At 34.9% G+C, this 288,358-nt stretch overlaps 6 protein-coding genes across 17 annotated transcripts; 2 read left to right on the forward strand and 4 right to left on the reverse strand.

Moving 5' to 3' along the window:
• Positions 1–4,887: 4,887 nt before the first annotated feature.
• On the reverse strand, positions 4,888–19,816 carry LOC128990617 (aquaporin-11-like). The gene is made up of 6 exons (XM_054413088.1): positions 19,612–19,816; positions 15,772–15,966; positions 14,860–15,052; positions 7,618–7,699; positions 6,420–6,558; positions 4,888–5,846 (listed from the first exon to the last, which is right to left on the reverse strand). The coding sequence occupies exons 1-6, from the start codon at positions 19,634–19,636 to the stop codon at positions 5,650–5,652; spliced, it is 831 nt and encodes a 276-aa protein (XP_054269063.1). The 5' UTR covers positions 19,637–19,816; the 3' UTR covers positions 4,888–5,649.
• Positions 19,817–31,490: 11,674 nt separating this feature from the next.
• On the reverse strand, positions 31,491–108,410 carry LOC128988689 (probable ATP-dependent RNA helicase DDX46). Of its 3 annotated transcripts, none has more exons than XM_054410232.1 (20): positions 108,303–108,410; positions 98,898–99,041; positions 98,604–98,781; positions 90,314–90,437; positions 85,609–85,733; positions 84,229–84,408; positions 79,120–79,305; positions 78,602–78,761; positions 67,985–68,101; positions 66,156–66,356; positions 64,309–64,391; positions 63,062–63,181; positions 60,176–60,448; positions 59,163–59,278; positions 35,895–36,045; positions 35,634–35,745; positions 34,819–34,953; positions 33,958–34,127; positions 33,350–33,523; positions 31,491–31,831 (listed from the first exon to the last, which is right to left on the reverse strand). In XM_054410232.1, the coding sequence occupies exons 1-20, from the start codon at positions 108,314–108,316 to the stop codon at positions 31,589–31,591; spliced, it is 3,006 nt and encodes a 1,001-aa protein (XP_054266207.1). In that variant the 5' UTR covers positions 108,317–108,410; the 3' UTR covers positions 31,491–31,588. The 3 variants fall into 3 exon arrangements, with proteins under 3 accessions (XP_054266207.1, XP_054266206.1, XP_054266208.1); XM_054410231.1 differs by having other exon boundaries at positions 98,604–98,796; XM_054410233.1 differs by lacking the exons at positions 98,604–98,781; positions 98,898–99,041; positions 108,303–108,410 and adding an exon at positions 94,228–94,358.
• Positions 108,411–131,431: 23,021 nt separating this feature from the next.
• LOC128988808 (protein scarlet-like) lies at positions 131,432–181,031 on the forward strand. 2 transcript variants are annotated; one of them, XR_008490432.1, is made up of 16 exons: positions 131,432–131,527; positions 144,386–144,589; positions 150,921–150,969; positions 155,567–155,616; positions 155,918–156,051; positions 160,349–160,501; positions 161,445–161,686; positions 164,001–164,226; positions 165,042–165,073; positions 165,690–165,795; positions 166,216–166,440; positions 172,354–172,489; positions 174,811–174,916; positions 176,739–176,839; positions 177,907–179,046; positions 179,958–181,029. XR_008490432.1 is itself a non-coding variant. In XM_054410468.1 (15 exons), the coding sequence occupies exons 2-15, from the start codon at positions 144,406–144,408 to the stop codon at positions 178,086–178,088; spliced, it is 1,926 nt and encodes a 641-aa protein (XP_054266443.1). In that variant the 5' UTR covers positions 131,432–131,527; positions 144,386–144,405; the 3' UTR covers positions 178,089–181,031. The 2 variants fall into 2 exon arrangements, 1 of the variants encoding a protein (XP_054266443.1); XM_054410468.1 differs by having other exon boundaries at positions 177,907–181,031.
• Positions 181,032–191,412: 10,381 nt separating this feature from the next.
• On the reverse strand, positions 191,413–207,886 carry LOC128989821 (putative peptidyl-tRNA hydrolase PTRHD1). 2 transcript variants are annotated; one of them, XM_054411885.1, is made up of 3 exons: positions 207,770–207,886; positions 205,305–205,490; positions 191,413–191,584 (listed from the first exon to the last, which is right to left on the reverse strand). In XM_054411885.1, exons 2-3 carry the CDS (start codon positions 205,488–205,490, stop codon positions 191,414–191,416), a joined length of 357 nt encoding a protein of 118 aa, XP_054267860.1. In that variant the 5' UTR covers positions 207,770–207,886; the 3' UTR covers position 191,413. The 2 variants fall into 2 exon arrangements, with proteins under 2 accessions (XP_054267860.1, XP_054267861.1); XM_054411886.1 differs by lacking the exon at positions 207,770–207,886 and adding an exon at positions 207,701–207,757.
• A 4,352-nt stretch (positions 207,887–212,238) lies between these two features.
• LOC128988780 (uncharacterized) lies at positions 212,239–218,539 on the forward strand. Its single transcript, XM_054410411.1, has 3 exons — positions 212,239–212,354; positions 216,474–216,557; positions 217,654–218,539. Exons 1-3 carry the CDS (start codon positions 212,315–212,317, stop codon positions 217,950–217,952), a joined length of 423 nt encoding a protein of 140 aa, XP_054266386.1. The 5' UTR covers positions 212,239–212,314; the 3' UTR covers positions 217,953–218,539.
• Positions 218,540–219,377: 838 nt separating this feature from the next.
• LOC128988779 (putative thiamine transporter SLC35F3) lies at positions 219,378–286,800 on the reverse strand. Of its 8 annotated transcripts, XM_054410409.1 has the most exons (13): positions 286,600–286,800; positions 282,738–283,373; positions 279,086–279,183; positions 276,872–277,003; positions 276,267–276,432; positions 267,075–267,253; positions 265,598–265,726; positions 264,826–265,015; positions 263,383–263,472; positions 258,345–258,474; positions 257,910–257,939; positions 245,047–245,113; positions 219,378–221,775 (listed from the first exon to the last, which is right to left on the reverse strand). In XM_054410409.1, the coding sequence occupies exons 2-12, from the start codon at positions 282,901–282,903 to the stop codon at positions 245,074–245,076; spliced, it is 1,350 nt and encodes a 449-aa protein (XP_054266384.1). In that variant the 5' UTR covers positions 282,904–283,373; positions 286,600–286,800; the 3' UTR covers positions 219,378–221,775; positions 245,047–245,073. The 8 variants fall into 8 exon arrangements, with proteins under 8 accessions (XP_054266384.1, XP_054266380.1, XP_054266378.1 ...); XM_054410405.1 differs by lacking the exon at positions 245,047–245,113 and having other exon boundaries at positions 282,738–282,932; XM_054410403.1 differs by lacking the exon at positions 245,047–245,113 and having other exon boundaries at positions 282,738–282,970.
• Positions 286,801–288,358: the final 1,558 nt, after the last annotated feature.

A 288,358-nucleotide genomic window follows, 5' to 3' on the forward strand; every position in this document is an offset into this window, starting at 1 on the left:
GGTGGCAGCAAATGTTGCAGATCTACACCCGTTCAAAAGAAAAAGAATGAATGTTGTTGTAAACAGAAAAAGTCTAGTTGTAATAGTGAATATGTGAAACCACTTTGCTGCAAGAGTGCTAAGCCAACTCCCCCACCAGCCGTCAAGCATGCATGTTGCTGCAGGAAAGACAACATTTACAGATGTAAATCAACCCCCAAACCTTGCTGCCTGACTCCAGAATCAGTTTTTGGGTGGCATTTTTATTGTAATTTGGAGAATTGTGGAACTAAACAATCGAGGCACAAATGCCGTTGTTGTTCAACAACCACTACCAACACAAGTGAACAGACGAGCGATGTCCCCGAAACTACTACTGATACTACAACTGATTGCGAGAAAACTACTTACAGTTATAAGTTCAAAAACAGTGACGAGGTTTCAAACAAGTCCCCCATCCCTTCAAGAAGGTCTTCTCCGTTGCCAAAAAATTCTTTTCACTCTTTTAAAAAGACCTCATATGAAGACACCAAAAAAGTTTTTGAAGAAATGCCAAAAAAGAGTTCTGAAATAAAGGAACCAGATAGACCTATTCCCAAACCTGCTCGTAGTAATTACCACATAGGTCTTACTTTCACCAACACAGATACAATGTATTACAAAAGCAATGCCAGATGTCCTCCTAAAGAAGAGGGCTTGAAATACAATGATGATGGTGCAGAAAGTAATGGTAGTTCAGAAAAAATAATCAGATTAGAAATACACCAAAGTGATAGTAATAGAGATAAAGTAAAACATGAAAATCGAGAAGATAATAGAAGCTGGGATGAAGAAGTTTTAAGTACAAATTCATCTAAACGTCGAAAAATATCTACTTCAGAAGAAGGAGAATATTACTCTCAAAGAAAGTCGTCAATTGATTCTAGAAAAAACAAAGAAAATAAATACGTTGATGAATATGATAACGATGGTGTGTTGGTGGCAAACAGAGAACAAAAATTATCATTAAAAAACGTTGAGGGTAATGACCTTGATAAAAGAGTCTTTGAAATAATTACGAGGCTACAAAACATTGAAAAAAATATCAATAGTATTGGTTGTAAAAAGGAGAATGACATGCTGATCCTTAATACTGACAGGAGTAAAAGTGAAATGTCTTTTCAATTCAGAGATGTGAAAAACAATGATAGTTTAGATAGAGATGGCAATTATCATAGAAATAAGCCAAAAACTGTAATAGAAATAAGAAAATGTAGATCCAACTCACATTCTCTGGATGGGAAACAATCCTTAGGTAAAAAGAAATATCACTCGCAGTATTTTGACAGAGAACCAAAAAACCCTAAATTGGTAATCGAACTTCCACCTGGTAATAAAGTTAGTCATGGTTTTATTTCGGTGTCTAGCAACAGAAAGGTCAAGGATTTAGACTTCCACGACTCAGAATGGTTGGAAGTCGCAAACGAGCTTAAATATCAAAAGCATAAAAACTCCCCTTGTTATTGTTACGAATGTGTTTGTAAGCGGGTTAAGTGTCAATAATGTTATTAGGTAAAAAGTATATGGTATTATAAAATAAAATCAGAAACGTTTCAACTATAATATTATATTTAGGCTATATTTTACACTAATTAATATGATTGTACACATAATGTCAGCGACTTGAAAAGTATATTCCACTTGCATTTATATAAGAAAATATGCAAAATTTCCTTTGATTCCTCTACCAATAAATCAATAAATAAATCTTTATCATTTATTTTCCAAATGGATAAATTACGTATTATTTTTGGAAATATGAAAGTGTATTTAAAATATAGTTTAAGCTAGTTACAACAAACCAAAAAGCTGCGACTACACAGGTTTAAAACCTTTTTTGTCAACAATTGATGTTAACAAAAAGGTTTTAGGTTTTGTTTTAAACACAAAACAGGTGATTTAAACAAATATTTCCAACTTCTCGTAAAAAATTAATTGCTGTTCTAAAAACTGGAAAAATGTTGAAAACCTCTGGAGTGGTGTGGTTTTTTGTGTTGGTTTGCCACTAAAATTAAATTATACCAGTACAGTAGAAGTAATGTTGCTTTAAAATATTACGACGTTCCTTAACAGCCTCAGTTTTATTTTGAATATTAAATTTTTCACGGAATTCATTGCTATCTAAGTCAATAATAACAGGCCATTTCAAATGCTGTTACAAATAATTTTTTTTAAACATACTAGCTGGTTAGCTCGTCCTACGTACGGGAATCAAGTAGTAGATAAAAACTGAATATAATTCAGAACTGCTAGTTTACACGCTTAAAGAAAAATTCTGACAGTTTTAATAGGGATCATCACCTTGTAAACTAATACCACATAACCATCTATTGTTTTCATCCGATTACAGGCCTATACGATACCATAGACAAAAAGAATTAAATATAGACCATCAGCTGTGCTGCGGTTACCATAGGTTCTGGCGCACACCGCTGGGAGCGCCATGTAGTTACGGCGTATGTGCAACGTAACTACACTTGAACCTATGGTAACCGCAGCACGGCTGACAGTCTATATATAATTCTTTTTGTCTATGACGCATTTGAAATCCGATAATTTTACAATAAAACTGAAATTGTGTCGATTTGAAAAGCCTTTAAGTTAGATTGGCGGTCGCGGTTGATTCACACACACTGGTTTAAAGTACATCAGCTACATACCACCTTTAATTGCATATTATCACTTCACTAACCGTACCTTATTTTACCTCAGTGCCCACTGAAACCTTAAGAGGATTTTGGCCTCCCATTATCTTCTATCCCTTGCCTCTGCTAATTTTGATCCCAGTCTGGAGAAGTCTTTCATTTCTTGGTCCTGAAAATGGTCGTCTTATTTGTGGTACTCATTGGAATTCATTTTTAAAAGTTAATGTATCTTCTCTCCTCCACACATATCTGGGTGTTTAAATATTCCTCTTAGCTCTCTGTTCTTTTGTATCTCAACCTCCGTTATCATAAATGGTCCGTATATTTTCTCTGCACTCTATTTTTTAAACCCAGCAATAAGGTTTTCGGTTCTTTGGTCAGTGCCCAGGTTTCTGAACCATACACTACTGGGATAATATGGTATGATATGAATCCAGTTTGGTATATACTGACACCCTGCAGCTTATTGGACGGTTTTATAGAGACCTACTACACCGGTTGACATTGACCAACCAAAAATTTGGTATGCCAACATAGTCCTGACATTATTAAATAAATCGTCCATACCTATCCTTTGTATCAATTTTACTGCATTAACTGCTAAATAAATTAGTAAACAAAGAAAAGTAAAAACAATAACAGATAGTTTTTTTTAACAGATTTTTAGATAAACTAACATTCATTTGAAAAAAGAACTTGTCATCTGTGGAAGGAATTTGATAAAGTAAACTCTCTACAGTAGTAAGCTAGTGACATAATTTGTCTATGTTTATCATCCATACCATTATCCGTTCTACTGTGACAATTACCCACTACCATTGAATCTATGTAGCCTACATCCTAATTTCACATATTCATTTATCCAAACTATAAGATCTTTAGTTGAAAAAAGGTGATATTTTGCCTACATCAGCGAACCCAAATGTAACCACACATGAGCACGAGCCAAACGTTTTAGATTTTGACTCTGAATGTTTACAGCTGTTAGTTAAGCAAATGGTTTTATACCAAAAGCTAATCTAGAATGTTTGCGTCGGCTGCTAGACTTTTAAAAAATCAAATCTTAATTTCTAAAAAACTGAAACCCTAATCTAAAATTATGGCTTCGACATTCCCTAGGTTTCAAATTATCTTTCTTTCAACACAAAACCATGAAAATCCGTCAAGTGGTTGATTCAGAATTGTATATTGTTTAAAATTTCTTCCATAAGAATTACTGTTATTACAAATTTAAGAACTGTGGGGTGGATTCCTGGAGGAGTTTTAAGTAGCTGCTCAGTCTTTAGCTCCATGTTCAATCCTCGAAGAGGTGTTTGCTTGCAAACATTTAAGGAGTCCGCTCAATTAAATATTTATAGCAAGTATGTAATAAACCTTTAGAGAATAAAACTTAGGTTTTATTAAGCAAAACTGAATACAAGAATTAAACAGAATAAATAAACAAATCTGACTAAAACATTAAGAATGTCAGCTGACATTTTGTACAGTACTTAAAATATCACCACATTCTTCCGCTCTAGTAAATTTTATACACATCAAATTTCTTAGGTAACACCTTTGGTATGGTTGACCGACGTGGTGACACAAAGGGATGAGGTTGATTGCAAGGAGTGCTGCTGGTTTGATGTTCATCATTTTCAGGAACACCATCTGACGTTGCTGGTGGTAAACATAAATCTGTATAGTTTTGAAGGAGCGGTTGTGACGAAGTAGTGTTCTGTTCCAGAAGGAGCGATTTTGACGAGGTAGTGTTCTGTTCCAACTGTTCATCACCGTCTTCGTTTTCATAAGTAAGATTTGTTGGATTTTGCATTACTTTTTCTCTTGGTGCTAGATATCTTAAGGACACAATTGACTCTCTTCCTTCTTTATTGCGGACTAAAGAATATTTTGGGTTTGTCTCAATTACTTCAACCTCTTCGACCAGTGGGTCAAACTTACTGCCTCTTATGTGCTTCTTCTTAAGAACTTTTCCTGGAATAGTCAGCCAAGTAGGGATAGTTTCTCCTAAGTACTGTACAAAATGTCAGCTGACATTCTTAATGTTTTAGTCAGATTTGTTTATTTATTCTGTTTAATTCTTGTATTCAGTTTTGCTTAATAAAACCTAAGTCTTATTCTCTGAAGGTTTATTACAATTTATTAAGCAAAACTGAATACAAGAATTAAACAGAATAAATAAACAAATCTGACTAAAACATTAAGAATGTCAGCTGACATTTTGTACAGTACTTAGAATATCACCACAAAGTTTTACTTGATGTTTTATTGTCATTTAATTTTTGTATTCAGTGTTTTCTTGTGAGTAGATTCAAGATTGTCTAATAAGGAGGCAAATGTTAACGTTTAAACAACATTAAATTAATCAGTTTTAATCTCACATGTTGAAGAGTAGGAAGGAGGAATATTAGGACAATGTGTACAACACAGTAACCAATCAAAAAAGTTTTATAAAGATTAATTTTGTGAAAACAGTATAAGGTACTTGTAATAACTTGTACTTGTACACCTTAACAGTAAGTAATTTTAACTATGAATATTAATAATTAATACTTACTTAAGAAATGTAAAATATTGTTTACGGAAGGACTAGATGTTTAAGCAGATGGTATTTTTTATCTGACTAAGTTAAAATAATTGAATCATTGTTAAAAGTTTGTAATTTCACTTCTATCTTTGACTCTTATATTTACAAGAATCTTAAATAGCCTACTAAATAAATTATTAAAAGAGCACTCTTATTTCATTTGTGATTGTAGTACTACTGAAGTATGTACAGTATGTATAAAATATAAGTAGGTTAACTCAAATATGTAAAAAGTTAAAATTCTGTAACATAAATTATTCAGTAGCATACAAATGTTAAAACAATCCAACAGATGATTGAGCTTATTGTTTAACAAGTCAAGTAATCACATTAACCTTGGTAGAAAGCATGTTGGGAGAGATAAGAAAATGTAAGTATAAAAAATGGAATTTTTGAGTCTCAGTCGGTTTTAACTTTAAATTTGTTTATAATAGACTGTATCCTAGAGTTGTGGTAGAGGAAGACGGATAAGATTGCTCCAGTGCAAGCTCCAATCCAGTAGACAAACACGTGCTCGGAGTGAGTGTGGCCTTTGCAGCCGAACTTGAGAGCACTCGCCAGCACAGGGTTGAAGTAGCCTCCAGAGTAGTTAAATGCTTCAAAGGAAAAAGCAAATGTTAAAGAGCAGTGGAAATGTATAACCAAAGAATAATTTTAAAAAGTAAAGAGATAAAATGTGGGAATAAAAGTGGTGAAGCTCAGGCCTCCTCCAACATTTCAGAATATTTAATATAAAAGTTATCTTGTCAATAACCAGTTCATGTCATATTCCTTAAAAACTGTAAAGCTTTAAAAACGTTGTCTAGAAAATAAGTAAAACATTTCTTCTTTTGTATCTATGAAGTACAAGAAAAAAAATGTACCTTGTAGAAGGTCCCCTGACCAAAAATGTACCTTGTAGAAGGCCCTCTGACCAAAAATGTACCTTGTGGAAGGCCCTCTGACCAAAAATGAACCTTGTAGAAGGCCCCCTGACCAAAAATGTACCTTGTAGAAGGCCCCCTGACCAAAAATTCCTGTTTTTCTCCTTTAAATTGTATTTTCTCAATGCTACTAGGTGTACAAATATCTGAGGTTGAGAAAAAAGAGAATTAAAAACTAATTGACTTTCAAGCCATGCAATGTTTTAATGTATTCATAAAGTTAATTAACCCTAATTAATGACTTACCAGCAACAACCAACGAGGTTCCTACAAATGAGTCGTAAGCGGCAGCGTACTTTGGCCCCACTTCTCCAATAGCTCTAGAGGCTAGTCTACACAGGCATGTTGCAATACCCTCAATTATTGCGCCTGCTATCGGTGATACCTGAAACATTATTACAATTTATCATTTGCGGTTGCTTATACTGAAGTGGCATAAACAGCTCCTGCAGCTTTTCTGTGTTACTCCCATACTAAGCTAATGAATACAATCAATAACTGCCAACTGGACTACAAATATTCAAACCACCATAACTTTGCACCCAAAGTTGGTAAGATAACGTTAATTAGGTACTTTTGTTGAGTTAAGAACAAGAACTATTTCAATTAGGCCTACAGCATTCCAAACTTGTTTGTTCATTATTCAATTCTACTTTTCAACCAATTGAGCTCGATCTTTTTCAAAGAAACTTGTCATACGAACTATGTGAAGTGCAACAAATGCTAAGATTATCAATTGCATATTAACAAACTGTAATGTCAACTTTATCCTTTCGTGATTATAGAAACCACTTTATTTTAAACCTTACAACTAATTTCTTAAGTTTAAAATTACCATCTTATTATGCTACCACCGTTTCCTGTTGTGGAGTACTTGTTAAGATACAGTAGAGTCCCGCAAACTCGGCGTAATGTGGACTGGAAGGGTGCCGAGTTTGTGAAATGCCGGGTTATCGGGAACTAGAGTTAAAAATAAGAACGATAACATTTTTTAGCTTTTTAACCGCCTTTTTTAATTAGATTTATATTATAAGTCAGTATTAAGTCATAGGATATAGTACAACAAATCCTTAGTACGAGTTACAAATGATCATACTAGAGCTGACTAGTGTCCATGTTTAACTCGGACAAAAAAAAATTACTAATTTTCTGAGCCAGGTGATGGCCCAGTTATCCAGACTGCCGGGTTATCGAGTGCCGAGTTTACGGGACTCTACTGTACTAGTTTTTAAATGTATTCAAATTAAAGCACATTGAAAAGCAATTTGCTATTTCATCTCTCGCTTTAAACATGAATATTGGCTGTGGCACTTCAGTAGGCCCCCATTGATAAAAATCAAGGTGGAAGGAAAAGTGCTAAACTCTTTATGACACTAACATCAGTTGGTATATCTCACTACTTATAAACAAACAAGTTAGTAGTAAACAGACTTAGTAGGTTTACCTGAAGATCAGCTGAACATCTTTCAAAAGCCCTTCCTTTATGTGTTGATGAAACCTCCAACTGCCACAGAAACTGGATATATCTGTAGAAAATTGTTTTGATTACATACAAGTTTTACCTACAATAAAATATCATTAGTGTTAAACACTAGCTCCTTCGTGATGTTCGATGATATAGCTAATATTCTGTTGTATAAGGAATCCAGGAGTAGTAGTTATTATATGGCAAAAGTAGCGTCTTTGACTATTAAAACAACTTCAGTATAAATCCATCACTATTTAGAGTAAAAACCCATACAGTGATTCAGAGCGGAGCGGGCAAAGCAATCCAGAGCAAGCTGTAGCGGCGCGTCTGTGAGCGACTGACGTCGCACACATGCAGCGACTAGCGAGAGCGATACGAACGGGAGCTCGATCATTTCCAAGATATCACATAGTAAGTTCACACGCAATTTGCAGCACAGCTAAAAGCACATGGCTAAAAACATTAATTTTGCGTGCTTCAAACCGATCGGAGTGGTTGCATATATGGAGTGAGTGGAGGAAGGGATGTACATGGTGAATATCACCATTTGTTTCCAGTTCTTAAGAAGCATTAATCACGATTCATGCAATCTACCTTGACCTTTGAATACATTCTTTCAAAAAAAGAAGGTTTGAAGGTTCGAGAAGGTTCCAAAACGCTCTGGGTTCCGGTAGAATGGGCATACAGAGCGGCCTACTGGCGAAAGTGCAACTAAAAATGTCCACAAGATCGTTGCCCGCCCCGCTCCCAAACGCTAGATAAACAAACGAGATTGTTCCAAAGTTAACTGCTCCGCTCCGCTACGATCGCAACAGCGGTTTGTGTGCACGTTACTACTTGATTGTATAGGTTTGATATTGTTACTCTAAATCGCGCCGCTCCGCTCCACTCCCAGTCACTGTATGTGTGTTTCTACCCTTAGAATAATACATCAATTGGCAAGGACATTGCTTTGGTTATATTTTTCACAAGGACTAATGACAAAATGAACATATAAATTGATTATAACAACTATTTAAAGTATGCTAGTGTGCTTGTGTTAGCAAATTTCCCATATAGGAAATAAGCTATTTTAATAACAGAATGCTCTAGTTTAGCTGCATTTCTTTTGGCATCCATTTATTACAACAGTCCTTCAATGTTCAACTATATTATTAAGTACTTGAAGCATTTTACAATATATTGTTTTCCTCGTGGAATTTTACTCGCCTTGAAACTGAAGAAGTCCTTAAGTAATAACATGCAATTAAATTAAATTAAAGTACATTTATCAACTTTAAAACTTTTTGTTTGCTATCCGAGGTTCAGGAACTTATTTTACATTTACTTCTTTATTGCCTTTGCTTTTGGGTTGTAAGTCAGTATATCACCCGCTACCCGCTTGTGTGGAATCTTCAGGAAGGCTTCTTGTGCTACCTTCTTGTTATCATTTACAAAGCTAGCTCAAATACCCCCCTAAACAAAAAGAAGACTATACCAGCTCTACAATTTTCAAATTAATCTACCACATTGAAACTGGCCAAACTAAACGAAACTGGCAACATCTACAGAGATGAAAGCATCCTCCTGACCACAACCCTGGAAAATCTTTACTCTCAGCCATCGCACATTCCAAATTCCATCACCCTTAGTCCAAGAAATGAAATGGAGGAAGAATGAAACTTTGGAAGATCTCCGTGAATGGTTTACAGCTAATGGCCTGGCACTAAACAGTGATAAAACAAATTTCTTATTTTTTAACAAATCGAATATGACAGATATTTCAAAACAAAAATTTCTCGGAGTGATCATTGACCAAAAATTAAATTGGAAGGATCATATTGATTATTTGTTAAAAAAATTAAGATCATTCTTTTTTGCTTTTTCAGTTCTTTCTCAGTGTGCATCAAAAAATGTTACCAGAATAGTTTATTTTTCTTATGTAGAATCCATTTTGAGGTATGGCATTACCTTATGGGGAAATTCAACAAATAGTAAAAAGATATTCTCAATGCAAAAAAGATTCATTAGAAATATGGCAAACGCTAAATTTAGAGCTTCCTGTAAAAAACATTTCAAAAATCAGTCCATATTAACTTTTCCCAGTCTGTTTATTTATGAAAGCCTTAATTATGTCCATGAAAATAAGAAAGATTATGAAAAGTTCTTATTAAAAATTAATACAACACTAGAAACAAGAACCTTTACAGTTACCCAATCCATCGGACAACAAAATTTGAAAAATGTCCTTTTTATACAGGTTTAAAGCTGTACAACCATTTTCCGAATAAATTTAAACAATTGGCAGTAAATGTTTTTAAAGTTAAAATCAAAGAAATTCTACTGGATAAGGTTTATTATTCCATCCCAGAATTTTTAGGAGACACCTCCTTGGGTTAGTCATTGTACATTTTTGTTGTTATTGTAATTTTCTTGTTTTGTATATAAATGTTTTTTTTCACCATTGTATTTGTTAAAAATATTTATGTAATTGACGAGACACCAGTTACTGCTATAAGCACCAAATGTAACGTTAAACAATTTGTGTCAATAAATCGATTTGATTTTTGATTTGATTTGATGACCTCGCCAAAATGACTTGGTTGTGTGTCAAAATTTTCAATTCAAAATTGTTAGAACAATTTAATCTTTTAGATGATAATCAGCATGGATTTCGGGATGGAAGATCAGTTGTTAGTGCTGCTGTATCTTTTATTGAAACTGTAATTGAGTCGGTTGATAAGGGAAAATGTACAACTCGTATTTTTATGGACCTATATATGGCATTTGACAGTGTTAGACATTCTATTCTACTTGAACAACTTCAAAGACTAGGAGTAGCGAAACAATCTCTTAATTTGGTTTACGTCATATCTCACTGAAAGATCTCAATACGTAGAAATCACCCACTTGACAAATTACAATAGAATTATTAAATCATGCTCAACTTATAAGCCAATAGTTTTTGGAGTGCCACAAGGCTCAATATTAGGGCCCCTGATTTTTGTGCTATCTATGTGGAATGAAAGATTCTTTAATATATAATAAAAATTCAATACTATGTCTGTATGCTGATGACTTGAATTTGATCATATCATTCAACTCAATTGAGCAAACAGAAATGTTCGCTTATGAAGAATTGGAAAGTATCGGGAATTATCTTAATAACCACAACTTGATGATGAATTTACAAAAAACTAAATTTATAATTTTTTAGACAAATCAAAATAGACAGGAGCCAATAACAATAAGCTATAACTTACAAAATATTGATGAATAAATTAGTACCGGTACCAATTTTTGGGTTTAACACTAGATCAGCACTTGAATTGGGATAAACATGTCCACAAAATTTTAAATAAAATTAATTTCGGAATTCTTGCTTTATCAAGTAGGTATGTATTTTTACTGTGATTTCAAAACTTAAAAAAGTATATATTTTGCACATGTGCATTCACATATCTCGTTTGGCATAGCACTCTATGGCTAAAAAAAAGTAATCTAGATAGCATTTTAAAGGAGCGAAAAAGAGCAATTAGAATCATGCTTAAGCTACAGCGTGATGAGTCAGCTAAAGAACATTTTAAGGATCTAAAAATCTTTACTGTATAATTTAAGAAATAAGAACGAAAATGTACAACCGCAGAGGACTAAAGTTTTTGAAAAGAAACCATTATATGCAGGTAATAGATTTTTAAAATTTATTCCAAATAATATTAAACAAGAATTATAGATCCAAACAAATTTTAAAAAATATTGAAAGAGTTTTTAATGAATTTGGCAATTTATTCTTTTGAAGATTTTTCTACCTCCCTCAGTTGCTATGATAGTTGAAATTATCATACTAGATTTATAATATATATTGTTTTTATAACCATTCCTCATGTTTTGCTGTTTTTATCCTTTTGAATTATTTTGACACTATTATTTATTGTAATTATTTTGACACTATTTACTGTCCAATGTACATAAAAATGAATAAAGATATTTGAATTGAATTGAATTGAATTAAGGCCATACCCAGAATGCTAACCACATAGTGGGAGGGGTAGGGCCTCAGCGCCATGGAGATACTCGTTAACCAGTCAATTCCCTGCCTTCCTTGTGACTAGTCGGAAAAAGTTTGTATCGTGCAAATTAAATTCATTTCGCGGTGTTGGTCGGACAAATCTTTTATTTTCTTTAAATCGTTTAGCCTATATCCCGAAAGGATATATTTGCAACGCGAGTGGAAATAAAATCAGTTTTTGCAAAACAAGTGTTAAAAGTTTGCTTTACAGACCAGCACGAACCGCCATTGAAAAAATTTCACGTTCGTCATTCAAAATCAAATCGATCGCGTTTTTTCGAAAACCCGCCTAGTTACAGTTCCCTTTCCCCATCCCAGTGTATATGTCTGTGTCTTTGTAGGACGTCCAAAATTTTAAAGTAGTTTATGTTATTTATTGTTAAATATTAGGTTTCAGTGAGTCGCACATGTGTAAAATTTTCTTGTTATAGTTTGTCATTTCCTGTTATATTAGCACATGTTCTCAGGTTCTAGCTTTCATCAGTATTTTTAATATCAATTTCTTATAAATCAATCTGCATTGTTTAGTATACTGTGATTCTCTAATTATGTAGGATTAATGAAATTGTATAGGATTTTGTACTTATATTGAATGTAATTTGTAAATTATTCTAATTACACCAATTCACGACAAAGTCATTGTTCAATGTTGTTGAGATATTAAATTAGAGGTTATTTAAGAGTGCCACAGTCATTACTATATTTGGGGGAAATTAAATAATATCAAAAGTGGGAGCAGGTAGCTGGTTCGACTAGATACGGAGGTGTTAATGGAGGTCGTGAGAGTTTGTGAATAGATGAACCGCCAAAGTACCTTCTTAGCCATAAAATAATAAGCAATATTCTAGTACATACTACTGCGATTAAACAGAACATTGTTTAATCAATTGGACTACGAGACTCGACCTTCGTTTTTTAATTCGTTGGCCAACGAACAGGATTTGCTTGGTACTGGTCATCTCAAATGTTAAAGTAAATATCACACCTCTTTTGACATGTTCGGAATCAGTGTGTACCGCACCATAACTTCCCTTTTGATAAGTCCATTTGTCATCTTTAAAAAGGAAAAAGGTTTTAATTGATTGTTGCACTCTTAAGTCAGAATTCAGTCATCATTTAACCTTGTAAGACAAAAGACAATCACAAAAATATTTGATAAGTAGTTGCCAAAACAAAATTAAAGTGTATAATTTATATAAATACTGTTCAATAAATCAGATTGTTACTCACTTTTTAGTTCTCAATAACCTTGGCAATTCGTTATTAGCAATAATAGTTATTCAATAGAAGTTTGGTATAATTCAGTAAATAACAGGCCACTACAAAAGATTCACATTTTAAGTGCAACACTAAACACTAGTGTGGTAGTGAGCAGATTAAATTCAGTGTAACTTTAAGATTATTTATTAAGCTTCATATTATTTTGGAAGAACTTCAAACAGTATCAGGGACGTCCCATAAGGATCTCTGGGAAGTATTTTTATTTTATAGGGCCCACGAAATATTTTATAACATCAAGTTTCCACTGCCAAAAGCTCTGTCTGATATTATACTTTCCAAGTTCTTCCAACCCAGGGGCAACCAACATTTGTAAAGATTAAATTGTTAGAGAAATATTGAGGTGATAACAAGGGGAGTGAAAAATATATTTAAATATATAAAAATAGAAGAAAAAGGTTCTTTTTTCTTTACAACATATATAAATTAAAAAGTACCCATGAACTTTTGAGAACACTAAAAGTCACACCCCCATAAACCATATACTTAAAATGTTCGTCATGATGAGAAACCTTGCGCAAAACTATCCATTATATCATAAATTGCCCTACCTCAGCTGTACTTATTTGTTTGTTATTCTTTCAATTTATTACCTTATTAAAATCAGGTGTGATTATTTGTTTGTATTACTGTATTCGGTTTTGTTTATTTCAGTTTAACTTATTGAATCAATCGTTTTAGTAATACCAATACTTATGAAGTCAAAAGGGATAAAGCGCGTGAGTAACAGCTAGTTATTACTAAATACATTTTAAGACAGGACATTATACAATATTAGGCTAAAAGAAAAATTACGAAGCACCTGTGCATTTATCTATAAGCTCTGTCGTTAAAAAGTAATAAACATGATTTGATTTGATTTATAATTCGCTCAACCCGACTGGGATACTGGTAAATTGTGTAAATGTTTGTAAATATCCCTTGAAAATGCCACACAATAGGGTGATACAGAAACATCTAGCTCAAAGAGCTAAAGAGCTAGCTCAATCTAGAATAAAGACAACCCAAATATAGGTAATTTAAAATAACTTTAAAACAAAACTATTGTGGAATAGTAAAAACATATTTATGTGGTTAGAATTTTGTAATAACTAAACATTTACTACAATAATTATTTTAATATTTTCAACCACTGTAAATGTATTTAACCAATCTGCCATCAGTCACATTTACTTATTTATGTGTTTATATTAACAGTAACGAGAGGTCGTCCAGTGGTCGAAACTCGACCAAAAATATGTAATGTACTCACTTAACTATTTTCACCCCACACTGTAAATAAAACATGTGATTGGAGTTTCCTCCATTTGTTTTGATTTTCTGTTTATATTTCGTTGTTATTTCGTAACCAGCATAGCAACGCATAAGATCCATGTTATTTTTTTACAACTTTTAAACTTATTTTTTGTGCTTATCTTTGAGCCTATTTAAATTTATAAAGGGATTCTGCACACCTACAGGAAAATAGCTTTCCAACGGTATGCGTAGATTTTCCCTACGATGCACACGAGCTGAGAAAAAAGGTTTTAAAGAAACATGCTTGCCTATTAATATATAGATAGATATTTACCAATTGTTGAGTTTGTTCATATGGATTTTGTATCCCTAATTCAATGCTTTAAAAAAATACCTTGTACAAATAACTTAGTTCTTGGTAAAAATAAAACATATCCTTAACAAAATTGGAAATTGATTTTGTTTTTGAAATATGAGTTAATTTATTATATAGAACAAAAAAACTTGCTTGTTTGAACACATTGATGAAAAGAAAAGTAAAAGTAAAAACAACCTTAGTGTAGAAGGAATGAAAAAAATCTATATGTATTTTAGTGTGAAAAATGTCTAGTGCTTAAAACATAAGTGAGTTGAGAGCATATCCTACAATACGATACTTGAAGATGAGGAGTCCACCGGCCATCTCAGCGAATATCTTTGCTCCTGCAATAAGGACGTTTATGTTGCCTTCCACCACCTCCTCCAGATGGGTATAAGGACAGGCCGTGGCATCTCCCCAGTTCATAGACCACCAGATGGTCAACAGGAACAAGAAGATGGCGTACATTCCGACGCCAAAGTTGTCTGCCACTGAAATTGAACGATGCCGTGTATTAGATCATATAGTTACGATGCGAACATGTCACTGTGCATATTTTAAGGCAATAATGAATGTTAAGGCAACATAAAACAAAAAGGTAATTTATTAAAACTGTTCTTGAAACTGGGTTATGTTACAAGTTAAATAAATTAATGAGATGATAGCTTAGTTACTTTGTTGTCTGCTGTTTCTATCGACAGGACCATTTATAGTCCCAATGTTTAGGAAATGGGTACAGTTTAAAAACTTTTAGACACACTGAAGTAACCAATAGGGACTGGGAATACTTTGATGGTCTTCTACTCTGCCCTCTACTAAAATGAAAACATGATATTTATCCTAATTCAGTGTTGATTGTTTGGTTGGTTAATTGAGATAAACTTTTAGTGGGTTATTTTTCATATCTAATTGTGAAAAAATCTCAATAATATTTGTTAAAACTGTGGGGAAGGGATTGCAGCAGCACGGGCCCTCCAACTGAGATTTACACATTTCACATTACAAGTGGAATAAAAATGTAAACAAATTTGTCACTAGAGTAACTCAGGCCAGCTGTGATACACCAGTTGTCCTGTCTGTCTCTGTTTTACTGTTGCACCTTTTCTTGTTCCAGGGTAACAATACCCTAAACCTTACTGAGGGTGCCTAATTGCTGCAGATCAAATAATGAATAACAATGAACATGTATCCTCAACTTAATGACACCAACCAATGATGAGTTCGTAGCAGCAAGCACATAGTTCTCCGGCAGCTATCAACTCTAGCAGAAGGACTTTAGTGAGAGTTGACTCTGGAAACACTCTGTCCAGGAGTTTACGCAACCAGAACGCGATGAGAGATGTGAGGACGATGAACCCTGTAGAGACAGCCAGGTGGTACGCTCCGGGGCCTTCTCTGCGGCTGGCTACAACACAGGAGCAAATATTTTATATACAAACTTGTTGTTTGTTTGTTATTTCTGTTTTTCACTCTTAGTAACTACTGTATTTCCACAATATATCCGTGGGTTTCGTGTGTTGTCTATGCTAATGTCTGAATCATCCATTCCCTAGGTTATCAGACCTTCCATCCTCTCTGATGACGATCGAGTATCGTGAAATCTCGTTCCATTTCTGACAAATGGTTGTAAGGTTTCAGTATTCAAATGGCTGTTTTCCATTTGTATGACTGTACACCATAGCAGGTTTGTCATCAACTTCTTTTTCCTACAGTCACCCGACAAAGTTGGCTTCCTTGTACTGTTTATAGTACAGAAAGCTGCTAATTGCTGCATATTTATACCTTGTCGTACGGTTTATACTTTGTCGTACGGTTTATACATCAGGATTCCAACGAAACAACACAAAACAGCGTGGTTCTATTATGCACGTAATCCGTGTACGCTTGGAAATAGGTTGGCAACACTTGAAGCAAAAGAGTAACAAAAAGAGTAGCAAAAGACAAAAGAGCAGTATCAAGGTTGGCTGCCTTGATACTATGAGCAGCTGATTGACTATTATAACTACGATTTAACCTGTCATTTTGTGTTTATAGTTGCGGTATTTGATTTCTAAACTTTCTGGACTTTTCTTTTAAACGTTTTTAAAACATTCCTACGATCTTAATAAACAAGAAAATACCTTTAAAGCATTTTTTTAGGCGCGGAAACCACTTCAAATTACAAAAACATACGGAACTATATTCTCAAGTCGCGGAGCACGTTTCTTGCCGAGGAAAAATAGCGGAGTGATACGGACCAGGGACTACTTTCTCTAGGGCACCTTTTTGTGTTGCCAGCTGAACCTAAAAACGTGTTGTATAGTGTTTGAAAGACTAATTATTTATATGCTATGTAGTGGCTGTATGAAAAATATAATGTGTAACACGAGTGCAAAAGGCCTTTGCTGCACTCGAGTTCATTCTGCACAAGTCGCTCTCGTGTGCAGCAAAGTGCCACTTTGCCCACTAGTTTCACAAATAACTATTGTTGACCTTGACTGTTTTCAGAAGATAGCTATGCACTTGATTGTACTTTCCGATTCTTTTAGCACAAAAAATACTTCACAGTTTGTCAATTTCACATTTGCATATGTCCAAAACATGCTACCCTAAAAGCAACCCCTTTTGTGCAACCCCTCTTGTCTTAATTGCTTCATAAATTGAGACCTGTGTCTGAGTATACTTTACAATTTATGCTTACAGTAGTTGTGTTTTACTATTTTGGTGAACCTTTTTTATAGAAAAAGTAGCCACTAGTGGTTTCTAGAGAAGACGAACTAATAGCTTTGAATGTGGGGTTGTACATCAGCTCCTGCAATAGAGTGCAGTTTTACCTTGTAGAAATAAAACACAGATTCAGGAACTCGATTGCCACAGGTAGATCAACTAAAACGGTAACTCAGATAGTATGAATTTTGGATAGTCAGGACTATACTGTAATAAAAATTAAATTTTCTTTAAGAATAATGATGTAATCTTTAAGAAAATATAATAATTTATTTAAGGTATACCAATTAAGTAATACTAATTGAATATTCCCAAAACCTCATGAAATCTACATGCCAGTATTTGTAGCACATTTTATGGATTTCAAACTAATTAAAGGTTATAATGGTAGCAGGGTTTGCTTTGTTTTTTATGTATTTTAACGCCATCGGAACTTAATATCACTTGTTGAAGGAAATGGTCCAAAATCTAAAAAAAAAAATTAAAGTGGATACTCCAATGAGAATTGTGACGGGAAATAACACACAGCATCATTAATATTTCACATCTTTCAATATTTGTCTTAAGAATAGAATATTTTGACATGGAATTTACTGAAAATGAAACTATTTGTTGAAAATTGTCTATACTTTGATCTTTATAATAAAAATGAAATTTAAAAAACACTGTATCAAATTTTTCTCCATGTTCGAATCAATATTATGAATACTTGGGAGTGACAATTTGGTATGATGTTTGCACTCTTCATTTTCACCATCAAACATTTGAAAGTGAACGATTTTAGGTGAATGACCATAAAGTATAGGTTAACATAACCTTTTTTTATTATGAAAGGAGAGGGGGAGTGGAGTACATGACATTAATGCTACAGTATTTAGAATTTTTAAAGTAAAAGAACTCTATGAATAATGCATTGCACGATGTCCAAAATATAATTTTTGAGCTGTTTAACGACGTCCAGTATAAATATTTCTACTTTGGACGTCGTGGGATTGGCCGTCATGAAACAGCCCACTTTACACTTTTAAAAAAGTAGCAGTTGCAACACGTCCAAAGCCTCTGCCAGTTGCACGATGTCCAATAGCTCAGCGCAGTCCCACGACGTTCAGAGCGCCTGCATAGTGCATACTATTAGTAGGTACTGTTTTACTGTCTTTAGTGCATACCCAACCTAACTTAAAATTGATCTAACCTTGCTCCGTATGCAGAAGTTCTGGACGTCGTGCAACAGCACTGAGATATTGGACGTCGTGCAACTGGCAGTGGCTTTGGACGTGGTGCTACTGCTAAGTTTTCAAGATTATAAAGTACGCTGTTGCACGACAACCAATCTCATGACGTCCAGAGCAGTTACTGTACTTTTGGTCGTGGTGCAACAATCTAATATTTTATATTGGACGTCGTGAAAAGGCTAAAAAATTATATTTTGGACGTCACGACACTGACATATTTCATTGGACGTCGTGCAACACTCACTGTATAAATACTTCTTGTTCACTAGGCAAATGGTTTTAAAAGAGGCGTTAAAATACACTAATAGATTTCTTTAGGATTCCCTGCTGACCAATAATGATAATTTAAAGTGTTAAAAATTACTACGTAGCTCAAAATGAACATAATTTATTATACATTATTCGATGTTGTAAAATGTTTTCCTCTCCTAAGTAATCTGTTTAAAACATATATATATAAATCAAAGTCAGGAGAATTGAGTTTATTTTTACCAAATGCTTGTTTGTATAAAGACGGATAAATCAAACTAAGTAGTAAAATTGTTTGCAAACATTTCTTTACAATTCTGCAAGCAGCAAATTGCTTAAAGAAGCATGCTCATATTCAACTCAATCAATAATGTTACTAAAAGACATCAGCTGAGTCTTAAATTGTTTCAACAATGTACAGTCTGAAAAAAAAACTGTTTTAAAAGTTTCAGGTATTCATTCCAACCTTTATATACTTTAAACATATGTTTGAAACTTGTTATGATTATGTAATGAAGGAGTTCTACATTCAACATTCAATTAAAATAAATATTCAAGGATTGAATCACCTACTTTTTTAAATTTTGGATTTTTTACAAATCCACGCTGGCGCTAATGTAAAAAAATTACTGAAAAAAGTACCTACTTGCTTGTCTACAGGAAATAATATTGGGATAATATTTTAAGAAACTATATAAAAACAATATTTTTGAAACTAATTTCAAACATATTTAAACAAAAAATAGGTAAGTAAAATATTTTGTATCACTGCCAGCAGCAGTACTTGAAAATGAAATATGAACAGCATTAAAACGTTTATGATAATCACTCTTAAAATAACTTTAAATCCAACCCACACCTACCTTTCTTAGAATTCAACTGAAACATGCTTAAAAATTTAGAACTCTGGTTCTTAAATAACTATTGAAAACCTAAACACTTGAAATCAAATCACAACACCTATTAGCTCAGTATAACAGCACCAGGAAACAAATCTTGGAACGCTTTAACAGGTTCTCATTTTGTCAAATGAGCAAAGGAAGACCGAGGCACTGCCGCTAAGTTTGTAACTCGTAACTCGCTCAGTAGCAGCAGCAGCTTGGCAGGGGTCCGAGTGCTAATAATAAACTCAGCATGAGACAAGCATTAATCACTTTGGTTCCCTACCTTGTCTGGCTCTCAGTGTTAACAATTACCAGACAGTAGTGATTTCAATTTTAGCGTGTAATAGCTTAAAATATTAAAATAATAAAATCACTCTGCTTTATGGTTTAAGTTTCATTAATGTTATCGGAGACTCTCTGTGTATAAAACAGAAGGTCCATAATAGCTTTTTGCAGTTTTAAAATTACATTTGGTTCAGAAAATTTGATTAAAGATAGTGAGCTTTTTCTATATTAATAAAACTTATGGCTTTAATTAGAGATATTTCCTGTTAGGAATTCCCTTTTCCATGTGGTTTCAGAAGGCTGCCTGTAAATGTATGGATACAAACAAACTTAACAAGCCTTTAAGTTCTATAGCAACGCTGGTGGCGCTGCCTACGGATTGACAGGCAAAGCTCTCTCAAACCGCTTAATGCTTTTTACCATGCGGTTGGCATTCTGGGTTATAGTAGTACGTTTTCTGTGACAGTGCCAAGATGATAATAATAATAAAGTAAAATCAATATAAATTGAAAGTAGTAACAACAAAATAAATAAACTAAGCAATAACAACAGTAAAACAAAAGATATACTTGTACAAGTACAAAACACACATAGTCAATAAAGGAAAAGGACCCAACACTTAGTTTACAATATTTATTACATTCTAATAATACTTTATAGAATAACAATGTGTGACCAGTAAGCCAATCATGAATCTTATTTTGAATGATTTTAAATCCAACAACTTAAATGATTCTGGAATTTTAAAACAAAAATGTATTTTTTGTTAACTTGTTGAGATTTGTGACTCTTTGCATACTTTTCTTTATTTTCTAGTCTTGGGATTGGTAAAACTAAGTTTATGGAATTTCTTGTTTGATAATTAATTATGAATCTTCTTATATACAGTATATTTAATACACAGTTGTAAGTCAGATTTCTCTAAGACTGGGCCGATCTACGAGATTTATGTGTCAAATTAAAGGGGATAATGCGTATATTTGCTAAATTTCCTTAGAGTTTACGTTTTTTCTAAGGGTTACATCCTACAGCCCTTCAAAGGTTGAGTGAACACAATTCTTATTGAAGAATATAAAATTCACTTATAATTATTATAAACTAGCAGAGTACCCGTCCTTCGTACGGGGTTGGCAAATAAGTATAAAATACTTATTGCAGTTATACCCGATCTTTGCGTTTGCGATGTGAGAAAACATGGTTTGAGAAAATTTGTTTCCTCAAATTTACGGTATGCAATAGTATTACACATCTACCATAGCCATAATGTTCTACTACTTCACCTACACAATAGAGAAAGATAGCCTAGATTATTAAAAAATCGCAAAATATCATAAATTATTCATGAAATTAAAACATAAACATAACTGTAAACATCCTACTTTGACAGTTCTCATTGTGTATCACAGTTTTTTGTTGCTGCTTAGTTCAAACTAGTGAACCTGTGCGGCTCAATGCCCCGCAAAATAGCATGTGAATTTAGAAAACAAATTCATCTATTTTGAGGGTCTTACAATGCTGTTTGAAGAATATAATTTTAAAAATAAACACAAAAAAAAACAATATTTTTATCACAAAAGCACTTCCACGAATACTACGATTTTAGTCTTAAAGTTACCTTCAGGAAGATTACCCTGGTCAGAATTTTCGTAATGAATATGCGTATCCTATTAAAAGATGTAGCCTTACTTAAAACAACACACAATATAGTTGCTCATGACTGAAATTGATCTGGGTAAGAACAGTGCTGATCTTTAAATAAAGTGCTTGTGCTGCAAATGCCAAAGATAACATAAATTAGCATCTTTCCATTTTAAAAGGTAACTTAAGTTTGTTTCAGACGGGCACATTTTTATCCTCCAAATCAAAATATGTCCCCACTCACTTGTCCCAGTTAAGACTTTACATTCTATTAAGTTGTTAACCATGCTGATCACATGAAGCCTTGTGCCATTAATGAGGCCCTTTTTGATGTATTAATATTCCACATCAATAAAACCACTGACCCCTTTTATTAGTCTAATCTGTGTCTTGGCAATCCACTGACCTCTATATTTAAAAACTCAGTTGGAGTTTCTAGATGGGTGTCTCCGCCTTTGTCTGTTTTGGAGGACCCACTCTTCTTCCCCTTGGCATACTGACAGTTAATTACCTAACTTGTCAAGTTCATGTACTTTAATACTGTTAGTTTATAAAGAAAATTAGATAAAAGTCACTTGGTTTGGTGCTTTCATAACTGCAAACTCAAAATACGTACCCGGAAGTAAAAAAGACTCAAGTTATTGGTTAAAAAAAACTATGTTTGTGTAACAACATTATTCACATGAAGTAGATGATTATTGTTTGATTTGTCAATCAGCTGTTTTGTTTAAAATGATTTATGTTTGATTTGTCAATCAGCTGTTTTGTTTAAAATGATTTAATAATGTCAAAGATATACGCCTTGGATTTGTGGGTACTTTCCTGTTAAAGGGAACATTCGTTATTATCGATGATTTCTTTTCGATATATCGATATTTTTTTTTTACTTCACGATTGGTATTCCTTCTGTTTTAATATCTGCAAACGCATTTAAATTACAAATTAAGAACTAATCTTGTTTAGGCAAAAAAAAAAATAGCCTATATATTGGATTAGGACATCAAAACTATTCTAAACTAACCTAACATAACTAACCAAACTTGCTGTATAGGCTAAGTTACCGTTTCAAAATTCCATTTGATAACAGAAAAGGCATATGGGGAATAGGCTATCAAACGGAATTTTGAAATGTTACAGCAAGTTTGGTTGGTTAGGTTAGCTTAGAACAGTTTCATTTCAATAAAATAATTTTTTAAATTGTTTGTTGATACTGAACAATATTTATTTAATGTATCCTATATTGCACTTGTCAGATGATATGTTTCAATTTGTTACTATCAATATAACAGATGGAAAACAAAAATATCGATATATCGAAAAGAAATCATCGATAATAATGAATGTTCCCTTTAACAGGAAAGTACCGATTTGTGATTTTAAATACATAAATTATTATAGTAAAGTTTTCTAAATCATGGTAACTTATTCTCAACTAAATTTTACTATTCCCAGCATTAAAATAAAGTAGGGCCTATTAAGATCCATTATGGGTAAACCTTAAGGTACACAATCCTTGATTGAAATGCAGTATACATTAACAGTCATAACACACAGCAATTATTATGTAGTAGACTTTGACTATTTTCAAGTAACAAACTTATGTTTCTGTAAATAAAAATCATCTCCCATGTTATCCTTATGGAGAAATATGAAACTTTAAAAGTATATTTCACTACTAGTCACGAAAGTGATCTATTTCGGGGATCGATAGTGTTTTACATGCGAGTCGAAGACGAGCATGGTAGAAACACTATCGAGCCCCGATAAGGGACTTTGTGAAGAGTATTGAACAATACTTTTTATTACAATGAAAAAAAAAACTACTTCATCAAACTTAAAAAAATGATCTAATATTTCATTTAACAACTGGGAACATCAGTTGTAACTTTGTTGATGTTAGGCATATTTTAAGAGATTTCCACTGGGGGACAGTGGCACCGGACTTACCAGGGGGGGGGGGGTCGGATCGGGGTTGTTCCACCCCCTAGCAAAAAGGGGGGTACAGGGATTCTACCCCGGAAAATGTTTGCATAAATTAAAGTGAAAATCAGACATTTCTACGTATCTTTTCAAGGAATTTTCCGATTATATTTGTTTGTAAATAGTACATATAATCTCACTTAATTACGTATTCTAAAACATTGTAACAGGCCAAGGCGCTCCCTTCACAACCTCTTGGGCCAAAATCAAGCCTGTTAATCACTTGTTTACTTAACAGAAGCTAAGAATACTCTTAAATATTAACACAATGTAATTTTTTCGAAAACTTTTAAAATTCTGATAAAATTTAAATGTGAATCATAAAAAAAATGTGCCGGCACCAACCACACAGCCACCGGGCGACAAAATCTCAGCACTAGGCGACACTTACTTCCGGTGGCGGTTACATGTTATTTTATGCCATGGCAAAGTATTGTTTGTGTAGCAAAAGTAATGTTTATGTCAGGCAAAGTCAGCTGTTCACTACAGTATTTGTTTTTGGTGAATGGAAATGTGCTATTTTCGAATACAGAGTGATGAAAAGTGTATTTTAAACTATTTATAACACAATCTTTTATAACCAAAATGTGTTAGTCTTTTTTTTTAAGGAAAGTGGTAATTAAGTTTAAGTTTGAGTATGTCATTTATTTTCACATAACGTTTACAAAACCAGCAGAGCTGGGAAACAGGTGACATAGTCATAAACAATACACTTGACAACTAAAACTAAATACTATGCTAAGAAATTATTCAAACACATAATTTAACAAATCATTCATACTTTATAATACATTCTATCTATCAATGAGTAATTTTGCAACTTCCTTTTAAACTTTTCAAAACTTTCCATTGATTTGATACTATTAGGTAGTTTGTTATACATCTTTTTCCCAATGTACTGTGGAAGGGTTTCAATTGAGGCAAGTCTATGAATGGGCCAGCTGTAAATCGTTTCGACGTCTTGTTAAATAATTATGACTACAGTTTTCATTCAAATAATATTCCAGATTTTTTTAATTACAAGTAAAGTTTGCAGAATTGATGGGTGTGTTAGTATTTTCAGTTCTTTGAATAATGATTTATACGATTTTTGTGATTGTGAAAATGTCATAATTCTTAGAACCCTTTTATGAATTTTGAATATGGTTTTGGCGTTTGAGCAGCTGTCCCAGAACTCTATTCCGTACAACATGTTTGACACAAAAAAGCATAGAAAACAATCATCTTTGTCTTGAGGTCAGTAACATGCTGCAGGACATACATCTGGAAACAAACTGTATTAAGTGTTTTAGAAAGAATTTATATATATTGGTCCCAAATTAATGTGTTTTGTATCTGAATGCCTAAAAATGTTCTCAACAATGTTTCATTTATAATTTCTCTCTTAAAATTAATATTTATTTCAACATTTTCCCTATCATGGAGTAGTTTTGAACCTAATAATATGAGTCTTAGAACAGTAAACCATTTGTTTAGATCTTCAAAAGTATGGCTTATCAAATTTTGTAAATTGTTAGCAGTGTTTGATTTTAATATTGCTGTTGTGTCATCAGCATAGGGAAAAAGCTTTGATTATAAATTAAAAGGCAGGTTATTTATATAAATTAAAAACAATACAGGCCCCAATATAGAGCCCTGTGGCACACCAGCACACCACAATAGCTCATTTCCAATTTGAAAAATTATAGATATTGTCTTTATAAATAATAGCTCTTTGAAATCGGATTGTGAGATAGGATTTTAACAATTTTAAAGTAGTTGAAGAAAAATTGTAAAATTTGAGCTTTGAATATAAAATGTTATGTACAACACAGTCAAAGGCTTTTGATAGGTCATAGAGCATTCCGGCAACATTTGCAAATATATATTGTTACTTTAAAAAAAGATTATATTTGTTCACTTGTAATTTTAGCGAATTTCCCTATAGGGAAGTAGCTATTACCGTAGGTGGCATGGAAAGACCTAGGCCCGGGACTGATTTACTTTTTCATTTTGATGTCCCCAGAGGCCAAAAACACCTTTCGTTCAAATTTTTATATATGTACAGTATATATATATATATGTGTCCGTGAACACGATAACTTGAGTAATTTTTGTCCGATTTTGATGAAATTCAGTTTAAAGGTGTAAGGCGGGATAAACTTGAATGAGTTCCCGAACCAACATGATCGGACCATGGGAACGGGGTTTTACAGGGGGTTTTATGGGGTAAAAATTGGTTTTTCTAATTTTTGACCCTCAAAACACAACATTTCCCAATTTCTCTCTAGACCTTTTTTAAGAGCATAAAAAACAAATAATTTAGTATACAAAAGTGTTTTTTTACGGTAATTGGTTACGGAGAAAATGTAAAAATTTGTAAATTTAAATTTCCCATGTTATTCTTATGGAGAATATTGTAAAGTGCTGTAGTTTGCTTGTTTAATGCATATATTTTGATTAAACTTGGCAATTTTATTTATTTTATACTAAGCTAATAATATTTTACTAAAAAAACACACTTTATTAGTTTCCTTGTAGCAGCAAACCTGGGTACTCGTTAAACCTAATGTTATTTAAATAGATTTAATAGAATATCACTTCCGACAAATGTAAATTCGCTTTGTCGGCAGGTTTGCCGCGGCGGGGGTATTTTCAAACACTTTGGAAAAAGCTGGTAAAATTGAAATTGGACGGTAGTTGTCAGGGTTTGGTTTACTGCCATTCTTAAAAGTGGTAATTTTTCAGCAAATTTAAGCTAACCTCTGTACGTTTATGTGCTAATAAACATGATTTGATTTGAAGTTAATAAGGCAAAGTTCCACTCCGTAAACATCGGTTTATTTTTTAGGTTAATGGTCCTGCAATAATGTTGGTTTTCCTGATCAGCTTTAGTGGGATTAATCATCTCAACCGGCTGACATTTCATTTTTTAAAGAAAAAATGATTTTGACTCACTTTTTCTTTACTGACAGGCAAGAAATAAAAAACCGGTATGTTATGATTCAGGTTAAAATTCTTCAATAATGTATGAGCAAAAAAGGTTGAAATCAGCTGAATTAGATTTTGCAATGCAGCGAATTTGTCATTGAAATGTTCTGTTATCTCTAGACCATTACTGATCCAATGATTATTATGATCAATATTGCCTATACTATTTTTCTTTTAACCTAATCCGAGCTCTGAATTTACAACAGCCCGACAGGTTTGCTTTTGCCAACAGAAGGCTGAATGAAGTTTAGGGAAACGTTTCTTAGCGACTCTACTCACAGATTTAAATATTTTTTATACCTCTTGCAATACTGAATAAATTGCTGATTATTAGAATGTTTAGCCAACTATTCTCTTTTCCTAACACTAGATATTCTAATTCCTTGAGTAACCCATCTTTTTGCCCTTATACTACTATTACAATTGAGTTTTTACTGGAAAGCACTGTTGGAAACTTGGCATATAACTGTAAAAAAAATTAGCTATCAGTTTCTATAGCTATTTACCTTACAAGTGTAGTAAGAGCGTTTTTACATCACGCAGGTGAATGTTGTGCAACGAGCGGAAGCGAGTTGCATAATTTACCTAAGTGATGTAAACACGCTCTTGCGTAATGTGTAACGTACAAGATTTTACCTGACCCGACAATATACAGGAGGTTACGAACAATATTTTTCATTATCCATTTCACTCATCTTCTAACAGTAACGTTCATTTACAAACAAAAGCTTGGTTAGGAAAATTCTTTAAAACATAACAATAAAATTCAAGCGCACAGCTGATTCCTAGCTTTGAACGTCGTTGGCTCCATAGAGGTATATATTTTAAGTTAAGCACTCAATGTTATTTAAATGGGTTTCATTACCTCACCGAGTGAGTTTTTTTTCAACTTTACATCACTCGAGAAGTAAAGAAGTTGCATACATCAAGTTTGTAGGGAAGTTTAACATGGCGGGTTAGGTAAAACAATTTAAAACAGTTACCTGATCTAAATTTAACCAATGCTCCACTAACATACAATATTTACATTTGTTTCACGTATGATTAAGTTTAGTTAATTTATTTTAGGCACAATTCCACCTTGTACATTAAAATGCATTTATGGCTTTTAATTTTTTTATTTTTTAACTCATCTAGGTCGTTAGGTCAATGGTTTGAGGTTGAGAGTTTAAAGAGGATGTCAGAGAGGGGGTAGTTTCAGGTTGGGCAACATCACTTAGAAACTCATTACTATTTACATCACTACTTTTGTTAGAAGACCTTATCTCAGTAGGGGTTTTTGTCACACCTTCCCTTGTGTTGTTAATTAATTGGAAATATTTTTTTAGAGTGTTAAATCAATTGAAATGAAAATAATTAAGTTGTTTGTTTTACTAGGGTGGTCTGCCGTTACACTTTAGATGCATAAATGAGCGAAGCATTATTTAAAGATTGCCAATGGCTAAAGCAGCTAACAATATGTTCCCTTCCAACAGATTCACCGTTTGTTTGTCCGATATTATTTAAGTTCCAAAGAATGATTAATTTATCTGATAGTTCATTTATTTAGTTAAGGATAAGAATAAGAATTGATAAAAGGTTATTAGACATGTGTATTTGACATTTCGTTTAAACGGTCAAGAGCTTCTTTCTTCTTTGCCCAAGATCCGTGTCTGTTAATTGGCATCAATCGGTCTAGTGAAAATGGTGGGTCTAGAAGCAGGCCTTCAAATAATGGTTATGTAAAAATAGAATGGGTTATTTGCCTTCAGCCAAATAAGTGCTTGCTGCAGTTTTTCACGTCGAACTTTAAAATCGATATGGCCAAAGACGCCTTGACGTTTGGACAATGATGACTTTTAAGTTTTCGGGCAGTGTAGGTAAGACAGAAGCTATTTCATTAATATCTTGCTCAACATTAATGATGTTACCTTTGTAGTGAAACTGGCCATCCTGACCATTTGCTTGTACTTTGTAAATGCGCATAGCGGGATGTACTCGTGCAAACAACATTTGTTCTACAATCGTCAGGTCAGTTAATTCGTTCGGGACACTTGACACATCCATATTATTTAACGCCGTGAATTTAGTTACATTTGAACGACAACGTGAACAAATCGGTGATTGGTTTCAAGCTGTTAGTTGTTGGCGATGACCGTTAGTGCAAGTGTAAAATTTTAGTGCATCTAATTAATGTTGGAATTGATTAGCACGACGCCACTCTCTTACAATATTTGCATTATTGGTGAGACGACCAATATTACGACGTGGCCTTTGATACCTGCTCAAAAGAAATATAGCAAAACTGTTACTTCCATTGATAAACTGTTAGATTCCAACTTTAACCTAGGATGAAAGTAAACATTGAAATGTAAACATAACAGTAACAAACAATTAACATATGTTTATCTTATTTAAATGAAACGAGATAAACCCATATGTAATAACCCCAATATAATTTTTCTTTCAACTTACATTAAAATAACAAGTGAAATTGTGTGACTCGTAAAATAAAATCCAGAAGGAAATTTGCAAATATTTTTTTACCAAAACATTGTGCTCAGTATTCTTTAGATGTTGGCCAAATTTCATATCAATTGGTCAAGCCATTACATTCTGATGCTCTTACAAAGAAGTTGCAAAGTGAGGGAAAGTGAGCTTCGCTTGCTCCACTCGCTTCGCTCAATAATATACATGCTTGTGCAATGTTATTGTCATCTTAAATTGTAAAAATGCATGTACTAAATTAGTACATTATGTAATTATGGCACGATCTCGTAGTCCTGTTACTGACTCAGGCCAACATTTTCCTTGGACAGGACTGTTAATTAATAGCCCATACAGCCAACTGTCAACAGCAACCCTACAGACCTACAGTTTATGGTGGAATCCGAACCACACATTTCCTATGAAATTTAGGAATTGGTCCATATATCAAGGTGGTACTGCGGATAGTCGTAATACTCCAGGGAGTATCGCATCTACAGATTATACCTATAAATATCCACAATTCGTGACCTCCAAGTAGCTAGATAACAGGTGTGTTTGTATACAGGGGTTTTAGCATAGAAAATATTTTGTAAGTAAGTGATTGAGTACAGCCTTTGAGGGAACCATTCTTTAATTTCCCTGCCTTTGAGGGAACCATTCTTTCATTTGCCTAAGTGAGAAAAGAAAAACTTTTATTAGAATGATTGGTCTGCTATGCAGACCTCCAGAATGTGAAGTGGCATCATTATGCTACCTCACTCAGTCAGATCAATGTTAATGTTAATACAAACCAGATATTAAATCTAGATATATGAGATGATCAACAATACAATATTTATAAGATACTAATTTTAGATTCTAGTTTACACAATACAATACTTTATTCTAAAATATCAATCCTTATGTTTTCTTCTTCTTTGTAGCCACACTAAAAAGAAACAGGCCGTAATGCTCATCAAGCATGACGTCACGATAGAAGACGGCAATGACGTAATGTTTGCCATTTGTGATCAGCTGCTTGTTTTAATCTTTCCTTGAAAAATAAATTAACAAATATTTACGTCATTGCCGTCTTCTATCGTGACGTCATGCTTGTCAAGCATTATGGCCTGTTTTTTTAGTGTGGCCTTGTTTGTAGCTGCTGTGCAGATCTTGATGTTCAGGTCACTCTGTTGATAAGTATTTTCTGTTTATGCTTGTCAATGTTCACAATTTCTGTTTTGTGAATCCACTACCTCCTATGCTTCTGTCTCTGGTTTTCTTCTTCTGAACTTTCACATAATATTTGACTATAAATTTGGCTGGTTTGTCTAAGTAATTTCCTTTATAGGTTAGGTTTGAGAAAAAGGGCTTATTGCCTGAGAATAGGGGAGGGAAAGGATAGGATAAGCAGGCTTACCTTAAGAAATGTATATTTTGTGTTTCTTCTGTGTTCTCTAGTGAAGTGTGGGATGTCTACATTTCTTAAGGTAAGCCTGCTTATCCTATCATTTCTCTCCCCTAAATTTCCTTTACAGTAATGGTCTTTCAAGTAATAAAACCTAGGGCCAACAATATCAGTTTTTCTCCATGCATCTATGAACTTTCATGTTTTGTTTTAGGTAATGAAGTCTCCAATGTTGTTGACCTTTGTTAGAGCCCCAAAAAAAGCACGAATGAAGAATCATTATCAGCCAATGTTTTTTCCTATTAAATCATTAGCCAACTGACATTATAGTGGCGATTCTAAAGGGGCTACAGAGGCTCCTCTGGAAAAATAAATTTAAACATATTTTTAGCCAGAGAAAAAAAGTAATGGAGGTTTTTGAACACAGTTCTAGACATTGAACAATGGTTTTAGAAAGTCACTGCACAACTTAAAGGAACCAAGCTTTTTGGAGGTGGACCCTCTACATTTTTTAGGGCGTTACCGATGACTTTAGTTAAGCAAAGTAGACATCCCATCCATATGGGCCAGCTGTCACTAATTGTTTATTAAAAAAGAAAGTTATTGATGAAGCCAGTAACAGGTTGTGCTAGTGTCTAACTTTCCTTTTACTACCTTATATTTATTTGTTGCTGAGATACTTGAAGTGACTTTACGATGCTATAGCTTACATTAGGTTCCTACCAGTTTGACTTGGTTAAAAGTCCGCATATTCAATAGAAATAAGTAATTCACATCAGAGTGGGGCTAATTTCAACTACGTCCAAAACAAGCGACCATTGATGTTTAGTCTAGTTATATCATTAGTCAAAGGCGGTATGAATTCCAGTTCCTGCATACAAATAGCCGGATTGTGTAAATTATGAGTGTAATGAGAATTAAACCAAAAAAATAGATGCAGTGGAAGGACAGATTGCGGAGAGGAGAAAGCAAAAGCAGGAATTACATAATCCTGTTGGTTGTTGTATTGACTCAATATAAAAAAGGCATCAATTTATAAAAATCACAAGATAGACAAAAAATTATAGGTATTACATCAAAGCCTTACTACTTAGCTTTAAGTTACTCAAGGAAACAGAAAACAACAATCTACATCCAAGTAATTTATTGCATCTATTTCCAAGTGATACTAAGAGTGGTAAATAGTCAAAGATGAAAAAATTATAGACAAAATGTGGTAATAAGGAATTATAAGACTTTATATCTAGCTTTGTTGATACTGTGGTGAGCGGAGGTCTGCAGTTTGAGCAACTCCTCCTTGATGAGTCGAGTAATCTCAATCTTAGCCTTGGACACAGCCAGCTCGTTGGTGCTCTCGATGGCCAGGAACAGCTTACGTTCACCCTCAGGAGGTGACTTGCCCTGGGGGTAGTACGTCCCTCGTACTGTGATACCCGCTTCTGAGTACTCGGAGATTTGGGCCAACGCCTCCTGCAATTTAACAGGTTAGGTAAGTACGTGCTACTGCGAGTCATTCAATCCAGCAGTATTTTTAAGTCACACAGATTTTGCTACGCGCAGGAAAGCTTTCTATATGTCTATTTATTATTGTTGGCTGGCTCTGCTTTAAGAGATTTACAAAATTCTTTTGGCTGTTAATTTATCCCACATTGAATTCTATTTCTTAATAAAGAGCATTCCTAACTTGTGTTTTATTTATTAGTCTGATGAGGTAAGTCTTAATTTTAATCTTAGTTATATAACAAACTCTCTTTGTCCTTAGTTATAACGAAATGGATGATGGTTACCAATTTGGAGTCTCTGTCTTCACCTTTGTACCACAAGGAATAAAATAAAATAGGGTTTGGTTTAAATTTGTTACTTTTCTAGGCAATTGTCCACTTTTGGCACTAAGCAATTTAAAACTTAGACCACACTTGGGAATGAATTTAATTTAGGCTTAACAAGAGCTCGCCCCATGGTCGAAAACTCAACCAAAATATGTATTGTGCAAACTTCACTATTTTCACCTACGCTGTAAATAAAACATGTGATTGAATGGAATTTCTTCCATTTGTTTTGATTTTCTGTTTTTATTTTGTTGTTATTTCGTCACCAACATGGCAACCCATTAGGCCCGTGTTAATTTTTGTAAAATTTAAAATTCATTTTTTGTACTTATTTTTTAGCCTATTTTAATTTATAAAGAGATTGTGCACATCTACAGGAAAATATCTTTAATAACTTAGTACCAACCGAATGTAATTCGGTCCATTAGTATAGTCAGACTAGCTGTCATAAGTTTTGCAAAAGTTTTTTAGTAGGCTATATAAGATGTCCTATGCACCACTTTGCTGTGGTGTGTATGGCATTGTTGTTCGGTGATACATGCCATGCTCTTCAGTTATTTTCTTAACTTCACTGTCTATTTGATCTGTTATTGATGTTCCAGGCCAGCTTGAAGGAGGAATTATTTTTTTAATTATTATGTTCTATATTTTATATTATACAATTTAAGTTTAATTTTATATTTACGTCTACTTCTGTTTCATGACAATTTGCTAAATGCAATCTGGCCTATCCTACTATACTTTATTGTACCGAAGGAAATAAATATATTTGATTTGATTTGAGAAATCAGTAATTGCTATAAACAAAAATCAACTCAAAAGTTTAATATGGAAAATGAATGCTTAGTTCTGTTAATAGTCAAATGTGGACTGTATTCAGCAAAGAAAACAAGGTTTAAGCTGGTACAATACAAGAGAGAATGTACTGTTAAAGTTCAGTGGCGGGTACCAAGTTGTAAGCCTTATATTCGTAGTCTGTCGCACAACTGGCTGAGCCACCATTTCTCAGGTGTTTGTTTGGCGTAAAGATAAGTTTTTCAAAAAGTGTTATGTAAACAATAGTACCCTATATTTTAGTGTTTAAAACCAATAGGCTTAATACTACATGCAAATTGAAATTAATTACCCTTTAATTTAAATACACAATTCTTTTTCTTACCTTGGAAGTGACACGCCAGCGGGCTTGCTGTGGAAAGTCATTTATCTCAAGCTCCTCCTCATATTTACGGAATGTCTCGACCTGTTCATCTTCAGACTTATCCTCGTTGTCCTTAGGTTGGTAGTTGAGTCTAGTGTTGAGTTTTGCTGCAAGCTGCTCAGCTACCGTCTTAGCCTACAGAACAAGCAACATAATCAATAATGTAACCTAATGTTGTTTTGGCAGGAGGACTCAAAAACAACAACAAAATAACAATTTCTGAGGTTTAACACAATAAATTACCAACTTATTATTTTTTAGGCATGGATTTCATAATATAATTTCTTTCCTCACAACAAATAGGATTGTGAACAGCTGTTAATATGGAATATAATCATTAAACCATGCAATAGCAGAAGATATTGTAAAATAATATAACAGATGGTGTACTGGCACATGGACAGTGGTTTGGTTGTCAGGATCGTTAAAATGTTAAACACAGCAAACTATTAAGTTATAATTTAGAATAGTACGGTAATTAGTTGCAAAAATCTGTAAAAATGGTAATCATTACAGTGATCGCAAACACAATAAATATCAGCAGACAAGAAAACCCCAATGTAACTCACTGTAATTATGGGCTGGGAACCACCTCCTTTCAGTATGGCCTCTGCAGCCTGTTGTGTAGCTCCCTTGGCCTCTGCCCCGAGGTTCTTGGCCATGTTGATACGGGAGGCTAGCCTCTTGGCCAGCTCCAACTTGTCTGTAGTGACCTGGGCTGGGGAGGTTGTTGTACCTGCTGAAGGTCAATAAAGCAAAAAAACTCAAATCATCTATTTTTAAATTCCAGTTATAACACAAAACATTCATAGGCAACGTTAATTTATGACTAGTTCAATACTATTTAAACCTACACTGTTACACATTTTTAACAAGACGTTCCTATGCCATCAATATTTGCAATACATATTCATCCAGTACATCTGTGTGCAAGTGTATGACTACTCACTAATAGATAACCAGGGGTATTTTAGTAGGAGTATGGAATTCTTCTTTGTAGAAAAATGTCTAAGGTTTCATTGATGCATTTACCAAAAAAATATATGATCGTACACAATAGATTTAAAAAAAAGTATTTGTAAATCGGTGAAATTTTAACTTTTGAATTTACCACTTTGAAGTAGGCATGGGTTAGTTATCAGTTTTGCAATTATTTTACTAAAAACTTAAATTAACAACATAATGAACCAACTTTATGATATAAAACCTTAAAATTCATTTAAGTTTATTTGCTGTCCAAACACACTACAGCATAACTTAACTGTTTGATTAGAAATTTACGAGATGGCAGACAAGCGGTTTGTAATAATGAAATAAAATGACAAGTACCTTTTAGGACACAATATTTGACTGGAATGGATAGAGTATTAAAAATAAAACTGCAGGATTGAATTTAAGATTCAAATCATAAAGACATTCTAAAAGCATACCTTGCGTAGTAGACGTAGGGTTCAAAGAGCCTAGAGGGGCTTTAATCTCCTTAACAATACGTTTTGGAGCTAACATACTCTCAATCTGCTGGTCGATGTCACCTTCCAAGTCTTCATCGTCAGAATCTTGGAGACCTGCAACACAATTAACCATCTCTCTATTATACTGTATCCAAGACAATAGTAATCAAATGTCTACATAAATCAGAATTTCCATTCAAGTCCTGGATATTTTTACTGATTTTCTACGACATAAAACTGCTGATGTGAATTGTGACAACAAACTGGTCTATTCAGGCCAATAATTATTTTTATAATTTTATTCCCCTGCTTCTAGAATAAAAGTAAAAAGAAAATTATTGTCTCCTTCTACAAGTAACAAAATTTGTAGGTTTTTGGCCCAATGTGTTGGTTTGTTACTCTTCTTTGACAAATGAACACTATACACTTTAATTTAAGTTTCATGTCAATGTTATAAAATCTCCTTACCTTAACATCCTTTTATAATTTAGGTAGAGTAGAATAGGTTTAACAGTCAGATAAATTTTACACCAATAATTGTCAATTTAATATTAATTAGTCCTCATTACACAAATTATCACAGAAAAAGTGAACAATTTCTAAATAGTTCTGAGAAACTCAAGCAATTTTAGTAGCATGAACACTCTTGAGATGTGAGTGAAATTCTAAACCCTCTTGAAAATATAGATAACAATCATCATTTTGTTTTTTTACAAACATGTATAGACAGATAAACAGAATAATTTGAAGCTTTGAAAATCACTTTACAGGATTATAAGAACTCTTCCCCTTACCCAAAGCGGCTTTTTGAAACTTCTTCTTTTCATTTACCATCTGGGCTTCTTGTTCATCAAACTTGAAGCCTTTGCCACTAAATCCACCACCACTATGAACTTTTTTCCCTTCCTGAAATAAAAAGGAAATATTGTAAAATGAAGTAATAACCTCACATTAATCAATTATTTGCAGTTGCATCATTGAACAAATATTAATTAAAGATGTGTACTAAATAATTAAATAGGAAACCATACAAAATAGCAGCTATACGGACTCACCGCTAGCTGTTTCGCTTTGTAGCCTTCAAACAAATTGCGTAGTGGGTCTGGGACTGTCACTCCCGCAAGTTCAAAGGCTCGGACAATGTCTCCGGAGTATCGCTCTTGTTCCGGGGTGATGAATGTGAAGGCATAGCCTTTGTTGCCCGCCCTGTAACATCATCCACCCATTACCATCATCATAGCCATAATCTGTTGTCATTATTGCAAGTGACAAAATCGATTCAAATACAAATTTCCAGAGTTGAATCTTTTTGAAAATCCATAGGATTGAATTATTTGAGAGGTGTATTTGATTATGTACAATATTCATTCATTCAATAAAATAAATATTAGCTTCTGACATTTGTTGTTAGAATATAGCTCACTAGCTGAGTGGTTACAGGATTTTACTAACAATTAGAAGTCTGCTAATTCAATCCTGAAAGCCATTCAGTAATCTTTGATCATTTGGGTTTTCATGAATGATTATCAACAGAAACGGTTGATCTAAGTCAGTAACCAAGCTAAACTGATCATATCACTCCATTGTTAATACTTAGCATTCATATTCATCATTTCAAGCAATAGTATCTCGGTATTCTTTTTTTATATGTCCATCTAAAACACTGATAATGTAGTAGAATATTTCAAATTGGGAACAGATGCAAGTAAAGTATAATAATAAAACTATACTTAGCAGCCAAAAATAAATCTTTAAACTATTTCAACTACAAATATTAAGTGAGGCCTGATTTTCAAATAGTAATTTTTGGAATTTCATTAACACATAAGGAGTGTATATTAAAGATTATTGACATGGTTTTCATAGAGTATTTAACATCACAAAGTGCAGATTGTGAACAGCTGTAAGTAAAATGTAATCATCAAACCATGCATTGTAAATAAAAAGCAATACTATAAACTACTAAATGATCAGTATTTTTATAAAGTTATTGGCATGGATTTGATACAGTATTTAACATCACAAAGTTCAGATTGTGGACTATGCCACCCCATAGACATTCATTTGGTCAGTTAGTAATGTATAATTTGTATATCTTCACAAGATCCAAAATCGGAAGATCTTTAAAGTTTATATTGCCAATCGGAATATTAAAAATCTGAAAATCCAATATTTATATAGCCGATTGGATGATCCAAAATCGGAAGGTCCAACGTTTATATTGCAGATCGGAAGATCCAAAAGTACAATTTTACATTGTGAAGTAAACTTATGAAATAGTCTGTACGTTCACTTTGAATCTTGCAATCGTAGTGGGTCGTAAGATCCAAAAAGCAATATGTCAGATCAGAAGATCCAAAAGTATGAACTATTGCGTCGTTCAGATTGAAGGCGTTGAAAGCGTGACACGACGTTATCAGCCGCGTTCCTAGCTACGGTATCGGTTTTCTTAGGTGAATTATTTCTTTAAATTTATCTCTCTGTACTCATACGTACATACATATTAAATATATATTTGTAATTTCTTAATATATATTTGCTCACTGCAAATACCGGGTGTTTCTAAATGAATATCTGGGTTTTAACGCTTTATAACTTTTATACTATTAAACTTACCACCATAAAATACGCATCATACGAAAAAGCAACTCAAAGAGTTTATGCCTTCCAAAGACACATTATTTAACAAAATCGATCCAGCAGAACTGTTGATTTAATTGTACAAAGTTAAAAAGTAATCTCCAACTTTTTTCATCACTAGAAATTCGGAGGTTGCTTGATGTTTTTGCAAATAACTTTGAAATGGTGAGGAAATCGACCAAAGTGGAAGGTAATATTCCGAAAGAGAATAAAATTTCCTACAATCTACTATTATGCATTTCATGAAAATACTCAATAAATGTGGCCTAAATTTGGCTTAAAATAAAAAAAGTGTGAAATTTAATGTTTGCTATGTTTATTGTCTACATTGAAGACGGGGATTTTCAATTTTTTCATTTTTGAGGCAATCTTTGGTACCTTTCTTGAGTATTTTCAAAAAATGCATAATAGTAGATTGTAGGAAATTTTATTCTCTTTCGGAATATTACCTTCCACTTTGGTCGATTTCCTCACCATTTAAAAGTTATTTGCAAAAACATCAAGCAACCTCCGAATTTCTAGTGATGAAAAAAGTTGGAGATTACTTTTTAACTTTGTACAATTAAATCAACAGTTCTGCTGGATCGATTTTGTTAAATAATGTGTCTTTGGAAGGCATAAACTCTTTGAGTTGCTTTTTCGTATGATGCGTATTTTATGGTGGTAAGTTTAATAGTATAAAAGTTATAAAGCGTTAAAACCCAGATATTCATTTAGAAACACCCGGTACCTATTTAAACGCCTTCAATCTGAAAGACGCAATAACCCATCTTTTGGATCTTCCGATCTGACATGCATTTTTAGTCTTCCGATCCAACTACGATCGGAAGATTTAAAGTTAAACGGACAGTCTATTTCATAAGTTTACTTCACAATGTAAAATTGTACTTCTCGTTATGACTGTACTTTTGGATCTTCCGATGGACAATGTTAACTTAAGATCTTCCGATCGGCAATACAAAAAAAAAACACACAAACTTTAAATTATTAAAACTAGTGTACCTGTTGCTCGAATTCGAGCAATTGCGAAGCATTACAGGCGTTTTTAAAAACGAATAACAGTCATAATTTCCGATGACTTTATAAGAGTTGCCTCAAAGATTATGGAAATACTCAAGATGTACACAACAGTTAGATATAATCAAATTTTTTTTGTAAATATCTTATCTTTTTCAAAAGCTGATTTAGTTTTTTAGTGTTTTCTACAAATGTTTCTCATATATAGCCACATTAGATTTTCTATAATAATGATTATAAATGAAAAAAAAACATTATTTATATTTGTTCTCCTTGGTTATGTTTTTTGACTTTCCTATGTTTCCATTGTTTGCAAATCGGCTCTTTCAATGATTGCTCAAGAAATGTAGCACAGTGTTAATTCAGTTTTATTTTTAGTATATCAAATTGTCCAGGATTTCTCGCGTTTTTCCATTGTAATAATTACACCAACCCAAATATCGTCTACAGATGCAATATTTTTTGCATTTATTCCAATTAATAGGATAGCTGTTGTCATAAATGTAAATAAACGGTATCAGCATTCTGACACATACTTTCTCCCATAAGATTGTCAACAACCTTTCTCATGAGTAAGTGGTGAGAGTAAATATACGGAAATGGGATTTGTACAATTTTCTTCAGAATTTAAAGGACTATAACATACTAAATTTTTATCAAAAACGTTCTAGCCAATTTTGGGAAAATCCGATTTTCCGTTTTTTTATGGGGATTTTTATTGGAAAATAACATAATTTACCATAACTTTTGAACCGTAATTTTTACAGAAATGGGATTTGTATCATTTTGTTTAGAGTATAAAGGACTATAACATACTAAATTTGTATCAAAATCGTTCGGGCCATTTTTGAGAAAATCCTATTTTTCCAGTTTTTTATGGGGTTTTATGGGTAAATCCCCATTAAAAATAAAATTATCTAAAAAATGAAAAAAACTATCAAAATTGTAAGGATCATAACATACTCTGTTAAATCAAAACCGGATTTTTGTCTAAAATCCTATTTTTTTTATTTTATGGGGGTTTTATGGGAAAATAACATAATTTACCATAACTTTTGAACCGGAATTTTTTAAGAAATGGGATTTGTACCATTTTGTTCAGAATTTAAAGGGCTACAACATACTAAATTTTTATCAAAATCGTTCGGGCCATTTTTGAGAAAATCCGATTTTTCCGGTTTTTTATGGGTTTTTATGGGAAAATCCCCATTAAAAATCAAAATTTCAAAAAAATGAAAAAAACGCCTGGAGATACCATGGATTAGAACCTACATACCAAATTTCATCGAAATCGGACCACAGGTGTAGTCTCTAGCTCTGTACACATCCAGACACACAGACACACAGACACACACACACACACACACACGCACAGACATCACTTCGAAAACCACTTTTTTGGGTCCAGGGGGACCCAAAACGAATATATCCACTCAAAACTCAAACTCGAAAATTTTGACGAAAACAATACTTTCTCCATATACTATGGTATAGGGGGAGAAAGTAAAAAATAATAGTACTGCACCCTGTTGGTAAACCTTGTAACTTTTTAATGCTATTCAATATCATAGAACCAACTTGTGTAGTTGAAACAGCTGACAAAATTCTTTTATTCCTTTTAAATACGATTACTCATAAGGTTAACATGGGAAACATCAGAGCCACTGGGGCGGAGCCCGAAAGGACTTTTAAGATAAGAATGCGTCTATATGTTAATCGGGAATGTGAGCTATCATCATACCAATAATATCATAAGCCCAATCCGACCGTATTTTTCGCGTTTACTTGTCAAAAACATACATCCATCCATCCATACATCCAAACTTTCTCATTTATAATATTAGTAGGAAGGATTTTTTGTCTCCAACAGTAGAAAATCTCTCTAAAATAAGTGACCTCCGGATAATAGCAAAGTACCTAAATCTAATAAAATTATTTAGCATATATTATATATAGTAAGTCAAAGGATAAAAATCTCAAAAAATTGTTTATTTAGACAAAATAAACTACTGCATTTTCCTTGGAAATTAGGTTGGCAATTTATGCATAATACATAGGCATTACACGGCGACACTCAAAGGGTTAAAAATACCATCAACCATCACTATGATTGGTATTGGTTATTGATATGGTTTTCATACAGTAATTATCATCATCAGAGTTCAGATTGTGAACAGCTGTTAGTAATGTATAATCATCAAACCATGCAAAAGAGCAATCTTTTAAAAATATCATCAACCATCACTATGATTGGTATTGGTTATTGATATGGTTTTCATACAGTAATTATCACCACAGAGTTCAGATTGTGAACAGCTGTTAGTATTGTATAATCATCAAACCATGCAAAAGAGCAATCTTTTAAAAATACCATCAACCATCACTATGATTGGTATTGGTTATTGATATGGTTTTCATACAGTAATTATCATCACAGAGTTCAGATTGTGAACAGCTGTTAGTATTGTATAATCATCAAACCATGCAAAAGAGCAATCTTTTAAAAATATCATCAACCATCACTATGATCGGTATTGGTTATTGATATGGTTTTCATACAGTAATTATCATCATCAGAGTTCAGATTGTGAACAGCTGTTAGTAATGTATAATCATCAAACCATGCAAAAGAGCAATCTTTTAAAAATATCATCAACCATCACTATGATCGGTATTGGTTATTGATATGGTTTTCATACAGTAATTATCATCATCAGAGTTCAGATTGTGAACAGCTGTCAAGCCTGGTTTACACGGGTCGAGTACGGCGGGCGAGTCAGTGTGCGAGTAACTCGCTTGGTGTAGACATGCAGGCGAGTCGAGCAACGGGCGAGTTGATAAAAAGAGGTCAGTTGAGAGCGAGTCGAGTGATTTAGTTGAAAACCGAGTTGCTCGGCCCAGTAGCTACCCCCGCCACCACGATTTGCCCGCAAAAAATCTGTTTACTGCTATCAAGTGAGTCCAGCGACCACAGAATAAAAATATTTTTTTTTATTTTGTGGTCGCTGACAATGAGTCGATTACAACGATCAGTATTTTTGGGGTTAGTTCAGTAGTGTATGCCTAATCACCCTCAATACTCAATGGTTCAGTTGAACAGTTGGCCCTGTGTTGCATTGTCTTGTTGTTCGTAAATCTACTCACTCTTATTAACTCATAACTCATTTATTGAACCAAAATAACAAAAAATACAAAATTTTCATTGGTCATGTCAATTAATAGCGTAGAGCTAAAATTAAAATAAACAATATACAATGGTGCTTCAATAAAACTATACCAATTATACTTCTTTCAACAAAAAACTAACTAACTAAACCCATCAGGGACACAATCTCGAACACTGTAGTAACCCTTGGCCAAGAGTATTTTTTTGATTTGCTTTTTAAAGCTGTTCAAGTCCGACTCCAGCTGAAGGGAGGGAGGGAGGAGATTAAAAAGTTTAATGCCATTGTAATGGCATAAAATATAAAATAAAATATAAAATTCAGTTTTCAAAATTGTTGTACAAGTTAAGATCTACAGTTATACTGGAACGATTAATTAATTAATCAATGGGTTGTTAGAAAGCTCACTCCCTAAAAATGTTTTCTGTCAGAAATACATTGAAAACAGTGTTTTCACATTTTTTATTTATAAGCAACTTTTGGTTGCCTATATATTTTATTTTAAAGAAATGCAGTACCGTTATAGTAATTTGTAACAAATCTTATTCTTTTAGAATATCACCTTCCATTTTGGTCTATCGTATTTGCAAAAAAAAAAAAAAAACTTAAGCAACCCCTGAATTTAATGGGTGATTCAGTTTTAATTCTAATAATCTAATTCAGTGATTTAACTAATTTATAAATTCAGCATTAAACTCTTGAAGTCCCATTTTAAACTCAAACAACATTTAACACGAAAGCTACGGTATACGGAATACCCTACACCACAGAACACAGATAAATTATAAAAATTACTTCTCTGTGCCTACACTGTCGCTGTTCAAAATAGGAATGCGTGTAGACAGTCTAGTCAAGTACCGGGCAAGTTGAACAAATCAACAACTGGGCCCCGGCCTAGTAACTGGGCCGAATAACTCGTCTGACATACTCGACCCGTGTAAACCAGGCTTCAGTATTGTATAATCATCAAACCATGCAAAAGAGCAATCTTTTAAAAATATCATCAACCGTCACTATGATCAGTATTGGTTATTGATATGGTTTTCATACAGTAATTATCATCACAGAGTTCAGATTGTGAACAGCTGTTAGTATTGTATAATCATCAAACCATGCAAAAGAGCAATCTTTTAAAAATACCATCAACCATCACTATGATCGGTATTGGTTATTGATATGGTTTTCATACAGTAATTATCATCACAGAGTTCAGATTGTGAACAGCTGTTAGTATTGTATAATCATCAAACCATGCAAAAGAGCATTCTTTTAAAAATACCATCAACCATCACTATGATCGGTATTGGTTATTGATATGGTTTTCATACAGTCATTATCATCACAGAGTTCAGATTGTGAACAGCTGTTAGTATTGTATAATCATCAAACCATGCAAAAGAGCAATCTTTTAAAAATATCATCAACCATCACTATGATTGGTATTGGTTATTGATATGGTTTTCATACAGTAGTTATCATCACAGAGTTCAGATTGTGAACAGCTTATTAATTTAAAAATTACACGAAAAACAGTAGAACACATCGAAATAGATACCCTTATAGAACTTGCAAATATGAAAAATTAAACTAAGCAATGTAGAAACAAAATAGAACCGTTGATTATTTTGGATTCTGATGAAATCAAACAAGATGAAAAAATAGATTTTTTAGGTTTGAAAATTGATAAACACCTTTCCTGGCAGGACCACGTCGATCATGTTTGCTCAAAGCTAAATTCAGGGATATTTGCATTGAAACAGATGTCTTATCTATGTAATATCATTACTTTGAAAACAATATATCATTTTCTTGTCCATAGCCACATTTCATTCAGTATATCTTTATATGGAGCTACAACAAAGAAAAATCTTACTTAAATCTTAAAATTACAGTAAAGGGCATTAAGAACAACTGTGGAGTAAAAATGATGAACGTGTTAAAATTCGTTTAAAAAATTTCAAAATATTAACTGTCTATGCCCAATACATTTTTGAAACTATCAAAAAATCTAAAAAATCAACAATCATCACTTTGGTCAGTATTGGTTATTAATTTGGTTTTCATACAGTAATAATCATCACAGAGTTCAGATTGTGAACAGCTGTTAGTATTGTATAATCATCAAACCATGCAAAAAAAAAACAATCTATAAAAAATCAACAATCATCACTTTGGTCAGTATTGGTTATTAATTTGGTTTTCATACAGTAATTATCATCACAGAGTTCAGATTGTGAACAGCTGTTAGTATGAAACATGGTGAATTCCCTTGGGGCTCCGCCCCAGTGGCCTTTAAATTCCCATCCCATGTTATTCTTATGGAGGAAAACGGGGTTTTCGTTACAGCTAATTTGAGAGAACGGCTGGGCGTAGAAACTTGGTAGGGGTCTCTAAAGAAAGGTCTTGGTCTGTAGATGAGCCATGAAAAGATAAACGAGGTAAATTTCCTTGGAGCTCTGCCCCAGAGGCCTTTTAAGTTCCCTCAGCAGATTTGTTTACATTACGACCATATGCATAATTTTACACTACTTTTTAATAAAACAGCTGTTAATGTTTAAATTGTGATTTACTGAATTTGTCAAAATGAAGTATTTACAATGGTTTTTTTCAGTTTTTAAAATCGATTTTCTTCTGCATCGTGTCATGTTTTGCAATGTAATGTTCTATTACCAAATCAGTGGAAAATCCTGATATCACAGTAGATTTTAAAATTATTTCTTATGGAGTTAACTTATATCTATTGTATGGGTTGGTTTCTGCCTTTTTACCACTTCTTGAAGATTGTACGTAGGTGATATTCTTTGGTATATTGCATCTGTAGACGAAACTTGGGTTGGTGTAACTATTACAATGGAAAAGAGCGAGAAATCCTGGACAATTTGATATAGGCTAAAAATTAAACTCAATTAACACTGTGCTACATTTCTTGAGCAATCATTGAAATAACCGATTTGTAAACAATGGAAACATAGAAAAAGTCATAGAACACAACCAAGTAGAAGAAATAGAAATAATGTTTTTTCCACACTAAAAAACAAGATCACCTTTTCGAAAAAAGATAAGATATTTACAAAAGATTTAGATTATATCTAACTGTTGTGTAGATCGTGAGTATTTCCATAATCTTTGAGTCGCCTGTAATGCTTCGCAATTGCTCGAATTCGAGCAACAGGTACACTAGTTGGTTATTAATTTGGTTTTCATACAGTAATTATCATCACAGAGTTCAGATTGTGAACAGCTGTTAGTATTGTATAATCATCAAACCATGCAAAAAAAATCTATAAAAAATCAACAATCATCACTATGGTCAGTATTGGTTATTAATTTGGTTTTCATACAGTAATTATCATCACAGAGTTCAGATTGTAAACAGCTGTTAGTATTGTATTATCATCAAACCATGTAAAAAAATCTATAAAAAATCAACAATCATCACTATGGTCAGTATTGGTTATTAATTTGGTTTTCATACAGTAATTATCATCACAGAGTTCAGATTGTGAACAGCTGTTAGTATTGTATAATCATTAAACCATGCAAAAAAAATCTATAAAAAAATCAACAATCATCACTATGGTCAGTATTGGTTATTAATTTGGTTTTCATACAGTAATTATCATCACAGAGTTCAGATTGTGAACAGCTGTTAGTATTGTATAATCATCAAACCATGCAAAAAAAATCTATAAAAAATCAACAATCATCACTATGGTCAGTATTGGTTATTGATTTGTTTTCATACAATAATTATCATCACAGAGTTCAGATTGTGAACAGCTGTTAGTATTGTATAGTCATCTAACCATGCAAGAAAAATAATCTATTAAAAATATCATCAGATCATCACTATGATCGGTATCGGTTATTGATTTGGTTTTCATAATCATCATCACAGAGTTTAGACTGTGAACAGCTGTTAGTAATGTATAATCATCAAACATGCAAAAAGACAATCTTTAAAATATCATCAATAATTACTCTGAACACTATTTCTTTAAAGTTATCGGCATGGATTTCATACAGTAATAAATTTTAGTGATGGGCGGATCCAAGAAAATGTTGGTACCGGATCCGGATCTTGAAAAATTCGGAACTGGATCCAGATACACACTGTCATAAGGGCGGGTAAAAAAAAAAAAAACGTAATTAACAGAATGCCAATTTAAATCATACTGTTTAAAATTAAATTGGTAATGTTTAACGATTAATACATCTTATAATATATAGAGTGATCTCCAGTTGAGCCCATAATTCCTAATTTTTTGGGGACACGAACTTTTCAAAATCTTAAAATGAAACTTTGTCCTAAGTTTGCACGACCACCAAAAGGGTATCTGTGTATATTTTACTATAGTTCGATATTGAGTATGCTATATCGTGGTTTTTGCATGCAGCATCCAATTTATTTATGCCTGAATCACCTCTTGTTAATCTCTTCCTTAAATTCGTTCCAGGTCCACAGTACTGATAGACGGGTATGTGAAGTTCTACAGGTAAAATACCCTGTGTCTGTGTACAAGAAGACTGTACCATGTTCTAACTTACAAAAATATTAGATGGAGGAGTCTTGACTTTTTTATTCACCCTGTATGGACACAGACAATCTTCTTGTACAAGGACACAGGGTATTTTATCTGTAGAGTTTCACATACCCGGCTGTCAGTACTGTGGACCTGGAACGAATAGCAAAGAGATATAAGCAAGGGGTGATCCAGGCATACAAGACCGATGTTTTCCCGATTGTTTTACTAACACAAAGCTGTCTGTATCTATGTACAAGACTGATTAACCGGATAGCACGGTGGTAAAAATTATTACCGGTGGAAGTGCATATGACCGGCTATCATTACGGGAGTGTTGCACGACGTCCAATAATATTTTGCCAGTGCCACGACGTCCAAAACATAATTTTTGAGTTGTTGCACGACGTCCAAGTGCCACGACGTCCAAAAGTACAGTAACTGCCAAAAATATAGTCTTTCTACAAGCTTTGGACGTCGTGGCACTTGGACGTCGTGAAACAGCGCACTATAGAATTGTAAAAAAGTAACATTTGCGGGAGTGTTGCACGACGTCCAAAGTCGCTGCCAGTTGCACGACGTCCAAGTGCCACGACGTCCAATCAATATTGACTGTTGCACGACGTCCAAGTGCCACGACGTCCAAAGTGCCTGCACACTGTGAACACTGTTTGCCGACCTCAGTGCATATAGTTCGCATTGCAATTATTGAAGGCAACTAGTCCTAGTCAACTGTTTGAAAGTTGTCAACCACTTCGTCTTCGATTAATGTTTAAATTATTCAATATTCAATGGTTCTAATTGAACTAATTATTGCATTAGCTTAAATTTTTTATAAGTAAAATAAATACTATGTCACCGTAAAATGTAATGATGCAGTATTTCTGTTGTTATGATTGCATAATTGATTTCTACAAAATAGAGCTATGTCATAAAAACGAAATAAATAAATGACTACACTATTCACTATATTGTATGATTAATACAATAAATTAATCACTAGCCCAAAAGTAAATATGGTTGGTTTAATATGAGTAGTGGTAGAATTCTAAGGCCCCTATTACACGAGGTAGCCTGGCGACGTCGCCAGCGGCAGTAGCTGGCGACGCACTGGCCACCAAACCTATAACCAGTTGAGTAGCCAGAATTTTACCGCCGTGGCGCCGTTGTTGTGAGTGCTTGTCTTGCACTTGTACTTGTTATGAGCGGTGTTTACAGTGAATAATGAGTGATTATAAGTATCTTCTCCTTCTGTTACTTCTGAAGAAAAGGAGGCAAAGGAAGATAAAAATGTACGTTCATCCAATGCTTAGTGCAAGAGAATCAAAAGGGTTATATTACACCCTTTTTGATGAGCTCTGTGCGGACAGTAAAAAATGTTTCAATTATTTTCGTATGTCACAATCCAGTTTCTTCGAGTCATAAAGGATGATATAGACATTTTATCAACTGAAGTGAACAATTCACACACTCACAACACAACAGAACGCAACACAACAGTGTGCAAGTACCCCCGTGATATGAACTAACCGAGTGGTGACGTGATACTGGCGACCTAGTGTAATAAGCTCCATATGCTACAACGCAGCGTCGCCAATATGGGTAGCCAGTGGCTACCACAGTGGCGACGGGGCTCGGTAGCCAGTCGGTCGCCAAAGTGTGGCTGCGTCGCTGGCTACCCTCGTGTAATAACATCCATAAGAATCAATGCCCCATGACAAGCTGAGTAGCCAGTTTGGTCGCTGGCGACGTCGCCAGGCTACCTCGTGTAATAGGGGCCTAAGTACTGCAGTAGAATAGAATCGTCATACTATATCAATTGGTAGCAAATTTACTCGTAAGATAAAATGTATGCACAGTTTTATAACAGCTGTAAGACTTCCCATTTAAGTACCGGTATCATTGAAATTGTATAACTTCCATTGAACAGAAATGAGATAAGTAGATATTGATACACAAATATATGAATTTTCATACACTTATAATTTGACGAATTCAAAAAAGTTTTATCCGTCAAATGTGCTAAACATTATGTAAACTATCAACTTTTTAAGCTATAATGATGTTACTACAATGGTTAAAAATGTTTCCTGTGAAACAATGGGAATAATTCGTTTTAAAAAGAAATCATTCATCATGGATATAGGAAATAATTAAGATTCTATAATCATTGCCCTATCAACCTAGGCCCTTTTCCTGAGTGTTATGAGGTTTATGTTTTGATTTATTTTTGTGTAAACCGTAACATAATCCCCCTGCCACAGCAAATATGTAGACTGAATTTCCATTTGCCTGATTATATAATTTCACTAAAATATATTAGAAAATTACCCTATTTTCCATATTTATTTATATTTTCCTATTTTTCCTATTTGTCGGTTTGGAACTATTGTGATAGCTTTTTGTTTACAGTGCAAACCATGGATGTATGGATGTATGAATGGATGGATGGATGTTTGTGACAAACAAACGCGAAAAATACGAAACCGACAAGGTTGAAATTTAGTATGATGATAGATGACATCCCCGATTAACATATTCTTACCTCAAAAATTCTTTCAGTCTCCACCCCGGTGGCTCTGGCTCTGGACTTTCTCATGTTAACCTTATGAGAATTCATATTTAAAGAAATTAAAGAATTTTGTCAGCCGTTTCAACTGTACAAGTTGGTTCTATGATATTAAACAGCATTAAAAAGTTATAAGGCTTGCCAAACAGGGTGCAGCACTATTATGTTGTTTGTTTGCATTAATGACCACAGCTAATTTGAACCAACTAGCAAAAAAAGTTGTGGTACACAATGAGAACTTTACTTTTTTCCATGGTCTAGGTGCAGTGGTAGAACATCAGGACTATGGTAGATGTGTGCTACACAATAGGATACCGTATAAATTAAAAGACCAGTTTTTTTTTAAATCGTGTCATCTCCCATAACTGCAATAAGCATTTATACTTATATGTCAACCCCGTACGAAGGACGGGTACTCTGCTAGTAACACAATAATACAAATACAGTATACTAATGCAATAATACTGTAGGTTTCCGAAGTCTGTGGCCATAGGTTCGTCTGAACTGTCAATCAATTCTGAGAAATTCACAGATGTAAATTCTTACTGGTAAAGTTCATGTCGCACTCGCAATTAGTTCGCATGTTTTATCTAGGAAAGCAGGTATGCCCTAAGTCATAGCATTTGTAGGTTAAGTATAATAATAACAAACATGCTTATCGTAGGTTTGTAGGCATACTTGTTCAAGAATATGCCGTGGTAGGTTTTGTTTATAAATTTTATGTTTTAATTCTTGTCTAATGACGATATTGATTTGTATTAGAGCGAAAATGTTAATTTATTTGTAAAGGGCATGAGCGGCATGATGCTTAGGATCCCATGAATCCTGTACAAAATTTATAAAATGTTTCATTCAAACTACAAGTTCATACTTTTCCGAGAACCAGCCTTTATCAGGACTTCCGCTCCCACGCTAGTTGGCAACATCAACTGTGCAATATAAAAACAATAAATCTTGAGTAAATATACTGCAATGTTGAGTTTTGAGGTTGTGGTGTTCCTTCGTAAACACATTCAATTAAAATCTAGGAATATGTAAATTTATTGTTATACGTTAACTTTATTGATATTCGATTCGCTACAGTACTATTAAACCTATAACATTTTCAATTCATGTGCGTTGTATTTTAGAGTTGGGGAAACAAAAGAACCCTGTGTACAACTTATTTATATGACACTAGCTGTGTGCCCGTTCTACGCACGGGGATCTTAAAGTAGTCAGTTGAAACTACTAAATGCTGGGTTTTTGGACGTTTGTAATTTTATTTCTTAAGTAGGGAGGCCGTGTATTCTAGGGAAAAGTTCCGGTATCAAGGATTGTCGTCGAAAAGGTTGTTATGAATAATTGGGTAGGCGTAACCCATTATTTTGCTGGCTTTGAAACTTTTGTAAGGAGGCTTTAGGTAAAAACCTTTAGGTATCAAATTATCACGTTTGCATTTCACAAGAAAGGTCAAATCGTTTGTGTGATTAGCCAATTTTAAATGCATTTGTTCCAATTCACTTATTTGATTACTTACTTCGGGTCCGTACCGAGAATCAATTCTTTGTTTGAAAGATTCAATTCTCTAATCAATGAAAGAATTGAACACCACCGTTTAGAAAAAAGATTTCTGAGTGTATTGTTTTTTACATTCGTGATGGAAAATGTCCGCAATAAACCTTTGAACAACATTAACTCACCATCACCAACAATGAACTTCAAACAAAGAATTGATTCTCGGTACGGACCCGGAGTAAGTAATCAAATAAGTGAATTGGAACAAATGCATTTAAAATTGGCTAATCACACAAACCATTTGACCTTTCTTGTGAAATGCAAACGTGATAATTTGATACCTAAAGGTTTTTACCTAAAGCCTCCTTACAAAAGTTTCAAAGCCAGCAAAATAATGTCTTTAGCTTCTAAATCTCTAATCAATGAAAGAATTGAACACCACCGTTTGGAAAAAAGATTTCTGAGTGTATTGTTTTTTACATTCGTGATGGAAAATGTCCGCAATAAACCTTTGAACAACATTAACTCACCATCACCAACAATGAACTTCAAACAAAGAATTGATTCTCGGTACGGACCCGGAGTAAGTAATCAAATAAGTGAATTGGAACAAATGCATTTAAAATTGGCTAATCACACAAACCATTTGACCTTTCTTGTGAAATGCAAACGTGATAATTTGATACCTAAAGGTTTTTACCTAAAGCCTCCTTACAAAAGTTTCAAAGCCAGCAAAATAATGTCTTTAGCTTCTAAATCTCTAATCAATGAAAGAATTGAACACCACCGTTTAGAAAAAAGATTTCTGAGTGTATTGTTTTTTTGGAAAATGTCCGCAATAAACCTTTGAACAACATTAACTCACCATCACCAACAATGAACTTCAAACAAAGAACTGGATGATGTTATTAAATTTTATTTATGGTTACACTATATTATTCCACTTGCGATTAATTAAAGCCGTTATGTAAGACAACGATTTTAATCTCACTTTGATGGGCTTTGCCTTCAAAAAGTGATCGGAAATGGTTGTGGTATTTGTAAACATATCAGTGACAGCGAGAAAAAATAATCTTGATCCGAACAGCTGTTCGTTATTTCATAGATCATTATGTGATAAAAATTGGACGAAAACTTGACAAAAATCGCACAAAACTGCATTTTTTAACGTCCGTAATGTTAGTGAGGTTATATTTTAATGGCTAAAGACACTCTCGCCAATCCAGTGAATACATTAAAATGACTTGGATCTTGATAGGTACTCTCGTTTTTCTGGAGAAGATTGCGTAAAATGCCATCTTGAGTGTTACAGAAAGACAGACAGACAGACAGAAATTTAGATGAGACTTGTTTCGGCTTCTTTAATGTATAAAACGTAAAAATAACCTACAAATGAATGATTCTGAGCAATGTACAGACAAAACTCTAATTTTATTTATATAGATCCTCATTCGTTGCAATTTAATAAGTGGTGTAGCAAAACACAAACACCAAATTTATTGAAATGAAATTAAGTCAATGTTAAGTGAATACTATTAATAAACATATTTGCGACATAAAGACATTTAATTGAAGCCTAAAAAACAGTTTGAAAAAGGCATTCTATTCTTTTTACTAGTAAAAATTAAAATGAGGGTATAAAAAATAGTTTTCAAAGATAATGTTGATCAATGTACATTCATCTAGTCTTGAAGAGATAAGTATTTAAAAGCTTACTCCAAACATAATGAAGTTGATCGGTTGTTAACAAAATGTCATCATTTTTCAAACCATGTGGGCCTAAACCTTATAGTTTTCCAACTGTTGCCTTGTTTATTTTTCCTTTTTATGTTTTTTTTTTAACTTTATGATGTTTCAATTAATGGTTCAAATATTCATAGTATATATATTTCTGAACAAGAACATATAACCATGTATATATAACTAATAAACGTTCCATAAGCATTTTACACGAGAGAACACTATTCGGCAAGTCATCATGAAGGAGCTTGGACGTCGTGCAACAGCGCTGAGCTATATTGGACGTCGTGCAACAGTCAAATATTTATTGGACGTCGTGGCACTTGGACGTCGTGCAACTGGCAGCAACTTTGGACGTCGTGCAACACTCCCGCAAATGTTACTTTTTTACAATTCTATAGTGCGCTGTTTCACGACGTCCAAGTGCCACGACGTCCAAAGCTTGTAGAAAGACTATATTTTTGGCAGTTACTGTACTGTTGGACGTCGTGGCACTTGGACGTCGTGCAACAACTCAAAAATTATGTTTTGGACGTCGTGGCACTGAATAAATATTATTGGACGTCGTGGCACTTGGACGTCGTGCAATGCATCCATCATTACTGTGGACCTGGAACAAAATTGAAAAAAAGGCTATACTGTATACAGTATTGTGTATTTGCTCGACTCTCGATAGTCCGGATTTTTCGTAATCCGGACCGGACGTCCGCCACATTAGTCCGGTTGAACGTACATGGATACAGACAGCTTTATGTTAGTAAAAAAATCGGGAAAAAATCAGTCTTGAACATGGATACAGACAGCTTTATGTTAGTAAAATTCGGGGAAAAATTGGTCTTGTACATGGATACAGACAGCTTTATGTTAGTAAAAAAATTCGGGGGAAAATCGGATCCATCAAAACCGGATCCAGCCCAAGATCCGGAATTTTTTGGATCCGATCGGGTGCCGGTTCCAGCTCTGATCCGGCGGATCTGGTAGTCCAATATCCGGATCTGACCATCACTAATAAATTTATATCACAGAGTTCAGAATGTGAACAGCTGTTAGTTATGTACAAGCATCAAACCAACTAAGAAAGCAATATTTTAAAAGTATCATCAATTAATTGTCATTGCCACTATAATCAGTATTTTTCTAAGGTTGTTATATTGATAATATAAAACATTGATATGGTTTTCATACAGTTATCATCACATAGTTTAGATTGTGATTAAAGATTCAAGATTCTTTATTTTCCAATAATGTACAATAAATAAAAAGTGACATATTTTATAAAAGGAAAAAATATTCCTCACAAGACTACACGTCTGTGTGTGAGGAAGAGTCCATGGCACTCGCTGGTCACTCTTTTCTAGTTAACAATAATATAACTTATTCATTAACATTAAAAATAAAATCAAATATCTTAGTCCTGGCCAACATAGAACCATCAGAATATAAGTTCTAAACACTTGTTAAGTTAAAGCAAATTAAAAATTAAAAATACCCCTCAAAATAAAATAAAATAATTCTTACAATTTAAAAACAAAAATCAATCCGGTCTAAAAATTTTGACATGGCATGGGTTGGCTGATAAGTTGGAGATTTAATAGATTTTTAATTTCTTTTTTTATTCAAACGTATGGTGAGTGAATTAAGCCGTGGGGCCGACGTGTAACAGCCACTCTCCAACTATTCTCCCGAAAACGGCTGCACTACTACTCTCTGCCTGAATGATATTATTTGGAAGATTTCGGTATAATTGATGTGCAATATAAAATGGATTAGAAAGCTCTATTCTGTAACCTAATCTGGGTATTGTGTATCCAAAGTTTAATCGGTTTCTTGTTATATATGTGTGAGTTGGCTGTGTGAAAATTTTGTGTTTGTTGTCTTTAATTAGAACAAAAAAAAAACCAATTTAGTGTGTTATTTTTTTTAGTAGATTAGAAGGGTTTTAATAAATAATTGTCTAATATTGAGTACAGGAAAATCGTGGAAAAGCAGATCAGTAGAATATCTTTGTCCCTTTTTTAGAATGGTTTTTATTATTATTATAGAGCGCTGTGTCACCCCCAGTGGCTCCAGCACGGCGGAGGAGGCACCACCCTACGGCAGAACCCCGTATTGCATTATAGATTGCACATAGGCGAGGTACACACTCCAGCAGTGATCCGGAGTGAGCACATGGCTCAACTGCCTAAAAGCATATATCATTTTTCTTAATTTTTGTTTTAAGTACTGTATGTGTGGTACCCATGATAATTTTTGATCTATGACTACACCTAGATATTTATAAGTTAAAACCTTTTCAATGAATTCACATCCACAGTTAACGGACTCCGGATTGCCACAAGAGTGCATTTTTAGGATCCTCTGTCCTGGACCATAATTATCTCTAAGGATAATTGGCAAACTTTTGGTTTTTTGTACGTTAACAGAAAGTAGATTGTGATCAAACCAGTTTTTTATTTTGATGAGGTCAGAGGATGCCTTATTGTAAACCTCATGCCAGGTGCTTCCGTATGATACCAAAGCCGTGTCGTCAGCAAACAGAAATATGCTTCCATTTATATTTAATTTGGATATGTTGTTAATGTATACCAGAAAAAGCAGTGGTCCAAGTGTACTTCCTTGAACCATGCCATAGTCAACAATCGTTGGGTCACAATTTATTCCCTTAATACAAACATATTGTTTACGATTTTTGAAATAGGAAGAAAACCAATTTAGTGTGTTATTTTTTGCCCCTATTAATTCAAGTTTTTGTTATAATTTGGATCTATTTACAGAATCAAATGCTTTTGCTAAGTCTAGGAAAGTTAAAATGATTTTATTTTTTCCATTGATTTTCTCATTTACTAATTTGGTTAAGTCAAATAAAACATCGGAAGTATTTTTCCCTTTCCTAAATCCATATTGTGATTCAGATAAAATGTTTTTTGTTTCAAGATAATTAGTTAATAGGATCTTTACACATTTTTCTAGTATTTTATCTATGGTGGTTAGTAAAGATATTGGTCTAAAATTACTCATTTCAGCTTTGGCACCAGATTTGTAGATAGGGATGACTTTTGCAATTTTTAATAGGTCAGGAAACTCTCCTGAACGGATACTTAAGTTTATCAGATGTAATAGGGGTTGAACAAGATAATTTGAGAAGGTCTTAACAAGTTTTGCAGGGATGTTATCCCATCCTGGAGCAGAGCATCCTTTTATACTATTAATTATATTTATTAGTTGATCTTGATTGATCGGCTTCAGCTCAAATACAGAATGAAAGGCATGGTGATGATCCTCCACCTCGGGTGGCCCCACTGGATTAGCATCTCCGGCTGCTTCCTCGATTTTATTCTTGTAATAATTGAATTTGGTGCGTTTAATTAGTGAATGCAGCATGTTGCAATATTGGTTATATCTAAGTTTTAATTGCCTGTTGTATGGATTCTTTTTTACTGTATTAAAGAGTATATCCTGTTTCCTTATTGATGTCAGCAATCCTGCCGTAATCCAAGGTTTAAGTTTTCTACTTTTTGCGTTTACCTTGACTTCCTTGGATGCATCATGAATAATAGTTTGGATAGTTAGATTAGAAGTACAAGTATTAATTTCTCTACAATTGGTAATATTCTGCCAATCAGATTCTTTTAGTTTTTCATCAATTTTTATTTTAAATGAATCCTTCGAGATTGGATGTAGTTTACTAGGTTTAGAAATTTCTAGAACAATAGGATAGTGGTCCGTTATATAAGTTTCAATAACCGCTGGATATGCTGAATGAAATGATTTTAATTTCAAAAAGAAGTGGTCAAGACATGCATTACTTTCAGGGCGAGTTACTTTGTCAATGCATTATATTAAATCAAAATCACTAAGGATGTCAACATATTTTTCTTCAGCTGAATTAAGTGATGGGTTTAAAATATTGCAATTTATATCACCAGAGAAAATACGAACATACTCTGGATGGGAAGTGGAATTATAATAGTTATAAACACCATCAAGAAACAATTGAAGGTTAGAATTAGGGCTCCTGTAAACGGCTAGTAATTCACAAGGTTGTCCGTCCCAGTCGAAGGTCAGAGATAAGGCAGTGGCCACACCGCCGATCAACAGCTGATTACAGGTTGCAGATAAAGAGTTATCCAGATATACAACTACACCATCGCTTTGATTAAGATTGTTGCTTGAACTAAAAATATTGTAACCCGGAATACTTTCTAAAAAAGAATCTGTTTTTAACCATGCCTCTGTTAGTACTATGCAATTAAAATGTGTTTTTATTCCTTGGAGAAACGCACAAAATTCGTCAAAATTTGTATTGTAGCTCCTTATATTCTGATGGATTATTCTAAACCTTGACCCGAAATTACTTTGAGATAAATCAAAACAAGAATTAAGAGTACTTATATCGGAGTAAACATTACATTCTTTAATTGGAAATTCGTTATAATCTTCCTCGTTTAACATGTCCATACCCGGTCCCTATAGCGAAACCATCCAGCCTAATTAATTTAACAGATCCAAAGTCGTGTTCCTTTTTGTTTATTACGAACCTAAATATTAATTATTATTCATATAGGAATGTTCTGCTATAAATACACACATATTTAATTAACATAAAGCGAAAGCCTACAATGCCAAGGAGATTGGAAAATCACAAAAATTAATATTTCCGATAATTATAGTTTTACCTTAGTCTTATCTAAAGACACATCCTTACCACATTCCTTTTATCAAGGTAAAATTACTACTAAAAAATTTTTTTTTTACTTTATTTAATTTACAATCTGTTCAAGTTGAACAATAAGCAAATTATATAAATAGTAATACAAAAATAACTTGAAGAACATGAGCTAGTGATTGACCACCTTCAACACTAGCTAACAAAGAGAATTTTGATAACACTTAGCCGAATCTGAATGGTAGGTCCAATATCGTATGTCGCTTCAGTCTGTAAATGGTGTTGCGATTGTCCAATAAATTAAGTGCAAGATGATTTGAATGATTTTCCAATTTTATAATGTATTTTTCACTAGATTTTGTAATTTCTTCTTTTACTGTTCGAATTTGAAGATCATTGTGAAGTGTTCTGTTGGTAACAAACCAAGGAGCGTTGACAATTTTACGTAATAATTTTGATTGGTAACGTTGAATAATTTCAATGTTTGAGGTACTTGCTGATCCCCAAAGCTGAATACCATAAGTCCAAATTGGTTTTAGAACTGTTTTGTACAGTAAAAATTTATTTTGTGTACTGAGTTGTGATTTACATCCAAGAAGCCAATTAAGTTTAGTTGTTTTTAAATTTAGATGTTGTCTTTTAGTCCAGATATGTGCCTTCCAATTAAGCTTTGCATCTAAGTGCATGCCCAAGTATTTTATTTCTGTTACTTGAGGGAGGTGAATATTGTTCATAGATACTGGAGGACATGTAGCCTGATTTAAGGTAAAAGTAATGTGCGCTGATTTATTTTCATTAATTTTGAACCTCCATGTTTTAAACCAATGAGAAATTTCATCTAAGTTTAGCTGTAAATTTGCTGTAGCTTGAGCTGGATTGTCTTGGACAGATAAAATGAAAATATAATTTAACAAGGTGGGCTTTAGTCTCATATTAGGAAGGGTTATTGGCAAAATGTAATTGTTAGATACAAGACCGATGATCAAATCATCCTTAAATGATTTGAGATTCGAGACGTTATTTTTTGAAAGTGCGAAAACAGGTTTTTTTTTTTAAATACTGATATTTTAAAAGTGGATGACAATTTAATAGAATGAAATAAATGAACAAATGAATGGCATTAGATTTGATGAACACATGAAATACTTTGAACCCATTTCTCATATTTATTATATTAGACTAAACTTACACAACTCTTTTGAGCAACTGTTAATACAGATAAATGGCTATTTGGACATTTTATTCGAAAGACGATGGGCAGCTGACACGTCATACCGGTGGAAGTTAATATTGAGGACTTTGGCAATGTCGGCTAGGATCATGAAGACATTTTCACCTTTAAGCATGTGCACTCCTGTGATAACGATATTATCTATACGGGAATATTGCTGCATCTCTTCGATTTCAGTCTGCATATCTAGTATTTTGGTTTGTAGTTCTATATTTTCTTCCTGTAGTTTCTCTACATTTATGTCTTTAGCTGTTATTTTACTCTTCACTTCATCATATTGTAGTTTGACTTCACCGAGGCCCGTTGTTAGGATATTTATATCACATTCGACTTTATCTAATTTATTTTGTGTTTGCTGCCACATTTCAGAACTTTCCTTCCGTAGCCCGATGAAAGATTCATTAGTGTCTTTACGTAGCGCGGCTATCGCATCTAGTATAGTCGCCGTATCGCGATCAAGACCCATCTTGCTGTTCGTCGATGAGTTTTCGGATACACAGCCTTCGCACTTGTATGAATTCCTAGTCAGCCTCTTCGAAGAATCTCCAGACGCGTTCCTGCAGCAGGTAAAATGGAATGGAGAATTACAATCCGTGCATTTAATTAAGTTTTTCTGCTGATCAATCAGTACTTCACATTTACCGCTCTTTTCACTTGTCATGTTCTGAGCCACTTTACTGTATAAGAAACACTTTTCACCAACGCCACTTGGTTATCCCCGATTTCACCAACCACGTAAATAGTTTATTAATTTTAAAAAATCGCAATAACAAGACACACTGACAGGTATGAGCTGGACAGTTTGCAACGAGGAAACTAGCCAGACACGAACAGATAAGGAGGTCCGCTCTCCACGAGCGCCTGATAAGAACTGTCAGTAAATATATATGCGCTTGATATATGTCAGTAAAGAATATTCATCAAAACCATGGTGATGATTGGCTATGATATGTATTTTTTAAGGTTATTAATAAGATTTTCCTTTAATTGATGGTTCAGTTGCTGATTTGTTTTTTTTTTTTTAAATTGGTTGTTTTTTTTTTATTTTTCTTTTAATATTGAGGTATTTTTTAAGGAAATATTTTGAGGAAAATGAAACCGTGTAAATGGAAATTTGCTTAGCCTACAGGTTTGTTGCGGTGGGTGTGTTTATTCTTGTGTGTTAATACCTGACATTTAGTAAATGGTTGTTACTACTAGGCCTCAGTTTACCAAGACAGTTTTGACAAGCCTAATGTATTGTTATCAAACATCATTCATATCATCAAAGACTTACCTGCCAGTACGACCGCAGCGGTGGACATAGTCCTCGTAATGGTTGGGACAGTCGTAGTTGACCACCAATATCAGCTGTTTGACATCCAACCCTCTAGCAGCAACGGATGTGGCAATCTGTAAGGTGGGATATTTCATTATACTAATTAATTAGTGATGGGGGCTCCAACAAAATGTCGGTTTCGAATCCAGATCATGAAATATTCTTATCCGGATACGTATACTGTCATAAGGAGAGGTTAAAAAACCAATTAGATATTTACAGAATCCAATTTAAATCATTCTGTTTTAAACAAAATTGGTAATGGTAAAGAATGCTGTGGTAGGATACAGAATGTTTTCAAATGTAAACATATGTCATGTTATGCATCATTTTAATGCTCTAGACTAGACAAACAATTTAGTGAAAACACAACTCCTTTATATTAATCCATTTCAAAATGGCGGCCGTATGTACGGAAAATATTGATATTTACAGAATACGCAATATCTTGGAAACCACTAAACTTATTTTTGTTCTGTTTGAAAATTCGTAATCCTCGTGAGTTCAGCTTTAATTTTATATGTGACATGTCAACATTTTAAAAACTAAATATTTTTTCAACGATTTTATTTTTTTTAAACGTTGTTACCCTTGCAAATGAAAAATTTGTAATGGCAACATAATGTCAAAAGGCGTATTATATTGAAGGATCTTTTAAAATTGCAAATTGAATCCCGGTCACGGAAACGTCATCGTAGTCGTCCACGATCCACGAATATTTCCTGCGGCCGTGTAAACATCATCGTCGTTTCCCGCAGTCAAGAAAAAGTCATCATATTCTATCGCGCGAACTTCTCAGACACGCTTTATGATTGCAATCTTCTTCTGTGGCTAAAATAAAAATCCCGGATTTGCTCCAAAAATACCAAAAATTTGCTCCAAATATTTCCAGGTCCCTTCAAATTTAAGGTTTTTTCCCGGTTCTCCCGGTTGGTATACACCCTGTACTAACTGTTACCAAAGATACTCACCAACAACTTAACTTTGCCAGCCTTGAAGTCAACAATGGTGCTATCTCTGTCGTACTGATCAATGCCTCCATGTAGAGACATGCAAGGGTAAGATGCCTTCATGAGATCTTTGAGCAGAGCGTCTGCGTTCTCTTGTTTGTCCACAAACACAATGACACTGCCTTGGTCCTGGTACACTCCCAGTAGCTCCAGCAGCTTCAGGAACTTCTGTTCCTCCTCCAACACTACCACATGCTGCTCTACCTCACGACAGACCACGCTGCGCCCACCCACCTGCACCACACATTACAAGAATTACCATCGGACAGCTCGAGCTTAGTCAAATACTCTGGGCCAGGATTTAGATTTGCAGAACAAAGGGATAGCAGCTCAAGTGTGTGCAGATTTCTTTGTAAAGGCTATCTTAATCAAGTCTCTCTGGGAACAAATTATTGTGAATTTCCAACCTGTACTTTTTCTAAGATGTAGTAGCTGATGTCTCTTTATCATACAAATAAAAAATATTCCTCCATCCTCTTAGTCTGCGTGAGGTGTGTATATGTAAATAAAAAGTACAGTAGAGTCCCGCAAACTCGGCGTAATGTGGACTGGAAGGGTGGCGAGTTTGTGAAATGCCGGGTTATCGGGAACTAGAGTTAAATAGAAGGTTAAATGGAAGAACAATACAATTTTTAAGCTTTTTAAACGCCTTTTTTATTTATATGTATATTACAAGTCAGTATTCAATCATCAGATATATTGTAGCCTAACTTACAACAAATACTTGGTATGAGTTGCAAATGATTTGACTTGAGCTGGCTTGAGTCCATGTTTAACTCGGACTCAAAAAATCACTAATTTTCTGAGACGGAAATAACTAGTATATAACTAGTATAACTTGCTCCCCCCCATAATAATCTATAAGTATAAAAGAGGATGTTTGTATATATATTTGGCAGTGATAAACTCAGACACCGCTGAACCGATTGCCACGAAACTTGGTACATACGTGTAGAATTTCATGGAATAGGTTTATACACCATCAATTTCGTGATCCGTCCAATCGGCTCCGCCCCAGTGGCTCTGGAGTTTCCCATGTTAACCTTATGAGAAATGGAATTAATGAATCTTAACAGCTGTGTTTCAATTAAACAAGTTGGTTCTGTTCTATGATGTTCAATAGCATAAAAGTTACAAGGATTACCAACAGGGTGCAGCACTATTATTTCTTTTACATTTATGACAACAGCTAATTTGCAACCAAAAGGTGAGTGAGCATAGCGAACGAACTTCAACCTGGATGCGAGTTAGCGTAGTGAACGAGCTAACCTGAAGGCAAGTGAGCGTAGCGAACGAGCTAACCTGAAGGCAAGTGAGCGCAGCGAACGCGCTCCAACCTAAAGGTGAGTGAGCGTAGCGAACGAACTTCAACCAGGACGTGATTGAGCCATGCGAACGAGATCATCTTGAAAATTAAGAAGTTAAACGGGGCAAAGCCCGCGGGTTACAGCTAGTAATAATAATTAAAATGTTTATTTGTCTTAAGGATACATTAGATCATCGACAAAGTCAAAATCATGATCATACATCAATCGTCAAACAAAACAAAATCAAAAACACTTTCAATATTTTGAAAAAACAATAGCGCAAAAACAATACCCCCCGTGAGGGGGAACATGAAGTAGTCCGTATCAGCCTTGGCGGAGTGGAATTTACAATTCTTGGCCACCCCTGGATAATGGTCCCCCTCTTCCGTCATGCTTGTTTCCCCCTCCGGTGCTGCTTGCCCAGAACCATGAACTAATAGGTACCGCAAATACCGCAGGTTATTTAGGCCTAATTTATTTATTGTTACCGCCATGGACTTAGAGATTTTAGTTGTTATTTTGTTAATTTGTGCACAGAGCTTTATTAATTGTTATTCCTTTGATATTTTAAATTCATTCTGATTTTGGGGCCCCTAAATAATTGTTACCTATTCAAATGTTCATTGTTATAATTTGATTACCTAACATATACAAATTTTGAAGGTAAAGATTAGTTAATTCTCTTATTTTGAATTTAGCTTATTTGATTAAAAATTAAAAGAAATGTTTGTAAGTTAGTAGGCTAGATGGGTGACTAAATTATTTGAAGTATTTTGAACATGTATTCTTGTTATTGTTGTTGTGTATTTAAATTGTTTATTACAGGTCGTTTCTTTCAAATGGTGTGTTGTTCTTGAACCTCCATCCATGGTTCTCATGTTGTTAAGTAAAGTTTTGTGAGCCGCTCCTCGGGCCTGCGCATGGATCACGCTTCCAAGTCGTTAGCCTGGGTGCAGGCACGAGGGCGTGGTTCACCATTTAGGAAGATAGTGTAATAGTTGTTCAATGATGATTAAAAATTCTTGGGTATTTCCATTAGGAGAGTGGTATACAGAAATTACAATGGTGTCTAAATCATCTATAAAAACTGCAGATGCTTCAAAAGTTAATTCTTTGCAAAACATACTAACATCACAAATCCTAGATTGAAATTTATTATGTACAAATATAGTGGTACCTCCTCTGATATGCTCAGACCTGCAAAATGCACTAGCACAATAGAAAGCTTTGATTAACTCCATCATATGAAAGCCAATGTTCAGATAAACATAGAATTTTAATATTAGAGTCAATAATACAATTGTCTCAAGAAAAACAATTATATCTGGTAATTATGGACAACTTGATTTAAGGGTAAGTAAATTATAAAAATGTTGTATAATACATTAGATAGGCAGTCAAAAACATAATTATACCAGCAGAACAGAAAGAGAAAAATGTATGCCTTTAAAATGTAGGAACCAATTGTTAATTCAAATTAGATGTCATGAAAATCAAAAATTTAAGCGATGGCAATAACAAAAGTAATAGAAACACTTACCTGAATCTCGATAGGTTTATTCAAGATTCTGCGAGCCAACGCTTCCATCTGCCTGGGAAATGTAGCACTGAACATAACAGTCTGCCTGTCTGGACGAATGTTCTCGATGATTCGCATCACCTGTTAAAATGTTAATAGATAATATAGTCTTAAGGAGAATCACTGCAAATTCTTTTATGGGTAGATTTTTTTAAATGTCTAAATTTGATGAGAATCCAGGCACCACCAGTCTTATGCAACCCTTTTGTATGATATACTGTTTATGATATATTGCATATATGATATATGCTATCGAGAGTGGAGCAAATACACAGTACTGTATATAGCCGGTTTTTCAATTTTGTTCCAGGTTCACAGTAATGATAGCCGGCATATGCACTTCCACTGGTAATAAGTTTTACCGCCGAATATTGTTCTAGGTCCACAGTAATGATAGCAGGGCATATGCACTTCCCCGGTAATAATTTTTACCGCCAAATTTCGTTCCAGGTCCACAGTGCTGACAGCCGGGTATGTGAAACCTGTGAAACTCTACAGATAAAATACCCTGTATCTGTGTACAAGAAGATTATCTGTGTCCATACAGGGTGAATAAAAAAGTCAACACTCCCCCATCTAATATTTTTCTAAGTTAGAACACAGTACAGTCTTCTTGTAAAGAGACACGTGTATTTTACCTGTAGAACTTCACATACCCGGCTATCAGTAGGATAGGACCTACTGTGGACCTGGAACGAATTTAAGGAAGAGATTAACAAGAGGTGATCCAGGCATAAATAAATTGGATGCTGCATGCAAAAACCACGATATAGCATACTCAAGATCAAACTATAGTTAAATATACATAGATACCCTTTTGGTGTTCATTTCATTTTATGATTTTGAAAAGTTTTAGTGTCCCCAAAAAATTAGGGATCATGGGCTCAACTGGAGATTACTCTATAAGATGTATTAACCTTTAAACATTACCAATTTAAATGTAAACAGTATAATTTAAATTGGCATTCTGTTAATTACGTTTTTTTTTTTTTTTACCCACCCTTATGACAGTGTGGATCTGAAGATCCGGATCCGGATCTTGAAAAATTCCAGTACCAACATTTTCTTGGATCTGCCCATCACTAATCTCAAGCATTGATAATTTATTGTTACCCTCAATTATGGGGGACAATCTTAACAACCGTGAATGTTAAATAATATTTAAAGTCTGCTAACATTTTCTTGTGCAAAGATAACATCAAACTTACCTGAGGCTCAAATCCCATATCAAACATTCTGTCTGCTTCATCCAGCACAATGTAAGTTACTCGCTTGAGATTTGTTACCCTTCCTGTGAAAAGAAATATCTGTAAGTACAAACTGAATGCAATTGTCTCCAACTTTATTTGCTATGATCCAATGTATGGTAATAACAAAATATTATTTCTGTTAAGTATTTAATAATTTATTAAAAAAAATATTACAGTTTTACAACCAGACAATTAAACAATAAACACTTGCTTAGACTGAAATTTTGTGTCTTGAGTTTGATAATATTTCAAAGTTTAGTTCGGCCAGATGCCTCCAAAGTAACAAGAAGATCATTTGACACAACTTCTGTCTCTGTTAGTGTCGTGATCGGGTTACAATAGTGTTGTAGGCCTACATGAAAATGTTTTGTTCGTACCTGTCAAATGTGTATACAGTTTTATGTTTTAATGTAAATTTCTACAACTCGACGAGTCCAATTCGGATATTATAATGTTTCTAATATTTCTGTGTACCACTTGAAAATGCCAACGTGGCAAAACATGTAATGGATTAAAAAACACACTATTTGAACTGCAAGACTATGTTTTAATTTAGTCTAAAATTCTGTACTAAAATATATTTCAGTTTTTGTGGTTGATTTAACCATATAATTACGGCTTTTACCTATTAAGTAACTTTTAAATCTACTTTGCAAATTAATCATAAATGCCCGGGAATTTATGGATTTTGTGAATAATGCCGGCAATATTCCCTGGGAATATTTCTTCGATTTTATATTCCCAGGAATTTTACATCACTACTCCTACAAGTGATGTAAGAAGTTTTTTTTAGATTTATTAAAGGTTTAATCCGAATTGGTATAAATTCAATGAGGAATTGTATTCAGTATCGTATTGAAATTAAAACGATAAATGTAGGCCTATCCTTCCCCACATTGTGGCACTGGGTGCGTTCAAAGCCAGTGATCAGAGGGTGATTGAATAGCTTGCTTACTAAAATACAAGCCTAGGATTGGCTAGACAAGTGAACCATCTGACCGCTCAGCTTGCTTAGACCCACTGACTTCCTCCACCCACCAGATCGCATACCGTACTGCATAAGTACTGGTGCTGAGTGAACGAGCAAAAATCACTCCCAAATACAAAACTTGGATTTGTCCCCCTAACTGATAACCAACTATCAATGTAAAATTCTGCATCAGTTCTTATGTTTTTCTTTTTGCCATTAGTCATCGCCCTGACAAAAACATGTTTAGAGAAAAATGTAGCATATTTGTTAAAAAGTAGTCTTTCAGGAAAATATTCCAGAATTTTTTCCTTATTCCCTGATTTTTCCAGACCAACAAAATTCCCTGACTTTTCCAGGTTTTCCCTGACGCTACAAACCCTGTTTAGTTTATTTTATTATTACTTTGAGGATTTAGGATTTGTGCCTACTGTTGTACCTGGCCACCAAAAATCTCCTGAAAAATGTTAATTTAGAAGACCAAGAGGACACAAGCAAATGAACCCAATTATCTTAGTTCTTACTAACAGAAAGTCACTTAATTGCAATATGTGTAATTAGTGAGTTGAAACCTCAAATCATACAGTCAGATTGGTCAAATACTGAAGTTATAACTAAATGTCTGTTTAACTGATGGATGAATTGATACAAAGGTGGATCAAAACTATTTATTCACCACGATATGTTTTTATTCAAAGCGTGTTGAATAAATAAATAATTCTTTATAGTCACATAAAGTTTTGGATAATAGCATAGCTAATAAACAGATGACATTGTCAAGATTATTACTATCCTAAAATATACATATATAGTTATGTCGTTATGACTGTATGCTCACCATTGTTGGCTGCTAACATGTCTATCATGCGGCCAGGTGTGCAGACAATGATCTCTGCACCTCTCTTGAGCTCGGCAATCTGCTCTGATATGCCTGTACCTCCGTACACACAGACTACCCTCAGGTTGAGGGACTTGGTGAACTTACGAGTCTCCTTGCCTATTTGCATACACAACTCACGAGTGGGCGTCATGATGAGGGCTGGGAACATACACAATGTTTGATTGATACTTAAGGGTAATGTTGCAGCATTTGTGTTGTGACAATGTTGGTTGCAGCAATTCAATCTCAATTTTACACATTACTGGAAATTGGAGTTTTTTTTGTATTGGACAGCTTTGTACAATATCCATTTTCCAACTTAGTTTTTGAAACATGACCAATTACTTAGCCACAATACAAATTAAACACAAAAGTTTTCCTTGAGGTGGTTCATAAAGAAAATTTAGACAATATAGTTCAAAAGACATTTACATTCTGTAAAAGCATTGGCCTCCCACTCAATTGGATTTGGATGTCACTTTAAGTTGTTAATTTTTGATGGGTGACAGAACTCACATTGTTTCCTGCTAACGCTCAACTACATTACTAGTTAAGCTGGTCCCGCCCATGCTGCTTACCATTTCTTGTTATACACATATGCTAGCTCACTTTTGGCCAACCATAATCTTTGTACTGGCTAACCTAACGTAAAAGAACAAAGTCTGCCAGGGACAAAATATTGAGTGTTCAGTTTCTCTTTTGTATGTTCTATGGCCTACCTGCAGTTCTTCAAGATATGCTAGCTTAAATCCTCCATATTCTACAATTTAAAATCCTACTGACAAAAAACATTGTTTGGCTTTTAATCTTATCTCATGTATTCTTTTCTTGCCAAATTAACTAAACATTGGAAGCGTTCAGAGTTCCTTAACTCTAAGTCAAATTTGCTATGCAGCAAGATGGATTTAACATTAAAATCAGTAGACTCTCAGTAAACCGGCAGATATAGGACCGTTATACTGCCGGATTAATGAAAATGCCGGATTACTGTCCGGAATGTTATTTAAAAAACACTTAAAATGCACTTAAAACACTTCTCCGAAGATCTCGCAATCGGGCATGATGAGGATAATGTTTCCGTAATCGTGGGAGTCGTTGATAACGTCTAAACGTCTGCGGGAGATGTTCATGATTTTGCCGCAATCGCGCATGACGATGATGATGTTTACGTAGCCGCTGGAGGCGATGATAACGTCTAAACGTCCGCATAAATAATATTCATGACTTTGCGGCGATCGCGCATGCCGACGATGGCGTTTCCGTGACCGTGGGAGTGAATTAGGATGTTTACACGGTCGCGGGGGGTGATACAATTTTTGCCGTGACCGCGGAAGACAACTATAAATGTCTTTATGACCGGGGGATATGTTCATGATTTTGCCGCGATCGTGCAAGACGACGATGACGTTTTCGTGACCGCGGGAGTAGATTATGATGTCCAAACGACCGTGGGAGATGTTCATGATTTTACCGCTATCGCGAAAGACAATGATGATGTTTCCGTGACCGCGGGAGTGGATGATGATGTGATGTTGATGATGATACACGGCCATGGGAGATAATCGGAATTTTGCCGCGATCGCGGAAGACCTCACCCGTCAAAAGATGTCGGATTACTGCAGTGCCGGAGAGGTGCAGTGTTGGATTAGAGAGGGTCTACTGTTTATTTAATCGGTAAAAACAAGTTTACGGGTTTTGAGTGAAAAGTTACAGAATATTATAAGAACTATTCTATATACTAGCTAAAGAAAGCAATAAGTAAATGTCTATAATTAGGCAAAACCTACCGATAGGGCCATCATTAGCTTCCAAAGGAGGTTGATCCATTATGTGTCGTAACATAGGCAGAACGAAGGCAAGTGTCTTTCCGCTGCCAGTCTTGGCGATCCCAATAAGATCTCGTCCTGCATAAATAATTATGGTATGCAATTATGGAATAGATACAAATCCAAAAGTAAGATTAATTTTGTTCCGTGATTTTCACGATAGGTGAGAGAAAAGAGTATTTTATTTAACTATTTAAGCAAAATGGTGCAGGAGAATTTTTAACCACAAAGAAATACACTTTTTGCTATTTAAGTGTTATCCACTCTGCAATGTTAGACTACTTCCTTCTTGTCACTAATACACACAACACACACTGAGTCTATCAAAATGTATTTTATGTACCGGTAGCTGAGTGAGACAAGGGTAATCACTTACTACTAGAACTTACTACTAAAATACAAATATAGAAATAAGCAAGAGGTAGTTGATTTTTATAGCTGTCACAACAGAATAGGTCAACTCAAAGCAGTCGCTGGCGACTGACTGGCAATGGTATACTGACTTGACACAGAATAGAATGACATGATCGGTAGTGATTTTGTTTTAAAGTAGGCCTACTGTTTCACAATAGACTACTGAACTGTTACGTAAGCAATAAATTTATGTTTAAAAAAGTCAGAATAGAAACACTATAAAAGCAAAACAATAGAAGGGAGAGAGGGGTTGTGCAATGGCCTTGAAATGAGCGGCATAGCAACAGTGAGTACGGGTTGGGGGGGGGGGGGGGAAGGGAAGGGTGAGACCTTTGAGCTATATTTAGACTAGACTTTCACCACTTCCCAAATGGCTAGGTAGGGGGATTACAATAGCAGGTTTTTTCCTTGCCTGGTTTGGCTTTTGTCTTTTTGTGTAGGAAATTTGAATAATCAAAAAGATAATTTGAATTGACCACAATTATTCAGCATTGATAATACAACTTGCAAGGGACCAGGAGAAATATTATTCGTATTAGAGTTAATGCGATGATTTGCATTTTTATGTCAACATACAACATTGCGCAATCATGATGTTTTGGGTCATTGACCTTTTTAATATAACGCATCCGTTATAAGTTGATAATTATAAATTATGTTCCCGTGGTTGAAAATAATTATTCTGTAAACTTGTAAAACATTAGATAACTCATAAATAAGTGTAAAATCATACATAAAGATAATAATTGGACTCCTAAAAAGGATATTAAGATAACAACATAAAAATATCATTATTATTTCTCTTCATTCTCCATTCTTTCTTGGGGGTCCGTTCATTCTACATTCTACGCATTACTCATAATTGTTATCATCGCATTACTCATAATTGTTATCATCGCATTACTCATAATTGTTATCATCGCAGTTATTGATAACAACAACGGATTTTTTTCTTATTGTAGCTATTAGAGAGTAATAACATAGACTAAGCAAAGGATTTTTTATCTATAGTAATAAACATCAAAATGCTTTCTGTTACTAAATCTTGCTACTATATGGATTATAGATTAAATTAGGCCCAAGTCTAGGTTTCATTTGATTTCTATGACTACTATTGCATAGGCCTATTACATTATTCAGTACAATGTTCAATCTACAATTGTTTTGTTTAATAGTAAGGTAGGCTACTTATAGGCCTATTTAAGTACCTACTTTATATTGAACATACACTTTGAGTATTTTGACATAATGTTTGTTTATAACAGACAAGATTAAAAAATTTAATTTTCTTTAATTAAAAAAAATTATTTTTCCTTTACCCACTGTCAAACCATTGGAAATTGTGTATGCCCACTGCTACAAAAACCACACCAACTAAGAAAAAATGGTAATAAACTTACAAAACTAAAGGTGAAAAGGTAGGAACTACCAAAGATAGTTCTGTACATGGACACAGATAGTCCTGTATATGGACACAGTTAGTCTTTGAAATTGCCTAGCCATATGAATTATTTAAAAAAACCCGCCCTTGAAAAAAGAAAAAACGTATCTGTATTTGGATCCGATTTTTTCAAGATCGGGATCCGGATCCGGTACCGACATTTTCTTGGATCCGCCCATCACTAGTTTTTATGTATTATTCTAAATTAGGTAGCCTAAATGACTTATTCAGGGTGTCCAACAGGCCAACCGGAAAAAATTCATGAGTAATTCATGAGTAAAAAATAAATTCCAGGTAGTTCATGTCGTACTTTTCATACTAAAATTTCCAACGTGTTTTGCGCCAACTCCCGCAATGCTGTTTTAGCGCTAACACAGCTCGCTATTTTAGTTATCGGAAAGAGCATTCTCAGTTAAGGAAAAAAAATTATGATTGCTGTAATATTGCCTGACACAAGTATTCAATTTTTATATATTGTGGTCACGAATTGTGGATATTTATAGGCATGCACTGTGGATGCGATACTCCCTGGTGTGGATTAACGTCCGCACGAGTGAGTACTATGACTATTCGCAGTACTATCCTGATAATTAGACCAATTCGTATATACCAAGACCAAGGAAAAATATGGTTCGGATTCCACTATAAACTGTAGGTCCCTTAGTTGCCATTTGTTAAAGTATGGGCTATTAATTAACAGCTGTGTCTAAGGAATGTCGGCCTTAGTCACTAACAAGACTACAAGATCGCTCCACTCATCCTACACTCATCACCATTCATACTTGGCTTAAAATACCTACTATGTATGGTCGCCATTTCATCGAACAGTATTAACAGTATACTTTATACTTTCTTATACTTTCAAAATTCTTGTTGATGATACTCAAGTAAATAGGGTTGAAAAAACAAAATTTTTGGGAGTTCACTTTGATAACCATCTTAGTTGGGATTTGCACGTCGACAGTCTTTTAGCAAAATTAAATTCAGGGGTTTATGCTTTGAAAAGATTGTATTATCTCTGTAATTTATCAGTTTTAAGGAATGTTTATCACGCCCATGTGCAATCCCACATATCTTATGGATTTTGTGTGTACAGAGGAACAACCAAACAAAACCTTGATAAAATTTTAGCTTGTCAAAAAAGAGCAGTAAGAGCCATGTTAAATCTCGAGTCTGATGAGTCTGCAAAGCAGAATTTCATCGAACAAAAAATTCTAACCGTTGTATATCTTACAATGTGTAACGCATGTTAAAAATAATAAAGATAGTTTTGTAACTCATGAGGATATACATGGTTACAATACTAGAAATAAAAGAAGTATAGTATTACCATCTCATAACTCCGAGCTATTTAAAAAGAAACCATCCTATGCCGGTGCTGTATTTTTAAAACACATCCACAAAGAAATACTGATAATAGAAAATTGTAGTAAATTTAGAAATGCACTTAAACTGTTTTTAATAAAAAATGCATTTTGTTCTTTTAAAGAGCTATATAAGTTAAGTAACATGAATGCTGTTTAACTATTCTAAAAATTATCTGAAATATATTAGGTTGGATTTATGTCTTGAACTGCTGTGACACTATTTATTGTATTTTATGTACATGAACAAATAAAGTTGTTTTGAATTTGAATCGTCGTCTCCCGCGGTCACCGGAACGTCATCGTCGTCTCCTGCGGTCATGGGAACGTCATCAGGGTGTCTACTACATTCTGGATAAGAAATTCATGGACAATTCCCGTACATTTAAGGACACTTTGTCGTAACCTTTGTCGATGTGATTACAGAATAATTTTCCTGATTTGTCAAACTGTATTAATCTTGTTCTTCACTGTAGTTGTACCAGAGAGAAAAGTAAATAATAATAGACAAGAGTTAAATTTCAAAATAGAAACTTATTGAAAGTAAACAAACTTATACTTGAGGTACAGCTTTTATAGTGTAACAGAGAAACACAATCATTGTCTCCTGCGATAGCGAAAAAATCCTGAATATCTCCATCGGTCACGGAAACATCAGAACATAGCTTATACGATCCAGGCGGATTAATTTGGCATGATTCGCCCTGGCATAACGTTAGGTTCTCGACTACTTTTGAAAAAAAATCTAATGCATAATGAATATATTGTAACTCGATTCTAGGTACAAAATCGGTATGGTAAGCGGCTACCAATAAGCACAGAGTAAGATTATTGTATTTTCATCTGCAAAGTTAATATCAACACATAGCAATCATTAGTTTATCTTAGGCTCAATTACATCTTCTTAGTATATTTTACAACTCTTCCAAAGAATCAAAATACCCAGGCCTAGACCTAATTATTTAGGAGGGCCAATGTAAACTTAGTAACAAACAATGAGGTTATAATATCAGCAAAGTCACTATCATCATTCTAGTTCATAAGATTTAGATTGCTTAAAGCATACAACGCAATAAATAAATATGGGAAATAAAAAAAAAAATGAAACCTGGCCGCCAACAATATAAGACAAAGATACAGAAAATGCAATGACATAATTTGAAACCAAGTAGGCCGGTAGTCATAAAAAATTAATGCAAACAACAATGCTTGTGGTTTTGTCAATTGAAAGATAAAATATCCATAAAAAAGGGTTCAACTTACAAAATAAGACTTTTGATTAATTAGTTACATGTTTAATATGAAACCATAAACAGTTTTATGGCACTAGGCAATGGCCATCAGCAAATTGAATCTTCAAGACTTACAAGTAAGAAGTGATATTTAACAGCAATAATAAAACTATTATTTCCATGATAAAATAGGTTTGGGATCTAATAATAATTACAATAGTAATAAATAAAGAAGTTGTAAAGGAATAAAAGTGATACAACTTTTATGAGCTAAGCTACTACTGAGTCAACAGTTCTTGGAAGTAATACTTGACTTGACACTTGATTGGTGATAAAATATTAATGGTTTGAGACTGCTAATGGGGTTTTTATTGCATAATTACTCTAGTAATAAATTATGAAAATGTAAACAAACATCTGATAAACCTTTTATGTGCTCCTAACCTACTAGCGATCAATAAAATTATGGCCCATTAAAAATTTAAGGACATAGTCTGGCATTTAAGGACAATTCCCGTACATTTCATGGCCAGTAAAAAATTAAGTACAATTCCCGGTTTTCCCGGATTTCCCGGTTGGTTGACACCCTGGTCATTGTCGTCTCCCGCGGTCACGGAAACGTCATCATCGTTTCCCGCAGTCACGAAAAACGTCATCGTCCGCATGCGCAATCACGGAAACGTCAAGGTCATCTCCCGAAGTCACGGAAACTTCATCGTCGTCACACGTGGTGACGAAAATGTCGTCGTCTCCCGCGGTCACGAAAACGTCATCGTCGTCTCCCGCGGTCACGGAAATATCATCGTTGTCTCCCGTGGTCACCCGGTTTTTTCCCGGTTCAAAAAAATCACGCATGATTCCCGGTTTTCCCGGTCGGTGAACACCCTGCTTATTCAATATGATCCTATCTTGCAATGGTTACATAATATGTGATGATTTCTGGCGATTGTGGCAACACCAGATTAGCAACCAAGCTGTGGGTATCTCACAGGATGGTGGCAAAATCTGTGATAGTTTATCTCCATCATAGCAAAATTTTTTTAATCTCTGCGGTTTAAAAAAATACATTTTTATTAGGGGTGTGCGAATAGTGATTTTCAACCTCGAGCCGAGCCGAGCCGAGCTTTTTAAAAAATGTTCGAGCTCGAGCTTTTTCGAGCCGAGCTTTTTCGAGCCGAGCTTTTCCTAGCGTAACCTTATCTTAATTATTAAACTTTTTTTCTTAAAAACGTGCATAATAATAATAATGTTCAGTCAGTTTTTAAATAAACACAATGTTATTTTAATATGTTTAAAAACATTGAGAATTGTCAAGACATCAAATAGTAGATAATCACGATAAGAACTGAACTGAACTAAATGAAGATGCAAGAAATAAAAGGATATCGATTGAAGGCCTGAAGAGATATGCAGTATGCAGTGCAGACTGAGATAATCAGATTGTCTTTCATAACAGACGACAAAACAACTAGCAAGTCGATTACATATGTATATTGTAACTACTATGAATATTTAATTCTATTTTGTATAAATAAATACAAAATAAATTTAAAAACACGTGATTATTCTTGTTGTTTTCCATGCACAAAATATTTTTGTTTTATGAATCCTATTAATCAAAAAAGAACATGGTTGGTTTGGATCCAAAAAGGTGGAGAGACAAGTTTTACTTATATATTAAAAAATATATAATTGACATATAGAGGAAATAGACCAAAGCACTAGAATTAATAGAATAACACACAAAGTAAACAAGAAATAAATGCAGAACACGATGATTTAACACTGTCACTCAATTTTGTTATCTAGAAGGGTCGGCAAACTAATCAATAAATAGCCAAAACCAGTTTCCTCCCCTTCACGCCCCCATTTTACGTACGTAAAATGTCACGCCCCCTTCTGTACTAGGGCCATTTTTCTTTAACGTCTACATTAATGATCTTCCTATAAATATAAATACACAATCTGTTATTTATGCGGATGATACAACTTTACTCGCCAACCATTCTAATTTAACAACCCTGCGCTTAATTAGTCAAGAGGCTGAACATAGAGCATATGATTGGTTTTCTGCAAACAGACTATCTTGTAATTCTGACAAATCACAATATATAACAATCAGTCTTAAAACAGAGGTAAAATTTGAATCAGTTAAACTTTTAGGATTTAATTTGGATTCAAAATTAAATTGGTCATCACACATAAAATCTGTTTGTAACAAAATTTCAAGAGTGAGGTGCTTGCTGTGGAAACTTAAGGATTTTGTTAGTCAAGAATATTTAAGATTGGCGTATTTTGGACTCTTTCAATCGCACATACTATATGGTCTTATTTTGTGGGGCCACTCTCCACATATTAATGACATCCTTTTACTCCAGAAAAAGGCGGTTCGAAGCATTGCTGGAGAATGCTCAGATACACATTGTAAACCTCTTTTCATTAATTTCAGGATACCAACCATAGTAAATCTTTATATATTCCAAATTCTAATATATACAAAGTCAAACTTAGATCAATTCTCTTTCCGAAAAGACGTACACAATCACTATACAAGAGGTAGGGATAAAATAGATATATTGCAGCACAGATTGGCAAAAACCAAACTTTCACATAAATTAAATTGTATAATGTTTTTTAATAAGCTGCCTGAAGAAGCAAAATTAGTTTCTTACAGTATTTTTAAAAATAAACTGTATGACTGGATTGTTAAAAATCCCTTTTACAAAATTGATGAGTTTTTAAGTTGTGAAATAAATATTAGATTTTGAAGAGTAAGTTGAAATAAAGCTTTTATTTTCATGTAAATGGCTATTTAAATTGAGATATTTTGTACTGCAAACACTGAATCACCTTGTAACTATGTATAACAATGACGTGTCCTATTTCTTTTATAAAGATCAATGGAAATAAATATTTCTTATTCTTATTCTTATTCTCCCCCCCCAATCCGGGTGGCCCAACACTTTGTCCTTGAAACACCCTTGCATCTGAAACAATAAACCCTTACACCCTCGTTGCTGTTTTGACAACAGGTTTATGAATGCGATCACTATTTTTCATTTCCAGAATTAACTATCAATTATTATTATTTGCAAGATACAAATAGGAAACTACATCACATTATGGTATTCAATGACCCATGTACTATCAAAAATTAATAACTCATGACTTATTTTGATAATAAAAAGCACTCATTACAGCACGCGCCACTTATTGATATATATATATATATATAATCCTCAAAGTAACTGTTACTTTATACAAAATAAAATAGGTACAAAATTGTGTGGCCAGTCAAACTTTATAAACAAACATTTTATTCTATAAAATACAGATGGTAAATAGGGGTTGGTTTAGAGGAAATAAAATACAAAACATATTAATTAATTATTTTGATAAACATTAGAAAGGTAATGGGATTGATTGAACTAAAATAACTGCAGGGAAACTTATAAGTAGAAAAGTCGTCAATCAAACCACAATCTGTTTAATCAGTACATTGTTAGAGAGAGAGGGAGAAAGAGAGATAGCAGATAGGGGCGTTTGATAAGGAATCTGAAAAAGTAAACAAACAAGGAACGACGACACGACGATACTCGTTTACAGCCTTATTGTCTCGCCCACTACATTTGCACACGTGACCACTTTTTGTTTCTTCCTTATCTTTCATCCGTCCCAAAATAGAATTCCTGAAATAGTTTGTTGGTATAATCTCCCCTCCCACACAAGGCGCAATGCTCAGTGTGCACTGTAGGTTGCCACGGCAACCGCGTGTCGCCATAGCGACTTAGCCAATCACGCACTCGCACTGCATTGTATATTACGATACGAATAGTTGTGTTAGAAAGACAACGCGATAGGTGGTAGTTTCCTCAAAATTACGATCGATAATCATTGCGTCTTGACTGAGCTGAGGTTCGTGCTTATCAAGACACAATTATGAAACGGAGGAGAGTAAATTTAAATGAAAGTTCCTTATTTATTAATTTAATTTTTATTTGCTAGTTCAATAAGTATTCGGCTCGAACATTTCAAACTTTTTGAAAATCACGAGCCGAGCCGAATAGCGTCCTATTCGGCTCGAAAAAGCTCGATGTTCGAATACTCGCACACCCCTAATTTTTATTATACGTCAGCCCTCGGCTAAATGTATATTTTCTAATGTTATTTACTTAACTCTATTTAACACATGTACTCTATGTTTTATTATTATTATTTTATGGCCAGCTCTGTGTTTTATTGAAAAGAATGATTTTATTTGAACACACAAGACCATTTCTTGCGATATAAGCAACATCCATTATGTTACCACTTTAAACTATTCCTCACAATTGCAAAAACTGTGATGATTTTACACAATCGCAGGAATATCCGCATCTAGCAATCATTTCAACTCCCGTGACCTTTTTTGTGATCGTGGCAACATCTGTGATTATGTAGCAATTGCGGCCAAATTTGTGATGATTTTGTAAGGTACCAAATTTTAAGGGGGGTAAAAATGTACTACGAATAAATGAACACCAGAACTTACCCGATTTTTAACCACAATAGCCTACTCCGAGGCCTATGTGTTGGCCATAGCTTGGGCTATGGGCCAAAGAACGTAGGCATATTTTTATTCACAGTGAAGTACACAAACACATCCACAACTACATATTTATTCATAATAGCACTTCGTTTCACATAATAAAGTTAAACCGGCCGATTTTACAGATATTTAATGCCGCCGACGACATAACCTTAAGCTGGTGTTTGTTGACCAACGACAGACGACAACTAGACCGGCTCAACAGGCGAATCCCCGATCAGCTGTTGGCTAATTTCCGAAATCGCCACCGCAGCGCTTGAGCCGCGGCCGAGGAAATCGGGATTTGAGCCGGACAAGAATTATTCGCTGTTCGACCGTCGACTCGTTAACGAGAAGCCTCTTCGCGCAACGAAACTATCTTCGCCATACGATATTGATTCAGGTTAGCTACGTTTTCAGACTTTCCTACTTTCATTTAAATATTCTCTTAACATACGCATACTCGTCTGCCACTTATTTTTACCCGTTTAAGTTAGATTTAATTTTCTAAATTTTATTAACTTAGTTTTCGCCGACTCGTACAAAACCCACCAGTTCCTGCCTGCCAGTGACTAGCAGTGGATTATCTTACGTTTGGTTTGAAATCAATTGGCTATTAAATTACGTTAATTCCGTTCGTTTCACGATTAATTATTACTTAAGTTACTCCAGTTAATTCGACATTTTAATACCCCGAGACTTGTCGTCTGAGTTCTAAACCCCGTCTTTGGCGGGTGAAAGAATCGAGTCTTGGGAGTAGGCTGAGTTGAATAATCAGCCACGAAAATTAATATTAAATTTATTTTAAACCACTCACGTTAAATTATCCGTCCAATTATATTAATTAGGCCCCGACGACTCGGTAGGGATTGGGTTTTACGTCAAATTACATCCTATATTATTTACCTAGGCCTTTAGTTAATTAAATTTTAAAGTTCATTACGAGTAATTGAATCACATTGGCGTCAGATTGAATACTCGTCGGCCCTACAGGGTCATTCTAAAAGTTAGGCAAAATTCTCCAAAACACTTTTACGAAGGCTGGGATGATATAGCTCCAACTGGGCGTCTGCAGGATTTCCTGATCGCTTCTAGAGTTCTGAGCCTTCGATTAAATTTAAATAAATTGATCAGCCAAAGCCGTGACACCTTTGTATCGACCCCTGGATTTTTTTCGGCTCCTTCTGAGCACTCCGGGGAAGAAATTTGAGTGTGGCCGGTTCTAGGGTAGGCCTAGCCTGACTTAGGTGAATATTAGTTTATTCCCCCCCTAGAATTTTGCGTCACAATTTCCTGTGATTGCGGCAATGGTCAGGATAATTTCTTACAATTGTGGCAACGTCCGACATTTTTCAATGGCGTAAAACAATCAAAATTGGTGATTTTAGGCAGATTTTTTTTTTATAAAATTTTCTGGTCTCTTCCAAAATGTTAGTCAAATTAGGGCATATCTGTATTGTAATTAACATTTACGTACAATTTCTGGGTTTGCCAGTTTCCAGGTCAACAGTACACCCTGAGAAAAAGACATTGAAAGATTATAATCATAGTAAATAATACCTGACATAATTGCAGGGATGGCTTGTGCCTGTATAGGTGTTGGTTTTTCATAGTCTTGCTTTTTCAAAGCTTCCATCATCTTCTTGCTAACACCACACTGAGCCCATGTTTTGATAGGTTTAGGACATCCTTTGCCTTTAACACGAATTCCTTCTAGTTCCTAATGACAACAAACAATCAAAACAATTTAATGTTACTGGTGTTCATATAAATCCCAAACTGATCTATATTGTTTTTTAGACAAATTTAATTGATTATTTTGAACTAACTTAATCTAAGCTTACTTTTTGCTTTTCTATGGCTTTCATCGTCAGTCACTATAGTAAAAAATTAAAAATAATGCTGAAGAGGATAAAGAACTTTGTATCAGTGTCAAGCAATACTAATTGTGAATGATAAATAATTGTTTATCTTGTTATCTATGTAACATTAATTCTGTTGAACAAAGTAAGTACCCTATCACTTTACATAGGCATATAGTTTATTTATAACAGTTAATACATTTAACACAAAATCACCTCTCTGTAAGCTTCCACCTCTTCTGTTGTCATTTTAGTAATTTCAGGCACTTCCAAGTAAAATGACTTTCTGAATGACATGTAATCCATTCCTGCATGGTCCACTTTGGCAAGCTCCTTTTTTTGTTTGTTGGCGAGATTTGAGGCTGTGGTGGTTAAATCCTCCTCCTCTTCTTCAGACAGATACTAGAAAAAAAAATGTGACCATTATAAACTATCAAAGCTAAACCAATCATCAAAGCTTTGAATATTGCTGAGAAATAGCAGAGAAATAATAAACCTCAATACACACATTAACATTCGCTGAACACATGTATTTGCAGTTTAGTTATCTAATTCATGTATTTGCAGTTTAGTTATCTAATTAAAAGTGTGACTTTTCCATTTGCAAGGCTTTTATAACCAAACTAAAAAAAATAACCTTTTTACTGTCTCTTAGTGCTTGAGTTATATAAGTTTCACTGTGTCTTTTTTTAATGATTCAATAAAATATAGATATGGGTAGGATTGACGATTTAGTTTGGGTGTTGGTCGGTGCCTGAGTGCTAACGGAGACTATTTGGGCATACGTCGACGAGTTACGAGGGCTGAGAGAGCCCGATGACGTGGCCGTCGTATGGTGTTGGCTGCTGTTGAGACTGACAGTATGTTGTCCTCCCAGATCCAATCTCCGCTGACGTCCTGTTCCAGATTCTTTAGTTATCTTTGTACATCGGTCGCGTTACACGTGGTACGATACACCCGTCGCGACAAGTGCCCGTTAGTTCTCGTGTGTGAAATCTGTGGATCTAACTTTTATGTGAACAGTGCTTCGTATTTGTGGATTTGATTACACTTCTTAGTGCTTATGGACAACAATACTATTCACTCTTACTTCTCTCCACTGCCCAACAATCGTCACAAGCGTAGCAGAGAAGAGTGTTCCCCGGAATCACCGCCCCCGGCACGGTCCAGACTAGACGAAATGGTGAATGAAAAGGTAGGAGATATATCCCACAGCAAGCTCATGTCAGATATAAGTCATCTATTAGACACAAAATTGGCTAATTTCGCCACTAGGGACGTCTTTTGTGAGATTTCGGACAGGATGATGAAACTAGAGGACGAAAATAAAGCTCTCAGGGAGGAGATCAAGGCCCTAAAGGCAAGTGAAAAATCAATATTCAATAAGCTCGTGGATCTAGAAGGAAGGTCTAGGAGGAATAATTTGATGATTTAGTTTGAGGGGAGACATTTATTTCCTTCCCGATTTTCGTGACAGGAAATGATTTTTTTCCTGAGCATAAAATAGAGTATGTTTTATAAATCTTGAGTGAACATTCTTGCAGGTAGCAATAATGACAAACAAAATCAATTTGCAGTCTTTGTGGAACTGTTATAAAAACCAATAATTTCCTGTTAGCTAAAAAGTTTTACATTTGGTCCAACTAAACTGCGGAACATCAGTCTAATTGTAAAACACCGCTAGCAAACCAAAATAGGTATTAACTGACCATCACTGCATTAAAAAAAAAACTGTGTAGGGTTTTAAGATCTGGTATGGCTACCATTAGAAAAGCAGTATTGGCTTTAGTAATCATAACATAAATTTTATAATGTGTAGCTATTAAATTGTCATTTTGACTAAATCCGCAATCGCGTTGCCATCAACAACTCTTGTGATCACAGTGGACATTGTTAAAAAGTATCGCGGTCTTGGCACCATCTAGAGTCTCGCTGTCACGCCGTTTTTGTTAACATCACTCGCTGTTACAGCACCATCATTAACATGTCACGTGGTCACAGCACCATTGTCAACAAGTCTCTTGTTGTCTGATTCCAGAGACATCATCATCGTTTCCTGGGTTCGCTGAACCATTGTGAACATCTCTCAGAATTGCAGAGACATCATAATTTTCACCTGCTATACCGGCAACGTCTCCCGAAATCTCAGATAAATCGTCATCGTCACACACAACATGGCAAAATCGCAGACAATTAGAACCAATCCCGTCCTGAGAAAATCCTGAATCAAATGTAATCCCATCCTGATCATCGGGAATACATTTTTCCAAAAAATCTCCTTCGGGGCCTTTCCATCCTTAAAAATAATATTATCATTAACTTATATTGGAGATATTGGCAATTAATAATGAAATGTATAATTAAATGTATAAGTTCAACAAGGCCAATATATAGAGGTGTGCGGATAGTGAAATTTCATTTCGGATCGGATTCGGATCGGATAGTTGAGGCTCGGTTTGGATCGGATATTGGGAGGTTCGGATTCGGATATTTTCGGATTCGGATAGTTCGGCGCGGTTAATAATAAGCTGCATATGTATTTTTAACCTACAAAGCAATGTAAAGCTGTGTAAATAAACTTAAATGACGATTTTGAACTATAGAATTTCAAATTAGCCAAGTCCACAGTTTTCTCTCTCTTGAAAATCACAATTCACAACATTTATTTTCAAAAGTTGGTTGCTTGAATTAAGTACACTAGCAGCCAAAATCTTCACAAACACCTTAGCTCATCAGGACTGATGTCAAACGTTTGGGCTTGTTTACTTGAGGTTATGTTTTATCTTGTTTCCTGGTTCTCACAAGCCAAGGAATTCGATCTCAAGTTTATTTTCACATTGTATTTCCTTACGTTTTTGGCACGGATTATTGGCCTTAAGTGGCATTTTGTGGGTTTGCCAAGTGTAGAAAACATCACTAATGCACTAAATTGGCTCTAGCTCACGATTTGATGTTGGGCAATTAGACTTTATAACTGTGTAACCCTGAATTTATAAATTGAATTCTACACATATTCACTGCCAAACATAATTCAGTAGAACCTTGATGAACCGAGAATTACACTAGCCTACATAACTTCATTACCCCAAGTAAAATACCAAGATAATCTTTATAATTGTATTTGAATCGTATAATCTTAGTTTGTTAAAAATGGATTGTATGTTCAACAATAATTGCAGTCCATTATTGTTAAGCAGTATGGTCCCAAATTATTGTTTTTGATTTTGAAACATCACAGTTCATTTGACAAAATTATAATTGAAGCAGCCCAATGTCAAGTCACGCGCGCTTGTGCAATAGTTTGTTTACAAGCTTTCTCCAGACCACGGGGGAGGGGAGGGTCTGATAAGCAGATAAGCCGTCTATTGTTCACCCCAAAAGAAGGTCCGACCTCATTAGTGCCTCGGCTGCACTCAGTGGGGAACCCAATAGCACAAATCAATCTTTTAAATAAATACAAATATTTGGTAATAATTGTTTTATTAATATTCACCTTCAAATTTAAATAAATTTGATGTAAAATTTGACAAAAATCGGCCATTTGGACCGATTATTAATACAGTACCAAATACCAATAAAGTAGTATATTCATTGGTAATTAAATAATAGGTCAAAATTTACCGATTTTCGTCAAGTTTTACCCCCTGCTGTGCGCTATGTCACAAAAACTGATAACGACATGGGTGATTAGTAACCATGGCAACTTGTTGAATGCGTGATAAGGGAAACCCAAGAAATAGAAGAACAAAGAGAAAGAATAACGACGTTGTTATCTTTATACCCTTTTTACAATTTCCTTATTTTTTGTTATCTTTATGTAAGATTTTATGATTTTGTTTTATAGGTTTATAAAATAATTTTTTTTAACTACGGGAATATCAATTTATAATTTATCAACGTGCTTCTCTTCTGAAACAGCAATACCGGATGCATAATAAAGGTCAATGACCTAAAATATCACGATTGTGCAATATTGTATTTTGATGTTGAAATTAAAATCACGACAAAAGTTTGTATATATCCATGGTCCCTATCGTTTAATAATTTAATATGTACACAATAAATGCTAAATAATCGTGGTTAGTTCTGACTTTATTTTTTATTATTCAAAGTTTCTACACAGTAAGACAATCCAAAGTCAAACCGGGCAATGAATACCCAAAAAACAACGTATCTTGTCCTGTGATTGGAATACCACTCGCCGGCCTCGGCCAGTCCTTTTGGTTTAGGGAAGTAGTGAGTAGTGCAAGTCTATATATAGCTTCAAGGTCTTACCCACCCCTTCCCCCTCCGGTCCTACTTGACTCACTACCCGCGTTCCTTTCGAGGTCATTGCCCAACCCCTCCCACCCTTCTATTGTGTTGCCTTTCTATTGTTTCTATTCTGACTTTTTTCGGGAAACATTTTATCTATTGTTTACGTAACATCACAGTTGTAGACTAGATTTTTCTACTTTGAAACTTTCATTTGACCATGGTAGTTCTTTTCTGCTTTATGTCTGTTCGTTCCAGACGAATCTAATCATAAAGCAAAACAGCCGGTAACGACTAAACTAGTTATCGGTATTGCATCATACGGCTTCTTGGCCGTTTGCTGTTAGGTCGTTGGAAACGTATTGCTGTAATTTTGTCCTGGGAAACTAATGGTGGTTATGGAGATTAAGTTTTCTGCCCAAAACGTCAAAATATATTGTCTATCCGAAAAAGTCGGATATATAACGGATAGTGTCGGATATCGAATTTGGGCTCGGTTCGGATACGGATATCCGAACCGAACCGAATCCGACCCGATTTTTCGGATATCCGCACACCTCTACAAATATATAATAATTTTATTTTATTCACAATAAAATTATATTAAAAAATGATATAAAATATTTTATTATTGTGAATACAATAAAATTATTATATATTGGCCTCGTTGAACTTACCTATAAATTTAATTATACATTTCATTAATATTATCATTACCTAACAGAGTTTTTGGACTATTCCTACCAAACTTAATAAAGGTTTTTTATTTGATGATAATAAACCGACTTTTCTTTATTAAAATAATATGACATCAAATCAATCACTCATATAAACCTATTACAGCTTTTTTAAACAACAAAAATAAACTACAGCTTAAAAATCAATGGTAAAAATATTGAGAATGTTGATTAGGAGTAAGATTAAACACATTATTTATGATTATAAATGACTATACATGAGAATTCTAGCTTAACTTAACTGTAACTCTAAATTCATGCACATTCTTCCACCTGGAATCGTTCTAAATAAAACAAACAGTAAATCTACACTACAGAATTTGTTGGGTTTTACCTCTAGTCCATCTTGATTCTGCTCTATCAGCTCTCCTTTCCTCTTTTCAGTAGCTTTCTTCTTAGCAACCCCAGTGACAATCGTCACTCCTGATCCCGGCTGGGGAGGAGGTAGTCCCTTTTCTGTCCCTGATTTTATACTGTCCATTTTGTTTACTTTTCTAACTTCTTCTTGTACTTCCTATAAAAATTCCTATAAAATTATTCCTATAAAAATAAAATGTAAATCCTATAAACAACAGGTTCCTAGTTCAAAAGGGTCGGTCGGGTCTATTAAATAGATCAAATAGTTTGCAAGGACTAATTCCTTGCAAGGTGTGTCGTAATATTCATTATGACACTCAAGGCCTATAATGTGTTTTGCAATTGAGTCTAACTTTTTAAGTATGACCTCACCAAGATTGAGACTAAGCCAGTCACAATTAAGGGGCAACAAGAAGTGAAAATTTTGAAAATATAAGGTGGCAATGTTTGACTTAGGTATTTAAGTATGCAAAAGGAAAAAGTTTAATTGTAGAAAATACTAGTCCCCATACCTGTGCTTCGCAACGGGAAGAGAACACTAAAGATAATATTATGTTCTATAGATCTCATCTATGAAAAGTTGTTAACTCAAAAGTAAATGTCCACACACATGACTATGCCCATTAAGCCTGTCATATATTGGCCATATTAATGGGAAAAAATCTGCTCAATTGGTCAAGTAGTTTTCACGTTTTTGACATACTCTAAACTTTCACATCTATAATATAGTTCCCTCAATCAAAGTCATTGACTTGATCAGTAATCCACTAAAAGTATTAACAGGGTACTCCGTTTCCCAGACATAATCTTTGGGAAAACAAACATATAAACACAATACATTTTTATAAACGTTTTGAAAAAGACATTAAAAAGACATTTCATCCAGAGACAAACGGATGACATATTTTTATACAACTAGGATTATCATTGACCTAGGATACACTGTAATTGAACATGTACCATACTTTTATGAAATCTAAAAAATTGTTTGGCGTGTGTCATGTGTGGTTACGTTTTGGGAGCAGTGAAGCAGATGTAGGCAAAATATCACGTTTAGTTCAACTAAATATAGTTTGAATAAATGAATATGGGAAATTATGATTTAAATAGATTCAACGAGGGTGTGTAATTATCAAAATAATATGAATGACACAAAAAAATGCCAGCAGTTAAAAAAAATTGCCAATTTTTTTAAATTTAGAAACTTTTAAAATCTTGAACTTGCCGATCGAATTTCGAAACCAAAACTTTTCCAAAGTATTAATGGGTTTGAGATTTGATTTTTGTGATTCGGTTTTGACACCACTTATTAGTTACACACAAGAAAATGAGTAGGTTAATCATTTTCCCTGATTACCTGCATGAAGGCATCAAGTGTATCAACTTCCTCTACTTCGTCAGCTTTGCCTTCTGTCTTGGCTTCGTCCTCTTCATCACTGTCATCTTCCAGGTTCCACTTTTTTGATGGAAGTTGCAGGTTTGCTGGAATTTAAAAAAGTGTCAATATTTTTTAAAAATAAATATTGCAGTTAATGCAAATTAGACCGAGAACGTGAATACTATAATGATAATGTCCAAAATGAAATATCAAGCCATTTCATTAAAATTATATAAAAGATCAGTGGCATAGGGACCGTGAGGCAGTCGCTCTAGGGCGGAAGGCTCTGGGGGACGGAACTTATTGGAGAAAATAAAACTGTTGTTGCAAATATCCTACGTGGGTGACAGGGTGAATACAAAATGATTAAATTTGGGTTTCTTTGATCAGGTTTTATTTTTTAAACAAATATTATATTATAAGCAATCTATAAATATCTTTCATCAAATATTTGTAGATGAATCGTAATTACTCGCCCAATAAACTAGAATTGTGGCATGAGTTTCACCACTTACACACATTCCCACGTTTAGTGATCAGTTCTGTTTAGTTAGTGGCTAGTTACATTAGTATCCCAATTAAATACAATGTGAACCATATTACTTATTAAATTACGTTTGAATTAGAAAATACAATCAATAATGTTTTAACTTTCAGACCACACCTGACTTAAACAATTTATAAAACAAAAACACCTGCTCAAACCATTAAATTTTTTTTTATTATAGAAAATATTTATTCTTTGTAACGAGTTATTTTTCCTAGGGGGGTAAATATTTGCTATTTGGGCCGCGCGTCTGTTGAGGTAAGCAAGCGGCGGCGGCGAACCTGGCTGGCGCCCTTTGACCCGGCTTATCAGTTCGGATAAGCTTGGGTATCCTGGGACTACTGGATAGCCGAGAAGGACATTCGAGTCGTGGATCCCGGACAGTGAGGATAGTGTGGTGTCTTGTGGAGACGACTGGGATACGTCGGTGGTGTACGGTGTACGTGGTAGAGAGGAGTGTACGTGACAGTGGTGTCGGAGTACGTTGGTGGTGTGATCGCGCCGAGTATTGGTGTAAGTTGGGTACAGACCCACTATTGGTGAGTGGACGACGTTCCTTACATTTTGGTTTAAGAGTTGATAATATTAATATCTGATTTGATTGCGAGAGTTAGTTAACCGTGCTGGTCAAAGCCTGACGGTAGTTAGGATTTATATTAGTCAGGAATAATATTAAAGTGTATTCCTGACGGTTCTGGGCAGGTGCTGGAGCGCAAATAATATAATTTATTGACTGTAGGAGTTATTATTTTGCGTTGTACCAAGAGTTAGTTATATTACTAATAACTCTGAGGCCCGACAAACCTAGGCTGCACGATTTAGCGTGCGTAGTTAGAAGCACGTGGCCAGTAGGCTAGTAGCTAATATTATTAGCCTATTAACAGAAGCCCAGCTAAGTAACATAAAGTTAGTAGTAGCAGTAGCAGTAGTAGGGTTGTTATTGTTTATTCATTTGATTATTTTAATTTAACCTGAACAGCTTATTTGGTAATCCAACACGTTATCTTGGTAGCTTGGATAGCGGAGTACCGGCTATCAGATAATATATTTATCTAGTGTTTGGAACGTATTTAATATTTATTTATCTGCTACTAAGTAGCTCAATAATTTAATAGTAGTGCAATTGCCATTTAGCTTTGCTTGTTTGGCTTGGTATTTATTGAGACCAGCTACTAGTGGTGTAGTCACTCTACCTATAGTGCACTTGTATTGTTATCTGGTATTATTATTGAGTGAACTGTTTGATTGTTAGCTTGGGCAATAGAGTTGTGTATTGGATTATAGTGGCCTGGTAGACCCCGCCTGGTGATAACTCGCGTTGTGGTTTTATTGGCAAGTCGTCGTGTAACTCACCGTGTTTTAGGCACTCTGGGCTTAACTATTGGATAGTTAGGACGAAGCCCGAGTTGCGTAGTCAGCAACGACCCCCTAGGAGTGTGGAGAATCGGCGTAGGCCTGGTAGTGATTATTGCACGTTTGTTTTGGTGACTTGTTTTTGACTTGTTCACAGTGCCCGTGTATGAGCCAGTCCTATACCGGTTAGACCCGGCTTTTGGCCTAGTGGTTTCCCTGACCTTATCGCAGACCCTGGAACTTTACCCAGCCATTGTAGGCTGAGCTATCCCCGGCAAACCGTTGCGACTGCTGCACTTTTAATATATTTTTTTTCCAGTGCAGAACATCGCGTCGCATCTTTTACTTTTTTTTAGGGATGGACGGGATTGAATTTTTAGTTCGGGACGGGACGGGACGGGATTTTTATTTCCTTCCCAATTTTCGGGACGGGACGGGACGGGATTTTTTTCTGTGCATAAAAAGAAAGTACTGTATTGCAGTTACCAAAAAAGACATACGAAATCAATTTTTACCATTTGTGGCACTGATCTATAAAAACCAAAAAATGGGTAACAATTTACAGGTACCTATAGTAACTTGTGACTCGCGGGTCACGGGGTGATCGTCTGTATGACTCACGGTCACGGCGCGATCGTCGTCATGACTCGCGATAACGGCGCGATCGTCGTCATGACTCGCGATCACGGCGCGATCGTTGGTATGAAACGCGGTCACGGCATGAACGTCGGTATGAAACGCGGTCACGGCATGAACGTCGGTATGACTCGCGATCACGGCTCGATCGTCAGCATTACTCCGCGGTCACGGCGCGATCGTCGTCATGACTCGCGGTCACGGCGCGATCGTCGGTATGACTCGCGGTCACGGCGCGATAGTCGGTATGACTCGCGGTCACGGCGCGATCGTCGGTATGACTCGCGGTCACGGCGCGATCGTCGGTATGACTCGCGGTCACGGCGCGATCGTCGGTATGACTCCGCGGTAACGGCGTGAACGTCGGTAGGACTCCGCGGTCACGGCGCGATCGTCGGTAGGACTCCGCGGTCACGGCGCGATTGTCGTTATGACTCGCCATCACGGCATGATCGTCAGTATGACTCTGCGGTAACGGCGCGATCGTCGGTAGGACTCCGCGGTCACGGCGTGATCGTCGGTATGACTCGCGGTCACGGCGTGATCGTCGGTATGACTCGCGGTCACGGCGTGATCGTCGGTATGACTCGCGGTCACGGCACGATCGTCGGTATGACTCGCGGTCACGGCGTGATCGTCGGTATGACTCGTGGTCACAGCGCGATCGTCGGTAGGACTTCGCGGTCACGGCGCGATCGTCGTTATGACTCCGCGGTCACGGCGTGACTGTCGGTATGACTCCGCGGTCACAGCCCGATCGTCGTTATGACTCGCGGTCACGGTGCGATCGTCGGTCCAATAATCGCGGCCACGACGCGATCGTCGTTATGACTCCGCGGTCACGGCGTAATCGTCGAAATGACTTCGTCTCCTGCGTTCGCGGACCTATCGCTCGCAATAACGGCGTTATCGGCACTCGCGAAGCGGAAAAATCACCGACGATCGGACCAAATCCCGTCCCGAAAAATTCCCGAGTCAAATGTAATCCCGTCCCGATAATCGGGAATATTTTTTTCCCGAAAAATTCCCGAAATTTCGAGACCCGTCCATCCCTACTTTTTTTTATAGTTAGCTTTGTTTAAGCTTTTACAATAATTAAAAATATAACAATTTATTTTTTTTTCAAAACTGGGTTTGAATTAGTGATGGGCGGATCCAAGAAAATGTCGGTACCAGATCCGGATATGGGTTTAAAAAAACTTAATATTTTTACAGAAATCCAATTTAAATCATACTGTTTAAAATTAAATTGGTAATGTTTCAAGGATTATGTGATCAGATATGGAACTAGGTGTACAATGCAGTTGTCTGCTTGCAATATTGAGCGGAGCTAGCATATTAATTCAATACTTTTCTAAAGACAATCCTACATCTGTTCCTCTTAAATGGGATTAAATACTTGCAGTATCCAATGTAAATGGTATATTTGGTTCACTTATGGCTAGGCAGTGTAACAGAATAAGTTGAAGTCTATAAATTTTTTGGCTAGACAGGTGAATGGTGAAAACGAAAACCATATTACAGACTTTTCAAGACTAGTTTTTTCAACAATTAGTGATAAGTTATGTTGAAATTAAAATGTATCGATTCTCAATTCTTGATACCGATACCAATTTTTATAATTTAATTTAACCAAATATTTGAATTCTACACCAACCCCTGTCTTTATGTCATTAAGTATTATTAAAATAATGGGGTGTTTTTTTAAGAAATGAAAAAAATGCAGCAATGAAAAATTCTTACTAGCCATTGGATGATGAAAATCTTCCACGACCAAGTAGACAACATCATTGACTGCCGCGGACACGTAAACGTCATCGTCCGCCATCGCGGCAAAATTAAAAACATTTCCCGCAACCGTGTAGACATCAACGTCGTCTCCCGTGGTCTCAGAAACGTCGTCGTCGGTGTCCACGATCGCGGCAAAATTATAATTACTTCCCGCGGCCATGTAGATATCATCATTGACTCCCATGGCCACGGAAACGTCATCATCGACGTCTATGATGGCCGTGACAAATCATGAAAATTCCAGACTATTTTGAAATTAAATACTAATTCCCGACTTTCCCGTTTTTCGCGACTACTAGACACCCTGTATATACTTAAAACGTACCACTGTTTAACAACCTTTTATAATTCCCTTACCGAGTGAATTTTTCATATCCTTTTTCACTTGCTCCAATTCTTTCTTTTTGCGTTCTGCTCGCCACCTTTCTATCCTTTCTCTTCTCTTTTGCATTTCAAGTTCAAGCCTTTTCTGTTCTTCTTCCTGTTGAAAAAATACCCACATTATATTGAGAGTTAAAATTTTAAAACCATTAATGACCTGAGACATCAATTTATAAAAATGTAAATTCTTTTTAAATATAACCAATTTATTGAAATACAATGGCACCAATAAAATGTTCTCATCAATAAAAGGTAACAAGTTTTTTTTAGAATTAAAAAATCAATTAAAAAATTAATTCCCTTCACCATTCGATGATACCTAGTATAGTCCCAACATTTATAATATTTACTCAAATATTTTAATCGACTAAAGATAAAAAATGGTTCCCTAAAGAAATCATCATTAACATTGGCATAGTAACAAATTTTTTCAAAGCCTTAAAAGAGCTTGCAACAGGACTAATGACACCTAAAGAGTACATTCAAATTATTAACGAAAAGATTTATGCTTGTCACCAATTAAACTAACGTACTACTGTTCTAGGATCTTAATGTAAGTGATCCAGAGAATTCCATAGCGACAACTTCATCCCCAGGAATCCTCTTGATTCTGAAGATGTGTGGCTGTCAGACGTCAACTGCAAGGCAGAACCTAGCAGAGTGGCAGGTTACCTCGGACAATCTCGACTGAGTCTACCTCAAGCTCACCAGCTGAGACAAGGACTTGGAGTGGATCAGCTGAGCTGGATAGAGAAGCGCCATCTTGGAGGACGACTCATCAACTTGTTCTTACTGCGACTGGGACGTCTGTTGAGAAGTTCCCGCTACAAAGTTGTATTGTAGAATCTAGTTGAATAATCTTGACAAGGATCTGTGGAACTGGAATCACTCTTGAAATACATAGAATATGCTTTCATACAAAATATTTGTACACCATTATAATGTTTCAATGTATGATAATTGGAGGAAAAAATTGAAAAAAGGAATCTATCAACACAATTTACAAAGTGGTGTTATTTAAACTCCTTGGTCATAGGATAACAGTTAAACAGGAAGGTTTTAAAAGTAGTTTTTTTATTTAGCTGCAGCAAATTAAAATTAATTTTTTTTAGGGTAAAGAGTAGAGTATTTTCTTAAAAACGGTCCTTCAACTATAGGATATTGAAAATCATCACTTGGACTATACATGTTAAGTAGTTTTTATTTTATTTTTACAATTCATTTTTAATAAGGCTAGACTAGAGTTGAATTAAATGAGTTCATTTTGAAGAGAATAATAGTGAAATTTTACCATTAGCAAAATGAAGGCATTAAATAATATTACGTAAAAGTGTAGAATTTTTGCAGATATGTGACAGACCAGTAAAAAATCTATGAAAATAGCTAAGCATCTTATTTGACATTGGAGGCAGGTAGAGAGAGAATTCTTCCATCAGTTGCAAGTCTCAGCCTCAGAAAGAATGTCCAATGATGTTCAGATTTGATGGAGTGCTGCCATAACACATGCGGTAAATCCACCAGCTACAGTGATGTTGGCAGGTTGAAGTACATCTGTGGATTTATTTCTCAATGCGACTATTGTGAGTGTTCTGATTTAAATTAACTATTTACACTTGAACCAACATTTTATTTACATTCACGGCAAAATCTAAAACTTTTACTCTTGAAATTATTTGTGCACATAAAACACAATTAAATAGTAGTTTAGTGTAAATAAAAGAAAATCAACAAGAAAGTCACTGGTAACAAAAGATTTATTTGAAAAATTGCTACTAACAGTTTAGAAAATCTAAATAATCTTTATTTTAGATAGGAAAGATATAACCCCTACAGGCTAAACAGATTTACAGTGAGCTAATTGGATGAATACATTTTTAATTTTTTCAATATTACTACAACTATAATAAATGCTAAATATGGCTTAGGTTTCCTGAACAATAATAGTCTATGCAGATAACATTGGAGATATTGCAATGTCTTTATTTCTTTTAATAAGATTAAAACAATTGGTTACAGATAATAATGTAATGTAAAGAACAATTCAAATTTGTTAAAATATTGTTTAGACTAAACAATTTTAAGCTAATTGAGTGTGTTTTTGGCCCAAGTATTTCCTGTTTTATAGCCCCTTTGAAGTGACGTATAATAGCTTCTACACTGAGCATGGATTTTTTACTTATGTAAAGAATTAGAGACGGACGGGTCCCGAAATTTCGGTAGTTCTGCGAACGTAAGAGGCAAAATCATTTCAACAATCGCGCTATGACCGTGAGTCATTACGACGATCGCGCCGTGACTGCGAGTCATTTCGACCATTGCGCCTTGACCGTAAGTCATTTCGACGATGCAGTGAGTGATAGTCTGTTTCAATACCTGTAATTTTATAATGAGACTGATGTTTTACAGTAAAATTGCACCAGATATATGAAATTATATAGTCACAACAATTTTTTATACCTGTAAATTTTTATCCATTATTGGTTTTTATAGATCAGTGCCACAAACGGTAAAAATTGATTTTTTTTTCCTTTTTTGGTAACTGCAATAGGTACTCAAGACTTTTAAAACAACCCCTTTTTTGCACAGGAAAAAATCCCGTCCCGTCCTGAAAATTGGGAAAGAAATAAAAATCCTGTCCCGTCCCGAACTAAAAATTCAATCCCGTCCATCCCTATAAAGAATTTACTTGTACTTTTTCAAAAATTGGAGTTTAATACAACTTAAACTTGTATTGGAGTTTGTTGACCAACAGTTGTATCATACATGTTACAGTAGAACTCAAGTTATCCAAATCAATTTGGCAGTAACACATTCACACATTCGGATAATAAAAAATTTGGATAATTGTATATTCACCGAAATTTGAGGTATTTTACTGAGATAAGCCGAGCTTTAACAAATTATGACCACAGAACACGCCTGCGAAGATTTCGCCATCAAAGAATTCAAGCTTTCCCTGCGATTGCGGAGGACAATTATCATTTACCATTACCGCGGGAGATAAAAATTATGTCACAAGATCACAAGGATGTACAGGATTTTGTCGGGATAGTGGAAAATGACGATTAGTTTCCATGACTGCCGGAGACCATTATCATATCCACACAACTGTGGGTATATTTTTACATTTTTCCGCGGTCACAGATGATAATGTTTCTGTCATCTCGGGAGATCAACCAATCAATCAATTATGTCGTTTCCGTTAACACGGGTGACAATGATGATGTATACAAGACCACTGAAGATTGTTCAAGATTTTGCTACGATCGTGAAAATGATGACGACGTTTTTGTGACCGCAGGAGACGATAAAAAAAGAACAGCGAGAGAGTTTTTGGATTTGTTGAATCACGGCTTCTGCCTTTTTTAACAATGATTCCAATAACTTTGAATTTACATTTGTTTAATACTGTATACTTCACTTTGAAATGGCGACCACAGGAAAGTTTAATTCTTTCCATAAGCGATTCGGCTTATCGATTTGGAGTTTGGACAGTCGGAGTTCTACTGTAATTAGATCAGTTAATTTTTGCCATTTCAATCTAGCACAGATGTTAGTTATTCCTCGCGATATTTATGACTACAGACTTTTTTTATTTTATAGGTGTATTGATAATAATATAAATTTGGCCCGTAAACATTTCATACAGTATTCAGTTTGGTGATATTGATTTCATGAATAATAAACAGATTCCCATGCTTGATAACTTAGACAAGCTAGATGTGGCTTCAGGGGGCTCTGAAATAACAAGCTCTAAAAAACTATAATAGGTTACCCCCAAACACCCTACTTAAAAGGCTTAAACTTAAATAACACACATTTGTAAAAACATAATTGAAATTCACAATAACATTATGTTACACTTAAAAAAATAAAACTAGGTTAAGTACCATAATGTTCTGAGAAATCAGGTTTTATTTTTCCAATATTCAAGCTGAGCTTGCAAAACATCCATTTCTGTTTTAAAACGTTTCAGTTCATGCTTTATTTTGAGTTCGTAAAGTTCTTTATCAAGTTTTATCCATTGTCGGAGATGATCTTTAGTTAGTCTCTCCACTTCTTCTGAAACACGATTTCTACTGTGATGCCTAAAACAAGATTATTTAAACATTAATTTACGTTTACACCATTTGTTAAAAATCATATTGTATTAATTTATTAAGGGATTGTTGAGGAATTTGCTACAGTAGAGACCCCCTCTTATCCGGACACCTTTTAACCGGACTACACTCGGCGGAAATGACATCTCTTTAACTGGACAATTTTTATCAGCACATTGGTTTAACCGAACTATGTAGATCGGCAGAAAGTGGGCGGTACTGAAACAACTGTGGACAACAATGGACTGGCCTCGGTCCCGAGGAGTCCGGATAAGAGGGAGTCTACTGTATGTTAAGTAAGGACAAAGATTTTGTTTCAACAAAAACCAACCACCTTATTGCAAACAACACATTACTATTACAAAAGTTATTCTCAGCTTGTTAGGCCAACATTTTTAATATACCTTAATTAAGGTTAGGTTATGATACAACAAGATATCTCTGACAGATTTATTTCAAAAATTCCTTTCTCCAGTTCTAAAACCTCCTAGCATGATCCTTCTTATGTCTATGAATTCATTTTTGAAAACCTATACAAACAAGTTTGGTAGTAATGTCGTAGCGAAATTAATAATTTCGGGACAAAAATAAAAATCCAGGCATAGAATTTTAGTTTTCCACTGTCAAAATTTTGGGTTTTCCAGGATGATTGGGAAATCAATATCAATTGGTCTTTGAACAGCTACGTTGTTAACATAATGTTATAACTTACCAAAGTCATTCAACACAAACGTCAATATAAATTTAACTGTTTATTTTTAAACACACCTGCTTCGGTAAGAATCTCTTGCCCTACTAGATCTGTCAGACCTATGCCTTGATGTATGTTCTCGCAAGTTGTTTCTATGACGAGATATGCTGTCTTTAATGTCTTTTTCTGTGCTTTTTACATTTTCTTCAGGAGTTTTCTCGGTCTCCTCTTTTTTATTATCTTCGGCTTCACCTTCCTTTCCTTCTTTTTCATTTGTAGGAGCCTGTTCATTTTCATCTTCATCACGAGTTTCTGTTGTTCCATCATTAGTAGGGCTGCATATAAAATAAAAACTGAATTACCATGGACTCTTTACTCAAACACACACATTAAAAATACAAAATACAAAAATAAAAATAACATAATTAAGTTCTCTACTTCCAACAATTCACCACACTAATACAGTAGAGTCCCGCAAACTCGGCGTAATGTGGACTGGAAGGGTGCCAAGTTTGTGAAATGACGGGTTATCGGGAACTAGGGTTAAAAATAACAACAATACAATTTTTAAGCTTATTAACTGCCTCTTTTATTTATATTTATTATTTATATTTACAAGTTAGTATTAAGTCATTATAATAAAACAAATCCTTGGTACGAGTAGCTGTGAATGATTAGAGTCCATGTTTAACTCGCACTCAAAAAAATCACATTTTTCTGAGCCAATGTGGAGGTGATGGCTGAGTTATCCAGACTGCCGGGTTATCAAGTGCCGAGTTTGCAGGACTCTACTACATAAAGTAATTTTTCCAAGGTTTTAACCCTACTTTTCTCTATATTGTATATATGCCAATCAGGACACTCTTTCAAAACCAGATTTAAGGAACACCCCTCCAACCAAAATTATCAGAGCAACGCTCTAAATTTGCAGCAAATTTTTTAAACGCCAATCACAACATCAATAGTTGCAAAAATAATTTACAGATCCTACACAATTGTATTAAAGGCCCACTCAGGAACGTTTTAGAGAGCTTTGAAATTTATAGCCACTAAAAACATCCCTTCACGATAAACTTTGACTCAAATATGTAATTTGATAGATGCCCTATAACAAACTAAATTTTAATCAAAATCTTTCAAACCATTTTTGAAAAAATGATTTTTTTTAATTTTATATGTTTTTATGTAAAAATCACAATACAAATATAAAAAAAACACCTACAGATACCATGCATTAGTACCCGTATACCAAATGTCATCAAAATTGGACCTCAGGTGTAGTCTGTAGCTCTGTTCACATCCACACGTACGTGTACAGACAGACAGACACACACACACAAACATCACTTCAAAAACCACTTTTTTGGGTTCAGAGAACCCAAAACTGAAACTCAAAATTTTTTATGAAAACAATACTTTTTTCTTACTATGTATAGGGGGAGAAAGTAATAGTATATTTCGTACCTAAACGATAGAGAGCTGCAAAACCATTTCAGTCCGTGGTATGAACACTATCTTTCACCACACTATATACCCTATTACCACTATTCACCACAATAATAATGCACACTGATAGTCAACACAACTACAACCAAGGTTATGTGAAGAAATAATTTGAGGAATTAGCAAAAATATTAATAAATAGTTGCTAGGCAGCACGGTGACACTAAACAATTCTATTGCAATGCTATGGATACTGATTGTGTATTTAATAATATGCATTCATGTTTTAAGACAGTAAGCGGGCAGCTGATTTTGTGGCCCTAGGGATGTTGTAAAAACCTGCTCAATCCCCAAATGACGATGACAGCTGGCATGGCCAGCAAAATGTAACTTTCAGCTACCAATTAACGTACCTGTAAAACAGCTAAAACATCATCTAGTGTGATGAAAAAATAGTATTATTTATCATGAGGTTAGCTATTATGCTTTAACAGGTCAGCAGGTAACTAAAATGGAAATAACATAGGTAGGCCTACTATTTTTTGTAAATAAGCTGATCAACACTAATTTTACCTGTTATCTCGTGTAGTGTTGGATCTGTGTGAATACTGATCATCTTCATCTGCTTCGTAATCATATTCTTCCTACAATTATGCAAATGGAATGAGAATCAATTTTGGAAAAATTAAAAACTTTGGACTTTTATCTGATAAGCAATTAAGATCATGATACGACATCATAGAACATTTATAAATTAATACAAAGTGAAGCAATGAAGTGGCAACTTCAAAGAATAATGAAAAAATTAAGGGGTAAGACCATTTTGGGTATGTTATTTTTTGGTTATTCAATAGTTGGAGTTTTTAAGGCTATTTCAGTAAAAGGGATCAACATCAGTAGGCCTAGTTTTTTAGGTTATTTTATTAAGGCTAATCTTAAATCTAGATCTGAATACACAGAATCTATATCCTTGTGGTAACGATCGACAGCTGTATTCTGAATTTAATCTCTATCACGGTATCAGATCTGTGTTGTTGTCTGCTCCATTATTTTATTCTCCATTATTATTATTAATGTTATTTCTACAACTCACACCACGGCGAAAATTCTCGTTGCCAAGTTAATTTTGGATGGCTTTGAATGGAAAAGGAAAAAATGTTCTGTGGAAATAATGTTTGTTGTCAATGCTTGTCAAAAATAGTTTTAAAAATGTATTATTTCAGAACAGTTAGCCTATCAATGGAAACTAAACAAATTTCCACTTCCTTACAAGATTCGTTACTACAAATGTAACTAACTTTTAAATTGTATTTTAATGATAATTTTTAGAATCATCCATCTTCTTGCATAAAGCACAAGTCTTAAAAAGTCTCCTTTTTTCTGCAAGAACTTATCTTGGTAGGAAAAAAAACTAACAGCAAGGTATTCTATCAAATTGCTTTGAAACTAAAAATGCTGTGTTGATCGGGTAATAGGCTACTTCAAATCCTTATTGGAACATTTTGTTAATAAAGCACTGAGAATCCTTGTTAGATCAATGGACTTTTTACTCTGTATCAGTTTGGTTTTACAAAACTTCAAAAAACAGTTAAAATTTGACACTAACCTCGATATTTCCATTGTCTTCGACAGCTGGTTCTTCAATAACATCTGTTACGACCCACTCATCTTCATCAACCTGTGGAAAGGAATACTCCCTCAAAACTTTAGACGAATTGAAAGTCTGTCAAACATTAATATCATCTCCTGGAAAACTACAAGGACTAAAACCAACAAAATACATATATTATGCATGAAACTGGTTTACATTTTACATCTTTATACACTTTGTTCATAAACCTTGAACAATTTGATAAAAATTGGTGACAAGCATATTGTTAAAAATACAAGTAAAAAAACTTTCTAATACGTTTTTTCTATTAGGTACGGTAAATTCTTATAGGTTCGCAAGGAAGCACAACAAGTTCAGTTAGCCTATATATAGTCTCTCTTTTAAAATGTAACATTAACATAGCATGTAAATGTACAGTACCTTGTCTAAGTTAGTTGGGTCGAAGGGCTCATCATCTGCTTTAACTTCTTTTTTCTCTTCCTTCTTTGCCTTGTCATTTTTTTCTTTTGACTTGGACCTTGATCTAGAACGAGATCTTGAACGGTGTTTAGACTTTGGTTTACTCTTGCCTCGAGACTCTGAATCCCTTTTATCTTTTCTAAAACAGGTAGGCCTACATTATCATTTTTAAGAGTAAAATGAAAACAACCAAGTTGTAAAGCTTATTTATTTTCTTTCTCAACTAGAAACATATTGAGTAATCTTCCTACTTACTTCCTATCTCTACTCCATGATCTCCTTAATCGCTCTCTATCTCTTGATCTTCTTGATAATCTATCTTTGTCATAATCTCGTGAAGATTTACTGCGTTTATGGTCTGGGGTTACTGATCTGCTCCTTGATCTCTTCCTATGATGTCTAAAACAGAAAAAAATTGTGGGTAACTGAAACCTATAGAATTTTTATTTCTGCTCTATTCTAAGACTTAACTTCTAGGCCTACACTGATAATAGCTACGCTAAAGGTAAAACCGGCAGGGGAGTTGTTCTTTATAAAAGAGAATAGGCCTATAAAATGTAGTTAATAACTGTAGTAATATTTATCAGAAACTTGAGCATATTTCCATCACAGTTCTAAACATAAGAAAACAATTTGGAGTTTGCATTAGAGGCCTCACACAACTGTAGAAACTTCGTTCAATGCTGCATTTTATTGATCTTGCAGTTAAGGTCCATAATGTCATGATGGAAGATCTTGCAGTTGAGGTCAATAATGTCATGATGGAAGATCTTGCAGTTGAGGTCAATAATGTCATGATGGAAGATCTTGCAGTTGAGGTCAATAATGTCATGATGGAAGATCTTGCAGTTGAGGTCAATAATGTCATGATGGAAGATCTTGCAGTTTAGGTCAATAATGTCATGATGGAAGATCTTGCAGTTGAGGTCAATAATGTCATCATGGATTAGAAGTAGGGGTCTCAATCCTTGGGCTTTAATACAACCCACCGAGATTTTGGGATTTGTTGAAGTCGATAAAATGATAGGCTTCATCACACGTTTCTCAAGAGGAATTAACAACTTAATCGCTCTTCGATCACTCTATTGTGTACTCGTCCGTCAACTTCTTGAATACGCCAGCCCTTTCTGGTCCCCTTACACGGCCCTGGCCAAAACCAGACTGGAGTTTCCGCAGCGGCGCTTTATTCGTCTAGTCGGAGTTCGACTTGGCTATGTGTACCTGGAGGTGCATGTTGATGAACTGTCTGAAACGTTGAAACTCCATCCCCTTGCTCTGAGACGTGACGTAGCAGATGTGGTGTATCTCCTGAAACTCCTGAACGGATATGTACAGTGCGCAGACCTCTTGTCAGAAATGTTTTTCAAAGTACCATCAAGTAGCCTACCTGGTCCCGTGGACTTCTGAGTTGCCGCCACCAATCTACCAACTACGACTACTACAGCCCTCTGGCTCGCTTTGTAAGACTGGAAAACCAAGTAGCGTCGGAGTGCGACCTAATCTTCGACAGTCTTCAACGGGTCCGAAAGTGTGCTCTCGAGCTTCTGTCTGGTTGAATCCTACCGAAGTTACAGCATATGTGTCACGTAAAATTTTATAATTTGCATTTTTCCTGCCTTGTATTCTATTTTGCTTGTTGTAGTATTTATTCTGTTGTATAGTTAGTGATATGAAGGTCTCTTGTAATGTCAGTCTGTAACTATTTATTTTGCTTCTTCTTGTATATAATATTTTGTAATGAGTATTTATTCTGTTGTTATAACTAGTATGATATGATGTCTCTTGTAATGATAGTCTGTAACTATTTATTCTGCTTGTTCATGCATGTACGTATTATTTCGTAATGAGTCGGATCATTCAATGCAATCTGAAATCTATCATTTTCTAGTATTTTGTATGTATTGTGCCATGTAATTGCAATTCTTGTATTTATTTTAGTAAACCATCTTGCTTTGATATGTATTGTTTAATGGCATTTGCCATAGGAATAAATAAATCTAATAGATAACGTAAACTCTTACCTTAACAATCCTTATTATGGTTGTCCGATATTAATTTCGAACCCGTAGGTCCATCTTCAGTCGGAAGTTTAGGTGGACCAAATGCTTATTATAAGATCCACCCAATGGGCTTCGTAGAAATGTTGACATTTAACACGAACACGATACTCATTACAGTCGACATAAATAGGCTAATATACAGAGTTAAGAATAAAAACCATGGTTTTATAAACAGTGGGATAACCTCACTTCAGTCAAGGAACACGCTGCCGGCAGAAGTCCGCGTGTTCCTTGACTGAAGTGAGGTTATCCCACTGTTTATAAAACCATGGTTTTTTTCCTAAACTCTGTATATTATTTATGTCGACTGTAATGTGTATCGTGTTGGTGTTAAATGTCAACATTTCTCCGAAGCCCATCCGGTGGATCTTATAATAAGCATTTGGTCTACCTAAACTTCCGACTGAAGATGGACCTACGGGTTTGAAATTAATATCGGACAACCATAATAAGGATTGCTAAGGTAAGAGTTTACGTTATCTATTTGATTATATAAGGCTGAAATGATTAATAAATAAATAAAATAAAATGTTTGAATGAGGTCATTGCATTCCCACTAATGATTAGGTATGGCATCCACTCTAAGCTGGGATCAGGTGGAATGTTTGCATGAGGTCATTGCATGAAATAGTTGTATAGAAACTTAAAACTTGTTTTGTGTTCTAGTTGATATTTTGTGTTTTATTAACATTTAAAGACACCATGATATCTTGAGTGTTATTTTAAAACTCTCATGGATAAAAAAACAAACAGAACTTGGTGAAAACTGCTTTACTGTATGGATATGTTTTTTCCTGCTTCAGAGCAGATGAGATTACAGTAACTTAAAGATTAGTAAACTTGAGTAAAATTATCACTTTTAGAATAACCTACAGTACTGAAAAATGTGTGTATTTGTAGTAGGCCTAGGCTTCTTTTTTTGGGAAAATAGAAAACAACTGTTGCAAAATAAAATCACTACAAGGCCTAATTCAAGTTGTATCCAACTAAGTTAGGCCCACACCAAACACCTGAAATTAATTAGTTTATAGGTGAAATATTGTTTTCATTTAGCCTTCTTAAAATAAGAAACTGCATCTGATCAAAAGCTAGTCAATATATATAATTTATCTGGCCAATATATGCTTAAAACACTTAAATTAAGGTCTACATACAAGATGCCGGTATTAGGCCGGCGGATGCCGGAATTTCGAGCTAGGCCTATGTCATGCCGGAACTAGGTAAAGGAGGTAAAATAAGGTACGGTACCTAAAGTATATTACTTATATAAAATTTATTTTAAGGAATATTTTGATATAAAAGTGGTTTTTTAATTGTAGAACTGTGTAGGTTTAGATTTGTTTAGATGGTGTTGCTTAATTTGGGGACTTCTAACGAATTTTTGAAATAATGTTTTTTCTCATTATTTGGCCTATTTATAACACTTTTTTACATTTGGCACTTTTGGGGCAAACGCCTATTTCACCCTAAAAAACACATTTGTAAATCAAAAAAAGTGCCAAGTTAAAAGTCAGTGTGTTTTTTCCACTTTTAAATATTGTGTTTTTACTATTATTTAGAACATTTTAAAAACTTTTCCCCTCTGGCACTTTTTCGGCAACTGACATTTTTACCCAGAATATCGGGTTTGAAAAATCATAAAAAACTGCAAAGTGCCGAAAATGCCTGGCCCACTCCTCTACCAAACTAAATATATTCTAAACTAATGCTTAGGTTAGCGTTAGCAATAACTTATGCCGAAAATAGCAAATTTTTTGTTAAACCAAGATTTTGTAGGTTAGGGTAAGTTTGGTTAGGTTTTGTTAGGTTAGGTTATATTTAGTTTGGTAGAGGAGTGGGCCGGGCATTTTCAGCACTTTGCAGTTTTAATTATTTTTCAAATCTGATTTTCTGGGTAAAAACGGCAGTTGCCGAAAAAGTGTCCGAGGGGAAAAGTGTTTAAAATGTTCTAAGAAAATTAATAGTAAAAACACATTAAATGTAAAAAAAAAACGATATTTAGCACTTTTTGTAATTTTTAGGGTGAAATAGGCGTTTTGTGCCAAAAGTACCAAATGTAAAAAGTGTTCAAAATAGGCCAAATAATGTGATTTTTTCAAAATTCTTTAGAAGCCCTTAGTAACAATACCAAAATCAGTGCCATGCTGATAAGACTACTTAAGTTATTGCCTTCTCCCTTTAAAAATGACTTTATTCAAGAGTTTACCTTAACCTGGACTGTTTAAATCAAATCAAATCATCTTTATTTCACACTTAAAAACTGTACAATAGCGTCACAAGAATATAAAATAAAACTAAATTCTAAACTTAAATATAACAGAACAGCATCATTGGCAACTTAAAAAAAATCTTTCACAGTGTAGGGAGCTTGTTCTAAGAGTAGCCTATACGTTTGACCGCTCTCCCAAATTTGTCCTTGGCTTGCCCCACTTTCAGGGGTTCACGAAACACATTGAAAAACCTAATACTATTATAAAAGAGGTGTCTTTCAAAGAATCTTTTCCTGTGCTTATGTAGCTTGATATTGTTTTTGTGTCTGAGAGTGTAGGCTACTGCATTGAATGAAACTGCGGTTGATACAGATGATAATTAAAAAAAAAAAAGACAGACAACTCAGCATGTAAATGGATGGAAATGTAAGAATATTGTATTCCTTGAAGAGAGGCTTGCAAGAAGTACGGCGGGATATTCTAAAGGCTGCTCTAAGGGCTTTTTTCTGAAGACGGAAGACAAACTTTGTTCGTACGCTCTCACAGCCCCAAACTGCCACTAAATAAGACAATAATGGGTAAATCAGTCCATAAGTTAATAGGCACTCAAGGTAATGGGTAAATCAGTCCATAAGTTAATAGGTACTCAAGGTTACACAAGAATCTGTTAACTTCGAAAAACCTCTGATCACAAAAATTCCTGTGCTAATAGGGTTTGGATATGAGCTCTATATTGTCATGAAAGTTGAGCTGCCTGTCTAAGGCCAAACCAATAAACTTAACATTGCTGCAAGAAGAGATCTCTTCATTGCCTAACAAAACAGTCAGTGGAAATTACTTGTTTGAGCTGTCAATATGGAATTGAATTGGAGTATTTTTGTTTTATTGCAGTTTAGAAGAAGCTTGTTGTTTTGGAACCATTGCAAAGCTCTATTGGAACTCTCAAATGCTATTGTCTCTAGATGAGAGACCCCGTCCCTAGCTGAAACACAAAGCGAGGTGTTGTCGGCATTGGCGTCGTCAGCATTAAAACTTTGAGGGGGACAAATGTAGGACCCTGTCAGGGGGGCCACCAGGGGGTTTGGGGGGTGTGGAGCACACCCCATTAAGGCAGGGGGTTCGGGGGTTCTCCCCCGGGAAAATTTGGAATTTACAAAGCAGTTTGGTGACTTTCTAAAGCCATTTTTGACACCTAAAACTGTGCCCAATTGTCCATAAACTCCCATTTCACATGTTGTTTGTCATGAGCAAATAGACATTTTAAAAATTAAACTATGACGATTGCATTAATTAATTTCAAAACACACTGTAGACTACGGCCATATCCTCCTAAAAAGCTGTAAAAAGCTGTAGGTACAACTTGACGATGGTGCGGACGTCTAGTTGTACCTACGTCTAGTTGTCTCTACGTCTAGTTGTACCTCTTTAAAACCTGCAGGTACAACTAGTCGGGTATGCCACCGTCTACTTGTACCTCATACGTCTGCGTCTACTTGTACCTACGACTACCGGTACTTGTACCTACGCCTACTTGTACCTACGTCTAGTTGTACCTACGGCTAGTTGTATCTCCCCTTCAACTTGTCACCAGTTTAAGGGATTTTTTTTATTTCTTTGAAAATCATACAATCTTACAACAATTTTTTATAAACAACTTGCTACAAAAGCCAGGAAAATTTGGCTTGTCTGCAGCTCATTGAGAAACCCCTGTTCTTGATAACAATGTACAGTGTCCCTGGGTCAGTCCTTATCCATATTACACTTTGGTTTTCCTTATTTCTTGTCAAGATCTGCTATCATTGTTTTTTTCCACTTAAACTCTACCTTTCTATAGAAAACTAACATTAACTAGCTTTAACAACAACTTAAAACAATTATCTTAAATAAATAAATTCAGAGTTTACAAAAACAAGTAATTGGGTATAATGAAGTGTTTTTGTACGGTATTAGTCTCGGAGAATATTACAACAAGTTCAAATTAAAAATTTATATGTACCTATATGTTAGGTTAGGTTAGGTTAGGTTGGGTTGGGTTGGGTTAGGTTAGGTTAGGTTAGGTTTTGTATTATATTAGGTATTAGGCAGGTTAATCAGCATCCTGTCTGGTTTGTCCAACCCTAGCGGAAGCCACCCTCACGGTCACTTGTAATCTCTCTCGCTCGCCCCCAACCGATGGCAAAACTCCTCAGTATGACGAATTCGCGGATTGGGACCCTATATACCTGATACCCGTTGGCAAAACTCCTAACTCATACATAATTGCTAGGCAGCGGTCTATTGCAATTCATTAAGGATATACTGCTTGTATATTTAATAATATGTTTGAAGTAAATAAGCGATTTTCGGTACTTGGGCTGCAAAATTTTAATTACAACTATAGCTGCCATTTCGACCCTGGACAGCAATGCGTTTAATGCGTAGCTTTCAGCCTCCAGTTAACGTCTGTAAAACTACTAAAACATCGTAGTGTGGTGAAAAATATTTGCCAATCATACTCAATTGACTCGGAAAACTGCAGTTTCTGATTTAATTAAGGGTATTATTAAAAAGTACTTGTGCAGTAATCAATTAAACAGGGCAACGAATTGAAGGAAAGATACAACTAGACTATAAGGACGCAAAATACGCGTAGGTACAACTAGTCGTAGGTACAACTAGACGTAGATACAACTAGACGTGGGGACCACTAGTCGTAGGGACCACTAGTCGTAGGGACAACTGGTCGCATCCGTACAAGATAGGTGATACTACTTGTCGGTGGGATACACGTCTAGTTGTACCTACGTCTAGTTGTACCTCCTAAAAATCTGCAGGTACAACTAGTCGGGTGTGCCACCGTCTACTTGTACCTACGTCTAGTTGTACCTACGACTAGTTGTCCCTGGGCCTCGAGGTACAAGTAGACATAGGTACAACTAGACGGAGGGACAACGAGACGCGGTCCCCCCAATTGTCCTAAAACCTTCCATTTCACCTGTTATGCCATGCAAGCAAGTAGATACACGTTTTTTAATCTTACGTTTTTCTCCATTTGATAGATCTGTCACAATATGTATACTGTAGTACCGTATCGAATTCAGTAATAGCATTGACTATATAAACTTTAACACTAGTGTTTATTTAGTCAATGGTTAATAGGCTACTGGTAGTACGCTGATTGATGCCTGTGTAAAGTCAGTGGCTAGCAGACAATTTTACAACTAACTAACTAGCCTATGAGTATGGAACATCAGGAAATCAGCTGTTTCCCCGTCCTTGCTCGCCTTTGCCCTAGCATGTCAACAGCTGACTGCTGTAAAAATTGGATGATGTTTCAGGGTGGCTAGTGAAACCACATTGAAAAATTCCCTGACTTTTCCCTGACAATTCCATGATTTTTTTAAACTTTTCCTGATCGGCAAATTCAAAATTACAATTTTAATACTAACTAATTTTTCAAAAGGACAGATATTTATCTGACAGATAGTTTATGTTTGTTTACATGAAAAAATACATAAAATCTATAGATACAGGCTAGCTTATATTCAAACTTTGCAACTTGCCTTAATAAAATCAAACTGAGTTTGATAAGATGATACGCAGTTTATAACAAAATTTAATTTGTACAAAAACACAAAATTTATTTGTCCAGACATATTTCTTAGTTTTCACCCACACGGCATACGTAGGCTACTCTCACCAGATCGACCTTTCCTAACAATTATTATGATTATTTTAAACATTTTAAAATTTTCCCTGACTTATGACAAAATTCCCTGACTTTTCCAGGTTTTCCAGGTCACTAGCCACCCTGTGTTTTATAGTTTGTCTAACCGTTATACGTTTTTATTAGGTTAGGTAGGTACTATTTTATATTTCCAGTGAACTTTGCTATTAATTAGTAATTTCTTAAGGTTTTTGATGTTTAGCTATTTTGTTGGTTAGGCCTATATATTATCCACTCAATTGTGTTTTTTACACTTGTTTTTTTTAAGTTTATTTAGGTTGTTATATGTTATTCAGTTAACTGTGCTTAGAATTAGTTTCACATTGTTTATATGCAAATTTCATTATACTTACAGTACGGTACTTTATCCAGTAAGGATTAGTTACAACTCTTATTTTGTTATTTAAAAGAATTTCTGTTTGTTTTACTACCTACCAATATAGTTTTTCACAGAGTTGAAGCTTCAATTTAGCCTATTATTTTATTTGGTTTATATAACAGTCGAACGAATCCGCATAACCCCAGACCTCCCTTCACCACATGCCTTTTCCAATTTAAACCAGATTTTAAATATATTACAGCAAGTTTGGTTGGGTTTGGTTGGTTTAGGATAGCCTAGTTTATACTTATAATCAATACGTAGGCTATTAGTTCCGCTAAATGTTGAACATCTCCAAAGAGCTACATGGTTATAACTAAGGCGCAATGCTTTGGTATTACAATCTGACCGAGACATTGTGGGAGTGAGGTGAGAGAGAAGTGAAGAACTGAGGAGAAACAACTGAACTGAAATACTGAAATCGAAATGCCAAACCAAAGAGAAAGAAAAACAAGATAGAATTGATAAAAGTAGAGCAGACAAAATACGTACGTAGTGTGTAGTGCAAGTAAAAAGTCTACGTTTCGGTTTTGGTTCTTATTTAGGCCTACACCGCATTATATTTGAAAGTCGGGTAGGCTAGATTTTCTTTGTGTTACGAAATTTAATAATCCTGGTTACGTGTAACCGTTAAAAAATAGTTAGTACGATGAACTACTTTTTACAATATTGGCTTCCTCCATTTTGAAAGAATCGAATCGATTATAGGCTGAATAACGGACATGCGATTATTGACCAGTCGAATCAAAGTTTAGTGATCGCAATTTCGATTGGCGATCGATATTTTCATCCGATAGTTATCGTAGCCCAGTTAAGAAACTGTACCCGATTTATGATTGAATGAATCTAGGCCTAGGATATGAATTCACCTAGGCTTATTTAGGCCTAGCCTAAATCATAGACTAAGCAACACAAGGGAGTAAGTATGTTTTATGTGTGCCTAAATCAACACTTAGTCTCAATGCCAAGCCTAGGCCTAGCCTTAGCTCTTGTAACGTGTACATTTTGGGAAAATATTAAAACATCTAATAAAGGTAAACTTGAATTACGGAGATAAGAACTAGGCCTACAGAGAAAAAAAATAGTCCATAAGATGACTTACAACTAAGTATTGTGTCCCTAAGCCTATAGATCATTTTTGTTATTGTTATTTGTTGCGGTAAGTTACTGCCAAGTGCCAAGTCAAACCCCCGGCGTTACCGTGATTCTCACGCCCGCCATGCCTGATATCAAACCAATTAAAGTTTACCAAGTTATTAAGCAAGTTATTAGGGCTAATATCAATAGGCAACTACTACAACTTACCCGCTTCTAACCATTGTTAACACTTTAAAGATGATAATGTGAATTATTTACACTAAAACTTCTATATCAAACCACAGGAATTAAGTTAGGCTACTAAAAAATAAGGTCGACAAGACGAACACTCTGACACTACACAAGACGAACACAACAGTAGTAACAACAGTGACAGTGAGTGAGTCAGTGAGTTGAGAGAACTAAAATGAAAAGTGAGACTGAGACATGAGAGCGAGAGTGAACGAGTTCCAGTTCGAGTCGAGAACTAACGACCGACACGACACAACTTTTTTTTTAACTTTATTTAATTTACAATCTGTTCAAGTTGAACAATAAGCAAATGATATAAATCATTCATTAACTCACAACATTAACATTGCATTAACATCATTCATAATCAATTCACAACATTAACTTGAAGAACATGAGCTAGTGATTGACAACTGTCAACTCAGTATGAAGGGAGTATGTTTTATCTATGGTATGATTATATAAGTGTTTACATTTAATAAAAAAAATTATATTTAAGACCGGAAGGGGGGTCCGGACCCACAGGACCCCCCTGGCTACGTCACTGAACACTAGCTAACAAAGATAATTTTGATAACACTTTTGCCGCAACTCCACTTGCCGTAGATAGCCGTGCTGCAAATTGTTGCTGGTCAGTTGAAGAAATGGGAAGGCAGAAATCAAACTAAGGTGGCTCCACTAGCGACAGTCGGCAGCGCGCTACATTTTACGGTGTGCCATAGGATGTAGCGTCGCACGGAAATGGAACACGGACCATTTTCGCGCTATATTTTGCAGCCAACAGGCGGCTCCACTATGGCTGTAGCAAATAGATGAAGTTATATTTCTTCATCTATGGCTGTAGATTGTAGTGCCGCACCAGCACAAGTATGTACCAACGATGTGATCGTTCGTTGGTGTGTAAGTACAGCCGACCGGCATACAGGCACAAGACACACGCTACAATCATAGTATCGACTTTTTAGTGTCCTTAGTTTTTTTTATTTTTTGTGGATTGATTTTTAATCAATGGAGCCTGAACTGGACTGTGAAATTATTATATTAGAAATTATTATATCATGATTGTGGGAATCTTGTTTTATAGGTTGTCTAGGGGTTTCCTACTTTAAATTATAAAGTAATACAGTTTTTAGATTAATTAATAGGTACAACAAAAACTCACGGAACTCATTGATATTCAGCGTAAATTGGTTACATATCTTAGAAATATTACTTCTGAGGGTAAATGAGTGCAATAAAATTAAAATAGAAATAGAAAAGAAATAGAAGTAAAATGACCATTAAAGTACACTAAAATTGCCTTAATGTCACTGAAAGCCTTTCCACTACTCAAATTGCTTCTCTTAGTTTGGTATCCTTCGTCTTCAAACGTGTTTGATACTGCTTCTGAAGTAATCAATAGCTTTTTGGGACATTCGATAATATTAAAAAGAAAACTTGTCTGAATACTTTTGTAGTTTATGCAATTTGTGGAACATCCCTTCGGAATTTCTGTTGCTTAATATTGGATGGATCCACCATTTTTGCTGCTGGGATCGCCGTCGTCGCTTGATATAAGATAAAAGTACACTGATAACAACACTATGAATGTTAATTTGTGGCATGATACAGGGCCAAGTTGACCTCGGCGCTACACTAAACTGCTAGTGGGAGCCACGGTGCATGTGAGGACACTGCAGATTTGTAGTTCGTACTCTGCTGCCAGTGGAGCCAAGCCACCAACTGTCGCGGGGTGTAGCGCGCTACAATTCGCAGCTCGACAATTAACGGCAAGTGGAGCCGCAGCCTTAGCCGAAACTAAATGGGAGGGCCAATATCGTGGGTCGCCGGAATTTTATCCCCCTGGGCAAAGCTGACGTCACTATGACGTAGGAACCTGAGTGGCCAAAAGTTTGTTCGAAATTTTAACCCTGCGGATTTGGAAGTCTAATGAAAATAGCCAGAGCGTGATTAATTAGATTAGCGATAAAAACCGGAATTTAATGATTGATTTTCTTATTTCTGTTTTTAATTCATTGTAAACATTTCATTATTTAGTAGCCTATCTTTATTTATTTATTTTGTAATGAAATGTTCGAAACAATTATCATTAAGTTGATTGTTTATACGTCATATTAACCAACTGTTGGCTTCAAAAAATCGAATCCTAATACTAGAATCTCAAAATTAAAATTAAAAACTTGTTCGATTAGTTAATGTTACAAATAAATTAATATACAGTAGGCTACTTAATAATAAAATGTTTACTATAAAATTAAAACAGAATGAAGATAATTAATCATTCTCACTAATTTATATATCTGGCCAGGGGGTAAAATACCGAGGGTAAAAATCTGGGGGTAAAATTCCGGGGGGTAAAAATCCGGGTCGTACACTATAGGTTTTTATAATTTGATGTGTTCTGATTAAATTCACAACCGTGAAAATATATGTTTAATTCAGCGTTTAATCCATCGAGCTGATGTCGCGAAACTCATAAGTTCGCGGCCGGAATTTTACCCCCTGGTTTGTGACGTCACGTTTGCCCAGGGGGTAAAATTCCAGGGGGATAAAAATCCGCTACCCCAATATCGTATGTCTGTAAATGGTGTTGTGATTGTCCAATAGATTAAGTGCAAGATGATTTGGATGATTTTCCAATTTTATAATGTTTTTTTCACTAGATTTTGTAATTTCTTCTTTGACTGTTCGAGTTTGAAGATCATTGAAGTGTTCTGTTGGTAACAAACCAAGGTGCGTTGACAATTTCACGTAATAATTTTGATTGGTAATGTTGAATAATTTCAATGTTTGAGGTACTTGCTGATCCCCAAAGCTGAATACCAAATAAGTCCAAATTGGTTTTAGAGCTGTTTTGTACATTAACAATTTATTTTGTGTACTATAAGTTTTGATTTAGATCCAAGAAGCCAATTAAGTTTAGTTGTTTTTAAAATTAGATGTCGTCTTTTAGTCCAGATATGTGCCTTCCAATTAAGCTTTGCATCTAAGTGCATGTCCAAGTATTTTATTTCTGTTACTTGAGGGATGAGGCGAATATATTGTTCATGGCTACTGGAGGACGTGCAGCCTGATTTTAGGGTAAAAGTAATGTGTGCTGATTTGTTTTCATTAATTTTGAACCTCTCTATAATATTTTAAACCAATGTGAAATTTCATCCAAGTTTAGCTGTAAATTTGCTGTAGCTTGAGCCGGATTGTCGTGGACAGATGAAATCGCAGTGTCACCCGCAAATGTATAGCAACCATAGTGTTTACACTTTCTGGTGGGTCCGATGTATAGAGAATATACAAGTATGATCCAATTACGCTTCCTTGGGGGATTCCTGATTCCTAAGGGTAAAGGTCAGTTAAGTAATTTTGATGTTTAATTTGGAAAGTTCTGTTGGTAAGATATGATTTTAAAATAGGAAAAACTGAATGGGGTAACTTCTTAATTTTGAATAGTATGCCAGAGTGCCATACTTTGTCAAATGCCTGACTGACATCAAGGAAAGCAGCCGAACAAAATTGTTTGTTTTCCAAACATGGTTTCGAATTGCATGAACAACCCTTTACAGTTGAATTTGAATGTAAAATTTCCTTTTACACTTTAATACCCTTTTTGCATGTAATATCAGATTCCAACTACTGTCATATTTTCCGGGTCAAAACTACCATAATCCAATTTCGGAAGAGGTAGGCCTATCTGAATCATAAGATTTAGTAAAAAAACTGAATTTGAATTATTATAATTTTAATCATTAAAACAAGCATCAGTACATCTATTGACTTTTTTTAATTTTGTTTCTTATACAAATATCAAATCACGTTTGCTCTACTCAACTGGCTTTCACCTCTCTTAAAGCAATCCTAGTTAATTAGCTGTGTCACTGTGTCTAAGGAGTCGGCCTTAATCATTAACAAAACTTCAAGATCGCGCCACTCATCCTACACTCATCTCCATTCATACTTGGCTTAAAATACCTTCTTTGCATGGTCGTCATTTAAATGAAAAGTGTTGAAAAATAGTAGAATAAAAATGGTGTTTATAAAATTTACATTGAGATATAACCAATGCTCAGTAATATAAAAATATTGGTTACCACCCCACATGTTATATTTGGCAGGTCAATAGTCCAATAAAAATAGAGACAAAAATAGGGGAGTTAACTTACAAACGGTCCGGTAAGTCTAAATTTTTTATATGTTGTCTAGGATGGTAAGTAGGTGTTTAAAATGAAAAATCCACAATTCTCCCCCTCCGCGCCCGCCGCCATATTGAAAAATCTAAAAAATCTGTACTTTCTAGAGATTTTCGCCTATATCTCCGTTTTGGTGCGTTTTAGCGAAATATATGTAACGTCAATGTTGTAGACAATTAAATTTCCTATAATATAAGAATTTAAGTATAACAATTTAGTTCTAAGACTTGTGGATACGAAAATATTTAAATTTTTGTACAATAAAACGTCAATTTTTTTGTTATTTGACACATTCTATTAGTCCAAGCAAACTAAAAAACTGACACAGGGAGCGTTAAAATAATTGCAAGAAAATGTTTTATGGCTATATTTTGTAGTGTTGGGTCTGCAGAGTGACATACTAAAATTTGCCAAAAAATCGGTCTACAGAAAACCTCCTAAAATCACAATAAAAAATTGCGGCTTTTCTCAACATTGGAGAAATTTGAAAAAATATACCACATGCATATTTTATTCAACATTTTGTGAGATATTGACTTGGGACGACCACCGAAGTTTATTGGGTGGTTAGTACTTCATTTACATAGGGAACTCATTTTTGGCCGCCATCTTGGATCCGCCATATCGGATATAAAAAAAATTAAATGTAATGATAACGTTGTGACACATCATTATAAACTAGATTTTCATGCTTATTTCAATGCCAAAATCTGTTTTTAAATATCTGTTTACGTTTTGAAGATACATTCAAACGAAAACTCTCCCTCGTACATTTCTTATAGACGTTTCGTACTTGGAATGTTTTTTTTTACGAGTTACAATCCCCAAAACAATATGAAATTTAACTTTTTTTAAAGCTTTGTTATTGTTTTGGGGATTGTAGCTCTTCGCTAACTCGTTCGATTTGAATAATTAATAGGCCAAATGAAAGTGCTTACATCACAGAATATTTAAAGGCTAGACTGAACTGCAAGCAATAATTAGAACTGGAAATATAAGAAAAATGGTATTTAAAAACATTTCAAGTACGAAACGTCCATAATTGGACGAAACGAAGTTGAGGACTCATACTCGACTTTTAAAAATTGCATGTTTTTTTATGTTAAAGAAAGGCTCTTTTATTACAAGTTTAAAAAATCTGATTCTTGTACCACAGACTTATTTTTGTCTGTAGTTCTTAATAAACTATATTCGAATAAATTTCGGCAATCTTTTCGATTTAACATAACTCAATAAAGTTAGTTTTTTGACACGTTTCACGTTTTTTTTTTTACTTAGTTAGTTGTTCATTTGACTAGCGAAGTCAAATCACGTCCGTCGTCAGCCGTGGAAACTTCAAAAACACAAAAACATGGTTATTTATTGTTAGTGACTTAAGTTAGTGATGTGTTTTGAGTAATTTTATTTACTTAATTGCCTTGACAATAACCCTTGTTTTTATTAAAAGCATTTTCATGCGTTACCTACATTAAGTTTACATCTCTAAATAATTAACTTACTCTATGATTGAAACTTTGTTGGCCACTACACTAGGCTACTAGGGGACAGGGGTTAAATTCATTGCATTCAAACATAAAGATGAGTCTTCTTACTAACTGTAAACATAATTCTCAGATGTCATTCTTTAGATTAATATTTAAAGGTTTGACTAATCCTAAAGACAACCCAGTTGTCAGTGTCAGTTGAACTGGACCATCATTTTTCCAGATCAAGGTAATAAGTTTACTACTAATTAAGGCCTAGGTTAGGTATCCACTTTCAAACATAGATTCAGTACAAAGTACAGTAGCCTAATACTTTTTTAGCTTGAGAACTTTCCCCTTTCCGTAGTAGCCTATGAAATTTAGTCTGAAGTGGTATTTATCTTCTTTATATTTCAGGTTAACTTATTGACTCTTAAATGTAATCTATGTTCACTAGGCCTTAGTTTACCATAGAAGTTTCATGAAGTAATAAAGGTAAACGTTAAGCTTGGCCTCTAACTTAGAGGCCTAGACTGGGCTATGCTCTAGCATAGGGACTTAAGGGAGTTAAATTAGGCAACAAATTAATTTCTAGATAGGCCTTCCTAGGCCATAGCCTAGCATTATGTTTTTAAAATGAGTGACATCCTTTTAACCGATTTTAACTTAAGTATTAAGTTAAGTTAGGGTTAAACCCCTAAGATTTTAACGACCCACTTCTGTTAAAATGAGGGGTTGTAACTTAACTTAGCCTAAGTTAGGTTAGGTCGAACAGATTAAACTTAATTTAGTATTGAGACAGAGAGCATTTTAAATGGGAGTAAGTTAGCATACCGGTATACAACTGTAGACACCAGTCGGTAGGCCTAATCAAATAACTCAAAGCAATGTGAGCTTTTTTAAATTTCGACATTATCAGTGGCACCAAGAGACAATGCCTTTTCAGAGGGTCATAAATAGTGAGTGAGTGTATTAAACTAGGTGGCGTTCGCAGAAGCATCCACAAAATTGAGCGGAGTCATCAATGGTTCATATTATATTGTTTTTGTCATACTGCAGTGAAAACAGTCGTCATTGATGCATGCGTTGCGGGTCTAAAGTAGCATTTTTACTCTTTAGGGAATAAAATTCGTTTTTAGCCTCTATGGAGTAAAACTCAGCTGTAGTCAACTCAGTTGTAAATTTCTATTGTAAACGATTGAATACGTATCGAATTATGTAACGATTCGTGCTTCATAATCATTTTAACCTACAGTCTACAGTCTCTTCCCATAGCATTTTAGCATTGCAGATACATTAATCCATTCCCACACTCAACACTGCCCACCTTTACTACTTCCTTCACCACCCCCTACGTCGTGGACCTGTTTCCGTCTCTTACCATAGCATTTTAGGATTGCAGATACATTAATGTAATTGCCAAAGACAGTTCCCACACTCTGCACGGCAAGCCTTACTAATTCCTTCACCATTTCCTACGTCATAGACATGTTTCCTTCCCTTCTCACAGCATTTAAGTATTAGATACATTTATCTAACTGCCCAAACGGTTCCCTCACTCTGCACTGCCAGCCTTTACTACTTCCTACTTCGTGGGGGATGTTTCCTTCCCTTCTCATAGCATTTTATGATTGAAGATACATTAATCTAACTGCCACAGACGGTTCTCAACATATGTTCATACCTACTTCCTAAGCCACTTCCTACATCGTGGACCTGTTTTCATCACTTTCCATAGCATTTTAGGAATTTAGATACGTTAATCTAATTGCCACAAACATTGCCCACACTCCGCACTGCTAGCCTTTACTACTTCTTTCACCATTTTCTATGTCGTGGGCATGCTTCCATCCCTTATCATAGCATTTCAGCATTGCAGATACATTAATCTAACTGCTACAAACGGTTTCCAGTTCCCAAACTCCACACTGCTCACCTTACTACTTCCTTCACCTCTTCTTACGTCGCAGACATGTTTCCCTCTCTTCCCATAGAATTTTAAGATTGTAGATACCAAGATACCATAATCTAATCGTCATAAACAGTTCCCAGACTCCGAAAAACTCGCCTTTATCTCTTCCTACGTCACGGACCTGTTTACCTCCCTTCCCATAGCATTTTAGGATTGGGGATACCTTAATCTAATCGTCATAAACAGTTACCACACTCCAAAAAACTCGCCTTAACTGCTTTCTTCATCACTTTCCACGTCACGGACCTCTTTACTTCCCTTCCCTTAGCATTATTGGAATGCAAATACCTTAATCTAATAGTCATAAACAGTTTCCACAATCCGCACAGCTCGCCTTGACTACTTCCTTCACCACTTCCCACGTCGCGGACCTGTTTTCCTCCCGTCCCATAGCATTTTAGGATTGTAGATACCTTAATCTAATAGTCATAAACAGTTTCCACACTCCGGACAGCTCGCCTTGACTATTTCCTTCACCACTTCCCACGTCGCGGACCTGTTTTCCTCCCTTCCCATAGCATTTTAGGATTGCAAATACCTTAATCTAATGGTCATAAACAGATCCCATACCCCGAACAGCTCGCCTTTACTACTTCCTTCACCACTTCCCACGTCGCGGACCTGTTTCCTTCCCTTCCAATAAAGTTTTAGGATTGCAGATACCTTAATCTAATTGTCATAAACAGTTCCCACTCTCCGGACAGCTCGCCTTGACTACTTCCTTCACCACTTCCTAAGTCGCGGACCCGTTTTCCTCCCTTCCAATAGAATTTTAGGAATGCAGATACCTAAATCTAATCGTCATAAACAGTTTCTCCACACTCCGGACAGCTCACCTTGACTACTTCCTTCACCACTTCCTACGTCGCGGACCTGTTTTCGTCCCTTCCCATAGAATTTTAGGAATGCAGATACCTTAATCTAATCGTCATAAACAGTTCCCACACTCCAGGCAGCTCGTCTTGACTACTTCCTTCACCACTTCCTACGTCACGGACCCGTTTTCCTCCCTTCCCATAGAATTTTAGGAATGCAGATACCTACCTAAATCTAATCGTCTTAAACAGTTTTCACACTCCAGACTGCTCACCTTTACTACTTCCTTCGCCACTTCCTACGTCACTGACCTCAAGCTAGTGTCGTCATTTGATTACCATCCTTTATGTTCTAAGTACCTGGGGACCGAGCTTTGCTCAGGTAAAATCATTAGTTTAATATGAAAGCAGTCTTAGTATTGCAGATACATTAATCCATTCCCAAACTCCACACTGCTCGCCTTTACTACTTCGTTCACCACTTCCTACGTCGTGGGTCTGTTTCCTTCCCTTCCCATAGCATTTTAAGATTGCAGATACCTTAATCCAATCGTCATAAACGGTTCCCGCACTCCGGACTGCTCTCCTTTACTACTTCCTTCACCACTTCCTACGTCGCAGACCTGTTTCCCTCCCTTTCCATAGCATTTTAGGATTGCAGATACCTTAATCCAATCGTCATAAACAGTTCCCGAACTCCGGACTGCTCGTCTTTACTACTTCCTTCACCACTTCCTACGTCGCGGACCTTTTTCCCTCCCTTCTCATAGCAAAACAAGATCGCAGAAACCTTAATTTAATCGTCATAAACAGATCCCACACTCCAGACTACTCGTTTTGACTACTTCCTTCACCACTTCCTACGTCGCGGCCCTGTTTACCTCCCTCCCCATATCATTTTAAGATTGCAGATACCTTAATCTAATCTTCAAAAGCAGTTCCCACACTCCGGACTACTCACCTGGACAACTTTCTTCACCACTTCCTACGTCGCGAACTTGTTTCCCCCCTCCCCATAGCATTTTAAGATTGCAAATATCTCAAATTAATCGTCATAAACAGTTCACACACTCCGGACTACTAGCATTTACTAAATCCTTCACCACTTCCTACGTCGCGGACCTGTTTCCCTCCCATCCCATAGAATTTAAGATTGCAGATACCTTAATCTTATCTTCAAAAACAGTGCCCACACTCCGGACTACTCACCTTCACAACTTCTTCGCCACTTCCTATGTCGCGGACCTGTTTCCCTCCCTTCCCATATCATTTTAAGATTGCAGATACCTTAATCTAATTGTCATAAACAGTTCCCACACTGCGGACTACTCGCCTTGACTACTTCCTTCACCACTTCCTACGTCACGGACCTGTTTCCCTCCCTTTACATTGCATTTTAAAATTTCAGATACCGTAATCTAATTGTCATAAACAGATCCCACACTCCACACTGCTACCCTTGACTGTATCGAGTTCAGTTTAATCTTTGCTTAAATAGTAACAACTGATGTTTTTCCTTTTGTACTGTATTTTGTTTTGCTAGTATACTGTGGATAGAAAACTTCTGCGCATGCGCAAGCTGAGGTGCCCGTGGGTACAGAACGTCGCGTTATGTCTTAAAATGTAAACAAAATGACAACAATGGCGGAATGTTTTCTCATAAGGCCCATGTTAAATTTTCAAAAGTTTGAGACCCAGTAGGGCGGATTCCTGAGAGACTTTTTTAACGCCATATAGATGTTGGCACTCACCGATATGGTCTTTATCACCATGCAAAATTTGAAAACGATTGATTCAGCCGTCTAGGAGGAGTTTGCGTATTACGAAATGCATAAAAGTCGATGTATAAGAGCTTCGCTCGCTTCGCTCGCTCCGCTCAATAAACACAATTGATATTCATAAAGGCCTCATAAAATTATTCTCATGTTGACAAGTAAGTTAAATTTTGATTTAACCTAATGTTTTTGTCGAATGCTTGACAACCAACTTAAGAGCTAAATAACTTAGGCCTACTCAACCTGCTCTGTAAAACATGGTGTTGGTTACTTTAAGTTAGATATTTGTAGCCTATTTGGAATTAAGACTTTACTTCAGTCAGGTTTAAGTCGAATGCTTGAAAACTAGGCCTAATTTAGGTAACTTAGTCACACAAAAATTTAAGGTTGAGTAAGTACAATAGGTAACTTACTTTAAGCTTGAACTTTTTTTAGTGGATACAGTGTAGCTTAGAAACTTGATAAGGTAAGTTTGGCCTGTTAAGTTATAACTTAGGCCTATGTTCTGGGTTTTTTTTTTAATTTTGCAAATAATTAATTTCTAGATAGACCAAGCATTTAGCCTTATGTTTTTAAATGGGCAGAGGATACGCGTCCGGTAACCGGACGTGGATTAGACTTCCGGCAGTTGCTGTCGTAACCTAACTAATTAACCAAACTTGCTGGTAAGTTAATGAAAACATCAAATGAAGGTTAAATTCTGTTTATAAAATAAAATAATAAACGCCTCAAATTCTAATAAAAAATTAACAGTTAAGGAGAAATAGCATTCTAAGTAAATTCTTTGACAAAAAGTTAGTGTCAGATACCTCTTGAACAACAGCAGAGTACTCTATACACTACACCACGAACACCGATGGCTGCATCGTTAAGATAATGGTGTTCCGGGCCCCCACAACCCGGTGACGTCACTGCCGGACGCCTAATCCACGTTCGGTTATCAGACGCGTATCTGCGTTTTAAATGAGTGGCCAACATAGTTTTAGTGACCTCCTTTTAACCGATTAGTAGAATTATAAACCCAAAATTTTAATGGCCCCTTTCACGAAATAAAGGAGAAGTAGGCCTTGGTAAGTTTGGTGCACAACGCTAACCGCTAACTTAGGCCAGCAACACACAACTTTGACACTCACACAGGCCTATTGCAATGTTCTAGCTCTGTAGGAAGTTAAGTGGTGATCTTTTTCAATTGGACACTCCAATTATCATCAGTTCCAATGCGATGTGAATGTCAAGAATCTTGAATGCCGTCATAAGTTATTTAACTTAGGTTAACTTACTGTCTTGTGAGTTAACAGTATAACTTAACCGTAAATATATGTTTTAAGTGTTTTTATACATATCTTTTATTGACTTTCCGTAATTTTATATTAGGTTACCATACGACACTTTTGATATAGGCCGGACACAGTCGGCGAGCTAACAATAGTTTACCAGCTAGGCTCTTGTGTGTCCGTAACATAGCTAGCTTAAGCTATTATCATAGAAGATGTAAGACCATAAACTGATTAAAACCCGGGTCTGACTTAGGGGAGGTACGAATGAGGCATTAGTTCAAAATTCCTCCGTGAACAGCGCTGTAGTAGAGAGTACTTTGGCAAAGAAGGTTTACTAATCGCAAAAATAGTTCTGTTCATAAAATAAAATTATAAATGCCTCAAATTCAATTTTATTATTTTTTAAATATAAAAACTATCATAACCTAACCGAACTAACCAAACTTGCTGATAATGAAATAATATAACAAAAGTTTATTAATAGAAAAAATAATTCTGTTTATTAAATAAAACTAGAAATTGCTCTACTAAAATTTTATAATGACTTACCGTAATAATAAAATTAAACTGTCATAACCGAACCAAACCAACCAAACTTGCTGATAATAAAAAAATCTTGGACAAAAAGTTAATGCCACGAGCGGGATTTGAACCCGGGACCTTCAGCATATCAGCCCGGCACGCTAACCATTAGACCACCGAGGCCGATGACTACTGATCGTTTTGTTACGGTAATGGCGTTCCCTCAGCTAATAAGAACTAAGAAGCCCACAGCTGTCATCGTAGCCTCTTCTATACCTCCCCTGAGTAAATACCTTAAAACCCAAAGTAATTTGATAATTATAGCTCACAAAAGTTGTCCTGGAAACCTACTAGCCTAACTTAAAAAAGGTGACAATGGTAAAATCTACTAAGTTATAGGATCTGAGCAAACAGAGCCGTGCGCAACACTAGCTGACCGATAAATTAAATTAAATGGTGATCACAGAACTTAAACATGCCTTTCTCAACCATCCATTCACTATTTTCAGCCAGTTAGAATCTTCCGCCACATGCAAGATAAGATCAGTGAATAGGTTTTTTAACATGAGAAAATATTGAATGCATCGCCAGATGACTGAAGTTTGTGACTCTAGTGCAGAAATAGGCTAGAGAATTTACAAATTGCCGTGAAAATTTTAATACATATAAATGTAAAATTAAAATTTTTACATTTCATAACACATTTCCACACTTTTATCTCACTCATTGCATTAATGCCATGTAGTCATCTGGCGATGGATGTCGGCGTCAGATATGTTTCTTATTTCAAAAACTGCATTTCTAATCCATCTCGAACGTGGCGGTAGATGCGACGGCTTAAAAAGTTTTATAATCACAGTGAAGCATGGTAGCTACAGAGCTACAAATTGTGTCACTCTGTTTACAAATTATCCCAGTTAACGGCAAGGCAGTACCTAATTGCGATGTACTAGCAAAGTACGGATACATGTTCACGCAAAAACTGCTTTTCTTAAAGAAATCGCACTTATAGCCTACCAACTTTGTTTTTAACATGGTTTGGGTTGCAGTAGGCTAAAAAATGTCAAGTAAGTAACTTAAAAGATTAGAACAAATAAACGATCACTTTTACGATTATCCTCATGAAGTACAATACAGTACAACGGGGTAGTACGGGGTTACAATACAGTAACCCCGGGCTACAGCATTTCTCTGGTAGGCTCCAGGAAGAAGTTAAGCAAATGTGTTACAAACATATTATGAACAAACACATTGAGAAACAGTTGCTCACAGCTTTTAACATAAGTAACATGGTAATACATTAGTTGTGAATTCTAAAAAGTGTTACCCATAAACTGGTTTGTTGGTTGAAGTCTTTGTTTTCGTATGTTATAAGTCCGCGTTAAGACACAACTTTTTGGTGTGAGATATCTCATGACCAAAGTGAATGAACAAAAATTTAGGAACGGTTTGTACACTTATGCGACATGCTCTTTCCAATGAGACGTGAACCAAGGGTCAAAAATAGATAATGGCGGTGTAGTTGAGTCAACAAATTTTGTGTTAGCGTACCAATCAAGCTAAATAGACACTTAGATCCCATTTTGTCATTGGGTTATCAATAAATCATAACAACTAAGAAAAAAAAAGAAAAAAATAGACGTATCTTGGCTTTGTAAGTATCCGGTAGGCTATAAACAATAAACAATAGGCTAACCTTTTATCATAGAAACAAATCATTAGGGCCTACTTCAATTATTATTAGAACAACAAGTAACTCAGGCCAAATTTATGTTTAATAATATCATAAATGATCAAATGTTTAAACTTAAAGCATATATTGGGCAGGAACCTTTTTTATTTAACCACCAAAGGCTGTTTTTTTCTGCAAATCTAGATATTTCGCTTGTACACCGATGCTCCTAGCCAATTACTGACATCCGTTGTGAACAGAATGACATACAACTTCTAGCTCTGTAGCTGACATGTAGAGGTACGCTTTAATGTGTGTTTAGAAAAATTGGTAATCCATTGAATCTCCCGTCACATGAAAGATATTGTCAGTCATATTTTTTTACCGTGAGAAACATACAGAACGATGGCATTCATCGCCAGATGATTGAAGCTTGTAACAGAGACAATGGTAGAGGGGAAAGTGTAGAAATATGCAAGAGAGGTTACAAGTGGTCGTAAAAATCTTCATATAGGAAGGATTTGGTTTTTTTGTTGGATAAGTACTCAAACTTTTCCCCAAAGAACACTAAGTAATAATGATTTCATGGCCATTTTAAAACTCCATTGACCGTTTCGGCACTTTTATCTCACGCATTGCATTCGGACCGCAGCCTTCAGTCATCTGACGATGGATGTCGGCATGGGATATTTTTCTCGCAATCAAAAACCTGTATTGCTGACCTTATTTCGCATGTGGCGGAAAATGCAATGGCTTATGAATATTTTCAATTACAGCGAAGCATACATGATAGCTACAGAGCTGGAGATTGTGTCAATCTGTAACCAATTATACCAGTACACTATAATGGTGATGATAAGACACTATGGGGCGGTTCACAAGTCATGGGTTATCCTTAGTTCGAGCGCAAAATCCAGTTATAGCCGGTTTTTTGCGCCGCGGCTTAGAAATCGGGTTCACAAGTACGAGGTTACCCGCGCTCGAGCGCAGGCAGTTAAACTTCCAATTATGACAGGGATAAACCCGAGCGCAAAAACTCGGCTTCACAGGTTCAATTAGAGAAAACCCCAGGCCAAATGTCGGGTTCACGAGTCATGGTCTAGCGCAAATTGGATAATCTCAGGCGTAAGTAACAATGGTTTTGGACTTCAACTTAACCCTGCTAGCGGGCAGAGTTAACTTGACATCATGTCGGGATTATCTCATTTGCTCATTCATTTATTGTTTTTTTTGTTAGCAAAAAGAATGTTATTTTCAAATTCGCCATTAAATTCCGAACAATTTCATTACCCTCAACATGATATTTATTTTTTCCATTTTTTTACTACTGATTGTCGAAAACATAAGAAACATTGTAGAAAGTTCCTGTTTTTAATTTTAATTAATTACTATATAAAAATATAAATAATAGCTTAATTTAGGCCTATTTATATTAGTTTAAATTGAAAATGAATTTTATAACGTTACTGTTTTATTTATTTTTATCACTTTTGAACACTTTGAAAACATTTAGTTTGCAAACATTACTAAGATTTGTTTTAAAAAGTTTGATTAAAATCATAATTGTATTTTCCCGATTCAATGACATGTCAGTAAAAGTGTATTATTCAATTCATAATTCAATGATTAATCCAGTACGGTAACTTAAAACTTTAGTATAAAATGAAATTAAGTGTAAGTTCACAACCTTTTTATGCAATATCAGTAAACACTCTGTATACTGTAATTATAATAATTTATCACGTCATCATATTGTTTTGGGACTCGTCGACCGCGAGCAGCGGCTCGGCAGGTAGCCCCTGTGGCTGTTGCCAACCTTATAACGAAAGTTCCCCGTTAAATCCCTGCTGTTGAGCGACGGTCAGCGTTGGTCTCGGCTAAGCTTGATCTCGGCTAACGCTCTATGTCGTGAACCCATTTTTTGGCCGTCGGTTAAAATTGGCCGCTCGAACAACGATAACCGCAGGCCACGGAACCCTGTACTCGTGAACCGCCTCTATGTAGATAAGACATGTAATGCAAAAGAGTACGAAAGAGTTTTCATCTTGAGTCCAGACTTAAACATAGGTTTCCTGTAGTCGCGCCCCAATTTATTGTAGTACGTCAATTCCATTAATCCGCATTGAGACACACTTGAATACATACAAATAAAATGAATTTTGTAGATGGTATTAACTTTTCCATCCAGGTAAGACATTCCATCCCCATTTTGAATTTGTAGCAAGATTTTTTATCACAACCGTCGTAGTTGTTGTGAGCCACCTACAGATTTCGCTGATCTAAATCACATTATTCTGTAAATACACAAACCTTTTTACCAAGTCTAACTTAGGGAATGACTTTTAGTGAGTTATAGCAACTGTTATGACCCATCAACCTGGTCAGCAACAAAAAATAAGGTATAAAATAGAATTTTAGACACTAGCGCATTCTGTGACTGGCTCACACAACTATGTTCTTTTTTCATAAAAAATTTGTTACATCTGGTCCATATAGATGGGAAGTCTAGGTTTTCCGCTCAGCTTGAGTTCTGTGAAATGTGTGAATCCTTCGTAGGCAGCGTTAGGGCTGTAGCTATTAGGTGTGTCCGCTATATAATGTATATTCTTAATAGTTTTACCGTCTTCATGTTCACATGACCATGTAATGTGCGTTTCTGATCATGGTTCATCAAGGGGCCGTTTGGGTTCAATTTGGGTTTATGGCACTTTTGACTGGAAAATCACAAAAATTCCATAGGTTTTTGTGGATGATATAAAAAGAGCATAAAATACAAACAAATAAGTATTTCATATAATTTATTGTTCAATGAAGGGTTGTGGGAAAAATAGTAAAGAATGGGTCCACATGTTATTTTAACGAAACAACGGTTATTGCTCTACACTACTTAGAATGAAACTGGGTATACAAGAGTTAAACATATCCAATACAGTATGATGAAATTCACAAAGCATACCTAGGGGTTGCGGCATTCCCGGACCCTCAGCGACCAAAACAAATTTAAATCAACCACTGTTAATGATACTCCAAAACCATAATGACAGATCATGATTATAAGAGAGTTAACACATAAACAATATAATAAGTTTCTCAAATCATCATAGATTATGAGAATGGGCTTTCACATGGGGTTGTATTGGGTAAATATAAGATTTGTTTAATTTTATATTCTGAAAACCTAAAAATTTCATGGGTTAATGAATCCGTTTGAAAAGAGCTAAAAAATGAATCCGTTTTAAAAGAGCTGAAGAATACAAAGTGGTAGTACTGTTTATCGCATATTTCATCCCTCAATAAAGGATTACGGAGGTGTCAGTAAAAATAGTATCCAATGAAATTTAAAGTGACCATCACTTTTAATGAAAATCCACTTTTAATATGATTATATGGTAAGAGAGTGAACATTATGATGAGTGTCACAAGTAATTCTGGTAAGACTACGAAAACATGCTTTTTACAGGGGGTTGTATAGCGTAATATATGATTTCTTTGCCATTTCAGATTCTGAAACCTTCAAAATTCCATGGGCTTAGTGCACATGGTAAAAATAGCTTATATAACAAACTAAGTAGTTTATGGCATCTTTTATTCCCCTATGAAGAGTCACAGAGGTAGGCTATAGGTACAAATTATATCCCATGACATTTAATTCAGCATGAAAAGAAAAGTGAAAGCATCCTGGCCAGATCATGATACCAGGCTTTCATAGAGAGCTTTGGTACAAATCTGAGTGTTTTTGTATTTGTTAACTAACTCTGAAAACCTCCTAACTACACATACTAACATAAACATTTTATTAGATTGTAGAAAAAAAATACTATTTTACATAATTTATTGTTTGATTTAGGGTTATAGAGAAAATTGCCAATCCAATACACATTCATATGTAAATGTACCATTTACAAAAGTCTTTATGCGACTATGTATAAGGAGGAGTTGACAAGGGATCTTGATAATTCTATTAATTTGGTGTAATACAATAAACATTCCTTTAACATTTTGAGTTTTACGGTTTTACTACCTGTCTTGATTAGATCATGTGAACTGGCTTTCATGTGGTTTTATGGGGTGAATATGGAGTTTTTTGCCTATTTATCAAGAAAACATCCAACAAAATTTCAAATATTTTCGGTTCTACATTTTCTTTAATGACATCAAAAGAGTTATCAAGATCCCTTCTCTTAAGTTTGCTGACAATATAAAACTTTTTTGGAAAGTTGCTTCCCTCTATGACTTTCGAGTCCTTGCTGAAGGCTCTTAATAATGTCTCAGCTAAGACTTCAACAAAGAATATGGTGAATCCCAACAAAAATAAGTTGAAAACATATTAGCATTTAGCAAAATTCTCTGGATATTGGACTCTTCATAAGAGTTTGAGCCAGACATTCACCGCATCTGCGCCAAGACCTCTGGAATTCTCAAAATGATCTCATGCTCTGAAAGACACTGTTTGAGCATCTGTGTGGAAACATGCCTGCTATATCCAGTAATTCCTCTGTTCACCAACAACTAGAGTACTACCCAAATGGTACTACCAAATGGTAGGATTCTGGTCGCCTTACCGCAGCCTTATTCCACTTGTTCACTATCTTCGTTTCGTCTCAATACGGGAAGAATGAGCGTACGCCTAGTAAATATATGGGGGAGAGTTTTCGTTTGAATATATTTTCAAAGCGTAAACAGATATTTGAAAACGGATTTCGGCATTGAAATCAGCGTGAAAATCTGGTTTATAATGATGTGTCATACCGTTATCATTACATTTAATTTTTTTTATTTATATCCAAAATGGCAGATCCAAGATGGCGGCCAAAAATGAGTTCCCTATGTAAATGAAGTACTAACCACCCAATAAACTTCGGTGGTCGTCCCAAGTCAATATATCACAAAATTTTGAATAAAATATGCATGTGATATATTTTTTTCAAATTTCTCCAATGTTGAGAAAAGCCGCCATTTTTATCGTGATTTTAGGTGGTTTTCTGTAGACCGATTTTTGGCAAATTTTAGTATGTCACTCTGCAGACCCAACGCTACAAAATAAAACCATAAAACGGTTTCTTGCAATTTTTTTAACGTTCCCTGTGTCAGTTTTTTTAGTTTGCTTGGACTAATAAAAATTTGTCAAAATAACAAAAAAATCGACGTTTTATTGTACAAAAATTTAAATATTTTCGTATCCATAAGTCTTAGAACCAAATTGTTATATTTATATTATAAGAAATTTAATTGTCTACAACATTGACGTTACATATATTTCGCTAAAACGCACCAAAATGGAGATATAGGCGAAAATCTCTAGAAAGTACAGATTTTTTTCGATTTTTCAATATGGCGGCGGGCGCGGAGGGGGGAGAATTGTGCATTTTTCATTTTAAACACCTACTTACTATCCTAGACAACATATAAAAAATTTAGACTTACCGGACCGTTTGTAAGTTAACATACCTCTATTCACTGGACTAAAGCTTTGGAGAAAACAAAACTGAATCAATTTAATTTTAGTCGGAGATTTTCTTAAAACACATTTGATTATATGTTATCGAGACAATGTAACAGCGTATTTTACTTTCCGAGATCATATTTAAAACTTGAAACTAAGAAGAATAAGTGCAGTTGTGCTTGTGCCTTGTGCTAAAATTAAATACCCCCGACGCAGCAAACCTGCAGACTTAGCGAATTTCCATTTGCCTCGTTGGATTTACACTAAAACGTCTCCTTAAATATATCACATTTATTCCCTATTTAAATAGAATTAGTTTATAACGAGTATGTACTTAGGTTTGCTGTAACAGGGAGGGTAAAAAAGTGTTTTTTAATGTAAAATGATAATAGGTACTGTAGTTTAGTAAGACATTAATGTATTTTCCAAATTTGATCAAAATATGTTCATAAATAAGCAAACTACAACAGTTGACTTATTCTCCATAAGAATAACATGGGAATTTTAAAATTACAATTTTTTTGAATTTCCTCCGTAACCCTTAGGCGCATAATAACGCTTCAATATACTAAATTATTTTGTTTCTTTAAGCTCTACATAATGGTTTGGAAAGTAATTGTGAAATTTTGTGTTTTTAGGGTCAAAATGGGAAAAACCTATTTTTACCCCATAAAACCCCCCATTAACCCCCGTTCCCATAGTCCGATCATGCTGGTTCGTGAACTCATTCAAGTTTATCCTGCATTACACCTTTACATCAAATTTCATCAAAATAGGACAAAAATTACTCAAGTTATCGCGTTCACGGACACACACATATATATATATAAATCTATATATATATATACATATATATAAATTTTAACGAATGGTGTTTTTGGCCTCTGGGGTCATCAAAATGAAAAAGTAAATCGGCCCCGGGTCTATGTCTTACCATGCCACCTAGGGCAATAGCTTACTTCCCTATAGGGAAATTCGCTAAAAAACGACGCGGGTCAAACAAAACTGAGGTTATATAAACATAAAATTTACCTGTCTTCCTGTCTAAACATCGATGGTCTTACCTTACCTACATTATACCTGTCTAGTGTCTAGTCCACTGACGCAGGACGCTGAATTTTTATTTCAGGATTAGTGTTGCCTACAGTATTATTTTGAGGCTTCTGACTGGCTGAGGGAACATCATTACCGCGACGATACGATTGATGCCATCGGCCTCGGTGGTGTAGTGGATAGATTGCTGGGCTGATGAGCCGAAGGACCCGTGTTCGAATCCCACCAGTAGCACTATTTTTTGTATTGGATTTTTTCATTATCAACAAGTTTGGTTGGTTTGGTTAGGTTATGACGGTTTAATGTTATAATTAAAACATTATGAAATTGAATTTGACCCATTTACAGTTTTATTTTATGAACAGAAATATTTTTTTCGGTTAAGCCTTCATTTGATTTTTCATTATTAGCAAGTCTGGTTAGTTTGGTTAGGTTATGATAGTTTAATTTTAGAATAAAAAAAATATAAAATAGGATTTGAGGCATTTATAATTTTATTTTATGAACAGAACTATTTTTTCGATTAATAAACCTTCATTAGATTTTTTTCATTGTCAGCACGTTTGGTTGGTTAGGTTAGGTTATGAAGGTTTAGTTTCATAATAATAAAATATAAAATTGAATTTGAGGCATTTATAATTTTATTCTATGAAAAATAGTTATTTGTGCAACTAGTGAGAAAAGTGAGCAATTGACTCACTCGAGAGAAATCCTTACTCACGAGCCGTAGACGAGTGAGGAATGGTTTCTCGAGTGAGGCAATTGCACTTTGAACTCGAGTTGCACATTATACTTTTCCTACAGTCACCATAAAACAAATAAATTGGTGAAGAAACATAACCTATTTTTACACAGAAGTGAACTTTTAATATAACATTTAATGTGAAGTGATAAATACAACAGTACAACAGCTGACCAGCTGATTTACAGCCAGTGCTGCCAACGTATTTAGCGCGCATACGACGTTGCCTGCATGTTACTCGCTCACTATTTCGTGCCTTCACGTTGCAAATCTGGAGTGAGACAAAGTAATTAGAGTGAGACAATGTTAACATTGTCTCACTGATGAGCGAATTGGCCACTTTGCTTTCTCAAATAAGTGAGAGAACATGTACATTGTTAGGTAACTGTAGGAAAAAATAATTTTTCAATTACTAAACCTTCGTTAGTCAATCAGAAGTCTCTAAATGACACTGTTGGCAAAATTAATCCTGAAAAACAAATTGTGCACACAGGACACAGACAGGCGGCAGGCGGACGCACAATTTTTATTTCAGCTGCAGTTATTTTAATAAGAACAAAATGAGAGCATTCTATTGGCTGAGGGAACACCATTAGCGCAATGAAACTGTGTGAAACCATCGGCCTAGGTAGTCTAGTGGATAGCGTACCGGGCATCTAAACTTATGGTACCAGGTTCGAAACCCATCGGGGGCACAAACTTTTTGTTCAAGATTTTTGCATTATCAGCAAGTTTGGTTAGTTTTGTTAGGTTATAACAGTTAAATTTTATAATTAAAACCCTATAAAATTGAATTTGAGCTATTTATAGTTTTATTTTATGAACAGAACTATTTTTTCGATTAGTAAACCTTCATTTAATTTTTTCATTATCAGCAAGTTTGGTTAGTTTGGTTAGGTTATGGCAGTTTAATTTTATAATTAAAAAATATAAAATTTAATTTGAGGCATTTATAGTTTTATTTTATGAACAGAACTATTTTTTCTATTAGTAAACCTTCATTCAATTTTGTCATTATCAGCAAGTTTGGTTAGTTAGGTTAGGTTATGACAGTTTAATTAAAAAAATAATTATATATTTTTTTTTAGTTTTAGGCCTACAATAATATTTTTTTTAATTTCTTATTTTTAAACTCTCATTTTGTCCGTATTAAAAAACTGCAGCTGAAATAAAAATCGTGCCAGGCGGACACGACAACTGGTCTGGACTGAACTGACTGAAGACTGAGTGGACAACGACAGTCGACAACATTCGACAACGACAACACAATCAGTAATCACAATCCTGCGGATAGCGCTGGGTTCACAACGATATGGTAGGCATTCGGTTAAATATCGAGCTTGTTTTCTACCGGATGACAGACATCGACTTTTAGTATCGGCATCGGCTCTCTGGCTCACCGCACCGGCTGTCTCATACTCATGGTGGAATAGTAAACTATTGCCTTGGTGCCTTCTGCTGCAGCTGCTCCTATAGCTCCTATGTCTGTCGTCAAACGTCATAATGTGGCCTGGCCGACGGAAGGCCATAATTTTATTCACAATATTACAGTGAGAGTGAATGCAAATAAATAAGTACAACATAATATCTGAATCTGGCATAAAATTTGCCAATGAAAATGTTTATTATCCAATTACATTAAGGCTGATAACCAGCATGATAAATACATAAGAACTTAAATTACGGAGGAATTTTAAAATTAATATTCCAGTAACTTGCGCAATTAACGCCAGATAAATTACCACCCCCTTACTTTTAAAAGCGTTTAGATGACCTTTGCATATTTCCTCCATAATAATGCACTATGCACCATGAAACTGATCAAAAGGAACAATGTTGGAATAAATTAAATCAAATATTTTCCTCTCCTTTTAGGCTAGTCCTAGTAGTTTTTGTAATCTCTTGTCTTCTCTCTTCTGTCTGTCGGTGTTGGTTGGTTTGGTTTTTTTTTAACAAAGTTTATTTACAATCTGTTTTACATTAAACAATTAATAATTAAATACGATGACATTTTTATTAATAAAATAAAAATTGGAAAACATGAGTTAGCAGCTAAACTGGTTTGTTTACGTTTTGGTTGGTTGGTTGGCGCTATGGAAGCCAATCGATTTACGATATTCGATAGTAGCTGTTTTCATACTACGACGATCGATACTTAACCGTATGCCTACCATATCGTTGTGAACCCAGCGCTATCCCAATCCTGCGCTCCGTCAGACTGCGAGTGCGAGTGCCGAGTACTGCGACTGCGCTTGAAGTTATTGTTACAGTAATAAATTACTTGTGAGTAAAGTTTTATCATTAACGCATCTTAAACATTAATTAATTAATTGTAGGTTGTTGCATATTATGTATTAAATATTTTGCGTTGGTCTAAAACTATATTAAGATGCCTTTGTACTTAAAACAACACAAGTTTGATTATGTAACCTGTTACATCCTTAGCCTGTAAGCTGTGTATTCGTCATTTTCAGCAATAATTAATTTTTGATTGTTTACTATATTATTCTATACAGAACAAATAAAACATTCCCTGTAATCAAAACGGTGTAGTGAAAATCAATTTTTTTTTTTAAGAATGGGTAAAGTGAGGTTAATTATGTAAGAAATGGCATTTAACTTATTACCTAATTTATTCAAAAGCCCGTAGGTAGTAATAATGTTTAACTTATTAACTTTAAACCGTACTTTTTAAGCTATTTTGAGGACCTAGTTTAATGTGTTCAAGCTTCCCAGTTTATTTTTTAAAGGTCAAGAAATGTTAATAAAGAAACTTGTACTCGTATAATGTCATGTTTTTTTTTTTTTTATTGAGACTTGTGGTTTTAATATCAAAGGAATACTGCAACATTACAACACATTCAAGCATGTTTGATTTACAAAAACACCCTGGTGCCAATGTGCATGCTATAAACAGAAATTGTCCAAAATCAGACCATGATTTTGAACCAGAGAACTTATTTTATCTAAGAAGTGTTTAAGAACTAGCACACAACACGACTGCATTATACCTGCCCAGCAAGCAACAGTTCATGTCGACCACGCTTAAAACAAGTAAACTTTTCTTTCAACTTTTCTGAAAATACACATTTTCTTTTCGGCATTAGGGTAGGCCCTAGGGACGATCAACACGGACAAATTAAAAAGTAAGATAATTATTTTTTAAGTAGGCATGTAACATGTAACGTAAAGTAAGCAAGTAAGCAGACGAAGAGCTAGTCACTAGTCGACGGCCGACGGTCGCTAGTATGCTACTGGCCTGGCAAGCTGGCTACTAGTGAGCAGAGTTATTCAGTTTCGCCTTCCGTTATGTTTTGTTCTACAGTATTTCCAATGGATTCTAGCGTACGTTATACACGAAATTTGACCTAAAGAAAGAGGAAATGACACTTTTATACGTAAGATATTATTAAAGTGTAGTATTTTATCTTAGTTTAATGTTATGATGACGATTAATTATAAAAGCTGATTGCTAACATTAATACTTGCAGAAATATTTTTTTATTTTCTCACAAAGTCAAAATCCCGGACATTTGAAAGTATTGCCAAAAATCCCCCCGGACGTTTTTTTTGTACCCAAAAAGAGGACGTGTCCGGGAAAAAGAGGACGTCTGGGATCCCTATGGTTGAATGAATCTCTGCTTTGATTGATTTTATTTACATGCACCTTCAGGAGTTGATGTGTAGTACAGTAGTCTCCCTATTATCCGGACTCTTCGGGACCGAGGCCAGTCCGGATAAACTTAGGAGAGCATTGTATTTAGACACAAGATCACTGGTCCAGTTTTATAGAGTAGGCTAGTAAGCTACGATAGTAAAATTTATTACTTATGTTTGAGCTTTAGCTTTGACTATTAATACAACAACAATAGTATCCAATAGTCAATGGCTTTAGTGAGTAAAATTGTTAGGTATTAATTATGAACAAGTGGTCAATCATTCATTTTCACCACACTTAGGCCTACATAGTAAGCAGTTTTTTTCCTACTTATTATTTTTGGACCAGAAAGTTGTTCACAGAAAGGAACGTGTAAGGTCAGGTAAACTTACTCCTACTGGTCAGTTTTCTAACAGACTTAGTTACAACATTGCCTTTCTTTGACGCTGAACCTTTCTGTTTTATCTGACATGACGTTAAGTTTAGTTCTGATGTCTCTGCCAAACATCATCTTGTATGCAGACATTCCAGTTGTAGAGCTTGGTGCCTTCCTCAGCTGCGTGACTAATGCGTCGATCTTTGTTTGTATGAAATGAAATGAAATGAAATATGAAATGAAATATGCTTTATTGTCTTTTGAATTTGTACAAATCATCGACAATGTCAAGATACAGCTAAAATTATAGCATAGTCAGGTAATTAATTAATAAAATACTTATAGCTAACTTGACAAAGGGAGACATATTATAATACATATTCTAAATGAATAATTACAACTGAAGAATCTTATTCTTAAAAAAATCTTCCAAACTATAAAATGGGTTATTGGTCAGCCAACAATAAAATTTACTTTTAAAATCCTTTATATTGTGTAATTTAATTATGGATTCAAGAAAGTTGTACACTTTAAGTGACAAAACTATGTGACTATTTAGAGTTTTACTTAAACGATGGAATTCTATTGTGGTGTGGTTCTTATTTCTGGTATTATGATCATGAGTATGGTTTCTAAATTTTAAAAGATGTTGATTTTCCAAGATATAAACTATTAAGTCATAAATATAAACGTTAATAATAGTAGGGATTTGAAGATTTCTAAAAAGTGGTTTGCTGTGGTCTCTTGAGCCTTTATTAGAGATAACTCTAACCGCTTTCTTTTGCCAAACAAGAATTTCCTCTACCCTAGCACAATTGCCCCAAAAAATTAGCCCATACCTGAAAATGGATTGAAAATATGAAAAATATGCTGTTCGGACATAATTTAATGGAATGCATTTTTTCAGACGACCTAGTAAAAATATTACACGAGAAAGTCTGGTATTTAAATAGTCTATATGAGAATCCCAAGTTAGCTGACTATCTACATATATTCCCAAAAACTTTGCTGAAAAAACTTTACTACCCTTATCACTGTTCTCAAAAAACTCTCTTGAATTATAATTTAAGGAAAATAACAATTTTTGTGATTTTTCTTTGTTAAGCAAAAGTCCATTACTATGAAACCAATTTTGTGCATTATTTAATGTTTCATCAGCCAATTTTTCAAGTTCTTTATAGTTTTTACTAGTAGATAAAAAGGTAGAGTCATCTGCGTACAGAATGGTTTTACAATCAACAGAAGAGGGTAGATCATTTATATAGATTAAGAAAAGAAGGGGACCAAGGACTGAACCCTGTGGCACTCCCCACTTGACTGACACTTCATCTGACCATCTTCCTTTTATACAAACTGCTTGTTTCCGATTTTGCAAGTAGCTTCTTAAAAAAGATAATGGAGGGCCATCAAATCCATAGTACTGTAATTTAGAAATGAGAATATTACTGTCAACAGAGTCAAAAGCTTTACTGAGGTCACAGAAGGTGGCCTGAGCATAAGTTTTATTTTCAAAAGAGAGATGAACTTGCCTGACTAGATCGTCCAATGCATTGATAGTGGATTTTCCCTTTCTAAAACCGTATTGGTTGTTGTTCAAGATGTTGTTTTTTTCAAAATAATTTCTGATTTGATCGTAAATAAGTATTTCTATTAGTTTTCCCAACACAGGTATAATTGAAACTGGTCTGTAGCTCTGAGGTTGGTCTTTAGGACCTTTTTTGTAAATAGGACAGACTCGAGAGACTTTGAGCAAGTCAGGAAAAACCCCTTCTGATAAAAGGTTATTTATGCATATTGCCAAGGGGTTAGCCAAACAGTCAATAATAACTTTTAACAGATTGTTTGACATATTGTACACATCCACACTAGCTGATCTTTTCATCCTTTTAGTGGCACTAAGAATATCACTAGGTGTGATGGCTGACCAACAAAATTTATTACAACTATCAATTTCATATTTTTTCAAAAAATCATTACAAGAAGTGATTATACCTGGAATTTTAATAATTTGTTTGATCTTGTCTACACTGTCAACAAAAAACCTATTGAAAGTATTTGGCTCAATTTGCAAATCAGCTGTGTTTTTTATTTCACAGTTATTCTTTATTACCTCCCATGCGGCTTTACATCTGTTATTACTTTCTTCTATGTATTTAGCATTGTTTTCTAGCTTTGCTTCATTTAAAGAGTTTTTATATTGACATTTCAGTTTTAAATATTTATACCTTAGTTCAGTATTGTTCACATTTCCAGTATCTTTAAGCAAACTATACAGACACAATAGCCTTTCTTTCATTTGACCCAACTCTTTAGTATACCATCCCTTGTTCAGTTTGTTCAAATACTTAGGTTTGAATAGTTTACCTTTATTTTTATTCGGGACCATAAAATAATTAATATTGTTGATTAGTATATTAAATAAACATTGGAACTGCATATTAGCACTACTACTCTCAGACTTGGACATTAAAGATAGCCAATCATAAGTAGACAATTTTAGAGACAGATGTACATGACTTTTAATAGGTAGATAAAACTGAATGGGATCTTTTGAGACTAAATGAGATGTATTATCTATAACTAATGGTTCATTCTGCATATTAATAATAATTCCATCATGGTCCGAAAAAGGAAATTTGAACAAACTTAAAAAAGAGAGCCTAGCAGATTTTTGGTTTACAAACACATTATCTAGACAGTTTGTGCCTCTAGTTGGTGAATTATTTAAATGATAAAAGTTGTACTGTTTAAATAGATTTAACAAGTTTTTTACATTTCTTTTGCTTTTAGTAACATCAAAAATCAGTCACCTCTGTGTCACCTCTCTCCCCCACCATTGAATTTAGCTTCACTGTTTGTACGAATCTTTCTGCTTGTCCATTGCTAGAAGGATGAAATGGTGCGCATGTTCTATGACAAATTCCATTTTCTTTCAAATAGTTTTGAAAAGCCGTGCTGGTGAATTGTGTCCCGTTGTCTGTAACGACTGTCACTGGAAGACCGAACGTTGTAAATAGATGTTGTAGCTTTTTGATACACCATTCTGCTGTAGTCGATTTTGTATGCAATATCTCTAGCCATTTAGTATGGGCATCAATGATGACTAGGAAGTAATTTCCATTCATGGGCCCAAGGAAATCTAAGTGTATTCTCTCCCATGGTCCAGATGGTTCTTCCCAAGGGTGATTCCTATCTTTTGGAGGTTCATTTCTCTTCTGGGAACATATCTTATAGTTTCTGACCAACTCTTCAATGTCTCTGTCCACATTCTTCCAGTACAAATAGCTTCTGGCCATTGCTTTCATTTTTGTCATACCAAGGTGGCCCACGTGTAGTTCTTTGAGTACTTCTTTCTGAAGAGTTGAAGGTATCACAACCCTTATACCTCGAAAAACACATCCTTTGTGTAATGTGAACTCGTTGTTGTTTAGTCCCCTTGTCTCAAGATCATCTCCATTTTCAAGGGCTGTCTTGACTTTAGGGAAAAAAGTATCATTCTTTATATGTTCTGCAATTGTCTCTACGGTAAGTGGCAGCATAGATATTTGATTCATCTGAAATTTTGAATAGAGATCTTCACCTTCTTCTAACTTTTCTACTGGGAATCTTGAAAGAAAATCTGCATTGGAGTGGTCTGAAGTTTTTCTGTATTCTATTTCATAGTCAAAACCAGCAAGGAAAAGAGCGTACGGTAGCCTAATTTAACAAACGTGTAGCTGACATTGCAGGTAGGGATTTTGAAGGATGAAAAATAGATACAAGAGGTTTGTGGTCTGTGACAAGTATGAATTTTCTGCCACAGCAGTATGGAAAGAACTTTTTCACACCCCAATAAATGGCAGTCGCTTCTTTGTCAATTTGACTGTATTGATTCTCACTTTTACTTAGTGACCTAGATGTAAAGGCAATTGGCTTTTCTGTTCCATCTTTTAGCCGGTGTGAAATTACAGCTCCTAAGCCAGTTGGTGATGCATCTGTTGACAGTATTAAAGGTAATGACAGATTGTAATGGATTAAAGTTTCATATTTGGCAATGTCCAATTTAACAGATTCAAAACTTCTTTTACATTCATTCGAATTTTCACTTCTTTCATCAGTCCATTCAAATTTCTTGCCCTTCTGTAAGAGTTTGTTCAATGGGTTTAGTTTCTCTGCCAGTTTGGGTATGAACTTATTGTAGTAGTTTGCCAAACCTATGAAAGAACGTAATTGGTTGACATCACAAGGTCGCTTTGCTTCAACAATCGCTTTTACCTTTTCAGACCCCTTTTGAAGTCCATTTTCATCAATGGTATGACCTAAGTAAGCAATCCTTTTCTGAAAGAATTTACATTTTTTCAAAATTCAATCTAAGGTCATGTTCCCTTATTTTATCAGGGACTAGCTTTAATCTTTGCACAGTTTCTTCATAATTTGATCCTTGTATGATAATGTCGTCAAAGAAGCATTTAACACTGCTAATTCCTTGTAGTATTCTGTCCATGAACCTTTGCCATACTGAGTGCTACTTTAACCCCAAACATCATCCTGTTGACTTTGTAAAGACCTTTTTCAGTACTTATAGTTTGCATATTTGAACTTTCCTCGTCCATTTGCATGTGCAGGTAAGCATTGCTTATGTCCAATGTACAAAATAGCTTCCCTCCATTCATTTCCGCGAAAATGTCCTCTATCCTAGGTATTGGATGTTTGTCGTCTTGTATCACTTTATTCAGTGTAGTTTTATAGTCAGCACATATTCTTACAGATCCATTGGGTTTAACAACTGAGACAATTGGCGTTCCCCACTGAGCATTGTTCACCTTAGTGATTATACCGGCATTCTCTAGTCGATTGAGTTCGTCTTCCACTTTTCCTTTAAGTGTGTACGGAACTTGTCTGGGTTTGATGAAAATGGTCTTGCAACCTTCTTGAAGGGATAAATGAACCTTCTCGTTCGGAATACATCCAATTTCCTTTTTGAAAACATCAGAGAATTCTGTAAGTAGTTTAGAAAGATCACACGAGTTTTCTTGAATAGTTCTGATATCTCAAATTTTTTAGTTAATCTCCCTAAGCCATTCTCTTCCAAAAATGGGTTCAACATTTTGTCCAATAATTACATACAGCTTGCCAAAGCATGCTTTGTCTTTCAAGCTAAACTCGACATACACTACCCCCTTTGGTTTTACAACTTCGCCCGTGTAAGTTCTTAGTTGTATGTGAGTTTGAAATGGTTTTTGACTCAAATTTAGTTTCTTATAATCCTTGTATGATATCGACGATAAAGCTGCTCCTGTGTCCAATTCCATTTGAATTGGCTTTCCTTCTAGTGTAACTTCAACCATGAACTTGTCAGAACCATTCATTTGTATCTTATATGTGTCGTACGTTGCGTGATCAATATCATTTACATTTTCACTGTCCTCGATCTGGTTGATATGCCTAGCTCTGTTCTTTATGCCATGCAGACCCTGGCTAAGTGACCAACCTTGTTACAAGAATTTGCAGAATTCATCCTTATACCTGCAACTGTCAGCTTTATGGAACTTATCCCTGCATCGATAGCACCGTCCACGTATTTGGTCAAATGTAGAGCGAACTGTATGATATCTTTCGGTCTTCTTGGTTGGTCCTACTCCTACTCCTTTGCTTGCATATTGTTGTTGTTCCGGCTTCTTTCTTTCAGTGCTTCCTGTTAGCTTAAGAACAGCAGCTGTTGTAGGATTTGATACGATGCTGCTCTCAAGTCTTGAGGATTCACAGGAAATTGCAGCTTGCACTGATTCTTTGAAAGTACTTGTTTCTTTCTGTAGTAACTGCCCTCTTACATCATTATCTTTAAGTCCTCTAACAAACTGCATTCTTAGTAACATGTCTGATACAGATTTCCCACATTCACATTGAAAGCGACAATCCTTTGCTAGTCTCTTCAGTTCCATTGAAAAATCCATCGTTGTTTCGTCTTGTTGAACATGACACAAAAATTTGTGTTGAAGAGATATAACACTAGGTAATGGTTCCAAATAATCCTTCAATACTATTACCACATTTTTGTAATCCATCTTGTACGGATCATCTGGAGAAACTAGGTCTTGAAGCTGTTCATGTAGTTTTGGTGGAAGCACTGCAAGTAATGTGCAAAGCTTTATTTTAACGTCAGAAATTTTCTTCAAGGAAATAAAGTTTTCAAATCTTTTAATGAAGTGGCTGCACTTTACTTGACGTCCTACACTCATTCGAATGAAAATATCGATCGATATATCGATTAATCGATTGCTTCATTTGATATATCGTTTGGTTAGTTAGGTAAGGTTAACCTAACCTAACTAACCAAACAATATATCGAATGAAACAATCGAATGAAAATATCGAATCGAAAAACAATCGAATGAGTGTAGGACGTCAAGTAAAGTGCAGCCAATGAAGTTTGTAAATGATTCTCCTTCATCGAACGGAACAAAAGCAATATTTGATGTAACAGAAGGATGTGAAGCTACTGAAGGCTGATTCGTAACTGTGGTTGGGGATTGCAGTTTGTTTCTTAACACCACTTCGGTTGTAATGTACAGCTCTTCAATTTCACTTCTACTAGTTGCTAATTGCTCTATATCTTCTTCATCAACTAAAGATTCGAGTTCAGATTGAGCATTTTCAAATCTGTTCCAATATGTCCGTAATGAAGACAACCGCACTGTGACTTCACTACTCATGTATTCTCTCACTGTTTTATTTTGTACAATTGCATTGTAAGATTTACTAATTTGAATTTTGCTTGCAGTTAATACCTTTTTGAGCTTAAGTACTTCACTCATCCTCGTCGCCAATATTGTGTCTAAATTCAATAAACTTTAAACGTTTGAGAAATATATTTGAACATTGTAAAAATCACAAACACTAAAACAAAACATTAGGCTAAATTGTACAACTGAATCACAACAGAAAAACAATAAATAATTAACCAACCAGCTGGTATTAAAACATAGGAAAATAGAATATTGTTAGTTGACACTAGATTGAAACTTACTAAGATCTTTAGATAAAAATGTCCCCAAGTCATATCTAAATACAATAGTTTCTTTCAAAGTAATTTACTGTATGGCATATGTTTATGGGGAAATGCAGCTGGAGTACATGATGTCAGAATACTAGCTTCAGCTGACTACTCAGAGTACTGTAGGTCTATTTTTATCCATGAAAAAGTGTTAACTGTCTTTAGTTTATATGTTTTGTATGTTCTACTGGGTGGCGCATAAAGAACGCATGGATTTGAATTGAGTGGTAAGAGCAATAAAAGCGTCCGTGGAGGGACAGAGCCTGGTTGTTTTGTAGGTTAGGGCGTCCAGTTTTAGTAGTAATGGTGCAATCAACCTGACGCATCACGTTTTTGCTGTAGAACATTTATTCAAAAATAATGAATCTGATATAACTATTCAATGGCTTCTCCGTGCATAGTTCAATGGTTCAAAACAAAACCCGATCGCAACACAATACTTTGTTGGATAGCTCCTTTTCGCACAACTGAATCAGTTATGAAGCAGAAGTGGTTTGGTTGTCCTTGCACGGCGCGAACTCCACAAAATGTCGACAGAGTAAGGGCGTCTGTTACACTAGGCGATGCGCTCCAACTGTGGGCTTGTCTTGACGCTCGTTGCAGGGCAACCTGAAAGACGAGTTAAAATTTCATCCTTACAAAATTATGATCGAACAGAAGATTTATGAACGTGATTACGAAAATGGAAACTGTCTTGAGAGAATGGTTGATGTTCTTGCCACTGATGGCGTTTTGTGTGTGATGTTAATGATGGAGCGCAGTTTCATTTGGATAGTTATGTCAATAAGCAAAACTGGCACTATTTGGCAGCAGAAGACCCAAAAGAATTGCATCAAAAACCACTGCACGATTTAAAACTTAACGTTTGGTGTGACTTTCGTTATTTTTGGGCCTTACCGTACTTTTTTCAGGACTCGCGGAACATTGAACTTTGTGCAGAAAAGCCGTTGAACAGTTTTAACAGATTTAATTACTTTTGAATAAATGTTCTACCGCAAACATCCGATGTACCACGGACCACTGCACCATTGCTACTAAAACTGGACACCCTTACCTACAAAACAACCAGGCCCAGTCCCTCCACCACGCTCCTATTGCTCTCACCACTCAACTCAAATCCATGCGTTCTTTATGCGCCACCCAGTATTAGAAGTAAAAAAACAATCTGTATTCTTGTTGAAACGGCTAAGGCTAAATGTACATAGCCACAACACAAGGCTCAAGAAATGAAATTGACATTCCCTTTTGTAGATTGACCAAAGCAGCCAAAAGCTCTAAAGTTATAGGGTTTAAACTGTACAATATACAGGGTGTCTAGTAGTCGGGAAAATCGGGAAAGTCGGGAATTAGTCTTGAATTTAAAAATGGTCTTGAAAAGTCGGGATTTAGTCTTAAATTTGATTTCAAAGTCGGGAAATTTTATGATTTTGCCGCGATCGCCGTCTTCCGTTTACGTAACCGCGATAGCCAATGATGATAGTCCTCACGGCCTCGGGACATGTTCATGATTTTGTAGCGATCCCGGACGACGACGATGACGTTTCCGTGACCGCGGGAGATGACGATGAAGTTTCCGTGACCGCGGGAGCCGACGATGTTGTCAACAGGGCCGCGGGAAATGTTAATAATTTTGCCGCGATAGTGGACGACGACGATGACGTTTCCGAAACCACGGGAGACGACGATGACCTTTCCGTGATCGCTGTGGACGACGATAACGTTACCGTGACCGCGGGAGACGACGATGACGTTTCCGTGACCACAGGAGATGACGATGATGTTTCCGTGACCGCGGAAGATGACGATGATATCTGCTCGGCCGCGGGAAATGTTCATAATTATGTCGCGATCGCCGACGACGACGATGACGTTTCCGTGACCGCTAGAGATGTCGATTAAGTTTCCGTGACCGCGGGAGACAACGATGATGTCTACACGGCCGCGGGAAATGTTCATAATTTTGCCGTGATCGCGTACGTCTACGATAACGTTTCCGTGACCGCGGGAGATGACAGTGATGTCTAAACAGCCGCGGAAAATGTTCATAATTTGGCCACGATCCCGGATGACGACGATGACGTTTCCGTGACTGCGGAAGACGACGATGATGTCTACACGGCCGCTGGAAATGTTCATGATTTTGCCGCGATCGAGGAAGACGGCGATGACGTTTCCGTGACCGCGGGAGACGACGCCGACGTTTCCGTGACCGCGGGAGATGACGATGACGTTTCCGTGACCGCGGGAGTCGACGATGAAATTTCCGTGACCGCGGGAGACAACGATGATGTCTACACGGCCGCGGGAAATGTTCATGATTTTGCCGCGATCGAGGACGACGGCGATGACGTTTCCGTGACCGCGGGAGATGATGATGACGTTTCCGTGAACGCGGGAGTCGACGATGAAGTTTCCGTGACCGCGGGAGACAACGATGATGTCTTCACGGCCGCGGGAAATGTTCATGATTTTGCCGCGATCGAGGACGACGGCGATGACGTTTCCGTGACCGCGGGAGACGACGATGATGTCTACACGGCCGCGGGAAATGTTCATGATTTTGCCGTGTTCGCGGACGTCGACGATAACGTTTCCGTGACCGCGGGAGATGACGGTGATGTCTAAACAGCCGCGGGAAACGTTCATGATTTGGCCGCGATCCCGGACAACGATGATGACGTTTCCGTGACTGCGGGAGACTACGATGATGTCTACACGGCAGCGGGAAATTTTATGATTTTGCCGCGATTGAGGACTACGGCGATTACGTTTCCGTGACCGCGGGAGATGACAATGACGTTTCCGTGACCGCGGGAGTCGACGATGATGTCTACACGGCAGCGGGAAGTGTTCATGATTTTGCCGCGATCGAATACGAAGGCGATGACGTTTTCGTGACCGCGGGAGATGACGATGACGTTTCCGTGACCGCGGGAGTCGACGATGATATCTGCTCGGCCGCGGGAAATTTTCATGATTTTGTCGCGACCGCGGACGACGACGATTACGTTTCTGTGGCCGCAGTACATGACGATGAAGTTTCCGTGACCGCGGGAGATGACCATGACGATGAAGTTTCCGTGACCGCGGGAGACGACGATGATGTATACACGGCCGCGGGAAATGTTCATGATTTTGCCGTGATCGCGGACTACGACGATCACGTTTCTGTAACCGCTGCAGTCAATGATGATGTCTAAACGTACGGTACGCAGAAGATTTCATGATAAAAAAAAACCAAATTTGCTAGTTAGATTTTTTTATTGCTGCATTATTTCTTTACTTGAAAACACCACACTATCATAATACTACTTTATGACAAAGACAAAGAGTTGGTGTAGTATTATTTAGAAAATTTGGTTAGAAATAGCTATAAAAATTGGTATCGGTATCAAGAATCGAGAATCGATACATTTTGGTATCAACACCCACTAATTGTGGAAAAAACTAGTCTTGAAAAATCTGGAATTAGTCTTGAAAAGTCTGGAATTAGTCTTGAATTTTATAATGGAAATAAACTAGACACCCTGAATATACTACCTCATCATGTCAGGAATATTATTGAATCCTTTGCTAATTTTAAAACTGTCGTAACAAATGGTCTTCTAAAACACCCACTTAATTCTGTTAATGAGTTTTTACATTTGAGTGCTACTGATTTTATAGATTTTAAGTAACATGCATTAATTGTTATTCAAAATTTTTTATTTTAAAGATGATATTCATTCTCAATTGACAACTGTGATCTCTTCTGTGATATACGCTAAGTTTTACATGTATGTTACATAAGGTCTACTGTGATAATATTCATGGCTCTGTTACATTTTTTAGTTTATAGTTTTCTTTGACAATGTCAATTGCACAACTGTGTCTAATGACAATAAAGGATTCTTATTCTTAGTCAGGACCATTTATTTAAAGCCCAATGAACAAGGACAGTATATTCTTGGTGTCAGTACATTACAAATGTCCTGTATATGACATAACCAAGCACATACACCCACTGTGACTATAGATCACAGCACAAATACATCATTACTTTGCAATCTGAACTTCACTTTCAAAAATTTACAGATGCATTCAGCCTGAGAGTCATGAAAATGAATCTTGAACTTCCCATTACCCAAAACTCTTCGGATCCAAATGAAGATGGTCTGATAGGTGCAGGGAACCTGACATTGTCCTGGCATAATATTTCTGTTTGGGTGAAGAAAAAGAACGAAGAGAAGAGCTCATGGCTTCAGCAGAAATACCAAGATGTTAGAATAATCAACAAAGGTAAATTACTGCTTTATTTTCTTAAAAAAACAATTTAACTCTTGTTTGTTGTGTGATGTGTTATGAGAATGAAGCTATTCAAGCGAATCTACATATTCCAGTAATGAAGTGTTTGACAATGGCAGCTCCCCGAAACATTTAACATGTTGATGAAGGTTACTTTTGAAACTGATAAAGGTAATGTAAAACCAGTTTTATATATTACAGTTCCGGGGCTACAACAATGCATTTTATTTTATTCATATTTCAGTTTTGAATCAAAACAATCTAATAGGATTTGTTTTATTCACAAGCTGCATGAATCTCTTTTACATGTGATATAAAACTAAATAATTTGTAAATAAAAAAACTTTTTAAAATACCACGTTTTAAAACAAACTAAAAAGTAGAAAATAATTTACAAATATGTGGAGAGAATAAATGCTTGTAAGATTTAAAACAAAAAACGTGGGCGCATGCAATAGATAATAATAGTTCAATAGGCAAAGATAATACCTAATAATTGTAAATTGGCTATTGCATGCGCCCACGTTTTTAGTTTTAAATCTTACAAGGATTTATTCTCTCCACATATTTATAAATTATTTTCTACTTTTTAGCCGTTAATGTGGAAATATGTTCAATCTATTTTATGTGGCCTGTTAATAAATAACCAAAACCTTATTATCTGTAATCAGATGTTTTATCTTTACTTTGAAATGCTTGTTTTATATTTTAGAATATCTCAAAAGCAGAACCTGTACCTCTTAACCTCAGACAAGAAAGCGAGATAATAAAAACGTTTTAAAAATAAAGATATGTTACTAATTTAGTATGGTTTAAGAACTCTTAAAAAAATATAGACTATCTAAAACTATCTATACAAGTATGATAGGCTCATTATTGAAAAAAAAATCTCATGAAGTCTGTAGATTTGCTTCAACATTAGTGTCGACCCTTTAAAATAAACAAAAAGAACACAAATTGAACTTAAATGTACAATCATATGAAAGTTGAGAGTGCCATTGGAGTGGAACATAGAACCACTGAACCAGTCAAGCAGGTGTCTAGTGGTTGGCTGTTTTTCTACTGCCAAGGCTTGAATAATGTAACTGGAACTGATAATCTGATACCTTATAATGTATGCATAGTTTTTCTATGGAGAATTGCATGCTTGATTATGTATGCTTAGTCTACCTTGTCACACACTCTGTGAATAAAATGAATAATGAATATTTTTATTTATCTTTAAAAGTGCAGCAGTAGAATACTTTTCTCCAGAAGTTTATGATTAAAACTCTTTTTATTGTTAATGTTGTAATCTTATTGCTGTTTATTTTTAGAAAAAGTAAAAACTATTTTTCGTCATACTGAAGCAAAAACAGCCGTTTTAGCAAATTTCCCTATAGGGAAGTAGTCAAATCAAATCAAATCATGTTTATTAGCACATAAACGTACAGAGGTTATAGATGTACAGGTGCTTCGTCATTCTTCTTATAGCCTAATATTATAATGTCCTTTCTTAAAATGTATTTAGTAATAATAAATACAATAGTTGTCTAACATTTGAGGAATTCTTTGTATAGACTAGCCAAAAGGTTTAATAAAAAATATAATATCAAGCTTTAAACTAAATACTATTACCATTACCAACTTAATTCAGGATTTATATAATTTAATTATAAATAAAACATTTAATTGTAGTAAATAACAGACTCTTCATTAAAATTTCACAACAAAAAACGATATATAGGCCTATATATAATATGTAACATTTAAAAATCAACAAGATTAACCAAGAGAAGGAACTTTTTACCCTATAAAATATTATGGAAGTAACAGGACCTGCTTATAACATTTGAGAGTCATTTAGAAAATCGGCAACTTTATAATAGGTTTTTCTGATCAGATTACACTTAACGTTATCTGCAAATTGTGCTGGACTCATTGCTGTGTTTTTTAAGTGATTTGGAAGTTTATTGAACAATTTGATTCCCATGTAATGAATACTGTTTTCCAAAGATGTCGTAGAATTATGAGGGTATATAAGTAAATTCTGGTTTCTAGTATTGTAATTGTGGCTATTTTTTTCTATAGAGTACCAATTTGAATTATTTTTTACATGACACAGAACCTCAAAAATGTAAATACATGGTACGGTAAGTATTTTTAAACTTTTAAATACTTCTTTACATGAGCTTCCAGGCTTTTTGAGGGACATGGCTCTTAAGATTTTCTTTTGCAATTTCAATACATTTTTTATTAAACTTGTTGCGCCCCATAATGTTATTCCATATTTCAGTAACGGGTAAAAATAGCCATAGTACAAAATAAGTTTTGTTTCCATGCTGGTACAGGCTGTAAAGCAACTCATATTAAAACAAATGTTATTTAATCTCTTACATAATGGTATAATATGTTCATGCCACTTCAGATTTTTATCATATATTACCCCTAATAATTTCACAGACTTCTGATTCTTCAAATCATCATTGCCAACTGTAACCACTGCCACTTTTACACGTCATTAATACTTCACTTATAACAGGTTTTCATCCTGATAAGCTGAAAATTTCAAAAATTATCCCGGTATACAAAAAAGGAGACAAAAAAGATCCAAATAACTATCGACCACTGGCAATTCAACCAGCTCTTTCAAAATTATTTGAAAAATGCTTTCTTTTTAAATTAGTGGATTATTTTGAAATTAATAACTTATTAGATATAGAGCAGCATGGTTATAGAAAAAACAAATCCATCACTACAGCACTTATATCTTACATTGAAAATGTATTAGAAAAGTTGGATGAGGACAACAAAGTCATTGGTGCCTTTTTGGATATGTCCAAGGCATTTGACAGTGTGCACCATTTAAAGTTACCTACTAAATAAACTTAAAATGTATGGAATTGGTGGCATAGAGTTAAGCTGGATTGAATCTTATCTGGAGGGACGCCAACAGTTTGTTAACATTGTTCATTTAAGTGGGAATAAAATGTACCATATTAAATCTGAGGTTAGGACAGTAAAATACTCAGTGCCACAAGGATCAGTGTTGGGCCCATTCTTGTTCTTGTGCTACTTGGGAGGGATGCCAAAACATTTATTGGTTACTTTTGGTTATTAATTTATAATTATTTTTGTAGTATATTATATATAACGTATATATATATACGTCCGTGAACGTGATAACTTGAGTAATTTACGTCTAATTCGGATGAAATTTGGTTTAAATGTGTTATGCGGGATAAACTTGAATGAGTTCGCAAACCAGCATGATCCGACCATGGGAACGGGTTTTACGAGGGGTTTTATGGGGTAATAAATGGGTTTTCTCATTTTTCACCCTCAAAACACAAAATTTTCCCATTTCTCTCTAGACCCTTTTAAAGAGCTTAAAAAACAAATCATGTAGTATATGAAAGTTGCCATTAGCTGTATGGGCTATTAATTAACAGCTTGTGTCTAAGGAATATGTCGGCCTTAGTTACTAACAAGACTACAAGATCGCGCCACTCATCCTACACCCATCTCCATTCATACTTGGCTTAAAATACCTACTTTGTATGGTCGCCATTTCAATGAAAAGTATTTAAGTTGTTCAGTCAAGTTGCCTTTGTTTTTTGTATTAATTTTATATGTCTTTGTTTTTAACAGTCCATCTGTAATTCCCATCACATTACCATATGTCAATTTTCATTGTTGCATTCATTCGTCTCGAATCACCGCTCATAACATCACGCATTCATTTTCCTCGTAATAAATTATACTCTTTTATACCAAACCTATCGACTTTTTCCTCCTAATATAAATACACCGCACATTTTTGGTCCTATCGAGCCGCGGATTATATCTACGAACATTAGTGCGACTTTTTCTCATGTTATTTTCAATGTCTCGGTTGAACGTATTTCATCCAACGTAAAGCCGCCAAGGACAATACCGCATCGCCATTTTGAACTTTACGTCTACGTCACGATACAGTCCACACTCCTCTCATTCCAAGTGTTCAACATCGTCATTGTTCTGCTAGTTCCGCTCCACATTCATCACTTCATTTCGTCTACAACTTCAACTTCAAACGTCAAGAAATTGAAAAGTAAGGTTATGTTTGTTTGTACTTCGAAGACAACGCACCACATCTCATCGTAAGTTATCAAAATAAATCAATATCAACATGAAAATAATAAAGAAACCCTGATTTTATTCCTCAGTCGTCCTTATCCTCTTATCCTCAAATTACTCCATCCGTTTACAATATCTTGACTATTTATTGAACGATCTAGGCCTAACTTTCAAAATGAGATTTTCCACATTTTCCAATAGATGCAAATTGCAATTAAATAAATTAAATACGATCAGTGAGTATATTCAATCATGTCCATTAGAAATAACAGAAGCTCAAACCGCTAAACTTAACCTTTATTTGCACAAAGCTAAAACAATTTCTGCCAATTTTGAATCTAACCTAGATAAACTTCTTGATGTTGATGACGAAACTAACGTTTTTTTCTGACAATGAAGAAGCTATTTTAAAGCTCCAGAACGACATATCAGAACTCTCAATAAACATTCAAACAGAAATTTCTCTTCTAATTCAGAACTTTAATGATGAACACTTGTCAAAAAACTCTGTAACAACAAACCTAACCTCTAGGCCTACTTCTAGCATTGTAAAATTGCCTAAGCTAGAACTGAAGTCCTTCAATGGTGACACTAAAACATGGACATCCTACATTAACCTTTTTGATACTACTATCCACAACAATAGTAGCTTATCCCTTGTTGAAAAACACCAGTACTTGATAAGTTCACTTGAAGGCGAAGCCTTACACTTAATCAAATCCTTACCGATCTCGTCTGGCAACTATACAGTAGCCTATAATGCTTTACGGGAAAGATATCACTCGAAGCGTAGGCTAATCTCTGTCCACCTCAATAAAATTGACGATTTGCCCAATATAACTGACAAATCTATCAAAAACCTTAGATCATTTTTAAATGAGTTTAATGAAAATGAACAAGCTCTTAGTGTTCTTGACTATAATGTCATGGAAGACAACTACCTACTAAGTATGTTGATCTTATGAAAAATGAATTCCAACCTCTGTCAAGTTTTCGAATCAAAACGCATAAGTTCTTCTGATTTTCCTCAAGCAAGTAAAATAATCAAATTTCTTAAAGACTTTTGTAACAACAGTGAAGATGCATCTCTATGTCACAGTCAGCAAGCTGCTCCTCTCCAAATATCCAACCCTCCACCAAGTTCCACGTCAAATTGATGAATCATTTCAGTTTCAACATCCTCCTATGGCTTTGATATGTACTTCAAATGATTTGAAATGTTTTTTCTGCCATAAAAATCACAAAATATACAGTTGCCCTGTCTTTAATAGTAAAACCCCGCAAGAAAGGCTTAAAGTTGTACGCGACTTAAAACGCTGCACAAATTGCCTTGGTATTCACTTTGCTAAACGCTGCAAGTCTACTAATCCTTGTAAAACCTGTTTGAAACTTCATCACACACTCCTACATTTTTTGAAGCCTACTAAGCCTATGGCTGATAGCAGAAATCACTCCAACCAAGAAAAAAAGAAAAAGAAGCAATAGCAAACTCAAAACCTTCGAAACTGACAGCTGAAACTCCTGGCCATTTTCTTATCAAATCTTCTCTGACAACTGTTCCTGACCCAACAAAGATCTCACTTCTTATTGATAATTTACCTCAAGACATCACCCAAAGCCTATGCTGCCGTTGGAGTCAAGAATATTTTAAGACCCCTCATCAGCGTTGTTTCAAGTGGAACCTCAAGAAAGAAAACCTCAATGTGTAGACCCTGTTTGCTAAAACACACCAGCTCCTCATAGCTACAGACCAGCTGATCCTCATTCAAGACCATCATTCAAAGTGTCTTCATACCATTAAGCTGCATTCTTTAAATAATTACAACCCACTCTGGTCAATTCTAAAAAATTTTTATATTTTTTCAATTTTTCTTTTGTTGAACATTGTTGGTTCAAAGGGGGCGGTATGTTCAGTCAAGTTGCCTTTGTTTTTTGTATTAATTTTATATGTCTTTGTTTTTAACAGTCCATCTGTAATTCCCATCACATTACCATATATCAATTTTCATTGTTGCATTCATTCGTCTTGAATCACCGCTCATAACATCACGCATTCATTTTTCTCGTAATAAATTATACTCTTTTATACCAAACCTATCGACTTTTTCCTCTCTAATATAAATACACCGCACAAAAGTATTAAGAACGATACTTCAGGGAGCAAGTTGTATTGTCTTAGACTTAAGTACTAACGTTACATCTAAAACAGCATTTCTTTATTTTACAGTGAGTGGTCTAGCAGAGCCTGGGTCTTTGGTGGCGATTATGGGGCCAAGGTAACCATTACATTTTTTTAATCTTCTATTGAGTTAGTTTGAAAACCATGTATCATGAAACTCGCTCGTAAATAAAGGCCTTTTTATTTATTTATAAGCAAGTGAATGGAAGTTATCTATTTCTATATACTATTATAAAGAATAGTTGGTGTCTTGTGTGTGTGTGTTACAGAAAAAATATTAAACTGGTTAACAACTGTTAAATTTTGTTTCTAAATTAAATTGTAGGTGCGAAACCATTTTTAAGGCATATTTAAAGAATCAAAATTATTGTCTCTTGCGTACTGACCCCGTTGCAAGGCACGGGTTTAGCTGCTAGTTATATTATAAATAAACGATTATATTTTCTCACTAGGACCATAGCTGACACTATTTAATTCTATCTCAAAATAGACCAACTTGTAAAGTTCATGAAGGTTATTAGAGAGAAATTTGTAAAGATCACAGAGCACATTCAAAGCATATCAAATCAAATCAAATCAAATCAAAACATCTTTATTTTCCTTACATGTACATGGGTACACAAATAGTGTCAAGTATAAAGTACTAAACTAGCTTAGATATAAATACATTTTAAGTATGAATATTTATTCAATGAGTTCCTCCATTGTATAAGGCGCCTTTCCTATTAAATATTTTTTTAATTTAGATTTAAATAATTTATAATTTGATTCCTCCCTTATAGAGGCAGGCAATTTCCTTAGAATTTGTGATCCAGCAAAAGTCGGTTTTTTTTTTGAGAATTCCAGCTTATAGGTTGAAGTTACAATATCCTTTTTATGTCTTGTATTGTAGCTATGTGGCACAACTGGCTCATATTTTAGGCTGTCTCTTTTAGCTATACATGCTATTTCAAAAGTATACGCTGCAAAAACTGTTAAAATATTTAGATTTTTAAAGTGAGATTTAACTGATTCATCTTTTTTAAGGTGTAACATAGTTCTAATGGCCTTTTCTTGCATGATTAGAATTTTATTTAAATTTTTAATCGTAGTTGCCCCATATAGTCCAATGCCATAGTTTATGTGAGAATGAATATGGGCAAAATATATTTTTTTGAGTGCATCTAAATTGCACAAATAAGACATTCTTTTCAATGCGTACACTCCAGAATTAAGCTTTTTTAATAATTTTTCAACGTGTTTATTCCAACTTAGATGTTCATCTACATAGAGACCTAAAAGTTTGGCTTCAGAAAGTTGTTCTATTGATTCTGAATCAATGATCAAATTGGGTTCAAGTTTCTGTTTACTTTGTTTAGTCGAAAAGGACATAAAGTTTGTTTTTGTTGTATTAAGATTCAAATTATTATTTTTTAGAAATTGTTGTATATTATACAATTCTACAAAGGCCGAAATTTCCAACTCATCTTTACTTTTCCCCGCCACTGTTAAATTTGAGTCATCTGCATATAAACAAATCTTACTCTTTTGGGGATTAACAATACTTTTAGGCAATTCTTTTATATAACATAAAAACAAAATTGGTCCCAAAATTGAACCCTGTGGCACCCCCCACTTAATTCTACGTTTCTGAGAGTTAAATGTAGTTAAATAATTGTTTTTGTGTGATTTTATTTCAACAAATTGCATCCGACCATCCAAATAAGATTGAAACCATTTTAAGGGGACTCCCATTATTCCAAGACTTTCCAGTTTCTCTAGCAAAATTGAATGACAAACACTATCAAATGCTTTAGAGAGATCCATGTATATCCCTAGAACATTTTCACCGTTTTCAATTGATTCTACAATGGACTCAATGAAGTCAGTAGCTGCTGTTATTACTGATCTTCCATTTCTGAAACCATGTTGAGCATTATCAAATAACTTATTTGCTTCAAGATAATCTACCAATCTAATGTACATTGCTTTCTCATATACTTTTGATACAGCAGGGAGCAATGAAACAGGTCTATAGTTAGATATTTCAGTAACCTCATTTTTTTTATGTAATGGAATTACCTTTGCAATTTTTAGTTGATGTGGAAATAAGCCAGACACAAAAGAGGAATATGCCTATCCTTCCTATGCTCTAAACGCTCTATTCTACACTCATCCTTCCGTCATATTTGTGTTAAAATATGCATATCCCCATCTCATTTGACATAGTAATAATAATAAAATAATAAACCGAGAAATGTCTGTTTTGTGTAAAACCAATGAATAAAATCCCTTAACACCACAACTCGTTGAGTTCGGCCTATGTTATTTAACGTAGTGCGGGATTGGCGCGCGCGGCGTACTACATTAAACTACGTACCCGTACCATTCCTAACTCCTAAGTATTGATCCAGTGTGAGCCTCACACGGGGAACGTTGTTTCGCTTGCCACTTGTTGTGCCAGTTTTATACTTCAATCTGGTATAGTTCGTTTTCAGATCCGACAATGTCATTGGTGTTGGGGACTATTCCAAATTTAGTGTAGTGTGGGGTTTTGTCTTGGATTTAGTAAAAATTTAATAGAATAACGATATTACTGTAGTGTTGCATTGTGGAAGGAACCTAACCTCAAAATTGTGCTTGACATTTGAAGTATCGGCATTCATTTATCTGACGTATATTTTGAGCTATGCACAAAAGCAACTTACTCCCTGTACATTTCATATGGGAGTTAAATTTGGTTTTCTTTTCCGAGCTCGTTTGGCTCTTATGTCCGACCGATTTTCATAATTTTGGTCTTAAAATAAAGCTATGGAAGCAAAAATTTGCCATCAAGAATCATCATTCATTTATCTAATGTACCTATTACACAACTAAAAAATATAAATTAGATTTTTTTTAAATGTTTATTTCAATTAAAGATGTATTTCAGCAGTTTTAATTAAATTATAATATATATGTTTTGGTCTAAGAACCTTCTTTCATTTGAGCTATTGATTATTAAGATCATACGTACCTGAAGCACGCTGCTGAATCACGAATCAACAATAATTATAATAGTTTTAGGACTTATCTGTAATCAATTCAATATTTTCATTTCAGTTATTTTATTTGTCTTGGTCTTAAAATACTACTTACTAGAAATAAAGGCTTTCATTTGATATATTGATTGTTTAAATCAGTTAAGTTTAAGATACTAAATATCACTCAATAAAAAAACATAAATTTGATTATATCTCAGATATGAAATTGAATTTTAGATGTATATACTCAATTTTTATTACGTTATCCTATATGTTTTGATCCAAGAACCCTCAGTAAAAATACTAGCTTTCATTTGAATTATTGATTATTAAAGTCACACCTACGATACCTAAAGCACACTACTGAATCACGAACAATCCAAATTGTTCCAAAAATGGAGTTATTTATCATTGATTTATAGTTAAATGATCTTGCTTGAAACCTCAACAGTAACTGTCGGCTTTTACGGGTTTCACTCTGTAAATCTTTAAAAAAATCAAACTTTCATAATTATTTGCAAATCTAAAAAATAAGGTTATCCCAAGACCTCTTATTAATAAAATCGGTCCAGTAGAAGTCAAGTGGAAGGTAATATTCTGATAGTGAATAACATTTCCTAAAAATTACTATTATGTATCTCTTGAAAATACTCAATACAGGCAGCCCAAAGCTACAAATATGAACTTTGAAATATAAACTTGGAAATAGAAACTTGAAAAACAGTCGTTTTAAATGTATTCTTGTTTTTTTCACAAATGTATAATAAAATCTAACTTTCATAATTGTTTGCAAATTTACACGAATTAGGCTTTCCAAACTAACACAATTGGTCCAGTAGAAGTCTAGATTTAGTTGTACAAAGATTGACAAAAAAACCACTAACTCATTATTTTCTTATTACTAAAATTTGGAGGTTGCTTAGCTTTTTTGAAAATAACTTTTAAATGGTGAGGAAATCGACCAAAGTGTAAGTTGATATCCTGAAAGAGAATAAAATTTCCTACAAATTAATACCATGTACTTCTTTGAAAGACTCAAAAAAGGCAGCCAAAAGTCTCATACAAATAAAAAGTGTGAAAACCCCCGTTTTAAATGTATTTCTTATGGAAAACGTGTTTTTTTTTTAATTTTTCACCACAATAACAAACTTTCATAATTATTTGCAAATCTACTCAAATTAAGCTTTCCAACATAAAATCGGTCCAGTAGAACTCTAGATTAAGTTGTAGAAAGATTTAAGTTTAGATTTTACTTTACAATACTTTACTTTACATTAGTATTGTTGCAGTGGAGAATAAATAATGTGTTTTGTTTTATTTTTAAGAAAAACAATTTGTTTACAATTATTACATACATAGCAATTTTATTTACAAAATTACATAGAAAAGATTTTAATTTTAAAATACTAGCTACTTAGGATGTATAAAAAAATAAAATTAGCTCTAGTATTTAATATTTACATACATAGCTGATTATATTGTTATAACTGCCATAACAAATGGCTTAGTCTAGTGGTATTAGCCTCTACGTCTCAGTACAAGGGTAGTAAAGCCACTTTTGGGCTTATATGAATCTCACACAATATATCTTGATGATGGAGTATGGGCTCAACATTGCAGATAACATACTCAAGTAAGTCCATACAAATATTATTAATAAATAGTAATAAAAATTGAGGTGGTATTTTTCAGTGGAGCAGGGAAGACAACATTGTTGGCCACCATCAGTCAGCGGCTTCAAGGTGAGGACAAAACATTTACTTTAGGCAAAAATAGCTTATGTCTGAAACTACAAATGTTCTTATATGATAATTCTTAGTATAGACAACAAAATTTAGTTTGCTCTAATGACAATAGAGTTTTCTTCAGGTCCATTAGTAGCACAAAAATCCTGGATAATTTTTTGAAAAATATCAAAAATGTATAATATTTTTCTAATACCATAAGCACAGCCATTGAACACAACATTATTTGCTACAATAACATCTCCACGGTATTGTGTAAAGAGACGTAATGAACCTATAACTGTTTCTTCCTATCTAGGTGATGTTTACGGCCAGATTCTGCTCAATGGAAACCAGGTGACTCAACAGCTGATGACGAGAGTGTCAGGCTTTGTACCACAACAGGACCTGACTCTGAAGGGCCTCACTGTCCTCGAGCACATGCAACTCATGGTCAGTTCATGATTTAGGTGTAATCTGTTACGTCCATCGATGTATAATACTCTACTGGTTAGCGCACTGTGTGGTGGAAAAATGGTCCGTGCCCACCATTCGAATTGGTGGGATACTGAGGCGGGCCGAATGTACCTCTCTGTTTTACACAAACATACGTTCACTCAATCTACTCTGCTATATTTGTTTGTTAACATCCACATTTAAAATTGATATTCTATTTTTCTGGAAAAACCAGTGCTTATTACTATGTAGTTAGTTTTAACCTTAAACTGATGATTGTTTTTTAACACCACTAAAAACATGAAAAATTTAGTAAGCGAGAAACTTTTTTATTTTTTGGTCAGGAAAATTTTTAGATTAAAGTATGAATTTTATATTTTATTTGAAGCTTCTTTTGATACAGAGTTTGCTTGTATAATTTTTAAGCGATTAAAAATAGGCATGAATAATCGCTTGGCGCGGCTTTGGTGCTAAGAGCTCGGCCGGCTAGGCATCAGTTTACGGGATTTAGATACTGAGTTTCTGTCATTTAATTATCATTATATATTACATAAAATATGTCATCACATTACGAAGAATGGGTAACTAAATTTACAAGCGTATGTTTTTGCATTTTATTGCTTTCCATAGTCTATAGTTAAAAAAAATCTTTGAATCAAAGATTTTGGATTCACAGTAGTATTTAATATTAAGCTAAGAAAATATTTTGTAATTATTTTACTTCACTGAGAATAATCAATGAATTGGAGATATTGATGGCATCAAATATTATACACTCCTTTTATTTAACAACATATAATTAGGGATGGTCAAGTCTCGAAATTTCGGGAAATTTTCGGGAAATTTTCAATCTCGTTACACGAGACGAGATTACTTTTTGGCCGAGATTTTTATCGAGACGAGAATAAAAAAAAAAAAAAAAAAAAAATTAAAAACGCCTGCAGAAAGTCAATGCAATACCCGCAATACAGGAGCGTGTTGTAGTTGCGTTTCCTTTTCGAAGGCGTTCTTATTTAATAAATTCTTTTAATGTAAATGTTACTTTAATTCTTTTAATGTAAATATTACTTTTATTATTTTAATAATATTACTTTAATAACATTTGAGAAGTTTTGTTAAGTGTAAGCAGTATGAGGAATGTTTTATTACTATAAAAAAAGTCAAAACAAGTAACTATTTTATAAAAATTAATATTGCTTTTATTTTATGATTTATTTTATTTTAGGATAAGTTGAACTCTATCCTAACTGATATCACCATGTTTCCTAATCGTAGGCATTTTTAATAAGTTAGGCGTGATTAATAAAAAAATGTTATGCTGATGTTATTTAATGAAAGATTGTAAATATTCTTGCCTATTATCATTATTTTAGTATTTAAACAGTCATCTAACAATGTTACAAAATCAGGTAAAAATTTCGAACGTGCATTTCCCGTTGTGTATGAGAAGAGAAATCTCGTCTCGATCTCGTCTCGAAATTTTATGAGAAATAAAAAATCTCGTCTCGTCTCGTCTCGAACTAAAAATCCAATCTCGTCCATCCCTACATATAATATATTTTTTTTAATATATAAAACATGTTAATCACAGTGTGACAAATAAACAATAAGTAACATAAACAGCTTCAGTAATATAAACAAAATGTAAATTATTACATGTTGCAAAGTCTCTCAATAATAATTGGGGCTCACAGCAGCAAATGATGACATGCTTATGTGATCAAATAATTATTGTAGTATTTTATTCTAGCCAATGTTCAAATGTAAACAAATCAAACTCTTTCATAACATCACTGAATTTCTTCTGAGATTTAATTTTGATACAGTCTGTAAAGTGTGAGCAAGTACTTAGATTAATTATATCTGTTTATGAAACCTCCTTAAGTTCGTTACAATCAATTTTACTTGTAATATTTCCACAAAACTATTATAGCAATACGTGGTGAGAGCGGACGCGACGCTCGGCACTAGGGTGAGTCATGCCTTTATCCCCACTCCTGGTGGACAGAGCAAGGTAGCGACGGCCCGTTTTCAGAACCCTACTTCAACCTGAGCGCGCAATCCGGGGAGTTATTATACATCGATGGTTATGTCAAGCCTCTTTTATCAAAAGGTTCATAGTGGTTTGTGGATATCTCCTACTATATGATATTTATTTTGTAGTTCTTATTTGTATTAGGGTTACCAAGTTAAATATTTAGAGGGAAACTTTTGGGGTTTCATTTTCAGGAATAGCTTTTAAATATGCCATCATGTCTTCGTACTAATGTAAGTTTGCTGATATTAATAAGCAATGGCAAACACCATAGGGAATCATCAATGAATAAAGTATAAAATGCACTGTAGTCTACACCCTTATCTGGGCTCAATTTTAGCTCTAAAATTTGGACTTCTTTAAGGTAATTGGCCTTTTTTTACCATGAAAAAATAACACAAACACAGCCCTCTAAAAGGACAGTTATACTTTTTACTTCCTAGGGAGTGAAAATCAGCTGGTGCAGTTGATTACGTCATCAGTATATTTTGATCACTTGTTCACTTTGATTGGAAGCAATTGATTGTATGATTATTTTCAATCGATTTTTTCATTGTTGCATTGTTGTGTACTGGATCTAAGTTTGTTTACGTTGAATATAAGAAGATGGATGACACAAGGAAGCAGTTAATCACACTAACTGAGTTAAGAAAACTCTCGATATATCTAATAGTTCAACATATCTACCAATAAATGGGGGAGTAACATAGTAAACACAAACAAAATTCTAATATCTTAACAATTCAATCCATATAATTAATACGCCAACACAAAATTTATCCTTTGAACTCCTTCGCCATAATCAATTTTGACCATTGACGTCTCATTAGAAAGAGCGTGTCGCGTAGATTTGCAAACTGACCTTAAATTGAAAAAAAAAAATCCCTTTGGTTCTGCCCCAGTGGCTTTTGAAGTTCCCATGTTATCCTTATGAAGATAATATTTGTTTACATTATGATCAGCTGGATAATTTAATTGCTGTTAATATTTAAGTTGCAATTTAAGGAAATGCGTCCTACAAAAACTAAATCTTACCATCTTACTGACTTGGTTGAAATTAAATATTTACTCTTTGAATTTGGGTTTGCATACATATTACTGTACAATGAAAAAAAGTGAGAAAGCCTAGACAATTTAAAATATTATCCAAATGAGAACATTGAATTTACACAGTACTATATTTCTTGACAATCATTGGAAGAACCGATTTGCAAACTATGGAAACATTAAAAGTCATAGAATGCCACTGAGTAGAAGAAATAGAGATGATGTTTTTTAAAGAATTTATTATTGTATGATTATTAAGATAATTGATTACTAAGATAATTGCCAATGCATAGGTGTTTTTGCGAGGGCTTTTGTTATGTTATTCCACTAGGTAAATAAAACATCCATATACCAAATCCCATCCTTGTACCATAATGAACTCAGTATGGGATTATTATGGTAGTCTATCAACGAAAGCACCAAGAGTATACCATTTAAAATGTCAAAGCAAATATAAATGGAAAGGAAAAGTTTTGTTAATGGCATGAAACTGTTGAACTGTTTTAAAATACAAATAATAAAATACATTTTTTAATAGTTTATTTAAAACTTTTTTTAATCACAATTAATGTTCTTTTACGAATTTTCAAATTTATTTTCTAAATATTGCATTTTATGGCTAAATTGTTATTTATATAGAAATACTCTAAATACAAAAGTTGTAGCTCTTTCTTTGGTGAACATTTTTTACATTTAATTTTTTTTTTTAGGATGAATAGTTTTTGAGTAATAGGGGAAAAACTGGTTTTTGGATGCCATTTTCCAAGATGGCGGCCGTAACACAAGTTTTTTTTTTTCGAGGACTTTTAGTATGCTATTCTGGAAGTAAAACTCAATATACGTACCAAGTTTTACACTTATAAGAGTTTTTTTAGGTAATGGAGAAATTTTGATTTTAAATGACTACACTATATTATAAACAACTGTCTGTTCACAATACTGTATCAAGGTTCAAAACAAGAAAAAGCCATTTTAGGAGCAGCTTAACTTTACATGATAAGTATTTTCATTTCGTAGCTTAGATTGTTTAAATAATGGAGCAATTTGACAAAAAATATAGTTCATAACACAGGAAAAAAGTGTCTTTTCAATCCTCGCTCATTTTCAACAAGCTAAAAGAATGTATTTGTCAGATTGCTGATACCGTTTGTTTATTTGATTTGTTTTCGTGTGTTTAAAAAAAGGTATTATAATAATTAATATTACTTCCAGGCTAGATTGAAGATGGATCGTCGTCTGAGGACGTCCCACAGGAACCGAAGAGTTTTGACACTCATCAACGAGCTTGGTTTGGCCAAATGCAGCACTACCAGGCTGTCGGCTCTGTCAGGTGGAGAAACCAAAAAAGTCTCACTTGCTGTTCAGGTTTGGATCCTATTTTATTGCCATCTGTCTTGATTTGAGGGTAGAGGATTTACAGTTATTTAGGGATATACATTTGTTATTTGTTTTCTGTATTTAAATAACACGGAAGAATGAAATGCTAATTGGTAGGAAAAAAGTTACTTTTCTCCAGTTTACTCTTAAAATCCTACCTGAGTCCCTTTAAATAATCCGATAAGCACTGACTCTTTCAACAGTAAGTAATTCCATTCTTAACTTGTGACTGGATGTCTTGTTGCTTTGTTGTCTTATCCTTTCTTGTCAAGCACTCGTACTATACCTCTTTGTCTTTTACCTCACCACATTTTAGAACACAAATGAAATCAATCGGTACTAACATTTGTTAATTTGCCTGCTCTAAATTTAACTGCTGCCACTCCAGTTTTGTTAGCTTTAAAAATTCACTGGTCTTTTACATATTATGAGTGGCCTTAAGGAACCTTATTTTTTAATTATCACAACGCTTTGCTGAAATATGTTTTACCAACATGTCTGTAAAAATAATAGATACTCGATAACGCCCATTTTAACCATAGGCTGGACAACTGAAATTACATCAGGGGGAAAAAAGTCACGTTTGTCATATAAGTTGTAAGGTGCAGATATCTAAAAAGAGGATAGCTTCACAGTTAGCTCTCTTCAACTATTAAAAAAAGAGTCAGCTTTTCTGATCTAAGTTATTTATATTCCCAACCTCCAACAACAAACACTTTCTTTGCTAAACTTGCCCACAGGACATTTCTTGTCCTTAAAAGTGAGAGATTGGTCTGGGGTGCATTTAAAAAGAAACCTGTCTCTTCAACACAAATGGTATCCTCTAGACTTTCGGCCAGTATCATTTCCTCTAAACCACTCCCTTGTTATCGGGTCTTCGTGATTAGTAGCCACAGTTTTGCCAGAATTAAAATGAATCTTATCCATACAGATGCTGACAGACCCTGCGCTGCTGTTCTGTGATGAGCCGACTACAGGTCTAGACAGTTACAACGCAGGCGCTGTGGTGGAGAGACTACGCAGTCTAGCAGTGAGAGGCAAGACTGTAATCTGCAGCATCCATCAGCCTACGTCCGGCATTTTCGACATGTTCCACAGTGTCATACTGCTAGCGCCTGGAGGAGAACTGGCTTACCAGGGCGACCCACAGCACGCACTACAACACTTCAACAAGTTAGTACTATTAGTACTCATAATAGTTTTATTATAGCTCATAATTAGAATTAATTCAATAAACATTTAGCTTAAGTTCAACTAACAGATTTTCATTAGTTTCATTGAAGAAAATAGAATTCCAGGCTCAGTGCTGGTGTCCACAGTAAATTATCTTAAAGTCGGGTTTTCCTAGACGCGGAAGTGGAGAGCAGAGAGAGGAATGCGGAGAGCGGACTCCACTTGTCTTAATCTTGGTTTTCCTAGGCGCGGAAGCGGAGAGCGGAGAGAGGAACGCAGAGAGCGGAAAAGAGATTAACATGGTGTTCCGCTCCGCTTCTAGAAAAACAGTAACATTAAATTGCCTAAGACAAGTGGAGTCCGCACTCCACGTTCCTCTCTCTACTCTCCACTTCCGCGTCTAGGAAAACCCGGCTTTAGGTAATTTAATGTTACTGTTTTCCTAGAAGCAGAGCGGAACACCGTGTTTAATCTCTTTTCCGCTCTCGGCGTTCCTCTCTCCACTCTCGGCGTTCCTCTCTCCACTCTCGGCGTTCCTCTCTCCACTCTCGGCGTTCCTCTCTCCACTCTCCGCCCCTAGGAAAACCCAGCTTAAGGGGAGGGGGTGGGGTAAACATGTGTCTTAATGCATGAGTCAAGAGGTCCTTTAGTGTTGTATGTTACATCTTCTATATTATTAATACGCTACATGAAACTTTGTGAACAGCTTTTTTGTTTTAAGACTTAACCCCACATATTATATACCAAAATGTTTGTCTAGGTGTGTAAATTTTCAAACTGGCTTAACATTTTTGAAAAAGTCCCTTGGGCTCTGCCCCAGTGGCTTTTAAGTTCCCATGTTATCCTTATGAAGAACATATTTGTTTTACATTATGATCAGCTGGATAATTTAATTGCTGTTAATATTTTAGTTGCTATAAGGATATTTAACATATTTCTAGATTAATAAATAGTACCAAGATACGTAGGTGTACATCTATGAAAACAAAACAAAAATTATTCTATAGGCTAACCACTTATTGTACGTTGTATAATTGTACCCAGGAAAAGCTGGGTTTTGCTGCTAGTACTTTATTTAAATGATAACAGTAAAAAAAAGAGTTTTCTCAGGAGGGCAATAACCCTTTTCGCCTACTCCTGCACAGGCGCCCAGGTATCCTAGAAAATTCATTCTCATTTTAAGTCACTATTTCCCACCAACCAGATGGGAAGTGACATCTCTTATATTCAAGAGTAATATTTCATTTCATTCATTTATTATTTAGTATTAAGTTTCTTAAAATATGTTAACTTTTGTTCATACACCATTGTTATTAATCACTCCTCAGAAAAGCTGGCCTAATATTCATTAAATTTATTTATAGTTATTTATTAAATATGTAAGAGAATTGCAATACTTTAAAATTTCTTATAATATTATTTCAAAATTAGTCCTTAAGGAATCAAAATTAAAGAAGCAGTGAAACAGTGATCCATGTGTTCAACAATAGACCTATGTGAACATTGAGATTGAGGGAGAAGGGAAGCGATAGTTGAAAGTTGAAACTGTTAAAAGAAGAAGTCCAGATTTTATCTAAATTAAATTAATCAATATCATCAAGAAAAACCAGTTTATATTCAAGTTATATTATAGTCAACCTCAAGAGGACTAACTCCAACATTATTTTCAAAATTAAGTATAAACTTTTTCTTTTAAACTCTTTTAAATTCAGTGCACATTGGACTTACCTTTTGGACAACCTCAAAATTAGATCTTTCATTGTTGGGATTTTGTAAGTTAAACACCTTAATTATTTGGACACTACTTCATATATTAATTCTTAGCATTCAAGCCAGCACGACACCCTACCCTGAGATATAGCACATCTAAATTATACTATTGTCAATTTGAACCTTTATTTAAAACTTATCTTCTATTTTATTTTAATTTCAGCCCACACTCCATTGTCAGTCCTTTCATCAACGTAACTTAGCCTTTTAAATTTCGTTGCATGTTTGTTCATTTGTTTCAATAAAATACCTTTTGTAATTCGTATATCATTTGTTAACTTATTAACTTTAAACATTTATAGAATAGGCCTAGCCTAAAATGAATATATTGTGAGGTGAGTTTACACAAGTATAGATCAAGTCAATGAGAGTGGCAAGCGGGATGTGCGTGACAAGAACCCATGCTCCAACACTGTCGCTTTGTTATTTTTAACAGTGGTGTGACTATCAGTGGTATTTCTCCTATCTCCGTACATGTATCCTAATTGACATGATGTTAACTGAGTAATTGATGATGCATTAAATGATAATTTATTTTTTACAGTTTAGACATTGTTTGTCCCACTTCTTATAACCTGGCAGAGTTCCTAGTGTCACAACTAAATGTCACCGACCAGCCAGAGTCTCAATCCAAGGTTCAAAGAATATGTTCCAAGTATCTGGAGTCTGAGGTTGGAAAAGAGCATGAGAAGAAACTTGAGAAATTGAAAAACCGCAAGAGGCACAACAACATACTAGAAGTCAGCAACGGTGTAGCACACTACGGAGAAGTAAGTAATATACAGCTTTTGTTCATTTTGGTTATAATGCCATTTATACTATGGTAAACAATTGTTGTGTTTATTGTTGCTGGTATTGTTGCTGCTCGTTATTTAATGTTTGCAGTTGTTTGAAGGCAGTCAGTAATTTTTGTTCACATATTTATAGAAAATTGTGCTATGTGTGTTTCATTAATTGTTTGCTATAATGCTTCCAATGTTTATATGTAGGAGTGTGTATCAATGTTATTTTGTTTGTTATGATTACCTTTTTGCTGTGAAGAAAGGTATTTTTCTGTTGGTTGGTTCTAAAATTGAGTTCTTTGAAAATGCTATTGAAAAATAGCGTTCCTGGAAACATGGACCAAAGATTATTGAAAATAATCTGCATCAATGTATACATCTATGTCCTAAAATAGTTTTTAATGAATAACTTACTGATCAGCATTGTACGTGATAAATTTACGAAAAGTAAATAAAAGAAACATCTTATAACACTTAAAGTTAAAACCTATATTTACGCTTATACTGTTACTCACAAGAAGGTAGATATACAAAAAAGATGGTAATGGTGATCGATTTTGATTTGACACCCCAATCATCATCAGACCCAATTAATAGGCCAATGACACCTATTCGCCACATTCGTCATTCGCCTATTGGGTCTGATGATGATTGGACTGTCCAATTGAAATCGACCACCATTTATCTTTTTGTATATGTTCTGTCTTGTGAGTAACAGTAAGCGTAAATATATGTTTTAAGTGTTATAAGACGTTTCTTTTATTTTTACTTTCCCTATTTTTTAATGGTCATATTTTTTTCAGTTGGAGGACGAATTTCAGAAGTATGTGAATATGTAAGTATTGCTCAACTAAACATTACAATTAAATTGTATTTTTAATAGCTTGAAGTATTTCAAATCAAATTAATCTTTATTTTAACAATTATGCAGCAATACAATATAAACAAAACTTATCACATGGGCTTCTGCCTAAGAGTTCCAAACTGACTGCCTAATGGTTATCTTGATACTATTTTCACACACACAAAAAAAAAAACCATTTATTCCTCTTAGTCTAATATATAAATTAAATACACCTTTTAGGCAGGGTTAGAGTAGGAAATGCATAGGGACTGCGGGTTTAGACAGTAATCAAATAGACACAGTTTCTTTTGTCAGTAAATCTTAAATGTTAACACGTTTTTCACATTGGATATACATACATTTATTTATTTGATTGTGGAAATAAACTTTCACATTGACTGTACATTCTACATTGTTGAAAAAGTAAAATAAGTAGATTTGTTAGGTATTGTTTTCAGTAAGCACTTTTGAGTGATATTTTTTAAAGGGATATTTTGTTTTCCTATTAAAGGCATCATTTTCTGGCTGTCAGTTTATATTATTTATTTAACCAATATAGGCTAACATTATTTTTCAAGTTGTAAGACTTAATTTGTTATATTTTCAGCCAAACGCCGAAACTCTTTACCCAGCTTTACTGGCTTGTTTGGAGGTCATTTGTTGAAATATTCCGAAACCCCCAGGAACAGCTTCTACGACTCGCCTTCTATATGGTACAACATGTATTTTTACTGTTACATTTTAATGATATTTAAGTTAATATTTTTCCTATGTTTGCTTTGGTTTGAAACAAACCATGATGTGTGTTTTTATAAAAGCTATAAAACTTAGAATTAAGTATGATACAACTACTATCTGTTAATAATATGTTGATGAACCATTACAGATAAAATTAACAATTCAGTCAAGTAGACCTAAACTGTATCTAACTGTTGTTTTGTTATTCATACATGTTCGCCTTGAACTTAAGTTGCGAATCCCCGTCCTTTAAGCAACAAAAGTTTTATAAAGGATGACTCTTAACTACTGTAATACTATTGAAAACTGTTGTATTTGCCTGGGCGAGATATTAATCTATTGTTTATCAATTTTGATATTTTTTTTCAAAAAACGTTTTTTAACTTGATTTGCAGTTCATCGCACTGCTGATATCCACTCCATACACAGGTCTATCAGTAGACCAGGCTGGTATACAGAACATGCAGGGATGCTTGTACCTGGTGGTGGTGGAAACTATCTTCACATTCACCTACAGTGTGTTTCATACATTCCCATCAGAGATACCTGTGTTACTGAGAGAAATAGGCAACGGACTGTACACTCCTGGACCTTACTATGTCTCCAAGATGATAGTTCTGGTATGTACAGCATGAACTGCTATTAAAGTTGTGTTTCAAACAGAAGATTTACACTTTTCTAGATAATCTGATACTTTATCCCGATATTTGGTTGTCCAACCTGCATTGCTGGCAGTCTTATCAGTAGAGACAAAGCCTGCATCGACATGAATCCTCCGTCTCTTTCGCACTATACACTCGAAATGTTTTTTTACGCCACACTACATTATTTAGACGAACTTCCCACGCAAGGATTCAGTCCAGAAAACAGCTGTTTGCCGCCAGCTTATTCAAATGGGGTTTCATTGCGTGATACTGTTCTGCAATGAGTTTTACCGGACACCAATCAGCTGATTATACTGTATTTGCGTAGGTAGCAATAATTGGTTATAAGCAAAAACATAACCTCTCTTAGAGGTTATGACTAGTGATTTTTAGTCCTTTAGTTGGTGGAAATATATAAGGATTCGTACGGATTAAGTAGTATGGCGTAAAATATCGTACGTAACTCGTCCAAAATGTGTTTACCGGACTCGTATGGTAATCCCGTACTCGACTTCGTCTCGCACGGGAACGACCACACTCGTCCGGTAAACACTTACTTTCAGGACTAGTAACGTAATATACTATTTTTTTAGCGAATTTCCCATATAGGAAATAAGCTATTACCGTAGTACTCATGGTAAGACCTGGACCCGGGGCCGATTTAATTTTTCATTTTGAGGTCCCTAGAGGCCAAAAACACCATTCGTTCAAATTCATATATATATCTATATATATATATATATATGACTTCGCGGTCACGGCGAACAATCCACCATTTTAGTCACATATATATATATGTGTCCGTTAGCGCGATAACTTGAGCAAAAATTATCTGATTTTGATGAAATTTGGTACAAACGTGTAAACCTACGTTTATTTGAACGAGTTCGCGATCCAGCATAATCGGATCATGGGAACGGGGGTTTATGGGGGGTTTTATGGGGTAAAAATGTATATTGAAGTATTTAGTATATTGAAGCGCTGTTGTATGCCTAATGGTCACGGAGAAAATTAAAAAATAGTGCAATTTAAAATTCCCATGTTATTCTTATGGAGAAAATGAAAATTGTTGTAGTTTACTTGTTTATGTGTGTGTGTTTGTCAAATTTTATATTGATAAAATTTGGCAAATTTATTTATTTCATCCTATACTATTGACGTATGGTCAAAAAACACTTTTTACCTTCCCAGTAGCAGCAAACCTAAGCACTCGTTAAATCTAATGTTATTTAAATAGGGAATAAATATGTCTTATTTATGGAAATATTTTAGTAAAAATTTAATCAGACAAATTGAAATTTGCTTAGTCTGCAGGTTTGCTGCGGCGGGGGTATTTTTACTATTAGGGTTATGTAAATGGTATACTGTAACGCATACCGGTAATTAGCTGTTATTTAGATAAATTTTTGTCAGTGCTCTCATGGTAAATTACTTTATTATATAGTTTGATTCTATTTTTTTTTTTTTTTTAGGGCTGGGGTAGCATTACCCCTTGCTACCTCGACCTGAAAGATATTTTGTAGCATCCTTTTAGATCAGTTCACCAACTGAAGTCTCCTTGCGAAGCCTATCACCCATTTCTCGTATTTCAGTAGACATCGGGAACGCCTTTCCTGGGTATTTCAACCTCTTCTGGGCTAAAGCCGGACATTCCAGCCATATGTGCTCAGCAGATTCCGCTTTGGAGAGGCAGAATCTGCACTGATCCGTTTGTATAAGCCTTATTGTTCTGAGGTACTTCCTCACATGACTATGCTCTGAAAGAAGACCTATCAAGAGGCTTATTTCCCCTTTTGGAGGTATCTTCAGGGCTGTTGGTGTTGTCCTTTTCTTTATATACAGTCTGAGTGGAAGTGTGCCTAGAATTGGCTCCATCATGACTGTTGTGCCACATACCCCTGTGCAGGCAAGTCTTTGCAGCTTATCAGCTGCCCCAGTCTGCTATGCCCTCTGCCACCACACCAGGGCTGTGTATTCCACCATAGGCTTGAATATGGCTTCATATATCCACCAGATCAGTCTCGGGTTGAGTCCCCATTTTTTGCCAAATGTTCTTCTTCAGGCGCCCATGGCTCCTGTTCCTTTGGCAATGACATGATCTATGTGCTGTTCCAAGTCAATTTCTGATCTAAGTATACACCCAAATATTTAGCCTCCTTGACTGACTTGACACCCACTCCCCTTATGTGGGGTGGGGTGATTCTGGTTCTCCTTTTCGTCGTGAAGGTCACTATCTCAGTTGTCGATGAAATCTACCGCCCACTGGGTAATAGTACCTTTGTATTTCCTTCTCACAGTCAGCACTAGATCATCGGCAAAGGCCTGTAGGTTCAGCTTCCCTCAGCAAGCCGTCAACCACGAGTGTCCATAGTAGGGAGTTAAAACTCCTCCTTGCGGACACTCTCTTCTGGCTTCGACTGTGACTGACATGTCGCCGACCGTGGCTGTTATTTCTCTGCTTTTCAGCAGAGCCATCTAACACACGACTTCTTGAGGAATTTCTCTGTCTATCAGTGCTTCCTCTATTGACTGTTAGGACACATTATCAAAGGCTCCTTGGATATCCATGAAGACTCCTGCAAGAATGTCCTTGTGACATAACATGTCTTCAATTTTTGCTAACAGGCTGTGAAGCGCTGTTGTAGTCGATTTCCCCATCATAAAGGCATGTTGATTCACATTCAGGCTCGAGTTCGTGAGAATCTCATCCCTCACATGCCTGGTAATGATCTTCTCCATAGCCTTTACAATGAATGAGGTTAGACATATTGGTCTATGGGATTTTGGCTGAGTTGGTTCTTTTCCTTTCTTTCGTAGGAACACCACTCTAGCTCTTCTTTATCTAGTTGTTATATATGCCAAGGCATAACTGCCCCTATACATTGAAACGAGGAGGGCCTCCTTACAAGAGAGCAGGGAATATCCCATCTCTACCAGGAGGTTTGAAAGGGCAGAATGAGTTTACTGCCCATTTCACAACCTCTGGTTTGAATATCTTTCCCGACGCCCGTCTGGCTAGTGCCACCTCCCTAGGGGACCTCCCTGGGCGAGGCCAATTGGCACCTTCCCCTATGGGACAGCTCTCCGGGAAGTGTACTCTTAGCATCTGTTGCAATTGTTGATTCTTGTATAGTTTCTATGTCTTGTATATCTTTTTTGTGCTGGAGATTTGTTTGTAGGAATTTAATCCCTATGATCACTCCCCCTCCCCCTCTCGGAGGAGTGATGTCCTCCTCTCCCTCCGCGAGGATGATACCCTGAATCCCTCTGTCTGGATTTTCTCGAGCTTCTATCAGACCTGACTGAGGGTCCCGTAAACCTCTCCTCCCTTTTCTCTTGTCTGGTTTTCCTGAAGATCGGGAAGTGATGAGAGCTGGCCACTCTTACCTTATCACTTTCCCTCTCTGTCTCCTTCTCCTTTTCCCGTTCTTTGCTATCTTGTGCGAGGTCGGGTGGTGTGGTACCTACTGGTTCCTTCACCTCCTCCCCCTTTGATGAGGTCTCCATTTCCATGGTTTCTTGGTCCAGGACCGGAGGTGCTACACCTAGTGGAGCTGCAGGTCACAACAAATCACTACTTTACTATGTGTACTAGGTACCTTTTAATTCAACCCTTTGGGGATTTCCCCCTTTATAAAGGAGAGTTTTCCTTAGGAAATGTTCCCAAGAAACTGGCTCAAGTAAAAGAGGCATCTCAGGTATGCTATGTGATGTGTGTTAACTGTTAAGTCCTCCTTGCTTGTATCAAATCAAATCAAAATCTTTATTGTGTTTTTTACACAATCAACTACATGTATGGCATCGTCAAGAATAAACAATATATTACTTGTACATCACTTTAGTCATAGCCTGATGGCTGGTAAAATAATCTACAAAATTATTTACATTGTATATACTAAGTTTCAATAGAGATGATCATACTAATATTATAGATGTGAAAGTGTTTGTGTTTGTTTGTTTGAAGTTCAATCACGCATTAACTACTGGTCAGAGTGGGTTGAAATTTAGTATGATGATAGCTCACATTTCCGATTAACATCTTCATGACATATTCTTATCTCAAAAATAATTTCTGGCTCCGCCCCAGTGGCTCTAGAGTTTCCCATGTTAGTTAACCTTATGAGTACTGTATTCATATTGAAAATGAATTAAAGAATTTTGCTAGCTGTTTCAAGGCTCGCCGGAATTTTATCCCCCTGGAATTTTACCCCCTGGGCAAAGCTGGCGTCACTATGACGTAGTAACCTGAGCGCTCAAAAGTTAGTTCGCAGGCAGAATTTTACCCCCGCGGAATTGGAAGTCTAATGAAAAAGACAGAGCGTGATTAATTAGATTAGCAATAAAAACCAGAATTTTACCCCCTGTCCATATAACTAGCTTTTAGACAACTGATGATGTACGGGCCGGATTTTTACCCCTGGATTTTTACCCCCGGAATTTTATCCCCGGATTTTTACCCCCGGATTTTTACCCCCCAGAATTTTACCCCCTGGCCGGATATAGAAATTATTTAGAATGATTGATTTTCTTATTTCTATTTTTATTTAATTGTGAACATTTTCTAATTGAGTAGCCTATTTTTATTTATTTATTTTGTAATCTCAACTGAGTAAACAGAATTCGCTGTTTAATTTTGGTCATATTAACCAGCAGTTGGATTCAATGATCGAATCCTGATACTAGAATTTAAAAATTCAAATTAAAAACCTGTTCGATTAGTTGATGTTACAAATAAATTAAGATAGGCTACTTAACAATAAAATGTTTACCATTCAATTAAAACTGGATGAAGATAATTAAGCCAAGTATGATTGGAGATGAGTGTAGGATGAATGGCGCGATCTTGTAGTCTTTATGTGGTATTCCCAGATTCAAGAACAAATTATAATTATGTTGGTTTACCTTATGATTGCCAACATCCCACATCCCAATCTTAGAGAAAGCTCTAACACAATAAACTCACCCCCATCCCCCAACGTACTGTCATCAATATATATAAGCTAACAATATACCTAAGTTGCCCAACTAAAAAGATACCTTTAGACATTTTCTTACACAATCTTAAAATATTTTAATATTATGTTGCAACAACACACCAAGACATTTAACATCTTCAAAAACTTTATAATCACTTAGACTAAATTTAAGAACTTGTGTTTTATTTTTATTTAAACACAAGAAATTAGCTGCAGTCCAATCTTCAATTATTTCATTTGATTGATCTAAAAATTGGTCAGTTAGCCTAGCATTGTGACAATTAATCTGGATTGCCAAGTCATCTGCATACATTTAAGATGACACACATACATTTGTCAGAGTTGCTGGTAAATCATTTACATAAACAATAAACATTGTGGGTCCAAAAATAGACCCTTGTGTTCTAAAGTGTCAAAGGCTTTTATCATGTCATAAAAACTACCTAATACCTATTTTTGGCATCTGTTGGATCCGCTAGGGGGTGGGGTGTCTAAATGAATACTCGGGCGTGCGACTAATGGTTTGTTTATTAATCTTCTTGCACTTGCCGATCCTGACCTTGACCAATCTCATCAGGATATTTGCACAACCAATTTTCTATCATTCTAACTGTGCTGGACAGATAATGTCCTGGGATTTTCACTATCACCCACAACTATTTCACTAATGTTTATCTAAATGAATAGAGGTAAGTTAATAATTCACTTTTAAATAATATAAAAAATATATATATGTATTGTAGGCTAACCTAACTGTTTTAAAATGATAAATGAGAGCACTTCTAACGATTATTTTAATAGCTACCCGCCATCTTGATGACGTAGGAAGGGAGTTGTTGACATTGAAATACTTGTCCTGGAAATCTTTGTTTTTTCATGCTGAGAGTTACGGTACTAACTTGTACTTTTGCAGCTGCCAAGAGCACTGATAGAGCCCATCCTCTACTCTGCTACTGTGTTTTACATTGCTGGACTGTTTGGTGGAGTTACAGGCTTTATACAGTTCTGTGTGCCAATCATCGCCTGTGCCATCACTGCCACTGCATGGGGTAAATAACTCAAATGTAAAGATGTGTTCAAGCCATATCACAAATGAAGTATATTTTTAAAATTTAAGATTAATGATTATTTATATTAACTGTATTTGAGAATCAAAAATATGTTAGTTACAGCCATCCCTTCTCTGTGCTACTACAACCCGGTTGCTTGTACACGGCAACACGGCAATAAACGTAATTAAATATATATAGAGATGTTCAACTCCAAATATCGTTAAGGTTTTTTTTTTGAATTAAAATAATTTGGGGAATTTTCAGGACAGAAATCTTGCAAATGCATTACAGAAGTTGTATTAGATGCGGAAGACAAACCCCGCAACTGATGGGTTGTTTTGCTTTTAGTAAATTTCCTCATAGGGAAGTAGGTATTACCGTTGGGGCTTGGTAAGACCTAGGCCCAGGGCTGATTTACTTCTTCATTTTGATGTCCCCAGAGGCCAAAAACACCATTCGTTCAAATTTGTATACATAATATAAACTTATATAGCCTATATATATATATATATATATATATATGATATATAAATATATAGATTTATATTTATATATGTGTCCGTGAACGCCCATAACTTGAGTAATTTTTGTCCGATTTTGATAAAATTTGGTTTAAAGGTGTATGAATGAGTTCACAAACCAGCATGATGGAACCTTTGGGGGTTTTATGGTGTTAAAATCGGTTTATCTCATTTTTGACCCTCAAAACACAAAATTTCCCAATTTTTCTCTAAACCTTTTTAAAGAGCTTAAAAAAACATTATAATTTAGTTTATCAAAGTTATTTGTACGGTTATTAAAAACGGAGAAAATTCAAAAAATTGTAAGTTCAGTCTAAAATTCCCATTTTATTCTTATGCAGAATATTGTAAAATGTTGTAGTTTGCTTGTTTATGGATATATTTTGATCAAACTTGGCAAATTTATTTGTTTTGTACTAAGATAAGCTATTAATATTTTACTAAAAACACACTTTATTAGTTTCCTTGTAGCATCAAACCGAGGTACTCGTTAAACCTAATGTTATTTAAATAGATTTAATTGAAAATCAATTCAGACAAATGGAAATTCGCTTATTCAACAGGTTTTGCTGCGGCGGGTGTATTTTCATTGGTTATTGATGCTATCGAGGGAAATGATCACAGTCACAGATGTTAAAGAAAATAATATCATAAGCAATTAATTTTTTTAGTCATTTGTTCTAAATATGGACCAGCTGCATGTACCCAATTTTACATTTAAATAAAACCAGAGGCCCATAGCAGCAATTGCTATTGCTGCCCTTCAGCTCCATTGTAATTTGGCCTTTTAACCATTCCCTACGCTGTGCATCATTCCTAAATACTTTCCTTTGTAGTCATAGTCGTGGTCTTCCCCTAACTTGATAAATTTCAACACTGCATTACCATTCAAATCTAATAATACCCCCGCCGCAGCAAACCTGCAGACTAAGCGAATTTCCATTTACCAGTACAGTATTGGATTTTCATTTAAATCTATTTAAACTACATTAGGTTTAATAAGTGCCAAGGTTTGCTGCTACAGGGACGGTAATAAAGTGTGTTTTTTTAGTAAAATACGAATAGCTTAGTATAAAATAGATAAATTGGCCAAGTTTGATCAAATTATACCCATAAACAAGCAAACTACAACAGATTACTTATTCTCCATAAGAATAACATGGGAATTTTAAATTACAAATTCATTCAATTTACGCCGTAACCAAAAAACCGCACAAAACACTGTAATATACTAAATTATTTGTTTTTTTTTAGTTCTTTCAAATGGTGTAGAGGAATTGGAAAATTTGATGTTTTGACTGTCAAAAATGAGACAAAAACAATTTTTATTCCATAAAACCCATGACACTTAACTTCTGATATTTTTCCCACCGTACTTGGACCTTTGGCTTTAAAATAAATCCTCAACAGCCATGCTTTCTTTTTCCTAGCTCGAGATATTTCGTGGGGACTGATTTACTAAATGAGTGTGCTAATAAAATCTCAGTCTGCTACCCTCAAGATGCCTCCCCCTTTTGATAGTGATGTGTCATCAAAGATGTTTTAGTATCCACTTATAGTTTAAATTATTCTTTCAGTTTGGCTAAACGTCTTTAACAAGTTTGTGTATCCAACAGAAATCAGTAAGTTACATCAGCAAATTTTGCCAGTGACTCAACTACATCATAAAAATGGCTATAGCTTAAACATTGAACTAAGACGTCTACTTTTATCAATGATCAAAGTTATAAGTTAATATTACTTGTTAGAAGGAGCTGTATTGTTTATTAAACATTTAACATTTGGTTCTTCCCACAGGTTGCTTGATATCAGCAATGTTCGAATCTGTCTCTACTGGATCATTAGTCTCAGTACCAATAGAACAAGTTTGTCTACTATTTTGTGGTATCTTTCTATCATTGAGGTAAATAATATCACAAGTTGTACTGTAAATAATTTCTACTCTTGAATTTCATGTTGATGGCCCCTAAATTACTATATATGACTAATAATTATGGTACAATTAGCATATTCTCTTCTCTTGAATAAGATTAGCTAAGAAGATGTTGATGTTAGATGGGAAAAAGACCAGGGGTTTGGCTAGACCATGAGACTGGATGTAGCAAGCGCAGCGAACGAGCTCCAACCTAAAGGTGAGTGAGCGTAGCGAACGAACTTCAACCAGGACGTGATTGAGCCATGCGAACGAGATCATCTTGAAAATTAAGAAGTTAAACGGGGCAAAGCCCGCGGGTTACAGCTAGTATGATATATAACACAGATGATTTTTTTTAGGAAATTTCCCATAGGGAATAAGCTATACCGTAGGACTCATGGTAAGATCTGGACCCGGGACCGATTTACTTATTCGTTTTGATGTCCCCAGAGGCCAAAAACACCATCCGTTCAAATTCATATATATTTATATATTATTTTCTTGCGTGTTTAACTTTGTTAACTATGTTTTTTTTTTAATTTTTATATATATTTAAATATGTGTGAATATGGTGTAAATATGGTGAAAATTAAAAAAAATTTTAATTTAAAATTCCAATGTTATTTTTGTGGAGAATAAGTAAACTTTTGCAGTTTGCTTGCTTATGGATACATTTTGATCAAACTTGGCAAATCTATTTATTTTATACTAAGCTAAAATTATTTTACAAAAAACACACTTTATTACTCTCTCTGTAGCAGCAAACCTGGGTAGGTCGTTAACCCAATGTTAATGAAATAGATTTAATTGAAAATCAAATCAGGCAAATGGAAATTCGTTTAGTCTGCAGGTTTGCTGCGGGGAAGGATATTTCTTATTGTAAAAAATTATTAATTGGTTTGAATGAAAACTAACTGGAAGAAATAAGTATATTTTATCCTCTTAACTTAAACTAAATTTGATCCGTAAAAATAATATAATTTTTAACTGATATTTACTAATTGTTGGAATTCACATCAGTATTAGATTAAATTGTATTTAAGTTGGTAAAAGCTTTAAAAAACGTTAAATCAGATAGCTATTACTTTCAACACACTTTTATTTACAATTTGAACTCACAACAATAAGTATTTAAATCATAACTGAATCTCAGCAATGAAACATCAAGTACAAAGAGAATAAAATATATAACAGCTGATTCAAATTATTTCACTAGCTGTATATAATACTCTGACAAATTCTAACACTAATTACCAAGAAACTTGAAACTGAACTCCTGAACTTTACTCAACTAAATTATGTTTCCGCTTCCACTAAAACTTTTAACTGGGCAAGAAAATCTCATTCCTTACTTTTTTTTGTATCAAGGGGTTGAACCATTTCCTTTAAAAAATGGCCTCTGGCCCCTATTCATTGTCATGAAAAATATGCAAATATAATTTTAAAAACTGTGAATTCCATTTATGAGTTTCAGCAATACGGAGACCTTAGGAAAAATTTTAGACTTATTATTATTTCAATAAATTTGGAGCATCCTTGAATGGAATGGAATATGTTTAGGTATTGTTTAGTCATAGATAAAACATACTCCCTTAGTCTCATAGTCCACTTGGTCTTGTGTTGCTAAGTGTATGGTTTAGATAAGACTCCATAATAATCCAAATTTGTCAAAAATCAAAAGTGCTGACTCAAAATATAGCTTATGCATGATGATAAACTAGATAAAGTTAAAAATAATTAACTTAAGTAATCTTGTTTACAAACCCTTTTCTGGAAATCACTCACTAATCGTTATTTTGGAATGTTTCAGCGATGCGCCCTTACACCTGGCTTGGATAAAGTATATCTCGATGTTTTACTATGGCTTGGAAGCTGTCTCAATTTTGCAATGGACTAGGATTGAAGAGATCCGTAAGTGAAATAATTTTGGTGTTGAAATAGGAACTTTAAAAAATTTATAACAAATATATTTTTTTTGCATGTATATCAAACATTAGGTCATTTAGTCCTACAACCCAAAAAGTTTTCTGGATTGGCAAATAATTTTAATATTTAAGATATTAACTGTTTCGCTTTTTGTGTGAAGCGACGGCGAATCGCCATCCGCCATTAAAACCTGTATTTGCCGAGTTAGTTCCCAAAAAATCCAACAGATCGCATATGCTTCTTGTTCTGCAAGCTTCAGGCTTTCATTTGGTTGCATTTACGTCGTCCACAGCCTGCCCAATCGGCAAAAACAATCGATTGAAAATTACGATTTACCAGCTGACGTTGGGAACGTTGTCTTGGCAGCTGTCTGTCATGTTTGTTTATATCGTCATTTCACAACAGATGTTGAATTCTATTTTTTGTTTGCAAATAGTTGTTTTATAAAATAAATAAGATGGTAAATAGATGGTTTGGATGTGCTAACAAAACTTGATCGGAAATGGTTGCGGTATTTGTAAACAACTTTTAATGTAAACATATCAGTGACGGTGACAGTTAGAAGTGAGAACTAATCCAAACAGCTGATCGTTATTTCATAAAATACAATAGTAAACATTGGGAGAACATTTAACAAAAATCGAACAAAATTGGGTTTTTGATGGTTCGTTATTTTGTTCTCAAAGAAGCAAGGCCATGTTTTTATAGCCAAAGACACTCTCACCAATCCAGTAAATACAGAAAAATGATTAGAACCTTGATCGGTACTCAAGTTTTCTAGGAGTAGGCCGCGTAAAATGACATTTTGGCGTCACAGACGGAATGTCAAAGTGGACAAACAGACAAACAGGCAGACAGACAGACAAAAATTTAGATAAGACTCGTTTCGGCTTTCTTAGGCTATGAAACGTAAAAATAACCAAAAACTGCATGATTATAAGCAATGTACAGACAAAACTGTAATTTTATTTATATAGATTTTTTCTATCTACACTTGCAAAAATAAAAAATAAATTATGTCGAATAATTAGTGTTGTTTTGTTTGCTTGCAGCTTGTTCGGAGAACAAAAATGTTCCTTGTATATCAACTGGTGACGGAGTACTGGAAAACTACGGCTACAGTGCTGCAAACTACAGATTGGACTTGCTAGGTCTGGGGGCTTTGTACTGCGTAGCTCACATAATTGGCTTCCTGGCGTTCAAGAAAAGAAGCAAAAAGCAAGCTGCATATTGAAGACTTCAAGAGTTTAATTAAACCATTTTTAAGAGTACATTTTAACTATAGTTCAATCTCTATCCGTCTCAAAGGGTGCACATGTAACAAAATGAAAATACTCATTGAATGACAGTCTTATGACTAAAGTTTACAATATAGATATTTATAGTTTACTTTTATTTAATTTGTCTGATACCATAATACGTAGATCTAGATACCATAATACAAACAGCTTCCGGTTGACCTTAAAAGCTGTTTAAGTTTTCATCCATGAATTGGTTTCACTGTGTAAGGAGTTTAGAACAGACTATAAAGCATGGCTCACACTAGGGCTGTGAATTGACACATGGCATCAGCTGTGAATTGAAAGAAGCCGCTACTGTCAGCTTAATGTGACCACAAAATTTGCAGCTGACACCGCCAGCCGGTGAGCGTTTGTCAGCGGCTGGCAAAGTCGGACATGTTCAACTTTTGGTAGCGAGGCAGCGGTGACTAGTGGTCACGTGTGCCAGCAGCGACAAAAGATAATTTTCATCTTGGTTTTACACAAAAACACCTGTCTCAATTTTTTCAATTAGAGGTTTAACTAATTGTAGCAATTCTTGGAATGTATGTGGTGACATTCGTAAAACATTTTTGTATGTTTCTGATTCATCTTCTTTTAGTTTTTGCAACCAGCTTGTTTGGACCAATGCCCAAAAAAAAACTTGACATGACATGAGTGGACTGTATTGGGAATTTACTAGTGACTCGAAGGTTTGACATAAAAAATCAATATGTGGTCAATACATTTATTTTACTCTACCTTTTAACATTTGGTTACATGTACATCATTATTCTTACTATGGTACATATTATCTGGCCAGATTAGTATAATGATTTTACCAATTAGTTTTATGTTTGAGGCTTTGGGAAAGGAAAGAGATGGGAAGTGACCATATAGTCTTTAGATTTGTATTTAAATTATATACAACTAGTGTACATGTTGCTCGAACTCGAACAATTGAAAAGTATTACAGGAGTTATTTCAAAACGAATAACAGTCATATTTACAATGAGTTTAAAAGAGTCAACTCAAAGATTGCCGGTGTGTAACCTATAAAGTCAATGGTGTAACTCATGAAGATACTCACGATGTATATAACAGTAATCAACATTTCCTGTAAATATAATATCATATTTCATAGCCTGGTAATGCTTTTTAATGTTTTCTACAAAAATTTACTGACTTATAGCCATATAAGGTTGTCCATGTTTATCTTCGTTATTGATAAACCTAAAGCATTCCGGCCGGTTTTCTCCTTTTCTTCTCAAAATGCCTCGCTGTACAGGCAACACAGGTCATTGATAGAGGGCCAATTATTGAGAACGAAAAGTCGTTTTGGGGTAGTGTTAGGGTGCATTTGTAACCTAATAGTTGAAATTGTCTAGGTCAGGTGCTGACTGTGATGAGTTAAGCATGCACAAATTTAAGTTACAATCATGCTAACACGATCCGACATAGCGACACAAAACAAAGATAAATACACAAATTTAAGATACAGCCATACTAACACGATCCGTCTTGGGGGTTATGTTGACACAAACTCAAATAGTAAATAAATGTACTCAATGCGTTTCATTGAATTGACAAATAAATAACAGCAATTAAATTATTATTATACAGCTGATCAAAGTGTAAGCAATTATGTTCTCCATAAGGATAACATGGGAACTTTAACAGCCACTGGGGCAGAGCCCAAGGGACTTTTTCAAAAATGTAAGGCCAGTTTGCAAATCTACGCGACACGCTCTTTCCAATGAGACGTCAATGGGTAAAATCGGTTAAGAAATGGCGGAGGAGTTCAACCGACAAAGTTTCATGTAGCGTAATAATTATATAGATAGGGAAGAACTCTGGACATGTTGCTTACTTCAATTCATGATTGTAAAAGGAGAAAGTGGATATACCTCCCCCAGATAAAGTAGTTTTAAAAGTCTTCCACTTGATGGAAGCACTAATCGACACACTGAACCACACAAAATAGTTTGCTGATTTTCCACTAGAGTTCAGGAAGAATATGTTTTAAGGATAGCCCAAACAGGCTTGAAGAAGCTCCTAACTGTTCCTTTGTTTGTATCCAAGGTCTGGTCCACTAACGCCTCTTCTTGCAGTTAAACATTTTTAAAAAAAGTTCTTTCTCTTTCACACACATCCTCAATAATCGATTAAGTACTGGTTTATGAGGACCCAAGGACGAAATGGGAACAAGAACTGAGCTTTAAACTAGGGGATTAAAAGCAGTAATTCTTAGCGTAGAAATTACTGAGCTTAAGTGGTCGGGGAAGCAGGTTATTGATTTCTCAAATTTATTCCAAAACTATGCGTGCTTATGGGACGTTTCTTCAAAGAAGTAGGAACGTGAGTTTTAGGAACGTCAAAGAAGCAGCTTACTGTAAATTGTTGCAAAACCTCACAGCTTTTCATTCTCACACATCCTCAATAATCACTTAAGTATTCGTTACGAGGTCCCAAGACGCTGATCACTAGCAGCTGACAATCTACCTACTGCGACCCATGCAAAAGCCGCTGCTTGGTGGTGCTGGTGCCAGTCGCTGATCACAAGCAGCTGGCGAGCAGCCTAGTGTGACCCGTGCTTATGGAGGGTATCAGCTACTTAATAACATGAGAGCGAATAATGTGTAAGTCTATTCTACATTGGCACTTTGCAGGGGAAAAACATTTCATACATGCCTCGTTAGTGCATGAATGGACTATTCCCTAATACAGCAAGGTGTTGCTGATGAATGCTACATTGCTATGGTTTGTGATTGCTAGTTTTCCTTTTAGCGAATTTCCCATATAGGGAATAAGCTATTACCGTAGTACTCATGGTAAGACCTGGACGCGGGACCGATTTTTTTTTTCGATTTGAGGTCCCTAGAGGCCAAAAACACCATCCGTTCAAATTCATATATATATATATATATATATATATATATATTTATATATTTATATATTTATATATATATATATATATGTGTCCGTCAGCACGATAACTCGAGCAAAAATGATCCGATTTTGATGAAATTTGGTACAAACGTGTAAAAGTACGTTTATTCAAACGAGTTCGCGATCCAGCATGATCGGACCATGGGAACGGGGGTTTACGGGGGGTTTTATGGGGTAAAAATAGGTTTTTCCCATTTTTGACCCAAAAAACATAAGATTTAGCAATTTCTTTCCAAACCATTTTGTAGAGCTTAAAAAAACAAATAATTTAGTATATTGAAGCGTTACTATGCGCCTAATGGTTACGGAGAAAATTCAAAAAAATTGTAAATTTAAAATTCCCATGTTATTCTTATGGAGAATAAGTAAACTGTTGTAGCTTGCTTGTTTGTGAACATATTTTGATCAAATTTGGAAAATGTTTTTATTTCTTACTAACTATTCACATTTTACAAAAAAAAACACTAAACAGTTTTACCCTCCCTGATGCAGCAAACCTAAGTACTTGTTAAACTAATTCTATTTAAATCAAGAATAAATGTTATATTTTTAAGTAGACATTTCAGTGTAAATCCAATCAGTCAAATGGAAATTCGCTTAGTCTGCAGGTTTGCTGCAGCGGGGGTATTTATGAGTTTGCTATATTTTATTTACCAACTTATTACCAGTATTTCTGATAGCTTACAAACCTGCACTATAGATTATAAGTTAGAAGGGATCCAAAAAGTTTCTCTTATTTTAGCGAATTTCCCATATAGGGAATAAGCTATTACCGTAGTACTCATGGTAAGACCTGGACGCGGGACCGATTTTTTTTTTCGTTTTGAGGTCCCTAGAGGCCAAAAACACCATCCGTTCAAATTCATATATATATATATATATATATATTTATATATTTATATATTTATATATATATATATATATATATGTGTCCGTCAGCACGATAACTCGAGCAAAAATGATCCGATTTTGATGAAATTTGGTACAAACGTGTAAACGTACGTTTATTCGAACGAGTTCGCGATCCAGCATGATCGGACTATGGGAACGGGGGTTTACGGGGGGTTTTATGGGGTAAAAATAGGTTTTTCCCATTTTTGACCCAAAAAACATAAAATTTAGCAATTTCTTTCCAAACCATTTTGTAGAGCTTCAAAAAACAAATAATTTAGTATATTGAAGCGTTATTATGCGCCTAATGGTTACGGAGAAAATTCCAAAAAATTGTAAATTAAAAATTCTCATGTTATTCTTATGGAGAATAAGTAAACTGTTGTAGTTTGCTTGTTTGTGAACATATTTTGATCAAATTTGGAAAATGTTTTTATTTCTTACTAACAATTCACATTTTACAAAAAAAAAACAGTTTTACCCTCCCTGATGCAGCAAACCTAAGTACTTGTTAAACTAATTCTATTTAAATCAAGAATAAATGTTATATTTTTAAGTAGACATTTCAGTGTAAATCCAATCAGTCAAATGGAAATTCGCTTAGTCTGCAGGTTTGCTGCGGCGGGGGTATTCTTATAGGCTAACAATTAATTTTGAAGAATTTCATTGACTTCATAGGCTACCTTTAGTCTCAACATGGTGCAACTAAGACAAGGTTTATTTTCCATATATTTTATTTTTGATCTTTTACAAAACCTAAACTGATTTATTGTTATGTGTAGAGTGATATGAATGTATCTTTTACATGAGTGAATTGTCATTCATATTTATTATTATATGTATATATATAGATTTGATAGTTTATATTTTTATACTTGATTTTTGTATAGATATAAATTTTTACCACGGTAATATGTACTTTTTTAGTATTACTTTTATTAATAAAATGCTATGAGCTTGATAAACTGTTGCCTTTTTATATACACGTATGGTTCTTAAAAAAATTAAGTTTCTTTCTAAATACACAAGTGCCTGTTTTTAACACGTTGAGTTCTAATAGTTATGAGTATTGCGACCCTAAAATGCAAAAAAATTATAATGTGATAACTAACTCAAAAATGATGTAAGGGTATCCAAATGATAAATCTAGTGTCTCAGTGTCCATTTTGGCTAAAATTGGTAACGTCACTTCCAGGGTGGGAATTCCCGTCCTTAGGTACTGATGCCTGTCCTTGTGCAACCCCTAACTATTTTTCAGCCCCACACGCTTAGGCATACAGTAAATCATATTTTATATTCAATAGTTCTTGTAAAATCAAGATTTGTATAAAAAATATGTTTTAATCAATCCTTACTGAAAGTAACTATTTTCGATAACAGCTGATATAAAAGAAAGTAGTTTCCCAAGCTCTAATTTAGAGCGAGGGAAAAACGATCAGCTGATCTTTTGAGATTTTACCTCGCTCTCAATTAGTTCTCCACTATTTATCCACTACGCGCTAGTGTTTTTTTAGGTTTGTTTTAATGATTTAAATCAGCTGTTTTTATTGTTGCACAATCTATATCTATACAGAAACAGGCATTAGTTTTTTTTTGTTGTGTTTGAAATTGCTCAAAGTATGTCTAACAGTACTGACAATTTGATAAAAACAGCCTCCGAGGTAACTAATCACCTTCCACCAGATAAAATATAAGAACAGGATTACAGAAAGCTTAGAAACTGGTACAAATTACAAAAGTCAATTGAAGTACGGTAAGTGACGAAGTATTTATTAATATATTTATCCAAACAATCTACAGCTATGTACGTTGTGAAGTATATTTTCAATGTTAAAGTGTGGTCTATAACTATTTTAATACTACTGAGATATGTTGTTCTGTGTGTATATTTTTGTGTCCTGACGAAAAGTATCGTTCATAACTCGTACCGAAAGCTATTTTCCGACACTTGCTCCATTATTCCTGTCCTCGGCTTCGCGTCGTACGTGAAAATAAGTCTCACATGCGAGGCAAAGCCGAGCATGTGAAATTTGGATTTCCTGTGTTCGGATGTGCCTCACACATGAAACTTGAGCGTGCGTCGGAAAATACCACTTTTGGTCCTAGTACTGAAATATACTATTCCAACCCCCCCCCCCCCCCCCCATGCCATTATAGTCTTTTAGGGCCGGTTTCGGAGCTCGGGACTAACACAAAATGAAGTATAGTTACACATATACCACAGATTTTAGAATACAAAAAGCAACGGTGTACAATTTAGTTATTTATGATATTCTTTAGTTTAGTTTAAGCATAGGTATAACAACACACAGTAATTACTAAATTTACGTAAATATTTAAAACAATCAATGTGAAGTGCAATTAATTTTTCATTATTAAGAGTTGCTTTAGGAGTTACTTTTAGGATTACTGAATGCAGGTATTTAAACCATTATAAAAATTAATTTTTGTTAAATTAATCCATTACATGTTAAGCAGTTCCAATAATTGATAACAAATAGCCTCCAAATTCATACAAAACATCTATACATTGTAATTTTAATACTGTTTCCATGAAAATATACCAATAACATTATTTTCATAACTTAAAAAAACAAAAGCAGAGCCTGAGTTGATATACAGCAAAGGTTATAGAATATTTTTTAATACTGTATCTTGTACATATTGTAGATATCTGTACTTATCTACTAACTATTGACATAGTTTTAGAATAAAAAATCTATGATTAAGTTTTAGATTAAATAAACCTACCAAATAGTAGTGTAAAATATTATTATTAACTTATATTAAATTTCTTTGGATGAGCTATCTGTAATTGTGGAATATACAATTTGGCGTTTCTTCTTGTTTACATTGAAATGTCAAAGAAAACTGTAAACATTGTGAGTGTTCTCTTAGCTAGCAGCCATGGAGACCAATCAATATTTACTTTTAAAATCCTCACCTCAGAACTTTTAAAGCCAAAGGGGCAAATCCCATGGTCAGTATCGAAGTGCAAATAGTTCTATTACCATTCTTGGTATGGTAGCTATATTTTTGTAAAATTTAAGCCCAGTCAGTTCAGTAGTTTTTGGGCCTATTAGTGATACATACAGTGTAACTCATTGATGTAACTTTGGAGGTGATTGTTGATGTGTTAGAAGTTAATTGACTCGCTTGGCTATTGAATGAGGGCCGGAAATGAGAATAAAACAAGAGTTACTAAATTAATTTACAATTTAATAAAAAAAGGAAAAGATAAACCCAATCAAACAAATACAATAATAATAGGCCTATATAAGCTGAACACAATTTAAAACAAGGGGAAATGAACCTGCACAGTGAATAATCAAATTAAAAAGGTAAATAAAACTTTATATTAACAAATAAATTGGTAATTGTAGTTTAATATAATTAAAAATGTAAAACAAAATAATAAAATATTAATTGTTGTTTAAATTTAAAAATTAAATTGATTAAATAAAAAAAAAAAATTTAACTTCTAGAACCTTAAATTATTTATCCCTGAGTAAGCGAGCGGGAGTTAAATTTTTAGTTTAAATTACAAAATACTTTATGGGTTTTTTTGCACTGCACACTTCACTGAAGAATTTTAATCTGCTTTTAAAGGCAACAGGCCATTTTAAAAACAACACTATACCCACGAATCACTAACGACCAAAAACTTCAACTCCCGACTGCGGTGACCGGACCGAAGACTTCCTGGAGACTGTCCACTGTTGGTCTTTATGGAATTGACGTCTTCCTATCCGCCTATAGAGACAGCCAATCTGAGGGTGTGATCGTTGGATAATCCTCTCTCATTGGTTGAGACAATCCACATGGACTTGATGTGGCAATCTCAAAAGGTTTACAGCTTGCAGATTGTCTTCTGTCTATCTCCACGATGGATGCATCGATAGCTGAATGTTACACCACCGTGGGACAGGAAATGTATAGACGGACGGAAAGATATGGATGGGATTTATAAGATCCGTGGAAGTACATGATGTGGTTACAGACACTATTAGATTTTTATATAATACTGTAGTATAGAAGTTAGAAGTATAGGTATACAAGCTGCTATACCCGAGCTTTGCAACGGGAAGAGAATGTGACCTAGAGAGCTATTAAAGTAATTCTGATATGTGATTTAAAATACGGCAACTCTGTGATTTAGTTTGAAAATATAAATTGATTTTTAAAGTGTAAACCTACTTACTTTCAACCCCTACTTTTTATGTTAATAGATCCAAAAGACTATAACAACATACCTTAGTGTAGCAATAACATGAATTGCTTCATATTGATGCTTCACGAATGACATGTTTTAGCATAATGTATTCTTCAACTTTAGTCAAGCCTCTTTACATGTAGCTTACTATATAAATTACAAAATGAAACTTTGAGCAATACTTTACAAAACGTATACAACCTTTCTTTAAAACCAAACATAACCTTCCTTAATCTACATAAAGCGTCACTAACATCTTTTTCGAGTAAATAAACAAACACCACTTCATTGTACTGACCAGCTGTTTCATTAACTGAATTAAATTAAATCATGTAAACTTTGGAAGCATGCCAGGCGTAGCACTTTGGAAATCAGCCTGTGGGGCAGAGCCCTTAGGAATAACCTTACATTTTTATTGTTAAGGTTTTTGTTACTCGCTCTACCTCAATTGAGAAAAAACGCAAATGGATTACTTACTTCTTTCTATCATAACAGCAAGGTTACATTGCCAGTTCCACAAGGAAACTTATAAAAATATTATTGCACTGGATGTCACAAAAAATCAAGACATTTCAAGTAAAAAATACCCCCGCCGCAGCAAACCTGCCGACTAAGCGAATTTCCATTTGTCTGAATTGATTTTCAGTTAAATATATTTTAATAACATTAGGTTTAACGAGTACCTAGGTTTGCTGCTACAAGGAAACTAATAAAGTGTGTTTTTTGAGTAAAATATTGATAGCTAAGTACAAAATAAATAAATTTGCCAAGTTTGATCAAAATATATCCATAAACAAGCAAACTACAACATTTGACAATATTCTCCATAAGAATAACATGGGAATTTGAAATTTACAATTTTTTTAATTTTCTCCGTTACTAATAATTGAGCAAAAATACTTTTTATATACTAAATTATTTGTTTTTTTAAGCTCTTTAAAAAGGTCTAAAGAGAAATCGGGAAATTTTGTGTTTTGAGGGTCAAAAGTGAGAAAAACCAATTTTTACCCCATAAAACCCCCCGTAAAGCCCCGTTCCCATGGTCCGATCGTGCTGGTTCGCGAACTCATTCAAGTTTATCCCGCTTTACACCTTTAAACCAAATTTCATCAAAATCGGACAAAAATTACTCAAGTTATCGCGTTCACGGACGTATATATATATATAAGTCTATATATATATATATATACATATATAAAAATTTGAACGAATAGTGTTTTTGGCCTCTGGGGACATCAAAATGAAAAAGTAAATCGGTCCCGGCTCTAGGTCTTACCGTGCCACCTTTGGTAATAGCTACTTCCCTATAGGGAAATTCGCTAAAAGAAGTTTTAACAACTCATTTCATTTGCTATGGTAAGTGTTAGTCGCAATATTAGACCAAAAAAAGAGAAGGGCTTTATATACTTGCATTCAACGGTCTCGTTCATTACAGAATTAGAATAAAACCCACCGAATCACAGTCGCTACGGTCAAGTTTTTTTTTTCTGATTCAGGAGAGGCAAATAATATACACTGTTCATTAAGAGAAAATGAAAATTGTTATCCAAATCTTATACAAGAGTTATTTAACCTATTTCGACGAATAAATCCATACTTTCAAGCTTTCAAAACGTTGGGAAAGGTATAAAGAGAAACTCTACTGAACAATGTGAGAATGTGCTGATGCTGAGCATATGCTCTGACTGACATACAACACATTAAAATTATGTTATAATTGACCAACTTTCGAAGGTGTTGCTGCTAAGATATTCAAAGCAGAAGATGGCTGACCAGTTGGTAACCCAAAGTTTGTTGTATACCTCAACAATGGTACCCCACTTTTCAGGATTCCCCTATGGAAAAAATCCTTCAATGATCGAGGGATATCATAGAAATAAAATGACCCAACTTGAATTTACTTCACACAGATTATCAGTGAGGCAATAATTTTTCAGTTTTCCCTCCTGAAAAAAACTTTGTTGCAGCTTATTTTAGACATGTTCACTCGAATTGAAGGAGAGCGTTTAACACTCATTAGAAGTAATCATGTAACAAACTGAGGGCAGAAATTTATGTGAACGTTCCCAATGCAATTATTCTAATTTAAGCACAAGGTTCTCCTCGACATTATGTTTAATACTATGCGGCTCATCGAGCCGCACGGGTTCCCTAGTGTATATATATATTTTATTAACGGGGAGAGGGAATTAATAGCTCCGTACCAGTTTGGGTTCAGGGTGAGTTTGTCTACTACCGATGCTTAAGTCAAATTCACTTCCAAAATAATTTCAAATCTGGAAAATGGTGAACCGGCAGTTGGTTTTTTTGTGACTTGTCGAAAGCATTCAATCTGGTTGACCATGATATTCTTTGTCACAAACTTGAAGGTTTTGGTATACGTGGAATTCCTCTTCTTCAATGTTTCAGGTCATATTTAGTTGGTCGTAAGAAATACGTTGAGGTTGGCCTGTTCCGATCTCACCGAAGTGAGATATGGTGTCCCTCAAGGCTCTATCCTTGGACCTCTGCTTTTTATTCTTTATATAAATGACGTCGGTACCTATGTTTTTCCCAACTCCTTAACGCTGTATGCAGATGATACCACCATGCTTTTTAAGGACTCGTCTGAAGTTGTTCAAGAGAACATGTCTTCAACAATTACAAATTTTGATAGCTGGCTTTTTAATAATAATCTTCTTTTAAATCAGAATAAAACTAATTAATTATGACCAATTTCATTTCTAACAAGAAGCAAAAATCCACAGCATCTTAAACTACCACAATCATTAAAAGAACTTTCTGAAAAGTCTTTAGGTGTTGTAATGGATTCTCAGCTGATGTGGCAATCACATATTTCAGATCTTTATGGTCATTTGAGCAAGGTGAGCTTTGCCTTGAGAACATTGGTTTCTTTGCTTGATCAGAGGGACCTTATCAATGTCTACCATGGATGCTTTCAGTCTGTTATATCATATGGTATAGAGGTTTGGGGAGGTTCCACACATGCAGACAACGGATTTACGGAACAGAAACGAGCCGTACATATTTTATCTGGTCTCTCATCCTCACACTCTTGTAGGGGAGTTTTTCGAAATCTTAATATACTCACACTTTATTCTCTATATGTTTTTAAAGTGGTTCTTTTCATAAAGAATAAAATTGGGTCTCTTCCTGCTGTTGGAGATAGACATAGGTATCCCACCAGACATGGCTCAGATCTTCTTCTTCCACAAATCCGCCTGTCCCTGTCTGAAAGAGAAACTTTTACAGCGGGTATAAAGATGTTTAACCGTCTTCCAACCGGTATAAAAGAATGTTATGGCGGAAGAAAGTTTAAAAAATGTTTGGAATCCTACCTTGTACAAAAAGAACCGCACACTTTTATAGAATTATTTATGTCTGGCTGATTTGTATTTTTATTTTTTATATATTGTTTAAATGTTTATATTATTTATTAAATGTTATAACTGTAGTTATTATAGACAACTGAGATGAATAATTGTAAAGAATTGTACCTATTCAGAAAATAAATGACTTATGACTTAAGCAGGAAACCCACTGGTCCGACACGACACCTTCCGTCAAGTCTCCGACACCTTCCGACAAAATTACTTTGCATGACTTTAAATGGACTGTAACCCACTAGTCCAACACGATACATTCTGATCCGACACTTCACGACAACATTGCTCTCTGGGGCATTCTTGTCGGATCGGATCCGTCATTTCTCCACTCTGCGTGCACCAGGCCTAGATTTAGTCACTGTCTAGCTTTGTGTGTGATCATAATATGTGGAACAGATATGGAACATGTGATCACAAGTGTGTGATGTTTTTGTACAATTATTTTCATTTCATTTTCATTTTTATTAAACGGCAAACACCATTTTACAAGTGGGTTTAACAAGATTACATTATACATTGTGCATTATACATACATACCAAAGACAGAGCCATTTGAAAATGAGCGAAAAACAGTTTCCAGCTTAAACACAAAATCAATAAGACAATCGATAGAAAAATCAACAATAAATAACAATAAAAATAAATAACAATATAATAAATAACAATATAATACATAACAATATAAATAAATAACAATCCCGTTATATTACAAATTATTATATTACAAGATATTAATATTCGAGAAGATAATCAATCAACAATAGAAATAACACAAATAATTGAAAGGAATATATCATTAAAAACTATAGAAAACAACAAGGAGTAACAACAATTGATAAAGATTTAAAAAAATTTAACAGGGATTAAAATATTAAGAATGAAAACGATACAGTGATAAATCTCAGACAAAAAGAAAAACTTGAATTGACAGAATAATATTGCTTGGCAGTTGGCACTTCCTCTCACTGATTGTGTGGCCCTTTAGAGGCACCACCAAAAACACACTCACTTCACTGCACATGTGGCACTTACGCACATGTGGTTATTGGTTACGGAGAAAATTAAAAAAATTGTTATTTTAAAATTCCCATCTTATTCTTATGGATAATATTGTAAAATAATGTAGTTTGCTTTCTGATGGATATATTTTTATCAAACTTGGTAAATTTATTCATTTTATTCTAAGTTGTAAATATTTTACTAAAAAAAACACACTTTTTTACCCTCCCTGTAGCAGCAAGCCTACGTACTCATAAAAACTGATGTAATATATGTAATGTAATACATTTAATTGAAAATCAATTCAGGCAAATATAAATTTGCTTAGTCGGCAGGTTTGCTGTGGGGGGGGTATTATTGTTAATGTTTTGTATTGTACTTTTTGCTTATTTCCCTGTAGTAAAGTAATTGCAACCGGAATTATCAAGGTGGGTCTAAGTATATTAACAGTTTCAAATCAATGAAAAGAAATGGTATTATCATAAAATTTACATAACAATATGAGGAAATGAATATAGATATTACATCTAAAGTTTAAAAAGCTAAATATCAAAAATCCATTTTATATCCATTTTTATTTTGGGTCCACTAGACCCACACGTGCGCTCCAGCGTAAAAAAAAGCAACGTGGGCTTAGGGCTTAATTACAGTATCACAAAACACCCATTTATACAGTAGGCCTATCTGACGTTTTTACTGGTATGCAATAAATATTTATGCCATGTTGGATTAAAAGTGGTTTTCAGTTATCTGTGGTCTCCCCCCCCCCCCCCCCCCACCCATTACGCCGGATATTTGAGGATTCACTGTACTTTCTATCTAACCTAAGGTAAAGCTGGTCTCTAAATAAAACTTCATACCATCACTTCATCAATTTGTATTTTTTGAAATATTTTTGCACATCTTCCTTAGGAGAAGGTTTTACTGCCAAGCAAGTTGCTACATTTTCTGGCTGTTCGATCCATAGCTTATGACTTACTGAGTCTTCTTTGAGTTCTTCTGATATCTTTTTAAGAGTTTCCTCGTCTGGAACCTGGAATTTAAAAGTATTATATAAAACTAGGTGAAACCCGTCAAAATCGACGGTTACTTTCAAGGCTTACGTTAATTCATATAACTGCGATAAATTGGGTAAAATATACATATTTTGAGCATTTAGCATTGTTTAAAGAGTAATAAGTATAAAAACAATAATAATATTAATTGCGTTAGTCGCCAAATTTGGTTGATTATTCAATGAATAAAATATTCCACATACCGTACGTCATCGGAGTTATTATTAGTATGGTATCTCTTCCTTTGGAAGAACCTTTAAATAGTATTAAAATCGTATTGGTGGATCTTTTGTAGTTAAACACTTCCGTGATTTCATCAGTGTAATATGATTTTATTTGAAAAGAAAATATTTTTTGGAAGACATATTCTAATTTCAAAGGGAGGTATATCCGTTACAGTGTAAGTTTGATTTTTCCTTCGTCACGTCGCGTCAGTTCATATCGTACTTCTGTGCCAATGAATGAACCCTCTAGCATAGTTTTGAGAAATGGATTGTGGGTGTCGTAACCTAACGTTACGCTAGAAAAGTGGACAGTAATTATAAAGAACCACTTACGATCGCTGTTGGACATAGAAGAAGGAGCCGTGACGAATCATCCCACTTCAGGGCTCAGTGCACAGTGCAGCCACCCCGCAAAACATAATAACTCTTCCGTTACTAATAATTATAACTGTTCATATATGAAACTATAATGACTTCTACTACACTCGTCTTCCCCATAAAAAAAAGTCAATATCATAAATTCAAAATTAACTCAACTTTCAAAATAAAATAAATTCACTTTCAATAAAATGCAACCAAAATTTCTTCTTCCCATTATTCCGTAATAATTTTACAAGTCCAGCCTGTGAGGCTTTCGCACAGTCCGTGCAGACTTCCTCAGCGAGGGTGGTGGGCTGCACTGTGCTAGCGGCGACGCAGGAGTTGGCTGAGACTGGGCTTGCCCTAGGCTCTCCCTGGGACTGGTCGTAGGCCTAGGTACAGGTGACATCATCATGGGACTGGTTGGTCGATCCTCCGGCGGGGGTGAATTCTTGGGTACTTGGGGTGATACAACGGGGTCCTTGGGTGATACAAAAATCTCCTCCTCTTCTGCATACCGAGCTCTCAAGTGATCCGCATGACAAAATCGGGGTTTTCCACCAATAACACTCACCAGATAGGTGACCGGACTTCTCTTTAGAATTATTTTGCCAGGAACCCAAGATATCTTTTCATTTCGGACAGTTTTGACATAGACTGCCTGACCTTCTGAGAAAAATCTGCTTCTTCCCCTAAGCCTATCAGCTGCATCTTTTTGTTCCCTGTGTTTTTGATCAATGGATGACTGGAGATTGGGTTTTAACATAACCAACTGAGTACGAGGCTTCCAAGACAGGAACATTTCTGCAGGGGTTAAGCCAGTAACTGTATTTGGAGTGTTGCGGTACGCAAACAAGAAATTATCTAATTTCATTTGAAGAGTGGTACGCTGAGAACGCTGATGTTCCTCAATCACTTGACGCAAAAGGTTTTTCTTGACCTCCTGAACACTTCTCTCTGCAGATCCATTTGAAGCCGCATGATACGGGGGAGTTAATGTGAACTTCACATTGTTGTTATGCAAAAAGGTCTTGAACTCTTGACTAGTAAAAGATCTTCCGTTGTCCGACACCAGTTCAACAGGCAATCCATACGATGAAAACAAGGTACGGAGTTTCTCGATAACCTTGGAAGAATTCATGGAACTCATGATAAATACCTCTAACCATTTAGAGTATGTGTCAATCAAAACTAAAAGTTGCTGTCTCGACTCTGGATCCTCCGCAAAGTCAATGTGTATCCTCTGCCATCGAGTTGATGTTGTAGGCCATTGCTGCAACGGTACTTTAGGTACCGAATTCCTAGTTAACTGACACGCAGAACAAGAGGCCACCACGTCTTCAATCGACTTCTCCATGCCTGGCCACCAGACATAACTTCTCGCCAGCATCTTCATGCGTGTAACTCCCGGGTGTTGATCATGCAACATTTGAAGCACAGATGAATACAGTTTCTTTGGAATCACTACACGAGAACCCCACAGCAAACAACCTTGTTCCACGGACAACTCGTCCTTCTTCCTTAGAAAAATAGCTAGTTCTGGCTCAACCGAGCTCGTCCAGCCGTACATCACAAAATCTCGGACCTTCGAAAGAATCGGATCCTTATCCGTCATTTTACCTATATGCAAGGCAGTAATAGGTGCAATGTCCTTGACAACACAGAAATTGTTCATCACTTCTGTACACACATCTACATGTGAAACAAAATTAGCATCCAGCTCTATAGGTTCCGCTTCTGCTAAGGGTAACCTAGACAACGCATCAGCGTGAGGGACATCCACTCCCTTCCGGTACCTAACCTCCAAATCATATGCTGATAGAATCAAGGCCCATCTCTGCAGCCTAGCTGCCGCCATACTAGGAACGCCCTTTTTAGAGCCAAAAATAGCCGTCAACGGCTGATGATCAGTCTGTAGAATACAGTGTCTTCCATATATATACTTATGAAACTTTTTGACTCCAAAGATCAAAGCCAGAGCCTCCCGATGTAACTGAGAATAATTCCGTTCACTGGAACTTAGCGTTTTCGATGCGAAGGCAATTGGCCTTTCCTGACCATCGATAAGATGAGATAGAACAGCAGCCACCCCTCTGGGACTCGCATCACACGTCAGAACTATGGGCTTTTTAACATCATAGTGAACTAACAAACTTGAGTCCAACACCCATGATTTACTCTCCTGAAAAGTCTTAGAACACACCTCCGACCACACCCATGGATGATCCTTATGTAATAAGTCATAAAAACAGCTTATTCTAGCAGACAGGTTAGGTATAAATGCATGATAATAATTTATTAGACCAATATAGGCTCGTAACTCTTCCTTAGTACTAGGCTCAGGCGCTTTACGCAGCGCAGTTAACAAACTTTCTTGTGGACGGAGACCATCTCGAGTAATCACATGTCCTAAATACTCGATTGAAGATTGCAAAAACTTACACTTTTGTTGGTTTACTCGAACACCAAACTCATCAAGGCGTTGCAGCACCTGCGCCAGACGGGCAAGCCCCTCTTCCTTAGAGCGAGCCGCCACTAAGACGTCATCTAAGTACGCCACCGTTCCTGGAAGACCTGTTAAAATTTGGTCGATGGCTGACTGAAAAATTGCAGGAGCTGAAGACAAACCATATGGTAGCCTTTTTAAACGATACAGACCCTTATGGGTAGCTAGGGTCAACAGATGTTGCGATTCATCCGCTACCGCCAATTGCTGATACGCATTTGAAAGATCAAGGCAGCTAAAAACTGAGCAACCGCCTAGAGTTGCAAAAATATCTTGAGCCTGTGGAAGCGGATAATGTTCCATTTCAATACACTGATTAAGAGTAATCTTATAATCGGCACAAAGCCTAACACCATTAGGCTTAGGGACAACCACAAGTGGAGTGCTCCACTGTGAATTAGTAACTCTGTACGCAACATCCTCTTGAACCATGCGGTCCAACTCACTCTCAACTTTCTCCCTTAACGCAAAAGGCACTGGTCTCGCCTTACAAAACTTAGGGACTGTCCCCTCCTTTAAGACAATATGAGCCTTAACACCCTTAATTTCGCCCGTTCCAGGCTGAAAAACTGACTTAAATTTACTCTTCAATTTAGCAATGTCCAAATCAGAACTGTGATCCACAGTGGCTTTACATGAAAACACATTTTGCCAATCTAACCTCAACTGGCCTAACCAGTTTCGCCCCAACAGAATCGGCTGACTCTTACTTTCTAAACTAACTACTGTCAAAGGCAAACTCGCCTGCTGATTATTATATTTAACATTGACATTCACTTGTCCCAGAACAGGTACATCATGACCTGAATAAGTAGTAAGTTTCACATTTGCTGGCCTAAGTTTGAGGTTAGAAAATTTTTCATAAAATATCTCAGAAGGACATATAGTCAAGGCACTGCCTGTATCTAGAATCATTTCTAAATATACATCATTAGCCACTAGGCCTACCTTATAGCCGTTGTCTGATCCTGATTTAAGGTTGTACAAACCTATCTCTGCCATTGGAACTTCTAGGCCTAGGCCTACCTCTTCCTCCACTTGATGGACCCCCATCCTAGGTGTCGACTTTTTACCATGGAAACTAGAAGATTTCTTGGCTTTACACACTTTCTTGAGATGACCTACTCTCTGACAACCGTGACACTTGTAACTGGCGAACGCACACGCACTAGGCCAATGACCCGCAGAACCACACCTCCAGCAAGAGTTTCTAGAATTTTGATTTTCACTACTCCTATGTATGAAAGTTTTAGGCCTATTTTGACTTTTCACATTGATTTTCGCAATGTCCCCACGAGGTTGCACAAATAGGCTTGACTGCGATTCGGCCTGTTCCAGCCTGAGCGCTGACGCATAAGCTTCGTCAAAGTCCAATTCCTCCGACAACAATTTCTGCCGGATAGTTTCATTAGAAATGCCGGAAATCACTTTGTCCCTCAAAGCGCCTTTCAAAAAGGTACCAAATTTGCACGAACTAGCCAAATGTTTTATTGAAACCACAAACTCCGCTATGCTTTCGCCCGGCTTTTGCACACGAGAGTAGAATACATATCGCTCCGCCACAACCAACTTCTTGGGCGCATAATGTAATTTCAACAACGCTGCAAGTTCATCATAGGTCTTAGAATCTACCTCTACCGGTGATAATAAATCGGATAGGACCGATAAAACCCTGGGACCAATAACTGTAATTAAAACCGACACCTCGTTTTCCTTCTTGACATTGTTCGCTTTGAAAAAATGTTTCAGGCGCAACAAATAGGGCACAATGTCCTCCTCACTTGGATTAAATTCAGAAATCCTGCCAACACTAATACTCGCCATTTTTAATCATCTCAACTATAATACGCACTAAAACAACAACTGTTATCGCGTACTACCCTAACTATGATAAAAAGGTTTATTACCGACTGCGCCAAAATGTCGTAACCTAACGTTACGCTAGAAAAGTGGACAGTAATTATAAAGAACCACTTACGATCGCTGTTGGACATAGAAGAAGGAGCCGTGACGAATCATCCCACTTCAGGGCTCAGTGCACAGTGCAGCCACCCCGCAAAACATAATAACTCTTCCGTTACTAATAATTATAACTGTTCATATATGAAACTATAATGACTTCTACTACAGTGGGGTTACTGTTAAACTGGAATTCCTTGACATGGGGGATGTCAGTTAGTTGTCTCAGCCTTATCAGTAACATAAAGTTGTCAATATAATCTCTCAACGGAATGTTAGGTGTAGTGAAATACTTGAAGTGAAGTTGGATTTTATTTGATATTATAAGGCCTTACCTTAGCAATCCTGTTTTTTTATCCGAAATTAATTTCGGGCCCGAAGGTCCATCATCAGTCGGAATCCAGTAGACCAAATTTTCTAAAATAGAATCCACCCGTTGGGTTTCGTAGAAAGTTTCACAACATTTAAGACAATACAAGTCATAGTCAATGCGAAAAGAGTAAAACAATTAGGGTTAAAAACCATGGTTTTTATAATGTCAGATAACCTAACTTCACATATACAGCAACACCAAGTCCAACCCATCTGAAATCCTCAATGACCAACGCAATTTTTCAGCAAACATAATTTTTGACACATTGCTGAAAATAAATAATCAATCAAACACCTGTCCACTTCGATCCAATTAAGACCAGAATCTTTTCAATCCGTAGTCAACATAACTTACAAGTACAATCCTGTTGATTTTGACAGTTGCCAGCAACAGGTTCTCTAACCAAAGTGAGGTTATCTGACATTATAAAAACCATGGTTTTTAACCCTAATTGTTTTACTCTTTTCGCATTGACTATGACTTGTATTGTCTTAAATGTTGTGAAACTTTCTACGAAACCCAACGGGTGGATTCTATTTTAGAAAATTTGGTCTACTAGATTCCGACTGATGATGGACCTTCGGGCCCGAAATTAATTTCGGATCAAAAAACAGGATTGCTAAGGTAAGGCCTTATAATATCAATTAATATATAAGCAATCCAGAGGCTAAAATTATTGATTGATTGGATTTTATTCTTGAACTGTTAGGGGCCTCCTAGTTCATACGGCCTTGCGGCTTCCATTGGCAACAAATAATGCAAATGACATAGCAAAGGGACATTTCCAAAAAGCAAAAATACTGTAAATTGGCTGTTATGTATATATTGACGTTTACATATTGTTAATCAACGTATCTTATAAACGATTAGGTGATCTAGTTTAAAAGGAATATGACCTTTCTGTCATGACAGTAGCTGCTTAAATAGTATTTTCTCTTTGTACCATATTTTACAGCCAAAATGTTGTGTTATTTTCAATAATGTTACCAACCCAGTGCGCCAAAGTTCGTAATATAGGCAGGTGCAAATAATTTGTCAAGATGGGTACCATTTTAGGCAAGGTTTCTATGTTTGGATTTTATTAGACACGATAAGAGCATATATTTCTCATAAACATTTGATATGTGTAGAATAATATGATAAAATGTAGGCAAAAGTGGTGAATAAGAAATACACCAACCCGTACAATAGATATAAGATAGTTCAATAAGAGATAATTTAAGAATTGCTGTGATAAAAGGATTTTCCACTGATTTTGTAATGGAATGTTATATTGCAAAACATGACATGATAAAGACGAAAATCAATTTTAAAATCAGAAAATAACATTGCAAATACTTATTTGGTAGAATTCAGTACTGTGGCTCCCAATAAATGTGTGTTGTTTGAAATACAATTTAAAAATGAACAGCTGTTTTATTAAAAAGTATTATTCACATGGCCAAAATGTAAACAACTCTGTGGATGGATCTTTAAAGGCTTCTGGGGCAGAGTCCTAAGGGATTTTGCATAGTTTTTCTTTTGATAACTCATCTACAGACCAAAGACTTTTCTTTGGACACCACTACCAAGTTTCTACGCCCAGCCGTTCTCTCAAATTAGTGGGTTCAAAGTTTCCAATTAAATATTTAGATTCCCCCATGTTAATCTTATGGGAGAAACTCCAACTTTGATGGCCTGTGGGGCAAAGCCCGAGGGTTTTTATTACAGGAATTGGTAAAAGATATACACAAAAAATACTTTATTTTGACACGTCGTTTGTAAAAATCTGTCCATTATTAAAGGAGGAGTAGTGTTTTGTAGAAATCGCCTTCACGTATTATATATAAGGATGTTTAAATTTAACAACATGTGGTTTTGTCTATGGTCAAAGACAATAACCATATGTTTAGTATTTATTTTAATCATGTTGTTTATTGTTTTAGTTATCCTAGCAACCTAGGTAACAACAGTTTTTCTGACTTACAATCTAGTGGATTACACTAAATTAATTCTTTGTAAATTAAATAACCTTTTACTGGAATGATTTGTTTTAGTGCGTCTATCCGCTAGAAACAATTCAAGTTTATTTAACTGTAATGTAAATTTTAAGTATATTTTCCATTTTTGTTCGTCTTGTTATCAATATGAGACTTTCAGTGTTAACACATTGATGGTAGAATGTTTTTTTTTTGTTTTTTTTTTGGGTTATGACCTTTTTATGTCTTTTATAATATATGTATTTAAAAAACTATATGTTTATTAAATTTTTAACCTAAATAAAAGAAAAAAAATGTGTGACTTCTCTCCAATAATCTAAATGAAGCACATCTATGGGATTCAAGCTCGACCTCAACGCTACACTAGTCAGAGCAACGGCTAAGCCAACTGACCATCATCAACCAACATCATTCCAACCTGGCATGAGTCGTTTGCCACTACAAACACACGACAACACTAGCGCTCGCAGGTAGATTTGACGTTCCTAAATGAAGACAAGTTATTAGAATTAGGAAATAATCACCGCTGTGAGTCGGCTTTGCCATGCAAAGTGGTACTGTGCTATGCATAGCCTGCTAGGGGTGCCTCTGCACTCGCTTAAAGCAGCTGATCTGGCACTGGCTGTGTGGTGACTAGACAGTCCTAGGGTAGGAGAGTGGGCCTTGGGCGGAGGAGACAGTCAGCACCGCCCTTAGGGTGGAGCGGCAGCTCCAGGCCTCGCACCGGGGAAGGCCTCGCTATACTACTATCGCACCGCTATTACTAGGTACGGTATCGCTAATAATAAGTTAAAGATTTGGAATGAAAATAATCAAATAAAGGACAGACGGATACATGTGCCTAAAATATGTCTGATTTATTATGAATTATGGCGCAATTAATGCTATTTCAATTATTGTATTGATTTTTATAAAAACCTACGAACGACATTAAAACACATCGTTCCATTAACAAGATATTGGCAATAATCTAAGTGATCTCTAAATTTATAGTGGTGAGAAAATACTGAATTAGATATATTTTTGTTAAACTTTGTACAACTAAAACTAGACTTCTACCGGACCGATTTTGTCACTTAATGGGTCGTTGGAAAGCCTAATTTGTGTAGATTTGCAAATAATTATGAAAGTTTGATTTTATTAGATATTTGAGGTGAAAAAAATAAAAATAAAAAATAATACATTTAAAACTCTTTTTTTCCAAGTTTATATTTCCAATTTTATATTTGTAGCCAACTTTAGGCTGCCTTTATTAAGTATTTTCAAGAAATACATAATAGTAATTTGTAGAAAATTTAATTCTCTTTTAGAATATCACCTTCCACTTTGGTCGATTTATAACCTCCAAATTTATAGAAGTGAGAAAATACTGAATTAAAGATGTTGTTGTTAAGCTTTGTACAATTAAATCTAAAGTTCAACTGAACCGATTTTATTAATTAATAGGTCATTGGATAGCCTAATTTGTGACGATTTGCAAATAATTATGAAAGTACTGTTGAGGTTGCAAGCAAGATCGTTTGGCTATAAATCGATGATAAATAACTCAATTTTTTAAATAATTTGTGTTGGTCATAATTTAGCTGTGTGCTTTAATGAAATGGAAGCTGGTATTTCAATGAAGGTTCTTAGGTCAAAACAAATAGAATAACGTAATTAGAATTAAGTAAATATATCTAAAACTAAATTCCATATCCAAGATATAATCAAATTTATATTTTCTGATTGAGCGATACAGTATCTTGAACTTAACTGATTAAAACTATCAATATCTCAAGTGAAAGCCTTTGAAGTATTTTAAGACCAAGAGATATAAATAACTTAAATAAAAATAGAGTTACGTGCAGATAGGTACTATAAACGATTGTAATTATTGTTGATTCGTGACTCAGCTCACTGCTTTAGGTAGTTCGATCTTAATAATCAATAGCTCAAATGAAAGCTGGTATTTCACTTAAGGTTTTTAGACCAAAATTTATAATGTAATTAGAACTGCTGGAATACATCTTTAATTCAAGAGAAAAAAATTTGTTTGTCGAGTAATACATTTGATAAATTAATGATGATGCTTGATGACAAATATGTGCTTGCATAGCTTTATTTTGAGACCAAAATTATGAAAATCGGGCAGGTAGAAGAGCCCTCCTGTAAACCATCACCCGCCTGCGAAACATTGAACTAGAAAAAAAAACAAATTTAACTCCCATAAGGAATGTACAGGGAGGCAGTTTGTGCATAGCTCGAAATATACGTCAAAATGAATGCCGATGCTTGATGGCAAATCTGCGGTACGTCCATACCTTTAGTTTAAGGCCAAACTTATGAAAATCGTTCGGGTAGAACGAGCTAACCCGACTCGGAAAAGAAAAACCAATTATTTTTATAGATGGCAATAATTGGTTTACCAGTATGCATAATCTAATCATACAAAACATGTGTTAATAATTCAACAGCTTATTGTTATATTGTTATCTAATTATTTTTCTTTGATTAAATGTTGTTGTTAACAAGTTGTATTTATGTTTAAAGTGTGTTCCTTATGTTAAATGTGTGATTCTAATGTTATGTGCTTAAACTGTACCATTAATATTAGTGAGTAAAGTGGTGTATGGATTTGATAACCATTATTTTACTAGAGACCGTTGTATTTAACCACAACGGGCACTGTTGCTAGTAATAAATATAGTAATAAACATAATAAGAATAAAGTATTAACAGTATTGAACAGTATTGAAAAACAAGTATGAAATAAGCTAGGTTATTAGCAAAGTTTACAAATAAGTTATATCAATGTCAATAAGTTATGTTTACTACAATCAGACTGATAAAAAATCCTCAATTCTGTAAAAGCAATTGTCTAACAGGTAAACAGTAAGTGTAACCGGAACTTTTTAAATGATTCTACCTCTCTCAGTGATAAAGGAAGCTTATTATACAGTTTGAGACCCATATAAAAAGTTCTCTTTTCATAAGCAGCAGATTTATATATGGGGTACTGCAACACAGAGTTCATGGGCCTAAAGCTGTATTGGGAGTTAGCCTAGTTCTTTTTTCTTCATAAATAGAAAAATGTTTTTCGACAAAGATTAAAGTGTTGAATACATACAAAGAGGGCACAGGTAAAATCTTCATTCTTTTAAACAAATTTCTACAAGATGTTCTTGGATTAACTTGTGCAATCTTACTAATATTATACAGTAGATGTGAAAGTTTGTGTGTTTGTTTGTTTGTGCATGTTTGAAGTTCAATCACGCATAAACCACTGGACGGATTGGGCTGAAATTTGGCATGATGATAGCTTACATTCCCGATTAACATATAGGGCCTAGGCATATTCTTATCTCAAAAATCCTTTCGGGCTCCGCCCCAGTGGCTCTGTAATTCCCCATGTTAACCTTATGAGTATTCATGTTTAAAGGGAATTAAAGAATTTAGTCAGCTGTTTCAACTAAAAAAGTTGGTTCTATGATATGGAAAAGCATTAAAAAGTTATAAGATTTACCAACAGGGTGCAGCACAGGGTGCAGCAATTGCAACAGCAAATTAGCTGTTTTTTCATGAAAAAAAAAAACAGCTAATTTGACCTAAGCAGCAACAAAAAACTGTGATTCACAATGAGAACTGTCAAAGTAGGATTGTTTACAGTTATGTTTATGTTTTTCATTTGATGAATAATTTGTGATATTTAGCGAATTGTTGATAATTTATTTGTCTCTATTGTTTAGGTGAAGTGGTAGAACATTATGGCTATGGTAGATGTGTAATACTATAGAATACTGTAAAGTAAGCAAATTGTATCAAACTGTGTCTACCCTTATTGCAAACGCAAAGCTTGAATATAACTGCAATAAACATTTTATACTTATATTCCAACCCCGTACGAAGGGGGGATAAAACAATTCCTTATTATATTTTTCCGTTTCAAACAAAACCTAGCCCAAGTAATATTTTCCTCTATTCGGCTGCTCTTCGGTATGCGGCCTTTGCCCTCAACGCTGATATCCTTCCAAACGACACAGTCTACTGTCGTCTGCCGCTGAATAATCACCATATTTCTATTGTCTATCCGCATCATCTTTTCATCATCCCGCAACTTAATTCACTCTTCAATTTACAACTTTTAAATTAATCAGTCTGTACATTGCTGGTAGAAGTGACAATGCTTCAAGTCAGGTGGGGTACCCCAAACCAAACATCTCTTCAGCTGCACTAAGGTCTGTGACAGTAATGCAACATTGTTTTGCACTTTTTAACAAGTAGTCTAATAAGACTGATTAATTTCATCCTAAGTTTCATCTATTTTTCATATTTTACCAGTCTGAGAACATTATACAGGCGCTGTCTTAACTGTTAAGTTGGTGGGAAATGAATTGATATACCGGTTGCGGCAAAAGTCAGTATACCGCTGCAGGCCGGTGAGCGTCATTGTTTATCTCTCGCGCTATTATTGTCTCAGTGTTATTCCTTATCTAATCTGACGTCTAGTCGTGGTTGATTTTGTCTTTGTTTATTCTTTATCATGAATGACAGTGAAGTTAAGTTGGTGAGTGTAGTGCTTGTATTATTAACTTCTATTATTGGTGTTTTTAATCATGAATCGTAAACTAACTTTAGAGCAACGAGTTTTTCTTTTGAAAAATTGGTGGAAATTTGATCGTGATTATACGGGATGTGTTCTTAGAGTTGGAAAACAGTCCCACTTTTGAACAGTTGCGTCGTCGTTCGATTATTTGGCAGCAAGACGGAGCACCTCCACACTATGGCCTAAATGTTCGAGCATTTTTAAATGATAACTTCGATGAATGGATAGGACGTAGAGGAACTATTGAGTGGCCTGCTAGGTCCCCAGACCTAACTTAGTGCGATTTCAGTATGTGGGGTTTGTTAAAAGAACACGTGTTTTCGGAGAAACCTCAAAGTTTAGAACATTTAAAAGAATTAATAACAAAACATTTTGATGTTTTATTCACACCACAACTATGCAACAAAATCTGTAAGTCACTGTTGAAAAGGTGCTACAAGTGTATAGACAATGATGGTGGTCACTTTGAGCAGCTTCTCTAACAGGACAATTAAAATTATACTTTTATAGTTATGTTTAATGCTAGCTACAGTTTAACTGCTTTTTCGGTATACTGACATTTGCCGCACCCTGTATGTTAAGAAAAGCAGGGGCCAAACAAAATCATTTAGTCAAACAAGATATCAACTTTTTTGCTCCTCAAAATGCTCATTATGATCACCTCACTAGATTTAGATGTACCTTGTTAATCCATATGTAGGCTAAGGCTTGCAAAAACCCGACATTGTCATGTTTAGGTACCATCAACTTGCTCTTTATAATAAACTATAGCTCGGCCGCTTAGAAAACGACCTCCTCCAGCATTGGTTTAGCATTAGCGCGCAGGTCGTTTTCTAAGCGGCCGAGCTATAATAGCTATTATAAATTTGCCACTCAATAGATTTAAGAAAACTGTAACTCTTTTTCTAAAGGACCAATTCCTCCTACTCTGTAGCGGACTACATGGATGATCATCTTATATCATGACCTGTTAATCTGATGTAGGTAACATATCTTATCTAAATCTTTGTCTCTGTTCTTTACTTGTTTTAAGTTATGTTGCACGATAGGCAAATGCCTAGGGGCGCAAACAGAAAAATAAAAATAAAATTGTTGTAAAAATAGTTTGAAAAAGCTTAAAAAACAAACAAATTTAAAACCAGTTTCTTAAAATTTCCCGGGGGAGAACCCCCAGTATATCTTGCCAACCTAGTGCTTTATGAGTTAACCCAACCAAACATAACCGGTTGCAGCGTGCTGTATACCTAATCGGCGGAGTATAGCGGCGCGGCGGCGATGTAACTTATTCAACTCAATACTCCCGACATCGCTGCCTTCAGGGAGGCAGAACTCAAAGGCCGCTAATCGTAGGCTAATCATGTCAAATTTAGACAGTAAGTCAATTAATGTATGTTCTTTCCAATTTTGGTAGTTATTTTTGATCTCAGATAAAAAAAGTTTTCTAAATTTTAAGTGGCCTCAGGATAGCCTAAGTTAATACCAAAGTAGGCCTACCTAAAACCTATTTAGGCCTAGTCATTAATTGCAGTTTCGGGGCTACCAATATGAATTTCAATAAGATATCAGTGTTGTGCTTTGGGAAATAATTTTGTGTAGGCCTAACTTAGGCCTATCTATTGCCGATAGCTTGTTTTTCTCAGGTAATACTTAGTTTACCTACTTAAAAAATTGAACTCTGACACCATTAAATGTACAACAAAACCTTGTATATTTACCTCTAAAATTATTTTGTGCATGTTATCCAAGTTCTGTAGGTAAAGTTGGGTTGCTGGGTCATCGTAGAACTTGTGAATAACAGCTGTGGCTGCATGACACGCTTGGGCAATCACAGCTCCTACTGGCCAATTTGACGATTTAATCAGGTCACCACGTACTAGGATGTACTGAACTACTGCTGCCATCTTGAAAAGGTTAGGATGAATTTTAGGTTTGAGGACTAAGTTAATTTGATGAATATGCCTATGTTAGCTCAACAAGTTCTTTTAGGCATATCTTTAAACCCAAAATATGGAAAATTATATTGACCTATTAGGTAACTTAGGCATACAGTAAGCCTAAAGAGGAATTTTTCCATCCTCCAGCAAGTAGATAACTTACAGCTAATTATGCCTACAATTGAAATAAAATTATATGTACAAGGCATTAAGTTATGTATTGGAAATGTGGATCGCGGACGTATTTTGCCGCAAAACGGCCAGCAATAGATTTTAGTGGGCACGCGTACAACTTATTGCTGATTTTACCCCCCCCTTATTCTACTCCCCAGGTACATAATGTTGATACTGTCGTGTCCGTTAAAGTGTCCTCTATCTGTTGGCATTATTGGTAATATGGATCGCGGACGTATTTTGCCGCAAAACGGCCGGCAATAGATTTTAGCGGGCGCGCGCACAACTTATTGCTGATTTTATCCCCCTTATTCTACTCCCCAGAGGTACATAATGTTGATACTATCGTATCCGTTAAAGTGTCCTCTATCTGTTGCATTATTGGTAATATGGATCACGGACGTATTTTTCCGCAAAACGGCCGGCAATAGATTTTAGCGGGCGCGCGCACACATTATTTCAGATTTTAGGAATTTTAGAATATCTACATGTATTCTACACGTATGTAATACATTATTACAATTAAACTATATACATGACACTTGGAACGAAGGTATATAAGGTTCCAAGTTATATAAACATGAATTCTATACGTATGTAAAATTTGGTAACAATTAAAAAATATTTACCTATTTTATTAACAAAACACTGCCGTAAAAAGCTAATTTCATTTTACTCACCCGGGTCAATCGCCAATAAGGGGTACTTATAATCAAACTATAGAAACATGAAACTAGGAACGAAGGTATATCTACATGTATTATACACGTATATAAAATTTGGTAACAATTAATAAATATTTACCTTTTATATTAACAAAAAACCACCAAAAATATTTAATTTAATTTTGTTGATCCGAGTCAATTGCCTTAAGAATTTACTTAGACCTAACCTATATACATGAAACTTGGAACGAAGGTATATCCACATGTATTCTACTTGTATGTAAAATTTGGTAACGAGAAAAAAATATTTATCTATTTTATTAACTAAAAACCGCCCAAAATACCTAATTTTATTTCTTGTTGACCCGAGTCAATCGCCTAAAAAGGGTACTTAGAATTAAACTATATACATGAAACCTAGAAAGAAGGTATATCTAGACATGTATTCTACACGTATGTAATACATTATTACAATTAAACTATATACATGACAATTGGAACGAAAGGAATATAAGGTTCCAAGTTTCATGTATATAGTTTAATTATAAGTACCTTTTTTAGGCGATTGACCCGGGTCAACAAAATAAAATTAGCTATTTTGGGCGGTTTTTAGTTAATAACATAGGTAAATAATTTTGAATCATTACCAAATATTACATACGTGTAGAATACATGTAGATATACCTTCTTTCCAGGTTTCATGTATATAGTTTAATTCTAAGTACCTTTTTTAGGCGATTGACTCAGGTCAACAAGAAATAAAATTAGGTATTTTGGGCGGTTTTTAGTTAATAAAATAGGTAAATAATTTTGAATCATTACCAAATATTACATATGTGTAGAATACATGTAGATATACCTTCGTTCCAAGTTTCATGTATATACTTTAATTCTAAGTACCTTTTTTAGGTGATTGACTCGGGTCAACAAAATATAGTTAACTATTTTGGGCGGTTTTTTGTTAATAAAATAGGTAAATATTTTTTTATCGTTACCAAATTTTACATTCGTGTAGAATACATGTAGATATACCCTCGTTCCAAGTTTTGTGTATATAGGCCTAAGTTACTTTAATTCTAAGAACCTTTTTAGGCGATTGACTCGGGTCAACAAAATAAAGTTGTAACTATTTTGGGCGGTTTTTTGTTAATAAAATAGGTAAATATTTTTTAATCGTTACCAAATTTTACATACGTGTAGAATACATGTAGATATACCTTCGTTCCAAATTTCATGTAAATATCTACATTCCAAGTGGTTTTCCTTCTAAATAAACTTATATTAAATTTGTTGACCCGGGTCAACAAAATAGTCAGTTCCCCAGAGCCATACACCTACCGTTAAAAACTTATCAAATTTTAATAGTGTGACTGATTTCCGTAAATTAGTTAAAGAAAATCTTTGTACCTTTTTACTATATTAATGTGTTTTGGTTTGGTTGGCTCGTTGACTGTTGGTTGAGTGTTGAGATGCAGATGCAGATGCAGATGAGGTTAGGTTTATAGGTTAAGCTGTTTTGCACTTTTGTTTTTTGCGGATAGCGCTGGGTTCACAACGATATGGTAGCCTGGTAGGCAGGCATACGGTTAAGTATCGATCCATCGATCGTCGTAGTATGAAAACAACTATCGAATATCGTAAATCGACTGGCTTCCATATAGCCGCCAGCGCCAACCAACCAACCAAAACGTAAACAAACAAGTTTAGCTGCTGCTAACTCATGTTTTCCAATTTTTATTTTATTTATAAAAATGCCATCGTATTTACTTAGGCTAGGATTATACTAGGACGCTGGCGTCCGGGATGCTGGCGTCCGAGAGGCTAGCGTCCCACCTCGAGCCGAAAAATGACGTGATTTGTGTTGGGATGCTAGCCTCTTGGACTGCCATTTTATTTCAATGTTTAGTCACTTTTCGTTTATATCTATTTAAATAACATTAGGTTTAAAGAGTACCAAGGTTTGATGCTGGGGGCTAATAAAGTGTGTTTTTAGTAAAATACTGTATTATTAGCTTAGTATAAAACATATCGTCCAAGTTTAATCAAAATATATACATACACAAGCAAATTCCAACACATAACATTTTCTATAAGAATAACATGGCAATTTTTAATGTACTCTTTTTTTTAATTTTCTCCATAACTAATAACAGTACAAAAACATTTAAATATACTATTTTTTTTGTTTTTAAGCTCATTAAAATTGTCTAGAGAGAAATTGGGAATTTTTAAGTTTTATGGGTCAAAAATGACAAACCCCCCTTTTTAGCACATAAAACCCCGTTCCCAAAGTCTGTTCATGCTGGTTCGCGAACTCATTCAAGTTTATCCCACCCCTCACCTTAAAACAGAATTTCTTCAAAATAGGACAAAAGTTACTCTAGTTATCGCGTTTACGGACATATATATAATATTTAAATCTATACGAACGGGTGGTGTATTTGGCCTCTGGGGACATCAAAATGAAAAAGTAAATCGGTCCCGGGCCTAGGTCTTACCATGCCACCTACAGTAATAGCTTCGAGCGTCCGGTGGCTCTTTTTAGCATCCGACGCTAGCATTCATAGTATAATCGCACCCATTTGATTTAATGCCCCGCTAGCGTCCCGGACGCTGGCCTCTCGGACGCCAGCGTCCTAGTATAATCCTAGCCTTATTGTTTAATGTAAAACAGCTTGTAAATAAAACTTTGTTAGAAAACCAAACCAACCAACACAACGCCGATAGACAGAAGAGAGAAGACAGAGACATCAAAAACTAAACTACTAGACTAGCATAGCACTAGCCTAAAAGAAGAGGAAAATATTTGATTTATATATGTTATTTAATTTATTTCAACTTTGTTCCTTTTGATCAGTTTCATGGTGCATAGTGCATTATTATGGAAGAAATATGCAAAGTTCATCATCTAAACGCTTTTAAAAGTAAGGGGGGCAGTAATTTATCTGGCGTTAATTGCGCAAGTTACTGGAATATTAATTTTAAAATTCCTCCGTAATTTAAGTTCTTATACATTCATCATGCTGGTTATCAGCCTTACTGTAATTCGATAATAAACATTTTCATTGGAAAATTTTATGCCAGGTTCAGATATTATGTTGTACTTATTTATTTGCATTCACTCTCACTGTAATATTGTGAATTAAATTATGGCCTTCCGTCGTCAAGGCCACATTATGACGTTTGACGACAGACATAGGAGCTAGGAGCAGCTGCAGCAGAAGGCACCAAGACCAAGGCAATAATTATATACTGTAGTTTACTTCCAACTTCCACCATGAGAGAGCCGGTGTGCGGGTGGCACAATTTTTATTTCAGCTGCAGTTATTTTAATAAGAACAAAATGAGAGCATTCTATTGGCTGAGGGAACACCATTAGCGCAATGAAACAGAATGATGTCGTCGGCCTCTGTGGTCAAGTGGATGGCGTGCCGGGCATCGAAACTAATGGTACCAGGTTCGAAACCCATCGGGGGCACAAACTTTTTGTCTAAGATTTTTGCACTATCAGCAAGTTTGGTTAGTTTTGTTAGGTTATAACAGTTAAATTTTATAATTAAAACCTTATAAAATTGAATTTGAGCTATTTATAGTTTTATTTTATGAACAGAACTTTTTTCGATTAGTAAACCTTCATTCAATTTTTTCATTATCAGCAAGTTTGGTTAGTTTGGTTAGGTTATCACAGTTTAATTTTATAATTAAAAAATATAAAATTTAATTTGAGGCATTTATAGTTTTATTTAAGAACAGAATTATGTTTTCTATTAGTAAACCTTCATTCAATTTTGTCATTATCAGCAAGTTTGGTTAGTTAGGTTAGGTTATGACAGTTTAATTAAAAAATTAACTATATATTTTTTTTAGTTTTAGGCCTACAATAATTTTTTTTTAATTTCTAATTTTTAAACTCTCACTTTGTCTGTATTAAAAAACTGCAGCTGAAATAAAAATCGTGCGAGCGGGTGAGCCCGAGCCGACAGCCGATACTAAAAACAAAAAGTCGATGTCTATCATCCGGTAGAAAAAAAATAACCAATAATAATAATAATCAAATAAAATAAAAATCATAATACAAAATAATAATAATCAAAAGAACCTTCATTTGATTTTTCCATTATCAGCACGTTTGGTTAGTTTGGTTATGTTATGACAGTTTAATAAAATTGTCTGTTTCTGACGCGTCTGTTCAGACGCAGCAGTTAGTGACGTCAAACGGCACCTGAGAAATCTTCCGTGTGCCCCACCGACTAACCGACTCCTGTCTGTTGACATTGACCTTGGAGGGGGTAAAAAGCTGATTGTGAGCGCTTCCGTTATCAATGTCCTCAATCCTATCAAATATTATGTTACGGCCAAAATTTAGTTTTTCATTTAAAATGTCGTGAGGATGTTTTTTTGTTGCTTTGTAGATTTCTAAGCTTTCTAGAACATTAACCCTCCGAGTGTCCCTAGTTTGGCCTTAATGTTTGCCTATTTTTTGCGCATTTGCAAGGTTTTATTAAAACGGATCTGAGAAGCTTAAAAACAATGTTAATTATACTGTTCTATATACCATTTTGTTTGGAAAATCATGGGCTTCAATATTATACATAAAACATAAGGAACATTTGTTTCAAAAAATTTTTTTAGGTAAAAAAAATATTTTGGAAAATAAAATAAAAATAAGTTCGCCTATAAGTAGGCCTATAAATATTTGAAAATAGCCACTTTGTTCTAAATTTTATGAGGATTACAAATATATAATAATATAATGAAGTAGATTTGAAAATAAATAAGTTATGGGCAAAAAACAGATTTTTACTGGCCATGAAATGTACGGGAATTGTCCTTAAATGCCAGACTATGTCCTTAAATTTTTAATGGGCAATAATTTTATTAATCGCTAGTTGGTTAGGAGCACATATAAGGTTTATCACTTTATCAGATGTTTGTTTTACATTTTCATCATGTTCAGGGTGGGTCCATTCAGCTTGCAGTGCTGCGGAGTCTGTAGAGAACTACATTTGTGGACTTTTTCTTCTTTCCTTTAATTTTGGGATGACATTTTATAACTTTTTTCATAAACTTAATGTTTTTCATGAAGGTTGATTTTTGAAATGTAATTTCTTCTAAAATGTTTAAATTGTAATACACTATTTCTTAGCTACAACCTTTATATAGTAATAAAAAGTGTTTGTACAATAATTTGTTGCAATACTATTATATTACTAACCTAAACAAATGATTTTTGAACTGATACCGCATAGTTCAAAAATCATTTGTTTAGGTTAGTAATATAATAGTACTGCAACAAATTATTCAAACACTTTTTATTACTATATAAAGGTTGTAGCTAAGAAATAGTGTATTACAATTTAGCCCCTTCTACTGTACGGAATAGCCCCACCCCCAGGGCTATTTCGTACAATGTAGCTTTTTTTAACTACCAATTTTACATGTAAAAAAATGCAATATTTCCATAATGTTTATATACAATCAGCAGCCAAATAATTAAATTATATATTGCTTGTGTTTACATTACTTTTACTTCGTAATTTGCAATGTAACTACGAATCTCCCTTATGTGTACGGTATAGCCCAGCTCTCCCCTACACATCTTTTGAGAAAAACTAAAACAGTAATTCTTTCTTCAAACAATGTCTGGTACCATAATATTTTGGTTTTTTTCAAATCAAATAAATACACTAGTTATATTTCCCACATTGATTATACCTTTCTATCAAAAGTTACCTAAGCACCCCATAAAAAATTCCATACGTAAATAAAATAGACCTTAAAACTATTAATTTATTCATACAATTACTGCACATTTGTTGAGTGTGACTTTGAGTAGAGGTAGAGGAGGAAGGATAGACTTCCTTGACCTCAATACTTTCACTCTATACTCCAGCTCAGCTCAGTTGTAATGTTATAATCAGCTGTTTTCTCACATGTTAACTGTGATGTAACATGAAGTTTCTACTGTTACTTTCGTTAATCCCTCTTCTGGGTGAGTTTTAATTTATAAATTTACAATAATTATTAACCATCTTATCTGTCACATGTCATATAATGTTTCTTGTTCGGCTTTGTCTTTGCCTTATATAGACATATTTAATTAAATTTTGTTAAGTTTTGAAAGCAGATTATGTAGTACTATTAATAGCAGCTATACCCATACCTTGCAACAGGGTCAGTATTCAAAAGAGACAATGTTGGTTCTTTGAAAATGGCTTTAAAATGGTTTCACACCTACCATTTAATTTAGAAACGAAATTCAGACTGTATTACTTAACTTGATAAAAGTATGTTTTTGTTAGCTTATAGACTGTGAACACTTATTTAAGCTACCTTGGATATAAACTCAATGATAGATTTAATCCTAGGACTGGCAATATGTTTAAACAGCTTATAACTCATTTAAAATTATTCCGAAACCGAATAATTTTGATACCATTCGAAAGATGAGATTCCAGACTTCCATTTTAATACATAAACGAACCTTATAGCATTAACAGATCTATTTCATAATCGTTACAACTTTAATTAAAATTTAGGCGCAAGACGATTTTGGGTTTGGCACGTCAATTCATTACTCATGTTCAATAAATCGTAGCGCCGATAATCTTGCATGAAACCGGTTGTGGTTGGTACCAATAGTAAGATTTGTTCTGAAGTTTGTTTTCGTATCAAGAACCATGTGATTATAATGTCAAACAATATGGGAAATAATATTTAGAAATCAGCTGACATTTAAAATGATGAAAATCGTCATTTTCAATCTACATAATTAATACGCTACATGAAACTTTGTCGGTTGAACTCCTCAGCCATTTCTTAACCGATTTTATCCATTGACGTCTCATTGGAAAGAGCGTGTCGCGTAGATTTGCAAACTGGCCTTACATTTTTGAAAAAGTCTTTTGGACTCTGCCCAAGTGGCTTTGAAAGTTCCCATGTTATCCTTATGAAGGTCATAATTGTTTACATTTTGATCAGCTGTATAATTTAATTGCTGTTATTTATTTACTATTCGAGTTTGTGTAAACATAACCCCCAAGACGGATCGTGTTAGTCTGGTTGTATCTTAAATTTGTGTATTTATCGTTGTTTTGTGTCGCTATGACGGACCGTGTTAGCATGATTGTAACTTAAATTTCTGCATTTATCGTTGTTTTGTGTAGCTATAATTAGTTTATTTGTTGTTTTTTTCTTTCTTTTAAATGCCTCCGACGCGACGACAACGAACCATATACAGGTGGCGTAATCGTGATGACGACCGCAGCTACAGAACAGTGGCGCGTAATAGATAGGCTTAACTCATCACTAAAGTCAGCTAGCACCTGACCCTCGACAACCTCAACTATAAGTTACAAATGCGCCCTAACACTACCCCAAAACGACTTTTCGTTCTCAATTGGCCCTCTATCAATGACCTGTGTTGCCTGTACAGCGAGGCATTTTGAGAAGGAGAAAACCGGCCGGAATGCTTTAGGTTTATCAATAACGAAGATAAACATGGTCTGAGTTACACACCGGTAATCTTTGAGTTGACTCTTTTAACTCATTGTAAATATGACTGTTATTCGTTTTGAAATAACTCCTGTAATACTTCTTAATTGCTCTTCAATTGCTCGAATTCGAGCAACATGTACACTAGTAACTAATAAATCAACAAAGGATTGTGTTAGCGAGATGTACCTACATGTTGAATGGTTTGTACTGTAAACGAAAAGCTATCACAATAGTTCCAAACCTGTCAATAGTGTATTTTTCTAACATATTTTAGTGAAATTATAATCATGTTTGCTGAGTATATCTTACTACTGTTTACACAAAAATATAATCTAAAAATAATTCTCATAACACTCAGGATAAGAGTCTAGGTTGACATGGCAATGATTAAAGAATCTAAATATTATTTCCTATACCATGAATAATTTATTTTACAATTACTTATTCCCTGTAAAATATTATTTCACCACACTATGATGTTTTTGGCTGTATTACATACGTTAATTGGTGGCTGAAAGTTACGTTTTGCTGGCCATACCAGCTGTCATCGTAGATTTGGCGACCGAGCAGGTTTTTACAGCCCGGGGCCGCAAAATCAGCTGTCCGCTACTTAAAACATGAATGCATTTTAAATACACAATCAAAATCCATAGCATTGCAATAGAATTGTGCTACTGTCACCGTTGCCTAGCAACTATTTATTTTTTTTTTTTTTGCTGATTCCTCAAATAATTTCTTCACATAACCTTAAAGTTGTAGTTCAGTTGAGGATTCATTTTCATGTATTAAACATTATGGAGTGAGTATTATGTAGCGAGAAACATAGTTTGAAAACTAGAGAGTTCAAAATAGATTTTGGCGGTGGAAAGTTTTAGTCGTACCTGACTACAAAAACAGCTGTTTTTGGCGATTGTCAATTAAATTGTATACAATATTATTACATATTCTGAAACTACAATAAATTCCCTACAATTCCCTCTGAATCTATGAGGCTGATTGTAAACATTTTATTTGGTTTTAAAAATGTCATAAAAATTATGTTTTTGTAAAAAATCTTCAAAATTTTACATTCCGAAGTAAATTACTCAGAAATGTTAGAATTCAACTACATATAGGCCCTAACTATATATTTTCAGAAAGATCTTTTATTTCCCATTGTGCAGTTTTATATTTATTGTCTATTGATGCATTCTATTATTATTACCTACATGACAAAAAAAAATTGGTAGTTTTTCAAAAAAGAAAATGTATGTAGAATCTATTTATTTATAATTTTATTTCTATGAGTAGGCTACTTATAAAACAATGATATTTCTACGTAGGTAATTATATTTTACAACCTTTACTGTAGATAAAATGTGTAAAAAAATTATTTTGTGGTTTTCTTGTAGGTTGATTTTGAAATTTCTAATTTGCATAATCCAAAAATTTGCAAACCTTTTACTACTACGCCTAAACGCATTGCTAGGAAAAAAGTATTTTTATATTATTATATTCCACATTTTTCACTGAAACAGAAAATATACTTATATTCACAAATAAATGTTCTGTGGCAAAATATATGACACCACTACAAAGGGCCAAAATATACCCACCACTAGTGAATAAAATGCCCGCCATATCTAGGGGGTATTGAAAGTGGCCGACTTTGGTGTGCTCATCTGAACCGTTTAGGAATGTGCTAGAAACTTGAAATTTAGTAGTAGGCCTATTGCAGTATGATATCTTACATTAAAGGTGAAATTCGCAACAAAATTTTTCAAATTCCAACCCCGAAAAATCCAAAATGGCGGACCTCTGAAAACGACAAAACACGTTTTTTTTTAACGGCTGTAGTTTGAAAACGGTAGGAGCTAGAAAAGATTTGAAAGAATTTTCACAGTCAGGAATTAAATTGTCTACCAAGACATTCTTATGCGTTTTTAGAAAATCACACTCCTTTACCTTCAAAAAACGCCCTACTTTCAAAATTTGGTATAACTCTTTCAAATGTTTAACGGTTTTCGCTACTTTTCCCAACCTAAGTAAATTATTTGTTCAAATATTATTAATGCTTTGTGTTTTCCTTGGTTTACTTAAAATTTTAGTTACTTAATGTTTTTTTGTAACTTTACTCCTTGACTCCCAAAACTTAGGTTTAATGTCAAAATGTGAAAGTTTTTGTGAGCTTCATGTTATTCTTATGGGGAAGAACATTGAAATTTAATGACTTTGGTATGGTCATCTGAATCCTTTAGAAACGTGCTAGAGACTGGAAATTTGGTAGTATTGTAGTAAGGGATCCTAAGTTAATGGTGAAATTTGCAAAAGACCCATTTTCAAGATTCAACCGTACCTTTAAATTGTGTTACTAATTAATAATTACTAATTATAAATTGGCAACATACAATCAAGTACCATCTACTTAGTTAGATTTATTAAACATTACTGCAAATAACGTACAAATGTCTATCTTTACTCGACATATCTGTCAGCACATCTAGGGTTCATCCCAGTGTCTTTTTATAGGGATATACAAAGCTAAGTTTTAAAATGCATGTTTTTGTACAGTGCAGTACTGTGTTCTTTTTTCATGGTTACAAAAGCAGTTTCCTGATTGTTTGTTTCATTTCAGGGGTCCAGAGCAGAGTTTTGTTTCCTGAGGAATTAGTTTCATTCTTATCCTTTGTATATTCTGTTATTCCTCCAGTCAAAATAGGTATGTTGCAGCAGGTAAACGAGTATAACAATACTTTTGTATATTCACAAATTAAGGTAATTGTTTGCGGAATATTATTGAAGATTTTTACAAATATGAAATACTAAAGTGAAAATGCCAGTATAGTGAGACAGACCAAGAAAGGCAAAATGTTGATAAGGGTTGACTGAGGACAATTAAAGTACATAATTTATCCATCTAAAAGTTTCTCTGTGCTCTGCTAACAAGCCTAAAACTCTAAGGATCACTCCAAGCAAGTTTACTCTAAAGGGTGAAGGCTGCTTGGTCTATTTGGCCTAGGGCTGCAAATGTCTTAAATCTGACACTTATCACATTATTATTAATTGGAGTGATGCAAAGAATCAAGTTTGTAATTATATAGCAAGACTTCTTCTACCCAGGTCAACCAAAACCATGATAAAAGATTAGCTAAGGGAATTGACCACAAAATGTGGGTAGTTTACAACGGCTAGGTGAAGATAAAGTTCAGAAAACAATAGTCATTTATGAAATGGATTTTGTATTTTATACAGTTTTAGATTTTTTCAGATGATACTGTCAGAGCTACTCTCGACACTAAAAAGTTCTTATGAGATTCGAGATTCTACTGGTATTTAAAGTTTCTTATTTAGTGACAGTCCTACTTGTTATAACAGGCCAACGACTCATATTTACTTTTTCTTTGGGCAAAAAACGTTGTCATCTTCTCTCAAATATTTTAAATGCAGGACCAACATTTTTATTTATTTTATTTTAGGTTAGTAGAGCAATCCAACAACGTAATTTGTTTTGTAGCTGTGCTATGGTTGAAATAAATGTATGACAGTTAGTAACTATTTATTTACTTAGTGAATAAAATAGTAAATAATAAAACATTTAATAGTAAACAATAGTTCATTTAAACAAAAACCCTTTAAATTCCAACCATTGACAACTGGAACTGAGACAACCTTGCTAAATGTTGGTTTATTAGGGTTAATCAGGTGTCTTTTACTGTAAACTGTAATTAGTGTTTCTAGCAAAACATTTATTTACTCTTTTACTCTTATTTACTTTTTGCTTCATTGCAAAATATTACAACCTATGTTATTGTTAGGTCAAGACAGCAGAGTCGGAGCTGGTTTCCGAGTGGGGCCAAACGCAGATTTCCAGATCTTGTTGGAGTTGGGGCCTCAAAGTGAGACTCAGTCATTGGGGCCTGACGGGGTTAACACTAGAGATGCGAGGACTCCCAACCTACATAAGAGCTTGAAAAGTAAAAAACACAACTTCCAGACAAAGAACAAAACCCTAACTGAAGCTAAAGAGAAACCCAACTCACACACTACTGAAGACAACTCAACTGTAACTAAAACAATGGAGACTGCAACCCATAACTTCACTGAAAGTTCCTAAAGTTTCAGAAATTAATTACATTAATTGTATTATGTTGATAAGTAACTGACAAAATACTCAAAAGTGTCTGTATATTGAAATAATTTTCATCTTGTTAAAGTTATATTTATGATCTGAACACAATATTGTATTAATCAAATATCAAGTTGAGAGACATTGAGATTATCTAGTGTTCCATTTACATATAAACTGTGGGCATTTCTGGCATATTTTTCATTTTGCATTCATATTGCATTAATTCTGCAAAGGATGAGCAAAACAACTACCGGTAGTTGAAAACAAAACAAAATATTTTTGAAGTCTGCAAACTAATCTGCCAACACAAAAATGTATACTGGAAAAAAGTATATTTCATTAAGTCATGAACGATACATTTGTTGACATCAGCCCTCACAGTAAATATCTACATTAATTTAATTCCGGATGTGATTAACAATCTGTTATTGATGTCAATTGTACAAAAAATTATAAACACATTTGTAGGCATCTTGAAACTAACCAGAAACAAGTCTTTATAAGTGAAATAGTTTTATAGTCATGTTTCATGTTTTATTGAGGTAAAAAAGAGTCAAGTCCAATTCAACTTTAATTTTTTTAATGGTTATAAACAACAATTAATACATCAATAATATACAACACATGATTTTAATATGAACGTGGTGTTTTATTTTGTATCTCTTTACCCTGCAAGATGTTTTATTATATTTGTTTAAACATTTTTTAAGTTGTAATAATTTATGAAGGTGGTTTTAGAATAATGTTGCCATATGAACAAAAAAAGTAATAAGGTTAACACACATGAGATTCTATAGCTTGTACTTATAGGTTACACAATTTATATTTGTGTATTGAGGGGTAAAGGGTGTTGGGATAATATTTGCAATGTTTGTTCATCGGTAAAATAAACTGTGTTTTGAATATATTGTAACATACATATACTGTTTACATTCTACATACAAATTGAATAAAAAAGATGAATATTTTATAGAATGTATTTACTTTAATCATTTCCCCAACTTTTTAGATATACTTTAATCAAGTGTAACAATAGTACCCTAATTATTTCCAAAGTCAAAGGGAAGAAGTGTTTTGCTGAGGAGATTAGAATTTATCTTTGTATGTGTATGTTCCTTATTTTATACAAAGTTGGCTTTGGCGCACAAGTTTAGATTTTGAATAAGGAGTGAGTTTTAGACATCGAACAACAAATATAACAACAACCAAACATACAAGATACTGTACAATATGACTATTTACATTGTACAAGGGATGGTTTCAGTTTTTGTTTGAAGAGAGTTCCACGTGTTTGGTTGACAATTTGAAAGATACAACAGTAACATTTATTTATTCAAGACTAAGTTTTTGATTTGTTTTGTAATTTGATATAAACCAAAAACAAATCTCCAAATACAATCAATGTTATAGACTGTCGATTATATAGTTTATTTATAAAAAAAATTATTATTAAATTAAAACTGTATTAACAATATTATATTTTATAACATGTAAAATTTAAGGTTCCAAAAATGTGGTTCCACCTTTCGGATGTATTTAGCCTAAGAGCCAGTTGTATATTTTTATCAAGTTCAATTAAATGCATCTTGGATTATAAACAACATCTTTTGAATAGTTATTTGAGTTGGATGTAAAATACTAAATGTTTAGCGTCCAAAGGCTCGTTAAACTAAAATATACATTAATTTTGTTAAATTTATCGACGGTTTTATATATTGTTTTGATGAGTACATTTTTAACCTGGTAGTTTTTAGTTAGAAGATTCTATTTTCACTTTAGAATGTGTAACACTACAGTACACGAGCTGTGGACTTAGAGTCTGCACATTAGAAAAAGCACGTCAAAATAAGTGAATCCGCAAGCGAATGACATGACACGCCACCTACCTTCCCCCACTACCTTTCCAAGGAGCGTTAGTTGGCCTTTAGCTACGAGGGTGTAAAGTTAGGCATTTTATGTTTCAAGAGGATTAAGAACAGGCCAGTGATTGACTGATTGGTTTTCAACAGGACATTTTCAATTTGAAATATTTGTAATTATTTTGAAATTTATCCACAAATATTTACCTATTTTGGACTATTTGAAATGTTGATGCTATATGAATTTTATTAGGTTTATAAAAGAGCATTTCCAGTAACACGTCACTTACTACTGGTGTTACTATTAGCCGCGCGTGTACTGGAGGGTTGGTTAAACTTTAATAAATGTCCGATTAAAAATAAAAATATTGATTTGACCCAGAATTGATTAAATGCTTATATAGATGAGATTTTTTTTATTGAAGTGAGATTCAAAAATAAATATTGAATGAAGTAAAATATAATAAATTATGTTCATACGATACCTATACCTGAAATTGCCCAAATACCTGAATTATTGTGGTATGTGCACTTAACCAGCCTACTTGAAATTAGAAGAGACTTTACATACATAGGATTTTATGTCATTTTACTCAATAACTTCACAATGAATATTAAATAAATGAATAAACCTCAAACCTTAAGCTGACAGTGCGTTCTTTGATATAAGTTTTAGTCAAGAGAAAATTAATACACATTTATGTTTATTAGGTAATTTATATTACCTAATAAACATATATTAGGTAATTTATTATACGGTAATTCATAAATACAAAAAATTAGGTACCGTATTCGCAAAACCAAATTCCATCATATCATAACAATATGTTTGTTATGATTCCTGATCTATGAAAAAAATCTTCTGGGTTTTTAAATCAGATTTCTGTGAAGATAACCATATCAAACATTACTACTTTTTATTAATGCAAACAAGAGAAACTGTGTGCAATCAAAGAATGTTTTTGCTCACACAATGCAATAGTTTACAATCCTGAGCTTTAAATAAATGTTGTTATGATTTATATTTTTAAACACAATAAATATACCAAATAAAGCACTATCAGGTTGTTGAATGGCCAGAATCTTTAGAGCAAGTTTCTCTCATGTTATGTATATTAGTATTATAAAGTGCTTTCTTTAATTCCTCCTAAAATTGGAAATAAGACATGCAAATACATCAAAGTATTAACATAATTGAAAACACAGAAAATACCATGAGAGTAAAAATTGTATTGTAGGAAAAAAAAAAATAATAATAAGAAAGAATAAAAATGTAAAATAAAGTTTGATAAACTTTTTTTTACCATAATTTAATTGCAAAGATAGATAAAAACAAAACATTGATTTTGTTACTGTGTGTTGTGATTAGAGTGGTGTGTCTGGATTTCAAGGATTCACTTTGTTACCTACTCCCATGTGAAGCATTCAGGAACTCTAGAACTTCGAGTTACTACAAAATCCCCAAAAATTGCAAGAAGGAGAAACGAGTTATTTTTTTAATCATAAAATTATAAATAAATGTGGAATTATCTTAAAATTAAAACCTCCTTAGAGGGTATAAATGCCCCTTGTACTGGTTATTGTTTGTTAAGTTAGCTGAATAGAGTATTCGAGATAAAAAATATCTTCCTTAACCTTTGGGGTATAACAAACAAAATATGAGTTGAGTTAATCCAGATGTGAAAATATTTTCATAGATACACTGTAAAACTCACAACATTTTAAAAATTGCTCAAAGATAGGAAAACTTTCAATAACCAAGCTTAATCCAAATGAGGAAAACACTAAGTTTTGGTAGCTACAGTTGTAATGGATAATCCGGTCCTGGATCCGGTCATCTGACACGGCCGGATGGAGAGCGCAAGTGTGACCGGATGTAACCGGTCCGGTAATCTATGACCGGTCGTTGCTGGTTAGCTTGGGCTCCATGTCTATGTCGTCGACTCCACCTTAAAAATACAATGAAAGTAATTATTGTTAGCTCAACAGAAAACCTGCAATTGACTATACTCTGTTCACAATATCTAGGCGGTTTGACAGGAAGCGATTCCATCCCATCTACCTTACCCTGACTTTGAAACAACAGCCGACAGCTGATATATACCTATCATTAAGCTAAAAAAAAATTGGTGGGGGAACCCAGTAGGAAGGGAAACCTTCCCCTTAAACCGCCTAAATTTTATAAATGAACAATGAATGAATGCACAACAACAATGAACAATGAATGTAGTTTATATGTAATGCTAACCAACTTTCAGGAAGTAACTTTTACTTTCATGTAAAACATCAGCCAAAGCTAACATTTGAGAGTGAAAAAGTACCTAGTCAAGCTTTAATTTTTCTAGAATGATGCCTTAGAAGCAGGTTTCCAAAAATAACCTCATGACTTTAGGATGACAACAACAAAAAATACAATTACTTATGTTACCATTTATATTCACCTTTTTTATTCTTGGTAATTAAAATGTTGGGTTGCTATGACACATCTAAGTTTTCCTACCCTCAATCAATTTTTGTATCACCCACTTTGAGAGTTGTTATGTCAATGGCTTTTGAGTACTATGCGACAGATATATCGGCGTTTACTAAAATCTCTAAGGGATATACAGAGGAAGGTTATTTTAACAAAAAGTAGCAAAACGGCCATTGGTGACCTGCATGTTCATAGGATACACTAACAACCATTTAGCTAAAAGATTCGCCCAATCCAATGATTCGAGATGTATGTCTAAACCAAGGATTATGAACACCTCACTATGCCCCAGTGGTTGTAGTAGGCTATATCGCTACAAACACACAGGTCACCAATTATTTGCCACACAGGACGGGAATCGAACCAGAGCAAAAGAATGCCACTGGCCAAGTGACACACGCCCTAGCCTTCTCGGCTATCTGTGCTTGGAGACTGAGAAGTCAAAAACCGGTATTTAAGCTGACACCAACGATTGCGAACAGATAGCGCTACAGCAGGTTGTTCAATGCGTTACAAGGTAGCAGCACTAGTTAGTCACGGACACTTTAGATGATATTTTTCAGTTGAACCACTACAGTGATCATAAATTGTGTCACCGGTATTGAGGCTTTGCTGCAAAAAACTATTTTCCTAAAATGGCTATATTATAACCTTATCAAACTAAATTAAGGTTAAATTCTATATTAAATTGTAAACTAGATGTCTTTTGATTTTATGAGATTTTGCTTTCAAACAATGCTATCAGAACATTACAATTTATAAGAAAACTTGGAAATTTACAACAAAAACTAAGTTTTATTTAATGATTACTACAAATAGCCGGACTTTTCTTTGTTATATATTTGTTATTGTCATACAGGGCGTTTATTTAAGAATCATCAGGTTTTAAAACATTTTATTGACGTTAATGTTAAACAAATACGGATATAAAATTTATCAACATTAAACTCTTAAATTTTTTATAGATACCCCTACAAGTTGTCAACGTGTCGTCCATTAGCTGTGGAGCAAGTTTCCAATCTATGCTGTAAATTGTCCAATACACCGGCTAGCATCGCAAGGTTGGTTGATTCTACGGCATTGCAAATTCGTCCACAGAGCTCTTGAAGTGTTTAAGGCATTGGCGGTATATAAACTTTGTCTTTTACATAGCCCCATTGAAAAAAAATCACACACCGAATGATCAGGGGATCTAGGGGGCCATTTGAGAAGGGTAAAGTCATTATCGTTACATTTGCCAATCCACCTCAGTTTTTCAGTTTTTAAGAGAACTCTTGCGCGACCACTGCTTTTAAGTTTTAATATACTTCCAGAGTTCCTAAACTGGCGATACCACCTTAAAATGCTTTGGTGTGTAGGAGGAGTCCGTCTAAAATGCCCCCTCAAACTCACGCTGGATGGTTATTAAAGATGAACTTGAGTCATAATGAAAAACACAAAATGTTTTTTCTTGAATTGTAATCATTTTGAAAATGATGCAAACACGTCCAAGAAAAAACCAAGTGTGCCAAAGGCATGGATTACATTAATATATTTAATGCCAGCTGGTTATAATTCATTTGTTATTGTTTTGAACTTATAATTGTTACTATGAAAATACAAAAACTGTGAACCAAACTCTCAACTTATTTCAGTTTTATCTAACTTTTATTCTTATAAAACTAACTAACTTTAAACTTGAACAACTAACTATTTGACATGGTAGCAGAGCTGCAACGATCCACCTGTAACTGATATTTATTTCACTTATTTGTACTGTCTAACTTCAACTGAACTTTGAACATGACGACTCGACTAAGGAAGAAGGCTGCCACTCTCACGGCACGTGTGAAGTCTACCTTTGCAGAGGCGACTACACTGCTTCACGCCGAGGACCCTTCGAGGAACGCGCTACTAGCGACGCTGGCAACTCTGCAAGGCTATTCAGCTCGCCTAGAAGCCTTGATGGAACAGATTGACCTAGACACAGCCAACGGGTCGGCAACTGTGGAGGGTACCGACGACGCCGAGGACCTGTTTGGTATCGTACTTGACAGTGAGCAAGTAATATCAACCTTGAAGGTAAGACTAGAAGCCTTCAACACGAAAGCTATCAATGATCATGCCAATAATTCAAATGGTCTTTCGTCCAAGCGAGTGTTGGAAAATCCACGCAGTTTAGTACAACTACCTAAACTAATCCTTCCTATGTTTGAAGGTAACATTCTTAAATGGCAAGAGTTCTGGGACTCGTACAACTCTGCCATTCACAGTCAGCAATATTTAACTAAAGTAGATAAATTCAATTATCTTAACTCCCTTTTGAATGGAGAGGCCAAACTATGCATTGCTGGTCTACAATTAACTGCTGACAATTATGACGTTGCCATTTCTTTACTCCAAGAAAGATTTGCTAACAAACAACTCATTATCAATTCACATTACAAAGCCTTGATGGATTTAAGTCCCTTAAAATCGAACGACACTGGAAAACTTAGGAACTTATTCGATGTTATTGACAAACACATCAGGTGTCTACAAAACTTAGGTGAAGATACCAACTCGAATTTCTTTTTTTCTCTGATTATGAGGAAACTTCCTCTGGATATAGTCATAAAAGTAGAGGAAAACAACGTAGATAATACTCTTGATGCCACTAAATTATGTAGTATAGTAAGAAATATAATCGTAGCTAGAGAAAAGTCACAACTTTTATTAGGTTTTGGATCAACAAAAACTTCCATATCACCATCAGAAAACGGAAACTACTTTCGTACCTCAGAAAAAGGTAATTTTTCAACTACCCAGGCCCTTCCATCGACCGAAAACAGAACTGCAACCTGTATTTTCTGCAAAGACGACCACTGGAACGACCAATGCCAGAAGTAGAAAACTTTAGAAGAAAGAAAAAGTAAGGTTAAAGGTCTCTGTTTTATTTGCCTGAAGAGTGGACACAACTTAAAGGATTGTAAGGTAAGCAAACCTTGTGTATATTGCAAACAAAGGAAGAACCATCATAGAAGTCTTTGTCCCAAAAGATTTTCACAGTCTCTTAAGCCTCCCGAAAATTGTGCTGTCAATCCCGAAGTCTGTAGTGAACCTTCTCTTGTTACGGTTAATGAAAATGTGATTTTGCAAACGGCTAAGGTTTATTTGACGAGTAATGGCTTGACAGAGCCTGCTAAAGTTTTGTTTGATACCGGGAGTCAAAGATCTTATATCTGTACTAATCTTGCATCAAAACTTAAACTAAAGAGCGATAACACTCAGGTGGGGAGTGAGCCCCTGATTACTACTTGACCTGTATCACTTGTGTTCCTCAGTTTTTTATAAAATTTACCGGGAAATTTTTGGTTTTACTATTCAAGTTTTATATGTAAATATTCACATTTTAGTTTTGTACAATATTCGGAAACCGGTTTTTTATTTTGAGCAACCGGTTGTATATAATAAAGGTTTTTCTGATAAAATTTCAAGTTTCTGCCCATTTTCAAGATAATAGTGGACTAGAGATAAGACTCCAGTGAGTGACACAGCAGAAGTTGACCTTTGGATATTCAGATAAGGAAGCAGCTGAAGCTCAACAAGCCAGGTTCTTTATCTACAGTTTACAACTGCAAGTTTATCTGCTTTAAACTGGAACTATTGACATATTATTATTTTATTTGACACTATTATTTTGACATATTTGATTTTATTATGGCATATTATTATTTTATGCTTTGTCTGAAATCATTGAGTCATGCTTTCTGGATCATATTTGAATTTAATTGATATATTTTATTGATACAATTTAATCAATCAATTGTCAACGCATATCAAACTATCATAAATATATATGAATATATTTGAATGAATGAATATATATGAATTGTAGTATCAATTGATTTTGTATATGATTTTGGAAAACAAAATGGAATCCAAGTTTCAAACAAATGATCTGGTTATTGTAAAATTAAGAGGCCATCCCCACTGGCCAGCCATCATTGATAAAATAGAAGTGAAAGGAAAATCACATATATTTAAGGTGACCTTCTTTGGAACTAGAGAAACTAGTGTGTGTAGGTGTGGTGAATTGAGTAGCTACACCGAGCACAAGCACATTTTCTTCAATGGGAAAACAATTAATGATAATCTAAAATTGGCAATAAATGAAATTGACGAAGAAATAAGAAAAAGATCAAAGACTAAGCCATTAAGAAAATCAATAAACAAAATCTGTATTTCTAACAACATTTCAACAGAAGTTTCCCCATATTCCCCTGCCCCTGAAAACACCTCAACTACAGTAACTGGGAATAAACACAGTATTAGTACCACCCCAAGGCTATCAGAAAAAAATAGGTCAGAGGGGAAAAGTGCTGAAATCTCTCAGGAAAGTGACTCGTCTAGTAGTAGATCAATAACAAAAGATTTTCATACGCAAATTCTCATAAATGAACTTAACAGAGCAAAAACTGAAATTTTGAGTCTGAACAGTGCCATAAACTGCCTTCAAAATGAAATACAGACAATGAAAAACAAAACTCAAGGTTGTATGCATTGCTTCCCGGCATTAAGGAGTTCAGAACCGGACAATAACCCCTGGATAAAACCAACTAACTCCATTTGTCGCAACAAGATAAATTTACATACAACAAATGTGGAAAACGCCAATCGATTTGCTGTTCTTTCTACGGAACTCTCTGAGACTGACTCAACTCAGCTCAGTCACATGGTGAAAGGTCCCACTAGTCAACATGAGCAAAGAGCAGACCAAGTTGATGGAAATGAACTTACAATAAACTCAAATATTGAGCTAAAAGTAAATTTAAACAAAGTTTCTAAAGTAACAAACACAAATTCACATCATAGACAGTTTAAAGAATCTCAAGGGTGTCAAAAACAATCTATTGGCACACCAAAACATAAGATGCTTATTTGTGCTGACAGCCATGGCCGAGACTTATCTTTTAATATTAATAAGCTTTCAACATCTCATGAGGCGGTCGGGTTTGTACGACCAGGGGGATTGGCTGAACAAATTTTAAACAACAACAATATCGATGGTGAGAAACTAAGTCAAGAAGATGTTTTGGTAATAGCATGTGGAGCTAATGACATTGCTCGCAATGAAGCAAAGACTGCAATCAATGTGATAAGCAAAACTCTGCAACAATGTAGAGATCTCAAAATAATTTTATTAGATTTTCCAATCAGGCATGATTTGGAAGAATGGTCAGTGGTGAATGAGGAAATCAGGAAATCAAACAAAATACTTGAAGATTTAAGTATGCAGTATTCAAATGTGTCATTGATGAATATTAGCTTGGCTGAAAGACACTTATACACTAAACACGGCCTACACTTAAATCGTAAGGGGAAGCAATGGCTGGCAAGAAGGATTTGTGATATTTTATTAAGAAAACCTGATTCTGAAACAGCTTTTACATCTGGAAATAACACTAATGATAGCACTATAATATCCCCCCTACAATCACCAGCAACAGAAGTCAATAACATTGAGACACAACAACAGATGACGCTAAATGACGCTGAGGGTGGAATATCTACTTCAAGTTCACAGCTAGAAAGTGTTATGGAGAATAATGTAATGTCTTTGGAAAACCTCCCAGCAATACATCCAGCACTACCACCATAAGTATAACTGGCGAAATCAACAGTCAACAAATACAACTATTATTTTTTAACATCCAGGGTCTCAAGGGAAAGGAAAACATGTTGGACATTTTTAATTCCGTTAAGAAGTACGACATTATTTGTCTAAATGAACATTGGCTGGTTGATGAAGAAGTTGAATTTTTACATGTTACAGGTTTTAAAAATGCTTCTTTTTACTGTAGAAAGGATCATATTAGAGGTGGTGCTTGTATTTTGGTGTCAAACAAAATTAAGTATGATGTTTTGAAATTAGACTGGCTGTGTGTGGAAAAGAACTTTGAATGTTCTGGCGTATTTATCAAGGACCTTAATCTAATAGTTGTATCTGTTTATCACTCAACAGCTGGAGATAGTAACCTCTTTCTGACTAACCTGGAGCTTCTGTTAATTTATTTAAAGAATTTTAAGAATAACATTGTTATTGGTGGGGATTTCAATGCGAAATTCGACGTAAATAGTAATCTTCCTAGTGCTAAACAGCTGATATATCTTCTTAAGCAGTTTAATTGTCACTATGTTAATAATAAGCCCACTCGAAACCTAGCCTGTTTGGATAATATTTTTACAAACATTTCAGCTAAACTATACTCAGCTTCAGTGACTTACCCTGATATGTCAGACCACGATGGACTTGATCTACAAGTTAATGTGTACAATACTCAAACAGAAGCTGCAAAAATTACTTTTATAAGTAGAGATATTTCTTTAAGGTGTCTTCAAGAATTTAAATGGAAATTATCACAAATTGACTGGCTACAATTATTAAACCTAAGAAAATTACCTGCAGAAGATATGTTCGATCTATTTTTTTATAAAATGTTGAATACTTTTTATGAATGTTGCCCTGAGAAGAAACTCGTCAAGAAGGAAAACCACCATAATAACTCTGGAAATTCATGGTATACTCATGAGTTGAGGGAGATGAAGAATAGAACAATGGCATACCGTACAATCTATCAAGCAACTTCTGGCGAAACTGCTCGTAACGCTTATTCATTGCAGAAAAGTGTATAAATTAGCTGTTAACCAAGCTAAATTAGCAGCTAATGTAAGAAGCATTGAATCTGCCCCCAATAAGCATAAGGCAGCCTGGAATCTGATCAAGAAAAGTTATGCAACTAAGACCCAAGATGACGAAGTGAAGATCACTCCTGAGCAATACAATACATACTTCATGCTCTGTGCTTCATGCTTCAGCTCTGTGGAAGAAGCCAGAAGCACCATCGACCAGCCGGAAGTGTCTGCGGAAGAGCTGCTAAGAAGATCTGACAAATGCAAAACCCAACTTGAATGGAAGTATGTGTCTTGTGGTGAAGTGGAAAGTGAAATGTTGGCTATGAAAGCTTCTAAAAGCAGAGATGTGTTTGGCCTGTCTTGTTACATAATCAAGTTTGTTATGAGTGAAATCTTGGCTCCCCTGGTTATGTGTATTAATGCTTGTTTAAAGGAAGGTGTTTTTCCTGAGTCTCAAAAGCTGTCTAGAGTCGTACCAGTGTATAAAAAGGGGGAGAAAAATAATGTAAAAAATTATCGCCCTGTATCTTTATTACCTATTGTAGGCAAAGTGATTGAACGAATTGTAAAGCGCCAGGTATCCACATTTTTGGTAAATTTGAATATATTTTCTAATTGTCAATTTGGTTTCATTAATGGAAGATCAGCCACGAATGCCATTGATTGCATAATTTTAAAAATGTTGGAAGCGTTAGAAGACAGGAGTCTGGCTCAGATCACTGCATGTGATCTGAGTAAGGCTTTTGATTGTATAGATCATAAAATTCTTTTGAATAAATTGGAGCACTATGGCATCCGTGGTTGTCCTCTTCAGTTTGTTTGCTCTTATTTGAGTGGTCGGTCACAATATGTAGATGTAAAAGGAAAGTATTCAAACTGTACTAACGTTTTGACAGGGGTGCCTCAGGGCTCTGTTCTTGGCCCTTTGCTTTTTTTGGTGTCAGTTAATGACTTGCCACTTCATATTGAGGGATCATCAACCACAATGTTTGCGGATGACACTACTTTTTTAACTATACATTCAAATTACAATAGTCTTAAGATAGCTGTAGATAAAACAATGGAGCAAGCTGGTGTATGGTTTGGTGCTAATAACCTAGTTCTAAATGTAGACAAAACACAAAATCTTATTTGCCTAACAAAAAATAAGAATATCGGTTGTGAGGTAGTGGACAACAAGGCTGTAAAGATTCTAGGTGTGCTTATTGATAGTGATCTGTCCTGGTCTTCCCATGTTGATTATGTCTGTAGAGTTTTATATTTGTTAGATAATTTAAAAACTGTTGTACCTGATAAATATGTTAGAGTAGCCTATTTTGCTTTTTTTCAATCTGTTTTAAGTTATGGTTTGATTCTCTGGGGGAATAGTAGTTGTATTGAAGATGTTTTGTTACTGCAGAAGAAAGCCTTGCGAATAATAACTAGATCTCAATTTAAAGCTCATTGTAGGCCTTTATTTACCAGCACTAAGATATTAACTGTAATTAATCTGTATATATTTGTATGTTTAGTTGATGTAAAAAGTAATTTAAGTAATTTAGTTGTTAGAAGGGACTGCCATACACATGATACAAGACATAACTCTTTGCTCCAAATTCCACAACATAGACTTAGTTTAAGTGCCAAGAACCATTCCATTTTGAGTTTAAATATGTTCAATATACTTCACCCTGAATCAAGACTTTTACCAGATTCTGTATTTAAAGTTAGACTTTACAGCTGGTTAACTGTAAATCCTTTTTATCATGTTAAAGAGTATTTTGATTTTAACAAAATACAACTGTGATCTTTTAGTAAATCCGCATGCACCTAATGTTTAGTTATAGTCTCATTGTACCTGTTTAGTTAAGTTTATAACAAATTTTGACTTGGCCTATTGTATAAATGTATATACTTAATGGCAATAAAGAGATTTGATTTGATTTGATTTGATTTGATTTGATTTTATCTGTATTTACCTTTGGTAATAAAGATGCAAAAACCTTTGAAACACAAAATGTAACTACCGGACTCATACTAAGTGATGGTCAGGTTTTCAATCTCAGTTGTAATGTAGTGCCCCAAATCACGGGAAAGTTAAGCAGTACCTCTAGTATTGATGTTTCCCAGATACAATCTCGGTTTCCATCCCTTACTTTTGCCGAGGGTCAAAATGAGGATTCAGTCATTGACTTGTTAATAGGAAATGATTTCTACTTTGACCTTATAACTAATGAAAAGATCGAAGTACTCTCTGGTTTGTATCTAATAAGATCTAAGGTTGGCTGGATTTTAAGTGGGAGGGAAAAATCACCAAATGATGCAAAATCAAACACTTACTCTACGTCCTTTCTAACTATGTCACAACCTACAAATGTTTTTAATTTAAGGAATCATTTTGTGGAACCAGACTCACAGTTTGTACAAGATTTGCATATTAAAGACCTATGGAGTTTGGATAGTATAGGGATTCGTGATTGCCCTCATCAAAATGATGATGATATAGCTTTGGGTCAGTTCAATGAAACTATTAAGCTTGAAAATAGTAGGTATTCGGTTGGTTGGCCTTGGAAGGAGTATCCCCCTGACTTACCAAAAAACTACAATTTGTCTCTTTCAAGACTTAACTCACTTTTGTACCGTTTTAAAAACAAATCTAGTGTGCTTGAAGAGTACGATAAAACAATCAAGGATCAACTCTGTAACGGAATTATTGAAAAGGCTCCTCCTAACGATGACTTAACAGTTTGTCTCTATATCCCACACCACCCAGTTATCAATGAGTGTAAAATCACAACGAAACTAAGAATTGTGTATGATGCATCATCAAAGAGTAAAAAGACAAATAACAGTTTAAACGATTGCTTGTACCGTGGACCGGTAATTTTAGAAGATTTGTGTAGTCTACTTCTCAGATTTCGTATGAATCCTGTTGGTATTGTTGCGGACATCGAAAAAGCATTTCTTCAACTAAATTTACAGGAATCTGACAGGGATGTCACTCGTTTTTTGTGGCTTAAGGATACATCCTCTCTTTCACTAGACAACAATGTTGAAGAGTATAGATTTTGCAGAGTACCATTCGGAGTAATTTCTAGTCCTTTTCTATTGAATGCAACTATACAACATCACTTACTCCACTCTCAACTTTCTGGGGTTTCTGAACGTTTGAAACATTCATTTTATGTCGACAACATGATTACTGGAACTCAGACCAGTCAGGATGCGGTTATTCTTTTCCAAACGAGTGAAACTATTTTTTCACAAGCTAGTATGAATCTAAGGGGTTGGTGCTCTAATTCTAAGCTATTTATGGCAAGTATTCCTGATGTTAAAGTTACTACTGAAAATGAAGACAGTGTTTGTGTATTGGGAATAAAATGGGATACAATCAAGGACACGCTCTCTGTAAAACCAGTTAAAGTTGAACCTTGTGTTGTAACGAAGAGGACTGCACTGAAACTAGTAGCTTCCATTTTTGATCCTTTGGGTTTATTTACTCCTGTAGTTTTGAAAGCTAAGTTATTCATTCAAAACTTGTGGCTTGAAGGCGTTGATTGGGATTAAGAGCTGAACTCAGAACTTACAAAGGTATGGATGCAGATTCAATCAAACCTACTTAAAATTCCTGAGGTATGTATTCCAAGATATGTTGGAATCATTGGTGATACTTTAGAGTTACATTGTTTCACTGATGCATCTAAAGATTGTTACGCTACAGCTGTTTATTTGCGATTAAAGAGTAATAATACATCCACGACAAAATCAGTACTTATTTTCTCTAAATGTCATGTAACCCCCAAGTCAAAGCCAAACATCACTATACCACGATTGGAATTACTTGGTGTTTTAATTGGGGTGAGATCATTGAAGTTTACTGAAACTGCGCTGAAGACTTCTGTGACACGAAAAATACTTTGGACAGACTCACAATGTGTTCTCCATTGGTTGAATACAAATAGGATACTACCAAAGTTCGTTGAGCGAAGACTCTCAGAAATTAAATCACATACCGATGTAGAGTTTCGTTACGTACCTTCTAGTAACAATCCTACAGATTTTGCGACTCGCGGATTGACTATTAATGAGTTGCAGGAGAGCCAGTTATGGTGGTCAGGCCCTGAAATTCTAGGTTCATCGGAACATGAATGGCCACGAAATGACTTTAATCAAATCACTTCAATGTCAGAACAAACTTACCAAGACACATTGAACATTTGTGAACTTCCCACATCTAACCAAGAAGTTATGGCTGCAACTCAAGAATCCACAAGTAAAGGAAGTCCTTTTGACATTGATTGTACAAAGTTCTCGTCTCTAGATAAACTAATTCGAACGACAGCATATTGCAAACGAGCTATTAAAGCATTCAATAAACTTTCAACTCCATTTACAACCAACAAATTGAGTTTCGAAGAGCTTCATGAGTCTACTTTATGTTGGTTGAGATACATACAAAGCTTGCATTTCAGCACTAGTATTAAAAGCTTAAAACTTGGCAGGACTGATCATCTCCAAAAACAGTTAGGGTTGTTTTTGGATGAATATGGAATATTGAGATGTAGAGGAAGACTTCAAAATGCTTATTTGTCATCGGAAATGAAATTTCCTGTGCTTTTACCTAAAAATGACCACTTTACCAATTTGGTAATAAATGACTATCATGTAAAACTACAACATGTTGGTGTTCAACACACTTTATCGGAAGTTCGAAAACACTATTGGATTATTCAAGGAAGATCTCAAGTGTCTAAGATTATCAGACAATGCAAGAAATGCAGAAGATGGGATGGAGGTCCATTCAAAATGCCGTCTTTCCCTCCCCTACCAATGGAATGTGTTACCCAAAATATTCCTTTTTCATACACTGGTCTAGATTACTTTGGTCCGTTGTACGTGAAGAGCAATGAACTCACTAATGACTCAAGAAAGGTATATGGTTGTATTTTTACATGCTTAACTGTTAGAGCTATTCGCCTAGAACTGGTCAGTGATATGACGTCAAGTGAATTCTTGTTGGCTTTGAAGCGATTTGTAAGTAGAAGAGGAAAACCTTTGGAGATATATTTGGACAACGCTCCACAGTTCAAACTAGCTTCTTCATTCTTAGAGAATATCTGGGAAAACAACTTCGTAGATGATGACGTCTTATCTTTTGTACATAGCAATGGGTGTAAATTCAACTTCATCCCCGAATTCGCTCCTTGGATGGGAGGATTCTACGAACGGCTCATTTCTAGTGTAAAAAAATGTTTGAAGAAAACTATTGGACAATTTAAGTTGACATACACACAGCTAGAAACTGTATTATACGAAACTGAGGCCATTTTGAATTCAAGACCTCTTGTGTACGTTTCTTCCGAAGACATATGTCTCAGTGATGAAATCATAACACCCGGACATTTTTTGAATTTCCATGGTAAAAATGGTTTGATTGGAAATTTAAAGTCACATAACATCCAAACTAACAAGGACTTCGAAAGAACATCAAGAAAAAACATTCTTGAAATTTGGAAAAAAGGAGAAAATGTGTTAAGTTTATTTTGGAAGATCTGGCTTCAAGATTACTTAATGAGCCTACGTGAAAGAAAAACAACTGAAATGAAGCAGAAAAAAGGAACTACAACAAACAAACCAAATGTTGGAGAAACTGTTCTGATCCATGAAGCACTACCACGAGGAAGTTGGAAAATGGGCAGAATAGTAGAACTTCACTCAAGTCGAGACGGAAAAATAAGAAGTGCTACAGTAATTCTCAGCTCGAAGAAGAAAGTTGTACGTCCCTTAAATCTCTTATATCCACTAGAATTGAAGAATTATTAGTGTTTGTCCTTCGCCCGGAGTGTGCCAAAGGCATGGATTACATTAATATATTTAATGCCAGCTGGTTATAATTCATTTGTTATTGTTTTGAACTTATAATTGTTACTATGAAAATACAAAAACTGTGAACCAAACTCTCAACTTATTTCAGTTTTATCTAACTTTTATTCTTATAAAACTAACTAACTTTAAACTTGAACAACTAACTATTTGACACCAAGACTGATTATTGAACAGCTGATTATGAAACTTGGAAACATGCTTTTTAAGCACATGTTTCAAATATTAATGTGGGGCAAGAACACCATTAAAACCTGATGATTCTTTTATAAAAGCCCTGTATTATTCAAAATTAGCCTAATTAATAAAATAGTGACAACAATACAGTTAAAATTCAACAAAAGGTAATGGAATTAAAAGGAAAACCAAAAAAGTCTAACTAAATACAAATTATTGGCCTAATCTTAGTTTTTTTTATTTAAACTCAGCAATTTAATTAAAACCAAGTCATCCATTTTCTAACCGTGAAAAAATATTTACACATACTTTTACTTTACCATGAATTAATTATATACATACAGACTTCTCAGTCGTACTTATTGCTTATTTTAAATCCAATTGCCAAAATTGTTAATACGGTACAATTATTACGCCGGTATGGTAAAATATGTAAACAAATTGTTAAACTAATAAAAATAAAGTAAGAAACACGAAGTGATGAGCGTGGCAACGAGCTAGGGCATAGGCACATGAAGACAGAGGAACTAGAACGGAGAACTGGCAACAGCGCACGGGAGAAGTAGGGAGGACAAACACACTGCTCAAGCGCTACAATGCATTAGTGGCATCCTGTCCACACACTGTTGATATATACCGAATTGCGGCAAGGTGCCACTATTAAAAACTAGTGTTTGATGTCAAAATGGAGTGTTCATTAGAAATAACAATGTACACAAGGTTTTTCCACCTTCCTTCATCCACTGGTGGCCGCAGTTTGAAAGATGCCACAATTTGGTGTTTGCGAGTATTCGGCAAAGAGCCGTGTGTGTGTGTGTGTAAGTGTGATAACTTGAGTATAAATTATACGATACACTATGAGAACAAGGTTTTATTGGGTAAAAAATAGTTTTTTCCCCGTTTTTAACCCCAAAAATATAAAGTTGTACAATATCCATACAAACTGTTTTGTAGAGTTAAAAAACTAATAATATCCTACATTGTAGCGTTGTTGTATGGCTTCAGAGAACATTCCAAAAACTCTGCATTTTGAATTCCTGTGTTGTTCTAATGGGCAGTATAAGTAAATAATTGTTTGTTTTATTATGGATAGCCTATATTTTGATCAGATTAGGCAAACTTAATTATTTCATACTAAGCAATTAACTTTTCACAAAAAAGCCACTTTTATTACCTTTCCTGGAGCAGCAATCCAACTTCGGTTTAACAAGTCCTACTTACGCGTTAAACATAATGTTATTTAAATAAAGAATAATCTGACATCATCGTAAAGGATGTATTTTGGTAAACATACAATCAGGCAAATTGAAGTCCACTAAGTCTGCAGGTTTGCTGCACGGAGGTATTTTAGTTTTAGTGACCAGTGCATGTTAGTCAAAAGCCCTTGAAGGAGTGACAACCTCACCCCCAGGGCCGGATTTACCTTTATGCCGCCTGTAGGCTACAAGTCCTCATGCCGCCCCTTATATACGTATATATTTACTGCTGAAAACATATTTATAGGGAAATTACCCCCGCTCTACCTCGTGGTAATATTTGGTTATTCATGCGCACAGACTAATTTTTGCCGATCTGCACAGTACCGCTCGGTAGTCGGCGATCGAAAATACACGTGCAAACATAAAATATAACCTACGAATACTATTTACTATATAATCATTCCACTCAATCATACCAATCAACTCCACCTGTATACTATACAAAATAACATGTATCATAAATGTTTGGATTTATAATGTTAATGTTACGTCAAATAAAATACATTTGAGATCATTCTTATATATAAGAAATGTATACATTTCTGTGCTATTGAATATCTTTTAATACTGGAAAATTGTAAAATTAAATTTAGATAGTTCTGCAAGGTGAAATTTAAGTTGACGAAATTATTTGAATCACTGGTTTATTAGTTGAAATATTTACAACGACAAAAAAACTTCGTGTATAGTCCAATACAAGTATTTCATTGAGCGATTAACAAAACTGATAACAGTGATAACTAATTTATTGTGTATACAGTATTTAAAAGGCTTTCTTGCGAGCTTTTTTAGTTGAAAACTCTTTAATGAGATCTTCATAAGAAAGCTTTTTTGTTAAATTAGCTTCTATACATAGTAGGGAAAGCGAATTCAGCCTGGTTTCAGAAATGCTTGTTCGTAAATAGTTTTTAACTCGTCGCAGACAGGAAAAGCTGCGTTCTCCCGCGCAATTTGTTGCAGGTATACACAAACTTATTCGCACTGCTATGTCCAAGTTAGGGTAAACATCTTGCAAGGAGTTCCTCCTCAAAAATGTAGAAATTCCTTCCAACGTTTTATTTGAAGGATTGTCCACTCCCACCTCACAGTGTTTTCGGAAGTGAGTGCACTCATCACTAAAATCTGAATCCAAGTCAATTCGGTACATTTGATGAAGGTTGGTGGCCTTTTTGATAACAACTGATAAACACCGTGCCGCTTTGTGCACTACGCTACCCTGTACCACCGAACCGACTGACTGTATGGTAGTGTAAGGGTCAGTGGTGGGGAGGGGGCTGTCGGCTGTCACGTCGGCGTCGTGGCTGCCGCTCCTGGTCGTACATCCACCAGCTGCAGCCCGCCTGAGAGTCGCCAGCTTCCAGTGTTGCCAACACCAGATCGCCGCTCGCTGCGTGTTGGCGCAATGCGATTATATTAGATTGTGTAATAATACGTATGTCGAAATAGAAAATAAGAATGTATGAATATTCTAAAAGCTTTATTTAAATGACATGTATACTTGAATTCGTAAGGAAAATATTGCATGTAAAAAAAAATTATTTTAATTTTTTAAATCTGCCGCCCCTAAATTTTGCCGCTCTAGGCTGCAGCCTACTTAGCCTATTTAGAAATACGGCCCTGCTCACCCCCTTTTCATTAGGCCTTAGTTCCAAAATATAACATTTTCAGTTTGTATTAGTTATTGAACAGGGTATATTGTTTCTTAGGTGCTTTGTCTATAGAAGCAAGGGGGAGAGGCCCATCTGAAAAAAAAACTGTGGAAGTGGACGGGATGGGTAGTCTTTATTAGTTGCACTAGCATTTTGCATATATATTTTGTGCGTTTCCTCCGAAAGCTTATATCAATAAATTCAATTTTTTTGTTCTTAAGATAAAGCAATAGTTGAATCACTGAATCACCAAATCCATGGTTCAAAGGGTTATTAATATGGGAGTCTGATTAACTATTCTCTATGTTTCATCAAATATATTGCCCTTTTTAATGACCAATATTTCAAATAAATAACACCTCAAGTTACATTTGGAATCGTAGGGAATAAAAATGTAGGAACCATCTTAACAATCAGCAGACTATGCAAAGTTTGGGTGTACAACATAACAAATATCTAGCAAAACTAAGCATATTGCGTAAAGTCTTATGAAGGAATGAGATACAATTATTGTAATTAAAATAAACAAAAATTAAAAAAAAAAACATGCAACACAGAACCATCAACATGCAGATTGGTGTTTCATTAAAAAGTAGTAAAAATTAAATCCATATGAAGATAATGTAAACAAATCTGGGAAGGGAACTTTAAAGGTTTCTGGGGCAGAGCCCTAAGGGAATTTACTTCGTTTTTCTTTTGATGGCTCATCTACAGACCGAGACCTTTCTTTGGACACCTCTACCAAGTTTCTACGCCCAGCCGTTCTCTCAAATTAGTGGAGACAAAGTTTCCAAATAAATATTCAGATTTCCCATGTTAATCCTATGGGAGAAAACCCAACTTTGATGGAGATCCTGCCCAAACTAATAAAGATTAAAAAAAAATGAAAAACACTAAAACTACAGATCAGGGCCATTTTTTGACACTTTATTCATCAAAATAGGTCCAAAAATGAGGGAGGAGTTATGTTTACAAAAATCGGCTTAGCGTATTATATATATACTGTAGATAGATTTTAATTTGGGTTGGCGTAAATATTACAATGGAAAATACCCCCGCCGCAGCAAACCAAAAGAGCCAATTTGCAAACTATGGAAACATAGGAAAGTCATGGAACACCACCAAGGAGAAGAAATAGAAATAATGTTTTTTTTTAGAATTTATAATCCTTATTATGGACAACCTAATTGGCTATGAGTAAGGCTATTTGTAGAAAACACTAAAAAACAAGATCAGCTTTTGAAAAATGATAAGATATTTACAAGAAATGCTGATTATATCGATCTGTTATGCACATCTTGAGTATTTCCATAATCTTTGAGTCGATTCTTTTAAAGTCATCAGAAATTATGACTGTTATTCGTTTTAAAATAACTCCTGTAATACTTAGCAATTGCTCGAATTTGAGCAACAGGGTCACTAGTCTATCTATCTATCTATATATTAATAGGCAAGCATGTTTCTTTAAAACCTTTTTTCTCAGCTCATGTGCATCGCAGAAAAAATCTACGCATACCATTAGAAAGATATTTTCCTGTAGAAGTGCAGAATCCCTTTAAAAATTAAAATAGGCTCAAATATAAGCACAACAAATGAATTTGAAATTTTAAAAATTTAACATGGGCTTTATGGGTTGCCATGCTGGTAACGAAATAACAACGAATTATAGACAGAAAATCAAAACAAATGGAAGAAATTCCTATCACATGTTTTATTTACAGCGTGGGGTGCAAATAGAGAAGCCTAAAGTATTTTTGGTCGAGTTCTCGACCACGGGACGACCTCTAGTCTTACTTATTTAATACGCAAGCAGATTTTTTGTGACAATTACTCCTCCGAAACTACTAAACCGATTGTCATGTTTTTGGTGTCATTGGAAAGAACGTAACGTGAAGTTGTGCAGGAAACCTTCTTTTTAGGAAAATCATGAGAGAGTGAGGCCCTGGAGCCCTTTAAAGTTTCGTATTTCTCCATAAGATTAACATTGGAAACAAAAATTGTTATGAAACTCCAGCTGTTGTCAGAAATCAAAAGTGAGAAGAAGAGCATGTTAATTGTAAACTGTCAATAAGTTTGCTAATTTAACGGTTTGCTACAAACATTTACTGACTTGGTTGAAATTCGTTGTAAAATAACGCCTGTAATACTTAGCAACTGCTCAAATTCGAGCAACAGGGACACTAGTACTTATTTAATACGCAAGCAGGATTTTTGTGACAATTACTCCTCTGAAACTACTGAACCGATTGAAATGTTTTTGGTGTCATTGGAAAGAGCGTAACGTGAAGTTGTGCAGGAAACTTTCTTTTTAGGGAAATAATTAGAGAGTGAGGCCCTGAGGCCCTTTAAAGTTTTGTATTTCTCCATAAGATTAACATGGGAAACAAACATTGTTTTGAAACCCCAGCTGTTGTCAGAAATAAATTGAAAGTGAGAGTAAGAACATATGTTAATTGTACATAGTCAATAAGTTTGCTAATTTAACAGTTTGCTACAAACATTTACTTACTTGGTTGAAATGAAATATTTACTATTTGAATTTCGGTTGGCGTAAATATTACAATGGGAAAAAGCGAGAGAGCCTGGATAAATTGATATACTAAAAAGAAAACTGAATTAACACTGTGCTGCATTTCTTAGTAATCATTGAAAGAGCCAATTTGCAAACTATGGAAACATAGGAAAGTCATGGAACACCACCAAGGAGAAGAAATAGAAATAATGTTTCTTTTTAGAATTTATAATCCTTATTATGGACAACCTAATTGGCTATGAGTAAGGCTATTTGTAGAAAACACTATAAAACAAGATCAGCTTTTGAAAAATGATAAGATATTTACAAGAAATGTTGATTATATCGATCTGTAATTTACATTTTGAGTATTTCCATAATCTTTGAGTCGAATCTTTTAAAGTCATCAGAAATTATGACTGTTTTTCGTTTTAAAATAACTCCTGTAATACTTAGCAATTGCTAGAATTCTAGCAACAGGGACACTAGTATAATATATTTTATAACAAGAATAGAAAATATCTAATGTTTGTTTCAATTAAGAAAATAATTAGTCTTTGTAGTGTAGCAAAAAGTAACCAAAACACAAGTGAAAGAGGGCTATTACATATTCTCTACCATATTTAAAGTGATAAATCTCACACTTTATACATATGTTCTCAAATATATAATGACTCACTTTCTACTCTTGTATTATACAGTAGACTTGCCTACTACTGTTCACTACCCTCATAATATTTTTTTAGCGAACCATCTAAAGACTGAAAAAGTAATGGACACATTTAAAACCATAACGATAACAATGTGTGGAAGGTTGATAAAGTGGAGGTTTTCAATAAAAGAATACAGCTACACATTTGTAAAAAACAGGTTGTAACAGGCATTGACAAGGTGAGTACAAGTAAGTGTGTGTTTCATACATTGGTGGAAATCCGAATAATCTGTTTGAATTAAATAAATCCTATCAATAGGGGTTCACTGTGCTAATTTCCAATGATTTTAGATTATAGAAAATCCGGTGGAAAACCAAATTTACATTATATGACATGTGACAAAATGATTTTTGACCTTAATTGGAGAATGGCAATATGTATATTTTATCTAGTTCAAATATTTACTGAGCATGCCCAAACATCAAGTTTGGGTACAGTTCCGCAGAGAAACTACGATATATTATCTGTTGAAATATTGTTCCGATATATATGTAGCATCAGACATAGTTTTCACACGTCATAAATATTGTTATATGTATTGAATATGAATTTTTAAGTCTTTGGGTTTTTAAAACGCGATGTAGCGCAAATTAATCTATACCTATAAAACGCAAAGCCCTCACTGACTGACTGACTGATTCACTCATCACTAAATAAATCTCCTACTTCCCATTTACCTAGGAGGCAGATATTTGGTTCACTGATTCTTTAGGCATTAAATAGGAAAACTAAGTAGTTTTTATTCTGATTGGACTTTTGGGCTCCACCCCAGTGGCTCTGGAGTTTCCCATGTTAACCTTATGAATATCTTATATATTAAAAAAAGTTTGCAAAACTTATGACAGCTAGCCTGACCATACTACTGGACCAAATTACAAGCGGGTTGTACCAAAAGAAAGGTTATCGGTCCTATATGTGCAGGTTTTATTTGTATTTTGAAAATATTTATGTAAATCGGATCAAAAATGGAAATTAAACTTTTCTTATGGAGATTTAACATGGGGCCAAATTTTTAAGCTTAAGACAGCCACCCTGACCATACTACTGGACCGATTTACACACGGGTTGTACCAAAAGAAAGGTTATCGGCCCTATAAGTGCAGGTTTTATTTGTATTTTGAGAATATTTATGTTAATTGGGTCAAAAATGGAAATTCAACTTTTCTAATGGACATTTAACATGGGGCTAATTCTATATATTAATTTATAGACAAGCACGTTTATTGAAAAAATTTTATTCTCAGCTCCTGTGCATCGAAGGGAAAATCTACGCATACCGTTAGCAAGATATTTGTCTATAGATGTGCAGAATCCCTTTATAAATTAAAATGGGCTAAAAAATAAGCACAACAAATTAATCAAAATTTTAAAAAATAACATGGGCCTTACGGGTTGCCATGTTGGTGACGAAATAACAACAAAATATAAACAGAAAATGAAAACAAATGGAAGAAATTCCAATCTCATGTTTTATTTACAGCGTGTGGTGAAAATAGAGAAGTTTGCACAATACATACTTTTGGGCGAGTTTTCGACCATGGGGCGAGCTCTAGTTCATATTTAAAAGGAATTAATGAATCTTAACAGCTGTTTCAGTTAAACAAGTTGGTTCTATGATGTTGAATGTATGACAACAGCTAATTTGAATAGTTTATTGTTGAAACCCCATAACCAACATTTTTTACTTTTTAGTATATTAATGATGTACAAATTGAAATACATCGTTTGGTACAGTAATCACACAACTGCGAAAAATGTTGGTTACGGGGTTTCTGCAATATTTAAATGAACTATAAGCAGCAACAAGCTGTGATACACATAAGAACTGTTAAGTTATGTTTATGTTTTTAATTTAATAAATAATTTTTTGTATTGTGTGAATTGGGTGATTTTATTCTTTAGTGCATAATTCATTCATTTTTTTCCAATCAAATTTTTTTTTAAACTATTGTGTTTGTTTTACTCCAAAGAAATTTCTGGGAAACGGATTAGCGTGTTAATAGTTTTAGTGCATTACTGATCAAGTTATTGACTTGGATGAAAGGAACTAATATTATAGATATGAATGTTTGGAGTATGTCAATAACGTGGAAACATGACTAACTGAGCAGACCTCTTTTATGAGTAGAGCCAAAATAACCACAGACTTAAAGGATATAGTCAGCTTTTATTTTAATACTCTACTAGGGCTCTGCCCTGATAGTTATATAATTAAGTCCAATATTTTTCTTCGAAGTCCACATTAAGCCTTTCAAAATTCCACTCAAAGCGGTACGGCAATCAAGAGTTTTATTAATACTTATAAAGTCAAACGGGACGAAGCCCACGGGTAAATGCTTGTAACTATTACAAAAAGCGAGAATCGCAGATTAAAATTAACGTTAATTGCTTAGCGTACCTGGATTAGAACTCGACTGACACCGTGACGTAGTTGGATCAGGATGTGTTATGATCTAGATAATAGCTATTACACCCTTTTGGCTGCTTTTGCTTTGCCTTCTGATTTTAATAATTACAATAATTTGCTTCCTGTTATAATAGATTAAATACAAATTATAAACTTTATACTAACTCCGCCCAAGGTAAATTAAAAATAAAATAATTATTTTGGAAAATATCATCAAAAATGTGTGGAGGCATTTTTCCTCTTTTTTGCAGGCACTTTCTGGTTCTTTGTGAGCATCGAGGAGTAAATTATGTAAATGGTACTTTGTTTGCCATTATCATAAACTACTGAACCAAACTAACCAAAGCACACCCAAGAGAACCTAATCACCGCAGCACACTGTGAAAGAATTACCCTCTTCTTGAAAAGACCCATAACAGGAAATCAGTACTACTAGGAAACCTGCACAGCTCAATGAACCGCATAGTAAGAAACACAACTTTGAGGAAAACTTGCTGCTTGAATTCAAGTTAATTGCAGTAAGATTATAAGATTTCTCTGGAAACTTGATAGAAATTGAGTTTAAATATCTCTAATTGCGTTGTGAAGGTTCACGTACATTTCTGTTCTCAGTGTTGACTGATTATTTCTAATGCTACACGTTGTCCTTAATTCAAATGAACATATCTGTAGTATATTGCAACAAAGCTTTTACAGTGTGAAGAAGTGAAGACAATTGTTGGCTTACCGATAAACTGTGTGAAGCAAATTTGAAGTTGGGTCACTTTATTTCTTCTTCGATATGAGGCATCCTCCTAAACAAACTCTTTTTCCTGCACGGGAAAAGTAAATGATAGGCCATCATCGGATCCAACTGTGAACAGTGGGGTGCTATCAACCATCTCAGGAGCTCCATTTTTATGTATACCAAAGTCTTGGTTACCAACTGGGCAGCCATCATCTGATTTGAATATAGTAGCAATATCATTGGTAGTTGGTCATTGTTACGTCTTTTATCTTGTTGTATTGTACTTGTTGTTGTACATGCCCAGCAACCGCACTTCTCACGTTGTACAAGTGGATTTTCTCTTAATACCTGTCCCAATGTTTCGACAGCTTGAAAGTATGGATCTATTTGTTAAATAGGTTAGATAAATCTTAACATTCTTATTTGGAAAAATCAACCTTTGGGAGCGCCTTGGTCCTTAAGGGTAAGAATTTTAAAATTCTAAAAACCTTATTGCATAACTGCAAATTGAGACGATTTTTTTGAAATCTCAAACGTTGGCGGTCCACAAATAAGGGAGTAGTAGTGTTCACAAAAAACAGCTTCACGTATTATATAGATATATAGATATTTTTCTTTCAATATTTATATGGAATAAAATATTTAAATTGATATTTATATTGAACAAAATTTCATATAATATAATGCAAGTTCTCTGCGGAACTGTACCCTCAAGTTTATGTGAAACAACTCAAAATGAATGGATAGTGATAGTTGAATGAATGAATGGAAGGTCCAATCTACTCACATGAGCTACGAGGTACAATGGTACAATCTACTCATCATCGTAAACGTAGTGTTGTCTCCATTGAATCCTAGGTGACATCAAACAAATCAAGCAAGCAAGTCTACCAATACAATACAATACAACAATAATACAACCACACCTAGCACTTTATATTACAGATCGTGATTGCGAAATTCCTCACTACATTTACACAATGACATCAGTTCCTTCTTAGGTATAGTTGTGGACTGGCTATACTGGCTATACAACCAAGGGTTGAGTCAGTAATCCAAATATTTCTCGCCCAAGCTCCAGTCAGTCTCTTAATACTGATGTTGGAATAGGGAGCCCAACAGAAACAAGTAAGTTTCTTTAATATTACAAATAAAACTAAAACAATGTGATATTGGGGTTTCTTTTAACATTTATGTTAATTTAGCATTAAATGTTGTATCAAGTCGATAGAAATATTAAGAGAAATTACGATAACGCATTTATTTAGTTGTATTTATAATATTTTAACAAAATTACTTGTTTCTATTGGGCTCCCTAGTCCCCTTTAGTTTGAAATCAGTCGAGTGGCAGTAGCATAGACATCCGGTACCCTGCTTAGGACACGGACCAAACCCTTGGTTCACAATAGCCGGTCCACAAATATAGGTATGGGAATACAACTTGATTTTTTTTACTGTTTATTTTGAACCAACAGATAAAACTGAAGGTTCTGGGTACCTAAAATCTCTATGCATCTTTTACTTATTACATCTATCATCATACTTTGGAATAACGAATAGAAATTCTAACGATTAGTGATATTCGTTAGTTTTCTCGGCTAACTTCTATAATATTTGTTAGTTATTAAAAAGTACTGGAAATAGCTTCTACTCAGTTAGATTCTAGCTAAAGAATAGATAATATACTCGTTAGTAGTTTGGAGGTAAAATAGTTAGATTTTTGGATGGACGGAAGTACCTCAAATACGAGTTTTTTGCACATTCAGTGAGGGTTGCTTGTGGCCGTAAGGGTCACAAACAACGCTGGGGGTGGGGAAAGGGAAAGTCCAGTTGCTTTGGTATGCAAGTATGCAGTGAACCCGTGGCAGCCAAAAACAACACTGCAAGTACCGAGGGGGGGAATGTGGAATGTTTGTTGGGTGATTTGTCATCTTGTTACCTTCTTATGGTGATTAGAAGGGCCCAAAATCCGAGGCCCTCCAATGTGTTATGAGATTACTGCATTTGTATTTCAACAAAAGTTATGACCCATTGAAAGTTCAAAATTAATTTACATCACAGTTTATAATATCAACCAAATAACCTATCAAGTATTTTAAAATGTACTTTACTGATTATTTTGGGTGGGCCCGGCCCACTTGGCCCTTATGGAAGTGCCACCACTGGTATATATGTACGTTTCAAGTATTACTATAAGTATTTATTTACTCTCTGTAAATTTAATATCACATACTCTGTTCACTAAGAAGTTATTCAGTATTATCCAGTATGTCAGGATTGTTTGGGATGGTGTATCAGTTAAGTAGTTAATGGCCCGTTGGTAACTATGTTAGTGAACATGATCTTAGATAGAAGGCAAGATTGTCTAAGTGACAGACTTGAAGTAAAGCACTAAAGTATTGTGAGTAAGATGAAAACTCTTGCGCCTGGTGTTCAGTAATTGGGTAAATATGATCTTTTCCGGAAATATTACTACTTATGTTGGGAAATGGGTTAGTTAGGTTAGCAAAATAATAATTAATTACTATTTTTACTCTATTCATATTTACCACGTAATTAAACAATACTCACTTTTTTTTTTGTCTTGTGAAGTAATATGCCAAGAAAAAAAGGTTGGAAAACACTGCTATGAAGCATCTTTATAGCATCTTTTTTCATTGAAGAAATAAAAAAATATAGATAACTTGATTAGTCACTAGTCAATGTAGTCGTCATGGTCTACAAAGCAGCTTTAAAACATAGACCTAAACATTGTATTTAATAATGTCTTTGTGTATCTAATCTGACATTGTGAATGTGTTAAAATAAAATGTTCAGTGTTTTATGTGAGTGAATGCAATGAAAAACGAGTTTAAGTTTAATATTTGATAGTGCTCTTTAGTGCAAAAGGTACTTGCCTACAATTTTAATGACTAAAATTGTGTGCATTTGTGAACTACAATTAGAAAAACATTTTAAAATTCTCTTTTTCATTACAAATTAAGTTGCTCTTCAGTAATACAAATAAATAGTTGTATGAAACAAACACATTGCATCACACAGGCACCAGAAACTGAAGTTAAACATTGATAAAAGTAAAACCTCTACAAATTAAACACATAACATTAAAACATGTGGAATATTGTTTTTCACATTTGTTGCTGATCCAGATTCTAAGGTAAAAATACCGTCTCAATAGTATTCTAACACCTCCAATGCACATTAAGAGTTTGTTAAAAGAAAAACCAGTAAATATAGTAAAACCTATAAGAAAATATATGTCCTGTGCAGTGATGTAGTGGTAAATCTTTCAGCGCAGGAATGCTCACCATCGTCTCAAGGAAAAAGCTGTTTACCTATTGTTATAGAGTATTTTCAAAAATGCAGAATGGGCCGTTCCCACGCCTTTCTGCCCCACTACACCATTTGTTGTCCTGTGGTACTGAAAATAATGCTTAGGAAACAATAGTTTAAGTTATACTACGAAGGCAGTTCAGAAAATAACCTCCGTTTGCTTCTTGCATGGGAAGTGGAGGGGATAGCGCCGCCATTCTTGCGCCTGATTGCGTCATAGGTCAGTCGGTGTCCAGCCGTGGTAGTGTAAAGGTCGTCTGATCGCTAGTTTTTTTTTTTTTTTTTTTGCCATAGCTAGTCAATATGGGTACTGCAATCTAAAATCTCGCCAAGTGTGAGGTGCGTGCTGTGATTTGGTTTTTCTTAGCTAAACAGTATTTGGTAGCAGCTATTCATAGAGAACTTTGGCTGTGTATGGACCTAAAATAATGAGTGAAGGAGTTGTTTGGGAATGGTTTAGCTCGTTTAAAAATGGCCGAACGAACATCTGTGCTCAGTGATGAACTGGTTAAGAAAATGAACATAAAGATTTGTGGCAGCCAATGATTCACCATCTCAGAACTTTCCGACAAATTTCTAGGGCTGTTCTGTATGAAGTTGTGACTGACAGTTTAGATTACCAATATGTTGTGCTCGGTGGGTCCTGAAAATCATTTTGGAAAACCACAAGACTCAACGACTTTTTGACTCCACATGACAAGGAAGGAGGATTGTTTCAACCAAATTGTGACTGGCAATGAAACCTGGGTCAAATATGTGAATCCTAAAACTAAAGAACATTCCAAGTTGTGGACTCATACCGCATCGCCACACAAACCAAAAAAAAGCCCGGCAAGATTTTTCTATAAAAAAGCTCATGGCAACTGTGTTTTGGGACTTCAAAGGGATGCTGGTTGAATTTATGGAACGTGGTGCAACAATCAATGAGAACGAATGCGAGTTTCAATGTTCAGTGATGTACATTGAAATTCTGAAGAACCTAAGACCGGCGGTTCAAAACAAACGCCGCGTTCTTTTGTCATTTGGCGTCGTCCTTCTGCATGAAAAGTAGGTGAAAGACGCAGTTTAAGGGTGTAAATTAAATGTTATTTCTATTTCTGTGTTTTTTTTTTTATTATAGAAAAACGGAGGTTACTTTCCGAACAGCCCTTATAGTTGTAGCCCAGGCAAATTAGACATATGCTTCCCAAACATTCTTGTAAAGCTGGAAAGTTTTTTAAGACCTTTTGGGGGTCTCAAATAAGAGTCCTGTGAGTTTGCCATTGATTCTGTAGTCTGCTTGAGTTTTGGGAGCCGAATAACAACACAAATTTTGCTCTTTTTGGAATTTTTTCTTACATTTTAAAAATGATTCATCGTACAGAAATTGTTGTTCAGATGTTCCTTTAACCCTTTGAGTGCCCTGCAACACTATATTGTTGTGCACGTTTTGTCCAAAAAGTGCTTTGCGATGATATATAGTTGTGCATCTTTCGTCCGAAAAGTGCTTTGCAAATACAGTGTTAGTGATTGATAACTTGTCAAAACAATGGCTTGCAACAAAGTGTACTCCAGCACATGAGCAAGGTGGGGGTGATGGTCCCCAACAAGGGTTCGGTTTGAGAAAACTTCCTAATAAGTCAAAAAAGCTTTGTAGAACCTGTTAAAGGTTCAACCCCCCAGAAGTGAAGAAAAGGTCACGTACTGTATGTGTCAGGTGCAGCACTGGAGTGCCGCGTAATGTCTGGCTGTGAAGTGCTGTAAACTAATCTTTAAATATTAAAATTGTGTAAATAAATTGTGTTACTTTTCAAGCATTTACATAGATATTGTACTATTTTACTAAGAATTAAGTGAATGCACTGTTTTATGTCATAATTCAAACTCAACTAACTTTATTTACCTTTTTACAAACATAGAATAACAAATAAACATATGATAATAATTAATAGAAATTAACAGGTGTTATGAAATAAACTGTTCTCACAACATCCTCCCTTTTAAGTTTGAAAGTTCTTCAACCAGCTTGGTTTGTGTATATTTCTCTTTGGACGGTTGTATGGTTCTGTTTGATGTGTATTCGCTGACAAATTTTGTTCACTGTTTTCCTCTCTTAAATAAGGGGCAAGTTTGAGGTGGAATCGATTTCTTCTCACATTCCTCTTATCAGTTTCAACAATATATGAACGAGGGCTGTCCAGGATTTTCACAATTTTGCCATGTCTTCTGAGGTCCACAATCCAAACTGGGTCTCCTATATGAAGAGGATTGAGAGTTTGCACTTTGTGCCTTCTATCATAGTTGTGTTTGTACTTCTCACGATATGTTTCTTCTCTCCCTTTAAGATCCTTTAGATCTGGTTTGCCACCAAGCAAATGTCCTGTCTGAGGCAATGTGCTCCGTAATCGCCTGTTCATAAGAAGCTGAGAGGGACTGAACCCATTCCAGAGGGGTGTCGTTCGATAGGCTAGAAGCGCTAAATAAGGGTCTTCCACATTTTTCTTTAGAATTATTTTGGCGATTTTCACTGCCGCTTCAGCCTCTCCATTGCTTTGGGAAAATTTTGGGCTACTTGTTATATGCTTGAAGCCATAAACTTTGGAAAATGTCTTGAAATCTGAATGTTCAAGGACTTGAAATTGAGACCCACAGTCAGATCTAATTTCTTCTGGAATGCCTTGTCGACAGAAAAAGGCTTTGCATCTCATTATTACTTCTCGTGATGTTAATGACTCTAATTCAGCTATCTCAAAATATCTGGAGTAATAATCTGTCACAGTCAAAAACCAAACGCCTTCAAGTTTGAACAAATCCATCGCAAGTGTTTTCCATGGCCTGTCAGGGAATTGTGTGGGAAGCAATGGTTCATGACTGTTCCTTGAATGTTTAGTACAAGTAGGGCATGATTTCACCATACTTTCAATGGCTGAAGAAATTCCTGGCCACCAGACTGACTCTTTTGCACGTAAACGACACTTGGTGATTCCAAAATGACCTTCATGTACTCTTTGAAGTGCCCAAGACTGCAGAGCTGGTGGAATTACAAGTCTTGAACCTCGTAGTATCATCTCATTATCAATACTTAGCTCATCCTTAACTGAATCATACGGTTTTAGGTCATCTCGTAATGATGTCTTAGAAGGCCATCCTTGGATGATTATTTTTTTCAGTTCACGTAAAGTCGGATCTTTATTTTGTTCCTCCAATACTTTAGCAACTATGCAGTCGTTTATATCGATGGACGACAAAACCATTTGAACAAACGCTTGAGTTTCTTCTTCTAACTCACGGTCATCAGTACCTGAAAATGGGAGAGGTGCTCTTGAAAGAGCATCAGGAACTAGAAGCTGCTTTCCAGGAATATAAGTAATTGAAAAATCATATCTCATGAGACGCAATCGAATTCTTTGAATTCTTGGAGACAATTCATCAAGATGTTTGGATTTCAAAATTTGAAGTAGTGGTTTGTGATCTGTTTGTATTGTTATTCTCTTGCCAATAATAAATTCTTGAAACTTTTCACATGCCCAAGCAACAGCTGTAGCCTCCCTCTCGATGTTTGCATAGTTTTTTTCAGAAGGAAGAAGGCTTCGGGATGCAAATGATACTGGTCGTATAGAACCATCATCTTGAACTTGAGAAAGAGTTGATCCTAGTCCTTGAAGCGAGGCATCACAGGAGATAATTGTTTCCCGATTTACATCGTAAATGGCTAGGCAAGGAGAGTTAGTCAAAATGAGTTTTATTTCATCAAATGCCTTCGCCTGCTCTGGACCCCATATCCATGGAACGTTAGCTTGAAGTAGTGAATTCATTGGGGCCAAAATCTTAGCTTTGTCAGGAATAAACTTACCAAGAAAGTTTACCATCCCATTGAACCTTTGAAGTTCTTTTACGTTTTTTGGGCAGTCCATTTTGAGAATGGCGGAAACCTTTTCCTTATCAACAGAAATTCCATCGGATGAGAGGAAATGCCAGAGGAATTTAAAACTTGACTTCCCAAACTCAGTTTTGTCTTTGTTAAGTGTCATTCCTACATTTTTAAGCTTTTCAAGTACTTGCCGAACAACTGTATCATGTTCTTCTTTCGTTTTGCCCCAAATCAGAATATCGTCCATATGGACTGCGACATTTGACTGGTTGTCTAAGATTTTGTTCATGCATTTCTGAAAATGTTCAGGTGCTGATGTGATTCCAAATGGAAGTTTGAGAAATTTAAAACGTCCAAAAGGGGTAGGCCTAAGGAAAGTAGTAAGATCCTGGGAATTTACATTTAAGGGGACTTGCCAAAAACCACTGTTTGCATCAAGTTTTGAAAACCATTTTGCTTCTGAGATTGAGCTGAGAGACGTTTCAATTTTGGGAATCGGATGATAAGACCGCTGGATAGATTCATTCAACTTTGTTAAGTCAACACATATGCGGACATCTCCATTAGATTTAGGCACTACTACCATTGCTGAGCACCATTCAGTAGGTAGCATGCTCAACTGGTGTGATTACATTATTTTGTACCATACTTTCTAGTTCTTTTTTCACTTGACACATTAGGGGTAAAGGTACTGTCCTAGGAGTGGTTATTGCGTATGGCTTTGCGCCATCCTTAAGTGCTATTGTGTAGGGATCAGGAATGACGCCCAGACCACTAAACATTTCATGGTATTCGGTAAAAAAGTCACTGTCTACCTCTGCAACTGAATTAACAAAAGTTAAAATTTTCAAGTCCTGTATTGCTGGACGACCAAGCAAGGGTGTTATGAGTCCCTTCACTACGTATACCATGTGATTTATTTTAACATCTCTGTATTGGATATTAGCTCTAACACAACCTACAGTTTCTAATTTTGTTCTACCAGCCCCAAACAACTCAACTAGAGTCGGCTGGATCCTACTTGGATCAACTATGCCAGGGGGAATTACTGTTACATCTGCCCCTGAATCGATTTTAAATGTTTGTGGTTTTCCCTCAAATACTAATTCTAGTTTCCAGGGCTTACATTTTGACCCATCCCCAAGTGTACCTATGAATACTTTATTATTTGAAGGTCCAAGTTCACTTAGCCTACTTCATTTTCGTCAGTTACTTCCTGTGCTTCTTTAGATCTGCAGACCTTCGAAAAGTGTCCAATCTTTTTGCATAAGTTACATGTTGCGCTTTTTGCTGAACACGTGCTTCTTGGATGGGACGGTTTATAACCACACCAGATGCATTGCGCTGGGTATTCTTGTTTCTTTTGACGAAACCTATATCCTTGATTTTGGTTTGAACTCGATGACGTAGTTGCTTCAATTTGAACTCTTTTCTCATCACATAAATCTGCCTTCTCTTTCTTTACGTTATCTGCATGTCTTATTACTGTAATGGCCTTGTCTAAATTCATCTCGGGATCTAGCAACAAGCGATCACTAAGTTTCTCATCATTTAAACCCAGTATTAGTACCATCAACACCATTTCATCATTAAGTGAACCCCAGTCACAGGTTCTAGCCAAGGAATGGAGACTAACTATAAACTCTTCAACTGTTTCATTAATTTTTTGTTGTCTCTTCAAAAACTTTGCTCTTTCAAAAATTAAGTTCCTCCGTGGAATAAAATGTTTGTCAAATAAATCTAAGACTTCTTCAAATGTTAGCGTTGATTCGGTTGCTAAATTAAAAGATGCAAAAATCTCATCAGCTTTCTCACCTAATGTGTATATAAGAGTATTGATTTGTTTGTTCTCTGACTCTTCAGATAGCCCAGATGCTGACCGATATCTTTGAAATCGTGTTTTCCATCTTGGCCAATCTGCTGGTACAAAGGAGAAACTAGCTGGATGTTGAATAACTGAATGAGTGTTTGATACAATGATTGACTTCTTAGTTGAATTGTTGTATTCATTTTCTCTGCTTCTTTCATTTTCATCATCTTCATAGTCAGATTGTTTCCTTCTTGGATTTCTCTTCTGAGGCATAGCTCTAAACCGCTGCCACCATGTACTATTTTACTAAGAATTAAGTGAATGCACTGTTTTATGTCATAACTCAAACTCAACTAACTTTATTTACCTTTTTACAAACATAGAATAACAAATAAACATATGATAATAATTAATAGAAATTAACAGGTGTTATGAAATAAACTGTTCTCACAACAGATATGTTAAACTTTATTTAGTGTTTTTGTCAGTGACAATGGAATGATATATGTGGATTCCAAAGTATCGATGCACACCCTTACTTCATTTATGTAAGTAAACATTTATTTTAGGTTCAAGTGAACTAATTTCAGATTTTGTATGACAATTCATTCGGATAACTCATAATAACAATATTTATCCTTTGAAATAAAAATTAATTAAATTTTTTTTGAGATGTAACTAACAGTAAAATTTACTGGATTTGCGTTTTTTTTTATGTAAATTTTTATGTGGTTGAAGTAAGGTTCCCAAATTTGTATGTGTTGCTAATTATTGATTGTACTTTTGAAAAAAATAATGGAGCACTAGATTTTATATACGAACCACAATTTATAATCTAAAAAAAAATTATGTACATAAGATATTTATTTATTTATTAAAAATACATCACACAACGCCCAAGGAGTGCTTCTGCATGAAGGCTTGCATGTAAATTGTCAAAAGATACATTGTGTACTAGTATAGAATAAAAACAACTAGTATAAAACAAGTTAGGTTATTAGCAAAATTTACAAAGTTATGTCAATGCCAATAAGTTATGCCTACTACAATCAGACTGATAAAAAGTCCTCAATGCTGTAAAAACAGTTGTCTAACTAACAGGTAAGACAGTAAGTGTAACCGGAACTTTTTAAATGATTCCTCTCTCCTCTTTCCCACCTCTTTCAGTGATAAAGGAAGCTTATTATATAGTTTGAGACCCATATAAAAAGTGCTCTTTTCATAAGCAGCAGATTTATGTATGGGGTATTGCAAAACAGAGCTCATGGGCCTAAAAGCTGAATAGGGAGTTAGTTTTTTTCCTTTAAAAATAGAAAAATGTTTTTTGACAAAGTTTAAAGTGTGGAATATATACTAAAAGGGCACAGGTAAAATCTTCACCCTTTTAAACACTCTTTTGTATTTTAAATAGTATTTTACTATCTGTGGCATTTCCCCAGAACTCAATACAGTAGTCAATACCATAGCCATGTTAGAGTGTACGTATGCAAAGTATACCATTATCTGAGTTTTTTCATCTATTATTTTTAGAAAGCACCAAAGTTAAGTGAAATGCTGCATTAAGCTTTGATTCCAATTTTTATATGATCAGACCATGTTAGAGCTGAGTCTGATTTTATTCCCAAAAGGTTGCAAGATTGAATTTGACTTAATATGCCTTCTAACGGGTTATAGTCAATCTGTCTACTTTTTATGCTGTTAGAATGGAAGTTCACTCAATATGTTTTATTTCTGTTGCGTTTAAGATTATTGGCCAGAAACCATTTAGTCTTAAGATCAAGATCATTTTTAATTTCAATTTTTTAAATGTCAGGGTCTATTTTTTAATACTGCAGTAGTATCATCAGCATATATTACCAATTTTGAATTAAGAGTTTGTTTCAAGAGATCATCAATATAAATAAGAAACAACAACGGACCCATATTATTGAACCCTGGGGAACACCTTAAGTGACATTTTTGTAGTTTGAATAGATTCAACCTAGTGCAGGAAGTGTATTTATTGATATACCTTTTCCTTAACATTTTTTTACAGTTTTATGTTTTATTTACTTGAACCATACTGTAAGTTATAAAACAAAAAATATTTAGGCTTTTATCTTAATATTGAAAAAAGATATAAGGTTTTTAATAAAATACTGCAAAACTGCCAATGTGAGCCCGGCACTCAAGGGTTACTACTTATTAAAAACACCGGCACTCAAGAGACATTTCTTAAAAAAAAAAACCTCGGCACTCAAAGGGTTAAGCGCTGTAAATTATGCGTCGATTGGTGCAAGATGTCTATCGTAGAATGAGCTGAGCCGTTTAGCCGCAGTAGCTTGATTTTTTACATGTGCTTGTTAGGTGAGTTAGGTGCATGAAGTTGAGAAGTTCTTGTGAAGCGGGTGGATTAGTTGAGGTGATGGTAGCCAACCCATTAGTGGTAATTTTCTATCTCAATCTCTCTGGATTTAGTGTATTACTAATCCAAAGCTGGACTTGTAAATAAGCTTTAAAGGAGTGCTGAGGAGCAGCCCCTTCTGTAGGAGGCAAGATCGCCAAGTCAAAATTAGTTTTTACAGCAACCTCTGGAAGAGGTCATACCTCACTTCAGATTTGCTGTTCTCACCCGTGTAAAGAGTTTTCATTGAGTCAACGCCTGCTGTCACAACTTTGTCAGGAGTTGTAATCCATCAAAACACCACGGAAGATCCACTTTGATTGGAGTAAACAGATTGAACAGTTCAGATTTATGCTCTTCCACATCATGCAGTCGCTTGGGTACGGAGCTATTTCGAATACAAAGTATGATTCAAGCTGAGGCTTGGATTTCATGTGGACTGGGATGCGGTGTAAAGTTGTTTACAGACTGATAGGGGCAGATTCTTCATTGAACTTTGCTGTTGTCTTCACAGCTTGTAAGGTCACTACATAGTTTTTTCTACACTGTTTAAAACTGCCTTTCAACGGCATTTCATATAATTAAGGTTAAGCTGTGCCCTTTTATATGCTTTGTAGCAGTTGATACTATAATTTGCGATAACTCTTGTGCTGATGGACATCAGGAAACTCATTTCAGTAAATGGGTGATGGAACTGATACCATTTGCTGAATTTATGCTAATCATTAACATCCCTCTGTTCCTTGGAGTTTTTCGTGTCAACATGCTGATGAGATATTGAAGAGGTGATCTAAACATGGCCCTCATTTTGATGGTTTTGATGCAAACCCTCCACTGCAATGGGCATGCCAGCGATCCATCAGGTTAGAGTCCCATTATTGATTTCCCTTCCACAAGATTCCCCTCGACAAGAAGATATGGCTCCAATGAGCACTTACTAGAACAATGGTCATATCTAGCCATGATGGTTAAAATAGCCCAACTTTTAAGAGCTCCTGCAGCTAAACGGCTTATTCGATTTCGGTGTATTTAACACCAATCAAGGTATAATTTACTGAGCTCAAAGAAACAACTGGCCAAAAATTTCCGTAGGATGTGTCATTTAGAAGTTGAAGCAAAAACCTGGAAAAGTGCAACAAATTTTTTTTCTACTTCCAAAACTTAAGCAGATAACAGAATCGGCCGCAAACTTACAGGACTCTTATTCTGGACCCAAAAAAGGTATTAAACCACTTTCCACCTTTATTCGTTAAGCACAGCCTTCTTTTGTATAATTTACCTGGACTATTGGTATTTTAGATACTTTTTTTAACAAAATTAAAAAAACTTACATGATAAATAGAATAATTAATAATATCTTGATTCTACATAGAATGGAAGAGTTATTTTCTAAGTTGAAGCCAGGAATTGATAAAGATAGTAAGTGTAATCGGTTCAAGAGAATAATTTGTAAAGTGATAGTTTAAGAAAGTCTACTGTCTAGCAAAAAGTTCTACTTTCACAGAGTAACTGCTTATCTACAGGGCTCTTCTAACAAACATCTACCTACTGAGAAAATGTCTGTTGTTTCATCTTTCTATCTATATCGTTTAAAAATATAAAATTGACATAAACTACAAAATAAGACTTTGTGAAAACTTAAATACCCTCCGACCCCTGATATTCCCCAAGTTTATATCCAAGCTAAGTGTATCAAACTTGTTAAACAAAATACATAAACACTATTCGCCTCATACCAGGCAGATGTTAGTTTTATGAGTTGAGTATTGTACCTAATAATGTGAGTTAGAACAATGTTGTAGTAATACGTATAGCCTATTTTGACTTGTTTTAATTTGCCTAAAACATAGGCTGTTTATGTAATAGATAAATTTTTGTAGACTTTTTTCTATTGCATTTTTTTGTAAATGTTGAAGGACAATAAAAAGTTTCTGATTTCTGTAGGTGTTTGAAAATTTTCATTTAAGCCTGTCTTTAAATCGAAAAATATTTAAGATCTGATGATTTGATTGTGGGTTCTGATTCGCTGGTATCTGATGACTAAACAAAAATTCAGAGCTGAATTTTAAAAAGTACAAAGCTCATCTCAGTCATCTCTGTAGTTGAATAAAAAATATGTTGTCTAGCACATCAAATATTGATTTGTAAATCTTCTGTGTAAGTTGAACATGCGGTATGCTTCATTTGAACATGTGTCACAGTAGTACAAAATGCATAGCATGACAACAAAAATCATGCCATGCCTCATGCCCAAGGACTCAGTAGACTACTCACCTCGCACTATGGCTCAATAGAATGATATTTCTGTAATAAACCACCATCAACTTATTTATGTGAACTAGAAACATAAGTTGACAAAGTGTTTCAAAAATTTAATTGTGAAAAAGTGTAGGATACTGTCAAAACTATACACTGTTCAAAAAAATATTTTAATGTAATAGATCCCATGTAAACTCCGACTTTGGATTGCTAAATAAAAAAATTAACCTTAAAACTCAGAATAAAAACCATGTGTAAAGGGAGTATTTGATAGTAAAAAAATATTAAAATATATCTGTAAACAATTTTTTAATCCTCTAAGCATCCTTGTACTTGTTGTTTAAATTGTATAAAAATAGCAGCATACATTGGAAATAGTGTCCTTCATTTCCTAGAAGTGGTGTTATTGAGAGAATTAATAATTACTATACACTTCATTGGTTTACATACCTGAGAAGTCGAGTTATATAGTCTGGCCAGTTTTCGGGGAACATAACTAGAAAGAAGCCAATGGATATGAGAACCATCCCAGCCAGCTTCATTCCATAGAAGTGAGCGCCATAAAGGACTACATCCAGTGCTGAACACAACATTGCAATGTTAGCTTTGAAAATATTGCCACAAAACTTTGTAGAACTAAGTATTCAGTTTTCACATTTTAGCGAATTTCCCATAGAGGGAATAAGCTATTACCATAGTACTAATGGTAAGACCTGGACCAGGGACCGACTTTCTTTTTCATTTTGAGGTCCCTAGAGGCCAAAAACACCATCCGTTCAAATTCATCCTACTAATATTATAAATGAGAAAGTTTGGATGTATGGATGTATGGATGTATGGATGTATGTTTGTGACAAGTGAACGCGAAAAACACTGGTCGGATTGGGCTGAAATTTGGCATGATGATAGCTCACATTCCCGATTAACATATAGGCATATTCTTATTTCAAAAATCCTTTCGGGCTCCACCCCAGTGGCTCTGGAGTTTCCTATGTTAACCTTATGAGAAATGGAATTATTGAATCTTAACAGCTGTTTCAATTAAACAAGTTGGTTCTGTTCTATGATGTTCAATAGCATTAAAGTTACAAGGATTACCAACAGGGTGCAGCACTATTATTTCTTTTACATTTATTACAACAGCTAATTTGCAACCAAAAGGTGAGTGAGCGTAGCGAACGAACTTCAACCTGAAAGCGAGTTAGCGTAGCGAACGAGCTAACCTGAAGGCAAGTGAGCGCAGCGAACGAGCTCCAACCTAAAGGTGAGTGAGCGTAGCGAACGAGCTCCAACCTAAAGGTGAGTGAGCGTAGCGAACAAACTTCAACCAGGACGTGATTGAGCCATGCGAACCAGATAATCTTGAAAATTAAGAAGTTAAACGGGGCAAAGCCCGCGGGTTACAGCTAGTATATATATATGTCCGTTAGCACGATAACTCAAGCAAAAATCATCCGATTTTGATAGAATTTGGTATAAACGTGTAAACCTACATTTATTCGATCCAGTTTGCGAACCAGCATGATCGGACTATTGGAAGGGGGGTTTATGGGGTAAAAATTAGGGTTTTCCCATTTCTGACCTAAAAAACATAAAATTTAGCAATTTATTTCCAAACCATTTTGTAGAGCTTAAAAAACAAATAATTTAGTATATTGAAGGCTTATTATGAGCCTAATGGTTACGGAGAAATGTATGTAAAATTTTAAATTTATAATTTCCATGTTATTCTTTTGGAGAATAACAATAAGTAAACTGTTGTAGTTTGCTTGTTTATGAACATATTTTAATCAAATTCGGAAAATGCATTTATTTCTTACTAAACTATTAACATTTAAAAAAAAGAACACGTTTACTCTCCCTGTTGCAGCAAACCTAAGTACTCGTTAAACTAATTATATTTAAATAGGGAATAAATGTGATATTTTTAAGGAGACATTTTTGTGTAAATCCAATCAGGCAAATGGAAATTGGCTTAGTCGCAGGTTTGCTGCGGCGGGGGTAGTTTTTAGTTGTCATAGGATTACACTATTCTTTAATCGGTGAAGTTGAAAGCAGAGAACGAAGAAAGTTTTAGACAGGCCTAAGAAAGCACTTCCCAGATCAGGTGAAAACGCTCTACTAATCTCGACGAAGTAAATGCTAGGTCGTCCGTTAAGTCTGATAAGCAAGTCTCAGACAGCTGGCGATTCGGTGGCAATGTAAAATGGCATTAATTTTCTGCCATAATCCAGCTCTACCTAACCTCCTGCACTCGACATGAGTGTCTTCTTAGGCTGATTTAACTATAGGCCTACTTGCACTTGACCAATAAAGACAGTGAGTTAAAGGGTTATGGTTACTTTAAGGACATCAATACACAACCATATGCATATTTTAAGCAGAATAGGAATGCAAGGTGAATGCATGGGAACGACCCCATACTAATTTTTCCAAGAATTGAATCTTATTAGAAATCCATTATATCTGTTATATATTATTTCAGTACTAAACAGCCAACTTAATAACGCAAAAACACAATAAATAATGACTTTAACTACAGTAGTTTGTAAGAATAGTAAGTAACTAGTAAAGACTTGCAGTAATGTTCAGACAATACTTTAATAAATAACAAAAACAAATGATTCAATCAGCTGTTATGTTTTAAAACTCCTGATTGACGTATAACAGATGATTGTAAGGATATAAAGGCATTAGCATTGTTTAAATGGAGAAAAATGGTCATGCATTACGAAAAGAACACATTTCTCTGTGATTATTTATTCATTCTTAACAAATAAGGTATTGATGAAATGTATAACTAATTTTAAAAGTTCAAAAAGGCCAATATATAATAAATTGTTTTAATCACTAGTAATTAAAATAAATTATAATAAATTGTTTTAATCACTAGTGATTAAAACAATTTATTATATATTGGCCTTTTTGAACTTTTAAAATTAGTTATACATTTCATCATTCATTGCCAATATCTCCAAATATAAGTTAAATAAGGTATTATTGAAAACTGCATAAAATTTACTAACTTTTTTGTCACTTGAAATTTTTTGGTAATGTTAACGGTTTTTGAGAAATTTGACATCAAATATTTTAAATGGCCGCAATTTTGAAACGGTTTATGATTTTTAGTATAATTTTAAACAAAAATAGGTCTTAATAAGATAAACATTTTTGCAAAATCTCAACGCTGTTATCTCAAACCGTTTAGGAGTTATAAATTATTTTTTTGTAAAAAACACATAAATACAGACAGATGGTAAACTAGGCATCACAGACCCATGTTCTGTACAGTGAAATGTGTTTGTCTTGACCTAAGCAATAACGCTATATACATGTGTTACGTAAGGCGATTCTTTGCGTAAAAATTGTGGGCGACTGGGATGTCGTAGAACGATGGGAGAGGGCTTGAGGTCAGTTGGACAATGGTGCACAGAGGTAGGCCTTGCTATCAACCCCTCCAAAGTGACGGTTATCCCCTTCACGAGGAGGCGCAATCTAAATGGCATAGGACCTCTGAGACTACAAGACACAGTGCTTGAAATGCAGAATCAGGTAAAGTACCTGGGTGTGGTATTGGACCGAAAGCTGCAATGGGGGCCACAACTCCAAAAGGTCATTGATCGAGGTAAGTGGTCACTCATGGCTTGCAGACGGATGGTGGGAGGAACCTGGGGGCTCAAGCCGGTGCTCATGCACTGGCTATCTGTCTCCGTGGTAAGGCCCGCCATGACATATGGCTCACTCGTGTGGTGGCCTGGCTCATCATGGCCTTCAGGGACATCAACATTTCCATTTTTACAGACAGCCAGGCTGCGCTCAAAACGCTTGACTCCTATGAATTCAATTCTAAGGTGGTCTGGGACTGCCTTTCTGCAGTATGCGACCTGGGCAGGCGCAACAAGGTAACACTCTGTTGGGTTCCTGGGCACTCAGGGATAGAAGGGAATGAGGTGGCTGACAGGCTAGCAAATGTCGCATCAGCCTCAGACTTCGTGGGACCACAGCCTTTCTGTGGAATCTCTCGTGGGCATTCATGTCACTCAGTCATGTCATGGGCTCACGAGAAACACAGGAAAAGATGGGTTCGGCTTCAGCACCATAGGGTAAGTAAGCTTACACTCTTCTCCCCTTCCCAGACGGTCGCCTCCAATGCTCTACGTTTAGACAGGAGGCAACTCAGACAGATCACAGGAATGGTCACTGGACATAGCTTCCTGAAATTGCACCTGCATCGCTTGAGGATCCACAACGGTGACACTGCGTGTAGGAAATGTGGGCAATCAGAAGAGACTGCTGATCACCTACTCTACGACTGTACAGCTCTGAACGAGGTAAGGGACAGTACTCTTGGTGCAATGACAAGGGGCAGACACTTTCCTCAGAAGGAGCTCATAGAAAGGATGCTGGAGTTCATTAAGCAACTCAGAGTATGACGGACTCTGAAGTACCATGTGGGGAGCGCAAAAAGCCCATCAGTGGCTGACGTGCAACAGGACAAGGTCCTCCCCTACAGAATCAATTAATCAATCAATCAAGTCTTAATTATTATGGGTAACGTTACCCCTGGTTTTATACAGGGTCAGTTTTAATTGTCCCCCCACCCCAACTTTTTTCTGCATTTTTTCAAATATCAATCCCAGACCACTTCCAAACATTGTTGGGTAGTAAGTACTTCATTTTGACAGGGTGGTCATTTCCGGCCGCCATCTTGGATCCGCCATATTGGATGCAAAATATGTTTTTCAATTGTAAAGGTGGGGTTGTGACCCATTATTCCGAACTATATTTTTACCCTGATTACAACCCTTTTTTTTATTTTACCCTGATGCCGCAAATCGTTTTTAAAAATCTTGATTCATTCCAAAGTTATGAGGACTTTTTAAAACTTTATTTTCAGCCCATTTTAACATTGTGCATTTACAAACTAAGACCATAATCTCAAAATAGTGCTAGATATAGATAAGTATACACTAACAGTCATTGCCAACCTATTTTCACTTGGTTATGACTGATGTATTTTTTTTTGGCCGCCATCTTGGATCCGCCATTTTGAAATGTGATAAATTTTTTTAAATATTAAAGGGGTGTTGTGACCCATCATTTCGGATTACTTTTTTAAGCTGAACTCAATTCCATGATCCATTTTTCATTTTCATATTTTGATTTTGAAATATTAACATTTTTTACAAAAAAATTTCAATATTTCATAAATAAAACTTGATAACAAAAAATGGATTCGAGACCTTTTTTACGGGATCGAGACCTTTAATTTGAGCCCTCTCCTGTCATTCTACGACTTTCCAGTCGCCCACAATTTTGACGCAAAGAATCGGCTTACGGAATTTATATATAGATTCTTAGTTTGTTTGAATATTAAAATAAGCTTTTTTACATTTTGAGCTTTTTAGGGACTTGCCCCTAGTAGTTCATTAAACTAGTTCTCCTTGATTTATAATAAATACTAAAACATTAGTTGTTTAATGTTTACCAGCAGATACAGGCACAGCAGTGATAAGCCCCAAGGTGATGAACAGGTCATAAGTCACAGCCACACTAAAGTTGCCCAGAAGATTTGCCACTGAAACAAATGGAAATACTACAGTCACTAAACCGGACTCCATGATGGGAACGCTGTTTTACAGTTTTATGGGGTAAAAAAATAGTTTTTCTCATTTTTGACCATCAAAACACAAAATTTCCCAATTTCTCTCTAGACCATTTTAAAGAGCTTAAAAAGACAAATAAAATTAAAATATATATTGAAGTGTTTTGTGTTGTTTTTTGTTACGGAGAAAATTCAAAAAATTGTAAATTTAAAATCCCCATGTTATTTTTATGGAGAATATTGTAAAATGTTGTAGTTTGCTTGTTTATGGATATATTTTTATCAAACTTGGCAATTTTATTTATTTTAAGCTATTAATATTTTACTAAAAACACACTTCATTAGCCTCCCTGTAACAGCAAACCTGGGTACTCGTTTAACCTAAAGTTATTTAAATAGATTTAATTGAATATCAATTCAGGCAAATGGAAATTCGCTTAGTCTGCAGGTATGCTGCGGCGAGGGTATTTTGTACCTAAGAGAAGAATGGCCCAAACCCTGGTCTTAATGTTGAACTTATTTTACTCTACAACATGGACAGTTTTATATTGGTGCTTGACTAGTATCTTTACACTTTTAGTGGGTGGGTCAGAATTCAAATATTTTTGTAGCTGATGATTTTAACATATAATTGAACATTGAATAACATTTGAGCTACACGAAAAGAGCTACACATAAACAACCCACCGACATTCTTGTCAGGGGGAAGCCTATAACGGTTGGTATTTTCTAAACACATATTATTTGAGATTGTAAACTTAATTTATCATTTTGTTTGAGTTAAGCCTCCGAATCACTGGTCACCTGTACTGGTGAAATTACCTGCTGTCAAGTGATCCTTATGACCTTGAAAGGCGACCAGTTTCGATCCTCACGGGATCATCTTCAGGCGGATGTCGTCATCGTCTTTTTGTTCTTCCGAACATGTAGTTTTTTTAAAAACATCGAGATTTACAGTTTTACATCACTTAAAACACTTAACACAAAACACGAAAAATGGCCAATAACTGAAAACTAAAAACATAAAAAACAACGTAAAAGACAATGGTGACGTCCGCCTAAAGATGATCCTGTGAGGATCAAAACCGGTCGCCTTTCAAGGTCATAAGGATCACTTGACAGCAGGTAATTTCACCAGTACACAACTTAATTTAGTTTATATTATGGCCAGTTTTATTTGGCTGTCAGATACACCATTGTAGGGAGCGTTAAAGAAACTAATGAAACGGCTTTATTTTTAGTGGCATATAAAGTTGTTGTACACCTGTAGAGAATTAATTGCTATTATGTACAAGAATAACAGTTATTGTAAAGTTAATGACAAACCCAGAGATAGAATGCTAGCGGCCAGTAGAGCAGGCCAGGGAAGTCTGTCCCAATAGAGGGTCTCCATCCCTGTGAAGTATAGGGTAAGACACAAAGGCCACAGAAGGGAAGCGTTCAGCAGACCGATGATAGAGAAAAACAATGACACCTGTCCATAGCTGGCGTCGCCGATGACTTTCTTGAACAGTACCTTCAACAAAGTGATGTTGTAGGAAAAGGTGTCAGTCAAAGATATAACTGTAATATAATTAGCTAATTTCCCTCACATTTTGTAAACTGTCACATTAAAACCTTGTCGATATAAACTGTGAAAGATAACATTTTAGCATTTAGCAACTCGAAGGAATGCTTTTTTGAAAATTCAACACAGAACCCAGATGTCAATGATTTTTTATTGTTAGTTAATTAATGCTTCATAACGTACCACAGATTGGGAAATACTGATCATAACAGTTCAGTGACAGCAAGCAGTAAGGTAAAGCTATGGTTCCACAGTCTGCGGAATTTCCGCTGTGCGGTGCGAAATTTTCCACTGCGGAATTACGACACTGGTTCAATGGAGTTCCCTTTGTCCGGTTCCACTGACGTCCGTTTACATGTCCGGAATATACGGTTCCGCATAGTGGATTGATTAATCATACTGGTCTGAGAGCAGTAGCAGTGCGGAATCCGCCAGCGGAGAGGAGCTATCAGCTATTGTGACCAAGTATGTCTTGTGTGGTAAAAAGAGGTGTTTATGGATGTTTACTAGCCTGAAGCAATGTAGGCCTACCTTGTAAACTGCGGAGCAGGCAGCTGCAGATGCTGCTAACACAACCCCACTGAGTGTCGGACTGCCAGTGATGCCATCCATGTAGGCCAGTAATGCAACCCCTGTGTCACACAAGATCACAGCAACTATCTGTGAAAACAATCAAGTGCCTCACAGTAATCTATATTATTAATACGCTACATGAAACTTTGTAAACAATAAGGCTTTTTTATTTTAATATTTAACCCCACATATTATATACCAAAATGTTTGTCTAGGTGTGTAGATTTGCAAACAGACCTAACATTTTTGAGAAAGTCCCTTGGGCTCTGCCCCAGTGGCTTTTAAAGTTCCCATGTTATCCTTATGAATAACATATTTGTTTACATTATGATCAGCTGGATAATGTAATTGCTGTTAATATTTAAGTTGCAATTTAAGGAAACGTGTGCTACAAACATTTACTGACTTGGTTGAAATTAAATATTTATTTGGATTGGTGTAAATATTACAATAAAAAAAAACCCGAGAAAGCCTGGACAATTTGATATACTAAAAAGAAAACTGAATTAATACTGTGCTGCATTTCTTGAGCATTCATTAAATGAGCTGATTTACAAATAGTGATGGGTTGGTACTTATGGCCTTGAGTGGGCCTGACCTGGCTGGTGACAGTGTTTTATGGTATATATGTTTACATCCTACTGCCCTTCCTTCCGAGAAAAAGTCACTGCTGTTCATTGACTTGACAGTTTTAAAGCGTTGACTTGTGTTGGTAATTACAACTGTCTGTCTGCATTTAATTTTACTTATTTTCCCTGAACGTGTCCCATAGTGAGTGTGCATGCTTTAAGCTTTCTAAGTGTTTCTTGGTTGTTATATTTTAGTGATAGTTAAGTATAAAAGTTTTAATAAGGTAATGTGACAATGTTTAATAATTAATAACTTCTCCGAAAACTAACTTTATTTTCTACTAGTTAGTTTTTTTAACTAACTAATAACTTCTAACTAGTTTGAATTTATGACTAGCTTTCCCAACTTGTAATGAATATGTATTGTTACTCTGCTCTAGTCATATAACACCGGTTCTAATGTATTGTTCCCCATACCCATGTATTGCATGTGCATGTAAAAGAATGTTTTGACTAAATAAAAGTCTATAACTAATCTCCAAGGTCTTAAACGGGTACAAATTATTAGTGAATGGCTTTGTGGTTGTTGTTTATTTAATGTCTCCAAGCCCAAAGACTAAATTTCTATGTTTGTACAGTTGAAACCTATTACCATAAAAACCTCCTCTACTGAGTAGCAGAGTGGTTTAGTGCTCGCCTTCAAATCTGACATGGCTGGTTCGATTCCAAGCGAGATCGTTACTGGATCCAGATGCCGTTGCTCATTAGGTTCTATTATGGGACCTCTGAAAGTGCAACATTATGAACATTACCGGTTCTGGATCCCGAACCGAGTGGTTCCGTTATCTGTGAGTGGTTCTACTCACCCTTACTCCTACAAACTGTTCATGAAGAATGACCCAAGAAAGGAGGTAGACACAGGAAACATTGGTAGCAAACAAAGCCATGACGTCGGTAGCCAGTAATATGCGCAGAGAGCGTATATACATGTAGTTGGTGGCCACCCATAGCAAGCAGAAGAAACTGCATCTTGTCAGAAACCGACCTGAAACATTGATTATCAACAGCAAGTTCACATATCTCTTATTGGAGAGTACAATAGAACCTACATTAGATAATGTAATCAAATCAAATCAAACTTTATTGTGACAAAACGTCCATACATAGCATAGCTACAAAACAGGTGACATTGTCAAAATTATAATAAACTAGCTGTAACCCGCAGGCTTTGCCCCGTTGAACTTCTTAATTTTCAAGATTATCTCGTTCGCATGGTTCAACCACGTCCTGGTTGAAGTTTGTTCGCTACGCTCACTCACCTTTAGGTTGGAGCTCGTTCGCTACGCTCACTCACCTTTGGGTTGGAGCTCGTTCGCTGCGCTCACTTGCCTTCAGGTTAGCTCGTTCGCTACGCTAACTTGCCTCCAGGTTGAAGTTCGTTCGCTACGCTCACTCACCTTTTGGTTGCAAATTAGCTGTTGTCATAAATGTAAAAGAAATAATAGTGCTGCACCCTGTTGGTAATCCTTGTAACTTTAATGCTATTGAACATCATAGAACAGAACCAACTTGTTTAATTAAAACAGCTGTTAAGATTCAATAATTCCATTTCTCATAAGGTTAACATGGGAAACTCCAGAGCCACTGGGGCGGAGCCCGAAAGGATTTTTGAAATAAGAATATGCCTATATGTTAATCGGAAATGTGAGCTATCATCATGCCAAATTTCAGCCCAGTCCGACCAGTATTTTTCGCGTTCACTTGTCACTAACATACATCCATACATCCAAACTTTCTCATTTATAATATTAGTAGGATACATAGTTGGTCATCTTACATTCTATAGTTAAAATTAAATACAAATAAAAATAATGTAATAATGTACATCATATGATAATGATAATGATACATCAGAAGACCATCCCTTCATCACAAATTTAAGGCATTAATAACAGTTAAATAATGGAGAAAATTTCATCATTTAGTTATTTTTAACATGTTGAAATTCTGTATGATACAAATAACATAAAATCATCTTTCATTGCCATAAAACATGAGCTTTGGCGTGAGTAAAACAAAATTACACACTAATGTAAGACATACGTAAGCAAACAAAAAAGAATGAATGAAATTAATGAATGAATGAAATGTGTTTATTTCCACATAATATATACAGAAAACAAAACATACTTTTTAATACAAAATATACTTACAAAATAAAACTAAGACTAAGAATAAAAAAGAACATTTTTGTATAAATTAATTCAATCGATTATATGAAATACAGCAGACATAGGCAAGTGCTGCCTGTGTGTCTGCTGGGCTGCTATTTAATATTTATAGTAACCGAGTCATGTGGAATTATTGTCAATAAAAACGGTTAACAATGGAAAGTTATTAGTTTAGAAAGGAGATTTATATGAATTCAGTAAAAATTGAATAAGTACTAGAGTGAATACAGTTTTGAACAGGTGGGGACAAGACTACTAGGATTAATGCTGGATCAGGATAGAGGGGGCAAGGGTAAGGTCAAACGCGCCGGTAATCAGCTGTGATGATAACGTCGGCCTCATCTATACCAAGCCTGAAGAGAAATTGTTTGATTCTTAGTTTGAAAACATTAATTGATGGTAATTCAAAAAGATTATCATTGGTAAAATATTTACAGATATTTCGATAGAGAACATTAGAAATATAGAAAGAGTTTGTTTTAGAAAAAGTATAGTTTATCTGAAGTGATGAGATACCTACTCGTGAGGAGTAACGAGTACTGTGGGAGTGAGTTATTCCTTGAAATATATTAGTGTGATTTTTAAAGATGTTTATTAATAGGCTTTTGATGAATAACTGTTGAATAGTGAGAATGGACAATTCCTCAGAGCGTCAGTCGGGTATCGTTTGCATTTACCAAACCCACTTTCAATATGGTTTTTTGAGCCACATTTAAAGGTTCAAGAACACTTTTATAACATCCACCCCACGCAATAATACCAAATGAAAGCAAAGACTGGACATAAGCAAAGTATGCCATTTTTAATTCTTTTATTGATAGGCCTAGTATTTCATTCATCTGTTTGAAAGCAAAAATATATTTCCGAATTTTGTTTCTGAGATAAGTAGTATGAATATTCCATTTCAAACAAGTAGTACTTCGATAGTCATTACAATTATGAATAATTAAATTAGTTAAATTAAATTCAGTACTTTTACTTATAGAAATTGGCATAAATTTGGTCTTAGATACATTTAGCGAAAGTATGTTTTGATTCAACCATCGTTTTACAATCATAAGATCATGCATAGCCTTACTTAAAAACAAACTTAAAACGATCGAGAGCTGCAAAACCATTTTGGTCAGTGGTGCGAACGCTATTTTTCACCACACTATACCCTATTACCAATATTCCCCACAATAATAATGCACACTGATAGTCAACAGAACTACAACTTTAAGGTTATGTGAAGAAATAATTTGAGGAATCAGAAAAAATAATAATAAATGGTTGCCAGGCAGCGGTGACGATAAAACAATTCAGTTGTGTATTTCATATGCATTCATGTTTTAAGAAAGTAAGCAGACAGCTGACTTTGCGGCCCTAGGGATGTAAAAACCTGCTTGGTCCCCAAATGACGATGACAGCTGGTATGGCCAGCAAAACGTAACTTTCAGCCACCAATTGACGTATGTAAAACAGCTAAAAACATCATAGTGTAGTGAAAAAAATTTTTATCTAAGGCCAGTGTATTTTCTGAGTTTAGAAACATTTGGTTATGTAGGGTAATGGCAGGTATTATTGGCACCCACTAGCTATTGGCACCATGTTTTTGATTATTTTTTATAGTACAGCTAAGCTTGGAAAACTATTTCTAAAGGCTGTGCCTCATGTTCCTCAATATATGGCCTTTGAGTAGCACATAGTCAGTTGTTTCACAGTTAAGGTTGTTATTTTTTAAATGGTTGAGAGTTGAGTCAATTGCCAACACCCAACTCAACCAACAGCATTATTTGGTATTTTTTAAATCCAACAGTTGAAAAGTGCAGAGGTGCCCTCAAAGCGATAGCATCTTTAACTCCATAGGGACTAAAAAGGCTTTTTACTCCATAGGCCAAAGAGCCACTATAGACCCGCAACGCATAATGGCTCGTTTTGCTGTAGTATGACGATATCATACAGGGGTTTAAAGTTGTTTAACACACGGGCTCTGACCACCTGCCAATTGAAGTATCCTTATCGATAGATAACGACATTTGTGTAAGGAGAAGAGATGAAAACATTTTACCTTTGCTCCCAAAATTGAAATGGACTCGATGTTATATCAGGAAAAGGTTATTCAGAATATTGCTAGGTTTCGTATATCGTTGGAAGACCAAAATAATTTTGATCAAATTGTACATATTATAAAGGAGTCAGCCCATTCAAAGCAAAGTGCGACTAGTAGTAGCTGTTCTTTAAAACAACGGCACAAACAAGAATGGTTTGATTACGAATGTTTAGCGTTGAGAAAGCGGAAATTTAAGAGGTTAAACATATTTCGTAGGACAAACTCGACAGCTGACAAATCTGAGTACATTCAAGCATGTAAGATGTTTAAAATTGTATGTAAAAATAAACAAAAAATGCACTTGGATAATACGATTGCCAGTTTAAATCACAGGACTGACGCGAAAACATTTTGGTCGGCTTTAAATACGGGAGTGATAGGTTTGTGGGTAACATTGCACGGCAGGATTGGAATAAATGAAGAGACAGGAAAAAATGTTAATAGCTCAAAAGGAGCAATCAATGTAATAAAAATAGATGGTGAAGCTGTATGTGATCCTCTGAGCATCTCAAACTTGTTTAATTACTACTATATCAATGTAATAGATGATCTTGTTCAGGATACCTCAAATAATTCAACGTTGCCCAATGGAATAAATTTACAGGACAACATAAATCATATTGAAATCTTGAATCCTTTTAAATCTAAACCAGTTGATGAAGCAGAGATTGAAAAAATTATTTTGTCCTTAAAAAATAAGTTATCAAGTGGCCACGATGAAGTTCCTTTAAAGTTAATTAAAAATACAGTAAAACCCTTGTTAAAGCCATTAGTTCACTTAGTTAACAGTTCCTTAATAACCGGAGTTTTTCCTCAAAGTTTAAAAATGTCCAAAGTAGTGCCCATTTTTAAGAAGGGTGAAAAAACTGAAAGAAGTAATTACCGTCCTGTTTCTGTCTTACCTGCTATTTCAAAAATATATGAGCGGGTGATGTATAATAGATTGTTTGAGCATTTACAAAATAATAACCTTTTAGACGAAGAACAGCATGGTTTCCAAAAAGGAAAATCAACCACTTCAGCTCTGCTGAGGTTTGCGGAAACAATAATTGAATCTATTGACAAGGGGGATAAGGTAGCCAGTGTCTTCATGGATTTGTCAAAAGCATTTGACAGCGTGTCTCATGAAATACTACTTAAGAAGCTTAAAGTTTTGGGCCTGCCAGATGTTCCTTTAAAATGGTTTAGATCATACCTCTCCGATAGATCTCAGTATGTTGAAATAGTTTCAAAAAAAGGAAACCAAGTCGTTAAAAATAAATCACAAACATTAAAAATTAAACATGGAGTTCCTCAGGGATCTATTTTAGGACCATTATTATTTCTCTGCTATGTCCGTGGAATGCCCTCAATTTTAAAATCAAACATATAAGCCAAAAGCCAGTTACTATTGTACGCAGACGATTCAAACCTAATTATTTCAGCTAAAAATTACCAAAATCTTGAACTGGCCTGTAATGAAAATTTGAGTAAAGTTCAATCATATTTTCTTAAAAATAAACTTTTTTTAAACTGTCAGAAAACCAACCAAATCGTTTTTTCAGCCTCACAAAGAAAAGAAACAATAGAACCAAACATCCTGGTTGGAAACGAAAAAATAGAAAATCTAAAGCATACTAAATTTTTAGGGCTTTACGTAGACACATATTTTAAATGGGATTATCATACACAATTCATAACACAAAAAATTTCTTCAGGGTTATATGTTTTGAGGCGTATGTCACTATTATGTAGCCTGGACACCCTAAAATCAATATATTTTGTGCATATACATTCCCATCTGTCTTATGGTCTGGCAATCTATGGAGGAACGTCCAAACAAAATTTAGATACAGTTCTGAAACTCCAAAAAAAAGCTATAAGAATCATGTTATACTTGGACAAACGAATAACTGTGAAGGATAAATTTTCAAAACTACATATTTTGACTGTCTATGATCAGTATATAGTAGAATGTATTATGTGTGTCAAAAATCAACTACACAATTTGGAAATTAGAAAAAATGTCCATTCATATGACACTAGAAATAAGAATGATATAAATTTATCAAAACATAACCTCAGCTTCTTTGAAAAAAAGGGAACCTTTATGGGATCAAAATTTTTAAACCATCTTCCTACAAAATTAAAAAGTAAAATAAACCAAAATAATTTCAAAAAACTAGTTAAGAATCATCTGTTGCAAACGAGTTATTATTCATTTGAAGAGTTTTTTCAATGTAAAAACGACTAAATAAATAAGGTTGAGGTGCTCTGATGGAAAAAAATAAAAAAATGAAACTGTATGCGGTTCTTACTTTTCTGTAAATCGAAATCAAAATGCATACAAATTAGTTATAGTCTGACACTATTCATGTATGTACATACAATATGAATAAAGAATTTTTGATTTGATTTGATTTGATTTGATCAATTATTTTAGTAAATTAAACCCGCCACGATTATCAGCTGGGATCTGTTATGCGGAACCAATGATAACAAACGATGTTTTGGACAGAGATTTTAGTATGTTAGAGTTAAAATCAATTCTCGCGAGATTAAAAGATAATAAAACGCCGGGCCACGATAGGGTGCCCTACGAGTTTTATAAAAATGCTCCAGATTCACTGCTCACTAGAATATTGGGTATTTATAATAACATGTTAAACAAGTGCAGGGTAGTGGAAAGTTTTAAAAATTCTATTATATTCCCGCTGCACAAAAAGGGAGATGCAAATTCTGTTGAGAATTATAGAGGACTTTCCTTTATTGACTGTGGTGGTAAAATATTTACGAGTTTGCTGAATTCTAGACTAAATGTGTGGTTAACTCAGAATAATATATTGACAGAGTTTCAAGAGGGGTTCAGACGTGGATATTCTACCATTGATAATATATTTAGTTTATCGTGTATGATTAATTTAAGTTGTGCGATTAAAAAAGGCAAGTTATTTTGTTTTTTTTGTAGATTTTTCAGCAGCCTTCGACACTATAGACAGAAAGGCCTTAATTTATAAATTATTTAGTACAGAAGTCTCAACCAAATTTGCCAAGCTTCTTGAAAATCTATCTACGATAGAACCAATGTTTCTGTATGGTGTAAAAACGGCATTACAAGTAGTTTTGAGTCCAAGATGGGTTTAAAACAGGGTTGTAATCTTAGCCCTACTTTATTCTCAATATTTATAAATGATTTGCCAGAATTTTTAGAGGGCGGATGTTTATTTGGAGGTCAGAAAATAAATATTTTAATGTATGCGGATGACATAGTTTTAATAGCTCCCACAGCTGTTGTACTGCAACAATTGATTGGAATCTTGAACTTTATTGCAATTTATGGAACCTTCAAGTTAATACTAATAAATCCAAAATTATGGTTTTTTGCAAAGGAGGTAGATTGGCAAAAAGTAATAAATGGTTCTATAAAGGCAAAGAGGTCGAGATTGTTAACTCTTACAAATATCTGGGGGTATTGTGCACGCCAATGCTAAGTTGGGAACAACATTTTCAGATGAAGTCCACAGCTGCAAAATTAGCCATTAACGCCGCCTGGAACAAATTAATAAACAATGACAGGGTGCATCTGTCCTCAAAATTTGTATGTTTTAACACTGTGGTAAGATCAATATTATGTTATGGAGGCCAGGTATGGGGATATTTAGAGAGCGAAAAGATAGAATCTGTACAAAAGTTATTTATTAGGAAACTGTTTCAGTTGCCTAATAACACGCGAAATTACTCACTGTACTTGGAAACGGGTCTAGATAAATTACACGTTTATTCTCTCTCAATGAATTTTAATTATATAATAAATATATTGGGGCTACCACCTGAGTGTTTACCAAGATTATTAGCAGCTGAAGTTTTAAGAAAAAATGTAGATTGGTGTTGAGCGTGGAGAGCATTAGGAATCAAATACGGCGTGCAAATGGACCTGAATATACATACGATTGAGGAGGCGGGGAGTGGTAGGTTAAAGCCTCAATTAGTTAGTGTCGTAAATGCAGCGAGAGATAGCAGGAGAGCTGAGTGTCTAGGCAGAGAGCGTACTTCAGCTTATCATTCTCAACACCTCGTCGTTGACTTTGACCTTGGCAACAATAGCTTCTTGGAAACTGGTTTAGACAACCGAACCATTTCTTGGATAATAAAATGTAGAGGATAACTTATAGATCTCAAATATAAACCGTGGATTGTCGACAAAAACCACACATGTTCCTTGTGTAATTTAAACGAGAATGAATCTGCTTTACACTTTGTAACTAGTTGCCCTGTGTTCAATGACTTGCGACTCTTGTATTTTGGTAAACAAAAAATACAATATGAGGAGTTTGTGGATTATTTGAATGGGAAGGATTGGCTTGGAAGTTTTTTAAAAATTGCATGGAAATGTAGATGGGAGCTAGTTAGGGAATTTAATTTTTAATTTTGTATTACAATATGTTTAGAGTATAAATATATGTGTATATATGCATACATGTGTATGTGTATATATCTATGTATATGTGTGCATAAAGAAGTGTTATTTTATTTTGTTTTAGTGCTCAGTATGTTGATTTATGTGGTACAATTTTATTTCATTAATATTGAATGGACATTATGCCAACCCAGCAGACGGTCGTATGACCATATTGTTGTATGTGCATGTGTAAATTTATCGCACCCACTTGATGTAGCCTACTGTACATATTATGTATTCAATAAAGCACTTTTCTATTCTATTCTATTCTAGTCAGTTGTTTCACAGTTAAGGTTGTTATTTTTGAAATGGTTGAGAGTTGAGTCAATCGTCAACACCCAACTCAACCAACAGCATTATTTGGTATTTTTTAAATCCAACAGTTGAAAAGTGCAGAGGTGCCCTCAAAACGATAGCATCTTTAACTCCATAGGGACTAAAAATGCTTTTTACTCCATAGGCCAAAGAGCCACTATAGACCCGCAACGCATAATGGCTCGTTTTGCTGTAGTATGACGAAAACTAATTTACAAGTTTCTTTTTGCTGGAGTTTTACGGCTTAAATGAAAAAAACTAAAACCAGTTTGCACATCTGGACATCTACATAGATAAATTTAATGTAAAATAAGTGAGGTTGGATCTTAAAGAAATGTATTGGGAACAAAATTTGCATACAGCGTATTATGTAAATATATTATAAGTTACTCTTATATAGACAGACAAAAAATATGTATTGGTCTACCTGATTTACTTCTTATCTTTGTTCAATTTTATATTTTTTCGTATAATAAAATGTATTCATTTAAATGAGGATTAATATATAGATAGGAGTGGGTTAATATCAAGGGTGTCAAAATTACTCTCGGAAGTCCAGTAAAAAACACCTTGCACCGGCCCAAAGTCTACTTTCAATAGTATGAGTCAAATAGTCACTAATTTATTATTAATTTGGGCTTCCTCTAGACTCCTTTAGTGTGAACTCCGTAAAGCAAACTCAGCTTCTGCACTGGTGTAAAATACCTGGCTTAGGGCATGGACTCGACACTTTTTAGTACGAGGTAGCTTGTACACAGCATTTCACACCATACTGTTAGCTATATTAGATTATTTTCATTCACCTACACAATATAAAATGACACATTCATCTCAAAAGTTTAAAATGTTATATTGTTTTTAATCTTTAGATATAAATATCACTCTTAATTTATTGGTAATAATTATGACTATACAAGAGTTCAACCTTGTTTCTGGCCTGAATCTATGATCCTACATTTGAAATTAGCCAGAAAGTGCTTACCAGCGGTAAATCCTTTCTCACGGAAGTTGCGTACACTCTCAGCCAAGACATCACCTCCCTTGCATCGATTGGTGGCCAAATGGCACAGCATGTAGAGGGGAAAGAACAGAACTGTCCAGTTGGTGCAAAACCATGTGGTGAAAAAAGGGGCGTCATAAATCATCATCTGGAAACATAATTACATTAGATAATTTATGCTGAATTAATAAAACACCGTTTTAGCGAATTTCCCATAATATGTATTCCATGTATGTATGTATTTCCTATATTATAGGGAATAAGCTATTACCGTAGGTCTCATGGTAAGACCCGGACCCGGGACCGATTTACTTTTTCGTTTTGATGTTATGTTTTGAAGTCATGAAATTAATTCTGCATATTTTATAACTTTGCTAACATGATCTTTCCATTCATGTAACAATGTGGAGCAAGCTGGTCTATAGTAGGTTATATCGCATTGATACATGTAACATAGTAGATCGCTGACCTCAGCTTCAAATGCTGCCAATCACTAATTCTGCGACCCATCTCTAAAAGAAATGTTTAAAACAATAAAAAAAAAAAAAACAACAACAAAACACAGTCACATTTAATATTGAACTCACAGGCTGCTGATGTATGCTGGAGGAGTTGGCAGAGATGGGGTAAGAACGCTGGAAGTAAAGGTACTTGATAGCATGAGTGGCTCCAACCCAAGATGCTGTTACACAGACTGTGACACACACTCCATAGTATATCTGCAACAAAGAGATGGGTGATAAAACATACAGAAAGTAAATAAAAGAAAGGAATATGTGTATTTATTTACATATATAAGCATAAATATATGTTTAAGTGTTATAAGAGGTTTCTTTTATTTACTTTCCGTAAATTTAATAACAGGTACAACGCTTAAAATTAAATTCCTTGTTGATGGCCCATGGATTACTTTATATGACTATAATATTATGATATATCCAACGGCTATAATAGCGGGCTTGTAGACAAACTTATAACAAAAGGACAAACGTAAGAAGTATGTATGTATTGAATATTCCCATACACTACAAAATTGCCCATCCAAAGAGCTTCGTAGGCAGGGAATTGAATTAACATTCAAAACTACAAACCCTACTCGTAACACCCTGTCTCAAACTGACCGATCAAGAGATAAAATGGAAATGACAGGTGTTTACAAAATCACTTTATCAAAATCATTTTATAACTAAGAAAAACAAGTATAAAAACTATCATAATATATAGCTGAAAATAAAACTAAAATTCTGATTGGCCCTGCGGTAATTAATCCAAAAACTGGCATGGCACTTTAAGTGTTAAGAAATGGTAGTTGATATAACCGACCTGACCAAGAAAGAATTAAGGATGAAGCTAACAAAGTCCTGGAATTGTATAGGATTACTTTATTGGCCAGGCTGTGTTTTAAATTATTTGAAGGTTAATTAGTTCTAGATTCTTAAAAACTACCTGTTGTATTATAGTGTTTATATACCATATATTATATTTATTCTTTGTCTTAGCTAGGCTATGTGATTTGTTGTGTTGGTAACACTGTTTGGATATTATAGATTGTACTTCAACTACTTCCGTTTATGCTAGACTATGACAATGTTTTGTGCTGTAACTTAATCAAAATAAATCCAGTTAATTGATCTAGACTGTGTATTTCAATACCTAGTAACAATCCAACACTACCAACAAAGATATTACAGGAAACATATTTAGAATTTATTAGCCGTGTTGTGTTAGGGCAGGAATGTTTCCACTCTCCCAGGTAATAAGTAAGCTTACGGCAAGCCTTTCCTTTTGTTTGAATCAAAAAACTTATCAGACAAAACTTTCCACTCACCAGAGACAAGTTTTCCTAAGAAAACTTGAGCGACAAAAACGTACGGCAAGTCTTTCCCTCGTTTTCTACGAAAAACGTATCCGCCAAAACTTGCCACACACCTAAAGCAAGCTCTCCTCAGAAAACCTGCGCTGGGAAACCCGTAGAAAACTGGCCAAGAAAAACTAAGTAATTCTTCGGATCTCCCCTGCAGCGCTAAGTAGTGTAAATCGCCGTTTGGATCGGCATGTCAAGGGAAGGGAAGCGCCAATCGCCATTTTGTGAAAGGTTACAGCTACTGTACACCGCTCCCAGATAATTGGCAGTGTACTATATTATATTTAAACGGCAAACTGTTATACAGAGCGTTCATAAAAGTATGTCACAAAAGGTATGAGGTATTATCAAACAAGCTGTCATCGCATCGTAAGTCCAATCATACAGTTCAGTACCGGTACGTCATATTAAAACTTTGTTAATAAATTTAACCAACTGCTAAGGCTTGCCTGGCTAGTTTACCCAAAGCTATTCAGGATAAGTTTGTCTCAAATGTTTATTTAAGGCATTCATTATAATTGCCAGCAAAGCTTTCAGAAAGCTGTGGTGTTCAAGTTTTCACAAACCTGCCCAGAAAAGATTAAGTCAAGTGTTTAAGAAGGGAACTAGAAATCTTGCCTCACACATGCCACTAGTTTGATTGCTTGTCAAAGAAAACTTTAAACAAGTGTTTCTAGCTTGCCATGGAAAGTTTGTTTGCCTTTCTCAAGTTATTTTTCCCACCTGGGCTGCTTTTTCCAAAAATCCTATATTTTAATAGGTGACACTTTTTTTGCCATGGTGGTGAGCGTTTTCGCACTAGAAAATTTACTATTATACCACTGAGTATTGGACTCGAACACTAATATCGACTTTATGCTATGACTTTTCAAATTTTAGATCAAAACATTGGATAGTATAATATTTATAGATAACAATAAATATTTTAAAACCTTACCTTTTTTGCAGATTTGCTGCAACAAGAGTTTTTGCAAGACCGAAGCTGTGAGCATAACCCTCGGTTATTCACAGGTTGAGGCTGTTCTGATTGGCTTTCTGAAAATTATAAGTTGTTTCTAAATAATTTGACATCCACGTGAAATTGTAATTGCATCTTTTTTAGCCAAAAGAAATCTTCCACAAGGTTGTACCAGTGGCGGATCCAGAGAGGGGGGTGGGCCCCTTGGGTATCCAATTTAGGCCTACACTAGATAAAATGGGTAATATTCACTGAGAAGAATAAAAACTTATCTCAGGTAACCATGACGGAAGACCGATTGAACGGGATTGCACTGGCTCATATTAATTAGGAAAGGGAAATCGAAGTAGATAGCCTGTCTTAGGCTACATCATTTTAGTCGGTCAAAACCAAGTCAAATGGGTTTGTCAAATTATGGGCCATCGAATAACTTATTCATAGCATATATTGTACTGTTAAAAAAAGTTGTAACATTAAAATATCTTTTGAATAAGTTTTATTTTTATTTTTATTATTACTGTCCTTTAAAATAGTAAACTTATTTCTTTGTTTTGAACTGTTACCCTTTAAATTCAGGATAAGAGTAAACCAGCTAAAACAATACTTCTGCTTTGGATTTTTTTTTTTTTATAAGGAATAATAAGTAATGCATTATAGAAACTTATTATAAGGTAGAATAACTAAAAATGTACATACAGGATTATTTAAAAAACTCTTAATCATTTGAAACATTGTAATATCAGTAAAAGTATTTCCGTACTTGAAATAAAAAGGTAATAGCTTTCAACGTTCAAATACTTATGGTCAAAGGGTCTTGTATGATATGTTAATGCAAAAACATTCTAATGGGTTCAAAATCCTTTAATTTTTTAGTCAATATTCTTGAGTTAAACCATAGTTTTTTGCCTCTAAACTCTGGTTAATAAAGAGTTGAAACGGCCTAAAAACGTGTCATTTTAAACTTACATTTTGAAAATATTTTTCAATATTGTGTTATTTTCCTATAATACTGATGTTTATTTAAGATAGAAATCATAAACATTTAATCGGCCATTGAACAGTTAAATACAAAACAATAGCTTTTTAATGATTTTTTTTATTGCCTTTTAATTACTCTGGGCTAGGTAGCTGCGTATAAGTGGAATTTATGATAAAAAAACCAACAACAATTATCTTTATTGAAACTGACATTTTGAAATACGGTATTGTACGATTATTTCGTCGTACAAGGTTGGCAACGCTCCATGCAGTGGGCGCGGCCAGGTTTTAGTGACTTCCAGAGTAAGCCAATTCCTACGTCTCATTTTCATTGTCAACTTAAGCTGCATTGCTTAGAAAATCGATCCTGACTGACGGTGGCGCTGAAAGAATATTACCTTGACCGAATGGCCATGTCGTGGCGGGATGGCGTGCATTAGGCCTGGGTGCAGCAAGAGGGTGTATGTGTGAGTGATTGTGTGTTAGAGAAATTAATTTATGCAATGTTGTTACACCTATTTGTTTATTGTAATCTTTGTTGTTTTATTTTGTTAATGTTTTATTATTATTGTTAGTTTTTTAGAGGTTAACAGTAAGAAAGGACCATGAAGTCCTAAGTTCGCCTGAATAAAGAAGGATTTTCATTTCATTTCATTGATTTTAAAATGTTAATACTTACTACAGGTTTACAGACATAAAAACCTGGCTACTTTGCCGTGATTCCTATGATCCCCAAGTGTACCTTATACTAAGAATCTGAGGGTGCTCCGTATTTTTGTGTCTGGTAGGACCTACCATTGGGATGAGAGATCCGTACGAACAGAAATAGATTGTCGGACCAAGCTTGGATCGAGTCGAGACAAACCGAGCATGAATTTCTGCAACCGCAGAGACCGTTTACGAAGATGTGCGATTGAAAATTTACGATTTTACCCTGACCGTGGGAGACGATGATGTCCCGTGACTGCAGAGGATGTCCAAGATTGTTTTTACTCCGGAAGATATGGATGATTTTGCCAAGACCACAGATGATGTTCTCGATTTTGCCGTGACCTTCGAAGACGTTCATGATTTTTCCATGACTACGGAAGATGTTCTTAATTTTTCTATGACCGCAGAAGATGTTTACGATTTCGCCATGATCACACACGATGTTCTCGATTTTACAGTGGCCGCGGTAGATGTTCATGATTTTCACTACTGAAGATGTTCTCAATTTTGCTGTGACCGTAGAATATGTTCTCTATTTTACCGGACGGTTTTTACGGCTTCGTTGACATTGCAGAACGTATTTTTACGCTTCACCGAGATCGTGGATTATGATTAGGATTTTACAGTGATCGAGGAAGATGTTCTCGATCTTGTCATGGACGTGGAATATCTTCTTAATGTTGCCGTGACCTCGGGAGGTGTTGACGATTTCGCGGTGACCACGGATGACGATGGCAATTTTACTGTGACTGCAGCCTAAAACTGGTTTTCCCAGTGCAAGTTCAAAATTTCCGCTTAGTTCCTGATTTAACAAATATACGCAAACCTCCCAGGATTCTCAGTCTGTATGGTCAGCCTGGTAGGGTATCAAAGGGTGGGCTCGAGCCCCCTCTTGCCCATATGGATGGACACCCATGTCTGACACCTAGAGGGCCATCCCCCTGAGGAGGTAGCGCATCACTGAATAATGTCTTATGATTTTAATGCCCAGTAACTTTGTACCGAGTTTTGAAGCTCTATGTTTATTAATTTATGAAATATTTAACCGTCCCAGGACTTTTTTATAGCCTGTATATTGCCCTTACACTATTAACATTTTCAATTCTTTGAATTTGTTTGGCAGTTTCTTTGTGTTCTAATTTCAAAATTATTCTGATTGCTATGTTTTAAGGTTTAAGTATCCTATCCAAATTTGCTATTGTAGGACAGCATTACTGTAGGCGAGAGTTAAGAAGTCCCCTGAGCCCTGGCCTATTCTAAAAAGGCAGGCGCTTGCTACTCGACGGCTCGACGCGTGCTCATGTTCCACACGGCAGTCAGTCAGGGCTCACATCCACAGGGTTAAAACCAAAACAGACAACTGTGATTTTAATTTATTTTTAGTACGCTCTGCCGCTTTTTTGATCGAAACTGATAAAGCTCTTTCTTTAACTGCATTCTTTATCACAAACTTCAACCAATCTACGAATTAAAGTTTCTCTCCACACTGTGAATTGTTGCCCCACGTTTCCTAACGTTTTCCATAATAGTAAATCGCAAAATACCCTCACTGTAAGAATACTTTTGGTGCCTGAAGCAATGGAAGCGATTGTCACTGTATTACTCATCTGTTGTCGATGTGACAAGTATTCGACATGATTCACTCTGTGAAATGTCACTCCCCCGTGCTGAGAGAGGGTGGTGAACCTGCAAATACCGCGCGGCAACATTCCAACATTGCTGCATTCGCTCTGGCTCAGAGGACTTCTTAACTCTCGCCTACAGTATATGCCTGAAATCATGTTTAAGCACAAAATATATAAAAACACTATTTCCTATATAAATCACTTTGTATTACTGTACTATGTTAATACAAATCATTTTAATTTTTTATTACCTATTTGGCACCACTAAAAAAATACACCGTAATATAGATCTTTCCTTACAATACATTTGAACTTACCTGTGTCAGAGTGAAGAGTTGTGTGAGAAGTTCGACCGTAAGGACCATTCGGGACACTTCCTCTAGGAGCCTCGTTTGTAACCACCAAGTTAGGTGGGGCTCGCACTCTATGGGGGTTGAAGATGGTGGGGATGTCTCCCCCCTCCCCTCTTGTTGTTTCTCCCATTGCTGTATCACAAATTTGTCTCCCTTTGTCTGTAGTACATTTTTAGTTCATGTTATTTCGGGGATGACTGAACATTTTTTATAGTTCAAAACTGGACCCAGCTGTATTCATTGTAAGTAATTGTATTTCATTGAGCTTTTGATAAATAATGGTCCTATACACTCCTGACTAATGAAACAGTCAGTCAGTAAGCTACACAAGGCATCTCACAAATGGTTAAATGCACTCAGGTGGGGTTCCCATCTAAATTAGTAATACAAATAATTTAATATTACGATTAGTAAAAGACAAGTTCTCATTCTAGGCTTTCCTTTGTGATTTTCCAGCTTGTCTGGTTTTTTTTTCTAATCTTGTTGTTTTAGGTAGCCTACTATTTCTTTCCTAAATCATATAACATTACAGATCCCAAACCATTATGAAAACTTTCGATCGTTAACTTGATGTATCGTGGAAAATGTTCACAATGATTCCTAAAAATAACATCAGACATAAATGTTTTGTGATATGATCAAAACTAAAAAACAAATTATGATTTTTTTTCAAGCACTAACCATATCTTTTTAAATTTGTAAATGGGGAACAAACTATAACTTTAACTTATATTCAAGTCTTAATTTAGGTAGGCCTACTTGTTTTTTTACTGGTTTACTGTTTTAATTTTTTTTATTAGAGATCTTTAACCCTTTCAGTGCTATGAAACGATATATCGTTGTTTTAAAAAAACCCTAAGGGATATAGAGAGGAAGGTTATTTTTAAAAAAATAGCAAAACGGCCATTGGTGACCTGCATGTTCATAGGATACACTACCAACCACTTAGCTTAAAGATTCGCCCAATCCGATGATTTCGAGGTGTATGTCTAAACCAAGGATTATGAACACCTCACTATGCCCCAGTGGTTGTAGTATATCGCTACAAACACACAGGTCACCAATTATTTGCCACACAGGACGGGATTCGAACCCGAGCAGACGAATGCCACTGGCCAAGTGACACACGCCCTAGCCTTCTCGGCTATCTGTGCTTGAAGACTGGGGAGTCAAAACCCGGTATTTAAGCTGTCGCCACCGATTGCGAACAGATGGCGCTGCAGATGGTTGTTCAATGCGTTACTAGGTAGCAGCACCAGCTAGTCACGGACTATTTAGATGCAATCTTTTAGTTTTAGTAGTAGTAAATGTGTTCCTGAGACTTTGCTGCAAAACATTAGTTTCCCTAAAATTGCTATATTACAATAACCTCGTCCAACTAAATCAGGGTTAAATTCAATATTACATTGTAAACTATATGTCTTTTGATTTTGTGAGATTTCGGTTTCAAATAATGCTATCAGAACATAAAAATGTATAGGAAAACCAGAAAAATTACAACAAAAACTAAGTTTTATTTGATGTTTACTACAAATACCGGGATTTATCTTTCTTATATATTTTCTTATTGTGTTATTATTCAAAATTAGCCTAATTAACCCTTAGAGTGCCAGGCAAGAAATAAAAGTAACGCTAAAAAAATGCCGATGATTTTTCCCGAAGGTCGCGCTAAAATGCCGAGCGCGATCTGGCGATTTTTAGGTTAAAATTTCGTAAAAATCGAATTTTCGATATTTCGACCAACAAAAATCGATGTATTGCATCTAGTAACTTTCGACTCGTCAATGTTAATATATGGGTTAAAAGAATCCGAGTATCCATTCGGTTGTTATGACAACTGTTCAATCATTACGAAACGTCCGGTCAGCCGGACGTTGGCACTTTTGGCTCGTTCTAAAAACGTCCGGTCGGCCGGACGTCGGCACTTTTGGCTCGTTTTAAAAACGTCCGGTTCCCCGGACGTTGGCACTCAAAGGGTTAATAAAATAGTGACAACATGACAGTTAAAATTCAACAACGGGTAATGGAATTAAAAGGCAAACAAAAAAGTCTTACAAAATATGAATTATTGGCCTAGCACTGAAAGGGTTAAAGTCTTAAAATTAAAGGTTATAATTGTTTGAGGGTACTGGAACTTTCCAATTAGTTCAACTCAGGATAGTTTTGCCTCATGTACAGTTTCATTGGATTTTATAATGGAATATTCATTATTAAGTGTTTTCCTTTAAATAGTTGAGAGTAAAATATAACTTTTTATAGGTAGTAAGTTTAAAATTAGACGCTGTCTATTTGGCTCTGGCTGGTCAAAAACTAAGAAGGAGTGATTAATTAGCCAAGCCGGGTTCCCACGGGACATGAATTTTTGCTCTCCGATCATCATGCTGGCCAAGCTTCATAGTCAATCTTTTGGATTTAGTTTCCGGCCCTTCAGAAAGTCAACGATAGCAGAGTGTTTGAGAGTTGTGCGTGCAGTTGTTCAGTTTTTAGTACAATTTTAGGCAATTAGTAGACAAGTTGAGACAACGATGGCAGAGCATGTTGTTGAGAGTTGTAAGTTACTGTTGTAAGTTCTGTCTTAAGTGCATTTCATCTGAAAAACTGCGGTCGCGGAAAGTAATTAAAAAAAGAAGAAACTGCGGTTTTGGGTTGGAAAGTGGATGCTAGAAAGGGATGATTCCTGTTTGCTGCATTCCTCAAAACATGATCTTTGTAGCTTTGCATCGTACAGTAACCGTTCTGCAGTGTACAGTTCCAGAAACTTTAAAGTTTAATTTTCATGAAAATTCATTACACGCAATCCCAATGGCTCCAACAGCACTCCCTTGAACTTGTACAACTCCATCACACTAACACATCACTTTAAACTACCGCCAAAAAACAGCCAGGAATGCAAAAATGTTAGCTGCTCACACCCAAATATTAAACCTCTTTAATCCGCGTTCTTAGAACTTAATCACACCTAGACGTCACAGGAAATTCACTCCGCGTCGTTCCCACAGAGCGAATTGTCACGAATGGCAACGGGGCTTTAGGGATTTTTAACTTGTTGGCTTAGCAGGGTCAATTTCTAGGATCGGATCTGGTTCTTGGCATAAAGAAGCTTATTACGGTACCTATAGATAATGTATTCTTCATTCTTCTGTTACAAAATTTAATACTAGTAGATTTTTACAAGAACGGTTTACATTTTAAGTGATACTTCCAATGGATTTATATGCGTAATAGTAACTTAGGTAGTTTTGTTAGTTTTAATGTAGTTCAGATTTCAAGAATTGTATTTGTCGTTAGTCAAATACAATGACACATTTGAATCATTGTCAGATACCTATTTAAACTAAATATAAAATCTTTCTATAAAACTAAATATTTTACAAAAATATATAATAGGTACAAATTGTAGAGCGAATCACATTTTGGGAATTATTATTAATCAAAAAACACCATTTTCATTTTTGTTGGCTTAGGCCTATGTCTTAACGTATATTTGCCATTGACAGTTGTTTAGAATATCCTACATACGTTTAAATTGTACCTAATAAAAAACGTGATTAAAATATGACCCCCCCCCCTCCCAAATGTATTTTAACTCTCTTTTTTTACTCTTGTCAAATGCAAAATGGACTTTGAGTTTATGCAATCTAATCTCAATTAATATACTAGATATTAGGTATGTTAATAACATATAAATAAACTAAATACTCCTAACTAAAACAATTATGTAAATACAAATCGTTTTTAGATCAAAACAAAGGAAGTAATTTACATAATCTACAAAGGCCATTCAAGCCACAATGACACAAGTAACAATAATTTGCACATTTCGTACCTTTAAGTATTATTAGCACTGCAAGTCGTACCAGAAATGGTCTGGGTAAGCATAGAATGCTCTACTGCCAAGGGAATTCGCATTAAATTGCGGTAAAGTCATTTTTCGCTAATCAAGTGGTTTCAAGCAAGGAAGGGTGTAGAGATAAGGGGTTCTAGAATAACTTTAACACTACTGTCAGTCTGTCACTGTCTTCTGGCTCCCTTCCACCCCCTGACGACAGCACTAGCGCTAACAAGGGCGGAGCTAGGAGCTACGTCGATATGATATAGGTGACATGCGCACCATATACCACCCTTTCATAATGCGATATATCAATGTATCCGATCATCGAGAGTCGCTTCGGAGTACCGGTCCTTTGTAAAATCACCATCATAGAATAAAACTACGAACTAAATTGTATGCCCAGGTACCGGTAGGCCTACTTATTTGGAAAATAAAAACTGCTCTTGTAGCAAAAACTAAACTGGTTTGAGAAAACAATTAATTATAGACGATGAGGATGAATGTATCCTGGAAAGGTATTCTGCTAAAACCCCTGGTAAATCGTTATTGATTATGATTACTATAGTAGATTGTTGTATTATTACGTCTTAAGCCAAGTCTACTTCTATTTACGACGACATTGAACCATATAAGTAATAAACTATAAGCGTTTAATGTTGTCAACATTTACACTAAAGTGGTGGGAGGATAATCAAAATGGCAATGGTATGGTATTGGTATTATGATGATTGATCGCACGAAAGTCGATTCAGTAACCGAATGAGCTTATCGTTAAATCGAAGTTATCGATGTTTTGAAATGTCCAACGTCCCGCTTCATTGCCCTATATTTACGTTTACATACACCTTGTACTTGATTGACGGGTCTAATCCGATAATAATGAGAGTTTGAACTAAACCTTTTTTGTACCCGTCCCAAGGTCTTCATTATCATTTTACAAGGTCAATCTCTTCTCTTTTATAGTATTTCGAAAGGCAATAAACCTGTTTGGATACGTAACAAACATCTTTTGATATTTGTGTTTTTTAAGTTCTAAAGGGAATAAAATGATCTTATGTCTTATACTTCATACTTTACTTCATACTTCTTGTCTTCAGCTTTAACCAGCAGTTGCTGGATAGATGACTAAACTACACTATACTAATAATTAGAACTGTGCAGTCTATCGTCACAAAGAAAATAAAAACTAAAACTTTAGTTTAATGTTTACTTACAGATTGGCGGCAGAGGATTTATAGCTTTTTGATCTCTTCAAAAAATTCTTCTATAGGGTAGAGAGGCGTTTTTTAAAGACGTTTCAACTGTTTGCTTAAACTTGCGGGGATCAAGATCCTTGGTACTAGCTGGCAATGTATTTACTGTATATAGTTAGTTTCAATTCTAGTATCGGAAATAGTTATTTGTGCAACTAGTGAGAAAAGTGAGCAATTGACTCACTCGAGAGAAATCCTTCCTCACGGAATGGTTTCTCGAGTGAGGCAATTGTACTTTGAACTCGAGTTGCACATTATACTTTTCCTACAGTTACCATAAAACAAATAAATTTGTGAAGAAACATAACCTACTTTTACACAGAAGTGAACTTTTAATATAGCATTTAATGTGAAGTGACAAATACAACAGTACAACAGCTGACCAGCTGATTTACAGCCAGTGCTGCCAACGTATTTCGCGCGCATACGACGTTGCCTGCATGCTACGCGCTCACTATTTCGTGTCTTCACGTTGCAAATCTGGAGTGAGACAAAGTAAT

The sequence above is a fragment of the Macrosteles quadrilineatus genome, unplaced genomic scaffold, assembly GCF_028750875.1.
Source record: "Macrosteles quadrilineatus isolate MER2022 unplaced genomic scaffold, UCM_ALF_1.0 Scaffold_3__2_contigs__length_128488019, whole genome shotgun sequence".
Classification (NCBI taxonomy): domain Eukaryota; kingdom Metazoa; phylum Arthropoda; class Insecta; order Hemiptera; family Cicadellidae; genus Macrosteles; species Macrosteles quadrilineatus.

What these genes read in the sequence shown, in the direction of transcription:
- LOC128988689 (XM_054410231.1), bottom strand. An exon ending in GGATATGAAAAATTCACTCG is followed by an intron (nt 85,734 to 90,313) that starts GTAAGGGAATTA and finishes TTTAAATTCCAG; the next exon opens with CAAACCTGCAACTTCCATCA. An exon ending in CGCTGCGGTCGTACTGGCAG is followed by an intron (nt 36,046 to 59,162) that starts GTAAGTCTTTGA and finishes ATGATGTTACAG; the next exon opens with GGCGGGCAACAAAGGCTATG.
- LOC128990617 (XM_054413088.1), bottom strand. Translation starts at nt 19,636, where the DNA reads ATGTTTCAGTTGAATTCTAAGAAAG. An exon ending in TCAGTTGAATTCTAAGAAAG is followed by an intron (nt 15,967 to 19,611) that starts GTAGGTGTGGGT and finishes CCTGTGTTGTAG; the next exon opens with CCAGCCGCAGAGAAGGCCCC. An exon ending in GGTGGACTCCTCATCTTCAA is followed by an intron (nt 7,700 to 14,859) that starts GTATCGTATTGT and finishes AATTTTCTACAG; the next exon opens with ATATATCCAGTTTCTGTGGC.
- LOC128989821 (XM_054411885.1), bottom strand. Translation starts at nt 205,490, where the DNA reads ATGGCAGCAGTAGTTCAGTACATCCTAGTACGTGGTGACCTGATTAAA. An exon ending in TGCACAAAATAATTTTAGAG is followed by an intron (nt 191,585 to 205,304) that starts GTAAATATACAA and finishes TTTAAATTCCAG; the next exon opens with GTTCCAGACGAGGAAACTCT.
- LOC128988808 (XM_054410468.1), top strand. Translation starts at nt 144,406, where the DNA reads ATGAAAATGAATCTTGAACTTCCCATTACCCAAAACTCTTCGGATCCA. An exon ending in GTGGCGATTATGGGGCCAAG is followed by an intron (nt 150,970 to 155,566) that starts GTAACCATTACA and finishes GGTATTTTTCAG; the next exon opens with TGGAGCAGGGAAGACAACAT. An exon ending in GTGTAGCACACTACGGAGAA is followed by an intron (nt 164,227 to 165,041) that starts GTAAGTAATATA and finishes TATTTTTTTCAG; the next exon opens with TTGGAGGACGAATTTCAGAA.
- LOC128988779 (XM_054410405.1), bottom strand. Translation starts at nt 282,903, where the DNA reads ATGGGAGAAACAACAAGAGGGGAGGGGGGAGACATCCCCACCATCTTC. An exon ending in CCTGCTCCGCAGTTTACAAG is followed by an intron (nt 265,016 to 265,597) that starts GTAGGCCTACAT and finishes ACTTTGTTGAAG; the next exon opens with GTACTGTTCAAGAAAGTCAT. An exon ending in CGCTAGCATTCTATCTCTGG is followed by an intron (nt 263,473 to 264,825) that starts GTTTGTCATTAA and finishes CATTTGTTTCAG; the next exon opens with TGGCAAATCTTCTGGGCAAC.
- LOC128988780 (XM_054410411.1), top strand. Translation starts at nt 212,315, where the DNA reads ATGAAGTTTCTACTGTTACTTTCGTTAATCCCTCTTCTGG. An exon ending in TTCGTTAATCCCTCTTCTGG is followed by an intron (nt 212,355 to 216,473) that starts GTGAGTTTTAAT and finishes GTTTCATTTCAG; the next exon opens with GGGTCCAGAGCAGAGTTTTG. An exon ending in TATTCCTCCAGTCAAAATAG is followed by an intron (nt 216,558 to 217,653) that starts GTATGTTGCAGC and finishes TGTTATTGTTAG; the next exon opens with GTCAAGACAGCAGAGTCGGA.